Consider the following 216300-nt stretch of genomic DNA (forward strand, 5'->3'; position numbering starts at 1 on the left):
GTATGAAGAATAATTGTACCAAGTTTCGTTAAAATCCGTCGAGTAGTTTTTGTTTCTATAAGGAACATACAGACAGACAGACAGACAGACAGACAGACAGACAAAAATTTTACTGATTGCATTTTTGGCATCAGTATCGATCACTAATCACCCCCTGATAGTTATTTTGAAAATATATTTCATGTACAGAATTGACCTCTCTACAGATTTATTATAAGTATAGATAGGTACAGGAAAACTTTAGTTTATTCCTAAGCCAAAAAAGTTTCCAATGTTAATTTGTCAATAGCGAAGACATATTATAAAAAGCCAAATCGTAAGCCTTACCATGTTTAACGTTAAGGTAGGTACTTACGAAGAAAAGTTTTAGTGTGAAATTAAGGACCAACTTATACTTCAGTTAAGGTTATTGAGCGTCTTCAATAGAAAGGGATAATATTCTATATTTGTCTGATCAATTTTTTTATGAATGTTTACCGATTTCTTTGTCAAACAAAAACCGATTTAAAAAAAACATTTTTTGTTGCAAGAAATCAAAACCACTTTTGACTGCAAAAATCTGTCCATCATTTACATTCATTTCTATAATTTTTAATATTTTTACACATAAAAGCAAATTCAGATTTTTTTTATTGTTATTCTTATTTCTACCTATTAAAGCAATGAAAAAATATTTTTTCTTTCTTTATTTCTTTCTTAAAATAAACTATGCATAACCCGTGCGCAAAAATACTGTAGACAGTTGTAATCGGTTAATTACAAGGCGTAGAAAGTAAAAATTCAGTATGCATTTATTTGAATATAAAAGCACTGCAGATTGATTACCATAAAAAGCAGTTATATTCTTAATATTGCCTTATTTGAGGCTCGAAATAAGTAAGCCATTTTCAGTTGTAAAATGATTTATTTCATCGAAAATTAGGCATAGGTATTCAAAATTTTCTGACATCTGACACAGCAATCACAGAGCGCCCTTTTTATCCGGTTTAAGAGCTAGAAGGTATTTTCGATTTTCACAGTAACCCATCTAATTCATAATGCCATGCGTTATTTTTTTTGGAATAATTACTATGGCACCCATTGGCACCAATCACATGCCACCTATCAACAAAAAATCGCATCTGTCCATCATGTTTTATTCAAGTGTCATCGTCGGAGTCCTTTGTAAACTTTAATAACACTTAATAACATTAAATACGAAGCATAAAATGAGTTAAACTAACACTATTTACCCTCTTCATAATTTTCAATTCATTCTGTGCACACGACATCATGTTAAGTAAGAGTTAAGAGTTGCGGTTTAGATTAATCTATGGATTATTATCTGTGCCCAAATATGACTGTAACTTGTTTTGTGAGCCTTAATTAAGTAAATAAATAAATAAAGTCGTTCGAAGAAATCCCCAAAACGTTACCGCAGCGGCACCCGCAACCTTTCAAAACCACGGGGGGCTCAAACGTCGCTGCTTGACCATGGAAAGGCACAAATACAAGCCACCTATTGAAACACCTTAAATCTGGCCAAGGCTAATAGGCAATAATCATGTCGCTGCTGCAGTAACGTTTTCAAGCATCACCGCAGCGGAATCCCATTTTCACCAATTAAGTACTCCGCAACCTTACCGGGTACAAATGGTAGACTCTCGACACATTTACAGGATACAAAGCACCAACCCCTCCACTTAAGCACATCCCGACCAGCGTCACCATGTCGCTGATGTAACGCACACGATTAATTTATGAATTATTAATCTTATCTACCTACTTATTTAAAAAGACCAGTGTCGCGCGCTAAATGAAAACAAGCTTGGTAGGCAGGTACCCATCCATTGGGGCTACTCCCGATCCCAGTAACGTCAATATACTTAGTAGGTATGCATGCCAGCCATTCACGCAGCACGTGTAAGTGAATCGAAAATGATGCTATAGTCCGGTCGCCGCCGAGCCCGTACGACGGGGACGGGCCGTCCACAGTGAGTGAGCGAGCGCGACAGCAATACAATTACGCGCGAGTGATAAGGATGGGTAGCATGGTGTAATTGGACGAAATTCTACGTGTTCGGCGACGATAAATAGAGAGAGAGAAGGAATAAAACATCAGTAAAATAATAATTAAATAAGTAAATAATATTTTGCCACCTAGGTATATTTTGTGCCAGCACGGTATTATTACTCGTAAATAAATAGGTAGGTGCTATTATTTTCGCGAGTGACGCGCAAACGAATGCAACAAAAAACCTAAACCTAAATCACAGATAATCCTAAATCTTAAACCTGTTTGTGCAAGTCGATTAAAATGTAGGCATATTTTTGAATAAACTACGATACGAGTACGAAAAACTAAAACTAGATTTTGTATTTTCAACCGACTTCAAAAAAGGAGGAGGTTCTCAATTCGACCCGTATGTTTTTTTTTTTTTTTTTTTTCTATGTTTGTTACGCGATAACTCCGCCAATTATGAACCGATTTGAACAAATCTTTTTTCGGCGTATAGGTAATACCTCAAGGGTGGTCCCATTTAAATTTAATAATAGAAAAAACAACCCCCAAGGGTGGAAAATTGGGGATGAACTTTTTTATACGCAATATCTCCGCCGATTATAAATCAATTTGACTGATTATTTTTTTGTTGAATAGGTATTATCAAAAGGGTGGCTTCATGCGAATTTGAAGAAAATATTTCACCCCCAAGGGTGGAAAATTGGGGATGAACTTTTTTATACGCAATATTTTTAATTTTTAGTTTTTTTTTGTGTTCACGCATTTGAAGTCGGTTTTATTTTTTTTAAAAGTTAATTATGTTATTTACGAACAGTTCATTTGATATTTACTTGACTGCTCCAGAAGGAGGGTTATGTTTTTTTTACATAATAATTATTTCTGAATATTTTTATGGAAAAAATAAGTTTTTTATTGATATCTACCTTTATTACTGCATGTTTCGATATTGTGCTGTTTTATATACCTAATAAAATAAAACAAATTAGAGTTTTATGATGATAATTTGTAGCGGGATACGAACCCACGGTGCTGGATATTGAGCGTCGGCTGTGATCATTGTGCTACTTGGACATTATTATACTGTGCCGAAATTTTCAATAGTGTCTCTAATCTGTTTTTTGCTTAGTTACATGTCTTCATAAACAAAGCAGTAAACTTATTGGCTTTAGCGCCATCTTTTGACATAGCACGCCAAATAAATACTCCGCTCAAGTTGCTAGAATAGAAAGCATTAGCGGGTCGCAAACCGCGGGACGGTCAAGTCCGCTGCGGCACACTAGCGCGATCTGTTATCACCACTAGGAAACCAAACGGGCCCGAGCAGTTTCAAGACTTAGGTCGGCCACATTTCGAGTATGGGATGATGCATCTGTACTAGTATTATATTATCTGTACCTAGCTAGACCTAAGTACCTAATATCGTCAATTTCACATAATTATTTTATTCTAAATTTATATTATCGTTTTTAAATTTATTAAACCCTTAATCATTATTAAAATATCCTAACTGGATGCATAAAACCTTATCCCGAAATAGGGGACATGAGTTCACGAACATAGAAGCAGAGCAAAATTTTGTCACGAAACAGGATCCAAACAAGAGGTCCGCAGAACAATTAATATAAAAAAAAGTTCAAACTATATAACTATAAATTATATATTAACTTACTGTCAAAAGACCAAAGTTTAGCATAAAAAAGCTTTCATACTGATATCATGCTTGGTTATTTTTAAATAAAATGTTAAAGTCGTAAGAGCCTTAATATACCGAAGTAGGGGGCACTTACCTTAAATGCCTAATTCTGGTCAAAAAGCCAATTCTGTTTTTAAAGTATTTATGGATTTATTGGGTTTTAAACTATTTTAAACCTTGCTGTGACTCATTGTGTACCCTCGAATATCATAAAAACGCTATTTTTGTATTATTTATAGTTTATTTTAGGAACCCCTAAAATAGCAATTTAAATTTTTTTTAAGGGCAGGTAGAGGCCTCAAGATGACAGATATCTATAGCCTGACCGGGAACATAAAAACCCTGTCATAGAGGCGCATCAATTGCATTTGATAGTGCAACACTGAGTACAGTCGTACCTGTGTTAAATTAATAGGCTAACTTTATGTATCAGGATTCAGGATTACGGGCTAATTTAATATATTCATAAATTAACGAAAACATATTATTATAGGTAACCTGGTTTAAATAAATTAAATGAAACCATCAATCGAGCTAGTAGGATTTATTTTATTATTCATCAATAATCAAATTCAGAACTTGAATATTCAACTGCAATGTCTGCCCATGAACGCTTCAAACTCGGTACTTCTTTCCCAATTCCATAAAATTCAACACTTAGAAAGTGACAAAATACTTTAAAATAGGTAGTTGAAACAAACCACAGCTAATTTTCATAGTGGACTGTACTATACGATAAACATGTCAGTCAATTTGACAACCTTTGTTGGAAACATTATTCAATGAAAATATTGTCCGAACCCTTGGTATTTCTCTTCGACAAATACTTTAACACATAGTGAACCACTTTTCTTTCACGACTATAAAAAGATTTCAGCAATTTCATTCACAAAATCAATTGCGCACATTTAAAATAAAGTTTGTTTACACTTTGACAGCAATAGACTGACATGCAATGTGACATGTCAAGGAAGTTTTTAGTTATTGTTGCCATTAAAAGAAATTAGTACCATTAGATTTCCGCAACATGGCGAGGGTTTTTATGTTCCTGGTCAGGCTATAATTAAATTTAATGCTAATCGTAATCTATATGTCAAAACGCAACTTTTGATACCTCTTGCGTAACCGTAGCTCAAAAAAAATTTTTTCCCATACAACGACGGGACACCCTAGTATACACAGCATTTCTTTTTGCAATGTTAGGGTAATTATACACTAGTAAAAAACAAAATTCAATTGAATAGAGTATAGAGTTTAAGCACCGAACAATATAAAGGATTTAGTAATTTTTCATTTTGTTCGGTGCCTAAGTCGTTCCGAAGTTGGAAAGTAACGATCAAGCCGAAAGTGGAAGCGAGCTTCACCCGGAGTCCTCAACCACGGAGAAACTGGCTATCTTACCTCTAACTGCCGGAACACAACAATGAGGGTTTTCGCGATTGAAGGATCCGCCAGATGGCGATACGTGAACGGATCCAGATGCTGCGTGATTGGTTATTTTTGACATGACATTGACAGATATGTCAAAATCCACCAATCACGTAGCGGTCGGACCCCACGTCCGCGTCCCGCCATCTGGCGGATTTTTCAATCGCGAAAACCCTCATTTGCATACTTCACGCAGAGACGCTGGAAGAAAGAAAGCTAGGAGTAGCTAGATCAGCCAGAACAAAATTCACGTTACGAATGGAATTAAACAGGTTTTAACGCGATACGCGGGTAGGTAACTGACTAGCCTGTTAGCCTGTGACCACGGTCGGTGCAATCCGGTCAAAACGTCATCAGGCAAATACAGGTAGGTAATATTTCAATGTTACCTATTCACTTATCGCGTTAAAACCTGTTTAAATTAATTCAATTATGCAAAGCTAAAGTTTAAAATTAATTATCACGTTACGAATATTTAGTGGACTGTATTAGTATTGGATTCAAGTTAAGTATATCGTGTGCAAAGAAGAAAAAAAGAACCAAGCTTTTTGAGCTAACTGAGTTTCTTTTCTTGCGCTGCTTTTTCTTAGCACTGGCCCATTTATTGTATTGTGGTAGAGTTTATACTAGGACATGTAAAAGTGCTTTTAAACTTACTAGCAAAAATGAAATTAATATTTTATTAATTTTTATAACAAAGTGTATGGAGACCAAAGAATTCAAAAAGAAAAGCAAGGATACTTACTTAACTGGTAATACTGGTAAAGCCTGGTCCGTGAGCACATAGAATCCCGTCAAATGACCCCAAGCTACCCATCCTTATCGCTCGCGCATAATTACATTGCTGTCGCGACTGTGCGACGCGCGCCCGCAGTGAGTGTGCGATCGCAACAGCAACATAATTACGTGCGAGCGACAAGGATGGGCAGCTTGGGGTCATTGGACGGGATTCTACGTGCTCACGGACCAGGCTTTAGTAACAAATCCTGATAGCCAATGTATACAATGTATAATGGTACTAAAAACAAATCATGTACTTACTGAGCATCCACAATAAAGTCAGCCACGGTCCCCGTAAATCCTGGAGCCGCGAAGTCCGGTACCTCCGCCCCCGCTTCCCCAGCGCCGCCAATAAACAAGCCGCGAGCGCGCGCGGGGTAGGCGTTGCCGGTCAGGGTGCCGCCCGCCACCTTCTCTTCGTCTACCCACAGCTCTAGCTGAAAACAAGCCATTGTATAATCATATAAAAATACCTGTTTGTACTAATAATATAAAGAGCTGAATAAAGAAAAATAAAATAAAAATACCAGTTCTTGGGTTCTAATAATGGCACAGAATAATAATAAGTACTACGTACAGAAGTTTTACTTCGCGAAGGTATTTAAAAAAATGTATGCTCAATATCAATAACAATATGGTGTAATTTAGCCTGACTCAAGTGTCAAGCACCATTTTGTTGACAAACGTCAGTGATCGGCATGCGCCGAAGCTATAGGGCTGACTTCGGTAAAATGATGTGTCGTGAGGTGCCAAACTGCGGAAAATGGCGGAGGAAATACATGATTTAGCATGAATAATATTAACTACTTATTTACCTCTCAGTGTCTTGAGGCAACTTAAAAAAGTACATTCTGTGTTTTTATTATTATTTAGGTAGTTAAATACTGCACAGTATTTAGTACACCATTTTCTTTATTTTCTTCCATCATACACAAGAATACGCGTGCGTGAGTCAATGTTCGCTCGTATGTGAGGCCTTGTCGAATAGTATCCTGTAGGTGGGCCATCGTGCGTGTTTTGTTTTCGATGTAAACTCGCGGAGATGAACAGGCCTGATAATGGCTAAAGGCAGAAGGTATTGCGACAGTGTCTTTGTATATACGAAATGGGTGCTCTGCGGAGACGATATAAATTTGCATGTCTATTTTATTCGACTAAACATGTTGTGTACTCGCTTATGAATTTTGTAATAACTATTTTCTACCATGTTTTATGCAAATAAAGATATTTATTATTATTAATATTTGTTCGTATATTTTATCTCAGCTTTAGTGCTGGTAAGATTAAAACCAGATACTATGTTTGAACCAAATAAACAATTGTTCTTTCTTCTACTTTCTTTCTAAGAATCGCATTATAGACTGTAAACCCTTGACAAAGAGACTGATGATAGTAACTGAGTTTCTTGCAGCTCTCAGCACTGGCCCATTTATTGTCCTGGTTTAATACTGGGACGTGTAAAAGTGCTTTTTAAACTCTCTTTTCTTAACGAGTCTGCGATGCCCATACACTAAAGGTCCATACAATACACGTATTTTTTTTTCATCAAAATAAACGACCATTTTAAATTTATCTTCAAACTATTATCTGTAATCACCTGTTTGTGAGCTCGGATGAGTCGTACAGAGTACAGGCGTCCATCGTCGAACCTCGTTCCGTTTGTGCGCAGCTTCAGTTCCGCCTTCCCAGCAGCTGCGATGACTTCTAAATCGCCTGAAATATTAAATATTACAAATATCAGCAATGTGTTGCAGTTAGTACCTATAGTTTTATCTACCAACATACACAGTTCTAATAAATTAACAATGACCTATCGAAACGAGATTCTCCATCAATCCATCATCCGATGGATGGATTTTTGAATCAAATTTATTTTAAAAAGTTGTGCAGTAGAATTCAGTAGATTTTGTTCATAAGATCTTGTGGCTTGAGGGTTTCGAAGACGTCCTATCTTCTATGACTTACCATCAACAAGCCGCAGTACTAAGTAATGCTTGTCATCGGCGTCTGGTTTTCCTTCCTGCCCCTCTATAGCAGATGGTCGATACAACAGCAAGCCGTCGGGTGCGCGAGCGCGGAAGGACAGTCCCAAGCGCGCCAGCTGGATATAGCCGCCGCCTTCAAATGACTTACCATCAACCAGTCTCAACACAAGGTAATGCTTGTCATCAGCATCTGGCTTCCCTTCCTGCCCCTCTATAGCAGATGGTCGATACAACAGCAAGCCGTCGGATGCGCGCGCGCGGAAGGACAACCCAAGCGTGCAAGCTGGATGTAGCCACCGCTTTCCAGTATGACTTACCATCAACAAGCCGTAGCATCAGGTAATGCTTGTCATCAGCATCTGGCTTCCCTTCCTGCCCCTCTATAGCAGATGGTCGATACAACAGTAAGCCGTCTGCTGCACGCGCGTGGAAGGACAGCCCGAGCGCGCCAGCTGGATAAAGCTGCCGCCTTCAAATGACTTACCATCAACCAGCCTCAGTACCAGGTAATGCTTGTTATCAGCATCTGGCTTCCCTTCTTTCCCCTCTATAGAAGATGGTCGATACAACAGCAAGCCGTCGGGAGCGCGCGCGCGGAAGGACAGTCCTAAGCGCGCCAGCTGGATATAGCCGTTGCTTTGAAATTACTTACCATCAACTAGCCGCAGCACCAGGTAATGCTTGTCATCAGCATCTGGCTTCCCTTCCTGCCCCTCTATAGCAGATGGTCGATACAACAGCAAGCCATCAGGTGCGCGTGCACAGAAGGACAACCCGAGCGTGCAAGCTGGATGTAGCCACCGCTTTCCAGGATGACTTACCATCAACAAGTCGCAGCACCAGGTAATGCTTGTCATCAGCGTCTGGCTTCCCTTCCTGCCCCTCTACAGCAGATGGTCGATACAACAGCAAGCCGTCGGGTGCGCGCGCGCGAAAGGACAGTCCCAAGCGCGCCAGCTGGATATAGCCGCCGCCTTCAAATGACTTACCATCAACCTTACTCATCAGCGTCTGGTTTCCCTTCCGTCCAGGATAACTTACCATCAACCATCCTCAGCACTAGGTAATGCTTATCATCAGTGTCTGGTTTCCCTTCTTGCCCCTCTATAGCAGATGGTCGATACAACAGTAAGCCGTCGGGTGCGCGAGCGCGGAAGGACAGTCCCAAGCGCGCCAGCTGGATATAGCCGCCGCCTTCAAAGGACTTACCATCAACCAGTCTTAACACAAGGTAATGCTTGTCATCAGCGTCTGGCTTCCCTTCTAGCCCCTCTATAGCAGATGGTCGATACAACAGTAAGCCGTTGGGTGCGCGCGCGCGGAAGGACAGTCCCAAGGCGGCGCGGCGGCGTAGCGCGGGCGCAGCTAGCTCGATGTAGCCGCTGCCTTCCAGGATGGCTGAGCGGAGCACCTGAAAACGGTATTGTTGATGTATAATCTCCCACTTTCAAAATTCAGTTAGAAAATATAAACAATGTAGTGAGCCAGTACTCCAAAATTCCACAGTGCCAGCTTTGAATGAAATGTACATTGTCAGCAGTTCTACATTGAGATGGTTTTGGAATTCCTATCAACCATATGATACCACCATGAGGCCACCTCGTACAAGCTTTATTTAGTACAGTTAGCCCGTTCATAACGATGATAGGAACAGTACATATTATGCACAACACTAGTGACATCTGACGAGACAATGTAGCACCAAGTTCCGCCAACTCACCCTATTCTCGCAAGTCGGCTCCACTCCATATCTTGTCGGCGTGTCAAGTATGTTGTACCCCTCGCGGTCCACAGTAAGCGCTCCTAAGCACCCCAGTAGAGGCGGCGCGGTCCCAGTAGCGCGCGTTGCTGAGGTCGAGTAGACTAGTGACATCTGAAGCGACAATGTAGCACTAAACAACTGCCAACTCACCCTATTCTCATACGTCGGCTCTACCCCATATCTCGTGGGCGTGTCAAGTATGTTATATCCCTCGCGGTCCACAGTCAGCGCTCCTAGACACCCCAGTAGCGGCGGCGCGGTTCCGGCGTGGTCGGCGGCGCCGGGGGGCAGGCCGCCGACCCAGTAGCGCGCGTTGCTGAGGTCAGGCAGACTAGTGACATCTTTTGGGACAATATTGTACCAAAGAAGCAAGCCAACTCACCCTATTTTCGCACGTCGGCTCCACTCCATACCGCGTGGGCGTGTCAAGTATGTTATAACCCTCGCGGTCCACAGTCAGCGCTCCTAGACAGCCCAGTAATGGCGGCGCGGTTCCGGCGTGGTCGGCGGCGCCGGGAGGCAGGCCGCCGACCCAGTAGCGCGCTTTACTGAGGTCAGGCAGACTAGTGACATCTGACGGACAATGTAGCACCAAAGAAGCAACTGCCAACTCACCCTATTCTCGCACGTTGGCTCCACACCATATCTTGTCGGCGTGTCGAGTATATTGTACCCCTCGCGGTCCACAGTGAGCGCTCCTAGACACCCAAGCAACGGCGGCACGGTTCCGGCGTGGTCGGCGGCGCCGGGGGGCAGGCCGCCGACCCAGTAGCGCGCGTTACTGAGGTCAGGCAGACTAGTGACATCTGACGGGGTAATGAGTACCAAAGAAGCAAGCCAACTCACCCTATTCTCGCATGTCGGCTCCACTCCGTACCGCGTCGGCGTGTCAAGTATATTATATCCCTCGCGGTCCACAGTGAGCGCTCCTAAGCACCCAAGCAACGGCGGCGCGGTTCCGGCGTGGTCGGCGGCGCCGGGGGGCAGGCCGCCGACCCAGTAGCGCGCGATGCAAAGCTCGAGTAGACTATTAGTGACATCTGACGGGACAATGTAGCACCGAAGAAAATACTGCCAACTCACCCTATTCTCACACGTCGGCTCCACTCCATACCGCGTCGGCGTGTCAAGTATGTTATATCCCTCGCGATCCACAGTCAGCGCTCCTAGACAGCCCAGTAGCGGCGGCGCGGTTCCGGCGTGGTCGGCGGCGCCGGGGGGCAGGCCGCCGACCCAGTAGCGCGCGATGCAAAGCTCGAGTAGACTATTAGTGACATCTGACGGGACAATGTAGCACCGAAGAAAATACTGCCAACTCACCCTATTCTCACACGTCGGCTCCACTCCATACCGCGTCGGCGTGTCAAGTATGTTATATCCCTCGCGGTCCACAGTGAGCGCTCCTAGACACCCCAGTAGCGGCGGCGCAGTTCCGGCGTGGTCGGCGGCGCCGGGGGGCAGGCCGCCGACCCAGAAGCGTAGCACCAAAGAAACAACTGCCAACTCACTCTATTCTCGCACGTTGGCTCCACTCCGTACCGCGTCGGCGTGTCAAGTATGTTATATCCCTCGCGGTCCACAGTCAGCGCTCCTAAGCACCCTAGTAGCGGCGGCGCGGTTCCGGCGTGGTCGGCGGCGCCGAGGGGCAGGCCGCCGACCCAGTAGCGCGCGGCGCTAAGGTCAAGCAGACTAGTGACATCTGTTGGGACAATGTAGCACCGAAGAAATAACTGCCAACTCACCCTATTCTCACACGTCGGCTCCACTCCATATCGCGTCGGCGTGTCAAGTATGTTATATCCCTCGCGGTCCACAGTTAGCGCGCCAAGACACCCCAGTAGCGGCGGCGCAGTTCCGGCGTGGTCGGCGGCGCCGGGGGGCAGGCCGCCGACCCAGTAGCGGGCGGCGCTGAGGTCGGGCAGACTAGTGACATCTTTTGGGACAATATTGCACCAAAGAAACAACTGCCAACTCACCCTATTCTCGCACGTCGACTCCACTCTATATCTCGTCGGTGTGTCAAGTATGTTATATCCCTCGCGGTCAACCGTGAGTGCTCCTAAGCACCCCAGTAGAGGCGGCGCGGTTCCGGCGTGGTAGGCGGCGCTCAAGCAGACTAGTGACATCTGACGGGACAATGTAACACCAAAGAACTGCCAACTCACCCTATTCTCGCAAGTCGGCTCCACCCCATATCTCGTGGGCGTGTCAAGAATGTTATATCCCTCGCGGTCCACAGTAAGTGCTCCTAGACACCCAAGCAACGGCGGCGCGGTTCCGGCGTGGTCGGCGGCGCCGGGAGGCAGGCCGCCGACCCAGTAGCGCGCGTTGCTGAGGTCGGGTAGAATAGTGACATCTGACGGGGCAATGTAACACCAAAGAACTGCCAACTCACCCTATTCTCGCACGTCGGCTCTACCCCATATCTTGTGGGCGTGTCTAGTATATTGTACCCCTCGCGGTCCACAGTGAGTGCTCCGAGACAGCCCAACAGCGGCGGCGCGGTTCCGGCGTGGTCGGCGGCGCCGGGGGGCAGGCCGCCGACCCAGTAGCGCGCGTTGCTGAGGTCGGGCAGACTAGTGACATCTGAAGGGACAATATAGCACCAAAGAACTGCCAACTCACCCTATTCTCGCATGTCGGCTCCACTCCATACCGCGTCGGAGTGTCAAGTATGTTATATCCCTCGCGGTCCACAGTCAGCGCTCCTAAGCACCCTAGTAGCGGCGGCGCGGTTCCGGCGTGGTCGGCGGCGCCGGGGGGCAGGCCGCCGACCCAGTAGCGCGCGGCGCTGAGGTCAGGTAGAGCAGCGGCGTCCTGCACCGGCGGCGACGCGGAGCCCAGCGTCTCCTCGCCGTTCACGCGCAGGCTGCCTGGGGACAAGCGCGCTCAGTATCACGATAATTTCATGTAATTTTTGAACATTTATATTCGATGTTCAAATACGGTAACCACAGGGTTGTTTTTTTAACAGTTGATATCAAATTTCTGACTTCACCATACCATTTATATGCACATGTTAATATGGGCTAGTGTTGGCTCATTAACACATTTACCTAACACCCTGTATAAGCCTCTTATAGAAGCTCAAAGTTGCACAGCGTGCTATTAAAAGGGCTATGCTCGGTGTTTCTTTACAAGAAATGAGGAGATCCGTAAACTAACTAAAGTCGCTGAAATAGTCGGATGGATTAGCAAGCTGAAGTGGCAATGGGTGGGGCACATAGTACGCAGAACTGACGGTCGATGGGGCAGCAAGGTTCTAGAATTGGAAAACGCAACGTGGACCGAAGACCTCATAAGGCACTGGATGCAGATAAGCAATCAGGCGATGTGGAAATCATTGGGAGAGGCCTATGTTCAGCAATGGACGTCATGTGGCTGAATGAACTGGGCCAAGAGTTTGCATTACCGTTGTCGGCCGTTTGGTGTAGTTCGAAACGGACTACTATTCCGAAGGTTGCGGGTTCGATTCCCGCACAGTACAAACATTTGTGTGCATGAACGTATTTGTTTGTATTGAACTGGGTGTTTTCTATGTATAATATGTGTATGTATTTACAAAAAAAGTATTTAAGTAAGTATGCTTATATCCGTTGTCTAGTACCCATAGTACAAGCTTTGCTTAGTTTGGGACTAGAAGCGCAGCTGCGCAGTGTAAAATGTCCAAGGATACTTATTACCCAGCTAGTATTTCCCTCTCTCGATGGTGATAATACTTCTTTAAAAGATGCTAAATGTATCAAGTGGGTAGAACCAGCGTTCCCCTCTCGAGGCCGTAGTGCACCAAGAATACCACACGGCACATAGCTGCTACAACGACCGGGTCACATGGCACGGCATCACAGCGACACATACCCCTCTCGAGGCGGCCGTAGCGCACCGAGAACACACGCGGCGGTCACAGCTGCGGCCACACCGACCGGGTCGGATGGCGTCACACATACCCCTCTCGAGGCGGTCAGCGGCGAACAGGCGGATGGCGTGCACGTGCGCGGGCCGCGCGTCGCAGTGCCGCCCGCCCGCCACACGCGGCGGTCACAGCTGCGAGCACACCGACCGGGTCGGATGGCGTCACACATACCCCTCTCGAGGCGGTCAGCGGCGAACAGGCGGATGGCGTGCACGTGCGCGGGCCGCGCGTCGCAGTGCCGCCCGCCCGCCACACGCGGCGGTCACAGCTGCGAGCACACCGACCGGGTCGGATGGCGTCACACATACCCCTCTCGAGGCGGTCAGCGGCGAACAGGCGGATGGCGTGCACGTGCGCGGGCCGCGCGTCGCAGTGCCGCCCGCCCGCCACACGCGGCGGTCACAGCTGCGAGCACACCGACCGGGTCGGATGGCGTCACACATACCCCTCTCGAGGCGGTCGGCGGCGAACAGGCGGATGGCGTGCACGTGCGCGGGCCGCGCGTCGCAGTGCCGCCCGCCCGCCACACGCGGCGGTCACAGCTGCGAGCACACCGACCGGGTCGGATGGCGTCACACATACCCCTCTCGAGGCGGTCGGCGGCGAACAGGCGGATGGCGTGCACGTGCGCGGGCCGCGCGTCGCAGTGCCGCCCGCCCGCCACACGCGGCGGTCACAGCTGCGACCACAGCGACCGGGTCGGATGGCGTCACACATACCCCTCTCGAGGCGGTCGGCGGCGAACAGGCGGATGGCGTGCACGTGCGCGGGCCGCGCGTCGCAGTGCCGCCCGCCCGCCACACGCGGCGGTCACAGCTGCGACCACAGCGACCGGGTCGGATGGCGTCACACATACCCCTCTCGAGGCGGTCGGCGGCGAACAGGCGGATGGCGTGCACGTGCGCGGGCCGCGCGTCGCAGTGCCGCCCGCCCGCCACACGCGGCGGTCACAGCTGCGACCACAGCGACCGGGTCGGATGGCGTCACACATACCCCTCTCGAGGCGGTCGGCGGCGAACAGGCGGATGGCGTGCACGTGCGCGGGCCGCGCGTCGCAGTGCCGCCCGCCCGCCACACGCGGCGGTCACAGCTGCGACCACAGCGACCGGGTCGGATGGCGTCACACATACCCCTCTCGAGGCGGTCGGCGGCGAACAGGCGGATGGCGTGCACGTGCGCGGGCCGCGCGTCGCAGTGCCGCCCGCCCGCCACACGCGGCGGTCACAGCTGCGGCCACACCGACCGGGTCGGATGGCGTCACACATACCCCTCTCGAGGCGGTCGGCGGCGAACAGGCGGATGGCGTGCACGTGCGCGGGCCGCGCGTCGCAGTGCCGCCCGCCCGCCACACGCGGCGGTCACAGCTGCGGCCACAGCGACCGGGTCGGATGGCGTCACACATACCCCTCTCGAGGCGGTCGGCGGCGAACAGGCGGATGGCGTGCACGTGCGCGGGCCGCGCGTCGCAGTGCCGCCCGCCCGCCACACGCGGCGGTCACAGCTGCGACCACACCGACCGGGTCGGATGGCGTCACACATACCCCTCTCGAGGCGGTCGGCGGCGAACAGGCGGATGGCGTGCACGTGCGCGGGCCGCGCGTCGCAGTGCCGCCCGCCCGCCACACGCGGCGGTCACAGCTGCGAGCACACCGACCGGGTCGGATGGCGTCACACATACCCCTCTCGAGGCGGTCGGCGGCGAACAGGCGGATGGCGTGCACGTGCGCGGGCCGCGCGTCGCAGTGCCGCCCGCCCGCCACACGCGGCGGTCACAGCTGCGAGCACACCGACCGGGTCGGATGGCGTCACACATACCCCTCTCGAGGCGGTCGGCGGCGAACAGGCGGATGGCGTGCACGTGCGCGGGCCGCGCGTCGCAGTGCCGCCCGCCCGCCACACGCGGCGGTCACAGCTGCGACCACAGCGACCGGGTCGGATGGCGTCACACATACCCCTCTCGAGGCGGTCGGCGGCGAACAGGCGGATGGCGTGCACGTGCGCGGGCCGCGCGTCGCAGTGCCGCCCGCCCGCCGCCACGCGAAGCCGCGCGCCGCCGTAGCGCACCGAGAACACCACGCGGCACGCCACCAGCTCCAGGGATACTGAGCGGTTCTGCAAGGATAAGAAGCTAATTAACAATACAGAAGTAAGAAAATAAAATAAAATTGTATGCATTGGACTAGCACGCGACACACTACAAGGAGCCTTGCCACACTGGCGGATTACAAGCGGTTGCGGAGCGAGGCCGCGGCTTTTTGCAAGCATTTTGTCGACCGAGGCGTGCCTGCTGCGCCTTCGCTCAGCTTGCAAACCGCTAGTGTTGTAAGGCCCTTACTCCAAAGACACATGCGGTTCTGCAAGGTACAGGGTACTGGTGAACGACAGAGCAAACACAAAAGAAAAAAAAAACATTAATATTGCACTAGCATGCGGCACGATACCAGCTCAAGGGATGACACAGAGCGGTTCTGCAAGGATAAGAAACAGGGCTGATAGAAAAGAGAAACTAGTAATGTGATGGACTGGTATGTGGCACGCCCCCAATTTCAGCGACAATGACCAGGTGGCGTCTATTCGCCACAACCGGTTCTACAAGATAGAAGTTAGTGAGTGAGGGCAGATAGGGGAGGAAGACTAGCAGTCTTTATTGGACTAGCGTTTACCGCACGCGTTGGTTCAGCGACACAGACTGGTTCAGCAACGTATCCAAGAATGTCAGTACCTATTCTAAAGCACAAGATAAGCTAGACAGAGGAGACCACATCTAAGCAGTTGCAGGTAAAATAGCCTATCCTTGTGATACAGATTTCTGAGTGAAACTCGCTTTCACCTTCAGCCTGGTCGTCACTTTACATCAGGTGAGTTTCCCCATAGTGGATAAAAAAGAAGAGATCTTTGTGGAATATCTTTATCCAACACTGTAGACCTAGGATGCGCGCCGCGATAAGCGGTTATCACGCCATTCTATCGATTTTGCCCATACATTTTGACGTCAGTAAAGTATATCACGGCGCGCATCCTAGCTCGGCTGGACGACATTAGCTTGGAATAAACGAACTGTGCTATGGGCCACACTTCCATATCCGGTCATGTCGTCTCGTTCTATCGCGATCGCGACTGTGCTGCCGCGACAATGCAACGGGTGGCAGTAGTGAGTGTGCGAGCGCGACAGCAATATAATTACGCGCGAGCAATAAGGATGGGTTGGGGTCATTGGACAAAATTTTACGTGCTCAGCGACCAGATTATACCCATTTCTGTTTTTTCGTGACTTTCGACAGCACTAGATTAGATGCTCGGGATATCATGGACAGAGTTCCGTACCAATGTGTCCATACTCTAGGAGCTCGGTGTCACTCAGCGTTTATCAACCGTAGTACAGTTGCGCATACTGCAATACTTCGGACATGTGTCGAGGCGGGATGACAACTCCATAGAACGACTGGTCGTCCAGGGAAAAGTCGAAGGAACCCGATCGCGTGCCAGGTCATTAATGCGCTGGACCGACCAAGTGAAAGCAGCAGTGGGAGATGGCTTATGTGACTGCACCAGACAGTCAGCCAACAGAGAGAGATGGAGGGAGATCGTGCGGAGAGTTGTATCCGCCTCTAGAACCGATGCGAACAACGCCTCAACGTGACCACGACCGCTCTGCCAAGAGCGTAACGAATAAGTAGAAGAATAAGATTGAAACGAACTATACTCACGTTGGCAGCGTCTAACGCCATGAATAGCAGCGCGTTCTCGTCGCGCGTGCGGAAGGTGAGCGCCACGCTGAACTGGCGCGAGTCGGGCGCGCGCAGGCCGCCGCGCCGCAGCTCGGCGTACCCGCCGCCGCCGAACCACGCCAGCGCCGCGCCGCCGCCGCCGCCTCGCCCGCCGCCGGGGTTGTACCATCTGCGGATATAATGTCAAACTTATCTAGAACCAAAGGCATAGCTCGAAGAATTCTCAAACTTAAGTGACAGCAGGCGGGTTAGTACCCGTTTTCACCATCAATCCCTAATTTTTAAGTGACCCCTATGGTCACACTTAACTGAATTTTGTTTTCATATGGGTAAAGTTGATTGATGGCTGTTGGAGCAGAAAATTTTTTGCTTGGACCGACAATCTGGTGAAAGTTGAGGATGCACCTAGATACGAGCTGCGTAAAACTTAAATTTTAATTATTTTTTTATAATTAATAACTACTTGAAAAACCGGCCAAGTGCGAGTCGGACTCGCGCACCGAGGGTTCCGTACCATTGATTTATGAAATTAAAATTATTATTTTATATTTAAGTTATTAGTATGAAAGATTATGCGGTAATAAGCAGTTTACGATTTACGAGGTATTAAAAAAAACTACTTAATAGATCTCGTTCAAAACAATTTTCGTTGGTAGTTTTTATAGTAATGTACACATCATATTATGTTGTTTTTAGATTTTTCATTTTCTTATTTTAGAAGTTAGAGGGGGGGACCAACTTTTTTCCACTTTAGAAGCGTCTGTCACGCAAACTATTCGGTTTAGAAAAAAAATGTTTTAGAAACTTCGATATCATTTTTGAAGACCTATCCATAGATACCCCACACGTATGAAAAATTTTTTGAGTTTCAGTTCTAAGTATGGGGAGCCCCCAATATTTATTATTTTTTTTTATTTTTGCATCAAAATCTTAATGCGGTTTACAGAATACATCTACTTACCAAGTTTCAACAGTATAGCTCTTATAGTTTCGGAAAAAAATGGCTTTGACATACGGACAGACGGACGGACGGACGGACGGACAGACAGACAGACATAACGAATCTATAAGGGTTCCGTTTTTTGCCATTTGGCTACGGAACCCTAAAAAATTAAATCAAATCAAATCAAATCAAATTTCTTTATTTTATAATTGATACTCATGTTGACTCAGTTCCAACACAACTTATTTCCACATTTTCAAACCTACAAAGTACATACACGCTAGACGCGACCCATGCGCAGACTCCTTCGGCTGGTGCTAGAAGTTCCACAATCCTACACTAACATCGTCTGCATACAGCGCATGAACGCAGCCTGGCAGACCCCCCGCGCCGTCGCGGCCCCCTAACCATAGTTGGGAACCAGGGGTGCTGCTGTCACCCCATGCAGTCAGCTCAGTATACACACTAGACGCGATATATTCACATACCTCTGCGTACACCCAGTGCACTGTGACTCCTTAGGCTGGTGCTGAAAGTTCCACAGCCTCACGCTTGCATCATCTGCATACAGCGCGTGCACGCAGCCTGGCAGACCCCCGGCGCCGTCGCGGCCCCCTAACCATAGTTGGGAACCGGTAAGTCTGACAACACTGGGGGCACTGCTAGGGTCGCTACTGTCACCTTATGCCTCAATATACACACTATATGTGACACAAAACGTACCTCTGCGTACACCCAGTGCACTGAGACTCCTTGGGCTGGTGCTGGAAGTTCCAGTCCCACGCTAGCGTCGTCTGCATACAGCGCGTGCACGCATCCTGGCAGACACCCTGCATCGTCACGGCCCCCTAACCATAGTTGGGAACCAGGGATGCTGTCATCCAATACTGTAAGTATACACACTAGACGCGATATATTCACATACCTCTGCGTACACCCAGTGCACTGAGACTCCTTGGGCTGGTGCTGGAAGTTCCACAGCCCCACGCTAGCGTCGTCAGCATACAGCGCGTGCACACAGCCTGGCAGACCCCCTGAGCCGTCGCGGCCCCCTAACCATAGTTGGGAACCCGTCAGTCGCACCACGCTGGGGGCGCTACTGTCACCCTATATAGTCAGTATACACGCTAGATTCGACACTTGAACATACCTCTGTGTGCACTAGTGCACTGTGATTCCTTTGGCTGGTGCTGGAAGTTCCACATCAAGGCTCTTTTCTGGGAGCCGGTCAGACCCTATGCTCAATATACACACTAGATGTGACACAAAAATGTACCTCTGCGTGCACCCAGTGCACTATGACTCCTTGGGCTGGTGCTGGAAGTTTCACAGCCCCACGCTAGCGTCGTCTGCATATAGCGCATGCACGCAGCATGGTAGACCCCCTGCTCCATCACGGCCCCCTAACCATAGTTGGGAGCCGGTCAGCCGGACGGCACTGGGGGCACTGCTGTTAGACATTAGTACACATTACACTAGATGCGACATAGAACATACCTCTGCGTGCAGCCAGTGCACTGTGACTCCTTGGGCTGGTGCTGGAAGTTCCACAGCCCCACGCTAGCGTCGTCTGCATACAGCGCGTGCACGCAGTCTGGCAGACCCCTTGAGCCGTTGCGGCCCCCCAAACAAAGTAGAGAGTCGGGGGCGCTGCTGTCATCTCATGAAGTCAGTACACTAGACACAATACAAGCACGTACCTCTGCGTGCAGCCAGTACACTGTGACTCCTTCGGCTGGTGCTGGAAGTTCCACAGCCCCACACTTGCATCGTCTGCATACAGCGCGTGCACACATCCTGGTAGACCCCCTGAGCCGTCGCGGCACCCCAGACAGAGTGTGGAACCAGAGGTGCTGCTATCACCCTTTGCAGTCAGTACACTAGACACAATACAAGCACGTACCTCTGCGTGCAGCCAGTGCACTGTGACTCCTTCGGCTGGTGCTGGAAGTTCCACAGTCCCACACTAGCGTCGTCTGCATACAGCGCGTGCACGCAGCCTGGCAGACCCCCCGCGCCGTCGCGGCCCCCTAACCATAGTTGGGAACCGGTGAGTCGGACGGCGCTTGGGGCGCTACTGTTGGAAGCGGTGACGGGTGTCCCTCCGCCCATGCGTTCGAGTTTGAGGAGCACTGTGTTCCATATCCTAGACAAATAATTTTAGATGATTAAAACAGGACTGTACAAATCCTTATTAAACAAATAATTTTAGATGATTAAAACAGGACTGTACAAATCCTTATTAATTGCAAAATGAAAAGGGTAATTTCTGCTGAACAACTATAGTTCTTGCAATTCAAGAAAGGGAGTGAGAGTGACATGTGTGGTGGCTCGCTACTGTTCGTTTTCCAAAAGTTTTGATAGACACTATCGATAAGTGCATGTATACGTATACACACAAGTAAAGCTCACTCGCCATGGTGAGTTGTGAGAACTATAACTGATAAGTACGTTTGCCGTCCGTTGAATGTAGTTTAGATGTTGTACTAAACAAGTGTACAGTCACGCAATGAAAAGGTTCGTCAGTTTTCAAATTGATTCCTTCAACGAATCGCGAGCACATATTACCTTTTGAAACTATGTTACAGAATCATCTCAAGTTAGAGAAAATAATCTTTAACTGTTCGTCAGTAAAGTTCAAAATTATTCAGATCAAAGTTGTTTGACGATTTAACTTGTCAAGAAGATTATTATGATTGATAAACTAAAACCTTCTTGTTGGTTCAACCTGCCATTATCTATTAAATAAAAAAAACTACATTTTGTAACATTGCACTGATAGGATAGAAAAATAAACAAGCAAAACCTTATTCGTTAGCAAACGTCATATTTATTTAAATGTTAGCAGCACTGTTTCTTGCACTGTTATGTTGGCAGGTTTGACTCTTACAGTACCTAGTGCAAGCGAAAACCGACACTAAGGTGACGAACCTTTTCATTCCGCGACTGTACATTAAGGCTGAGTTGCTTCATCTTACTTTAACTATAACAAACGTAAAAAATCTGTCAAACTCCAACAAAAAACCCGGTTATTGTAAGGTTAAAATAAGGTGGTGTAAGTCAGTCTAAGAATATAACAAGTTTTGTGTAAGTTTCGAGGGCAGCAGATGTTTAAAAAAATCCCAAAGTTGACGACCAGCTGGTTCCCTACCACTCACCTCTCTATTTCGATGCGGTAGGACGTCTGGTCGGCGTCGTCGTGCGTTGCCTGTAGCGTCTCCGGGTGCACGATGGTTGCCGCGCCGCCGCCCAGGTCCCAAGTCAACCGTAGTCTTTTCTTTTCCACCACCAGCTTCATGTATTTCTCGTTATCCTGGAATATCACGGAAATTCAAATAAATGTTCATAACTTGTTAATAATAATGTTGCTAGAATTTACAGGCAGAAGAATCGATCGAAGAAGTCCAGAACTGAGATGAACCTTAACTTGAATTTTGGCTACACTGTGGGCATCTCTGCTTAATGTGCATCAGTGTTTTCAAATGGAAACGTCTCATCAAACATTGAGTAGACAACCTGTTCTGCTTTCAATAAGATGCTCTATGTTGTTCCTTGGGTTCCCACGTCCAGCAATGGCCTGTCTGGCTGAATTCAGAGTCTTTGAAGTTACAACAAGGTGCAGCACCCAACACGGCCAATCACATCAAATGTTGACACTACTTTGAAGAAAGAAAGATACTTGACAGTTAGCTAGATGCAAAAAGTTATAGATCATCCATTGAGGCATACTTTGGGTTCCCACATTTAGCAGAATCCTATCCAACTGAAGCCCAGCTTACGGGACTATTCCCACCTCTCGTTCCCACCGCTGCACCTCCTGTGTAGCCAGGATCTACTGATTGACCGGCGACCGCCAATAAAAACCCAACCAGTGAAGGTCAAGTTTGTCCCGGGGGAAAGTTAAACTGTCATTGGACCCGCAACGAAATTAATCAGAAGAACATAGGAGGAGTTCGAAATTAAGGTTCGACTTCCCTCCATTGCAAAGCGGATGTCAGGAGACAAACAAAGGTTTTTGAAGCCCAGTAGCCTTATTCACGTAACAAAACTTCAACAACAACAAATCGCTGAGTTGCGATCGTATCGAGTAATCGTTCTATCGAAATGACCCTTGTGAATACGGATTTAAAACTGTTTTTCAATAGGACGACTTCTAAACGTCAACGAGATTATGACTGTGTCAAAATACGTGAATTCTCACCTGCGAGTCGTCAACGAGGTGTAGCAGCGGCCCGTCGCGCACGCGCGCGTCGAACGACACGGCGAGTGCGAGGCGCGTGGCGGCCGGCGCTGCGCCTGATAGAGCGTATGCGCGTGCGCAGCCTACGCCCGCTGCTGACGTTATGTGGGACTCTCCCCGCCTACTCACTAAAGGCGGGGCCTACCCACTAAAACCCGACGGTTTCCACCAGAGCCCAAAGAAACTGTCTTTCCCGAAGACTCTAATCCGGGCATTTTCAAGGCACTTACAGGGCAGATATGTACCATCCTAGACTGCATCCCACTTAAAATCAGGTGTGATTGTGGTCAAATAACTGCTTTGTTATGCATAAAAAAACGGAGCCGCGAGTTATTGTCCTAGTTGGACATTCGTACAGTGATTGGTCCTGTACAGCCTGTATCCAGGTATTTTCCCTGACCTTTAGGCCATGAGTTCTGGCCCGATTTTCACCCGCGCCCGCGGCGGTTGTGGAATTGCGGTTTTATTTAAAAACTCACGGGAGCGGTTATTCTAAGAACTCGCTAAGTCACTGGTACAAAATGGTCGCCCGCAACGGCAAAAACCGCCGAGGCGGTTACCGCGGCCCGCGCGATTCTACTAAAGCCTGGTCCGTGAGCACGTAGAATCCCGTCCAATGACCCCAAGCTGCCCATCCTTGTCGCTCGCACGTAATTATGTTGCTGTCGCGCTCGCACACTCACTGCGCTATAATGACGCGCGAGCGATAAGGATGGGTAGCTTGGGGTCATTGGACGGGATTCTACGTGCTCACGGACCAGGCTTTAGTCGCCCGCCGGTGCCGCGGGACCCGTATACAACCGCGTCGTGAGTTGAGCATTAGTTTTTACATAAGTATCTGTATTCTAAAGAAGCTGCGGGCGTGGGTGAAAATCGCGCCATGAGTTCTTAGCCTTACCAAATCGTCGGTCAGCAGTGGCTTATCCAGCTGAAGTCCAGCTTACCTGCGAGTCGTCAACGAGGTGTAGCAGCGGCCCGTCGCGCACGCGCGCGTCGAACGACACGGCGAGTGCGAGGCGCGTGGCGGCCGGCGCTGCGCCTGATAATGCGTAGGCGCGTGCGCAGCCTACGCCCGCTGCTGACGTTAGGGACACCGATATCTAGGCAGAAGAACGATTAATTAAGAAGCAAAATGACGATTTGTAAGAACTATTTATTAGTCTAAACAAATAAAGAAAGGACATCATCCATTTTGGTCCAAAATCAAAAGTGCCGGCCAAAAAATAAAAGTGCTGTATTCGGACAGAATACGTCCGCCTTAGCATTTATTACTATGGCACCAAAGCTGAAGCACCACTGTGCATCGTAGTATTTGAGTTCTAAAAATATATGAAACGTGGATGACTTTGATCTCAAATACTACGACGCACAGTGGTGCTACAGCTTTGGTGTCATAGTAACAAATGCTAAGGCGGATGTATTCTGTCAGAATACAGCACTTTTTTTTTATTGGCCGACACTTTTGATTTTGAACAAAAAATGTATGAATAGTCGATGACTTTTAGATCTCAAATACTCGACGCACAGTGGTGCTACAGCTTTGGTGCCATAGTAACAAATGCTAAGGCAGACGTATTATGTCAGAATACAGCACTCTTTTTTGTTGGCCGGCACTTTTGGTTTTGGACCAAAAATATATGAAACGTGGATGATGTCCTTTTGACTTTGACTTTGAAGGATGTAGTTATGATTAACAGTGTGTAAGATCTTAGAGAGCTGAGCATCATTCTCATGCCCGTATTCACAAACGATGCTTTCTTAAGTGAAGCAGCAAATAGAACGCACAGCGTTAAATAGAGCTCTGTGATTGGTTCGTGTCTCACACTGTGCGTCGACGCTCACTGTGAGACCTCATAGTAATGTTTGTGAATACGGTTATCAGTCTCCAGCACCAGACTACGCTCTATTGTTGACGCCACTAATACAAGGCCCGGTTTCCTCAAAAACAGAGAGGAGATGAGATTTGATTGAATAATCAATTATATTTCCAAACCGAAGTTGAGCGGAGAGGTGATGTGGAAATACTAAACGTTCATGAATATGTTCGATAGAAAGTCGTCTAAAGTGGTCTTCTTTTAATTCCAAAAGACAAGGTTTACATTCAAATTCAAATGTTAAGGTTTGGCCAAACCAATGCGATCACACACGATCAGCCGGCGTGCAGTGATGGAGATCAATGCATTTAAGTCTGATCGTCATCGCTGCACGCCGGCTGACCTAAGGTGTTACTTTAGTTGTGAGTTTAGTGTTAAGGTGGAAATACGCTGTATAGCATGGATCTATAAAAGAAAAGGCTTACCGACTGCGCCGCATGCTTGGCCTTCGCGATCTTGTCCTTGAGCGCGAGCACGGCGGGGTCGAGCGTGCGCGCCGCCGCCGAATGCTCGCGCGCGCGCGCCTCCGCCGCCGTCGCCAGCGCCTCTGCTAGCTCCGCACCGCGGAGGGTGTTGCCACGGATTTGGGTCACTGAACAAAACATACTTTTTAATAGTCGGTAAAAAATATCAAGATTCTTATCCCACATATCATTGTAAATTGGTTAGATTCATATTAAATTTAGATTTTAGACGTCTTTATGTAGTTGTAAATTGATTTTATTTCTCCTACTTTTCAAACTATATCAACCCCAAAAATATCAAACATAACCTTCCTTCCGGCTGCCGAGTAAATAAGGAAAAAATCACCTACCGTGCTTCTCATCCGCTCCTAACTGCGTGTTTCCCGTTTCAAAGGGAGACCCTGAGCTGAGCCTTAGCCTGGGGGCTAAGACGTCTCCTCAGCTGCGCCCAACTGCGTGTCCCCATGTCTCTGTAACTCGGCCAGCTGTCTCCTCAAGCTGTAGCGCGCTCGGTGCCGCAGCTCGGCCGCATTGTCGTGAGCCTTGTGTCTTGAGCATGCTCAGGTAAATGAGCGGCTCATTTGGCCGAGGCGCTCAAGTGGAGACCCCTGAGCCGAGCCTGAGCCCAGGCTCAGGCTTTAGGCACCTGGGTGCTAAGGCGTCTCCACTTGACATTCACCTGAGCATGCTCAAGTGGATACAAGACTGTACAAAGGACGCGTATTAAGGGTCGACGAGAGACATCGTGGAAATCCTTGGAGGAGGCCTTTGTCCAGCAGTGGACGTCTTTCGGCCGAAACGAACGAGAGACATAAACACCCACCGTGTTCCTCGGCCGCTCCCAGTTGCGTGTCCCCATGTCTCTGTAACTCGGCCAGCTGTCTCCTCAAGCTGTATCGCGCGCGGCGCCGAAGCTCGGCCTCATTATCGTAAGCCTTGTATCTTGAGCATGCTCAGATAAATGAGCGGCTCATTTGGCCGAGGCGCTCAAGTGGAGACGCCTGAACCGAGCCTGAGCCTGGATCCCAACTTGACATTCACCTGAGCATGCTCAATTGGATACAAGACTGTACAACGCACGCGCAAGGGTCGATGCCACCATAAACACCCACCACCCACTAATATTGCAACACCCATGAACGGGTTATTAAGTTATAAGCTCATTGTTTAGATTAAGACCCAATTGTAAACACTTAATATGCAATAAAAAATTTGAATTTGAATTTGAATTTGACCATGTTCTTACCCACAAGGCTTACGACGAGGCGGCCGAGCTGCGGTCGGCCGCCTCGTCGTAAGCCTTGTGTCCATATGACCATAATGCAAGGCTGTACAACGCACGCGTATTAAGGGTCGACGAGAGACATAAACACTTACCGTGCTCCTCAGCTGCTCCCAGCTGCGTGTACCCTTGTCTCTGTAACTCGGCCAGCTGTCTCCTCAAGCTGTACCGCGCGCGGCGCCGCAGCTCGGCCGCCTCGTCGTAAGCCTTGTGTCCATATGAGCATAATGCAAGGCTGTACAACGCACAGACAAACACTTACCGTGCTCCTCAGCCGCTTGTCTTGTCGTCCTCAGTGTCTTGAGCATGCTCAGGTAAATGAGCGGCTCATTTGGCCGAGGCGCTCAAGTGGAGACCTCTGAGCCGAGCCTGAGCCCAGGCTCAGGCTTTAGGCACCTGGGTGCTAAGGCGTCTCCACTTGACATTCACCTGAGCATGCTCAAGTGGATACAAGACTGTACAAAGGACGCGTATTAAGGGTCGACGAGAGACATCGTGGAAATCCTTGGAGGAGGTCTTTGTCCAGCAGTGGACGTCTTTCGGCTGAAACAAACGAGAGACATAAACACCCACCGTGCTCCTCAGCCGCTCCCAGCTGCGTGTCCCCATGTCTTTGTAACTCGGCCAGCTGTCTCCTCAAGCTGTACCGCGCGCGGCGCCGCAGTTCAGCCGCTTCGTCGTACAGCGCGCGAGCCGCCGCGAATACGCGATCCGCGCGAACACCCGCCTCGCGTAATGTTTCAGCTACACGCGCTCGCGGACGCTCGCCGAGCGCGCGCTCGCCCCAGCCTAGTGCGCGGAGGGATACGGAGACGACATCCGCTGCTCGTTGGAGGTGCTCGAGTTTGTTGCGGAGCTCTGTGGATGGTGAGAAAAGTTTAGGTAGTTGATGTCACCAATCTTGATCTGATGGAGAGCTATCGCTCCTCACCACGATCTCACATTTAGTAGTTTTAAAAATTAAGACTAATATTAAATGGAATTGGAGAAACGAAATGGATCGGAAAAACAGGACCCTGAAGCTTTGGACAATGCTTTGTTTCTGTTTTCTTTAGGATCTAGAGGAATCCGAGAAAGTTAAAAATCTCCGACAAAATTGATGACTAAGCCTGGTCCGTGAGCACGTAGAATTTTGTCCAATGACCCCAAGCTACCCATCCTTATCGCTCGCGCGTAATTATATTGCTGTCGCGACTGTGCGACGGGCGCCCGCAGTGAGTGTGCGAGCGCAACAGCAATATAATTACGCGCGAGTGATAAGGATGGGTAGCTTGGGGTCATTGGACAAAATTCTACGTGCTCACGGACCAGGCTTTAGTACTACCATATTCGGCTTACATCTATAACAGCTAATTTCCTTCATTTCTAAAGGAACAAAGATTTGTATAAAACTCACCATCAGATCTAGCCAGCAGTTCCGCACCCCGCTTCTTCAAGTCATTCGACGCCGCGATCCCCGCAGCAGCCGCTCTAGGCACGGAGTCTTGTGAGAAGGCAGTAGCGGCGGCAGCGGCGGCGGCGCGCGCGGTGTCGGCGGCGGAACGTGCTGCGCCCACGGCTTCGGCCACGCCGCCCCATGCGTGGGCCGCTGATACGCCTAAGGAAGCAGCGGCACGGGCGCCGCTGAACACCCTGAGAAAGTAGTGTTCTTGTTGCTTAGTTACTTATCAAGTTTGAATTTAAGCTGCAAGCAGGCGTACATCAAGCTTATAGTGACGAATACGTGTATAGTACGATCTTCGATCACCATCGTCGCTACAGGAGGCATGTAGCAGCCTAGACGGGCTCCTCGCCTTCTGGGGGGATCTGGGGTGGTTGGAGTAGGAAGATAAACCACAAATCGCGCACAATGGCCCTATCATGAGGCTAAGTGCGGTATTCGATTGCCCTGCAAAACTAACTAACTAACGTGTATAGTACTTTACACCGCTGTGGAAAACAAGGAATATCAGATTCTGAAAATACGATGCCTCTCTCTGCCACATCCAGATGGCAAAAAATACTTGCGCCTGTAGATCGGAGTCAGGTTGTAGGTAGAGGATGCTCTTCTTCTTTTCCGTGGCCCTTATGATCTGCTGACAACCTTACCTGTCGTGATCAGTATCAGCAATAACTTACATTTTGTACTGCTTGGCCTTCTCGCTGAGTTCAGCCACGTGTCTTTCCACAGGCTCCAGGTACTTTCTTCTGTAGGCTGGAGTCAGGTTGTACAGGATGCCCTCCTTTTCCTCCGCTGCCTTCGCCAGTGAAGCAAGTTCGGCCGCCGCACCCGGGGCTCGCACCGCCAGCGTCTGTCCCACTAGGAGTGCTGAAGTGATCTCGTCCGTCAAGTTGGTTGCTGAGAGGGAGCTGATGTCCTGCGGGTGGAAATGATTGATGCGGATTAGTGGTTGCAATGTTACTTTGAGAGTATCATTAAGAATAGTCTAGTCAATGTCCAGTCAATTGGTTCCGTAAATTCTGTGAATTCATAAAATTCGCAAGATTGTCAATAGATGTCGCTGTGCTTAGTTGCATCGCGATATTGAAGTTTGTAGCAACTGTGAGTTGCAACGGATTTTGTTTACTGTCCCCCGCGGCCCACTAGGCGCCCCTAAAATGCAGTACAGCGCAGTCGGCAGCGCAGCACCGTGTCTCAAGAGGCGGGGCCGCGCGCGGGTCTCGAATGCATCCCCCACTGTCCTGCACAGCGGCGAGGCGGGGCCACGCGCGGGCGTGGAGCGAGTCCCTGTGGCCCTAGCCCCGTGGCAACAGAGTCTCACCTTCAGCAGTAGTCGGCAGCGCAGCACCGTGTCCCGCGACTTGACTTGACTTTTGACTTTGACTTTGACCTATTCTCGGCACGGCACAGGGCGCCACAGAGCCCCCGGGCCAGTGTCTCACCTCCAGCAGCAGGCGGCAGCGCAGCGCTGTGACTCGGACCGCGGCGAGCGCGTCCCCCGCGGGTGCGTGACAGTTTATATAAGTTTATATTATATATACAGGGTGTAACTTTGCATTCTTGCCATATTTACAGAGGTAACTATATTACTGATACTGAACACAAATCCGTTAAAAAATAATGCCCGAAAATTTTGATTTTTAATTTTGAGTATTTTATTTTATCGACAATCTGTTAAACACATCACTAATTATCGTAACGCATGCACATCACTTGTTAGCGATGGCGATGGAGACTTTTTTACTTTTTATTGTATTTTTAAAAATCTATTGCAATCTATTGTCTTTAAAATGTCTTTTTGACACTTTTGTAAAAAACTGATAAATCCATCAAACACAAATCACGTTATAAATAATACAAAAATGACTGAAGTGTATTCAAACAACGAATAATTTAATCAAAATGGTGCTTGGAGTGTCTGCAAGACGTCTTAGACGAAATGCTTGATGACGTACCCTTAGCGTTACACCAAATGCTCTACTACCAGCAGGATGGTGCTCCCCCACAATAAGGTCGTCAAGTGCGCGAATAATACGTTTGGTGAACAGTGGATTGGACGAGGGAGTCCAGTAGCTTGGCCACCACGATCCTCGGACCTAACACCAATGGACTTGAAATGACCTGGTATGCGCAGAAGAGATAAATAGTGTAAACGACAAACGTGTTACGTGAAAGTATTGTTTCAGTGAAACTGTGAGACAAAACGTTTATGTGTTGCGAAAACTGAAGCGAAATACCTACGCTTCGCCGTGCTAGACTGTGCCTTCATCAGAACGGAGGACACTTTGAACACTTGCTTCGCAGTACGTAAACTTTGTAAGTAGGAACTTATAAATAAATAATTAATTGTGAATAAGGTGATTTCATTTCATACTTAATTTATTAATTTATAAAAATAGGGAACAATGTTATAAATTAATTGAAAGCCTAATAATTATTACGTATTTTTGAGATTTAAGCCCGTAAAGTAGAAAGGAAAATCTAAAATCAACTGAAGAGTATTTTAAAATAATTATTATGACTAGATAAAAAGGCTGGTACCCAGAGCCAAAATACATCACAGATTAATAAGAACTAGGCCACGCCCACTAGGTTTATTCCACTTGCACCTGTAGAACGTGCAAGACAAAATTGGTTTATTCCAATTTGTACTGCAAAACCAAATTTACTAAAAACTCAGTGTACTTTCTTTATGGGAGTCTCTTGTTTATCTTAAATAATAGGTATTGTTCCCTACTTTTATCTCTGTGAATATGGCAAGAATGCAAAGTAACACGGTGTATAAATTCATTTCAATAACGTTCATATTGTATAATAAACGTATGTTATAATAACACTTGATATAATTTTTTAACATATAATGTTTACTTCATATAATAAATCATTTCTAATAATATCATTTCAGATACCAATCAAAACGCATAAAGATATTTGATATAAACCTTACTTAATCTAAGACTCATTTGATGTAATTTTGTTTAATATAAATAATATTTCATATAACAACACAGGCAAACATTTTTGCTTAGTTTAGGTATACTACCTTAATTAAAATATTGTTACTAACCAAATAATTTCATAGCCCCATTTAAGTTTCTTGTATTTAGGCTAAGTCTTTATTCAATAAATTTATCTTATCTTATCTTATCTTATAAAATAAATATTATTTGTTATAACGACTATTTGGTATACTCTTTAATTGACATAATTTCTGATAGATATAACTTTTAGTATGTTCTTCTTTAGCTTGACTTATAAATGACTTTAGTGACAAAAACGAATCGCCGTAAAACCGACTCCACGTAGTCTTGTCTGCCCTACCCTTAGAGTGCAATTTAGAAGCGCGTAGGCACGGAGGGGCGAGGCGGCCCGCGGGCTGAGGAGCAGGTGGCTGGAAGCGAGGCGCCGCGGCTGAGGCTGGCCGGCGAACAGCAAGCCGAAGACGCGGTGTCGAGCGACACCATCTGCGACGATTAGCACGCGAGGGACCGCCAGAGCCCCGCAGTGCCGGAGCCGTGACAGAAGTCTCAAGTTTTTAGTCAAATTTGCCTGATTGCTTGCTTGCCTGCTTGCCTGCTTGCTTGCCTGCTTGCTTGCTTGCTTGCCTGCTTGCTTGCTTGCCTGCTTGCTTGCCTGTTTGCTTGCCTGCTTGCTAGCTTGCTTGCCTGCTTGCTTGCCTGCATGCTAGCTTGCTTGCTCGCTTGCTTGCTTGCTCGTTTGCTAGCTTGCTTGTTTGCTTGCTTGCTTGCTGCATGCAATGCTTATTATAACAATTGAACTTTACATAAAATTATTATTGTTATATGATTTAAGTTTTATAGGAAAAGAATTTTATGTCATTTGATTGTTCGACACTTTATTTTTATATGATTTGAATGTTATTTGTTTTAAATTTTATACATTGTAAGTTTTATAGAAAATATTCATTATATCAAACCATTTTATATCAGTTAATAGTTATTTGTCTTAAAATTATTCGTTTTAAAATTATATTATTCGTTTATTATAATAAATAATTATTATATTAAATGATTTTATGTAATTTGATGTTATATCCTCTAAGTATTATATGATATGTAGTTATATCATACATTACACACCCGTCCCCCGCGGCCCACGCGGCGCCCCCTAGTGTCGGCACGTCGTCGGCGCGCCGCTCCCACTCCTCCAGCGCCGCCTGTAGTATCTCACCTCTAACAGCAGGCGGCAGCGCAGCGCTGTGTCTCGGACCGCGGCGAGGCGGGGCCGCGCGCGGGCGTCGAGCGCGGCGAGCGCGTCCCCCGCGGCCCACGCGGCGCCCCCTAGTGTCGGCGCGTCGCTCCCACTCCTCCAGCGCCGCCTGTAGTGTCTCACCTCCAGCAGCAGGCGGCAGCGCAGCGCTGTGTCTCGGACCGCGGCGAGGCGGGGCCGCGCGCGGGCGTCGAGCGCGGCGAGCGCGTCCCCCGCGGCCCACGCGGCGCCCCCTAGTGTCGGCGCGTCGCTCCCACTCCTCCAGCGCCGCCTGTAGTGTCTCACCTCCAGCAGCAGGCGGCAGCGCAGCGCTGTGTCTCGGACCGCGGCGAGGCGGGGCCGCGCGCGGGCGTCGAGCGCGGCGAGCGCGTCCCCCGCGGCCCACGCGGCGCCCCCTAGTGTCGGCACGTCGTCGGCGCGTCGCTCCCACTCCTCCAGCGCCGCCTGTAGTGTCTCACCTCCAGCAGCAGGCGGCAGCGCAGCGCTGTGTCTCGGACCGCGGCGAGGCGGGGCCGCGCGCGGGCGTCGAGCGCGGCGAGCGCGTCCCCCGCGGCCCACGCGGCGCCCCCTAGTGTCGGCACGTCGTCGGCGCGTCGCTCCCACTCCTCTAGCGCCGCTTGAAGCTTGCGCACTCGTCGCTGCACGTCCTCTAACCGGTAGTCGTACTCCTGGACGGCTGTTGATTGAAGCGTGGCCTGGTATCGAAACAAATGAGTGAGATACCATCCTCACAATTTTCTTAGTCTATCTTAGGGTTGTAACGAGGTCATAATTAAATAAATAAATAAATAAATAAATAGTTTATTTCCAAACCAATTACACTAATAAGCTTAAAATCTTAATCACGTTAATTAACAACTTCGTGTTTAAGCAAATTTGTTGTTCCCCTGACCTTCAAAATAGGAAAAACCTGAGCTTTGAAGGGTCAGTGGTTCGGCTCGCGATATGGGTATGAGAATTCTTACAATTTTCTAAGTTTAAACATTACTGTGAAAAGATATGTGAATTTAACAAAAGAAATATAAAGTAGATAATAAGACGACAGAGAACTGTGAGTGTTGCTTGTTGTATAAGCGTGTGTGTGTGTGTGTGTAAGTGTATGTGTAGGTATGTGTAAGTGTAATGTATATAAGTGTAAGTGTATGTGTGTGTTGTTGTCTAGGACAACAAATCCTCAGTGTCAGTGTAGCCAAGATTTTGCAGGTACAATCTTAACTTCTTTTTAAGCTCAAACTTGTTTAATTTATGTATTTGTAATATTTTGTCTAGTTTATTATACAATTTTGTGCTTAAGTTGTGCAGCTGTTTATCAGCGAAAACAGTATTAGTGGTGGTTGCAGGACAAGGTGGTTTGGGACGACGTCTAGACTCTGATGGACAGTTTATTGGTATAGTCGGGTGTAGCCACAGGGTGGTCCGAAGGATATGTAATTGTCTAACCGTGAGTAGATTACATTCCTCATACAGTTGTGCGGTTGGATATCTCCAGGGCCTTCTATACATAACCTTAAGTACTGCTCTTTGTGCACGTTCAATTTTAATGAAGGTTGTCTTGGAGGTGCCACCCCACACTGGGATGCAGTAGGAAAGGATTGACTCACAAAGCGCTGAGTAGACTGTTGACAGGATATCTCTATCTGCGGAATTGCGCAAAGTCTTGAAGATGAAGATCATCTTACGCAATCGACATGCTACGGATTCCACCTGACTATGCCAGTTTAAGCAGTGATCTACCTGTATACCCAGGTATTTCATTATGGTTGTATTTTGTAACTGGGGGCAGTCGCAGTTTAGGGACCCACTGGAGCATTTATGGGCACGTATCTGAAGGCCTTCATGCGGAGGTTGTGTAGAAGAGCGAATTGAAAAAGTTAAAACTTTAGTTTTATCTGCGTTCAGCGTAAGAAGGTTAAGCCTTAGCCAATTCATGATAATTTTAAAATTATTTTCAGCCAAAGCGAAAGCCTCAGCCCAATCATTTCCTGAGACAGCCAGAACCGTGTCGTCTGCATAGGCTATTATTCGAGAGTGGGGTAACTGTAGGTCACAGAGCTGGTTTACGTATATTAAGAATAACGTGGGACCCAGTATACTCCCTTGAGGAACTCCGAAGTCAAGAGCCTCTTGGTGGCTGACAAATTCTCCTATCCTTGTACATTGCGTCCTTCCCGATAGATAATCGGAAAAAACGCTTAACGCACACCCTCTTACACCCAGTGCATCCAACTTCTTCAAGAGTAAGGGGACAGAGACAGTGTCAAAAGCCTTGGAGAGATCCAGGAAAATGCCTAGACATTTTCTATTACCGTCAACCTCGCTGACTACGTATTCTACAAGTGAGGCCACAGCGTCCTCGGTAGACCTTCCTCTCCTGAAACCGAATTGATTATTTGAGATTAGGTTATTTGCTTCGAGGAAGGAAACCAGACGGCGATTCAGAAAACGTTCAAAAATCTTGGACAAGGTAGGCAACACCGAGATTGGACGGTAATTATTAACACTGGCTCTGTCCCCACTCTTATATATGGGGTGGACAACTGCCTTTTTCAAGGCAACTGGAAACCTCCCAGTTTTCACTGCTAGGTTACATAAGTGGGTAATGACGGGTATAAGAACTGGACAGGACTTGAAGATTCTGGCTGACAATCCGTCCCATCCCACTGCACAGTCATTCCTGAGGCTCATAACAATGTCTTGTACCTCCCTTTCATCGATCTCTAGAATAGCCATCGAATGAGGAGGAGAGTACTGATGCTCGGGGGGTAGTTCGTGAGCCTCAGAGTTTGGATTAGGCTTAATTTTGCTTGCCAAGTCTTTCCCTATATGTGCAAAAAATGAGTTTACAATGTTAACACATTCCATCGGATCATTATTTAAATTTAGAAGTTCTGTAGGTGGTTCAGCTACTTTCTTAGTATTAGTGACGTTTTTAATGATCTCCCAAGTTTTCTTAGGGTTATTTCTTGCATTAGCAAATTCAGCTCTTTCATAATCTCTCTTTAGGTGTTTTAAAAGATTATTACAGAAGTTCCTATAACGTTTGTATGTAATTTGAAGTGTCATGTTAAATGGATTTAATTTAGCCTTTTTATGCATACGATCTCTATTTCGTATGCATCTCAGCAAGCCCGTGGTAATCCACGGTTTTAGGATTCTGTAGGTGGTTCAGCTACTTTCTTAGTATTAGTGACGTTTTTAATGATCTCCCAAGTTTTCTTAGGGTTATTTCTTGCATTAGCAAATTCAGCTCTTTCATAATCTCTCTTTAGGTGTTTTAAAAGATTATTACAGAAGTTCCTATAACGTTTGTATGTAATTTGAAGTGTCATGTTAAATGGATTTAATTTAGCCTTTTTATGCATACGATCTCTATTTCGTATGCATCTCAGCAAGCCCGTGGTAATCCACGGTTTTAGGATTCGCTGCCTGCAAGGAACTGTGTGCGAGATGGTATTGTTTTTTAATGTAGATATTAATATGTCAAGGAACTGATCAGTCGCCTCATCAACATTGTCAAAGCTTAAAATACTAGAGAAGTCTGTTCTTTCTAAATCAAGTGCAATTTGTGTAAAGTTGGTTTTATTGATATGTCGGTTTGCTTGGCTAGAGATAGACTTGGCAAGATTCAGGTTAAGAAGGACTGGAAAGTGATCAGTTAAAGATGTTTCTATAACTAGAGTCCTAGGTTGTAGTTTTGTCTTTAAAATAACATGATCCAAGCAGTTACCCAATCTGGTTGGAATTTGGTGTGCTGGTAGCATGCCATGGGACGCTATAAGATTTAAGTAGTCGTGAGAATTTGGATCAGTGCTGTTTGCCTTAATGTCTATGTTGATGTCGCCCATCAACACAATATTGTTAACTGTTGAAAGATCACTTAATGTAGCATTTATGCTATTTAGAAATTTTTCAGAATTCCTATATGAGGGAGATCTATAGAGGCCGACTATCGCAAAGTTATTATTTATAGTACAGATTACGCAATTTGCATCTTCAAAAAATGGCTGATAAACTTTATGTGAGATCGAGTTTTTAATGTAGATGACTACGCCATCATTCTGGTTATAAGAATAAGAATAAGAATAAGAATAAGAATATTTTATTTCAGTAAAAAGTATACAGTACACTGCCTTATATCATTAGGAACATTATCAGTTGTAGCTAAACATTATATGTATTGTAAATGAGTACAAACATTATCTAGTAATTATTGAGGAGTAGGTACAAACATGTTGCAATATGGGGTACGGTGTGAAGCCGCCGATTTTCCCTAGGTAGGTATTAGTTTATTACAATAGGCTATGTCCATTATTATTTCTATTTTATTTTAATTTTAAGAACTACTTAATCTATATCTATAAAAGCGAACGGTCACTGCTTGAAAATTTTCATTTGTTTTAATTTACAGGTAGCAACTTTCTAAATTTTTGTTATAATAGGTGATTAATGTTGTCTCAGTCTGCCCAAAAAATTATAAAATCGGTATTTCCAAAAATCGAAGCAAAGTTCACTAAAAGGCAAAAATGTTTGCAAAAAAAAAAAAAAAATTGTTTCCTTTAAATTTCCCATACAAAACAACAATATCATACCACAACACTCTAATTAATTATTATGGTTAACCCCTAGCTTGTAAAAATATACAACAAATGCAACTAATAAAATAAACATCTATTGGCGGTATACCGAAAAAAAGTTCCCCACCTTCCGTGCTAGTCGTAACTGTGTTACGGCAAGGTAGGATTCTCGCCTCCCGAATACCAGCTTTAACTAATTAACATAAAGACTGCTTTGCAATGATGCGATTAATACGACGACACACTAAACATGACGATACTAAGTGACGAGTAAAGCGTAAACACGTAGTATATGCAAAATATTCAGACAAGTTTTGAAGTTATTACAATGTGGAGTTAAGTTTGTTTTTGTTGTTAGTAATTTATTATTATTTAGACGTTTGTTTAAGCGACAAGTAGTAATATTCTTGATATTCTAACAAAACCTTTAGCCACTTAAAAACATAAGATGCTTGACCATTTTTTAATGAATTTAGTAATAAATAGTATTTTATAATAATTGTAGAAATTTTGGATAGGTAGTTTTACTGATGATATACTTATATTTTATTATGTTTATAAATAATATAATTATATAGTTTTTTTCCTTATTTAATTATCTATTGCATATTATGTATGTAGTAAATTAGTATATAAATATATATTTTTATATATAAACATATGACTATATTGTATATTATGTATATTATTATATGTATATATTATTTTTATTTAAGAATAACAAATAAATCCTCAGTCCTTGTGTAGTCCAAACCTTTTAAAAACCCTTCCAGCGTCCTTCCACACAGATATTTAGTCATGTCCTTAGTAGAAATAGTTTTATTAATGCGATTATATAAGAAAGGGGCAAGGAAGAAAGGAAAACTTTTTGCAAATACGGTTTTACATCTTGGAATTTCATACACCTCATGCTTTCTTCTGGCTGGCATATTATCACGTTGAGGATAAGAATGTTGTCGAAGTAATATTGTTTTTATAAATAACTGTCTAATATTTAGAACATCAAATTCTTTGTACAGTTCAACAGTAGGATATCTAAATTTTTTGAAATTTATTATTTTTATGATACACCTTAAGGCCCTTTCCACTTTTATAAGGTAAGTTTTCTTAGCGCCACCCCAGGCAGAAATACCATACGTAGCCACTGATTGACACAGCGCTAAATATACTGTTTTATTAGTTTTGGGATCTTTTAAGTTTCTAATTTTTTTGAAAATCGGTATTAACTTACGTATTCGAGTTTTCAGATTGGTGATATGTTGGCTCCAGTTAAGGTTTTTATCTATCTCTACCCCAAGATATCTGATACTAACGGTTGAAGACAAAACAAAGCAGTTACATATTTCTGGATCGTTGCAATGAGTGTTATGTGCTCTTATATTAAAATTACAGTTAGGTTGTCCATTTTGTCTTATACTGAAAGTCAGATTAGTATGTTATGTATGCGTTCAGACATGTATGACGAGTAGCCTTCAAGTTTGGGTAAGCTGGTAACTTTGGATAGCCAACATTCCGAGAGGACCAAGATATCGCAGGTAATGTTAAGTGCTATTAAAAATAGTCGAAGTTCATCAAAGTTTTTATTAATACTACGGATATTAGCATGCAAAATTGACAAGGATTTCAAGTGATATTCTATATAATTTCTACAGTTTTGAGGTTCACATTTAATGGCTTGCGAGATACATAAGTCATCAATTTGGCTATTTATTTCATTAGCCATTTATGATGATTAATAGATCATTTAGTTTGAGTAACAGATTGTTGATGACTAGGTTTAAATACAATACATAGGCTAATATTAAAGAAAACCTGCAGAGCTTAGATTGTACATGTGAAAATGTTATGAAGTGATTGGTTTTGTATTTTGTGTGAAAGTTTATTGTTAAGTGAGAGTGTAAGTAAGTGTGCGAAGTTTTTTTGTACGTGTGTGAGTGTGATGAGTGTTCTCTGTAAATATTACTAGGGTAAATTACAATGAAGTGTATCAAAAAGATCAACAAGTTAAACAAACAAAAAGAAGCTATGCCTAGTCATGTCTTCTGCAAGTCTGATAAAGTTTGTTCTGATTTAACTATGATTTGCTTCTCGCCCTGCTTCCTTCTCAGATACACTGCTCCGTTCGATGTCCAGCAATAATCATATTTATATGTTTTAGCAAACTCTTGTGCACGGAAAAAGAGTTTTTTTATTTGTAATGACAGGAGTTCCGAAACGTAGATCGGTGTACAGGTACCCGGAATGCCAATGAGTTCTGTATTTAATTTTTGTTGCTTATTTTTAGCGTTTTTATTAAACTTTCTTATGCCAGAGATGAAGTCCCGTTTGGTAGCAACTTTTGTGAATTCAGCGAGGATTGGCCTTGGCATTCCCGGTTTGCTGGGTACGCGCCGAACATCTCTAAGGTCTGATAAGGTGACATGTTGTTCAATCTTCTTTCCGATCTCAGTTACAACAGACACCAGGTCGTCGTATGTTTCATTGTCTTTAGCAGGTAAGTTTCTAATTTCAATAGTCGAGCTTCGGGAGCCGTGCTGCATGTCCCTAATTGTGTTTCCAAGCGACTTGACTTGCTCTGTTAGGTATTTATTTTCTAGTTCCAAGTCGAGGACCTTCTTATTGACATCCTCATATTGGGAACTTACGAATTTAACAGATTTTTCCACTTCGAGGAATGATTTCTTCAGTTCAGAGTTCTGTGTCTTAATTTCATTAACCTCAGACATCAGGTTGCTTAGAATAATAGCGTGTTGTTGCTGTAACATTTTTGACAATTCTTGCGTTTGTAGGCTGCTCCATGAGGCGAACATAGCCTCGATTTCCTGCTTCAGCTCTTGCTTAAACTCATGTAAATCGTTGCTTACAGGTGACTTCTCAGGTTTAGGGCGTCTGCTGCGTAGATTTTTGCTTATTTTTCCCTCATCAGAGGCGCTTAACACCTCAATGTCCGCTTGTGATTGCATCCTAGATGTGGTGGGTGGCGAGCGTGGAATTTTAGACATGTTGATCACCGAAATAAACCGAAAAACGATGCAGATTAAGTTATTTTGAAATAGTTTAAGAGGTGGCGGTCACTTTGACACAGATTAACAACAGTACACTTTGTTTACCCGGCACACCAGTTTAGTTCGTCAACTGCAACTGTCTCACAAAAGTTCTAATCGATACCACAGGTGTAACAAGGACGCACCGATTTCACGCAACAAGTCGATACTATGGTCAAACACAATACACGCACCAGAACCAGTCGTGCGAGATACCGAGCGGCCGGGTTAACGTCCATAAGCGTGGTGTCTGAGTCACTGGTCACTCGATGCGGCGCTCGTCCAGCGACCGTAGACACGAGCGGTCCGTATAAATCTCGTAAGGCAGGGGTCTATGTAGCTTGGTTAACCGCGCGTAAGATGCGTGGACGCGGCCAGTCATCACGGCCTCTCGAGCCGAATTAAACATTAGCATGAGACTGGTCGTCATGAAACGACTGACACTCCTCGGCCACAAGACCACTGCGCCGTTAGCGAAGAAAACGGAGCCCCACTCTCTGAAACCGGGGTGGTCGAAGAAAATGTACGAAGTTAGAGAAAAAATCTACAGTCATGTTGAAAAATTTCACAAGTGCAGTGTAACCATAAAAATATGACTCACCGTATCAAAAACATCAGCGGCTCCTGCTAGATAGTCGATCAGCTTGACGTCCTTTATCTTCCTCATGAGATGCTTCGCTTCCTTCAAGGCTCTATGCGCTGACAGATGCTTCTCACCCCGAGCGAAGTCATCTAATGCTGCCACCTGCTCCCCTAGCTTTCTTCTTTGCTTCAGCACTTCTTCTAGACCACTCATGCTTTCCAAACTAAGGGAGTAAGACTCGTCTCCTCTTCTAATGGCCTCGGTCTTCAGTCTGTTTGCTTCTGTAAACAGCTGGTGTTCTCTTTCTTCCAAGTTCTTGATGGCAGGTTCGATGCTGTTCGTGTTCTGAAGGTCTTTTGCGAGTAGGTGTAGAGATGTCTGCAGTTGAGAAGTGTTGTGGGCGAATTCTAGCAACGCCGGGAAGGGTTTGGGGATGCGACTCAGTTCGGTGGGGTCTGCTCGAGTTCGTAGGTCTTTAGATAGGAATTCGACGGAGTCCAATAATGTTAGAGTGCAGTTGTCGCAAGCTGTAATAAAAATAATGATTGATTAGTGAAAATAATTAAACCTCTATTCGCCTTATGCATCCAGAGTTCCTGGCTTCTTCTGATGAGGGAAATGCATTAAGTTGTCATTTGGAATTATGTCACAAACAATGTGGAAGGGCCAATTCAATGAAGACGTCATATGAAGTATGCCTATTTGGCTGCATCTCTGCGTTACATGAAAATACAACGATAAGTACAGATACACTCACGTGTGCAGTTGCCGCTTTCGTCCATATTATGCTCGCCTCGCGCGCGGCATTGGCTGCACTTGTCCCCAGTAGCTCGTGCGCGACACCTGCACCGGCCGCGTGCGTCGCAGCCGCAAGCCGCGTGCTAATATACATATAGTGTCTAATTTGTAGATAGTTTCTAATTTGATCCCGCAAGAAGGTGTATACTCACGTGTACAAACACCACTCTCGTCCATATGCTCGCCTCGCGCGCGTTGCATGCCGCGTCCGCCGCCCCCCTCGCGTGGCAGCCGCAAGCCGCGTGCTCATACCTAAAGCCCGGTCTGTGAGCACGTAGAATTTTGTCCAATGACCCCAAGCTACACATCCTTATCGCTCGCGCGTAATTATGCTGCTGTCGCGCTCGCACACTCACTGCGGGCGCCCGTCGCACAGTCGTGACAGAGACGAAATTCTACGTGCTCACAGACCGGGCTTTAGATAGTTTCTAATTTGACCCTGTAGCAAGGTGTATACTCACGTGTACAAACACCACTCTCGTCCATATGCTCGCCTCGCGCGCGGCATCGGCTGCACTTGTCCCCAGTAGCGCGCGCACGACACCGGCACCGCCCGCGCGCGTCGCAGCCGCAAGCCTCATGCTTATATCTAGATAGTTTCTAATTTGATGCAGTTGCAAGGTGTATACTCACGTGCAATATAATTAGGTACGCGCGAGCGATAAGGATGGGTAGCTTGGGGTCATTGGACAAAATTCTACCTGCTCACGGACCAGACTATAGACAGTTTCTAATTTGACCCTGTTCCAAGGTGTATACTCACGTGTGCAGACGCCACTCTCGCCCATATGCTCGCCGCGCGCGCGGCACCGGCTGCACTTGTCCCCAGTAGCGCGTGCACGACACCGGCAGCGGCCGCGCGCGTCGCAGCCGCAAGCCGCGTGCTCATATCTAGATAGTTTCTAATTGACCCTGCAGCAAGGTGTATACTCACGTGCAATATAATTACGCGCGAGCGATAAGGATGGGTAGCTAGGGGTCATTGGACAAAATTCTACGTGCTCGGCGACCGAACTATAGATAGTTTCTATTTGACCCCGTAGCAAGGTGTATACTCACGTGTACAGACGCCACTCTCGCCCATAATGCTCGCCTCGCGCGCGGCACCGGCTGCACTTGTCGCCAGTAGCGCGTGCGCGACATCGGCACCGGCCGCGCGCGTCGCACGCCGCGAGCCGCGTGCTTATATCTAGATAGTTTCTAATTTGACCCAGTTGCAAGGTGTATACTCACGTGTGCAGACGCCACTTTCGTCCATATCTATAGTCTGGTCTACGAGCACGTAGAATTTTGTCCAATGACCCCAAGCTACCCATCCTTATCGCTCGCGCGTAATTATATTGCTGTCGCGACTGTGCGACGGGCGCCCGCAGTGAGTGTGCGAGCGCGACAGCAACATAATTACGCGCGAGCGATAAGGATGGGTAGCTAGGGGTCATTGGACAAAATTCTACGTGCTCGGCGATCAGACTATAGATAGTTTCTAATTTGACCCTGTTGCAAGGTGCACTCACGTGTACAAACACCACTCTCGTCCATATGCTCCCCGCGCGCGCGGCACCTTGTCCCCAGTAGCGCGCGCACGACACCGGCACCGGCCGCGCGCGTCGCACGCCGCGCCCGCCGCACCCCTCGCGTCGCAGCCACAAGACGCGTGCTATGTCTAGATTGATTCTAATTTGACCCAGTTGCAAGGTGTATACTCACGTGTACAGACGCCACTTCCGTCCATATGCTCGCCTCGCGCGCGGCACCGGCTGCACTTGTCGCCAGTAGAGCGTGTACGGCACCTACACCGCCCTCGCGTCGCAGCCGTAAGCCTCGTGCTTATATCTAAAGCCCGGTCTCCGAGCACGTAGAATTTTGTCCAATGAACACAAGCTAGTAAGCTACCCATCCTTATCGCTCGCGCATAATTATATTGCTGTCGCGACTGTACGACGGGCGGCAGCAGTGAGTGTGCGAGCGCGACAGGACGCGCTTGGGATCATTGGACAAAATTCTACGTGCTCGGCGACCAGACTATAGATAGTTTCTAATTTGACCCTGTAGCAAGGTGTATACTCACGTGTACAAACACCACTCTCGTCCATATGCTCGCCTCGCGCGCGGCACCGGCTGCACTTGTCCCCAGTAGCGCGTGCGCGACACCGGCATCGCCCGCGCGCGTCGCACGCCGCGCCCGCCGCCCCGCGCGCGTCGCAGCCGCAAGGCAAGCAGCCGCCGTCTGGGGAGCGGTAGTAGCCGGTGGCGCACCACTCGCACTCTGGGCCCGTGTAGCCTAGAAATAAAAATAAATAAAAATATTCAATGAAAATAGTAAGACACGGGTCTTAACGCGATGTTTATTAATGAGTTACATTATGTACTCACGGCTTGACATTTCAGCTGCGATGCTGCAGCCGTGGTCACAAGCAGACTGGCGGCTTCCTATTTTAGTTGAAATGGAACGCGAAAGTTTAATATCTTGGATTATATTCAACCAAAAGGTACACGTCAATACGACCCGTATTTCCATGACACCAAGCACCCTTGGTGCAATTTCCCATAAGATAGTTACAGATGAAGTAAGTATCAGGACCGCTGGTCAATCACAAAACAATCCAACAGTAAACCCTCGTCATTCTTGAGTTACCAGACAGTTCTCAAGTGTCTGAGCAAGAAGGTTCTGATTACAGAACTATTTGAATTCTCCTCTCCTCTCTGCTTTTGGTGAAAATCGAGTCTTATCCATGACACTACATATAATACTAAACAAACATAGCTTACCAGGTTTACACAAGCACTGCAGTCGGCCGCCGCTCATAGCACACGCCGACGCGAAGTTATTAGCGCGGTCAGGACAGGGGCAGGCCTGGCAGCCTGTCTCGGGCGAGCCGAAGTAGCCTTCCGCGCATACTGCACACGTGGGACCGCCTGTGCCGCCCGTGCAGTTCTGGTGAAGTTAGAAAATTAGTGAGATAAGAGGCGACTTAGGGACTACACATCAAACAGAGAACGGGCAGCAGCGCTCTCTGACAAACATAAATCTTTTAAACTGCGATCTCCAACCCGCCTGCCAAGCGTGGGGATTATGGCAAAACCCTCTACTATTAGTGGAGGAGGCTCATAGTCCAGCAGTGGGCTGTAAAGGGCTGTTGATGATAGAAAATTAGTGACAGATACTTGGCACATTCATGATTTATATTGGATGAGGACTGAGACAGCGTGGACAGGCCGCCCACTAGGTGGACCGATCACGTGGTGAAGGTCGTTCGTCGGTCGTTGAGGAAATCCTTGGGGAAGGCCATTCTCCAGCTATGGACGTCATTTGGCTGAAACGAACAATAACTGAGGATCTTACATCATTGAGCAAACTCAAACTAGGGTCAATTCTAAAATTACATAGTCCCATAACATAAGTCAAAACTGCTGCGATACTAGCGCCAAAAGACCGACTCGCGCATTATCTGCAGTTGACTTTCCTATATTCTATAACGAGTTCCCTCTTTGTTGTATAAAAAATAAAGAAAAGGAGTTATCCTTTAGACACCTGCTTGCATGGTCTCTCCACATCCTAGAAGTTGATCTTATGGCAGCTGGATCTATTTATCATACTTATGTGGACACGTTATTTCTGGATGTGTCTGCAGTATCCTGAAATAATTCCAATCAATTCTTACCAAGCAAGCACCCGTCTTCGGATCACACTTGTCAGCCCTGCCATTGCACCTGCAGGGCTGCGCGTCCCCTTCTAAGTTGATGACGATAGTCCCCGCCACGTTGACGATATGGACCCGCTGCCGGGGCATCCAGAACCCGATGGCGGGCTCCTGTCAAGACGGTGCCGAGTACCACCGGATATGATCGGCTCAGGCATGGGATGGCGATGTCTTACCTTAGACCTAAGCATCTACTACTTACCAAGCAAGCTCCAGTCTTCGGATCACACTTGTCAGCCCTGCCATTGCACCTGCAGGGCTGCGCGTCCCCTTCTAAGTTGATAACTATAGTCCCCGCCACGTTGGTGACCCTGACGTGCCCTGATCCTCTGTCTTGGCATCCAGAACTCGATGGCGGGCTCCTGGCACGACAACGCCTCGGCGTTGTACTCGTACCACTAGGAGACTTACTACCACTTCCACTATTCTTTATACCAGCTACATTTCTTTGTCATACTTATGTATGCCCTTTCTGGATGTATCTGCAGCCGTCTCCTAGATTTTAGTCTCGCAGAAACACTTTTGCCTTAGACCTAAGCATCAACTAGGTACGTACCAAGCAAGCTCCAGTCTTCGGGTTACACTTGTCAGCCCTGCCATTGCACCTGCAGGGCTGCGCGTCCCCTTCTAAGTTGATGACGATAGTCCCCGCCACGTTGACGATGTGGACCCGCTGCCGGGGCATCCAGAAGCCAATGGCGGGCTCCTGGCACGACGGTGCTGAGTACCTGTAAGTTTCCTTTTATTTTTATAACCAAGGAAGCGCAAGAAGAGTAAGGCACTTCAAGCTAAGGTCTTTTTACTAAAGCCTGGTCCGGAAGCACGTAGAATCCCGTCCAATGACCCCAAGCTACCCATCCCTATCGCTCGCGCGTAATTATGTTGCTGTCGCGACTGTGCGACGGGCGCCCGCAGTGAGTGTGCGAGCGCGACAGCAACATAATTACGCGGACGTATTGGACGGGATTCTACGTGCTCACGGACTAGGCTTAAGACCAAATAGAATGGGCAAATTCAAACACTAGTGAAAACTTTGAAAATGTTACTTGTATGAAAACTATTCATCTAGGCGTAACATCTGTTTTCTTGAAAGATTAGACATTTTGTAAAGTTTTAATAGTTTCTTTGACTTACCGCTCGGAGCACTCGCACAGTTCCACGCCGAGCGCCGGCTCTGACCGGCTGAGACCGGGGATGGCTGTGTCTAGGGACACGTTTAGAAGCCTGGCGATAAAAGAAAATAGTGTATTTAGTAACGTTTAAATAGATAACCTTCACTCGATTGATCCTACTTTGATGACATAATCACGAAACAGTAAGAGAGATGCCACATGGACAGAGAGTAAGAGAGATGCATACAAACGTCAACGCCCTGTGCGTTGCGCGCCCGTGTGGCATCTGTCTTACTTCGACGACATCATGATAGCGTTTCAAACATTCATTTCAATTTGCAGGAAAACCTTATAAGGTTGGGACGTTGGGTATACGGTATACCCAATTACACATGGCTGAAGTCATCATAGTCCAAATGCCAGTTTGAGTTCCTGGCTGATAAGATAGATGTTCTTCAACGAGTAGCCTGAGCTCAAAAACTGTTTTAAGGATTTCCTAGACTAGTAAAGGCAATGTTTCCACACTTAATATGGTTCCTACTTACAAGGCGTGTACGTGGTCGTAATAAGTCGGCGCTCTGGTGGTGACTCGGAGTAGTATTCGCTCCACGTTCTGAAGAGCAGCCATGATGGCGGGTCTGGTGGCGAGGGCTCCTTGTCCTCGGACTTCCCATAGCGACGCGTGGAGGCGCCCAGCTTATGTTCTGTACTTACAAGGCGTGCACGTGGTCGTAGTAAGTCGGCGCCCTGGTGGTGACTCGGAGTAGTATTCGCTCCACGTTCTGAAGAGCGGCCATGATGGCGGGTCTGGTAGCGAGGGCTCCTTGTCCTCGGACTTCCCATAGCGACTCGTGGAGGCGCACCGCGTATGTACCGTTCAGCGCTGGTACTCGCTGACAAATAATAAGAATAAGAATACTTTATTCAGCATAGAAAAATAAAATAAAAATACAGTACATATAACATTAAACTACACGCTATGCTGAAGAGGCGTCCGCTCAGCTATATTCGCGACATAACAAGCGCCATGTCGAGAAGCTGGTTTTCAGCGGGAACCAACACGATGAAGATTGCGGATTGCGCGCTCTCTTGACCGGGACCATATTAAGGCTACCAGTCAAGAAGGCGCGCAACAGGGGGCGTTATGGACGGTGATCACAAAAAAGAGAGAAAAAAAACAAAACAAAAAAAGAAAACAATATTAACACAAAACTAAACAGAATAACTAAACTAAAAATAAGAAAATTAATTAAAAAAATACCATGACAAGAGGGTAAGGAGGTGGTGGCTGGTGATATGGATACTCTCTACCTACAGTAAATGTGTTTAAAAATAATTGAGTAGTCAATACCATTAACAAAACATTACAATCTGACCCTGAATATCAAGTTAATTTTCAATTTAATGTACGATTCGATCTTAGTAGCTAGTTAGGCAATTGATTTTGTGGCAAAGAGAATTACTAGACCAGCTAGGTCATAATCCTCTTTGCCAAAAAATCTATGGAAGAATCGCGTTTTGACAGCTCAAAAATCTATATCTCACCTGATAATGATTCAGCACAATCCCGTTCCCTTCAATCTTGACTAGCGGGAACAGCGCCATGGTATCCACTGGCAGCTCCTCACCCCCCTCCTCTTCCACCGTAAACCGCATGGCGCCGCCATATGACGTCACACGGTCGCCCAGGAACCGCCGGTCTAACGCCACGTATACGGGGACAGGCGGCCAGGGGAGGGAGATGGTTGTGTCTGGGTGTTGAGGGTGGATGGTGAAGGGTTTGTCTATGTCCATCTGTGGAATTAAAATCAAAATCAAAATCAAAAATATTTATTCAGTTTAGACCACAAGTGGCACTTATGAACGTCAATAGAAAATAATAAAAAAAGAAAAGGTAGCCCTTATGGGGCACTTTACATGTCTCCTTATCTTTTGGGCCCTACCAGCGCTTCGAGACAAACATATTATGGCAAGTGCTGAGAAGAAACGCCGGAACAAACTCAGTCACCACTTATTGCCAGGAATTATCTAACGGTAAGAATAGTCAAATTTAAGTACAGTCGCGGAATGAAAAGGTTCGTCACCTTAGTGTCGGTTTTAAATGATTCTCAATACAAGTAGAGATTAAAATTTCAGTGCAGGACCGATCGGCGTCGTGCTCAGGCGCATGAAATACTTCTATAGCGAGTTAAGAGTTCGTGATCTGAATACTGATGACAGATGACTAAAGACGTAGAAGATTGCTGAAAGAATTGGTAGACCTACACCAGCAACTAAACTCTCATGCTCACAGTAACATTCTGGTCCTATTATGATCAGTGTGACGTATTGTGTGTGGAAGAGAGCAGGCTAAGATTCTTGGAAGAATAAGTAGACATTTAGCACCTAAATCTTATGACGCTCACGGTGACGTTCTAATCTCCTGCTGCAATGTGATGAGACGTGTTGCGGCAAGAGAGAGTAGGCTAAGATTCTTGGAAGAATAAGTAGACATTTAGCACCTAAACCCTATGACGCTCATGGTGACGTTCTAATTTACTGCTGCAATATGATGTGACGTGTTGCGGCGCGGGAGAGTATGCTAAGATTATTGGGAGATTTAGTAGATAATCAGCAGCACATAAACCCTATGACTACGATTACTCACGGTAATATTTTGGTCTCCCTTCAACAATGTGACGTAGTGCGGCGCGGCGGCGTGCAGAGCAACTCGTGAGAGGGCGACCTAAGATTCTTGGAAGAATTGGTACCATCAACTTAACCCCTTAACCTTATAATACTCACAGTAACATTCTTGAGCAGTTGACGTATTGCAGTGCAGGAGAAAGCAGGCAAGACTGTTAAAAGAATAAGAAGACTTTCGCCTCTTTGCCATATGCACTTGCCATATGTTTGTCTCGAAGCGCTGGTAGGGCCCAAAAGATAAGGAGACATGTAAAGTGCCCCATAAGGGCTACCTTTTCTTTTTTTATTATTTTCTATTGACGTTCATAAGTGCCACTTGTGGTCTAAACTGAATAAATATTTTTGATTTGATTTGATTTGATTTAGAAGAACCACCCACGGTAACATTCTGGTCTCCCTTCAACAACGTGACGTGTTGCGGCGCGGCGGCGTGCACGGCGGCGCGGGAGAGCGCGGCCTGCGTGCAGCGCGCGGCGCGCCCGAAGCAGAAGCACGCCGTGCAGCCCGACGGGCTGGCCGCTGACAGACCGAAGGTGCCTTCGAGGCACTGGTCGCACTTGTCGCCTACTACGTTTTCCTGGAAAATGAGGATGTTGTGGAACAATGATATTTGGGTAGAAACAGTGGACGTTTCTGGAAGCACACAAAACAGCATCAGTAGCTCGCTAATGGCATTTTCTTAGGGAGACCAATATCCACAGTGGACTTGTAAAGGCAGATCAGGGAAGAAGTTTTTCGTAATTAGTATGTAGGTAGAATTTGGGTCTTGTTGACAGAATTGCGAACCTACAGTTAACATTGTCAGTTTTTCTTTGGTTCAGGATTTCGGGTGAAGCTCGCAGGTGAGATGCAGGCCAAGAGCTTCCTCTTTGTTGACAAAGGACAACAGGTTTTTCCTCGTTTACTTACCTTACAAGGACACCGCCCCTCCTCATCGCACGGGCACACGCCGTCTTCGCAGTCTTTGGTTCCGTCCGCGTGGCAGAGACACGGTCTACATTTGGGCCCGAAGTGGCCGGCGGCGCAGCGGTCGCACTCCGCACCAACCCAGCCCAGCTTGCACTTGCACTGCCCGGATTGGGGGTCACACTGGTCTGGAAGGAATAGTGACGTGAAGGATGCATCCAGGAAAGTCGGATTCGATAACAGCGGAGAACGGTAACAGTGTCAAACTGCCTATTAGAGGTCAGAAAGACGCTAAACGATCTCTTTCGCCTTCGACCTCTGGACCCACTCCTAACACAAGTATAATATTGAACTTCTTTGGGTGGAAAGATTAAAGGGATACAAATTATTAATATATTCGGGATAAAAAAAGTTAGAGCAATAGGGATGTTTCCTGGGTCAAAAAGCAAGAGTTTTAATTAGTCCGTCAGTTAACTTATCAAAAAATACTCTACACGTATTTTTCACTTTTTCAAACTAATGAAAATTTAAAGAGATAAAGCGCGTCAAAGTTCATAAGAAGAGGCCCGTGACGTCAATGCTTGCATAAAAGTGCCGCACGTTGTGACGTCGTGCGGAACTTCAACGCACAATAACTATGTAATTATTTGTTAGATTGACAAATAAAAATATATGTGTCCAATATTTTTTGATATTAAACATGACGGACTAAAAAAATTTTTTTAGGAAACTAGCCTATTGACCTCAAACGAGAAGACGACCAGAATTTGGGTAGCTAAAGGTGTTATACAAACTATATAAACTGTATAAACTGTTATACGTTGTAGTATAAATAGGATGGGTTTTGGACCTCCTGATAGCTTACTTACTTGACACAGCACCAGGGCCGCACCTGCAAGCGTGGCATCCTAAGGTGTTGGGCCGCGAGTAGTACCCGGGGGCACACAGCTTGCAGCCCGGCCCGCGGGACCGCGGCGGGCACACGCAGCGCCCGCTGTCCGGAGAACACACCTTGCCGTCCATGCATTTTGGACAAGCTGGAAGAATTTAAAAAGAACTAGAGGCCCTTGGTGAAATCATGATGGCGATTTTTTTATAAAAAGTAGGTACTTATGGCGTATAATATACTCTATGTATGATAGGTTAGATATGAGACTTTACATTAGCGTCTTAAAAATAAATAATATCCGGCTCGAAGGACCATATTAGTTAACTGTTTAGTTGTCCAGCTAGTAGTATTTAATACTACGAACCTTTGGAGTTAGCTATGCACAAACCTTAATTTAAACCCAAATTGCGCTCTTCGTCGTTAAATAAACATTTGTACAGAGCTCACTGTGCTCATATACCTACTTACGCAGCATCAAAGTAACCAAGTAGGCAGTAAATTCTCAAATTTTACTAAAACAAATAAAATAATAAATAAATAAATAAAAAACTTACGTAAGCACCCAGCGGGCCCGAACCCATAGTACCCGGGCAGGCACGCGTCGCACTGCGCGCCGCCCACGCCCGCTGCGCACGCGCACGCGCCCGACACCGGGTCGCACGCCGCCGCGCCCGCGCCGCATGCGCAGCGCCGGCACCCGCCGCCGTGCAGGCCCCAGTAGCCTTCCTTAGCTAAACACTTACGTAAGCAGCCAGCGGGCCCGAACCCATAGTACCCGGGCAGGCACGCGTCGCACTGTGCGCCGCCCACGCCCGCTGCGCACGCGCACGCGCCCGACACCGGGTCGCACGCCGCCGCGCCCGCGCCGCACGCGCACCGCCGGCACCCGCCGCCGTGCAGGCCCCAGTAGCCTTCCTGGGGAATCACACAACAGTTTGATTGGTTTCAGCAGACCTAGGATCTTATCGGGGCACTTTAAATAGATAAGACGATAAACATTCCGTCTAAAATCGCTAAAATAATACCTACTGTTGGAGACAGATCTGGTAACACCGATGCTAGGCCATGGTCTATGGACTGCAGCCTAGCAACGGTGCTATCCATCTTGTTTTCGCTATAATTATGTTGCCTTGCTTTTTATGTGATCTGAAATAAAGTTTTGTATTTAAAGTTAAGCAATTTTCATTTCTGTAGCTAACAACTACCATGATAACATTTTATGGTGGCGCGTATTTAGTTTGGCAAGTCCAATAGCAGCAACGCGTGAGAGACAGACGTCGCAGAAAAAAAAAATTTACCTTTTTAAATTCGGTTAATGAATGTAAATGTTTAAAGCCAAGGCCAGTAATATTTGACGTCTTTCACGAGAGGAAAAGCTATTACTTATGAGCAGGCATATTCGTACACCACCCCAAGGCAATTACATTACACATAATAAGTATAAGATCTGATTGAGATCAGTTCAGAATACCTGCCCAGCGCTCTATGAAACAGTCTGCTAGTAAAAATAACTAAACAACAATAAAATAAAAGTAGACTGAGGGATAAACAAACATGCATGTTTATGCAAATACTCCGGCCGGAGCCGCAGGATGCAGCGAGCTGACTGTCAGGTGTCAGAACAGCGCCGTACTTCCTGCAAACCGCTGAATATTTTATAGGCCCTTTTCTTCCTGCATAAATCATGCAAATCCGCAGAGAAGTGGCCCCAGTAGATGCCGCAATGCCCAAGTATTGGCACTGTCAAAAATGAAATTTGACCTACTGTAAAGGTTAACCCTTGGAGACAGATACCTATGAGTTTCACTCATAGACACATCACATCTGAAGATCTATCATGGCGAGTATGAAACAACTATAAAGAAGGATAGCGGTTACAACACGGACTCTTTAAATAAAACGTTGCGTCGCGAACCTCTTCCTATTGGTTAATGTATACGCGTACAATACAAAAACAAATTCATTGGACATAGATGGGTCCCAAATTCGGGATTCGGTTGCCGACATCATTTTATACGGCGTCTAAACGTTCCAGTTATCTATGTGCAAAATGTACAAGCATCGCTGTCGGTTTGCGGGTTTATGCAAAATTATACGGCCGAAGTTACATTCTTGAGAGGAACTGTAATGTATGGGTTGCTAATTACCGAGCCGAATGGCGAATTTATTGCCGGCTGCTCCGAACGGCAGGAGTGGCAGGTGAGACGGTGAGTGCTCGTGAGTCAGCTAGAGCGTTGGTAGCGGATCATGGTCAGGCTTGTCTTGACTGTTATCGTTAGCGTTTTATTGACTAAATAAACAGGTTTTTGGAACAAGGCTCTATCCTAAGATAAACGACTAACTTATCTTAAGTGAAACCTTCACAAAATAAATCCTTTTCTGACGTAAATTAGTGCATAGAAAAAGTAAACAAAATAGCGCTATGTTTCGAAATTTTCATCTCACTAAGTAACCATGTTCAACCAAAATTCGTTGTAAAGACTGCCACATAAAACTTAGTGCCCAAAGATACACAAGTGTTCGAGGAAATTAAAGAATAAGAAAAAGTCGTGTCCTTTCATGCTGCTTCTATGCCTTTCTTAGTGAAAATATCTATATAAATTTTCATTACGTCAGATAAACTTTAGCCTATTTAGAGGCGGAGGCAACATAAACATGTCTGCTGTCATGCCGTATTGATATTTGATTCCGTTCCGTTTTCGTATGATTGACTTACTAACTTGATAGTTAAATATTATGTATTTGCATTGGAATTCTGCCGACGAGATGTACAGTCGGTCAAGTATTATTTTCATATTTTATCATTTTTTTTATCCACAGTGAGGAAGCTCTTGGCCTGTATCTCCTCACCTGATGGTAAGTGATGATCAGGCCGAAGGTGGAAGCGAGCTTCACCCGGAATCCTCAACCACGGAGGAACTGGCTATCTTACCTCTAACTGCCGGAACACAACAAAGCTGTTAACATTGCTGTTATGGCGACAGACTTAGATAAGATGGTGGTAGCTAGCCAGGCGGACTTAGAACAAGCTCTACCACCAACCAAACCGAACAGGTAAATCTGCCCCCACTGGGAATCGAACCCGGGACCTCTGCGTCTGAAGCAGGCTGTCTTACCACTAGACCACAGAGGCGGTTACTAAACCACAGAGGTAGGGAATCTTAAGCTTTTAAGTTAATTCATGTGCGACTCAGAACTATTCGATTAGGAATAGATCAAGATGATTGTTTGTCATCCTCATGTTTTCTTTAACAAAAACTGAGCAATTTTTCAAATCCTTCTGAACTGCGGCGTAAATTTTGTGGTATCTGGAACATTGACATACTACCTTTTCGTGACTGACTGTACATCTCTAGTGAATGCACGTTCACAACGGTCGGTTGTTCACAACGGTCAATTAGGCGCAGGCGCAGGATTTGTATGCGCTTCACATTCGGACATGATGGAGGGCTTTGCACGACTTTCGTCGAAGGCTTTTAAAGTCTGTTTTCTTTACCAGAAAAGTATCATGTTTGTGTTTTTCAATTAAAACATTTTTTTGTTAAAATAGTAAGACACGGGTCTTAACGCGACGTTTATTAATGAGTTACATTATGTACTCACGGCTTGACGTTTCGGCTGCGATGCTGCAGCCGTGGTCACAAGCAGACTGGCGGTTCGCGTCTTACTATTTTAATTGAAATGGAACGCGAAAGTTATTTTTTTTTGTATTTTGAAAACACTTTAGGTAGGTACATGCTACGATCATCGATGGAAGTTATGATGGTCTGGAGAGCTGTCTGATGAGTACACCCTTGAATGTGGGGTGAGACAGGGAGGGCTGACGTCTCCTGCGCTTTTTAGCCTTTATGTGAACGACCTCATCGTTGAGCTCAGCGACACCAGGGTCGGCTGCTCAGTTGACGGTCTTATGATCAACAGCATTAGTTACGCAGACGACATGGTGTTGCTGTGCCCAACGGCAAATGGTCTGTGCAAATTACTGTCGGTGTGTGAAGAATATGCTTCTAAGCATGGACTTCTTTATAATGTCAAAAAAAGTCAATTCATGGTTTTTCGATCAGGTAATAAGAAATCAATTCCAATACCTCCAGTGAAACTTCTCAATGTAGAACTGGAGAGAGTAACTCAATTCAAATACCTTGGACACATTGTCACTGAAAACCTATCGGATGACTGTGACATTGAACGAGAGAGGAGAGCGTTGGCGGTCCGATGCAACATGCTCGCCCGCAGGTTTGCCAGGTGCACAAGAGATGTCAAAATTACCCTCTTTAAGGCATTCTGTCAAACATTTTACACCTGCAGTCTGTGGTGTGACTTCACGCAAAAGACCTATAACGCTCTCAGGGTTCAGTACAACAATGCCTTCAGGATGCTGATGGGGCTACCAAGGTTCTGCAGTGCTTCGACTATGTTCGCGGAAGCGCGTGTGGATGACTTCTACGCTATCATCCGTAAACGAACAGCGTCGATGCTTGCGAGGATACGGGAAAGCGCCAACAGCATCCTGTCGGTTATCAAAGATAGGCCATCGTGTCCCATCTTTAAGCACTGGATTAATATTCACTTGCATGGATCCAGAAACCGGTTTTTTGACTGATTTATGTTACTACTAACCTAGTTTTTAAGTATAAGATTGTTACTAACACAATGCATGGATCATAATGGTCTGATAATAAACGTATTATTATTATTATTTATTATATTATAATTTTTTGCACACGATGAGAGCATGATTGCAAAATGCAAAACGCTTTGTAAGACACGGTTTCTTCTGATTTACCTATTTCATGAAACCGTGTACCGTAGTAGAAATTCTTTTACCACGAATGTTATTTAAGTAATAGGGGGGGGCATATAAAGTGAGTATAGTATTATTCGCACAATGCTTGCTGACACCGAAACCATTCGACTATTGTCGCCTCGAGTTGAGCTATTGTTGCCTCATTTACTTCGCAACCTTTGTAGAACTCCAAAAGAAATCCCAGCACGCAAACGAATTTTCGCATTCGGGACCGATACCCAGTTCCAGGCCAGTAACTGACATTTAATTGAATAAATGGCACTGGGACCGCAGCGGGCCCAATTATCGGCATTATACGGTGGCTCGGATTCCGCGCCCGCGCAGGCCCGTTACCGCAATGAGGTAAGTTCCAGTAGCTACTAAAAGACGCTTCACCCCTTCTTCATTATCGGATTAGCTGTGTGTGTATGTTCTTCTGATAAATTTCGTTGGGGGTCCAATGACAGTTTAACTTTCCCCTGGGACAAACTTGACAAAGACATTCACTGGCTGGGTTTTTATTGGCGGTCAAGCTGTAGCTACACAGATTTTATAGTGGGAATAATCCCGTTTATCAGACTAGCTACTCCGAGCGGTTTGAAAACCATTCTTGTTTTTGGATGACAATGGGCTACCTCTTTCTTCTAGTTGACAGATACAATTCGATCCATTGAAGCAAAAGCATCCCTAATTCATTGACGTAGTTTTTTTAAATGTCCGAATTTTGTCGACTATCCGCTTTTTCCTCAACAGGTTATTTACTCTTTACTGTAAGATATCCACCCTTCTAATTTGTCAGAGGCAAATGGAAGATTTGGACTACACTCCCTACGTAGTCCAGACGGGTTATTTTTACTATAGGTACCTGCTAAAATCAAAAAATACTTCAGAGTCTTCTGAACGTGTAACCCATTGTGCAGTACCCTAGTTTCCTCTGCGAATGTCACTGAGACATTTCCCTGGGGCAAATTGATCATTGTAAGAGACATTTTAGTGTCACTCCACGTTTGTCGCGGTGATTTAGGTCGGCTTGGATTGTTGGTATAGTGAATATTGAAATTATCTTGTTAGGCCGGTGTAAGAGCTGAACTCGCATAACTGAGAATGCGGCATTCATGGGCTTGTTAAGCACGCTATATTTTGTACTTAAATACACATTGGCAGACCTCGGCCCGTAGGACTCCAAAGAGATTTTATAGTTATTTTCAATTAAACTGAACAGTTCTGCTGGACACTATTCTTAATCTATCTACAGATTTTTGCTAGAGTTACAAAGTGGCAAATCTGCCTTTTTTGTACCGTATTGGTTGTTAGAACTGAGGTTCTGCTAAAATGGTAAATGAAGTGTTTAAAGTTAATCTGGGAGTATAAAATATCACATTGTTTTACTAGCACGACCTGCCATTTACTGGTATTATTAAAATACCTATTTATATATTTATATATTTAGTAGCTTATTAAGCTGTAAAGAAACTTCCTAAAGACAGAGGAAAAGTATCGCGAGGAAACACGTTTGACTCTACACACCTGGCTTCAGCAATAAGGAACACAATGGAGAAGAACAGACTTACCTCACAAGTGTCGCAGGCTCTCCCGGTGACGTGGGGCTTGCAGCGGCACTGCCCCGTGCGGATGTCGCACGCGTTGCTCTCCGAGCCGAGCTTCGAGCAGTTGCAGCCTGGAACAAGGAAAATTGGATTAATTACACGTATATTTTACACCTTTATTTGATGTAAAAACTGTGGTCATAATCATAACCCTAGTTCGGTGCCGTAGTAACATAGTTAGCTTAATAATATAATAGGAGTGAATGCCTAAAGCGCCATTTAAAAGGTTAGGTTGATTCAAGATTTAATGTCCTAATAACGAATGTCGCGGAGATTTTAGTTGGTATACCCTGTCTTTTTCAGGACAGTGCTCTTTTCAGGGCACCAGTAGTCCCACCCACAACCTTACCCCCCGGCAGTGGTGAAGGAGCGCAAAGAATTTCCTCCACGTCAAAAAAAGCTTACGTAATGTTCTCAAATAATAAAGCTAACAGTAAAGGTAAAGCGAACAGCACTAGGGACTGGTATTCTCTGCCTGCTGCTGTCTTTCCCGAACATTATAATCTAGGCCTTTTAAAGGCGAGAGTGCCTATTCAGGCACTTACAGGGTAGATATGTATCATCCTAAACTGTATCTCACTGAACAACAGGTGCGATTGCGCTTAAATCAGTGTATTGTTATGCATAAAAAAGCAATGTTATGGCGGTGGTCTTTTATCTGGCAATTAAATGATAAGTAGGTAATTAGGTTACGTCTGGAAATTAAAGACCGCTAAATTCTATTCAACTTTGTAAAATCCATATAATACATTAATCGAACAATAATAATTTAGTCAATCAGCTATCTCTACTTTGTTTCGACATCGACTTCTCTGCGCTGTGCTGTGCTCGGGTGTGCCGTGTATCGTGTATCAATAGCAAATCTATTACACGCGCCGTAAACTTGCCAACGCACTTTCGTGTTTTAGTGATTTTGTTAACGTGCCCATAGAAATCGATAGGGGCTGGAGCCGGTATGTTTAGATTTTATCGATTCGCAAATGTATAAAAATTACAACGCTTTTACACGCTATCTGCTCTATGCTGGTAAAATTATTACTTACCCACCAGTAATTTCTGAATAAACTTAAATGTACGATTAAGAAAATGTTATCGTAGGTGAGAATCCACAGAAAAATGCTTTACAAATAATATCTAAAAATGTTTTCAGAATACGAGCGCGCAGACTAATAAATTGGTATGGTATTCAATTGGTTCAAGTTAAGACCCAGGTTTTTATAGATTTTATAATGCCGGTACGTAACGTGCAAGACGTTACATGAAAGCTTCACACATAAAAGCTCTCGAGATGGCCCGAATTTGAAACAAAGCACATCCCTAGCGCAGACAAGAGTGTTATCTCGTTGTTAATGCTTCGACAAGCAATAGAGCCGCTTTTATTGGCGAAACCGACGATTAATCTGCTCTAACATGCAAAATTATGCGCACCGATAGCGAAACGACGAAAAACGAGCGATCTGCTAAGTGCTCCCGGGTTCGCTCACTTTTATGACGCTTTAAAAGCTTTCGCGCATTGACCGACTGATTTATCGATGTTAATCACTTTACGTCACTATAATATTGAATACCTTTCACACTTCATTAGCATTAAAATTATAATAATCAATCCACTGAGGTTGGTCCAATACCTAGCATGATTTATAATCGGCACAACTGTAAATGAATCTTAGTTCAGGCGACATAATTCAAGCCGACTGCGGCACAAGTTAACACGGCATTCGCTGCGCGCGCGCACACGGCTGTTATTTAGAGGCGAGTGCAACAATAAACTTAATTGCGGGAGGGAATTTAGTGCCTATCTAAATTTCAATTTTAGATCAGGCGCAGGTATTAGAGTGAAGGGGATAACTAAAGGTCGGCTCGTTTTATAATTGGCCTGAGATCTGTGGCTGTGAGCAATTGACTAACTAAATCTTCCATAAAACGGCACAAGATGGAAAATTGGGACCTGCAGCTAAAACACTAGACTCGAGGTAGATTCTTATCCCTTGTTCTTATTGCTACACCATCTGGATCTTCAACTTGACTGAAATAGGTACTAGTTTGTTTCATCGCTAGCAATTCGAGTACCAGATGTAGGGAAAGTTCTGTGGATCTTCAGTCAGAAAGACTCTTGATTCAGAGGGTAGAATTTCGGTGGGGCACACAATATGAAGGAAAAATTAGTTACTTTTTCCATTCCGATAGGGCCATATCAAAGTAGCCGTTTCCAGACGCCTACAGAAGCACCAGAGACAGCAAAGCTAATAACCATGTTATGTCGCGTAGGCCGTGCGTTATGACATCATTAGTCGCGCAGCGCATACGTCACTCGACAGGTGCCGCGGGGTGCGCTGACGCATGCTACTACATTGCATCGGGGCTACATTAGCTGCCCACGTGGCGTTGTTTACAGCCGGATTATGCAGGCGGCTCCTTTGGTGGGACAGGTATGAAGACAAGATAGCTTAGACTGCATACCAGACAGCCTGAACTATACCAATAATTAGCCATAAGCACCACGTCAGCCACTATGTAGACATTGGGCGGGTGGACAAAAGCTTGTATTACTATTTTCATGCTTTTGTTAAAGTTTTCAATGAAAATGTTTAAGTTTCATTCACCACATAAAATGATTTCACCACGGACATTACACATAATGGGATCTTCGTGAACAGTGCGCATTTATTGCAAGTGAACTGGGCACGCGCAGTGTACAGGAACATAATGCGTCGCGTGTTGATGCATTTTCATAGAGCTCGTGGGCTACTTTATATCATTTCTAACTTTTATGTAATTCCTTAGTTAATTTGAAAATAATTTAAAACTAATACCGAAATGTGGCTTTGCCTCGTGTGACAGCTAAACTTCTGACCTCTTAGATAAAGCAAGGAAAGTTACCCACGTTACCTATTGTTTTTAATTAATTTAATCAGACTATCATTATTTGTAAGTGCGTAATAATATTCTGATACCTAAATATACCTATTACAGTATTACAATAACAAATGTATTCTAAAATGTTAATATTAAGGTAGGCGTAAATCGTTTAAAAATCTCCATTAAAGTGACCATAAACAGTCAATAAAGATAATCGTTTAGACTATCTATGGGATGCAGATTACGGTGTTTCCACACCATAACTGTAAAACTAACGCCAAAATATGCCTCCCTCGATTAGTTTCCATATTTTATGGTTTTACAACTTAACTGTGGGATAAGTCGATGTTATTACTTGTTTCAATTTATGTTGATGCGATGAAGTCATTCATGGATACTGCGGTATAAAATTATAATAGCAGTTCTATTAGAAAGGAATTGTCATTATTATTTGATGGCTTAGCCGTCTATGGTGGTATTATTACAACTATACGACTCGTGTTAAGTGTTTTGAAGCATCATTTGTATAATACGTCTTTATTGATTTTATATGGACTCGTCTGGAAGTGTATTTTACCGTATGATTATGATTGTTGTTATGTTTGTAAATGAATGAATTTGACGTCTTGGGCTGTGTGTGTATAGTAGCAATAGTCTAGTAATAGATTCTAAAATACGAATAATTTAGTGTCGATTATGTGGATAGGGCTAAATTAATTTAGAGCTGTATAAATAAATATTTTTATTGCGAAGCAGAAACTTCATTACTTTATTAATATAGCCAAGTATCAGTAAAATATTTAAAAATTTTTTACTCAACTTTCCCTTTTCCATTATTTATTAAAAACCTCGTCAAACCTGGTGGGCAATTTGTGAGTTTTATTGGACGTCCATAAACCGCACAGCGATGCGACAAGTCGCTGTCGACAGCTTTTTGCGGCTCCCGTTTAAATTATTTAATTGCATTCGTATTTCGGGTCTTACCTTTTATATTGGGCAGCTGAGGTGTGTTTCATGACACTGCCATAAGGGTTATAGAAAAGAAAGTTGCTTATAAAATTATGTGCTTCAAAGGATGGGTCCAAGTCCCACTTGGGGCAAAGAATTTCTACAAGTTTAAAAGAGCTTGTTTGAGATAATTAAAAATGCAAAAAATAATATAGCTATAACGCTGTAATTTTCGTCGCGATAATTATTTAGTAGTAAATTACATTAGAAGCTGAACTTTATTAAAGTTCGTTACTATCATAAGATGCAATAATAGTGCATCAAATAGCAAAGGTCACTTAAATAATATCAATGCAAAAAAGAATGAAAAACTAAGTAAGCAGAATGATTAGTTATTATTTTCATTCGTTTCATTAAAGTACGGGCGAATAAATCCATTATTATTTTATGGGATTTAAAATTATTTTCTGCAGCTAATCGCGACCGTGTGGCGCATAGGCCTACGTGTCGCAAGTTGCTGCAACTAGCCACATAAATTGGCCATTGCACACACGCCGCACGTGTCCTCGCCTGCCAATCCCACATTAGATAATGTCATTTCTAATGTTACCTACTCGTATAATACCATAATAATATTGCACAAACAGAACGGTAATCAGTAGGTCACTTTTAGTATGGAAAATGCAAAAAATGATTGAATAAAACTAAAACGCATCGTTTTCGAGATGCGAGTTATTTTAAGAAAAATGTTTATGTACACGACTATAGCCTCCTCGGGCGTTCCCGAATGCACTACTGATTAATTTAAGCAAAATGGCGCTAACCCAACCATATTATTATATCTCACTTACACAAGAATGGAACGTGTTCACCTGCATGAGCTTATTATTACTGTGAGCTTAGAACAAATTTGTTTAATACATTTTGTCGCGATTGTCTAAGGTGTGATTGTAGTGAACCTACTGTTTGTGCCTTTACTGTGGTTGTTGATTGTTGCTTCACGAACGCGCTGTCTGCTTGATAAATAATTTATTAATGATTTTATCAGCTCATAACTAATACGATTTCTTAGCACGTTCAGTAAATTGCTGGTAGAAAATTTTCTCTAGCGTACTACGCACCTAGTTTCGACGAACTTTATCAATAGGATTAATACTGTTTAGTACGGCTAACAAGGCGTAGGTAGTGGAAGTAGGCTCAAAATGAAAACGATTTTAATTTGATTGTTTTCAGGCGATTTTTACCACGAGCTAAGGTTTGGTAGAGTCGGTGATTAATGAGCATTATAACTGGAGGTTTGTGTACAGTTTATAAGTAAAAATGTAGTACGACATTAAGCAGAAGGAAACATTCAAAATCACATACTACTTTCTAGTTGTAAAACTTATTGCCTCAAGTGGAATTGAAATCCATGATTTCCACTATTCTGTATTGCACTCGGCAATACCGGGAGCGGTCAACATATTCAAATGGAAGATCATGTAGGTATATTATGCGATCTAGAATATTATGCATTACCAACGCGAAATTCCCAATAATAATAAACCCGTAGCACGTAAATAAAATATCTTTCGGTTGGTATCTCTCTCAAAATATGTTATCCATAAATTAGAAAGCTATGTTGCTAAAACGTTTCTCAGAAAGCGTTATTCTCTATTCGCATAAAGTTCTCGGCGGCCTGCAAAATCAGGGCCCATTCAGAGGGGAATTTAATAACTACGAAACCTCGTATTACGAGGCGTTTCATAATATTGTCAGTGCGCATTAAACTGGGCTTCTTTATTGCGCATAAACCGAATAGTTTAACGAGTTTTGACGTTCGACAAATGGACAATACCAGTCAAATAGTGCATTTGGTTCAGGGTTCCCGATCCCGAATACCGCTTCGGTGGAACTTTTAATCGGTTGCTAATTTGAAGAGATAGCTGTGCTTGGAATGAGTACTTATTAGTCCGTCTTTTGTGAACCTTATTTCTGTGCCATAATTAAATTTAACATATAAATGTACTTTGAAAGTATACTATTTTGTTGAACCCAAACTATTGTCTATCACGATGTTAGTTGAACTGGTAACCCTGTCTAAACTGAATAGGAACTATCAATTAACTATAAACTAGACAGACCGGCAAGGTGTCTTTCATAAACAACAGATATTGCACTTTCTGAAAGGTCAGATAACGATTTGTATAATTGAAACAAATCTGTTAATGCTATACCTAACAGTACCTACTTGCCAAAAGTTGATACGTTCGTCTGGTTCAGGTGTTAAAGGTTTTGCTATTGGCTAGCGAAAGATGTACATAATGTAAGCAGTCTATATTTTTATAACCCTTCTACTTTATAATAAACCTTTAATTACGTATGTAACATCCTTAACTTAAAAACAACTATACTGCACCCCTAGCCCTGTGTTTACGTAATTCATTCATCAACTTATCAACCAATCACGACGTGCGAGTTAATGTCGTAAGTACCCTTTGAACGCATCGCCCTACATATCGGCTGGCGTAGTAATTATCAATCACGTATAACTGATTGAACAGCCACGATCGGTTACGATTTGACTGCTCTTTCAATTAGATATTGGCATGTGCAATCGATTATGCTCGTTATAATAACTAACATTGCAATAGGGTTAAGTATTATACCTAGGTAGGATTAATTAATTATTATTATTATAGGGCTCTACACATGCTTTCAAATTAATGAAGTGAAATTGAACTGATAGTTTTAACGCATGTAGTTCAAATTACGACGTGTATTAATGAAATAGCATATGTGCTAAGATCTACATATTTTGAAGCTAAACAAAATTTTGCGACAGATTTAATGTTGTCTGATATTACTCCATTTTACGTTCTAACGTAAAATGTCTTCTAAGACATAAAGAAAATGTCGCAATAGAACTTTAATAGGTAGTACCTACCACTTTTATGTGGCCATTTTCAACCACATAAAACAAAATGTTGGCTAGCACAGTTACACGGTGGCCAAAATATGAACCAATAAGAGCGCTACAAGCTATAAAACAGCTATTAAACTAAGTTGTCTATGCCATCAAAGAATCGGAGCGGTGCTTTTTATGATTTTTCAACTTTTCGAACGGCGTTACACAAGAACGTTCGCGTTTTAGTGTCTGTATGAGAGCTTTTAAATTTAATCACATTAGAGCATTACAAACATGTTTTGTGAAGCCTCCATTTCATCTATCGACCGAAACCGTCACGTCTTAAGAACGTAAGTGTATTATTCATCTATTGCCTGAGAAATTTTCATAGGAGTTACTTAGACTTCAATATTTTGAATAGAACTAAGCATTGTCCACGCAACAATGTATGAAGCCAGCCTAGGCAGGACTAAGTCGGCCTAGATCTGCTGACCTGCGACCGAAGAAAGCGCGGCTCACTAACTAACTCTTGGCTTAATTAACACATTCTGTGCTAAGGCTGAAATAACAATGAAAATACGAAACAAGTCCATTGTAGATAAATAAACCGACGGAGGGTATAATGTAGCAAGTTGGTCATTCTCACAATAAATTTTAAATGCGAGTCAGTCACGCTGCTTACGAAAAGCCTTTATTTTTTATTAAAAACTTAAATCATACCGTAAGGATATATTTTATTTCAAAGATACCATAAATTTTGATGTAACAGTTATTGCTGCAAATAAAAACAAGGGAAAGATGACACGTAGTAAAATAAACAAGATCACAAAACATACTGGTAAAAGCTGCACTGTTAAATAAATGAAACGTAAGATAAAATCAAATTAAACTACTTACCATTAACGACGTTTTAAATTAATAACATTTTGTGTAAATCCAAATTCACAAGAAATAAACACGCGGTAAAAACATTTTCTGCCACAGACTTTAAAGTGCTCCCGCAGCGCGCGCGTTGTTCAAATGTTTTAAACTAATTTTATGGCGACAGACCACTGTATTTTCGGCCAGCTTTTTTTTTCTCTCAAGGCAACGGAATCCCACATTATGCAGCCTTACAATGTTAATTTATGAATAAAAATAAAAACAAGCGAGTGTGAAATTAAGTAAATACTTATCTGAATCTTTACTTCCAAGTTGATAATACTCCTTTATTTATTTATTATACAGTTATTTCTGCATTTTTATAAAAGCAGATGGGACCGTTACTATAAATATTTATTTGCACTAGTAAAATTAAATGGGAAGTCAATAAACTTATTTTTCATTTATTATTTTAAGTAAGTATAAAAGTTTCACGTTTCCCCATTACGAGTGTTTGTAAAACAAATTGACAATATAAGTATGGTATGTTCTCCCAATAAACCCTGGATTAAAAATGTCGTCAAATTTTACAATCACGATTTTTGTAAAATAATGTCTTACAGTAAAAGTCAGGTGGAAAATTAGTTTAAAAATAAGCTGTAAATTCTAGAAGGTACTCTGAGCAAGCTATCTCTAGTTCATACGTAATTAAGTTAGGAGGCTGCCAGGTGCCTGAGCCTATCGCGGCTGTCCCCCGTCCGATAGCAGAATCGACACCTTCTCACTTCTGGGTCTAATTGCGGGGTATGATAAGATATAAGCTTGGCCTTATCAAGGGAGATTGGAAATGACGGACAGAAGGACTTGTACTAAGTATAGGTACCATAGAGTAAGAATAATTTAGACTAAGGACGTGAAAAAGGGCGTTTCTCTTAGGACGTGAAAAAGAAATGAGTAGTTAGACAAGTTTTACATGAGTTTGAAATTTTGCGGTATCGGTAAATGTCATTATATGTAATGAAAAGTGCTAAGTGAAGAAACATTATTAATTACAAAATACTTATTACCTAGTTATTTTCTGTTTCCCTATTACATATTTTATTTTTATTTTGACCTAACTGTAGAGCAAGGACACCGTTTACTTTGGTTTAACACGATTATTGGCTTTGAAATATTAGATGAAGGACGAAGCTAGAATTTTAAAAATACATTTTTCGAAGCATTTCATTACGGTCCAACTACCAACGTAGCATTTTCCGCTAGCAATAACATCTTTTACAAAATCTCGTCACATCTCAGTTGCTAGTAATAAACTAGGGTTTACCTTCAACCTTCACCGGATAAATCGAGTATATCATGTAGCTATCCGCACCCGAGTGTACTTTCCCCGTCTCCCCGACACTTGTAATTTCATTGAACAGCACATCGACGTCTCTTAAATTGTTCGTGGATATTTACAGTATTTGCCAACGTGAGTGGCGCTGCTGGCCAGGGTTGCCAGTGTTGCCAATTCTCCTCCTGAGTGATTACACTTGGATTTAGGAGAACAGCTTCTTTTGCCCGGGGAATTTCAAAGGACCTACAAAAGTAGGTATCACTTACGAGATCCAATGGTTGATCAGTTAGATTCTCTCGAACCAAATCAAATGTCTTAGGTTCAATTCGAAGATGGGTCACACTAATTACATGCTTAACTTTGAAGTGCACATTCTTCGTCGGTCTGATTGAGCCATGGCAACTAGGCTTAAGGCAGTTCAAAATCTGATGTGTGAACTCGGTATAACAATCTACGCAATACAAGGTGTTTTAAATAAATCTCTACATGTATCAGTCTTTCTCTTTCTTCCACAACTTACAGACAAAGACGGGTGTAAAATAAATACAAATTAATTGTAACATCCCTACTCCAGACAGGAATGCAGTAACCTAAGAGTCGTGACTGGCGGGAGCGCCCGGCGGAAGTGCGCGCTGCACCGGCGCAGGCGCAGCCCCAACCTGGACCTTATTCTCTGGACACAAAGCTCAGATTACAACGGCGAAAGACCAAGGATCATATGAGCGTATGATTGAGAACATACTTTTATTGTTTTTGTGAAGTTTATTGTGTAATTCTGAGCCTTACACTTAATGTTATGCTTAGAGCTTTGTGCGAGCTTTAGCAGCCATATGCTGAATAGTGGCTCGTAAGCTCGATGCTGGCGGCGGCTGATAGAAGTCAGTCATACTACGTTATAGATGGGTGAATGAATATGCTATGGATTACTTAGATGTCTATGTTATAAGAGAATAAACGAGCTTGACTGTCAGCTGAATAATTTATTATTTCAATAAATGCGCGAAGTAACATCATTTCATTCTATAAATTATGAGTTAATCGTGATCAAGACAAGAGCATCAATTTGTCTTTGCATAGATAAAGTCATCAGAACACTTGACGCAATTAATGGTGAACATCGTGTTACATTAATTTGACAAATCCACTGTGTTGCGAACGAAACATCGGTGCAGTTTATGTACAGTCGACTGCATATCAAACCATAATTTTTGTTGCAATATAGCAACTGTCACACATTCATTATTTAATAGAGTTTAACTTCTGTGTTCATCAGAAAGTTGCTAATTAGCGTCGAAATAAATCATCAAAGGCAAAGCGAATCCATTCCAAATTTCCTTCACATTTGAGTGTATAATTTTTTCGACAGCAACTGTACTTATTCTTGTTCAATTTGTATCTCTAATAAACGCCATGATCTTTGACATTTGCAATGCAAATATCGGGTTCCCATGCATATAATTAGCCCACTAACGTCGGGCGAAAGGCTATTAGTTATAACATACAACTCACAACTTATTATTAAGAACTCAGAGTGAATACCAAATGAAAAGTAAATAAAAACATCTCTTGCAAGTGACAGGTGGACAGCGTAATGTCTGGCTAAGTGAAAGATGCTGGTACATGTTTATTTAGCATATTTATAGAGATTGTGCGTGTTCTAAGCAACAGACGCCAAGAAGCTATAGATGTTGGATATGGATGAAGAATTCATTCATGTTATTTAAGAAGAAACAAGAACTCAAAAATAAACGTTTATAAGCCAGGCCAGAGTGTCTCTTTGAGCTTATTAATTCACTTGTAAAGTCCATTGGGCTCTGGAAAAACGTGAAAAATCTTCAAGTTACGACTAAAATATGCTTATTTTAGATCATAATCTAACCTTAAATGTAAATGTAGCACCTATATGAGTTAGCTAGACATCTGCAAACCTGCAAAAATATCACAGACACAATTTCGAGGCGACTATAGAAACAAAAACTGATAAAAATAAAAAACCATAAAGCCAGCCATAATACGATTATCTAATACCTCTGACATGAAAAAGGTGTATTTTTAACCACCAAAGATAAAGCTCCATTTGTAAAAAGCCCCGTCGTCATTGCGCAGGGCGGGCTGCGCACGCGGCGATCGTATCGCACCGCCTGCGCAGCGGTCGGCAACATTTTTTACTATTCCATATTTGCAAACGCGTAAAAAATATTCACAGCTTATCTTGATACTCACGTGCTCAAAAAACTTGGTCAACGAACTCAAAGTGTAAATTGGCCCCTCGCAAAGGTCACCGATGCGTGATTTTGGCTCGAAATTCCTAATTTTTTGTAACGCTTCATGATTAATATTTTTTATAACAACAACCGCTTGATTATTCCACACTAGAATTGAGAATGTTACTAGGTATGCAAAATCACTTGAAACCTATGTTACAGTTAAGCTTTTACATTTACAAATACATTAGTTTTTATTTCATTCAAAAATACCCAGTAGTTATGATTTTATAGGCATTCAAAGTACGCTTAAATATTGAATCCCGCCGATGGTCACGTGACCCCGTGTGACGTACATTCACAGCGTCCGCTCACTAGAAAACGGATATAAACATACTTAAATAATTTTTTTTTTTGTAAATACAAACTTATTATACATATTAACACCCAGACCCATCACAGAAATTAAAATTGAACCAAACCCAAACTTGATGCGATTGTGTCGTTTTATTGCGAATTACCTTCCAGCTCCATCATTAGACCCCGATTACTATATAGAATTAAAATACTCATCAATACAAAACGAACGAGCCCAAACTCGATGCATTTAAGTCGTTTTATTATAGAGTTCCTATGGCCACCTTCCAGCTCCATCATCAGATCAGCTCCATGTCATCATAATATTGCATGGTCATCCAAATCACATGTGTTTGCGAAATTTCAGCTTAATCGGTTGCCTGGAAGTGGGTCTTAATTCAGTTTGCAAGATTCCACCCATACAAATATGAGCCAGTCGTTGTAATATGACGTCACGCGCATAAAATGGCGGGCCGGCCGCCGCCCGCACTTTTAAAATTCAATATCTTGGAAACTAATTGACGTATCGAAATAATTCTTTCACGTGTATTTTTTATTTTTAACAGAGAATACAGAAAGCTAAAAAACAAAATTAGTGAACATTCTTCAATGAAGAATGTTCACTAATTTTGTTTTTTAGCTTTTTGTGCCTAATGATGAATACCTAATTATATTATTAGATATAATTATCAGGCCTTCTTAGAACTGAGGTCAAAACTATCCAAGAGTCGACATGGCTCACTGTCAGTCAGATTGACTGATCAACAAAGCCTCCGAAGCGCGAAATATAGATGTAAGTATTTCTTTTCAAATAAAACACGGTGATTCAAGCCCGAAATGTTAAAGAAGCCCTCTTAGGTGCATACGGACAAGGTTGTAACGTGGAAAAATGTACCCTTTCTTAGTTTGGGAAAAATTATTCAAAGAAAACCTGGAGACCCCAATAGGTTGTCCTCCCCTGCCCTTGTGCTCGCAGGGCTCGATAGCATTGTGGCAGGTTCAATAATCGCAGGCAGTGATAAGGGCGCCGCTCGCCATTGTACTAATGTGTAGCAATATGTAACAAATCTTTACGGCCGATTTGCGTGTGGAAACATAACAAATGGTATAGCTAGATGCAGCGTTCTCTATTTTACAATCTCAACTATGAACCTCCTGGCAGTGCTGCATAACTTATTGAGAGAATTAGTTCACTTCAACCACAACTTTAACATTAATATTGTTAATACTGCTTTCGTTCTAGTAAAAAGGGTATGGAAATTAGCTCTGTTTCATTTTCACACATAAATAGCTAATCAATGATTATTTAATTTTAAAACTATTAAAACTCATTTTATTTTTGCAAGTAGGCTTTTAATGAAAAAGCTAACACGTCCCAGTATTTATCTACCACTGTTTCGGGACAATAAATGGGCCAGTACTGAGAAGCAGCGCAAGAAACTCAGTTACTATTATATTATCAGCCTCTTTTTTTTAAATATATGTAGTTATGTAGCAAAGATGAATTTAAAGAAGAGAAGGCATATACAGTAAAACGAGTGTCTCTATCTAGCTAGTAACATTTTACGGCCGTATTTTCCACGTGGGCGAAGTAGCGGGTAAGGTTTAGGTATAAGGATGCTTGTGCGCATATAAATAAGATCTTTGGCGTGTTTATGTCTAAATATTTTTTTTGTTAAAATGACTAAGTACGTTGTTAGACTCAAAGAGGTATAGGATCTCATAAAACTAATTTTATTTTTGCAAGCAGTCTTTTAATAACACTTACACGTACCAGTATTAACCCTGCCACTGCTTAGCAACAATATAATGGGCCAGTGCTGAGGAGAAGCAGCGCAAGAACAATATTAAAGCTTTTTCTAAAAGCTCCACGAAACATATGGCTGATTAAAACGTGTAACAGGATTAATTATGGAATCGCTAGAAATATTACTGTGTCTATACGATACCGTATACCGTTCCAGCGTATTACAGGGCCCATGTCCAAGCCAAGAAGCTATAATCTATAATTTGAACACGAGTCCAACATGAAGCATTTAATGAAGGATTACACCCAATTACTCTTTACACGCCCTGTTTAGACTCGGACGAATAGTTGCCTATTGTTTAAAAACTATTACCCATTATTTGTTAATATTTATTACGGTTTAAAGAGTAAGTAAGTACTTTGAAATAACTTAAGTATTTTTCGTATCAAATTCATTCGAGTCAATAATTACCAGTTCAATCTTTACTTAATAAATGATTGTTTTTGTAAAACTGTAAACCAATAAATCATACAGGGTGATTTTTGTATCAGTATCCAAATTTTCAGGATCGACTCAGAATCAGTAACTTAATTGATTTACGTAAAGAAAACAAAACTTTTTTCTCCATATTTAATTATTTTCATCCGCTGCGCGCGGTTTCCAAATTGACTCACGTGGAAAATTTGCTTCGTTCATGGAAAAAAATGTACACACAGTTAACTGCAAAGCTTAATAGACATAATGGTGAGCGAAAATAAGCAATAACCTTTAAAACTTAAGATATGGGCACCCGCGAATTAGACTTTTAATATTTTTTTTTGCGAAAAATACCACAATTAAAAATAATTACGATAAAGTTGTATTGTCAAATTGTTCTAACAAGCTAATTTAAAAAATTTGGATACTGATAACAAAGTCACCCTGTATACATAATGACTCAATTTTTATCTTTTTTTTTATTAAAACAGATATCCGTAATTATTACAGTAATTCCATGTTTTCTGCCTGTTAAGTGCCTATGGTGTCACAGACAAAACCGGTGGCGGTTGATAACCGGCTGGGCGGTTGTAATATTAAATTATTTGATGTCCTTTTAAATTATATATTATTGGTTTTAATTTCTGCTTTAATAATAGGATTATTCGTTCAAGTCAAACACTGCAAATTAAACGTGATTTTATTTTATTTTATTTATTAGGACAACCAACAAGACAAACACGCATACATGAAATTACTATAACTATAATAGTGCTTAAAACTAACTGCTGTCTTAATTAAAGGCTGCCACGGCATGCAATGTGGACAGTTGCAAGTATAAAAACTAAGAGATAGTAGGTAACACAGTAAAAAATTGAAATGTAATGAACATTATGAATAAATTTCTTTTACATTATTTACGTATTTGCTGTAGCTGTAAGGGACCTCAGCACAGCGCGCCTGAATTTCAATGGCTTGTGATAAAAAATGTCGACGTCACATGCTTTGCACAGTCTGTTGTACTCCCTCTGCAGTCTGCTCATGGTGGCGTGGTAACCCAGATTGGTTTTACTAAATTTTGTTGCGAAGGGGACATACTTGCAGGAACGTGGAAGCTTAAGCGGTACGTTAAAATTAATTGAGCTCAAAAGTGAGGGGCAATCGACGGCTCCGTTGATGAGTTTGTACAATAGCATACAATCCAAGAGCATCCTCCGCTCCCGCAAGCTGTGCAGTTTGAAGTAGGCCAGTCGCTCTCCATATGAGGGCAGCTCCTTTGCCATTCTAGTCTGGTATGATAAATGCCACAAAAAACGTTTTTGAACGCGCTCTATACGCTTCATGTGAACATCGTAATGTGGAGACCAGATCTGACTGCAATATTCGAGACCAGAGCGGACCAAGGACCTGTACAAAAGCACTTTAGTGGAGGGTTTTTTGAATTCCTTCGTACTACGCAAGACGAAGCCGAGCATCTGAAAAGCCTTGGTGACGATATGGTCGATGTGTTTATGGAAACGCAGTTTCCTATCCAAGATAACTCCCAAATCGCGAATAGATTCCACCTCCACCAAGTGGTGGCCATCAATATTATAAGTTGGCAGCTGAACTTCTTTCAAATCAAATCATTTATTTGTAAAACATAGGTAAATGTAGAAATCAGGTGGTACATAATAATGGGTAGAGCTCTATGTTTGGCCTATGAGTGGCATGCAAATTATAAGTCCCATATAAAGATACAAAAAAAATAATTAATCCTTCTTGAGAATCTGATAAAATGACACTTATTAAGGTTTAAAAATAATTGGTTTTTGGTTCACCACCGAGCCAGACCATCCAAGTCCTCCTGCAATAATAAAGTGTCATTCTGATCTCTGATTTGCATAGCTAGTTTCATGTCATCTGCATACAGAAATAAGCTAAGTGTTAGCGTGATTGAAGATGGAAGTTATGTCATTTATGAACATGTTACAGAGGACCGGGCCGAATGATTAAAATACACAATTGTCAGCATAGAGCCTTTATACACAGGACTGCAAAGAATAATAGTCAATATAGTCATTTAGAAAATGTGTAAAAGTACCTGCCATAGCATTATTGAAACATTCACCAACTACGGCATTTTTATTTATTTTACATTAAAAAAATAAAAATAATAGTGACAGAGTTTCTTGCGCTGCTTCTTCTCAGCACTGGCCCATATAAATAGTCCTGAAGCAGTGATAGGGTTAATACTGGGACGTGTAAAAGTGCTTTTTAAAAGCTTATTTGCAAAAATAAATGAGTTTTTAATATAGTCTGTATTTCATAAAGCTTTCCGACCAATAAAATTATTTTCTAATGTTGCATAAAATGATTGCTATTGTGTATTTCTATTCTGTAGATTGCAAAATTGCACCTATTGAAATTACACTAAAATGCCACAGTATTTAGCTTGATCTAAACATATTATGGTGGAGACGACTGCACATCAAACTAAGCACTAGCTTCATTAGTATCTTAGGTCGTTGTAATACGTTCTATTTTCCAACAAACATGTAAAACAACAAACATGTACAGTTAGCTTCAAATAGTTTGTGACACCCAAAGTAGCCAAAAAATGGATTACACAACCTAATTGTAACAAAGACGTGTTGCAAACTTATTGGCTGCTTTGGGTGTCATGAACTAACTATTTGACGCTGACTGTACGTTACGAAGCGATGAGCATAAAATAAAATCTTGTTCCACTCCGAGTTTTTACACCTGACCGCCGTATAAAAGCTCCGCCATAATTAAATATGATGTCACAGACGGACAGCATGTCAGTCGTGAGGTTATGATTTGTAATTATTTTGTTGCCTAGCAGCTTTAATTTCTACAGTCGATAAGTAGGATGACTTCATAATAGTAATTGTAGGAAAATTGTACCTAGTTTAGTGTACACATTAAATATTTTTGTATGAACGATAAAGATATAAAAGATTTTGAATTGATTTCTTGAACCTATTCCTGTGTCGATTTATGTTTTGTACGAGTATGTCTTCTTTGAAATATATCACTTGGTTCCTTATCGACCACCATCAGCTTATTTAGTTTCCACTGCAGAAGCAAAACTCTCTATAATTTATCAGGGGCGAAAGGAGGATTTGGCTTACACTAGTGGGGAGCTCCCCGAAAACCTCTATAAAAAACAACTGGAGGAGGGGATTGGGGGTTCCCTCGAAGCCAGAGAGGCTCGCTCGTGAGCGAGCCTCTAGCCTGAGGCGGAGCTGCGGACGAATGTCTAACCAGGACAATAACTCGCGGCTCCGTTTCTTTGGGCTCTGGTGGAAACCGTCGGGTTTTAGTGGGAAGGTCCCGTCTTTAGTGGGTAGGCGGGAAGAGTCCCACATAACCCACTGGCCATCTCCATAGACCAGTGGGTATGTGCAAAGCATTTCCCGACGAAAAAAAAAAAGTGGGGAGCTCCCCACGCTGCCTGGTCAGACGGGTTGGGGCGTCTGAAGTTCGTAGTTTTGTCCCTAAATCGCCTACGACATCCACGGGAAAAGTGGGGGTAGTACTATGATAATAGGATCCTGGCTACACAGGACTTGCAGTGGTGGGAACGAGATGTGGGAATAGTCCCGTAACATATTGTAAATTGTTGTTCTGTAGAGACGTGTAGACGTGTAATAAAGTACCAACATAAATAATATCACAAATAGCTAACCCAGTTACGAGTGACTATTTTATTTGTACCAGTGCAGTCAGCTCAAACTTCAAAGTCAATCGCGGATATGCGCGCGCGCAGATGTAGAGCACGCTCCCGTGAATGAAATCCGCCGCGTAAATCATCGCTGTGCTGATCTTGTTGTATGTATGGGCAGGCCTGGCTCACTCCGCGCGGTACATCCGATAATTACCTACAGCGAAGCGCCCCGCCGGCGGGTATTCCATCAGTCGAGTGTCACGCGCGCGCCCGTCAGGACGCTGGCGTGAGTTGTAGTACCTAATTCTATGATCGAAGTATTATTTAAAAATGGACATAAAGAGAAAGAAATATTGTGCGGCGTTCGGGTGTTTAAATTCGAAAAGAAATCTACCGGATTTATCTTTTTTTTTCGCTTCCCAAAGATGCTGAAAGGTATGTTGGCCATGTAGGTAATCAATAATAAAATTCTTAGGATAGTATAGGATTCTTCTTTTTTCTGTAATAGTATGTTTAATTTATCTGTCTTATGTTAAAATAGGTATGAATGAAGACATTGTAATAAAACAAGTTTTTTTAATCCTAATCCCAACTAATCCCAACTAATATTATAAATGCGAAAGTAACTCTGTCTGTCTGTCTGTCTGTCTGTCTGTTACGCTTTCCCGCTTAAACCTCGCAACCGATTTTGATGAAATTTGGCATAGAGATAGTTTGAGTCCCGGGAAAGAACATAGGATAGTTTTTATCCCGGTTTTTGAAACAGGGACGCGCGCGATAAAGTTTTTCTGTGACAGACAAAATTCCACGCGGGCGAAGCCGCGGGCGGAAAGCTAGTTAGGTATATTTGAAATGTTATTTTTACAAAGGTAAAATAACAGTAATCCTTACTTACCTACATACGTACCTCATTACAAATAAGTAGATTAATTATTTTTTCACTAGACAGCAACCCTAACAGCGTAAGAAGAGTTCAGAGGCACGCGATAGAAAGAGACAAAACTTGTAGGTGAATAAAATTGTAGGTACGTAGTGCTGTGCGAGCTGAATTCCACTGTATCGCGTCGTAGCAAGACTTGCATTTATTTAAATCGTCTTGCGGAGTAATCCTTCTGTACCTGTACTATTACTTATTCTGTGGTATGGGGAACTAGTTTCTTATGGTACCAGCTGGGCAGCATTTTATCAATGATTTTAGACGACAAACGTATGGGCTTATCACGTAATAGATAAAATTGGCTTGTGAAGATGATGGCACATCAAGCTAAACTATAGCATCTTATAGAGTTGTTACAGGTGCTGCTTTGCAACGAAAATATGTAATCTAATGCACTGGCCACCTCGTAAAGTACTTTATGTCTTAATGTTCGTAGACCGTATATAACATTACACAGATTAAAATAAATATTTGTAAATCCCTTCGTTCGATAATTTTAGCCAAATGACGTCCACTGCTAGAGAAAGGCTTCTCCAAGGATTTTCGCAATGATCAGTCCTGAGCTGCCTCTATCCAGCAGGTGATTCCCGCGACTTTCACCAGTGGGAGACCTGTCACTACGTCTTCCAGCCCTCAGTGAATCCCTCGCCGTTACAGCCTAATGATGTCCACTGCTGAACAAAGGCCTCCCTCAAGGTTTTCCATAATGAACATTGAACGGTTCGGTCTACGCTGCCCGCATCCCTCATTATACTTAAATATGTAGTAAGGCTTAATATGCAACAGTATGAGGTTACAATAATGCACCCACCTAAGTATTCACTTACATAACATTGTAAGCAAGCGCATGAATGAATCGGGCCTGCGTAAATCATTGATAATGTAAGCTGTTTTACTTCGGGAAAGCGGACAATTTGCATATCGCCTAGCATCGTGAATGGACGAAACACGTTCTAGAGAATGGCTATTATTATTATTGAACTATAATATACCATTTAATAAAGACGTTTCTAGGCTTCTAGACACGTAAATTTTGGGAAATGTTTCCGTTATTTCGTCTACTCTGGGTATTTCTACAACGCCAAAAAATGCAATTAATGAAAAATGTTACGTTCTATACAGGATGTCCCAAAAAGTAATGTCAAGCCGAAGCCCTGAGGTAGAGCATCACTAGGGCTACCCAGATCATCCTCATGTATGTTCCGCGATTTTCGATAGTTTTCGAAATAATTATGATTGTTTTTAATTTCTGTGCTTAGGCATTAAACAGAACTTAATCAATCCAATTACGGAGGAATGAGTTCCTGCATTAATAGTAGAGCTGTGAGAAATAAATCAGAAATTAAGTAAATAATATCAGTCCTTTATGACGACAAAATATATCGAATTTTATCAATAACACCCTCGTCTGATTTATGAATCGTCCGCAACAAGACCTAGGCTAGAGCCTGCGCCGGCGCAGACCGCGTGGGTGCGCCCACGCGCTGACCTCCCCCCTCCCCCCTCGTAGATAAATATTGGAATTAATCTTAGACTATCGCCTGATGGTAATATGCGCACGAGTGCTTAAGTATACCTAGATGATGTCTTCAATCGTAAATTGGGAGGCAGTGGGTGTCAATGGCCACGAGGTGTGGTTAACATAGGATTTTTCGAAATTTCCGCTATAAATAAGTACCGCTATTGTTTATTTTATTTTATCCGAGTTCTTTGTTTATTTATTTAGAAACTCAACAGCTTATTTTATAATTTTCGTATTAGTTTTAGTAATAGAACCATAACAATCCACTTTTATAAACCTACAAATACAAATCAATCCTATTATGCTTCAAAAATAACGATTGAAAGTCTAATTTTGGACGTTGAAGTACTCGAAGCTAAACTGTTTCTATAAATATCGATGACCGATAGACTTCCGATAAATAGATCCAATGTGAATGATCGCAATTGACTCTAACGCAAACATCCGTCACTATAAACGGACAGAGAAATTATAATTTGAACTCGATTCGATGGATCTTGCAAAAGGGCGAAGATCTTAAACGATTCTCTTCTGGGAATATAAATCAAAACTCTCAGATTCGATTACCAGCTACAAACAAAACAGCGTTTGACCCCGTTTGATGCTAAAGGTAGAGACAATGGAGCATGCCTCACCAATCTCCATTTGTCTGTATTTTCCATGAAATTGATGAAAAATATGAAGCATTTATGAAAATACTGGCACTCACAATAATAGACTATAATCAATCAGTGGATTTAGAAAATAAATTAATTGTAGGTACGAGTAGATCTTTCATCTCCGAAAGAAAAGGATAAACAACGGGCTGTAAATAAAGCGACCACATACATAGTTTCATAGGAAAATGTTCTAATTTAATGTCAACAAATCACACCTACCTAGTTCGATAGAAAGCTCTAAAGATACTCCAATAAATAGAACGTTTCGTCAAGACACAATCGGACAAAAGTGTACTTTGCGTCAGTAAATCCACCGCAAACGGCACTTTACGATCCTAACGACAACAATAAGGTATCGATAGTAAAATCGTGGCTTATCGAATAACACGGCACAATCGAGAGTCGTGGAATCTAAATTGTCCGAATTCCTGCTGATAGCTATAAACGCGGGTCGCGGTGTCGTCATATCACAGCATCTCAGCATCAACCACAGTGTAGGGTGTCCAGGAATAGTAGAAGATATAATAGCTCAACATTTGATACGTTTTTACAAGCATACATCTCAGGTAGCAAACCAATATTTCGAAGTCTTTCCCATAAGACGAATTCCTAGAACAAATAGGATTAGATGATTTTCCAAAGGAAAATTACTTAAAATTGACTTTCATAAAAATACTCATACTTAAAAAAGTATAAAAAATAACAAGACCATTCAATCCTGAAAAGGGCTTCGTGATCATGCAAGTACTCTTGGAGTAAGGAAATAATGACTGTCTCATTACTTTCAATAGTTTTCCGAGTTCCTGATTGCAAATCGATAAAATGTAACAGATCGGAATCTACGCAGACGAAATCACAGCTAGTTTAATATCCAGATTAAGATTTCGCTAAATCTAACGAGTGTACGAGATAAGTTCCATGAATGCGAATGGCGATTAAATTCGCCACCGTTATCGCGCTCCTCGCTGCGATAACAGCTGTGATAACGCGGACATTATCTGCGGAGATAACGCATCAAAATATACGGAGAAGAAACTGTATCTTAATCGGTTGTTAACATTTTTACAGGTAATAAGACCAGGAGTTCATTATTGCTTTCTAAGAAGGAAAGGAGAAATATTTGAATGACTTTTTTGTAATGTTTCAGTGGACTATGAATCGTTAATCAAATTCCCTTGAATTTATCTCTGGAGCTTTAGATCAAACTTTTAAATCCCTAAACCAACCATAGAGGAGTACACATTCTTAAAAGCTTACATAGATTAACTGGACTATTCCCACTTCTCATTCCCATCGTGCAACTCCTGTTTAGCCAGGATCTGACTTGACTGCCAATAAAAACCAAACCAGTGAAGGTCCAGTTTATCAAGAGGGAAAGTTAAACTGTCATTGGACCCGCAACGAAATTAATCAGAAGAACATAGGAAGAGTTCGAAGTAAACTTACATGGGTTAGTGTACAATCAATGGTATCTATTATGGTATGTAATAACTTGGAGTCAATTTACGTTTCATTATGTATCAATTGATTTGGAATCCTGCCGAGTCTTAGAGCACAATGGAGGCCCTACTGGTACCACAATGGAGGATCGTTAGCTCATTGTCTAGGGCATCTGACCCATTTGGGCGATATGTGACGATTTATCGAAAGCGATGCGATAGCATCGAATTATCGCGAACGAGAGATCTATCGATAGAGAGAAAGTGTGATTAATGTTTCAATCGGTGAAAAGGTTGGTGTCGAGAAGAGAATTTAATATATTTTATTAATAGACAAGATAAAATAATATTTTGTAAGTATGTTATTTCGCAATCTAGCATGCTAATAATGCATGCACTTTTCTTCAAGGAAAACAAAAGCAAACGAAAAAATATTATCACCTTATTTTTATACCTACTCATCAACTGAAGGACATCAATCAAATCCTTTTTTTACATCTGTATCCCACTGTTCGACTGAAATAACTTTCCAATTAAGCTCTATTACCTTAAGTTGTGTATGGTCATGTTTCATGAGTGAATCAGAAAGGAAAAACAAAAGAAGTACCAAAGCTCTCACCAATGTTACTCTTTCTAGGGGAGCGGAGGATAATATTTGGAGTTAAAAATTATCTACGTCATCCAACGTCAAAATATAAGCATGGTTTGATGTCACCGCCGAATACCATGCTCGGATCCAGGCCATGCATTGTCTTTGTCAACGCGCGTGTTTGAGGAGCTTTGTATTACATACCATACATTCCATTGTGTAATGCTCACATCACTGCTCTTGTAGAATTAAACCATGCAGTTGAAAGAGAGAGAGAAAAAAGCTTACAAACAAGCTTGTGGTGATAAGTTTCTAAGTAAAAGCGCTTTTTAAAAACCTATTTGCAGAAAAGCTTCCAAACAAGCTTGTGAAAACAAGTTTCTATAAAAAAGTTCTTTTTAAAAGCCTATTTCTAGAAAATAAATGACTTTTATGACTTTCATGATAATACATATTTATCAATTTTTATTGGATTTCTTGGTAATAAGTTTTTCGGTACTTTTTAAGTTAAGTACCTATTACGAGTATTACTAGCCACAGAACAGAGCAAGTACACACTACGTTAGACGTCATAAGTCATAAATAGATTCTTATTTCAGAAGCACAAAGTCCTCATTAAAATGCTATTGTATGTGCCCATCAAATAGCTGTAACAACAAGCCCCCACAAAGCAACCCAATCCTTCACTAATAACAACATCAAACAATTTGTCACTAATGAAATCACGGCTCGTTTTCTAATTCCTTTAATTACATGTTTCATTAGTCATGCCACATTCCAAAACCATCATAACTAAATACTTTAAAGCCACCCTATTTTAAGAGCCTTAAAGCTTAAAATTAAATAGACGAAAGATCAAGATATTGTGGTCCATCCTAGAGAAGTGCCTGTAAATAGTCGAGAGGTGAGGCAACTCGATTTGAGCTGTCGAATCGATTTGACTCGCGTGTCCAGACGCATCGATTGGGGACATTGATGATGTAATCGACTATCTTGAGCCTAATCGTAATCGTTTCAATCGGTGTTCGATAGATGTCCAGTTGCTTGCTATTCAAATGAGATTGCAATTTTCTTATTATCATTACGTTTATGTTAGTAATTTATAATACTATCATTCTAAAACGCGTTGTGATCTTAATTAATTAACAAAATACCCGACTGCGCCAGAAGGAGGGTTATTAAGTCCGTAAACAAGTTGTATTTGGGTTAGAAATTCAGTTCGAGTTGTGGATAGTTTTACACCATAACGGAAAAGGCTAGAGATTTGTAATGACCCGATTTGATACGCGGACTATGGTCCGAAATGATGACACACGCATTACGCCCCACGCCCTGCCCATTTCTAATCTGTCCAGCGCGAAGCGTACGCGCCGGTTTTGCGCAAACACTGTAAAGCCGTGTTCGCACTAGTCGAGTAAGTAATTTAGTCGAGTGGCGAGGAATTTAGTAACTAAACGTGTCCGAACACCAAAAATTTTGTCAAGTAGATCCATTTAATCTTAAAAATCCACTACGAGTCCCTGCTCACGCGTTCACCGACTAAAAAAGTCCGAACAGGGCGGCTTTCAGCTAAATGACATCCACTGCCCACATCCAGGCAATTCCCGCGACCTTCACCAGATCGTCGGTCCACCTAGTGGGAGGCCTGCCTTGACCAAAGTGCGAACGGTTATTTGGTAAGTAGCGATAAGTTTAGTTACTAAAGGCGAGTTACTCTACTAAATTAGTACCAGTGCGAACAAGGCTTAGCTGCGCCGGCGCACGTGGTAAGCCGAGCTTAGCACACTTTCGGCCGCGCAGGATTATTTGCCGCTTGTTTTATGCTTCCATTCAAAGAGCTTAGATTAAGCATGTATGAGAAGTCAATAGTTACTTTGTATGATGTATTTGACTCTCTTATTTTGTAATCATTTTGCATACCGTTTTAGAATCTGCTTAATCCCTGTATGGATAACCACTGATTAAGAATGGAGTCTACTTTAAGGATTAGCTGATTTGTTACAACGAAAAACGTTCTGACTGACTCAGACTCTGACTTTCGTTAGTCGGTTACAAAAATATCATCACTTCTCCCATTACTTTTAGATACTGAATGGCTAAGTCGAAGAAATGAGAGGAAAGCTCTACTTTATCAATGACTCTATCAAATAACGGCACCATTGACAAAAAATCACAAGTCGCTATCGCATCGTTACGTCGATCCTCAATGATAAATGTTCGCCATTAGCGATGCTATCTGTCGTTGCGCACGCGACACTCTACTATTTACGTCGAGATAATAGTAAAAGACAGCTGCTCTAATAAATCTATTATTGTTTACGACCAATGGCGCTTCAAATTATATTTGATTTATAGCGCGGTTTATTATTTTTTATTGGTTTGCTTTACAGTTTCGACTAGATGGCTAAGATGGTTTTGATGTCGTGAAAATAATTGATTACTATTGATTAATATTCATTTTGTAACGGGAAAATTGAATAGAATAGGTAGCATTCGTTATAAGTTTACTCTAGATTACGTTCATGCTCTCAATACGAGTACAACTATGCATCACGTTATTTCATCAACTATATTAAGATCTTCAAGTTTATGAATCTAGATGCAATAATACTTATGAGGATTTAGCCTACAGTCCCCGCGCATTCTTATTTCTTAGTCGCCAAATTACTGAAAGAGTGGGAGTGGTTCTATTCCAACAACAACAACAGGTTCATGTAAATGTGTTAGAGATAGTGAACAATTGAACATCCTAGTGCCCACGAGAGTCTGTAACTCGATAGGGTTAAGTTCAAGCTCGCCGGAGCGGGCAAATCGGCCTCATTATAATGTTTTTTCATCGCCTTTATTACCGCCGTAACTGGACCACTTTGCGGACCCGTTTAATGAAAACAAAACAGGTTCTCGTTGAAAAATGTCCGCACATGCACTTCAATTAGTAAGAAATGAGATGCGAGTAGAATTTGTACAGGAAATTATTAAAATATTTCCGAAATTGCCGATGCAATGGTGCTGGAAAAGTTCGCTTCATAAATACGCGAGACATTTTTATGACTTGTTCGTTATCGGGCGTAGGATTGGCTTGAATGAACGACTTTCTTCACAAGGTTGCAAAATAAGTTTAAATTTTGAAGTTATTCCTTTCATCTGTGTCTTTCATTGTGAGTTTGATGCATGGTAGAGACAATGCCAGCAATGTGCTAATCAAACAATCACAATCCATGTAGGTAGGGATTTTTCAATTTGCGAATTTGCATGTCTTATCAGAGAATTGATCCCAGGCTCCCCATGATATGGATTTTTAAGTGGGTATTAATTTATTGAATCCGCAATAAAATTAATACTCAAAAACATTGATCTAAGTTCCAAGGCATCTGCTGTGGACTAATTTTACTAAAATGACTAAGAACGTGAAACATATGCAGATGGTGCAATGGTGGTTGGAATGGAAGGCAAAATGTAGTAAGATACAAAGTTGCACGCCTCCTCCAATATTAATTATCTCTTACTTATCATTTCATAACATCAGCCTGAAATAACTCGGAACCGTAATTTTGATCAAGTAAATAGTCTGTTTACAATTTCCCCAATCATAAAGCATTAATCAAGTCCCGGCTGCCATATTTACGGCGCTATAATGATCCGATTTACTACTGTCTTATAAGAATGTATATTTAGCTGCTTCGTAAATATACAGGATTAGGAGAAAATAAACAACTGCCTGCGACTGTTACCTAATTCGAAGGATGAACTGCAGAAGAAATATTACTCGTAAACAGGGATGTGGGCTACTATTACTACATATTTTAAATGAGGCTGGCGGCTGCAGATTTTAAATGATTTTACTCTGAAAGTACTTAGCGGTTAGCGTTTTACAAGTGTGTTTTATTGTAATCTCCCGCCGTTAGATGGTGCTGTCTGTGCTTTACATCGCAGTGGTGTGTTACATCATAGGTAGGTACGAGTATATCGATCACTGTTAAATTTTTATAGGATGTATTGGTATCCTACGAAATGCTTTCGGCGTGGTACTCGCAAATTAATACCTGTACGTACTCGTTGTGCTACAATGTATCGCGTGGTCTGATTGTTCCCGTTTGTGAACCAGCCTCGACCGAGCCCACTTACGTTTATTTTGATTCGAATTACCGTAATGGGAATTCAATCAATTACCGATTCCTCTCGAATACCACACGCGTTATTAGCGGTCGAATTTCATATTCGCCACGGGTTCCGTCCATTACGGTAATAGCCGGTATTACTGAGCCAAAATCGTCTGACAACCGTGACCTTAGGGTCATGGAATTAGTACTTTGCTAGGGCTACCCTGTTATTTTGTAGAGCCGTCTTGTTTCACGATAACTTTGGTCTTACCTTATAAAATCAACGTCAAGACAAAATCTAGTTAGTCTTGAAGTGAAATTAAATATATTTAAAACTATATCTCTACACTGGCAACTTCTAGCAGTTAAGAAAATGTTTGCAGCCTTATAATTACGAAGCAGCTGCGTTATCAATTGTAGATTGGTTAGAACTTGCATCTCATCAACAGATCAGTGGAAACGATAACTACCAGATAATAAATCACCGTTAAAGTACCTCAGACACCACATAAATTACTGCTCACAATTAGTGGCAGCCCTTAAATAAAGCAATGTTAGCGGAACTTAGCCCACGCATGTCGGATGCGGCGCGGTTACCGCTAGCATTAGGCGAGCCCTAGCTAATGCTAAGGCAATCATTTTGTCAAATCCAAAATGGAAGTAGAGACAGTAGTCTCCGTGTAGATCAATGGTTCTTAACCTTTAAGTCATGAGGGACCATTTTACCAAATTTCTGTCTTGTCAGGGACCACCTCATAATCATAATCGGTCAAAAGTAAACCAGTTTGACTGCAAAAATCTGTTAAAAGTGGTTTTGACTATGGCGTGCAAGTGCACTTCGTGGACCACTTGGAATGCCTCCAGGGACCACCAGTGGTCCGCGGACCACCGGTTAAGAACCACTGGTGTAGATGGTAAACAGATATCATTTGGGCCGGTCCAGTAAACCCGAATCAGAAGCACAGAATCTAATTTCTAAATTGTCAGAGTCCAGTCAGTCAACATCAGCCATTTTGCTTAGTAGTTTACGTACAAGACTTCAACACTAGTTGCAGGCTGCAGTGATGGGTTTAAATCCTGCCGTGGGCTTATGTCAATATTGCCAATGTGGTGAACGCGAACATACTTTATCATGGAAGTTAATGTATTTGTATGTAGATTTATGTTTGCTCAAAATAAGTGTTTTCATCTGTTTTAAAGTCATAGTAGTATATGTAGGTTAGGATTACTTAGGATTATCTATTCTTTGGCCCAATATTGAATTTAGATACTTTTTATGCATTACACATTTTGTGTGAGTTGGAGACTAAAACGGGACTATTCCCACCTCTCGTTCCCACCACTGCAACTCCTGTGTAACCAGGATCTACAGCTTGACCGCCATAAAATTAAAAACCCAACCAATGAAGGTCACGTTTGTCCCGGGGGAAAATAAAAGAGTTGGAGGCTACCGACCCTGTCTGCCTTGTGCCAATATTGTGGGCGTTGATGTGCCTTTGACGATGACTCATTACGGGCCAATAATTAATAACAATCCTGCCCTCGGAGTTTGATGAATTAACTGAGATTTGAGCGTTATTGTGGTGGGGCCGGCGGAACTGGTTTGTGGGAGTAAGTAAGCCACGTTTATTCTATCTCTACTGTCTATTATCTACAGGGTGTTGATTTCAATCCTCGCCATATTTATTTAGGTGATCTATTATGACTTATATAAACGCATTATCCACCAAAAAAAAAATTACAAACTAAAGTAGAATTTTTAGCGAATATTTTCCGTGCGACATCAACTGTACTGTGGCTCGTAATACTGCAATACGTTTCAACTGCGGCACCCATCGAGCTACGCGGATCGCTCGTTTATCATGTCTGATAGTCTACTGAAGGAAGCCACGTAAAATAGGTAGTGTAAATAGGTATTTTTGTTTGACAAACTAAAGTTAAAGTTCGTTTTAAATTAGTTTGCTGTTTCCTATGTGTGTGTGTGTGTGTGTATTGGAGCGTACCTACGCGCTTTCCGCCACTACCTACCGCAATCGCGGGAGTATTTTGTACACAAAATTACCAGATTATTTACTCCCTACATTAAAAAAAACACATTCCTTTAAGTTTAGAACTAGGTACCTACTCACCGATGCGACTTCAGATGCGTTTCCACGTGCCCTCCCGTAACAGTAAACCATGTTTACGTACTCACGAGCACTGTACGTATGGTTTGGCATCTTCCTAACACTCACTCACTATTATTACACTCACTATCACACTTTCACACACTAAATACTCAAAACCGCACGAGAAAACAATAAAAAATCGCAAATTTGCAATTAGAAAAGTGCATTCGATGAAATACGTCCATCGAATGTCGTCGTGAATCGGTAGTTATCGTTATTCTTCATTTTCAACTACTTTACGTAATTTTTAACATCAGAAAAGTTTAATTTCGTCAGTTTAGTACAGGAAGTCTATCAACGAATGAGAATGTAAAAGCGGCGGGAAAAATACTTTGTTTAATCTTTGTGAACTAAAGATTCGTCCTATCATTAATGCTCTTAAAGCAAGCTTTCAAAACACTCAAATGCAAATGATTTGTAGATCTTTAATTACTTATCGTTATTATTAAAACGATAAGAATATCAATAAATTTTGGTAGTTATTTCGTGTAATGAAATTACATTCATTTAAAATAATCCCGAACATGACGATGAATTATTTTATGTAAGTTATGAAGAATGGAAGTCTAACCTGAACCTAACTAACATTCGTTCAGGGTATTTAAATTAAACGCCGATAGAAATGAAATTACGTTATTACGGTAGTAGGAAGTAATAAGTACTAGAAAACAGTTATCAAGCAGACAGGAAGAGAAAAGTTGAAGTTACAAGGCAAGAAATAAGAAAATAGCGATTGAGTACTAGGTATTCTAAATACGAGCTAGATTTCGCGGAGCGTGCGCGCGGCCTCTCTGCGTGGATAGCAAAATCGGACTGATGAACAGAGAAAATCGATGATCCACGATTGAGCGCCGGCCGCCCGATGACGCCCGAAACACGAAGATGGGGAAGTACCTATTCCGTGCGAGCCCGATGTCCGTGCCGCGTGCGAGGCGGTGGTATTATTGTATTCAATTACAAGTCACCGCTCCAAATGAAAGATATGAAATTTTCTTTTAAGATATGAAATTTTGTTTAGGTACTGAAATCAATCGAGTTTAAAAACAAAATCTTGTCTTATCTCCTATCGAAAGTGAAGGAACAAGAGTTTGCCAGTGTGTTATTTCTAGGTGTTCAGTTTGCGGTATTAAGTAAGTTAAGTTTTATTTTAATAATTACTATCGTAAAGACGTAAAAGTTATTAAGGTAGAGAGCTGGAAATGTAAGGAATAACGAACCTGTATGAAAGAGCATTATTGTCATCTGTTTACAGTACTTTTGAATGATAAGTAGGTAGGTACAAGCTTATCACACACATAAAAGCATGGTTTAATTAAAAAATAATAATAATGTAGGTTCTGTAAAAAAAATTATTTTGCGGAAGGAAGCAAATTCGTGTAAAAGGTTTTTTTATTAATTAAAGAGTACTTAATTAATTAGTTTTTAGAACAACAAATAAACTCGTAACATGATAAGGTGTAAGTAACTAATTTACTCATTACATTTTTAGGGTAGATTTGGATTAAGCTCTGTCCAGTAGTCGTATTTGAACTCACAGCTGATTGTGGCTGATAGTTGACTGACTCATGGGCGAGTGCGGGTAGTGGGGCGCGGGACGGGGGGCGCAGCGTTTGCCCGGGTCACCGGGTGAGCGCCGCGCGCCGTTTGCGTTGGGGGACTATTCTGCACTGTAGTGGTCGATTATGGAAATCGTAGATATTTAAAAAATAATAATAAAAAATTTTGAAGTCAGTTTTTTTGCTGATTCGTGATCAGAATAAGCTACTTAATCTACTCCCTAAATATGGCGGGTATTGAAATCAACACCCTGTATAGTGATATTGGCCGATCTGAATGGTCATTTTATTCTTATTCTATTATTTATTTCTTGTGAACTTTCGCGTTGCAAGATTTTGTCAAAGCAAAACCGTCAATTTGGTTACTTATTGTAAACTTTCGCGTTACAAGATTTTCAAAGTAAGCTTGTCAATTTGGTGCAGTAGTTGGGAACTCGGCTGCTGAGCTAAAAAAGGTCACAGGTTTGATAAATTCATCATTCTTAAAGTTAAATCATGACTATTAAACAAATCACATAGCTTACTGCATTATACAAAAAACATTCTTTAAAATTCTAATAAACATAAAAATTAAAATAAACTAGTATAATAATTACGAACCACTGAGAATAAATTAACACATCAATCAGCCATAGAAAGCGGTTGTAATTATGTCTTAACGTAACCAACCCGAGAGCAACTTAACATAAAATAGGAGGACAGAGATGTACAGATTCCCCCGGGAATCAATTAACAAGCTGTACTTAGGCAATTAATAGTATCGGCCGCAACACCTGATGACGTAGACGTAGGACGGAGTCAAACGAACGCAGATTAATTCGCGACAGACATGCGAGTTTAGATACAGTCAGACGTATAAAAACAAGAAGAAAAAGAAGAGTGTTATCAAAATAATTTATTAGTTAGAGGCTATGTAACGGGAGATGTGAGGAAAAAAAGATGCAGATGGCGTTTAGGAACCTGAAGTTGTTGCTAAATAGACAGATGATTATTGTGATTATAGATGTAAGGGTGATGCTAGTAGTCTTAAATCTATTATGTCTAATGTCGAGTTGTAATATTTACACTAAATGATTATGAAGTAAAAAAAAAACTTGTCTAAAATACGAGTGAGTATAAGTGCAGAAGCTTCAAATGCCTAGGAAAATAAATTACAAAATTGAAAAATGTCATAGTACAGAAGACAAGCTTTTCAAAAAAGTCGCTATAATTAATCATACACGTAAATAAACAAAAAATATCAGAAAGGAAGAAGTAACATCCTCCGGCAATGGTAGAGCACACAGCCAACATTCTTAGCAAGAGATTTGTATCACTGTGGAAAATTAAAAGCAATCCAAGTTAATAATTGGGTCCGAGTGTACACGCACGGCGGTTCAATCCTATTCATTAGGCCGAATCAATTATGCGCTGGAGCTGGAGCTGACCGGCAGTCTATTAGCAGATACACGCTGCGGGGGACGAGCGCACCTGGTCAGGACATGTCATTGGGGATAAACAAACATCTGAACATCTTGTATTTAGTAAATCGTTAGGTTTAATAACATTATAGGTTGTTGCACATTGGACTAAGATCACCCCGAATTTTTATAAAAGTGTATAGAATAAGGCATATTTACTTCCAAAAAACATGTATTATGTATTTTGTAAAAAATAAAATACAATTCTTAAGATTTTGAAATGGCTTTTGAGTATTTCATTATTGTTCTAATTTTCATAAACTCTTCAAACTGCAAACATTAAATGTGTATAAATAAACAGCCAAACAGCTAGGCATCTAATCCACCTTGAATCTCACCTCGTCGCCATCGGCGATCATTCCTCCAGGATAAGGAGGGGTCTCGCAGGGCTCCGTAATAGGACCGCTGATTTACGAAGTTGCTTGACACAACCGTTAATTATTATTGATTGTAACTCGTTACGCGGATCGAGAATGCAAACAAACTGTAGCAATCATACTAACAATCCGCCTAAAGCAAAGGAAAGCGTAAACTTAATTTATAATACAAAACAATATAATTAAATTAAATATAATGAAAATTAATTTTAAGACAGTAGCTTGATGATCTTAGGTAATTTATTAATACAAGAGACATGAATTATGAAGTGGTAGTATGTAGTGGTACGTTAAAATAGCCCCGTAAAACAATGCAAGGTATACCTGCGGGTTATGATTAATTTCAATCTATGCATCATTTTGGAAGGTATCTCTAACTGTTCCATAAACCAGCCAAGAACATAAACCTTACCGCACACTAAGCCACATGAAGCAGCCATCAAAAGCAGCCACAAATCATTACTAGAGGCGGCCGCAAGTTTTTGACAAAGTTTATAAGTTCGGAAGCGATAAATTGAACGAGCAAAAGTCCAAAAATCTAGTCGATGACTGGGAGCGGCCACAAATTTGCTGTGGCCACCACTAGTGGCCTAACGTGTTTTATTAATGACACATTTGAGGCTAATAAGCGAGCTATCTCCGCACTTGTTGCGACGGCAAAAAGGTTAATTCGCCATAATTATCGCAATCAAATTCCGGACACAGTCGGCAATCCGCGCCATCCGCCTACAGTTAGCTTAACCACCGACACACGCCAAATAAGAGAGCTGCCTTATCAATACAGACGTTGTGTTATGGTCATGAAAGGTAATGATTCCAGCAAAAAGCTCTACAAACCGAATGATGACCATTCAAAAATGGGACAAAATAAAGTTTACTAACGTAACAAAAACATGTTTTTAGTTGTACAAATGTACAATTTGTGAAATATCCGATAATAACTTTTGTGCAACATGGTGGAAAACCTTGGGGGAGGCCTTTGTCCAGCAGTGGACGTCATTTGGCTGAAGCGAATGAACTTGTGTAACAATCGGAGAAAATAAATTAAATATCCCTTTAAAAATAACTAAAGATTTCTAAATAATGTCAAAATTTTACAAAGCTTTTGAAGGAAAAATAAAGTTCATGCGTAAGGTCAAATAATTCAACACGGACATTGCGCATATTTGGAAAGTAGCTCAAAAAAAATCAACGCGTGAACGTGCAGTTAATTCGCCTGATAAGTGATCTGACTGTTCTGGTTGAACAGAGCCACTGGTTAAATTGCAGATAGGTACCGATCCTGTCCCCGCTGCATTCCAAGTTCCGACTCTTCGAGCCATGACTCCAGCTGACCTAAAGACACAATTGCTGGACGTGGATATTGATTGCCAATCGAGTGGATTAAACGCAATTTATTGCGGCTTATTCCTCATTCAGCCGATGTTTATGACGGTGATTTTGTAATCACTAACATTATAACATGAGCAATCGATTTTAATTCTAGATGTTATTTTAAAGGGAAGATATTTATCTAAGTTCCGTCATAAAAACACTTGGAGCATAAATATTAGTTTTCATACTTTTCATATCGCTAACTTGAGAAATGGTAGAATAAAATTATTTTCAAAATTTTGTGATGCAAGGAAACAAATGTCATTCTTCTGAGTCTTATCTGTCCCTAAATTAGAGGAAAAGTTAAGGCGTGAAGTCTTAACAGACAGAAGAGTTGCTGTCGGATTCAAAATATTAGTATACGAGTAGTAGAGAGTAGAAATTTCAACAACATCAAATGGCGTAACATTGATTTGCTAAATAGGTTGCAGATGTTCGTACTGGTTCTTCCACGTATGGTTGGCCAACACTTCTTTGTCATCACACAACAGTGATTTGTTAACATCACATACAATGTAGCTCGTCAAAGCAGCGCGCAAGAGGTTAAGCAAGATTAGCCCGAGCAAATGGAATGCAAAGGGCACTAGTCGAAATAACTATTAACGGCAATAATTTTGATAATTTTGCTAAGTGTAAATTATTGCCAAGTAGCGACTTTATTATCAAATTAATATTCTAATACAATAATTGCGTATCTAACATTAGTGGTTTATGGGCCAGCGATGTCAAATGCAGGAATTCAGCTTACCTAACCTTAATGGGTTAGGTACTATCTATAATTTACTTCTAAATTAGCAGTAGGCTGATGTAGCAATCTAAATTCGAATAGTTTCTATCAACTTGTAAACATCAATGGATATACTAAAAGTGGTGTAGCTACTAGATGTCTAAAATCGATCTAGCAGATTAACACTTCGAAATGGCAGCGGGGCAATTACAAAATAATTGCTGCCTGGCCGCTCGGCGTTGGAAACATTCATTTTTCTCGGCCTCTTTGATACTGGAACTAAATCCTTCGTATTCTGTGCGATGCCCACTCAAGGCATGACGTCACGAACTATCGGGTACAGAGCATCGATTTGTTCCGATCTCGGCACGAATCGGGCGCATTCAAACAATCGCGGCGTGTAAAATCAACGACTAACAAGACCGATTTAGTTTGAGTCCTGCGGCCGTCGACCCGGCGGAGGTGGTCCTGTCAAAACGGACTTTTTACCCGCTATCTCTACGATCGCTTTGTTGTGTAATTACCAGAAGAGAAATTACCGAAAGCTGAATCCCCGACCCGCGGGTCACGGTTCACCGGCGAGCCTGAATGAGTCTTTAGTCAGGACACCGGTTGATTTACGAGACTTTGATTGAGACACCGACATCACTGTGCGTTACTATTCAACGGGCACTATTGTTGCTTGATGAATCGTGAAACAAAACGATTGATGGATAGCTTCGGGGCTGCGATGTCTGTGAGGCTCTAAGCGAGTAACAGCGACATGAATGAATCGTGCGGTGGCATGATGTATCGAGCGGTTTGCCATCGATTTGCGGATTGAGACAATGCACCAGGCGTTTGATAGATCGCTCCCGCTGAGCAATTTCTCGGGTCAGAGTGACAGGGCCGGTCGCACCGGTTCCCGCTCCGTAAATACACTGCCAGTGATTGATAAACACAGCCGCTTGATTGAGACCTTAATCCGGCCCGTGATTACGGTGTTATCGAGTTGCGGTAACATGATGACAATATTATGCAGCGCGCCATTAGAGAGTCTAGATTACCATTTGATATTGAAATAAAAGATGCAAATTGCGCACGTGATTATACCTCCTCGAATTGGAAGCTACCGGTGTGTGGTGTAATTTCACGACGGTCATTACCGAGACGCTCGCCGGCGGTATTGTCTGTTCGAGTATTTGCATCCAGCTAAGAGATTGATCGTCTCATTTGTATGATTGATAGGTCCAAGTGTAGAACATGTGTAGTATTCCAAGTATCTCCACGAGTTATGTGGTTCGAATACGAAACAATGGTTGGGAATTCACTGCGATTGTTGGGAATTTGTGATAGGCGTTCTGCAGCTGCGAAGTCTGCTAGAAACAATGAGTCATTTGTTATCTAGAATCCGTTCTAGAAACCCAAATCGGGCAACTTAGTGTTTATCAGCGGTCTCGGTCATGAATGGATGGATATTTGGCAACGATGCAAACGGTCGTCGACCGCGATAACCTGCGCCGGCGCGGAAGTACCGGCCCCGATCTTAAAGGTCACGATCTGGATTTTGGACGGGGAGCGGGACCGATCTGACAATGTGCTATAATTTTCTCGTAATTTGCATAAAATTGGAATCGGGACCGGTCACCGGTGTTTATTCATGAGCCAATGATTGACTGCTAATAAGAATTTTGATGGATGGGTATTACATGTGAGTTTCAAATAAATAAATTTAAATATATTTAACGATATCCAGAGTGGTATGCGCGTGACAGACCAGTCTGGTCATTGACTTGCAAACGTGCAAGTAAACAAACTGCAACATCTGCAGCCTTACAAGAAGGCTTTGTAATGATCGTTAATCAAGTCTTTGGTGACATTTCTTTATGGGGATGTTAATAAGTCGTATCTAAAGAAATAAACAATGGAATTACCTACTGATGTCAGTAGTTCAATAATTATAAAAATATTTGTAATAAATCATGTGAACCACCCTGTCACGAACAAGGAAAGAACACAATGGAAACTCCACGTACCGTATTTGAGTCCGTACCAAGTTTTGTGGTACGGTTGGTATCTTCTAATCGAGGGTGGTGGTCTCGGCCTCCTCTGCGTGGCGCACGCTGGAGCGCAGCACAGAAGATAGTACCTCTTGTCTCTGATCTTCTCTGCCGCCTTGAGCCGTTCCCGGGCGATCCTCCCGGCGCAGCGGCGGGGTCCAGAGCCCGCCATGGTGACGGCCACCACGGCCATAGCCGCCACCAGCACGCACCAATGCATCACTGGTACTCGCACCATTCACCTCTTACCCATCTTATCTAGTCACTTCAGTTTCCTCATGGACATCTTTATAGTCATCAATCGGTGGCGTTCCATCATTAGGAGCAGCACTTATTTTTACTTTATCTGAGTTTGCACTTCTATTTTCAATATGCTGTAGATTTATGGGCACTATCACTGTAATTAGGATCCAAGCGCTGGGAATAATCTTGGGGTCCGTTACTTTTGAATGGGTTTTCTCGCGATTTGCAAACCTACATAGTAAAATGTTAATAGCTCCTTTTAGGAATTGTAGGAATATTTGTACGTAAATCCACAATGTTATTAGTCAATAATACACATTATGAGTAATCTAGTAATATTATGCTCAGTAATAACAGTAATTACAGCAATTTCACTAATACTAGCAGCTTCGTAAACAAACAAATTCGGAAAACAATTTCGCACATCACTTTCACATTTGGCATGACAGAAACTCCTTATGAACTGTTCATCCAAGTCCTGTGTCTCACTCCAGGGGTCCTCATGAGCAGAGGAGAGCCTCCGAAGGCTTCGATTCGATCGTGCGAAGGACTGTGGAGCGCGACGCGTGCACGCGGGCCGGCCAGTCTGAGGCGACTATTCGCGCCGCAGGTTCGGACTAGGGGACTGGCCTGATTCGTTCCTGGGACGATAAGATGCCGCTTCTTGAAACGGAATAAATGGACCAGCACTTCTTAGAAGACTTCCGACGGAACTTTATTAGATCATCGTGACCTGATTTTGAGATATCTTCAAAACAGTATGCTTTTGTGTCAGTTATGAATTACAAGGCCACTTTTAAACAAGTTTTCTTAATTCGGTTAAGACATTGTTCATTCAATGTAATTTTTTATGTTGTACCAAAAATAAATATTACTGAAATAATGAACTGCATCATTATGAATTGGGCTACGTTTTGCGACGTCATGTTTTTGAATCCATTCACTCCAAAAACGAGATAGTGACTTAGGCGACCACAGTAAACTAGCCTAAGGTAGACGCAACATCGTGTGGAGTACCTACATCTCCAAATGTCATCTTCTATCATAACCGAGTATCTGAGAGTATTTTTGCAGGTGTTGAAACTCTAGATGTCATCTTCAGACATAACAGAATAACTGAGATTATTTTTGCAGGTATACGGGCACAGTTTGACGAGTAAGTAGTGGGCATTGCCTCAAGCGTCATCTTACCGGCCGCGCACCGGCACGCGAGTCCACTAATTAGGACCGGAGCGGATCTAGCGATCGCCGCTGATAACAGATGATAAAAACGCGCGGGTGGTCGCCGTGTGTCACCGTCACATCACACACTCCTTATGTCCCTACGCATAAGGTCGGGAATTGAGATGCCACGTTCACAGATCGCGCAGATTTAAGTATGATGAACATTGTCGAGATTTCTGTACGGTACTTTTTTATAGCGTCGGAAAACTGAAATTATTCAAACTGTGAAAAAAAGGGTATGAATATTGCTCAGTCACAAACGTTTTTACGTTTTTATCTATGTTGGGAATATTGGGATATTCAAAATAGTGAACATTTTGGAATATTTTCATATGGTAGGCAATTTAAATTGTTTCCTCTCGCTCTAAATCAAATGAAGCATATTTAATCATGAATATTGCTTTGTATACAAAAGCTCGCAAATGCTATTATAACTGTACTTTTGTTTTGTAAAGAAACCAGCGGGAGTCGGTGTAGATTTCAAATCAAAATATTATTGAACAATTTATTGTTGAAAAAGCATGCAAGCTTTCATAACTGTAAAAGATTGTTCTTTATCGCTTGTTGAATTAAATATTATTGTCAGTACGAGAAAGCAATTTAATACAAGACTAAACTCTACTTACTAGAAATTAGATATAGAAATCTACAAGCTTTAAAACCATTCCACCAGATTAAAACTCTATATAGACAAAGAAAGTCGCGAGAAAAACTTATCATAAATGCAAAGCTCTTCATGTCCCGCAGTAGTAACTCGAGCAGGTTCCGCGAAACCTGACGCCACTTTCATCATTATGCCGTTAGATTTAAAGGCCATAATTCTGAGCACCTGTTCCTCGTAATAGTCACCGTGAACGTTGTTTCTATGTTCAGATCTGTTAATATCTCTTACTGATTGTGCATTTATATCAAGGTTTTCTATTTCTTCATTTGCTTCGAATATGAAATCTATTTCTTGATCGGGAAGGTTCTTATCATTTTATTATTCGAAATGTGATATTAAATCATTATTGATATTTACTTTTTCATCAACATTTGACTCTGTTTCTTACAGTTAGTAGGGAATTTAGTGCAATGATTTGTATGGAGACCCCTCCACTTTGGTATAGAAGACTAATTTTTGCAACAGTGGTTCTTTGGGTGCTCCTGAGTAGATTTCCGTCGGTAGACATCGGGAGCCCCCCCTGTGGTAGCAGGGGGAGGGGGGGGCAAGTTTCCTTCCGCCGCGCTTCACTTTAAGGCCCGTATCTTCAAAACTATAGGTATTAGGGCAAGTTTGGTATCATTTTCGGATAATTAAAGGATGGCGAATTTATTTCTAGAACAAACTTTTTGCCTTTTCATACAAAAAAATTGAAATATTGAGTAAAATTCACAAAAACCGAAAAGTATTTTTTTAAATAAACGTCGTTTACTTTTAAACCACTGGAGATAATCTAATAAAAAAAATTTGACCTGAAAGCTACATTTATCAGGATTATAAAAATATAACATTGTATGGTACTTTTTTCGCAAAAAGTAGGTGAAAAAATTTTTTTCTTCAGGCACAGCGGGCGAATTTTATTGCGCATCGGAAAAAAATATTTATTTTATCCATGAATTCATACTATTTGGTTCATAAGCAAGTAAGGATTTTTATTTTAGAATTTATTTAGAGTTGCTGGCACATCAATCTACCATAATTTGTATTTTTTCATCAATTGATTTTGAACTCTATGTGTGAGACATAAGGTTGAAAATAGCTTAAACACATTTTAATATTGAAAATATAAGAAGAAAGCACTAAATAAAGAATTTTAATTTGTCTAAACGTCTTAATGATTACTATTATTTTAATTAACACTTTTATTATTTTATTGTACCAGTGATTTAACAGAAAGGTACCTAAGTGTGAGGAAAATTAGGTTTCACAATCATAGTACGGGAGATATTTTTAGCACAAAGGTTACGGCTGTGACCGTTTTAGTTGTTTTTTTCAGACAGCACCAGCTTCTGCACTACTTCTTGCACTTACATCTCACCATTTCCAGGCAAGCCTCGGCAGCTACGGGCAAACCGGTCCATGTAGGCTCCATCTTGCTATCGACTCTGGTCCACCCCCAACCAGTCGGGTAAAGGGAAGACTCGAGTCGGTTGCTTGCACCTGATCCTATACGCGAATCCCTTGATATACTGCCAGTAGCCAAGGCTGATACAAAGCTGCTGCTGCTGTCTGGGTTCTCTTATGTAGGGCCTAAGCTAAGCTAGGTCTAAGCGTAGTCCACAGACCCAATAGGTTCTTTATGCTCCATTTTTTTATTCCCTATCATCCAAAAAAATCCTATCCATTAGGTGAATTAAGCGTCTGAGTGAAAGCCTTCTAACTCTTCTGATGCCGGATATGCTGACTCAAGCAGACCCATCCTTCCAGTATTGATTCATGAACCCCACATGTATTCCACATGCTCGAGAGCTGTCTTCTGTTGTTAGGCCCATTTTGTGGGACATGTGGTTCATTCCATAATGCCCAGTTTGCGTACCAGTAATTGCTTGGGCTTAGATACCTTAATGCTTAATGAGTTTTCTCCATGACCCTGTGTTTCCCTTTAGGAATGATTTGGAGAGGCTTATCTTATATCGTTGGAGCTTTCCCATTCAGCACTGTGCTTCTTGGATATGGCCAATATGACCATATTATGGCCATGAGGTATGCCGTTAGATAAAGGTAAGTATCAGTTCTGACCCAATAGGTATCGCCTCTGACCCTAGTTTCGCTAGACTGTCGGCTCTCCCATAGCATTTGATCCGTGTATGTAAGGTATCCCACATCAGGGACACTTTCATGCCTTCCAAGTTTGTTCATCTTTAAGATTGCATCTAAAATAATTCTAGACTCAACCTTCACTGAGGCGATGGCTTTTTGTTTGAGTGCTGCCTGGCTGTGGATCAGGATGTAAATATTGCGTTTTTTACACCCCTGTTCTTTAGTGCACACATATTATAGCGTAGAATTCAGCTTGAAACACTGTAGCAAACCTCCTCAAGCGTTCACTATGTTCGAAGTGTTTACAGTAGACACCCGTTCCCGTTCCCAAGGCCATCTTTAGAGTTGCGGCGTAAGTCCTAATTCACCCCCTGGTAACCCCTACGATTTTGGGGTTACCTACCGATTCCAAGATTGAAAGACATTGACATAGACTGCAGACTTGCTATGCAGATGCGCCAGTGAGTACTAATCTGTGCGACATGTGTCACCCTCTGATGGTTGGCACCCGGGGCGACCCCACCCCCACCCACGCCGCTACTGCATCTTTGAGCTGTCAGTAAACCAGATTAGGCTGTTCTGTTGGGATTTTGGTCCTCTTTTCTAGTCGTCCCTTGTTCAAGATCTATCCACTTACTTATTAGATCAATCCAAGGTGTTCAAACCAGAGCCGATAGCAAGATGGAGCCTACATGGACCGGTTTGCCCGTAGCTGCCGAGGCTTGCCTGGAAATGGTGAGATGTAAGTGCAAGAAGTAGTGCAGAAGCTGGTACTGTCTGAAAGAAACAACTAAAACGGTCACAGCCGTAATCTTTGTGCTAAAAATATCTCCCGTACTATGATTGTGAAACCTCATTTTCCTCACACTTAGGTACCTTTCTGTTAAATCACTGGTACAATAGCCTATAATAAAAGTGTTAATTAAAATAATAGTAATCATTAAGACGTTTAGACAAATTAAAGTTCTTTATTTAGTGCTTTCTTCTTATATTTTCAATATTAAAATGTATTTAAGCTATTTTCAACCTTATGTCTCACACATAGAGTTCAAAATCAATTGACGAAAAAATACAAATTATGGTAGATTGATGTGCCAGCAACTCTAAATAAATTCTAAAATAATAATACTTGCTTGCTTATGAACCAAATAGTATGAATTCATGGATAAAATAAATATTTTTTTCCGATGCGCAATAAAATTCGCCCGCTGTGTACTGAAGAAAAAATTTTTTTCACCTACTTTTTGCAAAAAAAGTACCATACAATGTTATATTTTTATAATCCTGATAAACGTAGCTTTTAGGTCATATTTTTTTTATTAGATTATCTCCAGTAGTTTAAAAGTAAACGACGTTTATTTAAAAAAATACTTTTCGGTTTTTGTGAATTTTACTCAATATTTCAATTTTTTTGTATGAAAAGGCAAAAAGTTTGTTCTAGAAATGAATTCGCCATCCTTTAATTATCCGAAAATGATACCACACTTGCCCTAATACCCATAGTTTTGAAGATATGGGCCTTAAAGTGAAGCGCGGCGGAAGGAAACTTGCCCCCCCTCCCCCTGCTACCACAGGGGGGGCTCCCGATGTCTACCGACGGAAATCCACCCAGGAGCACCCAAAGAACCACTGTTGCAAAAATGAGCCTTCTATATCAAAGTGGAGGGGTTCTTGCACTAAATTCCCTACTAAGTGTAGGGTTTATTTCATCTTGCTCTTGTCTCGGGAGTGGCAAAGCATGAATGTCATCGGGATGACATAAAGGTTGTATTCGATAAATGATAAGGTCTGGACCGCAGTTACCTGTCTCCAGATCTAAGATATGATTAAGTGGAATATGCATATCTTGATTTCTATCAGTCTAGTGTGGAAGTGTTATCTTTCAAGTTATAATCTTTGCACTTAAGGTGTTTACATAATTTGTCATGCATTCGATATTCGGAAAACAGGCTTTATCTTGTATAAATTATTTTCTTATCGTTTTTATTAGCATGTCATTAGCCTTAGTAGGGAGGCAACTTAATGACAATTGAGTATGATAATGTTTTGGCAAAGATAAGGAATTACATTTTTGCATCCCATTTTAAGTTGCAATGGTGTTCCTAACGGTAAGTATTTTCGCTCAAGGATCGATATATTTTCCTGCAACGTACACAAAAATACCCCATTTTGAGGAAAATATTTTAAAAATATTCTATGACTACAGGATGTTAAACATTGGAAAAAACATTTAGAAAATGCAAATGGGATAGCTGCGTCGGTTCGGCAAAAACAGAAGCTGCTCCTATTAGAGCCAGTAACGAAACTACTAACAAGCGTGCATGTGCCGGAGTCGAGGACATGTAGATCGCCGATAGGGATGGGAACATGGAGAGAAGTAGTTTGGACATTTATGGTTTTCCTGAAAATAAGATTGAAAAGGACGCGGCAGAAACGCTAGAACAGAATTGATAGTCAATCATAGTACAGTCGACAGCAAATCAAACCAATTTGTGGCAAAATAGATTGATGTGACATTAGCCTTATGTTTGCCCTTTTATAAAAGTTGAATCCAATAATTACTAAAGGCAGGAACACTATTTACAAAACCACGTGACATGTGCGTGACATGTCATAAGTATTTACATGAAGCACGTTATGGCCCGCGCCTATCCAAACTAAAACGAATATTTTTTAACGATAAGAACACAATTCGTAACAATTGAGCGATCAATTTGTTTGGATTAGGTACATGAGATATTGAATCCTTTGAATTAGTTTCACCGAACTACACAATTTATCAGGAAAATTGAAACAAAGAAGACATTAATAACCAACATTAGATCTGCGAATGGACAGTTCGCCATCAATCATCAGTTGCGAAATAATTTATTTGTGGGAGCGATCAGTCTACGATGAGAATATTTTAGTTATTAACGTTATTATGTTTGTAATGATGATTGGACACTAATTTGGATCGGCAATTTGTTGTAAACTACGATATTAGCAATCAGTTTCAAGTTCCAAAGATGCCGGCCATTCATAATGGTTAATAGTAACGGTAGTAGATGAAAATGTGATTCAATAAACTCGCGTAGAGACTTAGATAGAAATATAGTCTCCTTAATAAACTAAAAGTATGATTTTGTGTTCCTTACGTTCAACTATTTTTTCAGTCTTATATGGCCATCAATAAAGAGTTTAAAGAGTATCCATCTTTAGGTACTTGTATCTAGCTATCTATGTAGCAAAGAATCAGCTCATAAAGTCTAAAGATATTGGTTTGTAGTTAAACAAAAAGCTTATCATAGCTTTGGACTTGCTGATAAGTCTTATCACTTTATTTCTTTACATTCTGTTGATAATTTTTAATGGTAATTATTGCAACTTTATGAAAACTTAAGTAAAGTTTTCAGAGGTCAGCGATCAATGTCAGCAGGGCACATCACTACGGGTCGTGACGGGCAAGCGCCTCGGAAACAATGACTCAGACAGCGTGCTTGAGTTATTATGAAGACGTGGAAACAGACGGTATGTTGTATGTTGGTATTACTTAATTCATTGTTATCATCTAAAAAGTAAAGCTGAGCTTTGGCGAAACGGGTTACTTAATATTAAAGTTATTGCATAGGTCTCTAAAATAAAATTAATTAGGTATTTTTGACAACCAATATTAAGTTGTAAGCTTCAGTGAAAGAGGTGATCATAAAATATTCTTAGAAAGAATACATACTGACAAAGGTATTGCCGATTAATCTGTGTAGAGCTCATTTGACTAATACATTGATTGTTTTTATGCAACAATGCGCAAACGCTGCACATCCCTGGTGCGCAGGGTGGAGGCCAGCTCCAACAGCGTGCTGGGCATGTTTTCGGCGAGGTTTGACTGTCGGTACCTGAATCATTGCGCAATGATTCATGTGCTGGCAGACCGCTGATGCTTATTTTAAATTTTAACTCAAACCAATTGTATCAATTTGTATCTCTTATTAACCTATAATTTTTAAGTACTTATTTACTAACACTATGATCTGTATGTGGTCGAAATAAATAAATTTATTATTATTATTATTATTATTATTATTGTACGATTCAAATCTAATACCACTGGGTTTTTAGTAATTTCTACAGTGGGTGTGTGATATTTGTATCAACGCAACGCGAAGATTGGCCTGGAATTGGATTGGAAGAGTGTTTCATACAAATTCATGTGAAACTCTTAGCTTAAAACAAGAAAGCCTATAAAAACATAATCTACGTTTATACTATCCGTAAAGTATTCATAAATCACTCGTTAGACCGAAGTGCTCCGTAAAGGTTCTGGTAATTTTTTTATGTAAAAAATGTAACACTACTTTTACAGGAATTATTAGTGTTGTATTCACTAGAAATAAGAGTAGGTAACTAAGCGTTTCTATTATTTGAAAGGGACAAATATAGGCGATTTGGAATTTCTCGAAACGTTTTTCGGAGTAGACCCCCAGCGTCGATTGGGGGCAGCAAGATCTAGCTGCGCCAGTTAAGGCTGCAGGAATATAGAGTAGCTTTATGGACGAATCAATTTGTGGAGATCTTATTCTGCCGAGAAAGTAACACACTAAAATGGAACCGCTCATTCGTGATGCAAAGGGGAATTTAAACGAACATATCGACAGCGAGACTATAGGCAAAATTCTCGACATTTGTGTGTCTAAATCGATACTACTCTTCTAGATCCCTATTTTGAAGGATTCGGATCGAAAATAGTGCGAAACTTCTAACCTCTCTAACAATGGTAGCTAAGTCCATGTGATGATTAATTATAAGTCTAATTACGATTTTCTTTCACCAATTTTGAACTATCAAAGAGACATAATATGGAGGATGCAGATAATCCATCTTTAGAACAAGCTTGCTTGGTGTTACTACCTATTATTGTATATCTTTCATCTGTAATCTTTAATTCAGCTTATCGTATCTATACATCTATACTAATACTATAAATGCGAAAGTAACTGTCTGTCTGTCTGTCTTGCTTTCACGACGCCCAAACCACTGAACCGATTTTGATGAAATTTGGCATAAAGATAGTTTGAGTCCCGGGAAAGGACATAGGATAGTTTTTATCCCGGTTTTTGAAACAGGGCGCGCGCGATAAAGGTTTTCTGTGACAAAAATTCCACGCGGGCGAAGCCGCGGGCGGAAAGCTAGTTTAAATATAAATACATCTTGAGACAATTGAGCCCATTTATAGCCCATTAGCGGTTTCTCTTTACCGTAATCACATTCAACATGAAAACGAAATGCCCCACACGATTGGCCCATGTCCTCAAAGTGCCAGACAGTGCGTCGCGATCACTTGTCGCGGCAGACGACGCGGCGCATGCCACTCCTGCGCACTACTATTAATAACAGCAACAGTCATCGAGACTATGTAGAAACACAATCAAAGTCTGTACACTATTTTAACATGAAAAGGGGAGGAGCGATAAATTAGGTTGCTATTGGACACTTGATTCAGAGCTTTATTGCGGATACTTAATATGTAATAATAATATTTTTACCCTTTAAAAGTTAGGTTACGATTTTGAGTAATACCTTTGTCTATAGGATAGAATCTTTAACAGAAAATGACCAACAAGGTAACGTAGTTCTTTTACAAAACATAATAGCTACCTACTCCTATCTTACAAAAATGTGGAACAATTAGTTACTACTTAATTCGTACATTCGTAAGTTCTTTACAGAAAAGGTTCCTAAAATATCGGAGTTTCTCCAACTTTAAAAAATAATGTTTGTTATTAAATCCCTTATTTATAAACCATGTAGTGTTTTACTATTGGCTTAGAAACTTCATCGCTGAAACGCAATCCTAACGTCAACAATGCAGGCTCCATATTTAGGCGAAATTCAAACAAGCCCAAACAACCTGAGACTAAACACGCGAGCGATGCAATAACTACTGCAGCTGCACTTCATGCTTGTATTCATAAACGCATCTCATATGTTGATAGGTCTGAACAATTTAAGTTACTAGTATAAATGTTTTATTTCTTGAAATATGGTACAGTGACAATTCAAATACAAAATAACTCTAAAAATGACAAGTCCTGATTGACATTAGTTCTTAATTCGATATGATATTCAACTGGTGCATAGGTAAGCAATCAAATTACTAATTAATTGTGAACATGTTGTGCATAATTTTATGTGTTATTATTGGTTTGATCTCATCGCTTCCACATAAGTAACTTCACAAATAGATATTATGTAGGTAGTAGTCTTTTAACGTAGTCCTCAAGGATCATAAATGATCCTAAAGGATTGACGAGTTATTCCATGTTCAACGGAAATAAGTTAGTAATAAAATCGTAAAAGCAAGACTGGCTTCGTTTGCTTGAATTCATAAAAGCTATTGTACAAATCTGGAAAAGTACATAGGTACTTTTCCAGATTTGTACAATAGCTTTTATGAATTCAAGCAAACGAAGCCAGTCTTGCTTTTACGATTTTATTACTAACTTATTTCCGTCAAAAATATACATTGTATTATAACAGATACGTCATTATTAAGACTGACTTGTATTGGCTGATATATATTTAGATATCAAGTGGTTTATGAATACGGTCGCATTAGAAGTTTCATCACGCACGCGTATCGCTGCCCTCTGGCCGCGAGCGACGTAAAAGGGCTATTAATATTTCGCTATAACGTTTGTAGTAACCGACAGGTTCAAGGAACGATTTGAACAACAATCAATTTTGGTTCGATCTACTTGCAGGCAATAATTTCAGTTTAATTCTGAATCCTGTATTTCTCATTCTCAACCTAGGACTTTTATCTGATTTATTGACTTATTTTGCCAAACTTTTCAATCAAAGAAATATACTCTTTATTATTTAAACATCTAGTAGAACCACAGTTTTTCTGTCCTGTATCTAAAATTTAGTTGTTAGGTACTACTTACTTAGCTGAAAGCTAGAAAAAAGCTCTAAAACTAATCCTTAGTTACGCAAGATCCCACATTCGATTCCCGATCGTCCCAAAATCTATGTCTTTTTGGTAATCAAACCGTAACACAAGAATTACGTTAATTCAGATTTTGCTATTGATAATACATTACAAAAAGGCGTAAAAGGTAAAAAGAAACAAAAACTTTCGAGTAACAAGACGAAACTACCATCGTTTGTGTTTTGTGTATTTTCATGCGAACCTTTGAAGCGAGGTGTGAGGTTCGTTCGGCCCACCGCGCACCAGGCTTATTTGCTTTATTGCTGTTCAGAATAAACACACATCGTATCGGTTTGGTACACTGGCGGACAAAGAAAATGATACGTATTAAACAATGTTTTAAGTCTTTAACTGTGTAGATGCGTAAAATAATTCGCAATACATACATAATACTTAATTCAAAATAAGAAAATAGTTTTATTTAAGTACATTTACTCGTAGAAAAGATATATGTATTAAACTATTTTCCTATTAATTAACCAATTCAAAATAGCCATTAGTATAATAAGCTTAGTCGACAGCACATAAAACTATTTCTTTGCAAAATAGAGCCAAAACCGCATAAGATGCCGCAGTTAAAAACTTCTGTCAAAAAATCTAAGCAGTCACTATCCTAAATTCCTAACTAAACAGTACCGTACAGTAGTAATAATAACGTTTTCCTGATTTCATGGATTTTTCCATGTTTTTTATTTATTTTTTATATTGTTTTTTTGGCACCAATATCGTGTAGTATACCCCTGAGATGGGCGTTGTTTTACAAAACCACACCCTGTATAATTTATCATTGTGCTCTTTATTATTAAAGTTTAACTATTTCCATGGCCAGCAGTGCACACGATCCCGAGCGGCGCGGGCGCAGCGTGATTCAGCGCCACCTACTGTGTAAACCTCGCCTAGTTTCCGCGTTGTTGATGAGTAATTGCCTCTTGACAAGCCTCTATGTCTATGGGGTAAACACGTCATTGTAGCCGACCCAGTTATGAACTGTAAACTATTGCTACGCGGTTGATCGGTTCTTATTTTTCAAATTCAATGTATTCGAGTACGTTTTATAAGGGGTCCCTAGGTATTTGGATAGATAATTATCTAGTATTTTTTGAACTGTCGACGAATTTAGCAATCTTTGAGTGAAAGCTATACCTCGTAAACAAGAGCTGCTACGAGAATATGGACGGCAGATTCAGAATCAGCGACTTCAAATTAGTAAACATCAAGTAATGAAAGTCAATCATCAGCCAAAAGTAGTAATTCTGTTGTGCAGTGTAATTAGATACCTAGAACACACTTTTTGTACACCACACAAGACTGAAAAATAAAGAGACAATACAATTTAGGCGGTCTTATTTCTATAAAGCGATTTCTTCCAGACAACGATGGACCGTTTATTAGGATACCCAAGTAAACATTATAACATTGATACACAGTACCAGTGAGCTAAGCTTGTTAGAAGCTTTTGTACTCAGAAGCTATAAAAGCTCGTCGCTCTATTACTGTCTCATTGAATTGACTGTTTTGTAGTTGAAACACAAAAGACAATTTCAATGTTAATCAACAACCAGCGTCGCTACATTGTTACGCCACTGTACTACGAAACACCACAATCAGCATACGAACTAGTTCCAGCACTTCTACCTAGATGGATCACTAGAAAAACACATTACCGTCTTTGCATAATAATACCAGTTGATTGCCACCTTCGTGATAATCCATATTACGGGCGAATCCGGACGTGACGTCATAATACGTACGCCCTCTATGATTTGTTTCCTCAAGCTAATGCGTGACAAAGTGGCGCAAACATCGCAAGCGCACACATTTCCTGTTTTCTTCGACGGAAAATTATTTTGTTAGTGAGAAATCGTCGATGTATGTCGAGATATGCGCTTGTAGCCGCAGGCGCACGCCGCTGCGGTGGGTCGGTCAAATTAAGGGCCATCGCACATTACGCAAATTGCGAGGCACAGGGCCCGGACCAGTCGCCACAGCCCTAGGTAAGAGACGCTACATGCATGTTTACCAAGATTTACTTACACTAGCAAATTGCAGGATAAACGTTAGCTTACATAGCTTTGGTTGCTTTTTTAATGCTTTTCCAGAGTAGTTTTCGGTTGCATTGAAGATTTATTTTAATTTTTAACCATGTTTACTTAAGGTTGGAAAAAAGAAATAGAGTTGATGGTAACTGTAATATTAAGTTCGAGAAGGAGGTAGAAGAACCTACGCATAGTCTAGGGACAGCGATCTAATTAGGGGCCCAAGTTAAACGACTCATAGCTTAGGCCCTAAGCTACCTACCTAAGAGACGCTATTTATAAGGAAGCCCTAAGCCTTAGGGCTTTCTTATAAATAGCGTCTCTTCAATAAAACATGATAAACATTGCCAGCATCTAAGAACTGCTTGACACAAGCACCAAGGTAAGCACTTTATGTAAAATTTTCAACAAAACTACTTTTTTGACGCCCAAGGGTGTCACTGAAATAACAACATCAAAACACAAATGTGTACGATTCCTGAAAACAACCCTGTATCAAAACACAAAACCACAAAAAGCTCCATCTATCGTCAACTTATCACACTAGCTACTCACCCAAGCAGCCCGTGACGTCGAGCCCGTAGTGGTGGTCGAGGCACACGTCGCAAGATGGCGGCGCCGCGCCGGGAGCGCACGCGCACTCGCCCGTCAGCGCGTCGCAGCGGTTGTTGCGAGCTGCGGTGCCGCAGCGGCAGAGCGGGCAGCCTTGCTCGACTCCTAGGAAAGAAGATGTTTGTAAGCCTCACGAGGTTTTACAAAATAAAAAATCCTTTTTCTCCTTCTTGTTCTCTAAGGCTGGTTTTAGCTCCGCACGGCCAATCTGTATGAACTTCTAGGGAGCGTTTTAGAGTAATGCGGTCCGGAGGAACCGCTCCGCTCCCTAGTAGTTCATACAAATCGGCTGTGCGGAGCGATCCGCACTGACAGTCCGCGTGACACTAAAACCAGCCTAACTGGTCATATGGGACATTTATGCTACCTCTGCAACTAGTGAGGGTTGAGTAGTCCCGGGGATAGCTAACTATCTTGAAACCCACAACGAATTTAATCAGAAAAATATAGGAAGAGGTCGTCAATCACTTGCTATGTTACTCGATTTTACGTTAGTCTCCTGTAGCTCCTTCATTAATGTATTTGTAGCCTTAAATTTCAATTACGACTTCAACAGTTTCTTTATGCCACTATGTGGACCTTTATTTCCATCATGGATCTCTATTTTATCGTAGGACAAAATAGACATAGGTAGAAAGAATTTCATGGAACAGACATAAATCCCAGTAGCAAGTTACACGTGACAGTGGTCTGGGACATACATATCTGACTGAATGAATTAAAGCTACTTTGAATTGAACCTGACTTATCCAAAATAACAAGCAAGTTCAATTTATACTTTGTTAAATTTTAATGCTATTATGATCATTTACAACTATACAAGCCCATATGTTGTCCCGAAGTGGTGTTAGGGCAAGCTATGTATATTTCGGACGTGTATAAGTGCCCTGGAAAGGGCCTATGTACTGAATAAAATATTTGAATTTGAACTAGGGTAGCCTACCTCCATGTCCCTCGGCGCAGCGGTCGCACGCGCGTCCCGCGAAGCCTTCACGGCAAGCACAGAGGCCGGAGCGCGCGTCGCACGCCGCTGCCAGCGCGCCCGCGCCGCACGCGCAAGCCACGCACGCTGCGCCCGCGCCCGTGCCCGTGCCGTTGTCTGGCCCGAACCAGTAGCCTTCCTGGTGATGGAGATTTTTGTCTTGAAATTTTCACTTTGTTGATGTACAGATTGAACATGCAATCGTTGGTGTGTCGAGCTTGCCAAGAGGATGATTTTTCACGAAAGTTTCAGTATCAGCTATTTCTAGCCATTTTTTTACGACGATTAAAAAGAAGAAGCTAGTTAAAACTAATGTAATTTATGATAATGTAGAATGACATAGTTACCTATCCTATCGATAGTTTTAATAGGTTAGCAGCAAAAGCAAGGCTGCTCACAGTCTTTTTACATTCAATGCACGTTAGAATTTAATAGATATGTTTCAATGTTTTTATCACTTTACTGCACTATAAACACACAATAACACGAGTTTTGGAACACTAAAGTCTATTAAAAATAAGTTAAATAATTATTAGACGAGAGAACCACACCATGATTTCCTTCCAACTACCCTCCACAAAATCATTTTCTGTTCAATAGTTTCAATGGCGCATCTGACGTCTTTCTAACCAATCAATGTCATCGTCAATAATCACGTTACTACCACAGACAAACATGCTTTCGATCCGTAAAGCGTTCTATGGTTCTAAATTTTTTTATTAATATAAAATTTTGCTGACAAAAAAAAATCGAAGTGGGACTTCTTGGCGGGAAAATGAATGATTAGCAGTATTTTTTTTATTATAGTGATTTTTTTTTGTCAAAGAATACTTGTATAACTAGAACAAAATCAAATTAGCGGGCAAATGAACTCTCTTTTACTGATTTGTATATTTTTTGAGACACAGGTCGGTTTCAGGGTGGCATGGCAGGGCGCGCCGCCGCACGCGCACGGAGTGCAGCTGCTGCCTGGAGTGGTAAGAGAGCCCCAGTAACCGACGTCCCAGCTGCAGTTCTAAGCTAAGTAAATAAGTACCTCGCACTGGTCGCAGCGCGCTCCCTCTGTGTGCGGCGGACACGTGAGACACAGCCCGGTGTCGGGGTGGCAGGGCGCGCCGCCGCACGCGCACGGACGGCAGCTGTTGCCCGAGGTAGTCTAGCCCCATTAGCCGCAGTCACAGCTGCAGGTCTAAGTCAATAAGTACCTCGCATTGGTCGCAGCGTGCGCCCTCTGTATGCGGCGGGCACGTGAGACACAGCCCGGTGTCGGGGTGGCAGGGCGCGCCGCCGCACGCGCACGGTTGGCAGCTGATGCCTGGAGTGGTGGGCGAGCCCCAGTAGCTGACGTCACAGCTGCAGGGCTCAGTCAGTAAGTACCTCGCACTGGTCGCAGCGCGCTCCCTCGGTGTGCGGCGGACACGTGAGACACAGCCCGGTGTCGGGGTGGCAGGGCGCGCCGCCGCACGCGCAAAGCTTGTAGCTGCTATCTGAAGTGATGGGCGAGCCCCAGTAGCCGAAGTTACAGCTGCAGGGCTGTCAATAAGTACCTCGCACTGGTCGCAGCGTGCTCCCTCGGTGTGCGGCGGACACGTGAGACACAGGCCGGTGTCGGGGTGGCAGGGCGCGCCGCCACACGCGCACGGTTGGCATCTGCTGCCTGGAGTGGTGGGCGAGCCCCAGTAGCCGAAGTTACAGCTGCAGGGCTGTCAATAAGTACCTCGCACTGGTCGCAGCGTGCTCCCTCGGTGTGCGGCGGACACGTGAGACACAGGCCGGTGTCGGGGTGGCAGGGCGCGCCGCCACACGCGCACGGTTGGCATCTGCTGCCTGGAGTGGTGGGCGAGCCCCAGTAGCCGAAGTTACAGCTGCAGGGCTGTCAATAAGTACCTCGCACTGGTCGCAGCGTGCTCCCTCGGTGTGCGGCGGACACGTGAGACACAGGCCGGTGTCGGGGTGGCAGGGCGCGCCGCCACACGCGCACGGTTGGCATCTGCTGCCTGGAGTCGTGGGAGAACCCCAGTAGCCGAAGTCACAGCTGTAAGAACAGGTCATTAGTTTCCACTCCATGAGGCCGATCCGTTTTAACCAGAGGGCCTAGTGTGAGTTTACATCACTAGTGAGCGCAAACGTGCTCACTAGTGAGCGGGTCAAAAATAACATTAAAACAGCAAACGTCAACAAATATGACGGATTGTACAGCGCCCCTAGCGGGAAACGTTTAAAAACTAAAATTTTCATACATTTTCTAAACGCGCTCACAACTTATTCATACGTTTCATGTAAACTCACACTCAGCCCACAGGGCTATCGTTTTCGTGCTCAATAGCTACCACTGGCAGGTGACAAAGCCTTTACTATACAGTAGGGCGTCATCCTGGTTAGTGAAAAAGCTATCAGTCCTCCTACTATTTTAACGCTCACCAGCTGGCGCCACTATCTTAGCCCCCAGCAAGTGCCAGAGCCATACTCTACAGTGGCGCCAACTGATGAGCATTAAAAGTAACTATAGTTCTTAGAAACAAAGGAAGGGTTAAGAAAGACAACACTCCTCACTCTGACCAGACGGGTTGGGGAATATTCATGTTGACAAAGTCCCTTAGTCGCCATTTTCGACATAAACGGGACAAGTGGGTGGGGGTGATCTGATTATAACTGCCTGAACCACACAGCAATAACGATTTCCACTTCCACTACCAGACTAAGACCTCTCTCAAGGGTTCTCTGAAGGATTCAAAGGGCTCTCTGAAATTGTCGGAGTAATGAGTGGATTTGACGAGGGTCCTTACTGTTCGCAGTGGTCGCCGGTGTAGCCGTCAGGACACTGCGTGCAGACGAAGGCGTCGCCAGAAGCGCCCGCCAGCGCGCAGTTCGGGCTGAAGTTGTTGGACGCCTCGTACAGCGGGCACGCGCACGGCTTGCACGCGCCCTGACAACAAAAACAAAACAAATTAATTGGTTTACTGAACATAGCGCGGTTTTCTAAGTCAGCGACGAGGCATGTGGCAATGAAATTGGCATTCCTTGCTTACAGCCTACATGCCAAAATGCAGCGCGACGCGAAAGTGTCTCTCTTGCTCTTGTGTATTTAACCATGTCTTTGTATCGAATGGTAAAGGAGTTCTATTTACCTGCACCGGATTGCCGTAATGTCCCGGTAAGCACCGCTCGCAATGTGGTCCAGTTGTGTTGTGTTGACATTCTCCACAAGGTCCATCCACTGCACAAACAATAAGATAAATTGTATAGCAAATACATCCCGAATAAGCGCATCTCCAAGAGTGATTTTGCACTATGCCTCAGAATATGTTTTTTACACAAAGGGCTACTGCTCTGACCATAGAACTAGGGAGACATTTTGATGTGTCGAAAATATCTGGTGATGTAGGGTAAAAGTGGATGACATAAGATTTTTGCCTCAATTTAGACGAAGCGCTAGTATGAGCAAGCCTGTCCATCTCCGTGAGTTTACAGTTTACAGGATTACTATTTGACAAGGCCTCACATACGAGCGAGCATTGACTCACGCACGCGTATTCTTGTGTATGATGGAAAAGAATGAAGAAAATGGTGTACTAAATACTGTGCAGTATTTAACTGCCTAAATAATAATAAAAACACAGAATGTAGGTACTTTTTTAATTTGCCTGAAGACACTGAGAGGCAAATAAGTAGTTAATATTCATGATAATTCATGCTAAATCATGTATTTCCTCCGCCATTTTCTGCAGTTTGGCACCTCACGTCACATCATTTTACCGAAGTCAGCCCTATAGCTTCGGCGCAGTGCCGATCACTGACGTTTGTCAACAAAATGGTGCTTGACTCTTGAGACAGGCTAAATTACACCATATTGTTAATGACATTGAGCATACATTTTTTAAATACCTTCGCGAAGTAAAACTTCTGTACGTAGTACTTATTATTATTCTGTGGTATGAGGACTATCCATCTAGGCTTTATTGATTTAAGAGTAATCACATCACATTACCCTCAGTGCACGTAGCGTGTCCGTTGCACGCGCACGGCACGCACTCGATGCGCGGGCGCGCGGCCGGCGCGCGCTGCACGCGCACGTGGCCCCAGGCGCAGCGCGCGCACCACGCGCCGCCGTAGCCCGCCGGGCACGCGCACGTCTCGCGTGCTATGTCGGTGGATGAACTGCCGCGGATTTCCGCGCCTTCGAGGCGGACCTGGAACAGAGCAATCGTTTTAATTCTCCCTCAAAGAAGATCTGTGCAAGAACGAGCAAGTACTTATACGTGTAGGAGTTTGGTGTTTAAAGGTCTTCGAAATTGCTTTACTAACTGACATAGGCGTTAGAATAAAAATAATAGCGTGTACGACGGTTACGCCCGTTTTCACCATCAATCCCTAATTTATAAGTGACCCCTATGGTAGAACATAATATGAATTTTGTTTTCATAGGGGTCACTTAAAAATTAGTCTCACGAACAGAAAGAAATTGCTTGTACAATTATTTTCTTCACTATTTTTTTTAATCGTAACAGATCTACCTAAATAACTTGTGAGTCAAGTTGTTCAGCTTTTACAGAATACCATATTGCTATCGAATTATTTCGATACATTCTGAACCTTAGGTACATAAAAGGCCATTGGTAATTTTTGTTAACCATCTCTGATGGAAGACATCATTTTCCCACCTCGTCTTGGTCAAAGTGGAAGTGCGCCCTCAGCATGACAGCCTTCAAGTCCATGAGCACATCCATAAGCTGCACCCTCGAAGCAGGCTCCGAGGCCTCCTCGAAGGAGTACCAGTGGCCTTCCACCAGGGGCGCCACTATCTCCACCTGACCCGGCTGCCGCGACTGGTGCCCACAATTTTTTTACAGATTATTAGCAATTTGTATTGCACAAATTACTAATAGTCCCGTAAAGCCCCTTATGCTAAGCTAAATAAGCTTGTGTTACGAGTGGGCTCACCACAATAGTCGAGCGGCGGTGGGATTTGAACCCGCGTTCCTCAGATCTCGAGTCGGCCAGTCCGACCCATTCACCGTTCGGTTATCGTGGCATTCACCGTTCGGCTATTGTGGCATTCACCGTTCGGCTATCGTGGCATTCACCGTTCGGCTATCGTGGCATTCACCGTTCGGCTATTGTGGCATTCACCGTTCGGCTATCGTGGCATTCACCGTTCGGCTATCGTGGCATTCACCGTTCGGCTATTGTGGCATTCACCGTTAGGCTATCGTGGCATTCACCGTTCGGCTATCGTGGCATTCACCGTTCGGCTATCGTGGTTATAAATGAAACTTGGTGAGACCTTACCTCGTCCTGGTCGAAGTGGAAGTGCGCCCTCAGCATGACAGCCTTCAAGTCCATGAGCACGTCCATAAGCTGCACCCTAGTAGCAGGCTCCGAGGCCTCCTCGAAGGAGTACCAGTGGCCCTCCACCAGGGGCGCCACGATCTCCACCTGCCCCGGCTGCTCGTGACTGGTGCCCACAATTTTTTTAAGATAATTAGCAATTTGTATTGCACAAATTACTAATAGTCCCGTTTGCCCCTCGTGTTAAGCTTGTGTTACGAGTGGGCTCAACACAATAGACGAGCAGCGGTGAGATTCTAACCCGCGTTCCTCAGATCTCGAGTCGGCCAGTCCGACCCATTCACCGTTCGGCTATCGTGGTTATAAATGAAACTTGGTGAGACCTCACCTCATCCTAGTCGAAGTGGAAGTGCGCCCTCAGCATGACATCCTTCAAGTCCATCAGCACGTCCATGAGTTGCACCCTCGAGGCGGGCCCCGAGGCCTCCTCGAAGGAGTACCAGTGGCCCTCCACCAGGGGCGCGACGATCTCCACCTGCCCCGGCTGCTCGTGACTGGTGCCCACAATTTTTTTTAAAGATAATTAGCAATTTGTATTGTACAAATTACTAATAGTCCCGTTAGCCCCTTTGGTAAGCTAAATAAGCTTGTGTTACGAATGGGCTCACCACAATAGTCGAGCGGCGGTGGGATTTGAACCCGCGTTCCTCAGATCTCGAGTCGGCCAGTCCGACCCATTCACCGTTCGGTTATCGTGGCATTCACCGTTCGGCTATTGTGGCATTCACCGTTCGGCTATCGTGACATTCACCGTTCGGCTATTGTGGAATTCACCGTTCGGCTATCGTGGCATTCACCGTTCGGCTATTGTGGCATTCACCGTTTGGCTATCGTGGCATTCACCGTTCGGCTATTGTGGCATTCACCGTTCGGCTATCGTGGTTATAAATGAAACTTGGTGAGACCTCACCTCGTCCTGGTCGAAGTGGAAGTGCGCCCTCAGCATGACAGCCCTCAAGTCCATGAGCACGTCCATAAGCTGCACCCTGGAGGCAGGCTCCGAGGCCTCCTCTAAGGAGTACCAGTGGCCCTCCACCAGGGGCGCCACTATCTCCACCTGCCCCGGCTGCTCGTGACTGGTGTTGGCGAACGCTAGTTTTGTACCATCTGTAAAAAAGTCGTAATAAATTAGGAGTTATACAAAACAGACACTTTTAGGTATAACAGTACTTTTATTATTCTGTGGTATTACTTGTATTTAAAATTTGTAAAAATATTAAAATTAAATAACGTCCTAGAATCTAGCACCACGTTGGGCGCCAAATTAAGTATTAAGTTTTTTAGTCTGTCCAGCAGATATCTGTTACATTCATAGTTTTATTTTTGTGTGTCTTTCAATAGTGTAGGTGAGTCTCCAGTATAAGATCTTTAAACCATTTCAATTTGTCCGACATTATAATTACAATGAGTAGGCGTAAAGTTCATCACTGCGTGTTCTTTGAAACTCAAACATCTTTTTATTTATGGCACGTTCTGATAGATAATGATCTGCTACCTTTGCCGAAACATCGAGGCCAATCAGTCAGAACACCACGTTGGGCGCCAACTTCTACCACCATTTTTTTAAATTCACAACTGAAGAAAAATCTTTGTATTCATGGCACGTTCTGATAGATAATGATCTGCTACCTTTGCCGAAACATCGAGGCCAGTCAATCAGAACACCACGTTGGGCGCCAACTTCTACCACCATTTTTTTTAATTCACAACTGAAGAAACACCTTTGTATTCATGGCACGTTCTGATAGATAATGATCTGCTACCTTTGCCGAATCATCGAGGCCAGTCAGTCAGAACACCACGTTGGGCGCCAACTTCTACCACCATTTTTTTTAATTCACAACTGAAGAAATATTTTTGTATTCATGTCACGTTCTGATAGATAATGATCTGCTACCTTTGCCGAAACATCGAGGCCAGTCAGTCAGAACAGCACGTTGGGCGCCAACTTTTACCACCATATTTTTTTAAATCCTAACATATGTATCCTTCTTTACTAACTTACCAGCAGCAACGAGTATGACGTCAGGCCCAACGGTGGGGTTGCCCCCCGTGTCGCCCCGCACCACCCCCCAGAACATAATAGCGCAACTCACATCTTTTCATTAGTAAACACCACGTTGGGCGCCAACTTTAAACATCATATTTTTTAAATTCTTAACTTAAGTATTTTTCTATGTTATCTTACCAGCAGCAATCAATATGACGTCAGGCCCAACGGTGGGGTTTCCCCCCGTGTCGCCCCGCACCACCCCCCAAAACATAGTGGCGCGAAGCTCCGCCCCATACGACGAGAGTTGTTCCCCGCCCCACGACTGTGTGATCCAGTAGTATAGCTCCCAGCCTTCTACCTGAAAATCAATAACAGAGTATAGTTTGTAAAAGTAGTGTGTATGTTGATACTTTAAGCACAGAATAATAATAAGTACTACGTACAGAAGTTTTACTTCGCGAAGGTATTTAAAAAAATGTATGCTCAATGTCATTAACAATATGGTGTAATTTAGCCTGTCTCAAGAGTCAAGCACCATTTTGTTGACAAACGTCAGTGATCGGCACTGCGCCGAAGCTATAGGGCTGACTTCGGTAAAATGATGTGACGTGAGGAGCCAAACTGCGGAAAATGGCGGAGGAAATACATGATTTAGCATGAATTGTCATGAATAATATTAACTACTTATTTACCTCTCAGTGTCTTGAGGCAACTTAAAAAAGTACATTGTGTTTTTATTATTATTTAGGCAGTTAAATACTGCACAGTATTAAGTACACCATTTTCTTTATTTTCTTCCATCATACACAAGAATACGCGTGCGTGAGTCAATGTTCGCTCGTATGTGAGGCCTTGTCGAATAGTATCCTGTAGGTGGGCCATCGTGCGTGTTTTGTTTTCGATGTAAACTCGCGGAGATGAACAGGCCTGCTTTAAGGCTTTAATGAGTACTAGTTTAATTAAAAAGTTTGATTAAGTATCGGTCCGTTTAACTTTAGTTTATCCTTGATCTTGACTGTTAAGTTAAGGCAGCGGTTCTAAAGCGAGGTTTGGACCAGTAATAAGCCTTTGCAACCTGTTTACTATAGTGTAAATAGTCTATGCCAAACCAACTTCTGTAAGTTTTATTGCTAGTTCAAACCTTTGGCACCGCTCCCATGCCTAGGATAATATGATGAGCTCAAGTCAGGACGAAATTTAACTCAAAAGAGCGTAAAGGAAATTAACCTTAGGTTTTCCCTGATGCAACTGTGCCGAAAAAATCATATAAAAGTTGACTTCTTACCTCGTAACTAATGAGAAAGGGTTTCCCATGGTCATCGATGGAGGGCTCCAGGGTCTCATTTGCCATAATGTCGCTAATCAGCCAAGCTTCTCCCATAGGTAAGATTACCTGTAAAATGTAGGTAAACAAAAGTTGACCTGATAGTTACAGGTGCTAAGTGAATGTGACTCATACAGTACTGTGATTATGAATCATAATTTGATATGATTAAATAAGTTTATCTGAAATTAATTATTAAAAGTCACTATAAAAGTTTTGATCAGATTATTTTTATTGCCTAAATAAGAATTACCTATTTGAAGACTTGGCTATCATCATGTGACTAAAATTGTTTATTAGTTAGTCGCGATAATATTTTCAATGAGGGTTTTCGCGTATGAAAAATCCGCCAGATGGCAATACGTAGACGCAAGGTCCAAATGCTTCATGATTGGTTATTTTTGACATGACATTGACAGATATGTCAAAATCCACCGATCACGCAGCAGTCAGACCCCACATCTACGTCCCGAAACTACACCCACGTAATTCAATCTCATTGAAATTGGGCAGGTTTGAACCACAGTAGATAAATTAAACAGTACGGAAGCTTCATACAAACGGTCGAAATCAGACTCACGCACACAGACGCACGCTTTACACGAGCTCTAAGCGAACCTCGCAGTCCATCCGTCGCGAGTGTCGCGCGCGTTGTGTTTTAAATAATAATTTTATTGCATGCACTGTCCGCTGTATTTTTAAAAACATGCCACAAGTGAATTGCGTAGTATTACTATACGGTTATACGGCTATACGGCTGATTGAACTAGGCATCTTCAAAACCAGAACTTTCATTTTTTAAACTTTGTAATAATTCTGAATTCTAAAAATGATTAAATATTACTTTTTAAATAAAGTGCTTCCATCTGATTTTGTAATAGTTCTTTTTAAATTACTACGTAATGACGCTTTTTAACAATTGTTCTATTTGATTAAGTAATTTGCTCCGTACGCTTTTGTACTAAGTGATGAACTGTATTTAAAATGAGGCAAGGCAATATGTATGTGAAAGTAAGTATTAGGTATTTTATTTATGATAATAGATCTTCTACCGGCCTCTAATAATACTTAATCAATTTATTCGATTATGTATTCGATCATTATAGAACCTAATTAACGTTTTATTTTTTTGTTAACTACTTAGTCAATTAATTTATTCCATTAGGTATTTGATAATTAAAAAACCTAAATAAACGTTTTAATAAATAAGTAAGTAAGAACCTTATTATTTTATAAAAATTAAGAGTGCCAACCCTAACACTCGGTTGAAGTGTAGGTATTTAACTCGCCGAAAGGGCTAAGTTTCCGTACTGCTTTAGCTCATATATATATACTGTGTTTGAACACTAATCTCTCTCTAACAACAAAATTAAAGTATTTATCTTTACCTATCCTAAAAGTTATGTATAATATTATTAATTGAAGGACGGAAGTTGTATAAATCAATTGTCATGTGAGTGACTAACCCAGATTCGAACCGCACCGTCCGCTAAACTAAGTGGAACTCCTTTGAAACACAAGACTATTGAATTTATAAAGGGTTAACATGATCATATTTATACAACGTGCTCTTTTTGATTTCCTGGAACTCTAGGGTATTAACAAGACCACTTCAAAGAATGGAATGGCATTACATTTTTTGTTAATACAACAATTTTTTTCGACTTATTTTTTAATACGAAATTATTTAAAAACTTTATTTTTCACTGAAATAATTCATAATTTACATACACTTATCAATAAAAAGTCTGCACAAAAAAACTAGGTGACAATTTTGAAAAAAAAAACTAGATTGATTATACTTACTATAATCTAAATCAACTAGGTATCTTCTAAATCTAGAATCCACAATATCTTCAAAAATATGCTTTTAGAAACACATATTCCTAAGACTCTTTAACTAATTTTTATCTATACTTATAATAAATCTGTAGAGAGGTCAATTCTGTACATTAAGTATATTTTCAAAATAACTATCAGGGGGTGATTAGTGATCGATACTGATGCCAAAAATGCAATCAGTAAAATTTTTGTCTGTCTGTCTGTCTGTCTGTCTGTCTGTCTGTCTGTATGTTCCTTATAGAAACAAAAACTACTGGACGGATTTTAACGAAACTTGGTACAATTATTCTTCATACTCCTGGGCAGGTTATAGGATACTTAGGAATTCCCACGGGAATGGGAATTAGCGGGAAAATCGTTTTGTATGAAAAATCTGAACCGCTTAAGTTAGACGCTTGAAATTTGGCATGCAGGTACCTTAGTAAACTTAAAGCTTAGTTACAACAGGATATTGCAAAATTCCCACGGGAACGGGAGTTAGCGGGAAGAAACATTTGTATGAAAAATCTAAACCGCTTAAGTTAGACGCTTGAAATTTGGCATGCAGGTACCTTAGTAAACTTAAAGCTTAGTTACAACAGGATATTGCAAAATTCCCACGGGAACGGGAGTTAGCGGGAAGAAACATTTGTATGAAAAATCTAAACCGCTTAAGTTAGACGCTTGAAATTTGGCATGCAGGTACCTTAGTAAACTTAAAGCTTAGTTACAACAGGATATTGCAAAATTCCCACGGGAACGGGAGTTAGCGGAAAAAAACATTTGTATGAAAAAATCTAAACCGCGTAAGAGAGATGAAGGGGGTAAAACGGGATCCACGCGTACGAAGTCGCGGGCGGCCGCTAGTTTATAGAATATACCCCTAAAATTTCCGGAAAACAAAAAGAGCACGTTGTATTTAAAAAAGTATAAAACAGAACTCACATCTCTAGGCGGATCGCCGGTATCATGCGCAGGCGCACACGCATCGGCTACGTGCGCGCAGTAACAAGGCGCGCAGCGCGGGCCCGCCCAGAAGTGCCCCGCCGCGCACGCGTCGCAGCGTTCGCCCACCACGTTCGCCTGGGGAGAAGGGGGAGTAATGCATCAATGGTACTACGGGCACAGAATAATAATAAGTACTACGTACAGAAGTTTTACTTCGCGAAGGTATTTAAAAAAATGTATGCTCAATGTCATTAACAATATGGTGTAATTTAGCCTGTGTCAAGAGTCAAGCACCATTTTGTTGACAAACGTCAGTGATCGGCACTGCGCCGAAGCTATAGATGACCCACGCTGAACTGTCCCACCAAACTCAATGACAGGGGGGCGCTACCATCGTTCAACTATATGGTTTCCATTATGGCAAAAATCGGAACCAGCGATCCGGTATTGACGGTGGATCCGGTATCCACTGTCAATCCGGTCCAGCGATCCGGTATCCACTGTCAATGTCATGCATAGGACAGTTCAGTATTTTGGAACTATATAGGGCTGACTTCGGTAAAATGATGTGACGTGAGGTGCTGAAACTGCGGAAAATGGCGGAGGAAATACATGATTTAGCATGAATTATCATGAATAATATTAACTACTTATTTACCTCTCAGTATCTTGAGGCAACTTAAAAAAGTACATTCTGTGTTTTTATTATTATTTAGGCAGTTAAATACTGTACAAAATTTAGTACACCATTTTCTTTATTTTCTTCCATCATACACAAGAATACGCGTGCGTGAGTCAATGTTCGCTCGTATGTGAGGCCTTGTCGAATAGTATCCTGTAGGTGGGCCATCGTGCGTGTTTTGTTTTCGATGTAAACTCGCGGAGATGAACAGGCCTGGTACGGGTAACATAGCTTAAGGCACAAACGATCATCATCATAAGGCTCATCAGGCTATACCACAACTTATAGGTATAAGGTATACTTCAAAAATAAGTTTTCATTGAAAATTCAACCAATCACAAGTTTCAATATAAATGATTGAATTAGCCATAATTACAATTGAAGCTAAGAGTACCTAGGGCTAGCACTTGGTAGCCTGATGCCCGTTTTCACCATCAATCCCTAATTTTTAGTGACCCCTATGGTAACATATAACAGGCATTTTGTTTTCATAGAGGTCACTTAAAAATTGGGGATTGATGGTGAAAACGGGCATGAGTCTTTTTAAACCTCCAAGTCCAAATTCATTCGGTATTTTTACAACATGAAAAAATGGTTATTCTGTCATACTCTCAAGGTATGTAAACCAAACCTAGAATCGCTGAAAAGGACAAAAAGTACTTTTTAGAACGGTATCTACTCGATCCTCACCTTACATTCGCAGACATCGTCACAGACGCGACTAGGGTCCACAATCCCCCTCGGGTCGCACTTGCACACCGGGGCGGGTGGCTCCTGGCACGCAGGGAAAACAGCCGTCGGGTCCTCGCACGCGTCGCACGATACACCCGCGAAGCCTTCGTGGCACGTGCAGGTTGGCCGCAGGTGTTTACGGTCCCAGGTGCATGTCCCTGGAAAATTAAGACAAAATATTCTTTGTAGGCATATGGAAGAGAGTAATTTGAGTGAAAAATCATCATGTTCTTAGAAGACAAAACCCTTTTAGACTTACTATCTCAGGTTTTACAATGTAACTTGCAAAATTATTATGTAAAGTACTGCTTGAGATATTTATATTTTATGTTGGATCATTTTAGCGTTATCTACCCATGACTAAGTAATATAGGTAATGGTACTCACCATCAGAGCCTTCAGGATCGCAGTCACAAGGCAGACAAGGTCCATCAGGCAAGATATTGTAGAACCCGGGCAGGCATCGGTCGCATAGTGGTCCAGCTCGGTTTTCCTAGAAGCAACCACAAAAGGGCTATCTATAGTAACTGTAGCACTGCTGCTAATAATAATCCTGCTGCAATGCAATAGCCTCCACTCCAGAACCTTGCTGCCTCATCGGCCGTCAGTTCTGCGTACTATGTGCCCTGGCGATTGCCACATGCTTGCTTCGTCGGGCTACGTCAGCGACTTTAGTTCGTTTACGGATCTCCTCATTTCTAATTCGATCTCGTGAACAACCCCAACTCACCGCTCACTCACGCACTCACTCCGCTTTGCAATGGAGGGAAGTCGAACCTTAATTCTGAACTCCTCCTATGTTCTTCTTATTAATTTCGTTGCAGGTCCAATGACAGTTTAACTTTCCCCCGTGACAAACTCGACCTTCATTGGTTGGGTTTTTATGGCGGTCAAGCTGTAGATCCTGGCTACACAGGAGTTGCAGTGGTGGAAACGAGACAACCCACCACCACCCATGGCCATACCAACCTTGCGGTTATACTGGCCGAATCGTGGGAGGAGTGCGCGGAATTGCGGCTGCCTAGGGCAGATTGCACTCCTGGCACTGGTGGAAACGAGAGGTGGGAATAGTCCCGTAAACCCCAACTCACCGTGCAGTTGACGCACAGCAAGTCGCCGGCGTCGTCGACGCACGCGCCGCGCTCGCCGCACGCGCAGCCCGCCGCGCACGCCGCGTGCGGTCTCCACGCGCCGCCCGAGCAGCAGCGCTGGCAGTGGTTGCCGCACGTGTCGTGCTCGCAGTCGCATTTGGCCCCCTGAAAGAATAAATAAAGATATTATATTACTTAGACAAGGACCTTTACCGGAACAGGACCTCTGCAATTCATTCATGACCAGCGCCTTCCTGCAACCTTTATCTGTCCACCACTGTAGGCCATCTGTCCACCTGAGGGTGGGCGAGAGAGAGACGTCACACACTGCGCTTGCTAGTACGTAGTCTCTCCATTCCAGAATATTTAACTGCCAGTAATTCTGCATGCCCTGCCTATTGCCACTTCAGTTCAGCTTGCTAATACGTCGAGCTATGTCCGTGACTTTAGTTTGTTTACGGATTTAGGCTGGGTTGCACCATCTTATTTTTACTTTAACAGACGTCGAAAATCTGTCAAACTCCATACAATAAACTCCGATGATCGTGAAAGTTACGGTCACAAAAATAAATGAACTCTTTAATTTAGGAATAAAAGCAACAAACCTCATGATTAACATTGCAGTGCGCGGCATGCCCGTGGCATAAACAACGCGCAGCCAACGTGAGCGCGCGCACAGTGTAGTACTGCTGGCGCGCGGACGCCGCGTGCGCAGCGCGGAATGACACACGCACGCGCCGCGCCGCCACGCCCTCGCCCAGGCCCACGTGCATCTGGGAACATAGAATAAATCCCAAAGTGTCAATAATAATTGTTAGTTTTGAGAAGAAGAATTTTAATTCCCGTTAATCCCTTGTCCACAGCTGGATAAAGGTTTTCCCCAACTCCCCAAGGATCCGAACCTCGGCTCTCGGTTCGGCCAGTCCAACACCTTCTGCACCATTCGGCTATAATGTCGCACAAACTTCAGCTTCATTGGTAAGTCATGTGCTACTACATTAAATGCGCACAGCCAAGGAGTGGTATTACTGGTGAACCTATGAATCCAATATGACAAAAAAACTCAAAAATTAATACTCATCCAAACGTGAAAGAGCCTAACAAAGTAACAAATCATCAACATATTTTATCAAACGAAATTGAATGATTGCTATTAGTGACTCATTGATTGAGAAAGATTTATCGACTATCTATCTATGACTGTGAGTCATATAGATGCAATATTGATTTTCTAATACATTAACGTATAAAACTAACAACTTATCATCAACCCACCTCCCCACTCTCAAGTGGCTTCTGACTCACGAACTGCGTGGAGCAGGCTGGCTTATCAGCTCTGTTGATCCTCTTGGCCGCTCTTTTCCACTTGGTGCCCCTCGCTTTCCGTCTTCGTCTCTCTGGCCTGAGGTCCCAGAGCTTCCGGCAGTGGTCCCGGTCCCCGAAGGCGCGGACCAGGCGCCAGTCCTCGTTGGTCTCCGAGGGGGAAACCTCAAGGGACCACGCAAAGGGGCGGGGGGAGGGACCCGCTTTGATGATGACGTGGAGGAGCTCCATTTTCTGAAAAAGGGAAAATGGAAATTAGATCTAATTGTTCGGTATTGATTCACTAAAAGTTAATCTTTAGCTTGTTCGTCTACCTAGTAAAATAATTTAGAGAGGCTACAATGAGTAAAAATCCCTATCAGAGAGTATCAGCATCTCAAACAAAACGAATAATTTTCCTTCGTAACTTGACATTTTCAGGTCCTTGACATTTACTTTCACGCTGATAGTAACATATTTTATCTCCCAAAATAATCTATCGTAGATAATATTGATGAAAGTTTACACGTTTGATCAACGATGAATCACCTTACAATAATGTAATCAACATAGAGATACAATTTGAATATCTGTCGGTGGTAAACTCATTCATTTATTTACTTGGTTTCTGAGCAGAGCAAGACCGACATTTATCCTAAAAAGGAACTAAGAAATCGAAATCATCCATCCGTAGAGCACGTTAAAAATAGCATATGTACCCAGGCTGCAACAAGAAAGGTGTGACATTCGTTAAGCACAGTGCTATTAAGCGCTGATAAATCAAACTTCTCGCCTGCTGTTTTGTATGTATCCTAAAATCGCTAATTTGTCCGTACCAGCGCGGGCGCACGCTAACAAACAACAAGGCTGCGCGCGATAACGACCTAACATATTTCAAATCGTCAGCGTCCATTCCCGGTGGGGCAAAAACTGCGCCCGCGCGGATGGCTCGCGTGCTAGCCAGTAGGGTTGTTACGCCGGAGATATGGTAAAAGTCAAATAAGGTCTGAGCCTGAGGATATGACTGAACTTGCGTTCAGGGGTGACCCTTTCAAACATTGATTTCTATTGTGGCGTTCACGGTCACAAAAATGTGACAGCTACTGAATGGTCTCCATGTTGAGAACCGAAGAAAAGCGGAACGGACTAAATCTCGGAAAATGTAGTGTAGGATGCCCCCCAGCTCAATAAACTTAGCTGGCAGTGGCTGGATGAAATAAATATGTGTTACTCGGCGCTCCTTGGCTTCCGTACAGCAATTGCTGATGATGAGGATTAGAAACTTGATATGTAAGGTGCAGCAGTGTCTGAATGCAAAAAAATTGGAGAGCATGTTCTTTTGGTGCTGCTTGACTACGACCAACAACAACGTAGCTTGATATTTTGTAGCAGCAACTTTTAAACCTACAGGTCTGGAGAACTGGTTCTACTATTTTGAATTACAATGACAATAGTTGACGTCGTTTCAATAACTTTGAAATTTTGAAGTCAATAAAGTAGAATCTTATACAAATATCACCCTAGAACTGTGAATACACCATAACTGCATCAGCAGCAGCCCTGACACGGCTCGTTAGGCGCGCCATACATGGCGCAGATCGCATCGTGCGCTGCGCCGCTTCTTGCGAGCGCTGCTTTTGGACGCGACCATGCACTCCTGTTCAATTAGGTACCTACCAACATGGACGGCTGTTTACAAAACTATCGTGTAACATTGTTATTGGAGTAGTAGACGAGACGTTCTCGAATAGTTCTCATTAAATGTGTAAAGCATTATTAACTTTTAAAACACGTATGTCATCAATTTTTACCATGAACGTACAAATTGATGACATATTCGTAGAGACGCAAATCACGTTGTTTTGGGACCTATACAAAAACGAGTAGGTGCTATGAGTAGCTAGAAGAAATATGTTTCTTTTAGTGTTGAAATGTCTCGCCTGATCCTGATTTCAAGTTTCTTTACCTTATGTGTTGTAAATGTGTAAACATACTCATAACTAGGTGTGATATTGTCTTTCTCTGCATTCTTCAACTTTATGTTCCTTGTTATTATCTTGGACGTCACAAAGTGGAGAGCTACAAGTAATAAGAAGCTCTTGTAATGATTGACGCCAAAATTATATAATTTAATTAATATAAGGGTACACAAATAAGTATGGAATAAAATTGACACATAAAAAAAAGGTATCTCCTCGTGTCACATGGTATTGAGTACGGCCTAACCAAAATATTGTAAAAATAAACTAAGTAGAAGGATAAGATAGTCTTCTAATATTTGTCATGTGGACGACACGCCCCGCAATCTTATCAGAGCAAGCAAATTATCGCAATCTACTCACTGAAAGGCGCTCAAAGCCAGCAGCCATCTAAAAACAATAGCTGACCCATTTTATCTACAGAAGTCCCACCTTCACTATCTGCATTATCACTTGATAATACTTCAGTCTGTCGCGGAATAGCGTTCAGCTCGCACATGCCCATGTGAACCGTAAAAATGTCGAAGAAGGAAATTCCTCAGACTCATAATCCCAGCTCGCTGCAAGAGCTGAGGATAGACAACCTGAATAAGCCGAGGAGGCACAGCATGCAGCCTCCGATGCTGGAGAAAGGGCGGCTGCCCAAAGTGTCCAGCAAGAGCAACGACTTTGTGTACGTGAACACGGCGTATGCCGGCAGTTTGAGCAGTGTCAGGGAGAACCCGGCTCCTGTGGCTCCCACCAGGTTGGTAGCTTGGTAGTGATGTGAAAGTGAAATCTGCTTCCACCATATGTGAACACAACCCTAGTTTTAGGCTACACGGTCAATATAGGTTGGTAGGAACGGTTCTACGAACGTAAGATGCCTTAAAGTGAAGTGCAGGTTGGGTAACAGTGTGTGGTAAAAGTTTGGTGACTAGGATAAGAGTGTCATAATGAGAGAAAACAATGGACAAGATTGTAACAATGGATTGGTTTTATTAATACGGATAACAGTGCCTTAGATTAGATTTTACATAATGACTTTCTGTTTCACGTGATGGCACCAATTGCCTTCAGTAATGAGCTAAGCTAATGCTTGTAAATCTCGATTCGGCAGTGCAAAGCTGCAACCATTAAGCTGTTGTACTGCTAAACTAAATTTCAATTTTTAGTTCAGATTCTGGTCTATATCCTATTAGACTAAGAGCTAGTGAACGCCAGACCTACGTCATTTTATAAAAGCTGAAAGTTTGTCAGCGTATGCTCCCAATACAGGATAGAATGTTGGTGAATCATGAAGTTTGGGTCATCGTGGCTTTGGCAGCTATCTTAAAAAAACTGTCTTGCAAGGAGTTGGAACTGTCAAAACTGTCTGGTTGATGAGGAAACTACTTCTAATTATTGCTCTAATATTTTATATAAAAATCAGCTTTTATACCAACTCTTAGTCTATTATCCATATCTTTCTGAAATGGTTAAAATTAACTTCAAGCTTGAATAATTATTTTCTTTCTCTACTTTCTTTGACATTACTTTGTGTTGAAAGTTGTTATCTTGGACGTTACAAGTGGATTTGTTGTTGAAGAAGCAATCGACGCCTATTGTGATGTATCATTGCAATCATTGTATTGATGACAACCACAAAGCTGAATCGTCTTGGGTTCTATTCCCAGTTGTGTCATTTTTCTTATCACGTATGTTGTAGCTACGTCACACTTTTTAGGTCGTCTGATAACGACTAGAATAGATCATTAACCTCAGTTTGGCAAAAATAAATCTAAAATTTTTCATACAAGTAAAGCGTAGTTGATGTAACAACTGCATTCTAAGGTACTTAACAAATAAAGTACCTATGATTACGTCACTTACAGGGGAGCGATAGATAACCCGCAAACATACTACAAGCTTTCAATAAAGGTTGAACATTATCTGACTGCCCGATATTATTATCTTATCAGATTAGTGGCACAGTGCGTAACCTAAACAGTATATCAAATTCGTAAAAAATATCCCTACAAAGAAGAGAAGCTAGAACTTCATATTTTAAAAAATCAAGTAATTCCCACTGATGTCAAGAGCAAGCTTATATGCAATTATTTTAAACTAGCTTTCCGCCCGCGGCTTCGCCCGCCTGGAATTTTGTCTGTCACAGAAAAACATTAACACGCGCGTTCCTGTTTTAAAAACTGGGATAAAAACTATCGTATGTCCTTTCCCGGGACACAAACTATCTCTATGCCAAATTTCATCAAAATCATTATTCTTTCCAGCGTCATCAGAGAGCAGTACTGGGCCTGCTCCAAGTGGCCTCACACCCAACGAATCCTGGCCATCACGGTGGGCGTCCTCGTAGGAGCAGTCATCGGGCTGGCCATCACCATCGTCCTGACGGGCAAGGAGCCCGACGACCTCATGAACAACATCTTCCAGACCAGATCTGCACCAGACTAAAGCACCTTTATAGGTTTGGTTAACAATTCTAGAGCTTGCACCGACTTTATGGTCTTAAGTTTGTGAATATTTTGATTGTTTATAAGGTGTGGGTTACAATTGTTTACTAGTGTGCTTTAAGGCGAAGTCGGGTCAATAAAATGATCTCATGATGAGAGCATAAACTTTTTACTTATAGACAATCGGAGTTTGCGAGACGAGTTAGTTTTAATTTAGATTTATGTTAAACGTTTAAACAATTCGCTAAAATAATGTTTTGTATATCTGAAAGTGTTGTGAATGCTTATACTAAAACGTTTGTTTTTATTTGTATAGAGAACAATAGTGTCTAGACAAACCTAAAGAGGATTTAGGACGCTATTTGGATCAAATATGTAATTGCTCAATAATGAATAATAAATAAATAAATAAATAAATAAATAATTAATAAACTAAGATAAGGTCAGTTATTCTTTGTGATTGATTTACGTAATAAGTATATCTAGTAAGAGGTAAGAAATCGTTTTTACCTTTAATGATGATTTACTTTGATAAAATAAAAGCAAGCAAGAGATTATACGATCAGTTGTCTTTGTGGTTAAAGTCAGATTTGATAATATAATAAGCTTTTCAAACCAATTTTCCGGAAAATATTTAGTTAAATATAAAGCTTTTAAGTTCAAAGATATGTTTGCTTTATTGTACCAAGAAATACCTCTTAACATCGCCATTGTAAGACTTGAGGTAAGACGACACTATCATTTTTAGTAGCATAGCAAAAGTCTGTTTTGAATTTTTATGTTGAGTTGAGTGTTTTTTTTACACATGCTCGTGATTTCTTGTTTTATGAAAGTTAGGTAGATATTTTTTAAAAATTTCGCCTGAAAGTCAGTCTTCAATAAAGGGCAGATTGTCATATTCGTAGACTCTCTAGACTTAAGTTATTAATTTCATTGTGCGTCATTTGTGACTCACATGTATAATTTCCTAATTATTTTGTGTTTTACTTCAAAATTACTTAGGTAGGGACTTTCAATATTTAATGGATTTTAAATAAAATGTGTATGAAGTTACACTGAAATCAAATAAACCATAAAGCATAAAGTTTATCAATACCATTCGGGTTAGAGCCTCATTCAGTATTCAAAGTGGTAATAATAATATCATCACCGCCAAATGTAACAGTCATAAGTTTATTTTATAAGTACGTAGATTAGTTTTACACTAAAAACCAGTTATTTTTATATAGGATGTAAATATTTGTACAACAGTTTAGTCAAAAGCATTTAAATACAATATTTCAATGAGTAATGCTGTATTTTCTTTTATCGCAAAAAGATACGCCTTGATACGCAACTTAACGATAAGATAATTTGTAATGATGTTTGTCAATTCTAAGGCAATATTGCGGATTTTACGCTATTCAAATAAATAAACTTACGGCATATAATAAAATTAATTAATTAGGGTATATAATTAACTTTTCGCAAACACATCAAAGTAACGAAGCATTTCGGCATTGGTAGAACTTTTAGGCTTAGAACTTAGAACACTTAGACTAGGTTGCACCATCTTACTTTATTAACTTTGACAAACGTCAAAAATCTGTCAAACTCCATACAAAAAACACCGGTTAACGTTATAGTTACGGTCAAAGTTAGGTGGTGCAACTCAGCCTTAGACTTAGGCTGGGTTGTACCATCTCACTTTAACAAACGTCAAAAGTCTATCAAACTCCAAACAAAACACATCGGTTATAATTATAGTAACGGTTAAAGTAAGGCGGTGCAATATACCATGTTATTTTGTGACACGGCTGCTTGCTGCCGCTTCCTTATGATAAAAATCGGAAGAAATTAGATGCTGATATGGACCCCAAGCACCCATGCACCTATCGTGTACTTAGATTATTTTGATAGGTATATGTCCATCGATTATGTATCTATGGCAGAGACAAATCTACCTTCTTCCGAAGATAAGAGAGAAGATAGCAACTGTTATCGACAGAATTTTAGTCTTCGTAATACCAATTTTGATGGTGCAACTGCTAAAGGATCCTTTAGTGACCTACTTTTGTAGTATATTAGTTAACCAAGTAATACAAGGCAATTAGTGATTGGTGTAAAAGTTGAAACTGTCATAAATAAACAATATTTTGGTATGCGGATAAAATCCTTGATCTCAATTGATAATATTGTTTTTACTTTGATTGTTAATTTTTAATATCAATGCAAGTACAGTTCTCGTCGCATCAGGCTCTACATTTTTGTTGTAATATCATCTGTGTTACAACTGCATAAGGTACCACAGTTTTAACGTCTTGATGTGCCATCGTCTGTGCACTTATCTTCCTTTTGCAAATCTGATTAGATATTTGGGTTCTTGGTATAGTTTTGTAAGTCCCCCTTATCAACTCGTGGCCTTTTTGGAGTAGATTTATCTTATGCTACGGAGTTATAGGCTTTTTATAAAATTTTCAAACATTTCTTTCAATGTTTTGCAAGCTCCAGTGGTGCTTGGTGCTTGAAAGTTGATAAAACTAAAATAAGTCGGAAGAAAAACTTTGAATCGGTAACGAATAGTTTTCCTGTGCCGAACCTGGGACTCCTCACTAGGAATAAACTAAGTTTAAGTATCCCTATCTGTGTTTTCTAAGTAAATCTTAAATATTTAACATTCTAAACCATAAATAACCTTATTTCACTATTCAAAGTCAAAGCTCTTTCCATTAATCGTGACCGATTAAATGATACTTTTGATAAAACTTTGTGATAAAAAAAAAACAAATTATCATATTAGTGTCATTACGTAGTTGGATTAAGGATTAGACATATTAAGATATTGATATCTTAATGATTGCAATCGTCGTTATAATTGCAGGATTCAATTCCCGGTCATAACAATTAGGAAAAGTTATGTATACAAAAATATCTATATTAAGTATAATTACATTTAGCGGTTACCCATGACTACAACCGAATAAATAAGGAACAAATGTTCAACGATCTTCAACGATCTAAATGTTGGCAAAACCCCGACCAGTATTTCACGAAAGGCTTGCTTTCTGCTTGGAGCTCTGTCATAATGTATGTAAAAAGATTAATCGTCACAAGACTCTTATTACCATTAATTAGGTAATTAGTCGGGGTTTTACAGCAAAAATATTTAATCAACATGATCCTATTATGATAGAGAAAACCTACAAAGTTTACAAAATCCGCGGCACCGTGGCTTTTTTAAATTACATTTTTTAATTTTTTGAGTGTGTAACTCGCGAAATTGTATTTATTTTAAAACAAACACTCCAAAATCTCGTAGTTTATTTTTCAAGACAGATAACTGAAAAAGTTTAATCGTAGTTTATTTCCATACAATGTAAAATGCACTGCGCATTTTTCACTTAAGACAGACATAATTTAATATTTATTTGTTTTATAATTAACATTCATTATAAACTTCATGAGTGTATAAAATAAACCCAGATGTTTTATTTCGTCCAGATTACCGTTATCACGTAAGTACTTTTCAGACGTATCCTGATAAGAAATGAAATATTGTTTACAGGTTTTTCTTATCTTATCAAAATACCTTGCTGAAAAAACAAACTTAAAATTTTGCGAGCTGTACTAATTTATTAATAGGTATACTTATTACATTACTAGCTCCTGGCAGCTGCTTGGCCTGTGTGGACTACTAAGTAACAGTCAAATAATCTTACTAATATCATAAATGCGAAAGTTTGTGTGGATGTCTGGATGTTTGTTATTCTTTCACGCAAAAACTACTGAACGGATTTTGATGACACTTTACAGTATTATTGTTTATAACCCAGAATAACATATAGGCTATAATTTATGACGATCTGTGACAAACTAAATTTCACGCGGGTGAAGCCGCGGGCAAAAGCTAGTATTATAAGTAGGTCATAATTTTCATATCTCTATAACCCTTAATAATGCTACCAAAGATGTTTGTTTAAGCGATAAAGGTTACCTGCTTAATCTTTTCAGCTCTATATTTTCAAAATTAATTAAAAGTAGGTACATATTTTTTGCGTGGATATAAACAAAGATAATATAAAACATTGTAAAAGTGCTACAACAATCTTCAACCTACAAACTTTATCTTCATTAATGAATTCATTTATCCAGTATTATTAACACGGTTCTCACCCAATCAAAAAGTAGGTTCAGTTGATCGCGATATCTCAATTCGAGCTTATCTTGAGAGGTTGGTCTTCGTTTGCGTAAATATAATAAGTCAATGTGAAACTGTGAACTCCGTCATTTTGTAATTTAACGCGTGAGACTGTAAACTAGCAGGGTAGATGATAATCTGACGAAATTCACAATTTTACGGTGACATAGGTACCTATACAAATAAATGTAAAGTCACTCTACTGATACTGTTACCATTTTGTTATCACTTTCCCTGTTGTGTTCATATTGATAAAGTATTAGAATATCGATGACTTGGATATTACAATCGTATGTACAGTCGCGGAATGAAAAGGTTCGTCACCTTAATGTCGGTTTTCGCTTGCACTATAAGAGTCAAACCTGCCAACATAACCGTGCAAGAAACATTGCTGCTAACATTTAGATAAATATGACGTTTGCTAACGAATAAGGTTTTGCTTGTTTATTTTTCTATCCCATCAGTGCAATGTTACAAAATGTAGTTTTTTTATTTAATAGATAATGGCAGGTTGAACCAACAAGAAGGTTTTAGTTTATCAATCATAATAATCTTCTTGGCAAGTTAAATCGTCAAACAACTTTGATCTGAATAATTTTGAACTTTACTGACGAACAGTTAAAGATTATTTTCTCTAACTCGAGATTATTCTGTAACATAATTTCAAAAGGTAATATGTGCTCGCGATTCGTTGAAGGAATCAATTTGAAAACTGACGAACCTTTTCATTCCGTGACTGTACATTAGATTACTTTGTATCTTTAAGTACGTACAAATAGATTGGAGTAAAGTACCTCCTAGTTATAAGCTTTTACATTAAAATGTGATAGAAAAGAACGGTTACTAATGAATGTACTCTTATTTAAATTTTGAAATTAGTGTTTCAGTGCAAAAATACATCTTTTTCTAAAATGCAAGAGTCATAAGGTCTGACATAATAAAATAAGAAATCACAACTTTTATCACGTTAATATTTGAGTATTTGTTTTATCATACAAGACAAAAAGTAGTAATGAGGATCTGATCTCTTCTTCATCACCCAAAAACTTGTGGTAAAATTTTTAAAGAAGCTTTTTCAATGCTAAAGCTATTGCACAATATCACACAGACTGTCATTTATCAAAAAACCATGAAGGCAAAGGCACGGGCAAAAGCTTAATACATAAAAAAAGGCGGTATATCACCTGATGGTGTGAAGATGGGGTCAAGCGTATAACTCTTAACATACACGTATTCCGACACCCCGATTATGTGATGATTATAAGGTACAGTGCGTTACGTTAATCGAGTCATGGGAACAATTTAATTCGCTCCTAAGGGCCATTCATCAAGCAGATAAGATCCGGCGCAGGCGCAGCTCAGCTTCGGCAGTCGTAATTGAAGCACGCCCCGACTTTACGACTTGACAAGTACACTCGTGTACATTTATCAAAATTTTAAGCACAGATGATGCAGTAGCTACAGTCAGCGGGGAAAAATAGAAGAGAAAATACTCGTAAAGTAAGTAAGCGTAGTCAAAAGGACATCCACTGCTGAACATACGCCTCCCCCAATGATTTCGACATGACCTGGTTGGTAGCCGCCTGCATCCAGAGCCTTCCTTAATCTATCAAAAGCTTAGGTATAGTCCAGCTAAATCCCCTAGCGCAATTTGAGCCCTCAAGCTGGTAACATTATCACTATCCTTTTTTCGAAAAATACGTATTGTTAATTAATAAGTATAAAATGCTACGAAATAGGTTTTATCAGTTATTAAATTCGTCACATTTCATCAGTTATTTTTATAACCGTCCGATATTATCTTTTATTGTATGTACGATAATATTTTTAAACGGAGTGTACGCATTATTTAATACTTTCACACGTTGACATCTTGCATCTTTTAAGCGCCAAAAAAAATCATTATCACTTCTATTGCCATGGCTTTATTAAAGTTGAAAGTAGCGAATATTTGTTGAGATTCGCAAGGGCATCGATATGGCCCGAATTCTCAGCGTCACTTCACAGTGAAGGTGGTCACAGTAAGCCTACCTATATCATGAAACCTGTGCTGATATTGTTTTTGGTTTGTATCATTTTAGCAATTATAACCGATACATATCAATATTGTCTCATTGATCGTACCTATTCATTGAGTCATCAATGCAATCAATATTGATATCCATCAATCAAGCTATAAATAAATAAAAGATAAAATTGATGCAATACCTGATTGTTTTATTACCGTGAGCACATGCTTCTTGCATAATAAGTAATGTGAACAATTTATTGCCCAATTACACTATGTACTTAATCATTTCAGCCAATTGAATGCTGCTGGAACTGAGTCTCCAAGAAGCGTCACAGAGGATAATCTGTCACTTTTAGAGTATAGGCCCATCGAGGTAGGAGTCTTCCGAGACGTGGTTTCCAAATCTAGAACCTGTTTACTCCACTAATATTGCTCTATCACATGATTATCATCATAAAATCTTTTCCACTTTCTATCACTCACTTTGGATTGGAGGGAAGTCGAACTCCTACTAAGTATTTTCTTCTGATTAATTTCTTTGCGGGTCCAACGGCGGTTTAACTTTCCCCGGGACATAGTTGCCTTTCATTGCTTGATTTTCTATTGGCGGTTGTAGTTTTGGCTACAGAGAAGTTGCAGCGGTAGGAACGAGAGGTGGCGTAATGATTGAGTTTCTTGCGCGCTGCTTCTTCTCAGCACTGGCCCATTTATTGGTTTAATATTGGGACGTGTAAAAGTGGTTTTTAAAAGTCTAGTTATAAGAATAAAAACATTTTATGAATTTTATTACTTCTAAACTCATCATGTGAGGCAATGTCATTTGAAACACGTTCTGTGCAAAGCGGTCCTTCTGTTCAGCGATTCTATTATATTGTTGCAGTCCGATAAGGATCGCGGTAGTTAATTTGCTTAAGCTTTTTCGCTCAGCGGAGTGTTGCGACACGTGAGGTCGTAATTAACCACGCTTTTAATTGCAATCCAGAAATTGCTAACTGTTCTTTTGGGAGCACACGTCTGTCATGTCCAGTTAAAATTCCTTTACTTTGGTTAATGGGTATCGTTTACTTGATATTCGTTTACGGTTAAGTTTATTGATTGCTTTTTAAAGATATCTCATGGAAATACCGAACTCATTAAACATTTTAAAAGCAAATAATCACTGCTATCAGCAGGGAGACGAATCGCAAGGTTTCCTCCGCTTTGGAATTTATAAAGATCTTAATATGAAACAAATATTTTCCGAGTCAAATATCATCATCAACATTTTAAATGACACAATAAAAATTACGTATTACGAATCCACTCTTCCTGTGTAGTCCTAGATGAGCGACGGGACGCAATTCTTATAGAGCAACGCGACGCTATGCTATGCGAGGTAATGCGACCAATATTTCACGCAAAGTGTGAACTACACGGCTACATAATATGCTATTTTAATTGATCTTTTCTAAATAAAACTTTCATAAAAAAATCCTCAAAAAGTCCTCAAAATCACCTTGCATCATGGTCACCCTACAATAAATGATTTAGCCGGCGCCCCGCGGCTCCATTACGTTGTCCAGCGGCATAATGGCGCAGATCTCTATCGCGCATTATCTCGAGCCTCTTCGGGCTCAACCACTTCTATTGTTAGGCATTTTTCAGGATAAACCTGCTACGAGCCTTCTAATTTACAAAGTAATACGTTTTACATTTGTGAATGGTATTGTCTGGTAAGAAACTTATGTATGTACGAGTTATATGGCTTACGTTGTATCTATGTGAGCTATGTATTTTTGCTGAAAGTATCGTTAACACATAAATATAGGTTTTTAAATCATTTTAACTGAAAGTTAAGAGGTAAAAATCTTAGATGGAGTTCCTCTAGATCCATATCTAAGATAAGGATAAGGATGCGAAGACTAGTCAAATCCACTCGAAAATCTAAAATATTTTTCGGGATGATTTCGATTGCATAAAATCGTCTCTCGAGTCTCGAGAAAATTTAATTTGAATGTCGTAAATGTCCAAGAATTAATTACTTTTATAAGACAGCAGTTAATGCAATCTTGCAAAATGCCAAGTAACTCATGTGATGGGAAACATTTAGCAAAGTGTTTCGTAATCCTACAAGAAACTAAGTAATCGTTTAGCCATTTTAAGTGGAGATACTGTCATGTTTAACCTGTCGCGCTGTGACTTATCTCTAAAGACTGTAAGATCATTATTCTCGTAGGCCGATGTGAAAAAACTAAGCGGAGCTAGTGAACGAGCAAAGTATAGAAATAACTATTACCTACCTTTGTTTTAAGTATTAAATTAGCGAGCTGCAAATTGGTTTGCCATTTGATGGCTGGAAAAGAGAGACCAATAATTAATAATTTAAAAATAAAGTTACCAGTAGGTATGACGATTTAGCTTGTAGTTATACATATGTATGTATAACTACAACCTAAATCGACTATAAGTACAAGTAATGTATAACTACAAGCTAAATCGACGACTACATGTAAGCGAAGCAATATTACGATAATCAAGAGTGGAAGGCAGGTGAATTTTGTGAATAACTGGTAGGACTGCCACTTAGTAACCATCTCTACCATAAAGAAGATTAGATAGTGAGTACTTGAAAACAAAAATTAGTAACAAAACACATTAAATAGATTTATCGTAATAAAGTTTCAGACGGTCTCACACAGCGCTGTTGGGCAACCATAAGACAGAAGTACTTGTAAGTGATTTTTAGTGTCCAAATCGTGTGGCTACTTCCACGTCTTTTCCGTGCCTCCAGAAAGCTCATAGAACATAATTTATTGAACAACCCCGTATCGGGATCAACGAGTTATCGGAGGAACTAAGTGGCGGGACTACTTTTTACATTTTTTTTTTGTAGTTTTTAACCATTTATGTCGTGCTGCGCGATGTAAGTAAAAAAATAAAGATACCCTATCTCTATTATGAAGTTTATAAATTATACATGAGCATTGACAACAATGAAATGAGTTTTCAAACAAGTTTAGACCACACAGATTTATTTTTTATTTTAGTATGTATAATAATTTTAGTTACATCAATTACAAAGACAAGTCATTTTTCTAAAACAGAAACTAAGTATTCAGAATATAATTTTGATATCATTCATTCTTCCGGGTACGCCAGGGAAAGAGTAAGAGAAATATGGATTTTAATCTTTTCAACTAATTAAAACTGATGTTTCTAATTTTTTTATCTTCAGAGAACTTTTACTTGCACAATATAAATATCCTAAAAAAATCATCCCTGCAGCATGGTCACCCTACAGCGGCGCAGGCGCAGTATATTGCCGCGATAAGCGCGCCCAATAGTGCACCGCCCTTTGTCCGCTTATCACGCTCTAATAGCTTCCAGACAGATACGGTTATTGATGGGGAAGCCCTTACAAGCCGTAGGAAGAGCCTTAGGATCTCTAAGTACCTAAGTAGAAGCTTAAGCTGTTTTGTGGTTCCGGCTCAGACTTAGAAGAACTCGATTTGTTTGGCTAGACTTACATGAACTAACATTAACCTGAATAATGTAAGCTCTCTGAAAGACGTTTTTTATTGGAAGACATAAAAAGGCAGCATAATCACCTACTTCTTAAACTTGATTATTTGTCAAGCAAAGGCGTTTCTGCGCCCCACTGAGCTGCCTTGACTCAGTTAGAATTTAGCATAGAAATTGAAGGCGAAAATCTATGCGTATCGCCGTAGATAAGATACCAACAGGGTAACTATTTCGGAAAACTAAGTAGATAGAAATATTATCATTTTAAAATTCCAAGAGCTTAGAACAAAACAAACATTAAAAGCAATGAAAAAAATCATAATCCGATTTGAAAACCAACAATTTCGCGTGTGGTGTTTTAGCATCATTTAAATTGCATGCTACCCTGCCGATCCAGGTAGACATGTGACCTTATCTGACTAACAAAATAGTGTCTTTATTTGTCTACCCCACATTTAGGTACACCTGTGACCTCTGCCTTTTCTAATAGGGATGTTTCCTGGGTCAAAAAGCAAGAGTTTTAATTAGTCCGTCAGTTAACTTATCAAAAAATACTCTACACGTATTTTTCACTTTTTCAAACTAATGAAAATTTAAAGAGATAAAGCGCGCCAAAGTTCATAAGAAGAGGCCCGTGACGTCAATGCGTGCATAAAAGTTCCGCACGTTGTGACGTCGTGCGGAACTTCACCGCACCATAACTATGTAATTATTTGTTTGATTGACAAATAAAAATATGTGTCCAATATTTTTTGATATTAAACATGACGGACTAAAAAAATTTTTTTAGGAAACTAGCCTTTTTCACTAAAGCTGTGTGATGGCGATGGACACTGAGGCTCTATGAATAATAGATTCTCATAAATAATTGAGCATCTCGTGAAAGAGCGACCTGATTAAAGTCGCAGCTAGAAATCAATGAGGAAAAGCTATTTATTACGCTCTTCAATAGACGTCTGCAGACTGAAGTGATGATGCATGTTAATTCTGAGACATTACTTCATTATAAGTCATTTATTTTTAGCAAATGAAAAGCGGTTTTATTTCTTTGGCACGGCCTAAAGCCTAAACGGCTTGACCGATTTTAGCGTGAGAGGTGTCGTTAGATTCGTATTAATTGTGAGTGTGACACTGGCTATATTAAAATGAAAAAAAAAAATTTTAGGCGCCATAATGTCTCAAAAAAAATGATTATTATCTTTTTAGTTCATTTTTAAGCAGTTGGGTCTTTTGTTTCATGTTTTATGCATTTTTTCAATCTACTCAATACTCTGTGGAACTCCCTGTATTCAATTCTGACAAACCTAAAACATAAAAGCTTTTTCATCGCACTGAAAGGATGTGATTATGCATAAATTCGGCCTCACATCACCCGCGTCCATTAAGCCAGCGCACGCGCCGCCGCACGAATTGCACGCTTTTAAAACTAATAAATTCCAGCCAGGTGTTTTGTTAAAGTAATGAGGCGATTGAAAAAGGTTTAAGCAGGCATTTTAAAGGGTAATTAATTTACATACAAATTAAAATTTAAATTTACTTGAATATCTTGAACTTGAGCAGTAGTATGAAAAGTCTTCCTTCTACGTTGGTCTACTGGTTCTATAGCACTTTATAGAGCGTCTTAGATCATTTACAATCTACATAATTGCCATAATGAATTTCATTATTATTGTGCTATCATTATACTTTTACATAAAATATCCAGAATCATCTAGTTCGGGAGCTCTACCCCCAGGTTTTTGGAAACTGTTTTAACAGGTATAAATAATAAAAAATTGACAACTGGTATATTTATTGATCTGTCTAAGGCATTTGATCATGTATCACATCAACTACTAGCACAGAGGCTTGATATGATTGGTGTACGGGGACTCGTGTTGAAATGGATAATGTCATATACTAGTAATAGAAAACAATGTGTAGTTGTAGATACATTAAACAATAAAAATGAGATAATATCGTGCTCATCACAATATAAATATAACCAATGTGGTGTACCACAAGGTAGCGTATTAGGGCCAATTTTATTTATTATATACATCAATGACATTTTTAATGCAACTGGACATCATCAATGTATCGCATTTGCAGATGACATATCTATTACAGTAACCTCAAATAACATAGTGACAGAACATGAGAATGACGTAAATGCAACTATTAATGACATAATTAAATTTCTTGACATGCATAGTTTAAAAATTAATCTGACTAAAACAAAATATATACAATTTAATAAATATAAACATATTAATCTTGACATTAAATATAAAGATATAGACATTAATAAAGTAGATCAAATTAAATTTTTGGGAATAATAATTGACAAAGATCTTAATTGGAAAAACCATATAGATAGTATTTGTAGCCGTATCAATTCATTTGTATATGCTCTAAAGTGTGTCAGATCAGTCACTAATCTAGGTACGGCAATCACGGCCTACCATGCTTATGTGGGGTCTTTATTACGGTATGGACTATTGATATGGGGCAATAGCCCTCATATCAATAGAGCATTTATTGCTCAAAAAAAATGCCTTAGAGCAATGTATGGTGTTCCCCCGCGTACGTCCTGCCGTCCTCTATTTAGTCAGACGCAATTACTAACTCTGACTTCTCTTTACATATTTGACACATGTGTATTTGTTATGCAGAATAAGCACTTATTTAAACGGGCATGTGATTACTATCCAAGAAATAGTAGAGATGCAAACAGGTTGGTACTTCAGGTCACCCCAAAAACAGTGCAGTACAAAAATAGCTGTTTAATCATGTGTATTAAAATCTATAACAAAATACCCAAAGAATTTAGGACATTAAACATTTGTAATTTTAAGAAACATTTGAGTAAATGGTTGCTATCACTGACACTTTACGATTTAAAAGAGTTCTTTGACTTGCTGTAGTTTTGTTCTTCTTTAGAATCGTCGCTAATATTGTGGTGTTTCTAATTTAACTTTTGCATGCTAATAATTTTAGCTAAACATGTATAGTTCTCACTGTCTGTACCATCTTTATATACCATGTTTAATTGCAAATAAATGATTATGATTATTATGATTATTATGGAAAGTTCCATAACATCTCACATTTATGCTTTAGAAAAATAAGAAGGTAGATAAATTGAAGGAAGGTGTAAAACCGGTAACTAGAGTCGGCCAATTTTAGTGAACTTTCCTTCAACGCACACAAGATTTCGAGAAATAAATGTTCGGGCGCAGTCGGGTAAAAAAGGGTTAAGGTATTTGATTAAAAAGTCTCTATATTATTATTATGGTCTGACCTTTACCCACAACTGGCGTTCTCACCGCAATGGCACTCAGGCGCACTCGAAGTTCGAACAGGCATGATGGACGGCGTCCGCGCCGCTTATAAACCAATAGAGCTGTCAGTTCATGATTTGTTTGGCTATTAAGGGTTTAATCGTTCCCATTATGGACGTGTCCTGAATTCTTTTATTGAATACATTTTGACCATTTCATCCAATTGTAAGATGCCACTCTTCCTTTTGTTTGTTGGGTATACTTATTTAGAGTTTGACATAAAATCAGTGTTCCTTAATCAATATTTAAGCAGTTCACTCGATTTTTTATCGGCCGATATTTTAGTCGGGCAATTAATCAGTATGGACATGTATGGAAATGCGCATTACACCGATTGATTCTTCATACAAATTAGAATCGGGCCCAACTATCGGCCGACTAAAAATCGGTGCTCTGGCTTAATTTATAAAAATCATTTGCATGTTTATTTCTTACTTGAATACTTAGTATAGTTTCAATTCCACAAATTAATTCTAAATGTATTTAACTATGAAATTTTAAAGATTTATGGTTATAACACCACACGGCGCCAAACGGCCCTTGTCACTGACAAGCCCTAGAGCAAACTATTTCTGTAGTCCCAAAGATATTTGGATTGCCACTTTATCAATTATTCGAGTTGAAACTTGAGTAATTCCCGCGCACGCGCCGCTTGCGCCAGCGCATAACGCGGGAGCGAGGATTATGGCGCACGACGCGATCTAGGACGTATTTATAAACATATCTAAATGCTATGAACGAACAGGTATTATTTGTCAATTGTTTTATGTACAACAGGTCTTTATCAAAGTAAAAATTCATAAATCTATTTTTGCACCTGAAATATAACTTGTTTGTAAGGACCTAGGTACAAGGTGCTGTGAATGGAAATAATGTGAGCGATTGTTGATAAATAGTTATGAAATGAAAAATGTAGCGAAATAGTGTTAATTGAGTGTTATCACACTGAAGGACGTTACTTACTTTGGGCAAAGTCCGATCGACCGTCGATAAAAAGATAATATTTTTGCATCGCATCAGAACAGAAGTGATTGCAAATATTACGCGCATGAGTCACTGATAATATGACGTTACGACACTGTAGAAACTTAATCATAGCAACCGCTTACTCTAACATTCGATCAATTGAAAAAGAAGTGACAATATTTCAAGGTGTCAGCATCGAACTATAGATTCGAGGATCCCTGGTTCGATACCTGTCAACCTCTAGAGTCCAGCTTACCACAATAGTCCAGCCGTTAAAATATCGTGGTAAGCTGGACTATTGCATGAGCATGGTTTTTAATTAGCTTACCAATTAAATCTTTTTTAAATCTTTAGACAATTTCACACATCGCCAGCTAGCCCCAAAGTAAGCAACTTAATGCTTGTGTTATGGGTGCTAGCTTAACGGATATACTACTTATATACTTTTTTTTTTTTTAAATACATACATATTATACATAGTAACACCCAGACCCGTCACAGAAATTAAAATTCATCATTTCAATTTCTGCCCGGCCGGGAATCGAACCCGGGACCTCTTGGCATAGTAGCACGTTCTGAACCACTACACCAAACGGCCGACCGAATTAGCTAACTTAGGAATAGTAGATCAGCAAAGTCTAATGATTAAGCCATAGGGCAACTTTTCTTATTACCAGGGCAGGTACACATTATCAATGCGGGCCTTCGTCGCAAGACCTGCCGCAGTTCCATTACCATAAATATGGGGCCGGCAGTCACACTGTTGGCGCGCTGGTTACGGGCTCAATTAGTAATTTAGATTCGTTTGCATACTACAATCTAACATTATTTAGTTGCACTAATCTGCCACGATCGTGGACAAATGTGACAGGATAAGTGCTGAGTAAAATCAATAGCTATAAACGTAACAAGGTCTGCTAGAATTATACGAAAAGATCACCAGTTTATGTACCAATTTATTAACCCTTCTAGAACGATACTGAAAAAAAAACGTTTATTTATTAAAACATGTATCCCAGTTATAGAACCTACAGCTATACCTCACAAATCATCAAATCTTTAAAACTTACCAAAATGAGAACTTCTAAATGTCTAAATAGTTTAGGTACAGTGCTTTAAACATGTTCTAAAAAGTTCGAAAAATTCATGCCTGGAATATCTCAACCAGACTCGGCCAAAGATAAAGCTTATAATATCGTTAGATTCACATCCAAAATATCTGAGTTGGGCAGATAACACTCCCTAATTTAGCCTGACCACAGACAGTTCAAAGTGACTATAGGTTTGAGGAACGTAGGCATAGTCCAGGATCGTTCTTATTGAGAAAGGCATTTCTGAAAAACCATGTCTAGTTAAAAACTGGTAAATAGTGTAAAGTACTCACATCAGGCAGCGTGGCGACGAGCTCCACATTGCCGTAGTCCCCCTCAGCGAGGGTAGGGCTCTGCCACCAGGTGGATGGGTCGCCATCCACCGCGTGTGCCGCCGGGTGCCGCCGCGACTCCGGCCCGTCGGACCCCTCGCAAACATCGCAGACCACGCCTCGTCTGGGGGAAGGTAGTCAGGTTTAATGCGAAATATCAGCAGCTAAATTCCTCAAAACTCCTCTGGTTGAAAGAAGAGTACAGTAGCTTCTGCTGTGTAAATTCGTCAATTCCGGGTGCCGCCACGACTCCGGCCCCTCAGACCCCTCGCACACATCGCAGACTACGCCTCGTCTGGGGGAAGGTAATCAGGTTACATGGAATATCAGCAAATATAAGATCGTTTCATCCACCAAGAATCGCCCCACCATTCTTCCGCTAATGTTTGAGTGTTATCGGTACACGCTAAAATTATCCATGAGTGCACACGCACACGAACACTAAAATAATGACGCTCGGATTTCTCGGATCAAACTCTCCGCACCCCGCGCTTCCCTCGACCGAAAATTGGTGGGGCGCGTCTTCATGGAAGAAACGATCTTTAACATTAGAACCTCTTTCTGTTACACTGGGAGGACAGTAACTCCCCGTGGTGTTCTTTGGTCATTCATGATAAGCCACAGAAAGGTTTATAAGAAATGTGTTGTTTTCAACAGAACAAAACAGCTTTCTCCGTAATCTTCTGTGTCACAACAACAATAATGCAGCGATAATGCTAAAGTAATCGGAGATTATTAATTAGTCGGAAATCCGGGATTTATAAAGCTTATCACTATCTGATTGTTTAATCTGCAATTATCAATTAGTTTTGATGCACTTTACCTAAACAATAAATAAGACAGACAAAATTGCTAGACTGAATATTTAACACTTTATTCAACATCATTAACCATCAATAATTACAAAACACAAGGTACATACTTCAAAAACACTTCATTCCAATCCTGGAAAGTGAGTTATTCGTTTGTCTGTATGTATACGGGGTAGGGCACCGACGAGATGCGTCAGACGCAGCAGTGAGGAAAACAGTAGGCGAAAGTATGCACCATGGGGTCCACACAGCTTAAGACTCCAGTCTGTGGAGGAACACTGCATGTGGTCGCGATCCTCATCAGTGAGGGACCGAGGAAGGTACGGTTTGTAGACATTCGACATACTTGCCAGGCGTGTCCCTGCCGAATTCCTCTGCGCCGGCGCACGTGACGTTTGCGGCGACGCGCGCGTAAGGCGCTACGTCGAGCAGCGACTGGCTGCTAGAAGCTCACCTGCTATGTATGCTACGGAGACTAGCAGCACTCGACCTCATATTATACGGTGTTTGTATCACTCAGACATACTTGCCAGGCGTGTCCCTGCAAAATTCCTCTGCGCCGGCGCACGTGGCGTTTGCGGCGACGCGCGCGTAAGGCGTTACGTCGAGCAGCGCCTGGCTGCTAGAAGCTCACCTGCTGTGTGCCGCTGAGACCAGCAGCGCTCGATCTCATATTATACGGTGTTCGTAGCATTCAGACATACTTGCCAGGCGTGTCCCTGCAGAACTCCTCTGCGCCGGCGCCGCCGCACGTGGCGTTTGCTGACACGCGAGCGTAAGGCGCTACGTCCAGCGGCGCGGGCAGCAGGCCCGAAGGCTCGCTGTCGCTGGCTGCCAGCACCTCCCCCACTGTGGTGCCGCTCAGCCGGTCTAGCAGCGCTCGACCTGGGGAAAATGAACTGTATTAATAAAAGCCAGAAAGTAAGATTCAACCCATTGTCATTGCGACTGTAGCTATCTTTCACCCACGACATACTAAGCTGTGGGCAAACGGCCAGGTGACATGGTGAATGATTCCTTGTGGAATGCAGAAGCATTTTAAAGTAGAATTCCAAGAAGAATAAAGAAATCATTGCTCTTTAGGTACTATTTGAGGGAAGGTCATAATTGAAAAAAAAAACAATTATTAATTTAAGAAATTGACCCCAAAATCCCTGGAATCGACATGTGTGGTCAACCTTAAAGTATCCATTGAAACGACAATTTTTCACATCAATTAGGCTCAGACGTTTAAAAGCAGTAAATTTGCTGAGGCTTAAAAGGAACTAATTAACTAAAGGCTGATTAACGACCCACAGAAGAGATCAAGTGAGCATTAAAGCCCGGTAAAACCAAATAAGCATCTACCTACATAAAATAATGTAATCGTATACGTTTATGTGTATTGACAGATTTCAAAAAGAATATAAGAGGATACAGCGAAATTAGGTAATGATTTTAAGTCCGTGGGTTACTATTAGTCGATTACAATGTGAAAACCTTACCTAAAGCTTGACATGAGGAGATTGAGGAGTCGAACGCACGCAATCTAAAATATCTTCGTGGCGGAAATTAACAGCTCGTCAATAAATGTTAACAGCCAATCCACAGGAAAAGATAACACGACGCGACAAGACTCTTATTAAGTATTATTGCCGAGAGAGACATCTAATTTGCGTGTACCTGCATAAATGACTAGTTTTCCATGCCTGGGCACGGCTGTTTCATAGCAATTAGGTAAAGGGACGCATGCGTTGATAGGACGTCCCGTAACATAACTCTCGGCTTTCTAAGGGCCGCTTAAACCGCTTAATGCGCAGTGCCAGGTTTGCCTTTGCGTCGGCATGTGTGTGAATCACGGTCTTGGGCTTAGTGTACACTTCCTTATCCAAAATGGTGGTTGCCTAAAATAGGTATCTTCTATAAGTTAAACCCTTAAATTGTTTTTGTCCGTTTTAAAGGACATGTCAAATAATTGCTTACAGAATCTAAATTAAAGCAATTTATCGACTTTCAAGGGATATTTTATAAAAAGCATGATATTTTATGTGAAACACGGGGCTGTAGTTCAATAAAAAGCCGCGAATTTTAAAAATAAAGACAGTTGAATAAATGCAACAGCAATGTCAAGTTTTCACTTTTGATAAATGTGGCAATACTGTAGGTATTACACTTGTTCTTGTGCTTTATTGATTGATTTTAGAATATTAACGAATAAAACTGACGGTTATAGCCAGAACTGTAAAAAAATATCGATTTTTTTCCATTCATTTCAAGGTTACAAATGTTATGTCACTTAAAACGGACAATGCCATGTATCAGTAATAAATACTCATGTTGATTTTTAGACATTTTTACCTAATTTCCCCCTTTTAGGGGTTGAATTCTGAAATAACCTGAAACACGTGTTTATTCTTTTATCGATAGAAATGTATCCTGTGAAGTTTCGAATTAAATAGTGTAACTAATTTTGTTTCGCCCTACAAACTTTGGACCCCCATTTCACCCTCTTAGGGGGTAATTTTGGAAAAATCCTTTCTGATAACACCCCTAGACCCTAATAAGGAACCTACATGCCAAACTTTGTGTCTTTATACCCACCGGTTTGGGATTTATGTTGATAAATCAGGCAGTCAGTTTCTGTTTTTATTGTCAGGGTATTTTTTGATAAATTTATGTAAAATCAACAGTAAATAGTCCAGATGGATTGCAAAAGGCGCTAGATTAGCCAGAGGATGATTATCAGGGATTCCCGTATTGTTATTAAGAAAAGTTGTTTTACGTTTGTTTTTCTAAACTGGCAATGTCCGCCCTAAGTGACATGGTTGTAATGCTAAATAATTGGCAATGTCCGTTTTGAGTGACATGTCATAACTTCTATACTATTTGAAATTTTTTCAAAAAGTAAATATTTTTTTCTTAATCTATCAAAACAATACCTAAATCCCAAATTTGACCATTTTTGAAGCAAGGGTTCAATGAGTGCCAATTTAAGGGTTAAGGGTTCATGACTGTCTCTAATGATTTCCTTGCCTCTAAAAAATGAACCATTAGTTTAGAGATTTCAATTTTATGAATAAAACTACTGTTTTGAACGAGAAAACGTCGAAAAGCAATCACGACATCGAGATCAAATGTATGACTACCATTTGACTCCTGATGGAAGGGTAAATTTTAGTAGTAACGAAATGGGCAAGAAACATTATAACTAAGATGTAGAGTTTGTGAAGTTAAGGCTTGTAGAGTTAAAAACATGGCTCTATACACAGATAACTTATTGATACTGCAAACCATAATTATGTTCTCCTTTTGGTAACATCTTACGAGAAATGTTTTTGGTGAGATTTATTTTATTATATTCTACTTAAACCGTATGCACACAGCCTTGATCCGCGTAGACGTACATCAACAGCTTGCCATCTGGCCGCTCTTCACATCCGATAGGTTTATTAATTTGTATGCCTTCATTATGGCGGTGGGAATGTGGGGACGCGCGTATGAATAAATTCTGTAAGCGCGGTTTATGAATGTTTGTGGTGGGTATTGTGGAGGAATAAAGGGCAGGGAGCTTTATGACGCTGAGGTGAGGCGGGCTGAATAGTGAAATTCAACTAGCACAAGCTTTCTGAAGGTAGTTTGGGTTGCTTTTCATATGAATTCAAAGTTATGTGCAATAAAGGCATAAACACCACCCATATGGAAACAAAATATTAGGTAAGTAGCAACTTTATTATGTGGCCTCATATGCCTGGAAAGTTTAAATACTAGTAACCTAAGACGCATTAGCGATTGACTAAAGGAAATGATTCTGCTCCCGATCAGTTGCAAAATAGAATTGAATGATCTAGTGAACGTGACGAAGTGACATTTTGATCCTCTCAAGTTTCTATTTTTACCGTGGAATTCCAACCAAATGTGTGTATAAATTCTCAACTTTACGGCACCTTGTTATGAGCTCTCGTGTAGTATTTCAGCTAGCAAGTAATTCAAAGCCATTCTGCTAGCAGACTAGCTCCGGTGTTTATTGCAAGCAAATGTAAGGCACGCACAGTTTTAAATAGCTAAATGTAAGTACGAACGTAAGTTAATGCTTCCAGAAGTCTGCAAGTGAAAGCGTTCTGGATTCAGAATAGGTGCTACATTATAAGAAAAATGTCAGTTTGTTGGTTTGAAAATTCTTCACAGTTTTGGTCCTGAAAGAATTGACTTGGTTCAATATAATTAACCCGTTGTCAATTTTAGGTAACATATGATTTGAATACTTTCCCATAGAGTTTAAATTTTTAGGAGACGTTCCTAAAGATGAATTCATGAATAAATTAGATTCATAATTTATGTATTTTTTTTAACCTTCTCGTGTTTTACTACTTGAAGTATTTTTGACAACAGCATCGAATCCAAATTCCCATCGAAATGAATCGCCTAATAAACTAAGTATACATCTTAGATTTCCGATGAACTTGGGGTCAAATCAACCCAACAAAATGGTTGGTTTGGGAAAATACCACACATCGTTTCCCACTTCAGCGTCCGCCATCTTCGGAGACTCGAAAGTGCGTTAATGAAACGTTTAATTAAGTAAACAAGCCTGTATCTACTCGTATTTATTAACCGATCCCTGATACCTGTTATTATTTTTTGTTCAGATTACTTTATCAAAATAAAAATAAAAAATCTGCCGCATCAAATTTACATCACTGTTTCGAGTTTACGAAGACTATTATGAAGATAAATGTGGCCCAGAACCAATTTCAGGTCTCAAATATTACTTATCTCCTCTTAGACCCAGAAAGGCGGACATGATGCGACCAGTTTGAAACTTTCAGTTTCAGTTTCATTCATCAGAATCATCAGAAAGTTGCAGTTTCGTTGCAGTTGCGTTTCACCGTCTGTTCTGGGCCTTTCTCTTTCTTTCAGCACTCAAACGCAAACGCGGTGTCACTTTTCAGACTCTTCAGTCCTGACTTACTGAGAATACCTACTTACTTACCTACTTACTCTTGTGCCTTTACTGGTTTCTAAACGTTACCTTACGTAAATATCGAGCCCAAAAATATTAAGAATCAACTAATATTCCTGCATAATGCTTTGTTCCCCAGTCTTCCAAGAATGCTTTAGTTAGTACTAGACACCCTGCAGACTACAGAATTTTAGTCGGCTGATAGTTTGGTCGGGCTATTAATCAGTCTGAACGAGCAAGGAAATGCGCACATTACACCGTTTTGGTATCGGGCGATTTCTCATAAAAATTGGAAGCTGAACTATCTGTCGACTAAAATTCTACATAAATAGTCTGCGGGGAGTAGGGTTTCTGATTTCTCGACCTATTTTTTTTCTCGAGTTTCGGGAATTCTCGAGGCCTAAGTCTCGAGTTTTCTCGGGTCTCGAGTCTTTTAATTAAAATTGTTGAAATCGGTTGAAATTTGATAAAAACACAGGTTTTTTTAAATCTAATATACAAAAAAACTAAAATCCAACTACGTAAAAATGAACTGAAAAGATAGGTACAAGACAAAGTGTTCACAAATGCAGTCTGAGACATCAATGACTATTTTTTTTTTGTTGGTGATAAGTAGTTGGTGATAAGCCGTGTGGTGACGGCAGAATGGAATCACCAACCCCTACTCTTCCCGCGGAGGAGGCTCATAGTCCAGCAGTGGACTGTAAAGGACTGTTGATGATGATATGATGATAAGTGTTTGATGCCTCCAACTACATTTGTGAACACTTTGTCTTATTTCTATCTTTTCATTTCATTTTTACCCAGTTGGGTTTTTTGTTTTAATTTTTTTTTCAATAATATTTTTATTTCAATCTTTTAGTTAAAGAGCATTTTGCAAGCTATTTAAAAATCCTTTATTGATACCCCACTTGATAGGTTTTGAGATATTTTTTTAATACATATTATGGCGCCATAAATCGGCCATTTTTATATTTTCCAATTTTGATATACCCAGTGTCACTCTCACAGTTAAAACAAATCTAACGATACCTCACATGCCATAGTTTGTTGAGTTTCACAATATGGCGTCCGGTAGTCGCCATATTGAAGTTTTACCAACGTCATGTCTTTAGTGACACTCACCGGACTAAGAGAAATCGATTGACGTGCGAATCATAAAAATCGACCCAAGATTTTGGTCTCTATAGTGCTTCAAAAACATACATACATAGGCTGTTAGACACATTACCATTGCGTCACGCAGTCGGGTAAAAAAGGAAAGAGTAGACCGGTTCTAAAACCAACGTTAACCTATTAAATAATTAAAAACTTACTTTTGTCTAAGAAAATAGGCTTTCAAGAATATTAAAAGCTTCAAATTCGAAACTCGAGAATTCTCGAGCTCCGGTAATTTTTTTCTCGTCTCGAATGAAGCCAAATTTCTCGAGTTTTCTCGAGTTCGAGAAAGCTCGAGCAGAAACCCTAGCGGGGAGTCTCAATGTAAGCCTGTCTTATGAATACGGGCTGGAGGCCACCGCAGCCGTGGGACGGTGGGAGCTGGTCGCAATTAGACGCATTCTTGCTTTTGGGAATAACTTAGCTTTCCGGAATACCGCCCCACTTTAGGTCCTTAAAATTTTCTGTTTAAAGAAATAAAAACTGTTAATTTTATTCGACTTTCGAGGTTGGCAGTGACTCAGTGAGTATGCACAAAATCAAACCACTGATCAATAAAACAGTATATTTAAGTTACTATTACGTAAGGAATGCTCTCGCTGGCTCACCTTATTTCGAGACCTATAGAATAGCGAAACACTTGGAATATCCAACCAAACATCTTACAATAGGAATTATCACCGTACTTCTATTCTGAAAATTAAGATTTGTTGCAAAATCGCAACTATTATTAGAACCTTCGTGTTCAAATAAAAAAAACTTCCGTACCTACTTCAAGTCGTCGACTCACTCTTGGATTTTATTTGAACACGAAGGTTCTTAATTAAAACCTCAAGACTCCCATACGGCTAATAACTTCGTGGCTACTGGCTAAATACACCATTTGTATGGAGATGCTGTAGACGATATGATTAATTTTGGAATTAATAACCCCTTAGCGCTAACGACCGTCGTTAAGGACGGGTTTTATAAAGTCATTTATTCGAAATTGTCAGCCATTGGAACATAATCATAAAGCATCCTTTACTTTCTACTATCTTGCCCTTCGTTAATAACGAATCTTAGATGCCCAATCATGATCGTGATTAGAAATTTAATAATGCCTGTGACCGATGCAGAGATTGATGGCCAACTTAAAGGATAATGATCAAGAGACTGGAAAATTCGATGCTAACGAACGCAATACAGAACAGGTTGACAAGCCTACACCTAATATAGGAAGAATTTCAGGAAATTAAGGCCGGGTAGCAGAGAAAATGGCGAAAATGAGGTTTTCATTTTTCATTTTTGAGGTACTAAACAGTAAAATTAAAGGCTAAGATTTTTATTGGGCATAGTTGAGGATATTTTCTAGGGCTGTTAACGGATGGAAACACGATTTGATGAAGTTGACTCGATAGAATATATTCCCAAAGTTACCTCTATTCGTTTTCTATTTATGGTTTTATTTTTAAAATAAGCGATTTGAGATTCTAAATATTTTACTAAACTAAAGTTCAGAAATAACTTGAGGGCTTTTAACGGATGAAATTTTTATATTGCGTCTTATTTAGTTACTATGTTAAAAAATGTGGAAAAAATCGTCCATGACGGCTTGGACAATCTCAATCAGTCGCGCGGTGGCGCTTACGGAGGACGGACGCGTGTCAGTTTTTTGGCCGTGACAGTTCGCGATTTGTCAATATTATTGACAATGATGACTTTGATGAGTCACAGTATAATAATATCAGTGTTACTGGAGAAAGCTTAAATTTTTGATAATTAAGATTATTATCAATTTTGTCTACCTATTGAAATTTAAATCGTTCGCATCCTTTTAAACGAAGACTCTACTCATGATACATAGTACATTCCTCAAATATGAGACAAAACCAATGAGTTAAAATTACATTTTAATAGTACCTACATACAATCGTCTTACACTCTTTAGAAGAGCACACTGACACAAATAAATAATAAAAAATACTGTCTAAGGTCTGTAGCTAAAGGTCTAAGCTGTAAGATAGAAGAATCTTCTAGCCAAAAAGATGGCAGATGCAGCAGATGTCAACGGATTTAAAACTGGAGTTCATATGACTCCTTGTAGAGTTGAGTCTCTAGAGCGTCCCTTCCTCCACCATGCGTAAGAATGTTTCAAAAATACTGTCTAAGGTCTGTAGCTAAAGGTCTAAGCTGCAAGATAGAAGAATCTTCTAGCCAAAAAGATGGCAGATGCAGCAGATGTCAACGGATTTAAAACTGGAGTTCATGTGACTCCTTGTAGACTTGAGTGTCTAGAGCGTCCCTTCCTCCACCATGCGTAAGAATTTTCAAAAAAATACTGTCTAAGGTCTGCAGCTAAAGGTCTACGCTGCAAGATGGAAGAATCTTCTACCCAAAGAGATGGCAGATGCAGCAGATGTCAACGGATTTAAAACTGGGGTTCATGTGACTCCTTGTAGACTTGAGTGTCTAGAGCGTCCCTTCCTCCACCATGCGTAAGAATTTTCACGAAAATACTGTCTAAGGTCTGTAGCTAAAGGTCTAAGCCGTAAGATAGAAGAATCTTATAGCCAAAAACATGGCAGATGCAGCAGATATCAACGGATTTAAAACTGGAGTTCATGTGTATCCTTGTAGTTTTGAGTCTCTAGAGCAGTGGTTCTTAACCTTTAAGTCATGAGGGACCATTTTACCAAATTTCTGTCTTGTCAGGGACCATCTCATAATCGGTCAAAACCAGTTTGACTGCAAAAATCAGTTAAAAGTGGTTTTGACCAAGGTGTGCAAGTGCACATCGTGGACCACTTGGAATGCCTCCAGGGACCACCAGTGGTCCGCGGACCACCAGTGGTCCGCGGACCACCAGTTAAGAACCACTGCTCTAGAGCGTCCCTTCCTCCACCATGCGTAAGAATGTTTCAAAAATACTGTCTAAGGTCTGTAGCTAAAGGTCTACGCTGCAAGACAGAAGAATCTTCTAGCCAATAACTTTAAAACTATAATTTGAACGAATTTTGCTATTAGTGGACAAATTTCTGCTCACGATGGACTAATTATCTGCTATACTCTCGACTCTCTAAAGCACAACATTTATAAAAATTTTGCTGCGGTAATGCACTCCAGGTAACCATGTGTGATGCACATTGCTCATAGTGATTTTCGATACAGAGCCCCGTACATACGTTATACATAAATTATGGAAAGAAAACACCCAGACCAATACAAACAAATATGTATGCAATTTTAGTATGATATTTTTATTTATTAAAAAGACTGAACAAAATTGATGCGTGTACTGATTAATGTAATTAACCACATGCAAAGCTTTGTGAATTGCAACAACTATAATTTATTATCCAAGCTCTAAATAATCGCTACTACGAGTAACTGATCATAAAATGTTTTTCCAATCGCTCAAGCTCCCGAGGATCTACCGATAGGTCGGGTGACGTAATCTTGAAATTCTTTTAGCCGGCGCGGAACTTCCGGAAGGTCGGGTGACGCCACGCCTCTTTGAACCGTGTTTACTTTGGCAGTTATATTCTATATTTATTCGATTCTAAAATATAGGTATTCCCAAAAATTTTGAAAGTTGTTTTAATTTGTATCACTTGGATATGATTAGTGCTGTGAGTGTGACGCTTGAACGGAAGGAAGTCAACCTAACCTAACCAACTGCGTATTTCTAAACTGCGTATTTCTACACTGTGTAGCCGCGAGAGCTCTTTGGCGCGCTGTCTTCGGCGAAGTATTGCGCGCGCAGATTTTGACAGCGCGAAATACCTACTTTATCAGAAATACCAAGCCTTAAGGCTTTTGGGATTACGTAATTAGTAACAAGTGAAGTGAAATTCTTGAAGCACAGTACAGATGTGCAGAGGAAACACATGAGGCAAATTACAGCTTACTTGTTCTCGTTCCCAGGCTCAAGTTTAAAGACTGAAAATTTTATTAGTGGCGCCAAAATCAATGAGCTAATAAATCCTTCCACCGGAAATCAAAGAAAGGCTGAAAAATCTGAATGATGATTAAATCATGGTGTTAGGTACGTTACTGACGTTTGACCGGTACATTCGTACATAATTTAACCACAATGGTCCTAGCACAGCCATTGAAAGTGTTCGGTCGGCACCTGCGCCGGCGCCGGTCACGACGCGACCGGCAATAATAGTTAATTTCGTTGGCGGCTTGGAAGGAAGGAATCTATTAAGTATACTCAAGCGATCTTTATTATTGAATGCAAGTAAGCAACAGGAAATAAAGGTACCTCAAAAGGGAATAAATTGTATTTTGAACTTTGAAGCGTGTGGGGACATTAATAACCTCCTGCTTTTTTGAAGTCGGTTAAAAAAATGAGAGTAAGTCATGCTTGCGAGCTAAGGGTTTCGTACTGACCTTTTAAAAAAATGTTATAGGTACCTACAATAACTTTTCAGTCTGTTTTTGGAAAATATATAAATAATTTCACTTACTACTGGTAGAGTCAAATTCCTAGAATCCAAGAAGTCACCCAAGTAGGTATCCAGCACACCTAATTGAAATAAATTTGTCCCTTCGTACGCGTAGGTGTGTTTATGGAGTAATAAATTGCGTGACTAAGCAATTTAGTGCCGGACAGCAATAGGACACTAGATAAACTTGAAGGTATTGGACAACAACTGGAGATTTTGCTAAGACTATCTGAAAAGGACTGAAGTCTCTACATCTAGGATTGTAATTTAAAACATCTTGAACATCACTTTTATCTGAGACTTAAGAAATGAGTTAGCTTTTCTTACTAGCAGTGTAATCTTCTACAACGTCTATCATACAAAATACTCATTCGTTTTATATATTTTTAATCTTTCGTGCAAAATTGAATTCACTCACAATTTACTCGCTCAATTAAAACATAAATGAAAATGTAATTAACTAAAATCAAAATGCATATTTTCCAAAAGCATTTTGCCTTAGTCTCTTTGCACACGAGCTGTTGCAGCATTGATGCGGTGCTTGAGCGGTGTATTTAGCTGCGACATTTCTCACAAAGTAGGCAGGCTAATAAAGATGTTGAAGACGATCCATGGTGTACCACAAGACGCCAAACTAAATATTTTAGAGTATTAGATCTAGGACAGTTGTTTACTGTCATAACAAACACGATTCTTTTGGCACCGACTGCACTGCTTGGGTGTGTAGGTACCCGATTCAAAATAAGTATCTGTATACTTTATGAATATTAGAAAGCTGAAGAGATTTTTTGTTAAACGCGCTTATTTCAGGAAATTCTGGACCATTTGAAAAAAATATTTTTGCATTAGTTACCCTATTTACCAAGGAAGGCTATATTCCATCATCCTACGGCTAGGAGCAGAGCATCAATGAAAAATGTTGCGAAAACGGGAAAAAATATTCAAACTATTTTCACGCGTACGAAGTCGTGAGCGTAGCTAGTTAATTACACGGTGCAGTGAAGTACCGTGTACGTCGGCCCTTACCGAGGCGTTACCGCGTTGTTCCCTCGGTGGCAGGACCCTATTATGGACCACCGGGGTGCAATTTGACCGGACTTGATTGATTGAGGTGTTAATGCCGATGTTATTATGTTGTTTAGCTGTCCGGGGTAATAACAGGTTGCAGAAGAATACGGAGGAGCGTAAGAAATGCTGAAGATTTTTAAGTGAAATCCTAGTTCTGTTATGTCATCACTGAAGAAGTACACGATTGTATTGTAAGCTGTAGTCAATTGGCAATTTCACAGTCGATTGAATGCGTTTCTAGCCGCAAAAATATAAACAATGGCTCTGGTAATATGACCTTAGGGTTGGTACCCATGATCATATTGATCCCATCTAAAGATTCAAACCGCTTGAACTTCGATTACCTCTTTTTACTACAACAAAATTTACCCGCCTTCCTAAAATGCGACATTACGCCGGTATTCACAAATATTACTATGAGGTCTCACAGTGCGCGTGGACTCACAGGGTGACACACGAACCAATCACAGAGCTCTATTCAACGCTGTGCGTTCGATTTGCTGCGTCACATAAACAAGCATTGTTTGTGAATACGGATGTTATAACCGAATCTGTGCAAGCTCACACCTTGCGACAGCTGTCAAGCTTGACAGATCAGTAGCTAAACTGGGCCTGCTTGTGTGGTCCGAGCGGTCATGCGCGGCATGCTCTCTGGACTTTGACCCTGCGGCTACACTTCACTATGTACGGACGACAGCACGTCAAGTTAATCACTGTGGCTTTTTATTTCCTTAGGAATAGAGGCGATTTTCTAACAATAATGTATAGATGTGCTGCGTCTGTACCTTTACCATTGTTAGACATCTCTTGTACTTTGCGGTAGCGCGATTTGATTACGTTCCTGTGGGTTTGCGTCGTTGGCTTTTGTTTTCACAAGGCACAGGGCTCCGAACAAGTTGAATGTTTGATGAAACCCAGCATAAGGTTCCGTATTTTCCTTACATTTCCTTACATAAACTTAGATTGAGAATGAGCACGTTTTCAAAACTTTACGTAATATCTTCAGGATAGAAAAGAGATAGTTGAAGCAATAAGAAGATATAACATCGAGTCGGTATCGGTCGAGAATGCTTTAGTGCATTAAGTTCGCCTTATGTACAAATTTATTTGGCATTAAAGTTTAAAATAAATAACTACCTACTCGTATTCAGTAAATCCACAGTAGTCATGAGTACCTACAAAGGCACTACTGAAGTAGGTAAACTTGCAGCAGCAGAGTTTACGTTAACTTTTTGCAAAAAGCCACTTTTGTCATCTTGTATGCCATTTTAGGCATTCATTCAATTGTGAGCGTTTTATATCCCCCGTGCTCAGCTAACGAGGTAAAAAGGTAAAAATGGTATTGCCCTTTTAAAGCTCTTATGTGCAAAAAGAACCCAGTATGCTGGTGTTTTTGCAACATAGCAAATGGACATACGTATTTGGTATATAGTTATTGTGGAATTCGTACAAATGTGGAGCTGGTATTTTATCAAATTACAGGGGCAATTTAGTGAATTTCAAATAACATGTGAAGAAACAGTATATCAAATGAGCTGAAGTGCTTTAAAAAGTATTCCAGGATCAATCTCTCTAATTTCTACTCAGTGGTCTTGTTAGATTTTGTCGATCTACTCGTAGGTCCTAGATTTGATAAAAGTAAATCGAGTGAGCCATATTAGATGCTTATGACGTCTGATATAATGGCGGTTGCCTGTCTTGCTACACGCGGCAAAAGATCCCCCAATTTCTAATAGACTTTGTTTTTCAATAGCACCGGTAGAATAAACTAAGTAAGTGCTACACAAATTATTTACTTTTCTGTCCTCACTCGGCTCGGAACTTAGTGCTTCGTAGTAAACAATGGGTCAGCACCACACACGGCGAGGAAGTGGTCTCCCGTAAACAGGGATCACACGCGCTATTGCTTGGGAAGAGCTAGTGTGGGCGATATGCGGCTTCGGATATAGTACACTAGACCGTGTCCGCGACTCTAGCTGTTCGGATCTTGTTTCAATAGCAGAGTCTTTGTCAAGATATCAAATATACTGTTTTTACCATGAGCAATTCAATGATTTTCATTGCTTATTTCATACCTTTAATTTTTTTTTCAGCGTGCCTATATCTTTCACCCAGGGCCAATTTATCTCTCTACCCTATAAAAAAAACGTGAAAATCTAACTAAAAGAGACGACGACGATGAAAAAATGTTGCTAAAATGTAAATTAATGCATAAGCTCTGTTTCCCACTATTACAGTTACAGTCTTTTAATAAATCAATCCTTGAAAGACGCTACAATATTGAGTGCAAAAGTTCCTTGAAATGCTTTAAGCAGGCACTACAATTTATACGAAGGAGCAACGATTAAATCGCAAGAATATCATCATATAATGTTTTCGTGTATTTTACGCGTTTAAGTCCCAAAGCGATCCCAGCCCTAGTGTTTACACAAGCCCATCGGAACTCGTTTGGTTTGCCTTCAATTTGACGGCTGCGCTGCTCCGGCTCAAAGGGCATTATAATGCGCTGGTTTATTTGTTCTCTATTGTGATGCCCTTTTACCGCCACTTACGGATTTTATCAAGCTTTTCATTTACTAAAACAACTGTTGTAGGGTATTTTACATCTGATTTTATTTAAAGCTTCGTCTTGTTTTCTACTTTAAAAATTGGATAAAGTGTCTAATAATGATTTGAAGGGTTTTGAGATAGTTTATACGACGTTCTTGTAGTACATTATGCAAATAAGTACACAAAAACTCTAAAAGGGAAAATTAATACTGTACCTGCTGAAAAATATGTCAATATTATTGTAACAAAACTATGTAACGACTCTACAAAATATAATTAAAATTAAAAGAGCCTTTTAGCTTATAGTGACTGTTTGTTACACATAAAAACCCAGTATGAAAACCACTCAATACCATCTCGTCCGCATAATAGGTTAATAAATAGTCCAGAGCCGGCGGCTGTGACGTCACACAGCGGCGTGGGAGCGGGCCCATCGCTGGCCCTCATTAGTGGGCCCAAATATGGCCACGCGGGTTTTTGTCAGGGAGCTGCTCGGGAAATGTGCTGTATAAATGCTGACTTTCACAGTATTGGTTGAGGATAGATTCTTTTCTCAGGTTATGATGGACTGTTTATTTGTTTTCATGTATGAAATGTCGTGATGGTAAATCGATTGAAGATTGTAGAAGATTTTAAAGGTACAGAGAATGAAATATTTGAGAGGCGCTAAGTAGTGAATATTTTTGTGATTTACGTGTAGTCGTGCGATGATAAATGTTCAGTAATCTTTTCGTTTTTATGAAAAGTAAGTAACAGCCCTGATATTAGACTTTTTAAGCCATCTTAGCCTCATAACGTCATGATTCAGTTTCACATGAAAAAATTTTTCACAGTAAACTTAACTTAGGCTTAGAATACTTTAACGAGGAAGAAGTAGTATAAAAATTTAAGCAATCTTGAGCTGAAAAAGGACAAGGCTGCTGCCCCATCAGTCGACCATTAAGCTCATTAGCGGGCCCAAATATGGCGGCGGTTTTTGTCCCGTTCCCGTTGCGCTTGCGGCGCGCTCGGGCACCTTATTGTGTTTCTTTGGAAAACGTTGACAGTGACTTTTTATAGCTCACTGTACCTTTAGGTTAAGATCCTAGGCTTATTTTTATGTTTTTTTTTTATCTACACAATATCAAAATATTAAAGTTATCTCCGTTCGATAGTCATATTATGATGGATGATGGGCAAAAAAGAACGACTTATATCTATGTAGAGTTGATATTAACTACTTACATTATATCTTCGCGAGGGCTTTAGGGTAGTTAAATATCACAATTGTAATCAAAAATACAGTGCTGAGTTTTTAAGTCCCTCTGTCATACTACTAGACGCCAATCTCAACTTTAAACTTTTAGATATACAGTTTTGCTATAGTATGTATACCTACCTGCCCACTTATCTATAAAATACTGCAATTAATTAAATAAGTAATTAAAGGTAAATGGAAACAAAAGAACGTATTTAGCTCGGTTGCTTTGATCAGCGAGGAACCGGCGACAATTCCCTTATTAGGACAAACGATTTTAGGCCGAGATTGGGTCGATGCGTGACCGATGGCACTCGCCGCATTTAACGAATTGCTCTGATTATACCTTAGCATCGGGATGTTGTAATTAATTAATCCCGACAGCCTTAATTAGCCCCTTAATTGCCAACAGCGATAATTGGCCGAAGGTGTTGATTTTTAAGCGCATCGACAGCTTTTTATATTTATTTGGAAGGTTGTTTGGGATTACCCAATAAAAATGGTATGGTTATCAAATTAAAGGAAGTTTTATAGGCCTGTTGTTTCGCGTGTCAGACTTTAACCCCAGTGATTCAGTTTCAAAGAAGGTGTGGTAAGCACATACCAAACAGTAGCAGTACAAACGTGGTACTTCTTGAAAATGAACTTTTTTGAGGACTCTACCATAATGGGCACCACAAAAGAAAATGGCTAAGTAGGCATAAACAAAACGCATTCATTAATCTGAGCTCTCCTTACAATATTTCTAACCCACACACGGCAACGGACCCGGAACGCATGTGGCTGCGCAGGTCGCGGCCATCCGTCACCGTCGCGCGCAGGATCAGATGGAAAGGATCGCGGCAGCAAGCCGCCATGTTGGGAATAAACCTTCCTTGTCGAACTGGCTAGGTAAACTAATGTCGATTACTTCAATACAATATTCAAGAAGACAATAGTTTTGTATACGGAGTTAATTAACCTTGTTTCTACCAAAGGGGTCATCTTCTTTCGCAAGGTTTTGACAGAAGAGTTTCACAACTTTTTCAGACTTCGTGAACTAAATAACCATTTAATATGTCTCAAGAGCGTTTTGTGCTCTCGGAATTTGGACGAATAAACCACTGGACATGAAACCCTATAAGAATCATATGGAAACACGTTCAACCAATTTTTGCGGGGGGAGAGGTATGACAATTGTCAAATAATGACATTTAGTGCTGGAAATAATCTTTAATTATGTAAATGAACGAGTGAATGAATGAACCTAATGAGATAAAATTAATCATGCGTTGGATATCTTTATGTACAAATTATTTAAATAATGAATGAATTGGATTGATTTAGACATAATATGCAACAAAGTCAAGTTAGTTACACCATAATTATACAACTAAACAACGGCAGGACAGATTTTGAAATTGGGATATTGTGTTAGAAGTTCTATAAGCAGTACCATCCCTCTTATGTATTGATTGCCGCATTGCAAAGTTCTTGCAAACCAATTTTATTTTTGAGTACCTACCTATGTCTTGGCTGGATGATGCTTACAAATACGGTAGTGAGTAAAAAACTTTAATATTAATTGTGTTGTGTATTATACAGGGTGTCCCAAAATTAGCACGTCACGCTGACACCAGAGGTAAATGAGCTTAAGACGCAAATACAATTGGTCATATCTTAAAACTTATGAAAGTTTTCCATGGACATTATTTTATGTTTCTATGTCAAAATAGATATGTAGGGTTGAGAGGGGGGGGGGGGGGATAGGGGGGGGGAACCGTTGGTACATTTGACAATTGACATAGACAAGACAAACTATTTACGGTCCAAAACTATGCAGAACAAGAAACTAAAACACTTTTGTATGCATATAAATAATTTAGAACTAATCTACTATATAAAAATGGGACAATATTATTTGATCCTCTAAAAACTAATTGATCTTTTTTGTATGTGCACTTTTAAAAATAAATGATGTATTTTATTATATTTTATCTTTATATTAATTATTGGGTCTATATTAGTTGATCTACGGATAAATTATGAATGATCTTCATTAAAGGTAACATAATATTTATGTTTAACATACTCTTTTAATATTTGGTAAACAAAAATAATATTTGATCCTCTTTTTTAGTTATTGATCTTTAATTTTGTTAATTTGATGATTTTTATATCAAGTTTGCCTTTTAATATTGATCACCTAATAAATACATTTCGATCTATGTATAACTTAACTTTAAAATATATTTGATCTAACTAAAAATATTATTGGTTAAAATTTAATTTACTCGGTACTTTGTGGTTGAGTGACAATCGTCCGTCATTGGTCACTGAGTTGGCCAAGGGCTTAGCGGCCAATAAGCAAGCAGAATGGTACATTGCCATGTTTGTTTAAATTACTAGCTTTGCTTAGTTTGGGACTAGAGGCGCTATGTAAAATAATTTCTTACTTCTGACATCCCTGAACCCGACATCATAATTTTTACCTCTTTATTTTGTTTTCAAATCGCAAGGTTGATTTTCTCTTAGTATACCGATCTCGACCGTGATCAGTGACCATAAAGTCATCTGTCAACGGGTTGATTAGACACGATAAAAGCACTAAACGATATTTGTTTACTTTTAGTGCGACATCGGGTCGTAAGGACCTGATAAGTTTTTTTTTCCAAATATTTACTGTGTTTGACGAAACAATTGCAAAACAATATTTATCTTTCGTACTACTGAAAAGACCGAATATATCCATCCCGCACCAACGCATCCAGCACCTAAGGTCAATTCGACCCGATAACGCAGTGTGAACGTGTTAAGAATGCTTTTTTAATAAAAAATAAATCTTTGAACATCAAGTGCCTTTAAATAGTTTCCATCCTTTGACTACAAATTAATAAAAATAAGTACCATAACATAATTATTTTGAAGATTATTTGATATAGACAAAAAATAATTTATACAAATCGAATTATTTAAAAAAGTATCACAATATTGAATATTTGGTGCTCATTTCTTTTATTTTTGAGGACCAACAAGTAACGATCAGATATAATTTTTACATCTCAAATTTTTTTTGCGTAGTTCAAAAGAGGTTAAAATATCGATCGATTTCATTTATTTTATGTCTCAAAGAAAGAGGATCAATCATTAAAATAGATGACCATTTAGATTTTTTTATTTGCCGTTTTTGCTAATTTAAAAAGATCATTTAAATAGGTACATGCCTATAAAAATAAGTCAGGTTTTCCTCCCTGATGCTATAACTCCAGAACGCACGAACCGATTTCCACGGTTTTGCATTCGTTGGAAAGGTATCGGGCTCCGTGAGGTTTATAGCAAAGAAAATTCAGGAAAATTTAACAAACGAAATTCCACGCGGGCGTAGCCGCGGGCGGAAAGCTAGTTGTCATATAGTTATATTACAATAATGTCAGTTTCTCATGTTTACTTATTATCATCAAATACATTTTGTTTTAAATCTTTATTTGCCGTGTGAGCTAACAAGACATGATAGCACCGCGTCATCATAATGATCGGCCGGAGTGGTACTCGCGCGCAGTAAAATATTTAACTTTATAATATGCTCTGAATGATTGAGTCTGATGTCGAATCAGCGGTGCACAGTAAAACCAAAACTGGTTTTTGTGACACCGTCAATAGTTATCATTAATATAAATGCTATGTAACTTGTTTTAAATAAATAAAATAAATAAAAATAAATTTAACATTTTTCTATTTAACTAGTAAAAGTTGTGTGATGAAATCTGACCATAAAACTCTGCTGTCAAAATTCGAGTTTCAAACTCATCAACAATCACTACGATCAATCAATAACACACTGACAAAAGGACTTCTTAGGCTAAACTCTATTCACTATAAAATCACGCAAACCTAAAAGTTTGACATAGTCACTAAATGTTAGCAGTACCTCCAAGCTGTACTTTTTCTCATAACTCCCTCTACCTCTTTCTTCTTTTAATTAGATCCACTGGAAATCTAAAATTAATTTGAATAATATCAGTTTCGATAAGTTTATCGACAATTTTCAAGCCCTATACATCATAAAAAAAAAATGTGAACGAATGAATGAAGCATATAATCCAACCAAATTAAATATGCCACATGTTTTAAGCATTTACCTGTACAATGAGAATTTTTTAAAATTACGTAATTATATTTTGTTTACATATCAAATTTTATTTAATTATGAAAAAATAGCTACTTTATTAGGTTGAAAATGTAATTACGCGTGAGAAGAAACATTCTTTGAGTGATTGCTATAATTTTTACAAAAAAGTACGGCGCATTTACCCATTTTTCGTGATAATTTTACTCTTCGAGAGCTCGCGTCATACTGACAACCTGAAAACATTTACCATGGCAAATTAGCCTTGGCAAGTGCTAGCGGGGTAAAGACGAAAACGTCACTCGTTACGCGTCCAGTGTACCTACCATGAGTTTACGTTAGGTGTACTCGCTAGCGATTACGTCAAAAATCTCTATGAAGATTTTGTTTCTTGAAAGTAGCCGCTAGGGGCGCTGCACAATATGTCATATTAATTAATGTCATTTTTTTACGCAGTCGCTAGCGAGCACACCTAACGTAAACTCATGGTAAGCACACTGTGGTTTATTCGTCCAAGTCTCGGAAGCACATAATCATACTTTTACATTTCAAATCTCAAATTATAAATAAGATTAAAAATATAAAAAAGACTTAAGTAGGTAATTATGTGTGTGCCTTTATCCCCATATTAATATGGCAACATTCTAATAAACGCCGTAAACCATGTCAAGATCAAGAACTCCCCGCTATCCTGGTTCGGATCTAATTCCTGCGCGCGCGCCTGTACAGTCCGCCACAATTAACATTTGCTGAGATGTTCCTTACCACTACCCAGGTGTCAATCGATAAAATATTTAATTACCTGAAAATAAAAAGATTATAAGTTAACATAATATCAAAGGCGAGTGGTCAGAGAAAAGACGAGGATCAACGACGTGGTGGAAGAGATTGAGTGCCGTAAATGGAGATGGGCAGGGCACATTGCACGGATGAACCAGGATCTCTGGGCCAGAAAGACCCTGGAGTGGAGACCCCGCAACAACACCCGCGGCAGGGGAAGACCGCCTTAACGATGGACAGACGATATCCGGCAGCAGGCTGGAGTGAACTGGATGCGTATGGCCAGGGAAAGAAGTCGGTGGAGGGTTGAAGAGGAGGCCTATGTTCGAAGGCGAACCCAAATAGATAGATAGATCAAAGGCAGGCTGTAGATGAGATAGGTAGAGACGCACGAGAAAATGCAGAGCGCCAGAAGCACAATATTCCTAAAAGTCTGCATACTACTCTTTCGCGGACATCAAAAATGAATATCTACCTATGTTCAAATTGTTAGATTGTTGAATAAAAATAGACTATATTTGTGTGTCAATTTTGAATTGTTACACAAAAATAATCTATTTCTTTTCTAGTTTTTAAAAATAATATAAAAATATGTTTTATGAAGATACTCAGAAGAAAATGCCAAAAGGGTCCATCCTTCATATTTAAATCCACTTTTGTGGTCGAGTGTCCTGACCGCGGTCGGCGGGCACTCGTGATGGATCGCTCGGCCGTACCGCCAGGAATTCACATTTGTAGCTCTCGCATGGATTGGATGGCTAGTATGTTACTTGTTACTAGTTCTAAGGTTCCCTGAATTTACTAGTACCTACCTACTAGGAGTGTGGAGGCTTTCTACAAGTCTGCAAAATGTTTGGTATGGTTTTAAATCTAATTAATGAAAGGAATTATAATTTGCCAGAAGTTGGAAATCATTTCACTTCCGAGTCACCTGGTAAAAAATGACTATAAAAAGCCTCTTAAATGCAAGCTTTCTTCAGCATATTAATATTATTTTTCTTAATAATTACTCTCAATGCCTAATTTACAATGCTGAAAATACCAAATAAGAATCTACGATAAAAATTCGGCGCTTTCGCTACAAAGGACTGAGGCTGCTGCAATTGCCGTTTGATTTACGTGCGCGGGCGCATACCGAGGATCATTCGCATTTCTGCCGTTTGAGCAATCGGAGGCAATTGCTTTAGTGGTCTTATAATTTTCATGTTTGAATGATATTTGACAGTCTAAAGAGAACACCAGTTAGAAAAAAAGTAATTTTGTTAAAACTAAGAAGTAGTCTTACCTACCTACCTAGTTGAGATTTAACGGCTAATTTGATCGTATTGCGTGTAACATCGACTCATTTTTATGGCTATCCTCGTATCGAAATAGATTCTTTGGCCATCAATTTCCCATACAACAGTTGACAGCGACATTCCCCTGATAATTTAAGGCTTCGGCAAATGTTAACAAGGCACAAATCGTCAGCCGACCACACAGGCGCGCGCGCAGCAAAAACGCTCGAATAGACAAACCTATTGTCCAACAGCACTTCATTTTACACGCGTCGCTTTTGAAACGCGACGGCGCGTTGCAAATGGACAAAAGAGCTTTCAGGGTTGTTGCTTGAGAATTTGAGAATATAAAACGTAACGAGTTATTTATAGAGCTTTATGGAAACACAAGTTTCGGCGTGAAGCAATATTCCCATGAAACTAAAAATTTCCCACTTTCCGCCCTTAGGAGGCGATATCCAGAAATAAAAAATAAAAATTGAAAATCGACATTAACAGTACTTAAGGAACTAACAAATTACAATCATCATAATTCACAAACTAAATTACTGCACTGCAATTGGAGTACTCCACTAGCTACCATTGCATGTGTATCTCAATAACACTCACTAACAAAAAAAAAAAAAAAACCGATTCTGACTGAAATGCCTTACTTATACAACATAATGGTAGGCACTAAAATTTTTGATCTGGATCAAGATTCAAGGGACTCGTAGTTATTCATGGACTTAAGTTTATTGCAATACTAGAGACAAAGCAGAAAAGTATGTTTGACATAGATTCTACCTGTAAAGAAGCAACCCTATTTCGCGGAGGTGCGCACACGCATTGTGCAACCGCCGGGGGCGCCGGCGCCGGCCGGCAAGGGGCGCGTTGTCAACGAATGCTAAGGTTGCAGAGGTGACAGCTTCTTTGAATCTCACTTCAGACATCTATTTCATTCTACAATTTCATTATTTCTCTACGATTTATTTTATAGGGTCACGAATACAATTGAAAATTCGTTGCTTTCATGAATATTTTAACAAACAAGGAAAACCACCACAGCTACCACATCCGACGACGACGATATTATAACGACGATTCTTGTTAAAAATGGTTAAATTGGAGATACAGGTGATCGTATTTTTGAGCTCCGAAGACGGTGACGACGAAGATGTTGAGCTACTTTAAAGCAAACAACTTTCCTGCCTGAGGTTATGACTTCGCTCAGAGACAAATCACCCAACTTTGCCCAGAATCAAGTGCTGCAACGGTCGGCGCTTTTGAAGACTCGATTTGCGACAAAGAAGCTCGCAGGTTATTGTAACATTGGGGACGAACAACAAACCACGATGTTCTTTGACTCGTATTGTTCAATTGAGTGTGACGAACCATTTCATACGAATGAGGTATGCGTTTTTTTGTTTTTATAATTGGGAATGCAGTCGAAGTTATAGGAGCATTTATTGTTCATAAATCGAGTTCTTAACATTTATTGTGTGCAAGTTTAATAATATCGAGCCTATCCCTATTTCTTTATGATGTAGATTTAATGCTTGGAGGCAATGTCCTAAATTAATTAACAAGCGAGGAATCGCTTGTTAATTAATTTAAATTACTTTGTCTGAGAAATTACTTCAAGTGACAATTATTTATTTCAAAATATGTATTTCAACACAAATCCAACAAATATACTTCAACGCCCCAACACCAAACACAAGTACACATTAATATACTACTCCTAGGTACACCTAGTAATAGACACTAAAAAGTCTACTCATTTTCATGGTTTTCATCAGCAAATAGGTTACCATCTCGACTAACAGCCAGCGTGACCAATTCATACTCAAACTGTACACAGTTAATTAAGTTTCATTTTTAGTTACTGTTTTGTTTGAACAAGCCCACGACCGTCTTTTTAGAGCGCGGCGGTCACATGAAATATGCGTACGGTTACTTGATTAGGTGTTTGTTAAACAAACGCAACTGATTTGTTTTGTAATATTCATTTGTAATCATGGCAGACAACTGAGAAGGATTTAGGGACTTGCTCCAACTTAAGAACTAAAATTTTCCGAGAATCTATTGGAAAGCTTTCAGATTTTAATCAATTTGATGTTTTTAGAGGGATTTCAATGTTTGTAGGGTTAATTTTCAGTCACTGGACACTTAGGCTTGGTTGCACCATCTTACTTTAACTTTGACAAATGTCAAAAATCTGTCAAACTCCATACAAAAAGCACCGGTTATCGTCATAATTACTGTCAAAATAAGATGGTGCAACTCACCCTTACAGTCATGTTGTTGATTTATTGAACTGAAGCAGAAATATTTTGTCCAATAAGCACTGGACTGATGTTGACTTCAACAGGGTGTTTAATGTGTGTTATGTCCACTGTAAATTAATCCTAAATACTTTTTACCCAGCTCCAAGTCCATATAAATAAAATAAAATAATAGGTATACCCTTATCCACAGCATCACTATTTGAGCGGTGCCTCAAAGGGCCGTCTCGGTATCGCTCGTAAACGCGCCACTTTATGGTGCCCATGCCCTGACCTTCGATTTGTCGTCAGATTACACTCATTCAATGAGGTCTTGTGACTGTGATTTCACGAAAATACCAAAAAAGGGAGCCGTAAAAAGCCGATCGGAATCTCGGGGTATTAATGAATGAGCTTTGGGTCAAATTAATAAATATTTCTTGACAAATAAAGATTAGTAAAATGATTGAAATTCGTTTCTTTCGGAAGTATATATGTTACGGTTAATGTGATAAATTGAAAATTATTAATAATAACCGGTTATTATGAATAATTCCCGACAGTCGCGGTAAAAGTGATAAATTAATCACATTTAACAGTGATTATTTAATAATTCAGCCTTAGTACTAACAAATTTCATAAAAGAGAACAACATCTTGTGTACGTGTTCGTGTACAGCCAAACTTTTGAACTTTTTGATATCATATATTAATATAATTTGACATAATGAGTTTGGAATGTTTCTTGCATAATATTACTTTTCTATGATGCCTATAACATAATGTTTTGATTTAAAGTGAAAAATAGGTTAAAGTGCGGCGGGGGTGGCCCTTGGGCCACCCCTAAGCCGCCGATTTAGTTTTATACAAACATAAATGACCTCATATTAATCACATTTACCAAATCATGCGGTAATTATTCATAATAACCGGCGATTATTCATAATTTTCACATTTATCACTTTGACCGTAACATATACATACATAATGAAAAATTAAAAGCTTCTGATAATAAAATAACAGATAGAGTCGATAGCACTAACTTATCGTACAATAACAGGATAAGTTATTTATTATGAGGTTAGGCTTCGGTATTATTATAATAAATAATTATCAGTAACGTAACAAACACCGAAAAAACATTACAGATGAAGACGATTACAATTTAGAGATCAATTAACACGTCGTAATACAAATTAACACACAAATAATAGGGCGGCATCAAATGATAGACAGCTTTATTTTTTATCTTTCCCACGCCTTCTTCACTTCAGGGTTGTCAGAAAGTTTTCTTTGTATGGAGTTTGACAGATTTTTGACGTTTGTAAAAGTTAATGTAAGATGGTACAACTCAGCCTAAGTTGATAGGTTGTGTTGCAATGTGATGTACCTATTTTTCATCTATATATTTTGGATACTCAAGTGCTATAAAACTTTTAATAAATAACACTTTTGATTTGGGTATTGTTTTCACTTCGTTTTACATACGTTCTCGTTACCGCTCGTTACCGCCTCCGTATTAGGCGCCGGCGCAGGTAATTAAGCCGCCATTGTTCAACGCTTATTATATTTATTATGCTTAAATTCTGCCTTTAACTGGCAGTAGCAGAACTTATGCCACCATATTTTGAACTTTAGTGACACAAGATAAGGTATATTTTTTTTTCTACACCAGTTAAAGGGTTAAATGCCAGTGTATGGGTCAATAGGGAATGTGAAATCGTCGTCAATTTGTAGCTTTCGGAGTTGGCCTTTAGGCAACACCGAAAAAGGGGTTTTGTGTTAATCGAAACACATAAAATCGATGAAACTGATTAATAAAATGTAATGCACCTCAATAAATATACCCAAATGATCAGTTTGGTTGTGAAATAAACAGATTTCAGTAAGAATATTGTTTGGTTTCAACGAATGACAACTTTATTTAGCATAGAGACAATGCTGCAATGGTCAACTTGATTTACTTACCGAAAAATAACTTTACCTATTCCTTGTTATACTCGTCGGTCTCGGTCGTAGCGGCTCACTAATAAGTTAAATAAAATTTATGTATCTCTTACAAAAATAAAAAGCTTTCCTCAAAGAGACACCTCTCTTGACTTGATGATTCGCTTAACAACCACCATTGCTAAATTTAATTTTAATGTGATGGGCGAGCACGAAGCCACGAATATACCTACCTATACGAGTAAAGGAGTCCACTTTCGTATAAGGATGAAAATTTTATCTTAATTTTACTTTAGATTTAAGACATGAAGCTTTTATGTAGAATGAAGCTATTTTATTAAAATAAAATTAAGACGCCCTACTACACTACACTCATTAAGCATTTCAATCTGCCTATAAACCCCCGAGCCCCGACTATTAAGTTTTCTTTTGAGCCGTATCTGAATGCATGTGAGCCACAGCCGGCCGATTGTGCTTTATCGCCGCTTGAATGGCGGCGGAATAATAACGCGTGTTAGACAGTAGCGGCGTAAGGGGGGGGCGGTGGGGGCGGTCCGCCCCGGGTGCCAAGCATCAGGGGGTGACAAAGTCGCGCAGATTAGTACTCACTGACGCATCTGCATGGCAAGGACGGTCGTGATGTCATGACAGGGGGGGGGGGTGCCATTCTGGGGTGCCTTAGGCTATAATTTATATGAGTATTTCTCAAAAAAAATGTACATCTTGAAAAAAAAAAGTGTGCTTTGAAACAGTTCAAAAGTTTTATATTTATAAATCATCACACAAAAAAAACACACACACAATTTTGAAGGATGAATATTAATCTTTAAGATAACGAAGAATTATAGCTATAATCCTACTTATTACCAAATATTTAGATATTTTAAAAATAGTCCTTTTTTACCTTTCATACAAAAACCTGTTTGCCACCCTAGCTTTTTCATGTATTTTTGTTTCAAAAAATGCGATACGTAACTAAATTATTGTAAATTTCTTTGTATTATTGTTCTACAGTAATCGCAGTTTCTGTATCAAATTGATTTTCTATGGGGTGTCATAATGAATTGGCAATTTAAAGTAAAAAAACAAAATGAGTCGCTTTCATTTACTATTTCGTTATTTACTCTTTAGTTACGATTTATTTCTACTTTCCCATGGTTTCTAAACAATTCCGTATTTATTTTACACGGACAACAATAGCTGCACTCTGAATGGCTGTTGGCCTGACGTCTCCGCCATTACATCTATCGCGAAAATTAGTGAAAACGTGTGTATTTTGTAGGATTACTTTTTCGTAACAGGAAGTAAAATCAGCGATTTTATATAGAACGGTAAGTCTTCATTTAACCATTTTTTGTAATACGTGTGGTACGAACATTTAGTAAGCTTTTATATTTGCTGTAACAGCTTTTATCAAAAAAATACTTGTTTCTGATCTCATTTTGTCTAATATTTCGTTACGTTTTTTACGTATTTCGTTACGTTATGAAAAAGTACAACATAATGCTGAGTGTATACTGTTATTACCTGACTAAGCATAGTAATATTCACTACTTAATTTATTTAAAAAAATATAGAGCGTCAATAACAAAAGAATTGGATACTATCTGCTTTACAGAAGTGCCACCAGCAAAAAATAATCAAATCATTTAGATTACGTTTTTATGTGATTACTTCTTTAGTTTTTTTAGGAATGCCGCCAAAAACCAATGCCGAAAGGCAACAAGCTTACAGAGAACGACTCAAAATGGATAAACATGATGGAACAAAAATAATTTTATTAAAATAGTATGAATGATTACTCCCTTATTTTATTTCTAACCCCTTAATATTACCCCGTATTTGGGTGCATACTTACAAATATTTCGAATTGAATAAATGAAGAGCATTCACAATATTTCGCCAATGTATAACAAGCCTTATGGCCTTACTATTTCGTTACTACCGTTTCGTTACGTACATTTTTTTTGAGAAATACTCATATTATGACGGGGGGGGGGGGGTGCCGCCCCGGGTGCCAACCTATGCTACGCCGCCACTGGTGTTAGATCCTCTGTCTGTCGACGGCTCCAGCGTAGCACAAATAGAGCAGCCATAGCTAGAGGAAGGACATCATTATAATAATTGAGTAATTTAAAAATTACTTGACATAAGAAACAACAAAACAAAATAAAATGTTATTTAATAAAAAACACAACTCTCCTTCTGTTGCAGTAGGGTTAAAGGACTGACAACTTGTACGCTTCTGCCAAATGGGGGCCCCGCTCAGCGTTAATAGGAAACAGTCAGGCGGCATGTCTCGATACCTACTAATTTTCAGTTTTCAACCCTTTGAGAACGAAAAATAGAATCAGAGAGAATAATCTTGCCCTGAACGTCTGAACCAAGCATCTTAAGGCTTTTAAGGCCTATTTAGAAAATATGAACCCGGGAACTTCAACGTAGACTGAAAATTCAGTTGCAATCTTGAAAAACCTTTCCCTTGTAGTTAGTAGGAAAATTATTTTAATGGTTGCACGATCCTTTAGTAAATATTAACCTGCATTAAACTCCGTGAAACAGATGAACTGGCTGTATTAGTTAGGACATAATAACACACATAAAAAGACGCAATCTTAATGATCTTAGGAGTGGAAGCTCGGATGTACTTTCTCATGGATTATGTGTGATAAACATAGTATAAAAGTTTATACTTTACACGGCGTAAAAACAACCATAATTTAGGAAGTTTGTGGGTTATTTTACGTGTATTATGTTTCTGCAGTTTGGACCACTTGCATGGAAAGTATTTATCGCGAATCCTGCTGTATGCGCCACCTTTAACACTGTTAAGGTTTCTTGAATGAAATTCAGTTTGCAGCTTTATAAAGTTTACTATAAACTTAATTGTAAGTACAGAAATTGCACAAAGTAAAAATGCACACCGTGCTTGCTCACATCGCAAACAGGAAGAGAGTGAGACCGGAAGTTGAACGAGAGCTAAACTTGTCTACAGTTTAGGTTGTCACCACGCAAAGGCATCAATAAATATACTGCATACTAACACGGCCCCTCAAACTAAACTGTAGATTTACATTATTACAATTATAGTACAAAAGAAACTAAAAATATTTATCAAACATTTTACATATTAATGTTATTTCTTAACACTCAACGATAGATATTTAACAAATTGTTTCACTTTATTATTATTTAGTGCCTTTGTAAGAAGATCTGCAATCATTTTATCAGTAGCTAAATACTTTACAATAATTTTTCTGTTTATTACAGCCTCTTTAATAAAGTGATACTTTACATCTATGTGTTTGGTTCTGTTTGAATTACAAGTACCTAAAGCAATTTGATGACATGGCTGATTATCATTATAAATTACAATTGGATCATCAGTCATATCATTATACAGTTCTTTGATTAAATTTTTCAAATAAATGCTTTCTCTGGCTGCTAGACCCAAAGCTACATATTCAGCCTCTGTAGATGATAAAGAAATACAAGTTTGTTTCTTACTTTCAAATGAAATTACATTTTCACCCAACTTAAAAATCTGACCTGAATAAGATTTGCGATCATCTGAATTCGCCCAATCGGCGTCAACAAAACCATACAACTTCAATTGTTCCGACTTTTTATAAACTACACATAAGTCAAGTGTGCCTTTTAAATATCTTAAAACCCTTTTTGCACAAATAAAGTGTTCTTGTGAATAACAATTATTATATTGAGAAAGTACACAAACTGAGTAAAGTATGTCAGGTCTTGTATTTATAGCAATATACATCAGGCTACCAATGAGATTTTGATATGGTATTTTTGGATCTACATCTTTTTCTTTCAATAATTTTGTGCCCGGCACCATAGGACAGCCTACAGGTTTGCAATCCAACATGCCATACAACTCAAGAACTTGTTTTATATAATTAGTTTGACTGACATACATTTTATCATTTTCTCTATCAATTTTCAAGCTTAAAGCATATTGAATAGCTCCCAAATCTTTCAATTTAAATTTATCTGACAACTGTGTGAAAATCTTTGATTTTAAAGTATTATTATTTCCAAATACAAATATGTCATCGACATAAATAGCAAGTATTAGATACAATCCTTTTTCATTGAGCATGTAAACACAAGATTCATAAGCAGATTGCTTAAAGTTTAAGTTTATTAAAGCATTATGTATTTCCAAATTCCAACTTGAAGCAGCCTGCTTCAGACCATAGAGGGCCTTGTTTAACTTACAAACTTGCAATACATTATTTTTGTTTTCTTTTTCACATTTAAACCCTTTTGGTAAATACATATAAACATTTTCATGAAGAGTACCATGAAGAAAAGCAGTAACTACATCCCAATGATCTATAAACCAGTCAAATTGAATTGCCAAGCTAAACAATATTCTCAATGTACTAGCACGAACTACAGGTGAGTATGTATCAAAATAATCAATCCCAAATTTCTGATTATATCCACGAGCTACCAATCTGGCTTTATATTTAATAACATTACCATCACTGTCTTTCTTAATCTTAAACACCCATTTACTATCTATAGGCTTTACATCACATGGTAAATCAACAATAGACCAAGTATTATTTTCCTTCAATGACAACAATTCATCATTAATAGCAGATTTCCAACATTCAGGTAAGTTATCTATATTATCAAAATCACTTATACATGAATACATATGATAATCTTGGTAAACTTTCTTTTTCCTATCACGCGAAGAATACCTATTACAATGTTCAGAAGTACTCACAGGAAATGAGATGTTAGGGATCTCACCATGACAGTCCACAAAGTCGGGCTCACAACATTCACCCTCCTCTGTCACCTCATCAGCTGGATCAGTAGTATTCATCGAGTCATCGGGTGACAACTCAAATGTCATTGTAGATTGATTAGGGTCATCCTTTGCTGAAACCTGAAAATCATTAGAATTATGAAATATATCAATACAAGTCTTCTCTGGCAAAAACTTCACATTTCTAGACAGGATAATCTTTCTTTCATCTGTCAATATTCTGTATCCATCTTTGTCACCGCAGTATCCAACAAGCTTTCCTTTCATAGCTCGCTTGTCTAGTTTCTTGCGTTTCTGATCTGGTATATGTACAAAACACTCTGTCCCAAAAATCTTCAAATGACTTATATCTGCCTTTTTCTTGAACCACAGTTGATAAGGTGTGTTATTATCTATACCACTGGGACCAGTTCTATTTAGTACATATGCCGCAGCATTTACAGCTTCTGCCCATAGACTCTTACTTAGTTAACTTGAATGTAACATACTTCTTGCTGCTTCCATTAATATTCTATTCTCACGTTCCGCTGCACCATTTTGTTGCGGACAATATGGCATGGTTACTCTGTGGTTAATGCCATGTAGGTTAAGTATATCCTTCATCTCTTTGTTAACAAATTCCTTTCCTCCATCTGATATCAGTTCCTTTATAATATGTCCATTATTCTTTGACTCTTGTAAAAACTTCACAAAATGGTCTTTAACTTCTGATTTTTCCTTGAGAAAATATACAGTTCTATACTTGGAGTAATCATCCTTGAAGGTAACAAAGTATCTGCTGCCACTTAATGACTTCTCAGCAAGAGGGCCACAAACATCACTGTGTATAATTTGCCCTGGAGATGTTGCTCTTACCTCCCTTGAATTAAATGGCAAACGTGTCATTTTTCCATAAAGACATCCTTCACAAATTGTTTTATTTGATGATTGAACTTGTACACCATTTTCCTTTAGAACTTTCTCAACATGGTGCATGTTTTGATGACATAACCTCTCATGCCATGTTTGTAAGTCAGTCTGCTCTTTGCTAAACATGCATGAATTATTAGGTAATATAACTCTCATTTGTAGACAATATAAGGTGCCTTTTCTGATGCCAACAGCTTTCACTTCACCTCTTAAGTTCTTGAAAATCCTTTTATTCAAATCTGCATACTCAATCAAATCGTTCTGCAACGCTGAACCCGATGAAAATAAGTTTTGTTTTGAGGTTGGGACATGCCACACATCTTTTAGATAACCTTCTTGCCACTTGTTATTAATCAACATTTGGATTTGTATGGACCCAATTCCAACAGCAAACATCTGTCTCCCATCACCGAGTTTTAATGGCAGGGGTTCCTTAAATTCAGAGTAGTCCATAAACCATTCTCTATAACTGGTCACATGGTGACTCGCTCCGGAGTCAATAATCCAGTCTTCACTTAGTATGGCATGGTTAGCAATAAAAGCTTGACCTTGTTTTGCTTCTTTCAAATTTTTCAATTTAAAACAATTCTTTTTGATGTGCCCACGCTTTTTACAATAATTGCAGATCGGTCCCTTAGACATATTTGGCTTGTGATTCTTGACAACTAAAGCTACTTCTGTGTCTTCTTTATTTGTCTCAGTTAATCTTTGCTCATGCAAGCGCAGCCTCTCCATGAGTATACTCACTTTTCTATCACTGAGCGGCACTGATTCCCATGCATTCTTAAATTCTAAGAACTCAGTCGGTAGAGTATTCAAAATTCTGTTTATCAATAAAGACTCTGGCAGCTTGCCCTCAGTTTGTAATTCATGATTCAACTGAGTAAATAACCTCTGCAATTTACTCACGTGCAGTGCTATGTTATCTTCTTTTAATTTCTTGTAAGAGAATAACTCGCAATATAAAAGATCAAGACGACGTTCATTTTTCTGCTCATAAACCGCATGTAAGGTGTCCCACATTTCTTTTGCAGTTTTGCATGTCAAAATGTGCTGCTTGGGTTCGTTGCTTACTGACGACCCAATTATGAACTTTGCTATGGCGTCTTTTTCGTCATATTCTTTTATGCCTTTTTCGGTCAGTGCACTGATATTGATTTTGTGCAAAGTAAACTGCAGTTCAACATCGAATTTCCATGAGATCCAATTCGATTCGCCCTCCAACTTTTCTATGGAAACTTTGTCTAGGCGTGCAGCAGCCATTTTTGTCGGCGTCCTGTGCTTGCTATTTTTACACTTTGTCACTGTACAGACTTTACAATTCGCCTAACTGGGCCCATAACCTGTTAAGGTTTCTTGAATGAAATTCAGTTTGCAGCTTTATAAAGTTTACTATAAACTTAATTGTAAGTACAGAAATTGCACAAAGTAAAAATGCACACCGTGCTTGCTCACATCGCAAACAGGAAGAGAGTGAGACCGGAAGTTGAACGAGAGCTAAACTTGTCTACAGTTTAGGTTGTCACCACGCAAAGGCATCAATAAATATACTGCATACTAACAAACACTTATTTTAATTCCTTTATGTTTTTTGTCTGTTTCCTTCACTTTACTATCTCTATTAAAACAACATAACTCATCAAAATTTATTTAGCGATAGCGTGAAAACGATAACAATAAACAGATAGAGTTCATTCCCGTTTATGTTTACGGTATGAAGGAATTTTAACTACGAAAACCCATGGATTTTCATGTTTGAACACTTAACGGCAATTCGTATGAATGGCTAAAGTTTTAGTGCAGTTATTAGCATTTGCAAGCCGTTAACACCTGGAGAGGCGCAGAATGCAGGAATGACGGTCGCCAAGTGCGTGTACCTACTTACAAAACTAAATAAACTACATTAATCTTTATCCATGTAAAACAGGTCCCCTTTAAAAGATAAATCTATATCGATTCGCTCTTTTACAAACGCTTCTGCAGTTCTTGTATTGTGGATGTCAATAGGCGACTACTACTACTTCGGAACAAATATGGTAGTAGTGCTGAGAAGAATCAGCGCAAGAAACACACCGATAGTAGGTATTACATATTGGATAACTAGCTTTCCGCCCGCGTGGAATTTTGTCTGTCACAGCGCGCGCGTCCCTGTTTCAAAAATATCCTATGTCCTTTCCCGGGACTCAAACTGTCTCTATGCCAAATTTCATCAAAATCGGTTCAGTGGTTTAGGCGTGAAAGAGAGACAGACAGACAGACAGACAGAGTTACTTTCGCATTGATAATATTAGTATCTATAGATAGTATAGATTGATGACCTATCTCAGACCCACGTGTAAGACGTTTCCACTAGGTTATCGCACCCTTTGGACTCTCAATTAGTTGTATTATTACCACAAGTGTAATAATTTACAGCCATTATTAAATAATCCGTTTTGGGAACGGCATGTCGAGTTCGCTCGTTACCGCCACCGTATTAGGCGCCGCTCGCGCCTTGGTGGACGGCTGCCTTTGTTTATTACAGGAGATACGTAATATAAAAAAAAAAAAATGTATTTGGATGTTATGTAGGATGTATTCAATTACTCTCTTCAATACAATCTATGATAAAATACCTCTGTCTGTTTGTTTTCTCTGGAACTGAAACGTGGTCGTTTATAATAAGTTACGATACAGTATTTTGACTAAGGTGTAGCTACTTAGAGTTTGTGAAGTGAAGGCTTATTATGAAGTTAGAAGCTTGGCTCTACATGAGGTCTTATAACTTTTTGAAAGTGCGAGCGATGGTCGCATCTTGGCCACATTTTTCATGGATGTTAGAGATGAGCTGATTTATTAACAAATTCATATAAAAGTCTGTATAAATATTAATATTATAATTCGCCTTCGCATATGGCTTGACACAACTGGTTACTACGCCCACGCGAATCCCAGATGTAGAGAGCCAAGAACCTTCACTGTTAGACCTTCTGCTGACTTCCCATCCGGATGGCTATCAGCTATCCGTTGGCGCCCCTCTGGGCTCCTCGGACCATTGCCTTATCCGGAGTACGGTGCCACTCACGTGCTCGCCGCGACCACGAGTTGCATGCAGTCGCCGCGTGTGGCACTACAGGTCAGCAGACTGGGATGAGATGCGGTCCTTCTTCGCATCTTACCCCTGGAGGCAGGTTTGCTTTACGCAGGATGATCCCAGCGTCGTTGCTGATCTTGTTGCTGATGTGGTGCTGCAGGGTATGGAACTTTTCATACCGTCTTCTGTTGTTCCCATTGGTGGCAAATCTCAGCCTTGGTTTAGTCAATCCTGCAAAAAGGTTTTACGCCGGAAGCAGGAATCCTACCAAGCCTGGGCAAATGCAGCGAGGCTACGGGATGAAAACACCAGCGCATTAAAAAAAGGAGTTTAACTTTGCCTCTAGGTCTTTCAAAAGAGTCATTGCAAGGGCGAAGTCGGAGCACATTGGTAGAATTGGTGGGAAGCTAGAGCGTCTTCCTTCTGGAACTCGTGCGTTCTGGTCTCTTACGGTTAAAGACATTTATTTTCTCAAAAGAATTTACAAAATCCACTTATAGAGAAAACACAAATACAATTCATTACAATTAAATACATTATTACCAACTAGCATTTTAAATGTGGGTATGTTTGAAAACATTCAAACATTGAGTTGTTCGACGCTGCGCGCTAAGCGTATTGCGACTTGCGACTACTTTTAGTGGGGATATTCACTTAAGGGTGATAGCACAGTACAATGCGATAACGCGCTATTGAAATTTGCAAAAAATGTTGAGATGTACAAAATATTTTAAATAGCAACTTTAAATGTATAATATTATTGCGAGCATCTTACAACTTAAATCTGAATCTATATAATAAAAAATAAAAATAAAAACAAAAATAGTAATCTTAGCTAAATATATTTACGAGAAATCCCTTAACACTAGAAGTGCCGAAGATTACGACCCCCCTAAAAGCGCCGCTGGGTCAATTTTGTCCCAGCATATATTTTATATCATTTTTTAGTTTCAGGCATGAATATTATGGTTAAAACTATTTGTAGTATCCTTAAAAAAAGGTTTATCTATGTAGTTAAATCAATTTGTACTTATTTCTTTAAAAATATAAATGTATTCAATTTTAATTTTGAATTATTAAAAGTCAGATATTTTTGGTTTCATTTAAAAATAGTCACATATTACATGGTGTTGTACTGTATTAAAATAATGAAATTACTACTTTAACTAGTCATTATTATTTTTAAAGGAAATAAATATCTTACAAATAATAGTGCACATTTTGCACAAAGTTTTTGTGTATGGTTTTTTGTCTCTCTGGAGTACTATGTGTTTAGGAATTTTTATAGGTATGGTTATTTTTCTATTATCTGTACACAAACAGTGATGTTTTTTTACCAATTACAATGAAAAGTATGTACGTTTAATTTTCAAAATTTTATAAGTCACACATTTTAAAAATGTATCAAATCATACAATGTACGAACTGGCTTATGTCTAGAAGCCACCTTTCTACTAATATTATAAATGTAAAAGTTAATAAATATTGATGAATTGAAGGATGGATGGACTGATGAATGGATAGGACGGATGAATGGGTGGATATATGCCTGGAACTTGAACTAAGTGAGTATGGATTCATGGTTAGATCGATGGATGTTTTTTCACTCTTTTACGCAAAAAATACTAAGCCGATCTTAATAAAACTTTGCAGTTTTATTGTTAATACTTCAGGATAACATAATACAGGCTATAATTTAGAATAATATTCAGTTATTTGGTTAAAAAGCAACGATAAGTGTCAAGAAATTAGGTCTTTCTATGATAAACTTAATTTCTCACGGGTGAAGTCACAGGCAAAAACTAGTACATTATATTTACATTTCTGCATTGTCACGAGTCACCTAAACTCTCCTCACCTCTCCACTTTCGTATCTCCTCGAAACAAGGACTCTTCATCGAATTATTGTGGCAAATACCAGGGTGGGACAAAAATGACCCAGTGGCGCTTCTAGGTAAAACCGATTTTTAAAAGTTTCTTCTAATGTTATATTGTCAAAAATATCAAAAAATTGTAAAATTCACTAAATCAGTAAAAGTCAAAAAGTTTCATGGACTTCCGTTGAAAAATAAAAAAGTTAGAGACGATCAAACTCGCGAGTGGGACAAAAATGGGACGGCGGCCTTTCTAGTGTTAAAATGTGAGCCTTTAGTAATTTTTTAAACATGTAAAGAGACTGACAATCTTTTATTGTTTTTGGTAGCTTGTTGTAGGTCTGGGCTCCTTCATAAATAATGGTTTTTTTTCCGTAGTTGGTACGCGGTGAATTTAAGCAAATATTATTTGCCTGCCTTGTTAAGCGTTTATTATGAGTAAATTTTTTAGTAAACGTTATTTCGCTGTGAATGTCTTTCGTTAATATTTTTCTTACTAGTATACATATGTTATATTTGTATATCTGGGTAAGGTTCATTAGTTTAGTTTCTTCGTAAATTACTTTAGTATGTGTGAGGTAAGTGTATCTGAATAAAATTTTGATTAATTTATTTTGTGCAATTTTTAATTTATTTATATGTATTTTCGCTGCTGATCCCCATACTTCAATTAAGTAGTCTAAGTGCGATTTGACTAACGAGTTATAGATAGTGTACCTCACGTGATTTGGGAGACATCTTGCCATCCCTTTTAGAGCACCAGTTAATGATGTTAGTTTATTACAAACAGTATCTATATGCGCTTTCCACGTTAATTGGTTATCAAGAACTAGGCCGAGATATTTTTCCGTATTAACTTTTTGAATTATTGTGTCATTTATCTTTAAAGGACTATAGTTAGGTATTTTTTTATTTTTAGCTGCAAAAATTATATATTTTGTCTTTGATATATTAATTGTTAGTAGGTTTGACTGAAGCCAGTCATGAAGGGTATTCAAATCATGTTGTGCTTGGTTTATTATATCATCGAGAGAATGACTAGAGTAAAACAAACTTGTATCATCCGCATATAGGAAGACGTCCCCATGGAGGCCTATTTCACTTATATTGTTAATGTATATGAGAAACAGTAAGGGGCCCAGGATCGATCCCTGCGGAACACCACATGAAACTGTCCGGGGCTCACTCTGCTCATTGCCAATCTTAACAATTTGGCGTCTGTTCTGCAAATACGATTTAAAAATTTCAAAAGCCACACCTGTAACACCCACGCTTTTTAGCTTCAGTAAGAGTATTTCATGACTGACCGTGTCAAAAGCCTTCTGTAAATCGATAAATATTCCTAATGTAATTTTTTTCTTATCAATATTTGTTTTAATTCTTGTGACTAAGTCTACAGTAGCAGAAACAGTATTTGATTTGGGCCGAAAACCATACTGTTTTGTAAAAAAGAAGTTAATAGATGACAAGTAACTAGACAAGCGGTCGTAAATTAGTCTTTCAAAAATTTTGGACAATACTGGTAACACCGATATAGGCCTATAGTTGTTAGGGTCCATTTTGCTGCCAGATTTGTGTATCGGTGTGACCTTAGCAATCTTGAGAGAATTCGGAAAGTATCCCTCAGAGAAACATTTATTGACACTCTCAGCTAAATTACTGGCAATAATATTCTTAATGCATTTGATAGCTTTAGTACTAATTCCGTCTATGCCAGCACTTGTGTTTGCGTCCATTTCATCAATAATTTTTGTGATTTCTGTCTTTTTAGTTGGGTTTAATATTGATTATCCTGTTTTCGCCTCCGAGATTTATTTTACAGTGTAGTACCCCTGTACGACAAGCCAATCCGCACACAATATTCAGCGTAGTAGTAGTAAAAAACAAAAGAGCGGGCAACCCCACCCCTACCACGCTGTGGGCTCGGTGTCCGAGCGGTCTCATTCCTTTGTGCGCACGCGCAACGACCGCACGCAGTATAAGAAAAATGCTTAAGTGACGTCACCAGGACGTTTTTACCGACAAAAAACGTAATTATTTTAAGTTGTGCAGTGTAGTGACGAGAATTAGACCCAACACAAGGTTGGTTGTAACAACTATTTTGTGCAAGTGCTCGTACATTTTTATTATAAGCGTTGTGACACGACGCGTAACTTTGACACATTTTTAGCTCCAAGTTAACGCGCGATGTTAACCAGTAGCCATTTTTTGCTCCGAGGTAATGCGAGATGTTACCCAGTAGCCATTCTTTTGCTCCGAGGTAATGCGAGATGTTACCCAGTAGCCATTTTTTTCTCCGAGGTAATGCGAGATGTTACCCAGTAACCATTTTCTGCTCTAGCGCGTTAATACGAGATATTAACCAGCAACCACTTTATATTCGGTCATTTTTGCGGGTCATTTTTTAACCAGTAGCGTTAATACGAGATATTAACCAGCAGCCACTTTATGTTCGGTTATTTTTTAACCAGTAGCCGTTTTTTGCTCTAGCGAGTAAAAACGAGATATTAACTACCGAGATAGCCAGGTATTGTAATATTATTCACTTTTACGAGTTAAGTATCTTTTCGGCCATTTTTAAAAGCCGTAAAAACAGAACATAATGAGCTCATACAGAAAAATGTTGCGTTTGTACGAAACTACCCACATTAAGAGCTTGCCTTCTTGGCCTTACACCTTATGAACCATCAACCGTCTTGGAGCATGATGACCCGGCGCCGCGGACGCACTCGCCCCAGTCGAGCCTCCGCCTGCTTTTATAACGACCGATGACCCTGTGGCCATACACATTGTTAAATGCTACAAAGGGTAACTGAATAATTTTGTTGTTTCGTATTTTTATACATTACACCAATAGATATTGATCTAAATACAAAGGCTAGTAAGAAAGAAATAAGTATCAGATCAAAATTCAAAGTGCATTTATGTAGATTCATTACTTGCTATTATAAGGTCAGAATAAAAGATCCTAAATAAACCTTAAGCCGGTTTGTTGACCGAACCGAGTCGAAGTGGAAATAAATGCCTACTTTATATATGAAGTATTACAATATGTCGTTTTTTCTATGCAACGACTCATATTAACTGACATTGTGATTGTGAGTACTTATCAGTCTCACATTTTTTTGTTGGAAACTTACAAAGATCTTTCTACATTTCCGGTCGGTCGACCAATTACATCGACGGTCGACAACTATAACTCATTATAATCCTCTAAAACGGGAAAAGAGGTATTTATTTGATATGACAACTAATCCAGGCTGCTGCACTGAATATATAATTTAAGCTTTAGCCGTTCGCATAACTGTGTGAATCGAGGCTTTATACAGAGGCCGTACCGACAACCTACGCCCTGCTGTATGGTATGATGGGCTAAGACCTATCACCCGCCCGCGGCGCAACCACGCCGCCTTCCACAAGCGCAGGCGCCGTTATTTACGCCGCAGCGCCGCGCCGCCGCCGCCGCATGCCCAGCGCTGCCAGCGCAACGCGGGAAGCGCCATTAAAGACCGACCAGAACACCAAGGTAACCCGCGTCCCTAGACGACGCGCCATCTATATACAGGTATGTGCTGGCCGCTTAAAATATTTTTATTTTAAATGCAATGTACCTAATATCCGGTTACAGAATTTATTGTACCGAGATACCTATTCGATTCCCGATTCGAACCCAGGTGAATTTTTTCATAATCATCATAACCATGCGAGTAAACATAATTAATTATACATAACAAATAATTATACACGTCGGCGCAGAGACGTTGATATTAAGAATATTCTTAATCGCATCCGTCGACACGAGTACATTCTGAGATTACCAACTTGTTAAAAAAAAAAAAATGTTCCTAGATGGTGGACTTAGATAGCGTTGATATAAGATGCTAAACAAAGTTTATGTGGTTTAAACACTTCAAAAGGGATGATATTTTAACTGCAATTAAACTTTTAACAAAAGATTCATTTATGGTTTAAAGAAACTTATTAATATATATTTATTACATAAACACGATAGCCACTGAAAAGCAAATAGAATTATGGTCTTATTTTAACGGATGTTTGTTTTGTATCTGAACAAACAGGCAACATTTTTGTTTGTCTCTTTGCGGCCTTTCTTTAGCCCTGATATTTTACAAAGTTTATTTTTTTATTCATGACGTCTCACCAGCTTGTATCTATAAATAATAGATAAAATCTAAGAGCTTCCTTAAACTGTATCGGTATCGGTACATAAGATGACGTCATTTTTTCTTGTATTGGAAAAACATTATTATGTAGGTTTGTACCTACTAATCAATGTATGATTAATGCTAATAATACTATTGATAGTCTTACAAAGTAAGGCTTCATCATCATTATTATTATTTATTTACTAAAAAAAAAAAAAAGAGGTCAGTTTTAACTCCATGTACTGTTTTACAATTGGTTCGTATAAATTATTTATGTTATAACGTTATAATTCTCATAAGAATAGATGCGACATCATGAAATACATTGAATCATTTCTTATCTTGCTAAATCTTTTAGACAAGCAAAGTATCTTATTATGCGTTAAAGTGATAATAACTATGCCTTTATAAATATAACACAATAATAATTACATTGTAATCAATGTAATAGAAAATTATTGACGCATCAAAAAAGAAATCGGGCCGCTTGTAATAACAACCGGACTAGTGGACTTTAGTCAGTCAAAGAACGAATCAACCACATAAAATAAACTATGTATTATGTAGGTACCTACCAGTACTACCACTACTTGTAACCTTTAGTTTAGATTAAGGACATTTTTTAATAATACCAAAAAATAATGCGATATTATTTTACGAATCGATAACGCTGCCACAAACTCATAATAATGAATGAGTCTTTCTTCCCTTTCTATGAAGTATAAATTGAGAATTAGTATTTTATTATTTTTTCTTAGCATGATTATAAAAATTCAATCATCACAGTCATAATACTGAAGCTGACTAAATCAAGGTGTCTGAATAAAGACACGGAGTAGGAGCTTGGTTCAATATTGTCTCAGAAAATGTTAGACGCTTTGGTTTCAGTACATGACATAAACCTGTTTTTTGTTTCTTGAACTTTGTTTGATATTTAGTCATAATTCATATTTTATCGTCTGGCGTAGAGATTTCTACACGATTAACATGAATTAATTCCAATTAATTCGCCTTAGAATGGCGACCATTTTTTTTTAGACGGTTATACGTTTTTTCACTAAAAAATAAATAAATAAATAAAAAAATAGAATGCTGGGGCAACAGGTACATCAGTAGTACCATATTGCCCATTTAAGCTTACCTTTCTTTGGCAGTGAGTTTTGTATTTGGCAGTCGTGGATCAAACAAAACGTACCAGACTCCGCTATACACTCCGCAAATAATAAATAAATATCCTTCCTTCGACATTTTACACTACGCTCCTAGTCCCAAACTGAGCAAAGCTATGGGTCCTAGACAACGGATATAAACACACTTAAATACCGTTTTTATATACATAAGACCCATCACAGAAATTAAAATGTATCAATTCAATTTCTGCCCGGCCGGGGATCGAACCCGGGACCTCTCGGCATAGTAGTCCGTTTCGAAACCACTACACCAAATGACTGACAAATAAATATTTTTACAATGCTCAATTACATCATTGTACCTACCTTACTCTATTTTCTTAGCATATTCTAAAGTCGGGTGCATCCTATAATAACATTAAATAACCACCGCTTAGCAATATCGTTAGTGAAATCATATAATTTATTGAAATATATAATTATTTAAATAAATATTATAATTTATAGGTTAGGTTTCAAGAATCAAAAGATTGCTATTAAAAAGGTGCTATTAAATAGAAACCAAACTTTTTCCTCGCAACAGTGTTACTTGGAATCCAAATTAATACTGTTTTGGAATACTGGTCAAACTGTATCCAAATAAATTAATAAGTCTTAATTAACCACATTATTTATTTATTTAATTAAAATGCAAGTGAGCTTATGTTTTACAACAATCAGAGTGTTAGCCTTGCAATCACTGTGATCGATTCGGTGTTAACCACTACCGTCGTCAAGCTCAGTTCTGAGATGAAACTGGATAAATATAGGAAAGGAGTGTCGGACACGAGGGTGTTCGGCCCACACAGCACGCGACACGCGGCAGTATTGCCTGCGGTTTGCGCCGCTGTCAACGTTGACACAATTAGCCAGAGTGCTGGATAGACAGGATGCTCTGTCAACTGTCTTGGCAACTTTTTACAATCAGTAGTCGTACTTAACAGTTAATAGAAGTACAAATAAATGTATATAATAATACTCTATAATGAACAAAATCTTGTTGAGACCGTGATACTTGTTATTGTTATGAATAAGTGATGCAATACGATTATAATACAAAAATATTGCTTTATTATGTATTTAGTACATTGACATTTACTCTCTTAACCATTTAACATGGACATTGATCCATGCTCTAAACATCTACACTGTAAAATAAATCTCGGAGGCGAAAACAGGATAATTATATGATCAAACGAACTTACCAAGTGAAGTTCGATCTGAATTATCCTGTTTTCGCCGAAGAGATTTAAGGTCCCTCCCAACCCGAAGATTTCTATATCTTCTTCCCTGGAGGTAAACGTCAATGTCATCTCTTCTCTAAATATAATGAGACCGCTCGGACACCGAGCCCACAGCGTGGTAGGGGTGGGGTTGCCCGCTCTTTTGTTTTTTACTACTACTACGCTGAATATTGTGTGCGGATTGGCTTGTCGTACAGGGGTACTACACTGTAAAATAAATCTCTTCGGCGAAAACAGGATAATTCAGATCGAACTTCACTTGGTAAGTTCGTTTGATCATATAATAATTCATTGGTTTCGGTTACTGAGTTTTTTGATGATATTGTGTATGTTAAACCGTTGTGAAATCTCTGCGGAATCCTGTTAGCTAATTCTAAGCCTATTGTACAGAAAAACGAGTTAAAATGGTTGCATATTTCTTTTGTGTCTGTTATTATATTTGACGATATTTTAAGTTTAATTGCAACTCTTGCCAAAGCTATCCAAGGAAATTTCTGCACGCCATCATTTCCACCCCTGCACATGGGAAACGGTTCGTTGGCCCACGATGCAAAGGAGAAAGCCGATCTTCTGGGCAAACTCTTTGCGTCCAACTCGACACTGGATGACGGGGGACATGAGCCACCGATTATACCAAGGTGTGAGAGCTGTATGCCGGATATCCGGTTCCACCAAAGCTCAGTACGCCTGGCTCTATTTTCCCTGGATATCCATAAGTCGAGTGGGCCCGATGGAATCCCTCCTATCGTGCTGAGGACGTGCGCTCCAGAGTTAGCACCGGTTTTAACGCGCCTTTTTCGGCTCTCCTACCTCTCTGGCATAGTCCCGACCTCATGGAGGACAGCTTTGGTGCACCCGATCCCTAAAAAAGGTGACCGCTCAAATCCGTCCAACTATAGGCCGATAGCAATCACCTCCTTGTTCTCGAAGATAATGGAATCCATTATCAACAGCCAGCTCCTTCGGTACCTAGAGGCCCACCAGTTGCTAAGTGACCGACAGTACGGTTTCCGTGGAGGTCGCTCGGCTGGTGATCTTCTGGTCTACTTGACACATTGTTGGGCACAGGCGATCGAGACTAAGGGGGAAGCATTGGCGGTCAGTTTGGATATGGCGAAGGCCTTCGATCGGGTTTGGCACAAAGCGCTTCTTTCGAAGCTCCCTTCCTATGGGCTTCCCGAGAAATTATGCGGATGGGTCGCCAGCTTTTTAGCAGACAGAAGCATTAAGGTCGTTGTCGACAGCAAATGCTCAGACTCTATGTCTGTGAATGCTGGTGTCCCCCAAGGCTGTGTGCTATCGCCTACGCTCTTCCTTCTGCATATCAATGATATGCTGCAAATTAGCGGCATTCATTGCTATGCGGACGACAGCACGGTTGATGCCGCTTATACCGCAAATATCTCTCGGGAGAACGTCATTGAGAGCCGTAACAAACTTGTGTCCGACATTGAAACCTCCTTGAAGGAGGTCTCAGACTGGGGTCGACGCAATTTGGTCCAATTTAACCCTACAAAGACACAAGTTTGCGCGTTCACCGCCAAAAAGTTGCCGTTTGTCGTATCCCGCTGTTTCGAGAGCACTCCCCTAACTGCCTCAGCCAATATCGGAATCCTTGGTGTCGACATATCGAGCGAAGTCCAGTTCCGTGGTCATTTAGAGGGTAAGGCTAAATTAGCCTCGAAGAAGCTTGGTGTGCTCAATAGATCGAGACGGTATTTCACTCCAGCCCATCGTCTGCAACTTTACAAGGCGCAGGTTCGGCCTCATATGGAATACTGTTCTCATCTTTGGGCAGGTGCGCCCCAGTACCAGCTTCTCCCTCTGGACCGCATTCAACGGAGAGCAGCTCGAATCGTTGACTGCCAGGACATTTCGGATCGGCTTGACCCCTTGGCGCTGCGTAGAGATGTATCCTCACTGTGCATATTCTATCGCATGTATCACGGGGAGTGCTCCGAAGAATTATCCGGACTTATTCCTGCCGCCACTTTTCGCCACCGATCTACCCGACAGCACTTCCACCCCCATCACTTAGATGGTTGGCAGTCCACAACAGTACGTTTCTCTAGAAACTTTCTGCCCCGTACAACCAAACTGTGGAATGGACTGTCGTCTGCGGTGTTTCCGGACAGATACGACCTGCAAGCTTTCAAGAGGAGAGCGTATCTTTACCTTAAAGGCCGGCAACGCACCTGTAACGCCCCTGGGTCTGCGGGTGTCTATGGGCGACGGTAATCACTTACCATCAGGTGATCCGTTTGCTCGTTTGCCTCCTATCACATAAAAAAAAAAAAAAAAAATTGGAATTTAAAGACAATTTCTAAATTAAAGCACTTTTCAAATGTGTTATGCTGTTTATACGATTAGGGAACACATTATTATAATCACAACCAAGCCACCATATTTAACTGTCCAGCAACACGATTCAATGTTTATATTTATCGGATTAAGATGTAGTAAATTAATGAGAAATCTCCATTTAAGGGTCATACAAATTATGTAAATCCAATTCAAGTCAACTGATTGCGGCAATCGGCTGGAATCGTACATATTTATAGTGGTTTATTGGATAAGCTCGTCCAGTTATAAATTATGATATCAAGTTATCAACGCGCTCGAAGAATTCCAAATCATGGTGATTTTGAATGCAATATTTATGCTACCGCGGTAGAAGATTGTACTGGCCACCAAAGAATTAATAGCTCGGCTGCACCATTTAAGAACCTAGTAAGGGACACTTTTGCAGATTTTCGTTTTTTGTCATAAATCACCTTAGAATTAAGGTCTCCACAGGATGTGAAGACAGAAATCGCTCTATTACACTTAACACCGGAAAAACGCGTAGCTCAAAACCTAGTAAGTCCAATTCAAATCTGCAAAAACCAATATCAAAACCTAGCAAGTTACAATGACCATTTTAAAACCTAGTAAGTACATGGACTTAATAGGTTTCAAAATGGTGCATGGACTTACTAGATTTCAAAATGGTCAATGTGACTTACTAGAGGTAAAATGCTACTGTAATTTAAATATTATTTCGAGTTCTGTTGGCTGACACTCGATAACCATATCAAAATCTGGGGACTACATGAGTACTGAATCATATTCGATTATGATTTTGACTTTTTACGTGGCACTTATGTCAAAAAATAATTTTTAGTGTTAGTAAGGAGCATAAAACTTGCAATTTTTAACTAAATATATTTTTTTATTCCTTAAAGTATACTTCAGTAACTAATCTTCAATATAAACATTGGAAGTTATCCAAATCTTTAAGCATCTTAGCAGGGCAAATGAAAATGCGTTTTTTCGCTCTCCTGCAAAATTTGCTCCGCTGCACTTACTAGGTTCTTAAATGGTTCAGCCGCTGCTGGTCATGGCATGCAGCAACGGTTCTCCAGCGCATACTTTACTTCTGCTCCACTTTAGGCTCCTGCACGTAGGTATCCCTTGAAAAGCATTCTGCTATTGTTAGATGCGGGAGGGGATTAAGATTAAGGACTCTACGTCAAAAACCAACAATGGTAAAGATAAAAGCTGGAATATTATTGCAAGAACACGCTTACCATCTCTAATTTTTATGCACAGCTGTTGATGCCTCTTGTCATCACTAAATTGAGTAAAATATTAAAATATTCTTAGAAATCAGGAGTGGAATTCTTTAAAAAAAAACAAAACTTACAAACCGTTATTTATTAATTTTACTTAAAACAAAAATCACAATTTACACAACCAAAAAATAACAATTTCCTTGATCAGAGAAACAGAATCAACTTATTTTACGTAACGTCTAGTATGCCTAACAATGAACTAAAACACTTCACCACCGATGTGCACGCTCCGAACGCTCGAAAAATAATGCGCGCGCGGCGGCTTGGCACTCCTTTTATAAGCGGTCAGGCGGGTAGTTCGATCGCCTATAGGGGCGATTGCTTATACGGCCTCTCCTGACATAGTGTCGTCCTCGACACGAGCTTCATGTGTGACGGTTCGGCGCCGTCTAGATGTTCCAGTCTTCGTCCAGTAGGGGCATTGATGGTCCGGGCAAGCCGCTGGGACCAGCAACGTCAACAGCTTCGAGGTCTGGGTCTGCGTCCAAGGAAGGCATGGACAGACCAACCCCTGAAGGTGGCGTGCCGTCCAGTAGCAGCATTGATGGTCCGGGTAAGCCGCTGGGACCAGCAATGTCAGCAGCTTCGAGGTCTGGGTCTGCATCCAAGGAAGGCATGGGCAGACCAGCCCTCGAAGACGACGTGCTAACCTGAGGCTCACTTTCTTCTAGGTTTTCGTCTGAAAGCGGGATTAGGTTAATAATAATCTAGTCTAGTCTAGATTTCACACATTCAGTCTTACACATCAATCTCTCATCATCTCTCAATCAATTCAAAATTCATCTATCACACATTCTTACACCTAATCACACATACATCACTCATTAAATAGTAACAGAGACGTCTCATAAAATGCATATCAAACCAATCCTAGGCCTTTACGGAACTTCAGTCAGATGACATCTGTAGCGTCGGTCGGTAAACCAACGCGCGGTGAACTGCTCTCATATGTTGCACTGCCTTGTGTGATGCAACATGTAGATACCTGAAACTGAATAGGTTGACGCCAAGGCGAAGTACGCCTGAAGTCTATTACGGAACGCCAAGGCTACGTGGCCTGAAGTTCCTCTAACGAACGCCAAGACAACGTGTCTGTAGTTCAACGAACGCCAAGACAACGTGTCTGTAGTTCAATGAACGCCAGGGCAATTTGCCCGAAGTTCAGCTATAGAACGCCAAGGCATCTCTGCCTGAAGTTCAGCTATAGAACGCCAAGGCATCTCTGCCTGAAGTTCAGCTATAGAACGCCAAGGCATCTGCCTGAAGTTCAGCTATAGAACGCCAAGGCACCTGCCTGAAGTTCCCATAACGGACGCCAAGGCTACCAGCCTGAAGTCCTGAACAATGAACGCCAAGGCTTTAGTAAGCCTGAAGTTCAAGTAAAAGAAAAACTCGTACATACCCTCGAAAAAGGCTGCACATGACTCCGGACACCACTCGCCGCGCCAGGGCACCATGTACTGTGCCGCTGCTTGCGTGGTCTTCCCATAGCTGCCACTGAGCAACTTGAGCTCGTACCGTCCATTCGGTAAAACCTTCATGACTCGATAAGGGCCTCGCATCCCCGGATCGAGTTTTCCTGTGGACTGGGAGTACTTGATGACGAACACCAGGTCATCGAGTTTAAACTGGCGAGGTGGGCGCCTAAGTCGGTTAGCATATTCGTCTTGTCGTTGTTTGTTGGCAGCCATCAGCTCGCTAGCCCGGCTCCGGCAAAGCTCACGCCACGCTTCTCTGTTAGGGTTGGTACCCTCAACAGCAACGTCACGAACCAGGTTTTGTATAAGTGGCGTGGTTCCATCGGTACCAATCATCAAGTTTAAGGGTGAAGCCTGGGTAGTTTTCTGCTTGGTAATGTTGACAACCAATTGCAGCTTCCACAAGGTTTCGGACCAGGAGGAGGCTTTGTGGTTCACCTCAATCCGCAGCATGTTAAGAATGGTGCGGATGTATCGTTCCGCCTGACCGTTCGCGTGGTGCATTTCCGGTGTAATGTAGTGCAAATCACTCCCTAACTCAGTTATCCAGGTCACAAATTCTCCGGACTCAAACATTCGTCCCCTATCGGTAACAATCAACTTTGGGACTCCAAATAACGATACCGCTTGCATAAAAGCCCGTTTAAGCTCACCGACGTCTTGGCGGTAGATTGGGTATAACAGGCAAAATTTAGTGGAGGCATCCACTATAACCAAAATGAACTTGTACCCATTAGACACAGGGAGAGGACCCAAAGCGTCCACGTGAATCGTATGGAAAGGGGAATCGGGTTTTTCCCAAGACGTTATGCTCTGATTTGGGGATCTCGGTACTCGTTTCTTGGAGATGCACACTAAACAGTGCGCCACGTATTTGTTTACGAACTGTCGGAGTCCCGGGAACCAGAAATGTTTAAGGATCAAGTCGAGAGTTTTGTCGGCATTAATATGCCCGTGTTCGTCGTGAAATATTCTTAAAAGACTGAGCCTGTGCCCCTTGGGAATATAACATAGCAGACGAGCATCTTCGCCAACAGGAGAGTATTTGTAATACAAAAGGTCATTTTGCGTAACGTAACGTGTCGAGTCTAATTCGCCATCCCGCAACTGTTGTATCAACCCCTGTGTCTCATTATCCGCGGATTGTGCTATCTGGGCCCAATTACGCGGTCTTGAGACTTGGTTTGCTACAACAACTGAGGGGTTGCGGCTGAGGTAGTCGGCGTGTGGCATCATAATTCCCTTTCGATAGTCGATTGAAAAATTAAAATCTTGGAGGTAAATCCACCAACGCGCGACACGTGGCAGCAAGGCCTTTTTGCGCTCGGTGGCCTTCAAGGCACTACAGTCGGTAACTACTTTAAACTTTAGACCCACGAGGTAGTGTCGGAAGTGCTGCAGTGCCTTGACGACCGCCAGCGTTTCTAACTCGTATGAGTGGTATTTACTCTCGGCACCTTGAGTTGCCTTACTGAAGTATGCTACCACGTGCTTGCTACCGTCGCTGTGTGTTTGTAACAGGACCGCGCCATACCCGACGCTGCTCGCGTCCGTATGGACTTCAGTTGGTAACTGAGGATCGAAGACTGCAAGGACAGGTTTGTTAGTAAGGATGGTAATCAACGTCTGACGGACATTTTCCTGATCTGGGCCCCACTTAAACTCGACATCTTTTTTGGTCAAACGGGCAACACATGCAGTTAGTGAGGCATAGTTTTTAATGTAACGACGGAAGTACCCTGCGAGCCCCAGAAACTGGCGTACTTGTCGTACGTTTTGAGGAACAGGCGAGTTCGCAAGGGCCTCGACCTTTCGTGGACTCGGCCTAACCTGACCCTGACTCACTACTCTCCCAAGATATTCGACCTCTGTTGCCAGAAACGTACACTTCCGCAGATTTATGGAAAATCCAGCGGCAGTGAGCGTCTGCAGAACCTCTTTCAGAAGAGAAATACCCTCGGAGACGGTGGAGCTCATAATCAGTACGTCATCAACATAGACTAGCACTTGACCTGCCTCCACAAAGCGTTGCAAGGTCTTGTTGATGATGCGTTGATACACAATAGGTGAGTTCGTCAATCCGTAAGGCATTTTGACATATTCATAGTGCCCTTCCGGCGTAACGAACCCAGTGAGATGGATTGACTGCTCATTTATCGGTATCTGGTGAAAACCGGTGGCCATGTCTAGGCTGGTGAAGTATTTATAGTTTCCCAGCCGATCAATATGGTCATCGATCAGGGGTAGAGGATACCGATCCTTGAGCGTCAATCGATTCAATGCCCTGAAGTCAACGCACAGACGGTCCGAACCATCCTTTTTCTTTACGAGTATGATCGGACTCGCATACTCAGATTTGGATTCTCTGATGATTCCTTTGTCCAAGAGATCGTCAATTATTTGGCGAACTCGAAGCTTTTCATCGTAGGAAAGTTTATAAGGTCGGTAGACAACCGGCGCGGAGCTTGTCAATTTTATTTCCATCTCACCCGTATTGACCGTGGTGGTGGCGGTACCAGCGATGAAAAACTCCGAGAACTCTCTTATTACTCCCATTAAGGAGTCGTAATCGTTTCCCGTGAGCGGCGTGTTAACTTCGGGAGATGGTTGACTCTGAACCGCGTTAACTTGGACTGAGGAGTCGTCAGACCTTGCCAAAAACTGTCTGTCTTTCGTGCGAATATACACGATGCCGTCACGATTAAGTATATCCGTTCCTACAATTATGGGCGCGTTCATGCATGAAGAAGGAACTACGATTAAGTCTGCTTCGATTGAGACTTGACTAAACTCAAGAGTAACGGTCACGTACGAGTTAGCTATTATCTCCTTGTCACTGACACCTTTTAAAACGCAATGAGTAGGTTTGGGTTGGCAGGAAAGGTATCTCAACACGTCGGATGAAATTAGTGACACGTTAAGCGCACCACTATCAATAATGGTATCCATGGGTATGCCATCGACCACAGCCACGACAACATCACTGGTACTTGAACATTTCAAATCGTTCTCCGCACAAAGGTTGACATTTCGTTCATTTCGTGGTTGAGAACGATTTTTGGCAAAACAACTGTCCTCGAGGTGACCTGACTTCTTACAAAAAGTACAAGTGATGCCGCCAGCAGCGGCCGAAGTGGAGGGCCTCTCCGTATTACGTTTCGCGTGACAGTGACGGCTGATATGACCCTTCCGGCCACATGTAAAGCACTTTTGCTCGTTTCGATTTAGAATAGGTTGGGATTGGCGCTTGCTTGACGTAGAAGCTTGAGCTTCAGGCCTAGTTCGAGTCGGTTTGGTGTAAATTGACAAAAACGATACTATTGTCTCAGGGTTCAAGTTAGCGTTTGCCGCGGCTGCTCTTATTTGGGGGTTATCAATACCACGAATCACTATCAAGGTCATAAGGTCATCACTTAAACCGTTAACTATCCGTAAACGCAATATCGTACGGCGCGCGTATTCTGCGTAAGTTACGTATCTATCCGACGTTGTATTCATCGCCTCAAACAGTATATTGGCGTAGTCCAATTTACGTGGACATAACGGCTTAAATTCGCGCTTAAAATGTGTCCAGGTGCGCTCAGTGGTGACCCACTCGTTTAACCAAATCTTTGCGTCACCCTTGAGGCACGATCCAACACGCGAAAGACACTCGTGATCGCTCCAACCATTAGTCTCCTGGGCACGATCAACCTCTTCGCACCACACATCTATGTTGTGAATAGAGGGATCAAAATTTGAAATAAAATAGTTTTGTTGAGATCGTACTGGTTGCAGCGATCTAAGAGCATCAACAAGAGCCTTGGTTGGGTCGGTCATGCTCGATTCTAATTGATTTACTTGTGGTGTCGAAGTATTTGGCAAACTGTTAGTTGTTCGTGTCTCATGGGTACGTACCTCAGGATCCGGTGTGCAGCACCTCGTCACATTTAATTGGGACGTATTCAACTCGCCCTCGACGGTATTGCTCGTGTTACGGGGATCACAACGCACTATCGTATCACCGGAGATGTCGGTAACGCGACTATTTTCGATTGAAGTTAAACGGTTCATTATTGAATTCAACGTGTTGTGAATCGAAACGTCCGTAACATTTTGCCTATTAGCGGAGCGGGACCTATCATCGCGACGATGACCACGACGTGACCGATCACGTCTTTCATCACGATCACGACTTTTACTGCGTGTCCTGGTACGACGCCGTGATCGTCGTTTTGGCGTTCTCAAACGACTGCGTGAGCGGTATCGCGACCTATCACTAGAGCGACTACGAGAACGGTGTCGCGATCTACGACTGGATCCGCCAGCCATAACCAAAACACACGAAAACTAACCCGTGCACTAGATTCTGTTCCTCTTTTCGTGGGCTTGAGGTTTTATTATCCCACTTCTGATCTTAGAAATCAGGAGTGGAATTCTTTAAAAAAAAACAAAACTTACAAACCGTTATTTATTAATTTTACTTAAAACAAAAATCACAATTTACACAACCAAAAAATAACAATTTCCTTGATCAGAGAAACAGAATCAACTTATTTTACGTAACGTCTAGTATGCCTAACAATGAACTAAAACACTTCACCACCGATGTGCACGCTCCGAACGCTCGAAAAATAATGCGCGCGCGGCGGCTTGGCACTCCTTTTATAAGCGGTCAGGCGGGTAGTTCGATCGCCTATAGGGGCGATTGCTTATAATATCGTAATCGAAGCAATATAAATACACGGACAAGAGTGCCACAGACAAATGAATTGCGCCGTTTTGGGGAACATACCAACAACACTCCCATAGGTGGGAAAATTGGGCAACACTATTGGGGATGCTTACTTGTTACTTGAGAGCGGCACATCTGTACCTGCAAGCGTCAACAAGCGGTGTTGAAAAACCTTAAGGGTGCACGCTTGCCGTGGGCACAAGATACATCGTTGATCGGCTCGGACCGAGCCAACCGGATCAATTAATAGCACCTCAGCGGTGTGCCTAGGGTTGCCAAAGTTTTATAAAGTGGAAAATAAAGATCCCTCAGTTAAAATTCAGTTCAAAACATCAAATTGCATCAAGTATTTACGAGTATACGAGTAACCACGTCAAATCAGTGTTTCGTATAAAGTAGGTAGTCGTCTGCAAAATATAATGAATGCACCTACATACCTAACTATTTTTATTATTTTCAAAATGGCCGATTCTATACTAACGCTACTATTATAGTTAAAATAAATAATAAACAGTTACAGTCTTGTGTGTTACAATTTGTGGTTCTTTGGGAAAAACAGTTTCGGCAACCCTCTATCTACCTCATTCGAGCATTATGACCGCTCTGCTCGTCGCGAACACCTCAGCGCGCGCGCACCCTTAATGGCGTGGCGGCCAAGTACAGAATTATGGCGCCCTAAACTACCTCCGCCCGCGGCTCCTGTCGCTACTGACGTCTTGTTTGGGACCTGTGCCCTATAATTACTAGGCCGCCCAAACTTTATGAAGCTGTGAGGCGTCACTTTTGAAAAAATAAAGCTATTTTTGTTGGTTTGAGGTGCGAGATCGGCAGGTGGAAGATAGTGGAACAGTTTATTGTACACTCAGCTCATAATATTTTGAAGTTTACAGCTTTTATTTACTGTCAGCGTTAAAAGTGTATTGTAATTGATCTGCCTGTTAAATGCTAGTGTAGTGGTAAACGAAGGTTTCTTCATATTAAAAGAAAAAATTGTATGAGTAAGTAGTAAATATTGTCTAATTTATTTATTATAATTCAGATTCAATATTATGTACTGCATTAGCATATTATCCAAATATTATTAAGGTGTCCCGCCGCGATAATAGCGTCCCCCAAAGTAGCCGCCCGTGCCCATAAAACTCCATGGTTGGTTTGTCCGTCGATTTGTCCGGCTTTTTATGTTGTATTGTTTCTATGGCTTTTTAGACACGTCTCTAAAGTGCCTATTTCGATAATCGATTTACGATTATAAAGATAGCCGAGCCGGTATAATGGATATTGCATAATAAAGTGACGAGAGTCGAACTTAAGGCGCAGGCCGTGCTAGAGAAGAGCTTCGTTATTTATTAGCCTGTACTTATTATGAAATGGTACCTACTCACAAAGACACCAGGTAAACCGACCTTCACCAGATCAAAAGTCGCAGGAAGCACCTCGATGCGGGCAGCGCAGAACCTGTCATCAAGGAAAACTTTAGAGGCGGCCTTTGTCCAGCTGTGGACATTATTTAACTAAAACGACTTAATAACGAATCTAATTTCAAGAAGATTCAGGCTTGTGATAGGTTCAAAAAAGTAAATTCCACCATCCGTCAATCCAGGGCCTGGTGGTTCAAACTACAGGTGCGGTTGCATTCCGCCAGGGTCAAATTTTAGTGTTTTTAAGCACCAGCTCTCATAAGAAGTTTTGTCGAGGTGTTTAAACAATTGAAAGTTGACAACTATTTATGTCATTTTTTGATTCCGATCTCGGCGTGTCCACAGCCTTAGCGTCAGGGCACTGGGCATCAGTGCATTCTCCGAAGGTGTATGCTCCTCGAACCAGCGCTCCGCCCCCCGATACCATCGGCCATCCACCAGGCGATGAGAGATACCGCGCATTACCGCGTAAGCGATACTTTGACCGGAACCGGTCGGTGTGATACCAAGTTACAGCCGTTGGGGATCGATTACAACGCTAAATCAATAACATTAGTAGCTAGAGGTTGTACCAGGGACGTATGTGCACCTGCTTATAGATATCTGATTGTCCAAAATAGCATCGACATTTTGCACCGTCCAGTTCAATGAGGGTTTTCGCGATTGAAAAATCCGCCAGATGGCAATACGTAGACGCCAGGTCCAAATGCTGCATGATTGGTGGATTTTGACATATCTGTCAATGTCATAGACGACTTTGTGGATTATAGTCTTGACACCAGGATGCAGAAGAAGTTAGCTTTATGTAACTAAATTGAAGTAAAAAGTACTTGAATGAAATGCTTGACCACAGGGAAGGAGACCAAGTCACAAACCGACGGAAATGTAACTTTTAACTGTTCATTAACGTCAACACTAACTAACCGCACAGTAAACGTGGGGCATTAAAATAACTAACATCTCTGTAGAAGCGAACGACCTCTTACGTCACCAGTGAATCATGACCTTGTTCCCGATGCATGCAGTGCTATGAAGACATAATAAGTTCAAGTTTAATGCATTTTCTGTTACGGAGGATAGTGAGTCACTGTCAGTGGCACGTAAACCATAGTTTCTCGATTGTAGATCGATCAGTCGTAAAATTTTACGAGCGATACACTATTTTATTGGGCTCTGTCCACTCATGACGAGAAAGAAGCCTGGTTTAATGCTGACATGGATACTCAATACACTACCATGCAGGCATGACCTCTGACTGGGACATAACATTTTGAGTTTGATCCAAAAACAAGTAGTGATCAGTTGAACTCTATGGTCTTATGTTTAGAGAGTAGAGCTCTCTATCTTGGGGTTTTAGGGTCAATTAAAAGGCGAGTTTCATAAATTGGAAACAGGCAGCTACTAGGTATTGCATCTTCTTGAAGGGGCTCTCTGAAATGAAACTGGCTTATCATGAGGATGTATGTCCTTTCAAATAAATCTATCCACAATAAGCTTCTTGTCTAATGACGAATCACCGCGTTGATTTCATCTAATTTTACGACGCCCGCCACAAAGCGGCGCAATAAATTTTCTACTCTTACAAGATACAACTATTATACGACTAACACACTACTCATTCTGAAACATAAGATTTGTTGCCTAAGGTTGATATTCCCTTGATGTGCGCACTCGTTAATCTAAAGAAAACCTAGTGGTGACAGAGAGACGTACAAAATGTTTAATTACTTTTTCTCTTATTGTTGGCCGGCGCGAAGATTTTATCTTTGTTATTAGTGTGTCGTGATTTATTTTGAAAAATAATATCGTAAATATTAACGTTATCCGTTACTTATTTATCTAGTGGGCCGGTAGTGAGCCAGCCAAGTTCGGAGAAAGTTTCGTTAATTTAAGTGCTAGTTTTGTCACTAATGATATTATTATTTTGTAACTTACACATACTTTACATAAGTCCGTTACCTTTATCTGATAGCGATAAGGTTGCAGCTGAACGGGCACGTTTAAAGAGTACTACAACATTGTATTTTACCAGTTTTACTTTTCTTAACTCTACAAATCGTCGTGGTTGATAAAACACACCCATATAAAAACGCTTGCTATTTTACAGCCGGTGTTAACTTCAGGAAAGATATTTTACTCTTACCGACCCTATATTTCATGGAGTTAATTGATAATTAACTAAATGCTTGACAACTTAACGAGTGACACTTTAAAGTTAACGAGTTGATTACACTAAGTAAAAATTTGGTTAAAGGAAGGTGTACCCAAATTGTATTAAGGTGCCAATTTTTTTAAAAATAGTCTGATTTTTCAAAGAAACTATTAGTTTAACAAAACTATAGCCGAAATGATTATTATGCAATAAAGATCTGCTTCCAAAAGTTAATTCTTTAATATCGCAACAACTTTGCGTGGTAATTTATTAAGATTTGTGTTACAAAACAGGCGGAATCCAGTCGTAACTGGATTAGGGCGGATTAGTGGGCAGTGTAGACGGGACGCGAAGGAAACCCCGCAAACGGACAGTTAAATCTGACAGTGACTGAGCTCGGCTCTATCGGTCTTCACGTTCTTTTGGAACCTTTGATCTCCCAAGGTAGGGATCCAAGATACAACAGCCTTATGCCCGCTTTCACCATCAATCCCTAATTTTTAAGTGACCCCTATGAAAACAAAATTCCTGTTAAGTGTTACCATAGGGGTCACTTAAAAATTAGGGACTGATGGTGAAAATGGGCATTAGACAAATAAAATTAGTAAGTATATCTGACTAGTCAGTGGCTAAAGTTTGTCCCCTTTATCTGACAAATCGTAGATTCAAAAAACATTTATGTGCATCAGATAGTATACAATCGTAATTTCCTCGAAAGAAATGAATCCTTGCATTGTGAATTAAGTACCAGACAAAGACTTCAGCCGGAGGCGTCTCTCAGCACTCGTGAACTCGTGACAATTTAGAAAACTATACTTTCTTCGATCCATCCTTGCCCTCGCGGCGTTTCATCCGAATAGGAATTAGATCTGGTCATCCTTTCTGGTATTTTTTTTTTATCCACAACGAGGAAGCTCTTGGCCTGTATCTCACCTGATGGTAAGTGACGATCAGGCCGAAGGTGGAAGCGAGCTTCACCCGGAATCCTCAACCACGGAGGAACTGGCTATCTTACTTCTAACTGCCGGAACACAACAATGCTGTTAACATTGTTGTTATGGCAACAGACTTAGGTAAGATGGTGGTAGCTAGCCAGGCGGACTTAGAACAAGTCCTACCACCAACCAAACCGAGCAGAAAAATCTGCCCCCACTGGGAATCGAACCCGGGACCTCTGCGTCTGAAGCAGGTGGTCTTGCCACTAGACCACAGAGGCGGTTCTGGTATTTCAGTTCAAAACTTGCCTTGATTTTTAATAGTGCTCTGTAAATAAAGTACACCTTTGCCACCTTAGCGTGTAAGTAAAACTAAAAGAACAACAATATCAGGCAATTTTGGTAATGAGCTGCACAAGCCGGTGACCACACGCAGCCCGCACGACCGTGCGATCTGTTTGCTCGCTAAACATTCGCCGGTTTTCGGGTTTGGTGCAAGGTAGAACCGAATGGAAACCAAAATGACATAACGAAATATCACAAATAATAAAATAGGTAGACAAGTGGATGTAGAGAACGGCGTTGCCACAAAGATAATACAGTTAAACGTGGCTATTCTAGCACAAAGCTAACGTAGTTAAATTTGCCACTGATGACTGATCGTTCATAGAGTTTGATAATGAATAACTGTTGTACAAATAAACTTTATTTATCTTCAGGTACGTTATACGTATGCCTAAGGCCCTAAGCGCAAGTGCAACATAAAACATGGAATTAAAGACTCAGATTCTTTTGTCTTTTATTCGTAGATTAGGCGGAATTAATTGTACGAATAAGTCAGTTTCAAATTTATTTCACTGGAATATTTTCAGTAAGAGAACATTAACAAACAATATAATATCGTTCAAGCTTCTAACTTGAACCATTCGTCCGTTGTCAAATTGTACCCCAAAAGCTCTGGTATGCAAGCACGATGCACCCATTGTGTGTCCACGCCTGAGAACTGGACTGGCACTTGTCGTTACATGCGTGATCCACTTTGTGTCGATAAGCCTCAGCCCATGGGAATTGAGGGGTCAAAAATTACAGTTAGGAATAGAATGCAACAACATTAATTTCGGTGTGAAGCACCGCAACGCAATAGTATCAACTGTGTATTATGACAATTTGAAACTCCAGACTGTAAATTACAATTATAAGCAGGTACGATGTAAAAAAAAAAACGTTTAATTTTCAAAAGCTTATATGTATAAACCCATTTTTGCATTTAAGTTGATTGCCTAATTGCTTTACTGCTAAGTACAATTTGAATCTACGTTACTGGCATAAAATCAATTGTTTTGTTTATAAACTAAACCTGTCTTTGTATCATGATCAAAATTATACATAAACTAGTTTTCCGTCCGCGGCTTCGCCCGCGTGGACTACATAATTATAGCCTAAAGTGGACCCGCCTATTTTTTTCCAAAATAAAATTTAGCCTATGTTACTCGTGAATAATGTAGCTTTCGAATAGTGAAAGAATTTTTAAAAACGCTCCAGTAGTTTTTGAGCCTATTCATTACAAACAAACAAAGTTTTCCTCTTTATAACATTAGTGTAGATAAGCCAACAACATACAGTTTTATTAAATTTCAAAGATGTCAAAGAACGTCGTCCCAAGAAACCTCAAAGAATTCCGATTCTGCGTCTCGACCAGTGCCATGCGCGTGCGCACTCCCTCGCACAGGCCGCGCGGCCATACAAAATGTATGGAGATTACACACTCGGGCGCAGCGGGAAAACGCGGCCTCCAGCTAATTAGGAGCTGCAGGAACGCTGAGATAATTGGGGTGGGGGGCTATTCTGGAGATCGAGCTACTAAAGAATGATAGAGAAAGAAACCTATGAGAAGTTTTCATTCTGTAAAATGATTTCTAGTATTTGGGGTCAGTTATAGGGTCTTGGGGTCTGATTAGGTAATCGTTAATGGTTAAAAAAACAGCTTACCGTTGTAAATTTTCAGACAGAATGAGTTTAAAATTCTACACAATCACGTCTAAATGGCAGCGTTGTTGGTGGAATGTGTAAAAAAAATTTATACACAGGTACCTACTTTTAATAGAGACAAAATATTTGTAAGGGACATCTTCAATGATAGATTGCTTGATTGAGAGATAGAGAGTTTATTGATGATCACTTATGACTACTGATATTGATACTGATAATGATATACCGTACAATATTATTATTGTAATTTTTCTTATTCAACAAGGAGAGCTTAGAAGTTATAAGATAAAATACGAGTCATATCGCGACATTTTATATGACTCATTTAGATCTTCATTGCAACTGTACAATGTAGAGTCCTACAACAAAAGTGTCGATGTACAAAATGAGCGATTCCAGAATAGTTCGTTGTCCCAACCGGTTCCGCGGCCAGTCGCTCCTGACGGACGGGCGCTAACATAATGAGCTTGTAACGTGCGCGATATTCGCTTGTTTATCATAACGCATTCGGCGTAATTGTTTACTAACACACTGGCGGAGGTGCGAAGTTAATGCTGTTTAAGTTTAACAAGACTTTCCCTGATTGAATTTTAATTTACATGCGTTTTTCGAGCGATTTCGCCGCAAATATTATTGGCATCTTAACAGCTAGGCAGGTGATGCTACTGGAATGCAATTTGTGCCCAAACCCTGCACGAATGAAGAACTATTAACACAAAAGAAGATGCTAGACAGGAAGGTACACAGACACTACACTTCGTCTGTTTTATTTCAATACAGATTGATAAAACTACTTCAATTTACTGTCTGGTTTACCTAAGAGAACTTAGAAAATGATGCAAGTAATATTTAGCAATATCGACTTTTACATCCATACATCCATACCATGGCTATCAAAAGCGATCATAAAGATAAAACCATAGCTAATTTTAAATATTGTAGAGCTTAGAGAGTTTGCAGGAAACAATGTGGTTTCCATTGTCTTATTTGTGCTAACAACTGATGATGGAGCCATTCATGCAACAAACAAAGCAGATTTCAAGTTATGTTTCTCAAAAGCTTGAAAACATCTCTACTTGAGTTCCCAACGCGACAGCCAGTCTGTCAGCCATTGTAGAGCTAATAATAACTCCGTCAAACGGGAACAGTGATTCACTGTCACTATTCTCACTGCTTCGATTTGGGACGGATTCACTTTTGGCACAATTACGAGTGTTTTTAATTTCGTTACTCGGCCGTAGAGAGTTCAGTCACACTGCAATCTGTTTGACCCAGGCTTTTGGTGTAGAGATTCGAAGGACGCGACTAGAGGACGTGTTTTAATTTTCATTAGAGACAGTGCAAAGGTAATTAGACAATTTCAAGCAGAATTAGGTGTTCTGTTAATGAAAATCAGCACTTTTAAGCACTCTACCTAACTATTGACTTCTTCGAAATACAACTAACGCACATCACTGCCTTGCATTTCATTGCGGAGTCTGGAAGTCGGCGCCATTTCCATCAATTTTCGTTTTATTTTTCCAGTAAGTAAAAGTAATGTATGATGTTGTAAATACGGGATTATGGTCTGTCTTGCGAAAAAGGGTGCTTAGTGACAGTGACTGAGTTTCTTGCGCTGCGTCTTCTCAGCACTGGCCCATTTATTGTCCTGAAGCAGTGGTAGGGTTAATACTGGGACGTGTGAAAGTGCTTTTTAAAAGCCTACTTGCAAAAATAAAATGAGTTCTATGAGTTTTTAGTGCCTTATAATTATTATCGTCACGTTATTGCAGCGTGGCCTTTTATTATTTGCCAGATATAATTGAATGTAATTTATTCATATTAAAATTAATTCTGTACTTAGATGTTGTAAGAAGTGGCAAACAGTAGACACAAGGATTTATCAACAACACAAGAAGTGCTAATGATTACGCAGAACTATTAAAACAGAATGCAGTTGACCCATATTGTAGAAACTAGTTAATGTTAAAGTTAGGCTTTTTGTATTTATAATGTTAATGTTAATTAATATCTTCTTAGTTGAAGGAGAAGAGGTTTTAATAACTACTTAAAAACGTTTCTAAAATGTGGAGTAAGCTGTAATTAATTGTACGAGCAATTAAGTGCTTTTTATCTAACAAAAACCTAGTCTTATAATTATGCTTAAGAAATAAACTCGATGCACAATCACGATTCACGACAAATCATGGTGAAAATAATTAAATAAAGTTCTTTCCACATTAACGGATTTAATAATAAATAGGTACGCAATTAGGTAACTTACGAGCTTCCGGTAGAGTCAAATTGTCATGTGTTTAAAATATGATTTCCTTTAACTAATTGAATTACTAATAAACGAACATAATGTAAAATAATCATAATATAACAGTTTTGTAGGCCAGCGATATTATATGGTCATTAAATTCGCCAGTAACTATTTCATCTGAAAATATATTTTCTAACGTCGCGAGGGTAAGTGACCGGTGATTCAACAGTGTGCGCTGTTCCTAACGCGCGCATCTCCTGACCGACGGCCGTTCTATTTTGAGCTCTGCTGGCATTTGCGTAAAGTTCGCAATGGGTCGGCAATGGTCGCGATTTAGAATCTTCTGTGGTGGGTGGTCTGACAGCTCTATATCGGTGCCGGCGTCCCTCCCCCCTTCGTGTAAGTCTCTCGTACTATTTGTTCCCCCTACTTTCGGTCCATTGAGCAACCGGAGACAGCAGAACGTTAGACTGCAGGTTTCGGGCAAATAATAAAATTATGATCTTTAATGACTTCATAAGCGAAGTTTTCGAACTTGGCGAACCAGCTAAGCGAAGTTTTCGAACTTTATTTTCAGACTTTGCTATTGCATTTAAAAGATACTATTTTTATAAACTCTATATTGCACTTTTAGTGCATCAGTATTACTATATTTTGACTGGTTCTACCACAGTAATCTGCTGTTATTACAAACGTCCAATTCGCAACCTCAAATCGAAGTAATAAAACCCGCAACTTATGGACAGATTCGTCCAACAATCGCTGTTACTTCCTAGAATTACTTTAAAGCCGGATACACACGAGTGACTTTTAAATTCGAAAATAATACTTTCAGAATGAATGACAAAATGTCACAATAGATGATTACACTCGAATAGTTTTTGAAAGGCGACAGGACTTTTGGGTTTTACAATTCATTGATCGATCAAAGAAGCCACAACAAATATCTTTCGACCACAATCACCGACCACAAAGGGAAAGGTGTGAAGTAAAATAAGCTGTTGTGATCACATTTTATACACATTTGTTTTGTGTGAATCTGTGTTTTATTGCTCTTTGTTATTTACAAGGACATTTTCGACATCTATATAGGGTGGAATTTTGTAATGCCACCTGGAGGGAAAGTCTTAATACTTTAGATAGAAAATTTTACTGAAAGATAACATTCCTTTTTTATTGAAAAAAAAAGAGAAGTGCATTAAAAGATTTACGAAATTTTTTCGAAAATTCACTTCCATAGCATACAATTTTCTGTAAAATTATTAAAATAATTTAAGATTTCATGGTTTTCCTTGATTTATCAAGTTTGTTAGAGAGATTTCATCCTTATGCTTAACTCTAACGATCGATGTAATAAAAATACATGGTGTAATTTTTAACAGATTTTAGTTGGTTCGATTTCCGGGTGTGGCAAGCAAATTTTTGGAATTCTTTGAATGCAGTTCTATTTCTTTTCAAAAATAAAGAAATCTTTTCTTTGAGAAAATTTTTCTATCTACAATATTAAGAGTACTTTCCCTCCAGGTGGCATTACAAAATTCCACCCTGTAGATTTAATTTAACTTAACTTTTGGACGAATGTATCTGAGTGAAACATCTCATAAAGGTACTTAATATAAGGGATACCGATACTCAACAAGAGATTCAGTTCTAGGGCTACCTTTTCGTCGTCCTCAGTTGATAAGAGGGTTACAAATAATAACTTATAGAAAAATAATAGTTTTTAAAGAAAAATCTTCGTGTGCCCTCGGCCTAGGCTTGCTTGGGCATATGCGCCTGCGCGTGAGGCTGGCATTCCAATAACGATGCCGTTACAATAATCTGTCCCACTCCTCCAGATTCCATTTGTGTCCCGCTGGACATGTTAAGACAACTTGTCTATCACGATACTATTAGGGACACTGGCCCTAGTTAAACTTTGTAGGATCTTGAATATGGTATAAAAATTAGTGATACTATTTTAACAGGCATAAAGGGCCTTACAAAAAGTTAAACCCGGGACGAACTCTGGTTTAAAATGACTTTTCCATACTAAATGTCAATTTAAACCAGGGTCAATTAAAAAAGTCTAACATTTTGTAATAAGGGAAAAAAGTTCATATTTTTCATATATTTTTTGGTCCTTAGAAAAAGCGAATATGGATAAAAAATATGGTGGGATTAATATTCCCACTGCCTTAAAATATTCATCAAAATGTAACTAAACCGTTAATCTTGTAAGATAAGGTGATCTAAGATGTTGCGTTGGCATAATATTACCTATGTTCATCATCATCATCATCATCTCAGCCATAGGACGTCCACTGCTGAACATAGGCCTCCCCCAATGCTTTCCATGTTGCCCGGTTGGTAGCGGCCTGCGTCCACCGCCTTCCTGCTACCTTTATGATGTCGTCGGTCCACCTTGTGGATGGACGTCTCACGCCTATGTCAGTAAATTGAAAAAAAAAGGGAAATCCATTAACATTATCCATTACAAACTCTTGATGCACGATCTCAAAATGCCAGATCGCGATCACACGAAATCGAATATCACCTTTTAACGTTGAATCGAGCCAAATTACGGCGCATTGATTTCAGTACGGCTAGCACGAAAAACTTTCGAGTACGAATCGTTTGCGTTATCGAATCGCCATCAAAAGATTTAGACGAAAACTACAACAGCGCCCTTGTGAACGTATCGTAAAGTGAACTTTGTATGAGGTTGCACGAAACTTATTTTAAGAATCAAAACTGTCACGTTATCGTTTAATTCGAAGGTTGAGTATCGAATTTGGTCGAATACGAAAGTTGTTCATGCTAGAGGTACTGTTCGGACGTCCATCGCGTCGAGCGCTGCGCCCGCGCATTACGGCTGACAGCTGCTCTTATTGCTGCGAAATATCGGCTGTAAGCGATATCGCATAACTGTCGCCTGTGGATTGACAGATACCGGCGGGAATCAAACCTGTAGTGTTAATAAATAACGGGGCCGCTTGTAAAACGATGTTGTTGGTAAAGTAGCTTGGTAGATCACCTTTGAGAGTAGTGTAAGATCATAATCATCATTATCAGCAGGAAGTCATTGCTGGACCAGTCAGTCTAAAGCTCCTACTTAGTCAGGAGAATCTGATATACTAAAAGATTCTACGCTATTGCGTAAAAAAATGCGTAAAGGACAAAGGTGTAAATTACGTTATACATTTTGAATAATAAAAAACTAACTTTAGTGTGAAATTGCCACACTTTTCAATTAAAAATCAAATAGTTTTTCTAAGAATGGCTTTCGAAAAGAAATGGAATTCCGAAAAGGGTTCACATACCTGCCAAAAGTCATTAAGATCAATTTTTTGCTACTTCAAATGATGTGATGACTGACCATTTATTCGGACGACTCAAAAGTGCCTCATAATAATTCTTATCAACCATCGCAAGCAAACCCAAATGTTGTCAATGTAATTTTTGGTCTGCACTCTGCAATAAATGCAGAAAAGTCACGTGACTTAGCGCCGGTCATTGACCTAATAGATAAGTAATCACCTGAGAATGGACATCAGATATGCTCACATCTAGCGAGCAGGTACCAGGTAGGCTCGGCCATCCCTTGCCTAATCGCGTGAAACAAACCTTCCACGAAGGGTCTACCTGCCCGCGCCCGGTACCAAACACGCTATCGACACCTATAGCACGACTGTCGCAGTCAAAGTTGACAAAGCCTATAGCAATAAGGGCGATTTTATCAGCGGTCATTAAACTACTCGTCATGTCACAAGTTTCATAATAAAGTAGTACCTTTCAATGAGTGGTGCCGTTAGAGGTAGTAAAGGTAATACAATACACATTTTTGGCACCTCAAAATATAGTTCAAACAATACTCAATGACAATTTAACCATGAATAGTTGATTTTTTGTCGTTAAATATTTTTGAATTGAGCAAGAGTAATAAGCTTTGGTGACGCTCTTGTTAGTAAAAAAAAAAACATTTTAAAGTTAAACTGATTCGTTCAACAGTTTTGGTTAGTTAAATAAAATTCATTCTAAGCCCACGTATTCTGTGTACTTTACCAAGTACAAGTATTTATTCTATAGAGAGTATAGTCTGGATGAAATGAGGAGATCCGTAAACGAACCAAAGTCGCTGACATAGCCCGACGTATTAGCAAGCTGAAGTGGCAATGGGCAGGGCACATAGTACGCAGAACTGACGGCCGATGGGGCAGAAAGGTTCTGGAATGGAGGCCGCGTACCGGAAAACGCAGCGTGGGACGTCCACCTACAAGGTGGACCGACGACATCGTAAAGGTAGCAGGGAAGCGCTGGACGCAGGCCGCTACCAATCGATCAACATGGAAAGCATTGGGGGAGGCCTATGTTCAGCAGTGGACGTCCTGTGGCTGAAATGATGATGATGATGATGATAGTCTGGAGAAGTCGACAGTAGTAACTCAATTTAATTATTATAACTGCAAGCCACAATGCCATAAAACAGAGCAATTGTATGTGGAGTAATCACTCACTGTCATTATTGTCGTGTCATTTTTATCTCCCGCGGACCGCGTTATAAATACCGCCACGCTCGGCGCAGGCGCATCCACCTAGGGCCGCTTACAATCAAATAAAATAATTTGGCTAAATCTTTCATTCATTACTTATTTTGTGTAATAATCAGTGGTCCTGACTGACTGGTCTATCCTGGCCGATCTATCAACCAAAATGGGAAAAAATACACAATTTTTAACCGACTTCAACAAAAGGTTCCAATGTGTGAATTTTTTCTGTTTCTCAAATGACATAGCATAGACCAATCAAAGCCTGATGCTTTTATAAGTGTGAATGAGCCACACGACATAAATACGATCACACTAAAAGCACACGAAGTCATGAAACTCCACCAAGTTTCTTACTTTTCACTCTCATAACTCCTCTACAAAGTGAGTATCGCCAGCCCTACAGGCTGCGCACGCGCCGCTAAACTGTTTATGTACTGTCCACCGCATTAGCTCAATCCGGCAACACGTGCTGCAGCCGCGGAATAATCGCTCGTGGTGCGATCACATGTGTTCCGTTTTACTGGACCATTCGGTTAAGGAAGCCAGATTTTCGGAATTAATATTCCGTTTGCATCTTTGACATAGGTTAAGGGGAAGTAAGTGGTTTGCATAAGAAAGGGGATAAGAAAACTTCTGTAAAAACTGTAGAAAAATACGTCTCAATTAACGTCTCCCTCGGTGTCGGATCTCAATTCCAGTAGGAAGTAGAGTTCCTACTTTCTTATAAGGTTGAAATTAAGACAGAAGATATGGTTTTACAGAACTATTATTTTTTTTTAAAGATCCTTGGGCTCAACATTTACATGTCGCAACTTTTACTTGCTCTACCACCAACCGATTGGAAGAAATAACGCTCATTCCAGCCAACTTTGTCAGCGTTTTATAACAATACATAAACGTAGATTAAAATCTCACTAGCACAACGGCTTATTGTTATGATGGAATGTCAAGCGTAGTACCTACTTGTATGTATTAATATTGTGTGACCATACTTTTTAAATAGTGCAGTGCAACTTTGAAAATGGAGTTTGGTGCTAAGTTAAATAATAAATAGCAGCATCTCTATCGGCCCTAGTCCTGCAGCCGTCTGTGTCGGCAGCAGCGTCCAGGCGAGCTAAATTTAGCCCCGGGGTGCGTATCCCTCGTTTGCCGGAATCACGCCAGACGACGGGATGACAGAGGTGGGTAAACAAATGCTATTCCGATTCCTTCGTGTTTTTTATTTACTTTTACCTAGCTATCAATAATTTAATTTTCTATTACAGAATCTGTATGAGCGCACTAGACTCGTTGACGGTTTTAGCCAATTGAGATTTCTTCTTTAGATAAATCACAAGAGAAAATGAGATGGTTTAACAAATGTCATGCATTTGTAGTTTTACCGTTGTGCGGTTGTAGTTAATTCATGTAATCGAAGCCGGTTTTTAACACAAAATAAACCGCTTTAAAACAAACAAAAATAAACGAAATGAAACGGAAACTAAAACCAAATTCGTGATGTGTGTTTGACGAATTAATGAATCCAATATGTTTGTAAACACCGCGGTAATTGAATCCAGGCCCGCTGCGTTAGGCCTGATGACCAATGAAGTGCAATAGCCATACTTATTTTGAAACAGTTGTCATACAATAAATACACTGGTCATCATAAAAATCGACCCACCCGCGACAAGCACTTTCAAACGTATGCATCCCCACTTCCCACCAATATTAATATACTATATTACCATTTAAAAGCCTAGTTCTTAACTTCATTTCATTAAAGGAAAGGTTTTTACCCCAAAAATGTGTCTGTAGAAGAATCCAGAGTCACTTCTTCAAAAAATAGGTAGTTACGCTTGAGCCAACTTTTATGGCTATAAAACTGTTAAGTTGGGATTAATCATGCCATAGCGTCACACAGCCTAGCTTACAGTATGGAGCCAGCTTGAAGAGCCAGTGAGCTGACCGGGAAGCGAGGGTATCGAGTGACGTCATCACGTTTCGGATGCGTATATCGCACGACATAGCGTCACATAGCATAGCTTATCTTATAGAGCCAGCTTGAAGAGCCAGTGAGCTGACCGGGAAGCGAAGGTATCGAGTGACGATATCACGTTTCGGATGCGTATATCGCATGGAATAGCGTCACATAGCCTAGCTTACAGTATGAAGCCGGCATGAGGAGCCAGTGAGCTGACCGGGAAGCGAGGGTATCGAGTGACGTCATCACGTTTCGGATGCGTATATCGCATGGAATAGCGTCACATAGCCTAGCTTACAGTGTAGAACCAGCTTGAAGAGCCAGTGAGCTGACCGGGAAGCGAGGGTATCGAGTGACGTCATCACGTTTCGGCGCATTCTTCGCATCGATCTCTTCCAGGAATGCGCCGGACGACTTACGACTTTGCGGGCAAATAGTTATTCCCGTTGTGGACATTTGAATAAAATATAATTTTAGTTGGTTAAGTAATGATTATGTTTGAGAAATTATTAGCATTAATGCAAGTCTTAATAACCATCTGAATATAATTAAATCTACTTGAGCATGCCCAAGTTAAGTAATATTGCCTAGGTTCAATTAATGTCTAAGTTAACCCAATAAAATATGAAAAGTTTTCTCTTCATAAAATATTTTGTTATCAGTGAGGAAAACATATTTTACGCGTGTTAGGTAGGTAGGTATGTTTATACTAATTTTTTTTTGACAGCCCATCAAAAGAATTCGGCTCGACCATACTTTTTGCCTTGATTACATCATTACTAAAACAAAAACCGCGCTATCTTCCGTAATTTAAGGTAGGCAAGTAGATACTCAGGTAAATGGTAGGTAGGCACCTGTGGCTGCCAATCACGGGGTCTGAATCACGCAACTTGGCGCGCACAATCAGCCGGCCCGCTCCAAATATGGCCAAGTCCTCGCCAAGCGACCAGCTAGACTTAACGCTGTAATCTCTGTACTACGTGACTAATTTAAATAAGAACTGTTGCGAGATCTTGATTAGTTTTCTAGAATATGTAATTTATACCCCCCCTTGGCAATAAACGCGGTTAGCTCACAAATTGGTAGAAGGTACCTACCTTAATAAAGGCCGTTCTCCCTTCCTGTATCTGAATCGCTTGTCACAGAAGGAAAGTCCATACATTACACACTACCTACCTAATCTACCTTCCATGCAAACATTTCAAACTTACTTTTTTTCTTTAGATTTTCTTGTAAGTTAAGTGGGTAGGTAGGATATGAAAATAAAAAAGTCTAACCAGTAGCCAGACCAGTACCTCTAGTAGGAAAAACTTTCGAGTTCGTTTCGTTGCGTATTCAAAGTGTCATCGAAAAATTTTGTATGAAAAATTAAACAGCGCCCCCTATATTATAGCCGCCCTAGGGGGCGCTGTTTAATTTTTCATACAAAATTTTTCGATGACACTTTGAATACGCAACGAAACGAACTCGAAAGTTTTTCCTACTAGAGGTACAGAGGTGGAATTGTGTAAAGCAATCGTTATCATTTGACAGTTCATAACGTACGATTATTCTGTCAAACGCTTTGTTTAACTTACTTACGTTATGAACTGTCAAATGATTACGATTGCTTTTCACAATTATCGTTACAATGGGTGGTAGGTTACCTATTAGATATTTAGACTCTAAAGTTAAGTAGGCTTGATTCGGAAATCCTGGAATATTGTTATCATTATGTTTTATGTAGGTACCTTAGGCTATGGGTTTAAAATTTCCTTACCTACCTACATAACTAGCGATTGATTGGCGGCCCCTTATTGGCCTAATGTATTATATTATGTAGGTATCTCCTTGTACACAAAAGATAAAAACATACAAACGTAGCCTTCTTTATAAAGTAATAAGCAGTATTGTCATTAAAAAGAAAGAAGATATTATGCAGGTAGAAGGGGTAAACCATCATCAAATAGTCATCAGATTTAGTACGAATGAAAACTTACCAGGTTTATGATGCCGATGCTTCTTCTTACCGGCGACGGCAGCCGCCACCATCAACAGCACCCACCACCTCATCCTGCCACCATCACACCGCACCACGCATCACAACAAACAAACCAACACTAACGCCGCGATAGCACTAAAAACTTCTTGTAAAACTTGTAAAACACAAACACACGTCTGTCAAAATTTCAAATAACGAACACAATTCTAAATTCAAACACAAAAACAATTGAATGTCACACGCTACTTTTTATCAGTCACGCGAAAATTAGATCGACGCGAACTTTTGGAGGGCAACGACACGCAACCCCGACGACGGTCTAGCGGCAACTGCCGAAGTGCCGAACAACGAAACGAGCTTTGAGTCGACCGGCAGAGCTTGCAACAAAAAGCTTTAGAACAAAAAGCTGTAACTAAACCCGCAATCATCGCCGAGTCGCACTAAAGTAGATTTAATTGCGTTGATAATTTTGTAATTACAATGATTGGAGGGTAACTGAAAATTGTTTCTGCTGTTTTTTGTTTTATCAAAAAGTATTGCCGCTTCAAGCCTCGAAAGGTTCGTAGCGGCGAAAGCTCGAAACTACTGCTGAAAACATCCAAGCTTTACTTGCAAGTATGTAGTTCTGCGGGAAACCAACAGATGGCGCTGTAACAACTTTATTACAGAGGAATTTTTGAAGCTTTTAAAAATTACAAACATGCATCACCCGTTCTTTTCAATTAAATATTGCTATTCATTTTTCTGAAAATAAATTATTTTAACATTAAATCATCAAATTAATAATATTATTTAAATATGTATAATGTGTGTTTAAAAACTCGGACATTTTTCGGGCTATTAGTAGTTTATTTATAATGATACGTTTTCATAATAAGTATAAGTTTAGTCCTTGAAGTTTATAATTAGATCATGCAGGTGACCTAATTTTATTAAAATTTAGCATAAGATAATAGATACCTTCATACATGCAAAATGGCTTACCCACACCTGAAAATTGTAATAAATCTTCATGTGGTGTACAGAATCCTCGGAAGTGGCTTAGCGAGTGTCCCTGCCGTGTACATTAATCAGTTCGGGCGGGACACATCAATCAATCTCGGAGACAACTGCTGGATGGCGCAGGGAGGGAAAATAAACTTGCCTACGCCGCGTGTTGTACCGATCCTTAGATAACTGTTTTTCATCATTGATGTAGTCAATAGGTTAACCCATTTTTAACCTACTTATATTGAAAAAAAATAATCTGAATGGGCTACAATTTCATTTTCAATCCAAAGTACTTTTGAAGTTGCTTTAAGTCGGCAACAGATGGCGCTGTAAGTCCGAATTTTCTTACTATTATTTTGGAAAACAACATCTCCATGTTTTGCATGAATGCAATAAGTTGTAAATTCGTCATAATTATTATTCTTGTAAATTAAATAAAAAATAGTAACATAATCTGAAACTATATTAGATGTAATTATTTTTCAGATAAGCAAACAGGAATGGTAGAGATATTATATATACCCGTTTTCACCATCAATCCCAAATTATTAAGTGACCCCTATGAAAACAAAATTCCTGTTATGTGTTACCGTAGGGGTCACTTGAGAATTAGGGATTGGTGGTAAAAACGGGCACTAGTCTTCTTCTCAATTGAAATTTTGTTAAATATGTACAATAAAATTGTTTGTTATCTCTAATAAAAAAAATTCAAAATTAGGCACCGTGGTCTCTTTGGACGTCATAATTTTAGGACTTAGTGTTGTCTCACAAACAAGTAAATTACCAAATAAGTAACATTAATACTTACGAAGAACTTACCTACGAAACTGTGGACGTTTTTCCGACCACCTCAGGCCGCCAACCGCATCCAACTGTGCCCTAAAGTAAGTAAGTGTTTTTGCTTATGAAAGCTCCTCAGTAGGGTCTAAGAAGATTACAGTAATTGTACATTTTATAATTATTACTCTCGGCTCGTTAGCAATTTTCACCAATTTCATGCTCTTGGTTATTTAGCTACATGAAAATTTTGCAAAGAAAATAAAGTTAAATCCTATCAATATCGTACAGAAGATAATTATTTTTTCTGAAATAAAATGGTGAGGCGAGGTTTTTATATTTTAACAGAACAAGTGTGTAACCGGTGTCTTAATTACGAAACCCTTTGTTAACAAATTGTTAATTGAAAACATCGTAATACTACCGCGGCCTCTCTCCAATTGGGTCGAATTAAGCAAGGGGTCCCATCCCGGCCCGGGATCCAACACTGTAGGTAAGTATGTCAGGTGTATGACTCAGGTAAGCCTCAATGAAAACATTTTTTTATGCTGGAGAAGGCAGGTATTTGACCGCAATCGCACCTGATGTTAAGTGATATGCAGTCTAGGATGGTACATATCTGCCCTGTAAGTGCCTATCTATTCACTCTCGCCTTAAAAACGCCCGGATTATAGTGTTCAGGAAATACAGCAGCAGGCAGTGAATTCCAGTCCCTAGCTGTTCGCATTATAAACGAGTCGTCGAAACGCTTAGTGCGAGCTGGTGGAATGTCGACAATGTAGGCATATGGCTCTGCTTAGTAACTTTTTCTTTTTTACATATTTTGCACTAATTCTGTTTTACATATTTTGAACCATTAAAAGCAATCTGTGAATTCCTTTTTGAAGCAAAGCTGCATCCAAGATACTAATAAAAAGACTGACCTGACCATGAAGATTTCGGTCTGTGACATTTTAAGACACAACTAGTCATAATCCGGCAATGTTGATAGGCAAAGTTAGCTCTTCATTTGTAGATGCTATGTACCTTTAAATACGTTCCAAATTGAACCTAACATTCTCATGTAAACAGCCTCATTCCTCTAGGAACTCTATAGAAATGTTTTTCACACCTA

General features: G+C 40.6%; 4 protein-coding genes and 2 long non-coding RNA genes across 6 annotated transcripts; 3 read left to right on the forward strand and 3 right to left on the reverse strand.

The window, feature by feature from the left end:
- The first annotated feature begins 13629 nt into the window (after nt 1–13629).
- Nucleotides 13630–15669, forward strand: LOC135088196 (serine/arginine repetitive matrix protein 5-like). The gene has a single exon (XM_063983087.1). The coding sequence runs from the start codon at nt 13630–13632 to the stop codon at nt 15667–15669; it is 2040 nt and encodes a 679-aa protein (XP_063839157.1).
- Nucleotides 15670–20901: 5232 nt separating this feature from the next.
- Nucleotides 20902–132214, reverse strand: LOC135088112 (uncharacterized). The gene is made up of 2 exons (XR_010260961.1): nt 132109–132214; nt 20902–21165 (listed from the first exon to the last, which is right to left on the reverse strand). It is a non-coding gene; the product is annotated as an uncharacterized LOC135088112 (long non-coding RNA).
- LOC135087707 (laminin subunit alpha lam-3-like) lies at nt 44699–93567 on the reverse strand. The gene is made up of 11 exons (XM_063982464.1): nt 92724–93567; nt 56415–56521; nt 50612–50972; nt 50038–50205; nt 49172–49356; nt 48642–48839; nt 47123–47371; nt 46292–46470; nt 45600–45689; nt 45022–45193; nt 44699–44863 (listed from the first exon to the last, which is right to left on the reverse strand). The coding sequence occupies exons 1-11, from the start codon at nt 92983–92985 to the stop codon at nt 44699–44701; spliced, it is 2136 nt and encodes a 711-aa protein (XP_063838534.1). The 5' UTR covers nt 92986–93567.
- On the reverse strand, nt 122082–142650 carry LOC135087723 (laminin subunit alpha-2-like). Its single transcript, XM_063982490.1, has 3 exons — nt 142573–142650; nt 122773–123054; nt 122082–122270 (listed from the first exon to the last, which is right to left on the reverse strand). Exons 2-3 carry the CDS (start codon nt 123049–123051, stop codon nt 122082–122084), a joined length of 468 nt encoding a protein of 155 aa, XP_063838560.1. The 5' UTR covers nt 123052–123054; nt 142573–142650.
- Nucleotides 125210–127375, forward strand: LOC135088387 (uncharacterized). The gene is made up of 2 exons (XM_063983237.1): nt 125210–125523; nt 127031–127375. Exons 1-2 carry the CDS (start codon nt 125297–125299, stop codon nt 127209–127211), a joined length of 408 nt encoding a protein of 135 aa, XP_063839307.1. The 5' UTR covers nt 125210–125296; the 3' UTR covers nt 127212–127375.
- Nucleotides 142651–169858: 27208 nt separating the features above from the next.
- LOC135088388 (uncharacterized) lies at nt 169859–171149 on the forward strand. The gene is made up of 2 exons (XR_010261032.1): nt 169859–170493; nt 170854–171149. It is a non-coding gene; the product is annotated as an uncharacterized LOC135088388 (long non-coding RNA).
- Nucleotides 171150–216300: the final 45151 nt, after the last annotated feature.

This window comes from Ostrinia nubilalis, chromosome 3 (genome assembly GCF_963855985.1).
Source record: "Ostrinia nubilalis chromosome 3, ilOstNubi1.1, whole genome shotgun sequence".
NCBI classification, from domain to species: Eukaryota; Metazoa; Arthropoda; class Insecta; order Lepidoptera; family Crambidae; genus Ostrinia; species Ostrinia nubilalis.

Coding starts and splice junctions, on each gene's coding strand:
- LOC135088196 (XM_063983087.1), top strand. CDS start 13,630: ATGGCGTGCACGTGCGCGGGCCGCGCGTCGCAGTGCCGCCCGCCCGCC.
- LOC135087707 (XM_063982464.1), bottom strand. CDS start 92,985: ATGGTGCGAGTACCAGTGATGCATTGGTGCGTGCTGGTGGCGGCTATG. Junction 50,206..50,611: donor CGGGCCCGCTGGGTGCTTAC/GTAAGTTTTTTA, acceptor AAATTCTTCCAG/CTTGTCCAAAATGCATGGAC. Junction 48,840..49,171: donor AGGGGCGGTGTCCTTGTAAG/GTAAGTAAACGA, acceptor CTCATTTTCCAG/GAAAACGTAGTAGGCGACAA.
- LOC135087723 (XM_063982490.1), bottom strand. CDS start 123,051: ATGGAGCTCCTCCACGTCATCATCAAAGCGGGTCCCTCCCCCCGCCCC. Junction 122,271..122,772: donor AGCCACTTGAGAGTGGGGAG/GTGGGTTGATGA, acceptor CTATGTTCCCAG/ATGCACGTGGGCCTGGGCGA.
- LOC135088387 (XM_063983237.1), top strand. CDS start 125,297: ATGTCGAAGAAGGAAATTCCTCAGACTCATAATCCCAGCTCGCTGCAA. Junction 125,524..127,030: donor GCTCCTGTGGCTCCCACCAG/GTTGGTAGCTTG, acceptor TATTCTTTCCAG/CGTCATCAGAGAGCAGTACT.